This window comes from Coloeus monedula (genome assembly GCF_965178545.1).
Source record: "Coloeus monedula genome assembly, chromosome: 6".
Lineage (NCBI taxonomy): Eukaryota > Metazoa > Chordata > Aves > Passeriformes > Corvidae > Coloeus > Coloeus monedula.
Genome location: NC_138786.1, coordinates 48,092,407 through 48,323,552, shown reverse-complemented (window position 1 = coordinate 48,323,552; position 231,146 = coordinate 48,092,407). Strand labels below are relative to the sequence as shown.

The following is a 231,146-nucleotide window of genomic DNA, read 5'->3' as shown; positions in this document are numbered from 1 at the left end:
TAAACAGTTGGGGGCGGGGGATAACGTATGGCATCTCAAATTGGCTTTGCTGATGGACGTATTTTTTCAGCCCTTTTCCATGGCTACTTTTCTGAACAAGGTAACAATTCCTACACAGCTGTATCCCTTCTCAGTCATCTGACAACAGAATAATTCTCAGCAGAAAATGCGTTCATTGGTTGTAATGAAATATTGCACAAGCATCTTATATTTTTCATCTGTGCATGTGTTCTCTGCATGCATGTAGATACATGCTGTATTGCATGTCTGGATCTCAATTTAAAGTAATATGCCTTGATTAAGAGAACTTGTATTTCAAAAATGGGTTCTGGACTCACACAGGTTCAGAGGACCAGATAAGGGGGCTGCCACAGAAAAGGAAGAAGGTTATGGGAAGTCAGAGGTGAGAGGCTTCTGGGAAGATACTTTCAGGGGTAATTTCTCCCCTGTCTATCTCCATGTGCATGTATTATTCACTGACTGAATTGCAAGCTTTCTTGCCAGTTGTCGAACATAAACATATTTCCTACTTCTGCAGGTCTCTGAGTATGTGTGTATGTAGCTTTATAACATTTAGTTCATCATACTGAAATATTTGTTATGTCTCAAGTACCATTCCAGGTGTTTTTACTAAGTCAATGGTCTTCATTCTTTCCCCCATAAGTGACAGATTTTTCAAAATCCAGTTTTTACATGGCAAAACATGACATTGCTTTCCTTCGGTTGGGATAGTTGACTGAATATTCTGGATTGAGAGCACAGAATATAACATGGCTGTTTCAGCTGCAAAGAGGTAAAACTGCTTTGATCTTTGTCTGCTGAGAAACACTTCTCAGTTTGGTCCTTTGACCCACAAGGCACTGGATTCTCTAAAAGTAGAAGAAATGCAGAGCTGTTCACTAGCTCTCACCTGCCATCACACGTTTTTATATATCACATATTAAATAAATTCTGAAGGTTCAGAACACTTGTGTAGAAAAGAAAACTCAGACTGATTCCTGTAGTCTGCCCTAGAAAATAAAGTGATGCTTTCAATTACACAGACCAGCTGAAACAGTCTGGTTTGTTGTACCCAGAAACTGCAAAATGGAGAAATGCAAGAGAGCTGCAATAATGTAAATTTCAAGAAAACATGTATTTTGACAACCTTCGTGTTCTGTTTGATAGAAATGGAAGACAGCAACTGGCTGGGAAACAATTTTAAGTGTTAAGGTAGAGATGTTACAGGCTGGTCTGACTAATACTTTATTCAGCGGTAGAGAGGAATCCATATTATTGACATGTAAAATTGCTTTTAAAAATTGGCAGCCAATCTGACTGTATTTACAACAATCATGCAGAAGTCTGCTAACTTCCTTTGAAATACCAATAATAAAGGAAAGAAAAACAGAACTCTAATTGCTTCAGGAACTGCCAGAAAACCTAACAGATGAAACTGCAAACTGATTGCAAACTTGTTACAACTTTCTTAATACAAAGATATTTGTCAACAAATCCAGCATCAAATCTTAAAATTGGTGTCTCATTTATGTTTATCTAATTTTCCTTGGTTGTTTTTTTATTTTGTTAAATATGTAGTTGTCTTAGTATGATTGTGACTAAAGGTGTATTTTCATAAGTAGGAGAAAAATTTAAGGATTTAGGATTAGGCCTTGTGAATAACTAAAAGAAATCTGTTTGAAAGGGTAACCATTTCAAATATGCATATATATTACTAATATTTGCTGATAAAACTATGTCTAACCAAGTACATTTTATCTAAATTATGGGTGTGATTCTGTGTGACATTCAGCTATGTTAAAAAAGCTTTCAAGTGTAAAGTCTTTGGAGTTTAGCAAAGTGAGAAGAAAGGGGGAAATTGTATTTCAAGATGATGGTGCAAAGAGGGGACAATGCTTGAAATTTGTCCCCGAGTTACTAGAGGTGACTGATTATGGAGGCATCATCGTATTGTCTGCAGAAGCTCACTCATTAGTAACAGTACATATGCTTTTTTTCCTTTAAAATCAATATACAGCGGAGAAGAGAAACTAAATTCCCTAAAGCAGCAAATACCTCAGAGCTTTTCTCAGGTGTCTCCTTAATGAGTTCTCGTCGTTTAAATAGACAACTCTGCTGTATAGAACAGTTACTCCTGTAGAAGCTATGCCTACTTGAGGGAACAGGATCCCACTCTCTGGCGATGTGTTCACTGTAGGGGGATGGTACAAGTTAGAGCTCAAGGTGCTGTGTCCCTGCTGCTTTTAAGTTCAAGTGTTAGTACAATTCTGCTTAGTATGTATCACCGTGTCAGTCCAATTGGTATGCAGCTGTGGCAGGTCAGTTCAATTTTAAAGCTGTCTAATTAAAAGGAAGACTTGACATCTACTTCAGGACCAAAGTGAGAACAGGCTTTGAATCTTAACATACATCTGGATTACAAAAATGAATAAAAGTTTGGCATTGGCTTTCAACCTTGACAGTCCTAAGATGCTCCTGCAGCAAATACGGATGCTTACAGATATCTTTACAGTATTGATCTCTTTCACCTGCAGAGAAAGAAACCTGCAAAATTTTTTCTTGCCAGATAAAAACTTTTGCTGGAGTCCCACTAGAAATCATCCCTAATTTCTACCTTTACTTTTGAAGCTGTAAAGGCAAAAAATGAATTGCTGACAGATTCTGACAGCTGGTTATAAAGGAGCAGGCTGTGTTAATTTGCAGTGAGAGGAACAGGGCGTTCTATTTCTTGTGTCAGTGTGGGCAGGGAGTGGGGAGAGGGAAAGAAACGGGAAGAAGGGAATGCTGAGTGCTTTACCTCACTGTAATTTACAGGACATTCTGGTTGCACACCATTGCTTTTGAAGGAGCAATGATCTCCACATTTAATTAAAATCTTTTTGAATAAAAAAACCCCACACAGATTAACCTGACAACTTTTCTTCTTGGAAACAGTGCCATTTTCAAATGGCAAATCCAGCATCACGGACATTGATTTCCTGATTTCCTTAATGCCAGTTATCAACAGATTGCAGTGAAATTTTCTTTCTGACAAATATGCACCTCTCTAAAATTCTTTGTCTTGCCAACAAAGTGCAAACCTTGTGATAGTAGTTTACCAAAAAGTAAGAGAAGTAATTGAACTGGTTTATTTTGCCCAGTATTCAGAAAATGAATGAGGATTTTTTGGAGTGAGTCCAGAGGATGATTCTGAATTCGATGGGAAAAATACTAAAAGAAAGGATAATTTTGCAGTGGTGGAAAAAATACAGGAAAGCTGTGTTCTAGAAGACTGCTCAAGATTTGGGGAAGATTAGTGGAACTGGATGTCAGGTGAATGCTCCTGTCTCTAGAGCTGTTAAAGCTAACCATGCTTATTTGAAGGATGATAAGCCCAGCCTGTTGGCCAGTCCTGCCAGAGCCACAGGTTTTAGGAAAATCTGTTGTTGGGCTTCTATCTTGGAGGTACTTTGCCTTATTTTCAAGTCTTGCTAACCACCATGGTATGATCAACTTTTGGCAAATCAGACTCTTCAGCTGTGGTGGAATGATAACTGTAATGAAGGTTTTGATCTTCAGCAGCCTGTTTTCTTCCTCAGGCCATGATGTTCAAAATAGGAAGAGATTTTTTTTGTTGTTGCACTAAATTGTGTGGTTAACCACTGTGGTGGCTTCCAAGTTAATGCAAAGCAATCTGGAGAAGTACATTGTGTCGTTGTTAACAAGTCAGCCTTGGATTCCCCTAGGAGCAGCTCTTGCCAGAGCTGTGCACAGTGCAGAGCAATATTCCCTGTAGTAGCTGGTGGTCTGCATGTCCATTGTTCTTCCGACTCTTGAAGTTGTGCCTGCTGGGAACTCTTTTCACAGAAAAATGGAAATAAACCGAACGTCTGAATGCTAGGCAGATGATACTTGGGTGAAGGCACTTTTATTGGTAACAACCAGGGAGTTTACTGGCTGTTGCATTATGCACGACTTCTCTGGCAGTAGGGAGAAGTATCTGAACGAGTCTCTAAGACAGACTGATAGTATTTGAGCTATTACTGATCTCCAGCACTGTCAGGAGCTTGGGTTTGGAGGAAAATGTGTGAAAATGCCTATATATGGTAAAGTCCTATGGTATAATGCTATCAGCATACCTAAAGAATCCTACGTTTTTCTAGTATACATTGGGATTAAGTAGGTTATGCAGATTTTATTTGGGATTTTTAGGGTGTGTGTGTGTATGGTGTTTGTTTTTAATGACTATTATTTATTTTTACTCCCCGTATTGTATACTTAGTTCTGTTACTTTCCTGGCCACTCTATTTATGTTAACCCACTTATCTCCTTGATTTCTGTAGTCTTTCTGCTTGTCCTGAAAGGTAATACATGGGTATTTGTGCCCAAAAAGAACTGTAGAGTCAAATGACCAATATACAGGGGAAATAAAAGGATGTAGAAAGACTATGCAATATGCACTTTCCTTTATCAGTGTGGAAATACCCAGCTTAAATTGCACTGGTCAATAAATAGGTACCTTACTCTTCAGATGATGTGACTGACAAACAGAATGAATCGTGTTAGAAGTACAAAAAGAACAATTTTAAAAATAACTGAATAATTTAAAATTTTGGGTGGGTGGAATGAGTGTAAACAAAAAGGTACAGGCTCAAGTAGCATCTTCAAACTTGGATCTAAATATACTCTGAACAAGGTGCCAGATCTGGCTGGCTGAGTTATCTTTTACACCTTGAAGTAGAGTTAGGTCAGCAACTGGTAGGAGAAGTCAGCTTTGTCCTGCAGATGTGGAACTTCAGATTTTCAGGAACCTGTACTTGGATCCAGCAGGAGCAGTAAGTGGCTGAAAACTGGCAATTAGCCCCCAGAAGCTTTGTTTGTGAACTATCTTTGTGAAGATAGATAAAGTCCACAGAAGGATAGTTCACATCCATTCCCAACCAGCTGTAGTCACAGCAACATTACTGTTTTCTACTTGAGTTTTTATCAAGCAGCTAAAAAAGCACATATACTGTTCTTATGTTGTCTGTGCTCAGAGATAAGATGATCACCAGGGAAGTGGAGTAGACTGGAAATTATGTTCTGTGGTTTCAGACAAGTGCTAGACCTTTTGCAGACTTCTTTGATCATGTTACTATATTTTAAATTAACTGTGTTTCAGTCGTAATCTTCTCTGGAAATACAAGTTGAGCTTTTCATAGAAAGGAGCTGTGCCATATCAGAGTATATGAAGAAGAAAATAATTGATTTTTAGATAATCTCAGAAGCTGCAAGCAGAGTTTGTCTTTTGACCAACCAGGGCAAGTGTTAGGCAATAGAGTTCTGAAAGGTTGACTTAGGCCAGATAACGAAAGTTGTAGTGTGTAAAGCCAACTGAATATTGTAAGAATGTCAGAAATGTAATGCTGAGTCAAACCAGTGAGACCAGAATTGCACACAGCACTCCGGTGCAGATTACAGCGGGGGCTGCACTGTGGCAGAATGATGTTGGCTGCTTTGTCCTCAGTAGTCTTTTTGGTGATGCCTGATGTTTCATAGTGCACAATTCCGTACTGCACAATGCAGCAAGGATTTCAGGGAATTGTCTGTGATTTCCTGACATCCTGTATAAAATGTAAATCAGTCATCTCTAGACATTTGTATTTGACCAATTCATGTTACCTGAGAAGCACCCAGTCTTGTTTTGGAGATATCAAGACTTGAAGAATCCATTGCCTCTTTGGTATTTAACCAAATAGCTAATTATAGTGATAACATTTTAAAAGTCTAATTTCTTATATAAATTTGTTTGGCACAGGTCTCAACTTTTTTTTTTTTTTCTCTCTTACTCTGTTTTTAAATGCTGTTTTCTTTACATGGTATTTAATTTCCAAAACAAAAGGCAAATATTTTTTTGATTGTTCCAGTTGTTATGGCAGAGACTGGTGACTGGCCAGGTCTCTGAACTCATATTTGGTATGCAGAAATAGCAGCTCACACTCGTGTTGGTGGGTCCACTTCCTAGTGTTTCTTACCTGTAGGGAGTATGGATCTCTTGGAATTTTCCCCAGCTGATCCTAGAAAGTCTCCTTCTCCCCTCTTTACTAAGGACCTTGCTTTTGGAACATAATAATGTAGCCTTGTATACAAATTTTCTCTTAGGGTCACCTCAGGCTGGGCAGACTGTGTTCTACCACTGTCTTCCACCTTCCTTTGGTACATAGGCACAAGCCCAGTCTCCTCAGGGTGCCCCTGGTGTTCCATGACCTGTTCAAAGGCACATGATGAGACCCAAGGAAGCCAGTCTTTGTTTCAGACTATTTTGTACTAATTCTGGATCTGTTTATTCTTTAAAGACTTCTCTCCAGTTATTAACATAATTGAAAAAAATCTAATTTAAATGCATGATTTTTCATTCTTTCCAAACACAGCACAAAAATAGTTGCTGAGCACTCCTTTGTCTCTGTCACCAAAGATTTTCTTGCCTCTGGATAGTAATGAACTGATGATGTTGCTAAAATTATTTCATTGTCCTCAGCAACTTTCTTAGCCATTTGTCATAGTACTCACAACATGCAGTATATTTCTGTCGGTGTTACGGGTTTAGAAACTTTCCGAAGTTATATGTAGCTTTCGACTCCCTCTGGTGGTCTGGCAATGGAGCTGGCAAACGGTTTAACTGCTCGTAGTGACAGCAACAAGCAACACGTTAGAATGCAGTAAGACGTTGGATTTTGTTTTTACCCTTAAGAAACAGCCAAAGATAGTACATGGCTGGTTTTCTGTGTTGAAAAGCAGAGGCCTAATAAAGTGCAAAACCGTTGTATCTTTCTAAAAACATATATTATTTATTTATTTATTTTTAAAATCCAGAATATTATTCTGGACACTGTTTTCATAAATAAGTCAAAAGAATAGGAAAACATCTTTGCCTCTGAGGTTCAATTTGTCTAGGAAGGTTTTTTTTTTTCGAGTTTAAGCTAGAGATTAAGCTACAATCTGGATCACATCTACAATTTGGCTGAACTGTGTCTCTCAGTTTTGTTATTGCGCAGAGACTACGTGGGGACCCTTTTCACCTGCTTCCCTACAAGTAGTGTTGAACACCAGTTTGAAATACAGCAGGGAGGAGGCTTACCCTGGCTTTTCCCTGAACTTAAAAGTAGCCAAAATAAACATGAGAAACAGCAAACTATGGCATTTTTCTTCCCATTTTGCTTCCTATTTCTTACTACATGTTAATATAGGATAGCAAATTTACTGGCACCATACCATTGTAAAAATACAGTTGTGGAGCAAGTCGCAATTCAGATATAAATACATTTATTCAGCCTCCAAAAACCAGTGGAGTGCATTTTTTGGTTTTTTTTTTTTAATTCTGGAGATGACCTTTTTTTTTGGTGTGTGTAAATACGTGCATTTGTGGTGCAGAGGATATTTCCAGGCACAGTGTGGCAGGTTTAAAACGTAGTATGAAACACTGAGCTGGAAGAATGTGATTTTAGTATATATTGCCAGCTGAGTGATACTCTGTTGCCCTTTCACTGGCAGTGCTGGCTCCCATTTCACATGAATGGGCTTGGAAAGGGTCTCTTTTGAAGTCTGACTTTTTATTTTTTGCAGCACATTTAGTAATTAAACTTTGGATTCAGATAGTCGGTATCAATGACTGCTAGCCCCTGTCATTTTTTTAAAGACTATGAGTTAGCATCAAGGGGTTTCATAAAAGTGAAAAAATCTGTTTGCCAGATTGTACAGGCATACATTCCATTTTAAGTATCAATTGCCCATTATCTCATAAGTGCAGTATGAACTGAATCACTTGGAAGGCAACAACCAAATCAAAAGTCCTTTGTGAAGAAAGCTTTTCAGGTTCCTAAGTTTTCTTGAATTGTTTTGTGTATGATTTTAACTTTCAAACGGCCATAAAGACTAATTGGTTTACAAAATAATGTACATTTGCAGATGAAATTATTTTATCTCTAAGAAAATAAAATCATCTAAGTGCAAAACCTTGAAATGCTGAAATAATTTGGTAAAGTTTATTTCACTTCTTATATGACTTGCTATGAGGCAGGGGTGGCAGGTTTTATAATGGGCGTGTTGTCAGACTGTTGATTTAGTGGATACTGTTCAGTCTCACTTTACTTCCCTTCAAACAGCATTTTTCTATTCTCAAAGAGGAGACAAATGTCACTGTGAAAATATTTTCTCAAACAATTTTCATATGGTCTGTTCTAAATTTCATAGAGATTACTGACTTCAGTAGGAATGGAGAGCTGTACAGTTACCTCCTTTCGCTAGTGATGTTGTACTAACTGAAAAAAAAAATACTTAGGGTCCAGTAAAATTTTTGCTTCTATAATGGTTATGAGCTGTGCTCTTCACTGTAGAGAAATTAATTATCACATTAATGAATTTTGGCTTGAGAATTTTTGCAGTTCACATTTGAGAAAATAGCAGACGGTAGTAGGAGTTGATTGTGATTGCCTTAAAATACAAATAGTATTTGAATTGCTTCTCTGATCACTTGCAGTAGGAATATATTTAACATTTTAATAGGCATTATAATGTTGATTTGAATTGAAAGACAAAAGACTGGTAAAATTACCATTTGGGCTGTGGAGAAGCCTTTTAATATTCACTTTATTTTATTTTACTGTGGATGTAAAATAAGGACTTCTGTGCTGTCTTCAGTAACATCTTATTTCCCTCAAAATTGTTTTCTTTCTCTTATGTATGCTACAGATAGAAAAATAATTTTAATAATCAGCACTATGACTAGCAGTTTCAGACAAACCTTTTGGAAAAAACCCAACATACCACTGGTCAGTGTGCCAAACTAAAACCAGAGTAGTAGGTAAACTTGGATATTAAACACTTTTTCTTTAAATAGTGAAACAACACTGGCCATTAAGCATCGCTAACCTTTGACACAAATTGGCTGTAAAGCTTGGATTCTTCCCCACTACTTCAGTGGTGAACAGTATTTGTCTAAGAAGCCAAAAATTCGGTCTGGAATAAAAACCCCATTGACCCTGTAAGTTTGCTTGCAGGAGTTTTTTCCTCTCCTCTGAGTTTTGAGCATTCTATTTTCATATGTTACTTTTATAAATGCAAGTACTTTTTGAATTGGTTTTTCTGATTCCTTGTTATAGAATGTTTAATATCCTAGCAGAGATTAAAGTGCTACTTTATTTAAGTCAATTTATATTCTCTATAACTTTAACATTGTCACATTAACAGTTTAAAGGCCCATCACACCTCTTTCTTATAGATCTGTGTGGAGAAAGTTTCTTTTGGAGGCTTATTGTCAGGTTATGAGAAGTATGGGAGTACCATATCAGTGTGTGTATTGGGTTTGTGTGGCCAGGTTTTGGTAGCGGAGGGGACACTGCAGGAGTGGCTTCCGTGAGAAGCTGCTGAAGCTTTCCCCCATGTCCGACAAAGCCAATGCCAGTTGGCTCCAGGATGGACCTACTTCTGGCCAAGGCTGAGTTCATGAGAGACGGTAGTAAAGCCTCTGTGATAATATATTTAAGAAGGAAAAAGAGTTATTGCACAGATGTAATTGTGGCCAGGAGGAGAGGCATGGGAATGCGCGAGAGGAACAACTCTGCAGACTCCAAGGTCAGTGCAGAAGGAGGGGCAGGAGGTGCTCCAGGCACAGGAACTGAGATTCCCATGCAGCCTGTAGTGAAGACCATGGTGAGGCAGCTGTGCCCCTGCAGCCCACGGAGGTCAGGGGAGCAGAGACCCACCTGGAGCCAGGTGGATGCCCATAGGAAGGGTGGGGGGAAGGTGTTTTTATGATTGGGTTTATTTCTTATTATCCTGCTCTGATTTTGGTAATTTTGGTTGGTAATAAATTCAATTAATATTTGCAAATCGAGTCTGTTTTACCTGTGACAGTAATCAGTGAGTGATTTCTGCCTGTCCTTAACTCATGAGCCTTCCATTATATTTTCTCTCCCCTGTCCACTCGTGGAGGGGATTGATCATGTGGCTTTGGTGAGTACTTGGCATCCAGCCAGGGTCACACCACCGCAGTGTGTAACTGTGTAGCGAAAGGCCCTCTTTCTTCATACCAAGCTCATGAAATTGCACTGAACAATCCATTATTTCTCTTCCCTCTGTGTTTGGAGGGATTGGAGTGGGAGAGATGGCATAAGGCAAAATAGTTGACCAGTACATCTTAGTTACTCTTCCTGCATTTTGAATTTCTGTCCTTTTCAGAAACCAGGTATCTCTCTATATTTGCTAGCCAGCTGCCTCACTGTACAAGCAGACTATTTCTAGCCAAGTACAGGTATACTTTGGTATGCCCCAACAGTGTAATAAATAGGCCATTTCTAGAAACCAACACTTTGTTTAAGGTTGAAAAAATAAGGGACAACTGACAAATATGCAGGATCATGCTTCTTTTCTCTGTTACTTTTATCCTATTCATTCCAAATCCATTATTGTATTCCATTATGGGTCATCTACAAAGGAATTTTCTCAGAACAGTTTTAGGTGTATGGAAACTTCATTAATGTTAAAGCAGATTTTCTAAGCATTTTAAAATGTGCTAATTCCTTTTGCAAAGATATCTCACTTCATAAATAGGAGCTGTTGAGATAATAAGCCTGATGAACTGTAATGTAAATATTTTAATACTATTCTTTTGCTGGTAGCTTTTAGTGAAATGATGTGATCAGTGCTAACAAAATGTGCTAGAATTGTTGTGAATCAATATGAATAATCTTCATAGGCAAATTAGCTCTTTTAGAAAGTTGAAACTTTAGTTTTCATAGTCTTATCTGTAAAAGAACTAGTAGTTATAATATCAAACATTTTGAATTATCATTCTTTTCCTCCCTCATTTTTAACTTGTCTTTTCTCTCCAGTAAAAAAATCATGTTATAATCAGTTTGATGTTCTCTGGATCTTCTGAAAAATCATGTAGGCAAAAAAACTTTATTACTTATTTCTCCTTTTGCTTTTGTTACATTATTAAATCCTCTCTCCAGTCCTGCAATACTCCATTGTATTTTAAAAACACTGTTATGTTCTGCTACCATTTCCTTTCACTTCTAAAATCTGAATTTTTTTTGTTTGAAATCTGAATTATTTTGTTTGAAATGGGACTGTAACCTAAAGGTGCTATAAAAGCAAATTGACAAAAAGGCAAATTACAATATCTGAATTTTGTATTGTTATGCTTTCAATAACACTGGGAGTGAAAAGTAAATTACCTGAAACACTGAACAAGACATTTCATGCCTGTCATAGAGTTGCAATGGCTGTGATGGTCTAAGGATGATGGAAGCAAAACAAGATTTGATGGAAGTAGATATTTATTACATTGAGGATATAGCTGGGGAACACACTAACAAGCTTTTAGTTGTATAAGCCTGGGTCTGTTCCTGGTCAATTAGTGATTCAATGGAAATTGTTGATCTTTAAAAAGATGCATCCTGTTTCTCATGTTTCAGCTGATGATCAAAACCAAGCAAAACTTCAGAAGGCATCTGTCTCTAGTATATGTGAACCAGACAATTGTTTAGAAATTCTGTTATGTGAACAACTCTCCCAATGCCCACAGGCAATGTCATGTTTACATTTAATGGATCTATTTATAGAACAGTAGTTGTACATTTGCCCGTATTTGACTTCTGACTTCATGAACTTGTAATTTTTAAAGACTAACATGTGCTAGATCCAGAGGAGTGCAATGCATGTAAAAGCAAAAATTGCATTCAGCCTGTTTTTTTGAATCTTCATCATCATCTGTGACAGTCATCCTCTCAAACTCAACCAAATTCAACCAAATTGGCTTCACTGACTTCTCATTTCTGTGGATGAAAAGAATTAATTATACAAGTCTGCACTATGACCCAAGGATGTGGAGCGAGATACATGAATCATTTGAATTCATGCTGTATGTAGATACACCATATCTCTGCAAAACCTGTTTTCTGTCAATGGGCTGTATCCTTATTTTGTGAAAAGTAAATAGCAATTTGTGATTTTTTTTTTTCCCAATTCGGTCTTTTTGCTACTTTTTCAGTGAAAATCAGTCATGGCAGCAGCTTTCCAAGGTGTATATAAGTTTGTGGAACTTGTGTGTCTCGTATGTGTGATGTAGTGTTTGATAAAGATACAAAGTACCATCGGAATTGTTTCAGCAAGTGTTTTTGTTCGGGCTAAATGTTGGAAATGCATTTATATTCTCAAAACACAGGGCATAATCTCTGTACCTTGCATTCCCTATGGTTTTTGACTAAGGAGGAGGTGAGTCCGGAGCTGGTGGCCACGCTGGGGTCTGCTTGGTCTGGAACACGGTGTGTAAGCGTCTGTCGGCTACTGGGACGGCAGAGACCGCGGTGAAGGTACAAAGATGGAAAAGCCAGGGGAGAGGGCCATCAAATGGACTAAAACCTCGAGAGAGAGCGTGGGTGAATGGTTTCAAGGTGGGCGAAGAGGTGACCGGAGACGGGCAGGAACTAATTTTGCGTTACCTTTTGTGGAAGGGGCAAGTGTAGCAGAGGCGGGGCGGTCTGTGGTCATCACTCGCCGGTAGAGGAATGGAATCAGCTGAACGTGCCATCCCCACCCCACGTGTAAGCCGGTTCTGAGGGGCAGCTCCTGCCGGTGCTCGCGGCAGCCCGGCGGTACCGGCCCGCTACCAGCGGCACTTTCAGCGGCGCGGCGGTCGCATTAGGAAGACTCCCCCTCTCCCTCCCCCTCCTGCTCTCCCTGCGCCTCCCGCGGGTTCCCGGGCAGCGCTGTCCGGCGGCCGGAGCGACCCCTCAGCCCGGGCCGCGCTCCCCGCCAGGCCCGGCCGGCCCCGCCGCTGGCCCCGCCCCGCCGCGCGCAGCCGCCAGGGGGCGCCGCTCCCGGCGCTCCCGGGGCCGCCAGCGCGGCGCGGCCGCGGCGCTCGAGTTCCGCCGCTCCCGGGGCCGCCGCAGCCCGTCCCCGCCTCCCCCTGCCCGCCGCCCCGGCCCCTTCTCCCGCCGGGGCCCCTCGGCCCGACCATGGCCACCAGGAAGGCGGGCTCGCGGCTGGAGACGGAGATCGAGCGGTGTCGCTCGGAGTGCCAGTGGGAGCGGATTCCCGAGCTCGTCAAGCAGCTCTCGGCCAAGCTCATCGCGAACGGTGCGGCGCGGGGAGGGCGGCGGCGGGGCCCGGCAGGTGCAGCCGGGCGGGCCGGCGAGGGGGGCCTGCGGAGCCGGGGGCGGCGGCGGGGCCGCCGGCCGGAGGGGCGGGCAGCGGGTCGGGGCGGCCCGGCCGGGCGGGAGCGGCGCGGGGGGCGGCGGGAGCCGCCCAGGGCCCGGTCCCGGCCGGAGGCGCCGCGCACATCGCCCGCGGGCGCGGGGCTGGGGTGCCCGCCCGCCGGAGCCCCGCGGAGCCGGGGGGGCCACGCTCCGTCTGGCCGGGAGCGCGGCCCTGTGCACTGGCGCCCCGAAGCGCGGAGCAGCCCGGTGTTTATCACGAGCGCTGCAGTTTGCAGGCGCACATGCTGACAGCGTGCATAAAGCCCTAAATGTCCTTCTGCGACTGCCAGAGTGTCTGTGCACAGCGTGTCGTATGAAGGCTTCCGTCCTTCCTTTTAAAAGCAAACCTCAGCAATATAGCGCAGCTTCATTCTGAGGCATGGAAGTACGTAATGAATGCGGGAGATACAGGGAAGTTCTCTTTGCCACGGATGCCTTAATTCTGTGTGACAGAAAATATGGGGATAGTGTCTGCTTCTCTGGGCTCACCCATATGCTTGAGGTGGACCTGGAGGTATTTTCAGAGTGCAATCAAGTCTGTGAAGACAGAACTTGGGGCGAATTCAGAGGTGATAAGTTAACAGAGAGAGGATGAGGCATAACACTGACAACAAACTGGAAGTTTGTTGTGAAAGAAATGATAGCTTTGCATGTTTAGATGGGGAAGAAAACTGCAAGATTCAGCTCTGTAGAAATACAAATAAAAGAGGAAAAGCCTGACTCAAAGAGAAAAGAATTTAAGAATAAATGGGTAGTAGGTAACATTATATGTGTTTGCCTTAAAAACAACTGAGTGGTGATCCTGACACTGGTGTTATGCTAACTAAAAATTAATATGAGTGAAAAGATGGAAGGTATGTTTAGTTTCACGACATGCATCATTGAATGATAGACTATGAACTAGTTAGAGACAACTACAAGCAAAGGCTTGTTTTTGCTGTCTAGTTGGGAAGCACGATCTTCAGAGTTTCAAGATGTACTTAGGTATTTCAGACAGGCAAGGAGAGCTAGGCAGGAGATGTCATTGAGAGTTTGACTTGAATTTCTCTAACCTGTGTACTTTTTACCTAGCTGAAGCATATCAGAGAAGATTATGCAATCTGCATAACTTTGCACTTCAGTGATTTTCCTATGAAGGCATCTTCTAGATTCTGTACCAGTCAAAATACAAATTATTGAAGCATTTTCTGATCTTTAAAATATGGGAAAGTGTCATATGCAGATTTTATCTCTTTCTGACAGCACATGAATGATTAAATCAATGTGCATGTCTTCCAAGTCTGGCTAACTGAGAACATAAACAGTGAGTAAGCTAAGTGATCATATGGGATTCTTCTTTTGTATTGGAGTAACACAGGAGGAGAATAATTTATTTAGTGAAATATCTGCACCTGCTGTTGAGAGTGTCTAAAACTGGAAGTTTGTGTTCCAGATCTGGGTGTACCTAACAGGTTGCAGGCCAAGGTTATCAGCTAGTGAGACTACCAAGGAGAGGGAGTGCCTGTGTTCCACCCATGAAGAGAGATGTGCACTGAAAGGCACTCTGATGCATATCCCTTTTGTTACTTAATCTGAAGCAATTAAGTGAAGAATAAGTACTCTGGACCTTACTGCATCCTTCTGTACTGATGTTCAGTTTTACAAATTGACTTGGGACTGGATAACAAAAATCTGGTTTTTGCCTGAATGTGTAACAATATGTCATAGGAATGATTTAAAAGCGTAGGGAAGAGGATCTTCATTCTGACCATGTATTGGTGTGTAGGGAATTGGCTTCAACCCTTGAATGCTGGAGCATTTCAACTGAGGATATCAACATTGCTAGGAATAGTGTTTATTGCTCTTTAAACACAGATGGGAATGAATCCTTTGGGGAAGGCCTCTTGTAATCTCTTCCATCTTGCACAATTGCAAAAGAATAGACTGCTATTTTACTAGGACTCCGTTACATCTCCTTTTTGGAATTGGGGATTAGACAACTTGACAAAAAGTTTATTGGTCCAAGTTACTATTTGGGGTGTTTTGCATTAGCAAGTTCCCATCTCTTGAAGCTTGCAGCCTAAGTAAGATGAAGGAAGAAATAGCAATGACAACTCCCAGGATGAAGGTCTGTGTGGATACATAAGGCAATAGTATGTACTTCTGATGAAATGCAGAACTTGAGAGGTGCAGTATTTTGAGTGGACTTGATTATTGTATTGTTTATTCTGTTTAGTTCTGTTGATGGATCTTATCTACTCCCTAATAGAAGTCTGTGTATAAAACCTGGCAGTGGATCAAATATAGATGACAGTTTAGGTAGGATTTTGGATGCATAAAAATGACACTAGAACAAATTTCTGTGTCTGATGGATTGCATTTGAAAGGCTTTCTGAGTTTGCTGAGCTTTAAGAAAAAGAGAGAAGAGAAATATTGATGAATTGGTCACTTATTTTGCTATTCTATAAGTAGTAGTCACAATTGGGATCATAGAAAATGTGTATTCTGTGTCAAGCTTGTGACTTGCATTGCTTTTCACAAAGGATGGATAGATGGATGGATGAAAAAGGGTCTTTAACCTCAGATTTGTTAGCCACTTAGCCTGTTTGTATTATATTTCTCTACTTCAGAACCAAGACTCAGCAGCAGTACTGAGATTCATGCCATGTAACACAAATCTTGGTTTGAGCTCTTGCTTCATCAGCATTCTGCTAAAAGATTGGGTTAAAACTGTTATGTGCAGGGTGCTGAGTTAGCCTTGGCTAACAGCACATGCCCACCCCCCTGCTCAGTCTCTCCCCTTCCTTAGAGGGGCAGAGGAAAAAGATAGGATAAGATTGTAGCTTCAGATAAAGACAGGGAGATCGCTTACTGCTCTGGGCAAAATAGCTTGATTTGGAGTAACTGAATTAAATTTGTTGCCAGTCAAAATAGAGTCAGATACTGAGACAGAAAGAAAGATAAGAAAGTCACAATTTTTCTTCCCCCTTTCCCAGGCTGAACTTCACTCCTGTGCCCCTCCCCATGTGGTGCGGGGGCAAAGTGGTCACAGTGAAAGATAGTTCCTTTCTGCAGCTCCTTCCTTCTCACATTTTTCCTCTGCTCTGGTATAAGCTCCCCAGCTGACAGCAGTCCTGCTTTGAACAGGCTTTCTGCACGGTACAGTTCCTTCAGGGCATATCCATCTGGCTTGGAGCACCTCCTCCCTCTCCTTCTCTGACCTTGATGGTTTTTTGCTGTTTCTCACTCCTTTTGTTCTCCTTTATTTTGTTTTGTGGCATTTTCTGCCCTTTCTTAAATACAGTTTCACAGAGATGCTGTCAGTTTTGCCAAGGGCCCAGCAGTGTCTGGTTGTGGTACTGTTGGAACCAGCTGGGCAGGGCAACCCCTGGCCTTTTCCCACTGGAGCTACTCCTGCAGCCCCTTTGCTGCCAGCACCTTGCCAGTTATAACCAGTACAGCAGGCTTTTCAAAAACTGTAGCAGCTGGCATAGAAATCATCATGCTGCCCTGAAGGTCACAGAGATGCAGTCCTTGGATAGACTGTAACCTGTTTGGTGCCGTCCTCAAGTGTTCAGTGTTCACATCCTGAGTATCACTTCTTGAATGGAACTGAGAAAAACCCAAAGTTGTTAGAAATAAAATCTTAGAGCAGTTTTCATTAATGAAACTTTGTGAGTGTTCCCAACTGGTTTAACTAACTTAAAAAGGTTGCTCCTAAGAAAATGATCTGAAGAAATTTTGATTGCTTGTTGAATTTTGTCTAACATTGCAAATGAACAGCGTGGTGGTGAAGCATGGTCATGAGAGTTAGTGGATGCCTTGAGTACATAATTGCTTGCTCACAGAATACTGGAAGAGGTTACAATACTAAGTGCTGAATATCTGAAACTAATGAGAATGTATTTCAAAGTGCTCCTGGAACTGAGAAACACAATTGGAAGCTAGCAATCATGTTGCAAAGCTGATTGCAAGGCCATTATGTATTTTTGATGAAACAGTAGCGTCTCATAGGAAGTGTCTACAATAGACTTCAGTAGGAAGGTTGTGTCTGTTCAGGGCATTTTCAGGGCATCAGTACTCTCGTGTTTTCTTTCCTTCCTTTGGAAACAAAATGAGGAAGCTTTAGGTTGGTTCAGTAGCAAGCTGAATGGATAAAATAAAGGATCCATGGATTTCCATGGGAGTTTCCGGCCATTCATTGTTTCTGCAATTGGAACGTGACCTTGCTCCAGTTCAGTGAGATGTATGCCTCTGTCTGGAAAAGCACTGAGGGGGTGAATTTTTATAGTTTAAATGAGGTAGAATGATGTAATTCTGTAGAAACCTTAGCCAGTGTGAAATATTGCATTACTGTGGGGAGAGAATGGATGCCCAGGAAGTTCACAGATCTATATGCTACCAAGGGCATTGTGACATTGCCGTGAAAATAGAACATTACCTGCAGGTATCAAGTTTGCTGGTGGAAACACACCAACATTGTAACACAATGGTTTTTTACCTAGTGAATTTCTTAGTACTTTTGCTATCCCATTTCTGTGTGATTTGTCTTGTCTGTGATCACTTCTCTGACTGCCTTCCCTCTCAACACCTTGTTTCTATAGTCTTCTATTAGACCTATCCTCATACTTAGCCTGGCAGAATAATGGAACAGAGAGGAGTTAGGAGCAGAGTAGCAAAACCAAAAGATTATGAATTATTTTTACATGTCTAATTTCGTTTGTCACCTTCTATGCTGCTCCCTTATCTTGATATAAGTAGGACCTAAAAATAGAAACATCAGTTTTCATCATTTTGCAGCCTTGTGAAATACAAGACCTCAGATGTATGGTTAAAGCTTATCCTCAGAGTAAACAAGGGATTTCTAAACCTCTTAGGACTCATGCCCTACTTAGAAGGTGTTTACCAAATTTGTTTGTTTTCAAACATACAGTTTGTAGTGTGATTTATATATGCAAAGCTTTCCTAAGAGATTGACATCTCTACCAGAAAAGTTTGCAGACCATGTGACGTGCCTTTTTGCATGTCCACAAAAGTAGAAGTGAAGGACTCTTCATTTGTTATCTGTTTTTGTTTTCCTCCTGATGCATTCACTGTCACATTTACAGAACAAGCTTACTAAGGACAGACATTTTTCTGAATGAAGAGCAAAGGTGGTGACAGTAGTTAGATGTGTTCTCATATTTTTGACTGACAGCTTTGTTTCTTCAGATAGCCAGGGGTGTTACAACAGTGTAAGTGATGATGTGGATCATCTGCTTGTACTCCAACTGTGTTGTCATCTGGAATAGAAAATGCTAGCGTGTGATTTCACAAGTAACCAAGCTGGTCTAATGCACGCTGCTATTATGTAGAGGAGTTCTTTCTTCCTGCCTTTAATCAAGCTGCTTCTTCTCTATGCAGCTTCTCCTGGTTATGTGTTCCTGGCCTCTCCCTTGTGTTGATGAACACCAGAGGTGGCAATTACTCTGCTTGGCCAGCAGTAAACTCTGTACTTCTTGTTCTGGGGCCTGCTGTGTCTGCTGGCTTGCCAAGCTGATTTGCCTTGCACAGGGGTCTGAGTAGTGTAACAGCTGGTGGAAAATGAACAGTAGCAGCAGCCAGTGAAGGGCAAATGTGAGGGGAACTGTGAGGAAGCATGTAGTTGGTCTTAGTGAAATGAACTAAGTATTTGGGATATTTGGGGCTTATAACTGCTTACATTTATAAGGATATTTCTATATATTATGAATGTAATTATTTTAGAAATTGGATGTCTCATTTAGTAATGTTAGGTTGGTTGCACTTTTGCCTTGTTTAGAAGTTCCAAGAAGAAATAGTAGCCAGGTTTATCAGTGAATAGATACTGGTATATATCTGTATTATAGCTTCTCTCAGTTCCTTTAAACTAACTTCAGGGGTTAAAGGTTATGATTAACTTTTCTATAGGGAAATAAATTCATTAGCGTAAACTCAGGATCATTGATATCACTTTTGTTTGAGTTTGAATTTCATGTTAGTAAAGAAGGGGTCAGAAGGTCCTTAACTGTACCAAATATGAGCCATTCTCCTTCCCTACCAAATCTGGGCCATTCCTCCTCCCCATGAATCTGTCTTTATAAGAATAAAATCTTAGAATTTAATGGTTCAGTTCTTCACAGTTTTCTCCGCACTGAACGCTGTTTAATTTGTGCACTGATAAGGAGTGAGCTTTGTAAAAAGCAAAGTGGCAGGATACTGAGATAAATTGGAAGAAGTGAGGCTGTCTGGCTAATAGTGTGAGGTGGGTAGCCAGACCTTTAATAATTGGAGAGCATTTGATCTCTGCTCCAGGCTGTGGAGGGAGAATGCTGAATCTGGGCATTTCTCTGGTGTCAGCAAATGTGTGGCAGAATGCATAGTGGCAGCTTTTAGTAGCTGCTCTGATCCGTGATCAGTTGTTCAGGAGTTACTTCAGGAGGTGTTGCATAACTTTCTGCAAGTTCCCACCCCACTGATGACCTGTGTGTGATTGATATGATTCCACTCAGAATTTGTATGCATAAGCTGAAATCCTATACTATAATCTCTTATTATCTAGAGTTGTAAACTGTGTTTCTTTAACAAAAAGTGGGTGGGAAATCCCTTTTATTCCTAGAATTTTGAATGCAGCTCACCTGAGACCAGTAACTTGATTTATCTCCATAAAACTTTTGCAAAGGCAACCAAGATGTGAAAACACCAGCACTTTACAGGCCCTCCCATATTTTTCTGCAGTTAATTATGTGAACAAGTTGTAGCTCATCTTTTAAGTGTGCTTTATCTCAAACTCAGTTTTGCATGGGCTTAGCTTGCAGCTACACTTCTGTTTAACTTTTTACTATTTAATTGCAGTCTCTTTACCTTAATGGGAAGAAAATGGTGTGCATTAATCAAGGCTTTAATGGGACTGCATTAGAGCTGGGTTTAAGGAAAGGCAGAATAGAGACCTATTGTTTTTAGAACAGCTGGTAGAATAAAAAGTAAACAAGCAAACAAAAAAAACACCACAAAAAATGAACCCCACCAAAACACCAACCAACCAAGTTGGCAAAAGGTGCTTTCTGTCTTAACACTGCTAGTTATGTACCTGAGACAATTGTTTCTGAGATTGACAGATGTAGGGTACTATCTTTCAAGAATTTACTTGGGGCTTCCCAAGTGGACCTGGAAAGCTAGGAGAAGAAAATTGGAAATGGTAGAGAACTGTGAGATCTTGCCTCTGGGGAACAGAGGCTCATCTGTGTGCTTTAATCTAAGCTTTGGGTCACCCCAGAGATGAAAAATGTCTCTCTTCTGACCTGGAAATTAATCAGTGATTTCCTTTTTTGTCAATCATTTTCTTTATCTTTTTGTGACAACATCACTTTGTCATCATCTCTCAAATTTGTGCTGTGCTGCAATATAGCTGTTTGGTAGAGAACGGACAAGAGCCACTGTCCTTATGCCATGGCTTGGTTTTTGCCTTCTATCTAAATAGTCTCTAGTATTTTGTTGTTGTTGTTAGTAGCAACGAAAAACCGTTTTATCCTTTGAGAAATAAGTCGTGGCAAGAAGCAAGATTGGAATGAATTCCTAGCTATCAAAGCATGTGCCTTTCCTGTTCTCCCAGTCATTCTTTGATATTTATAACCTAAACAAAACGTAGATGGGAAGAAGCTAAATTTTGATCATTATTCCTTAGTGTGGTTGATAGAATTGCTTCCAGTTAAATGCTCAAAGATGATGGTGGTCCTGTTTCCCACACTTTGTGCTTCCCAGTCTTGGGTATGACACTCATTTCTTGGTTTTACATTGCATTTGACTGAATGGGCCAAATTTTATTTAATTGTAAGCCTGTCAGTATTCTAGATGATACACTGTGACTGCCCTGGCTTGATTATTTACTGTTGGTAATGGCTTTAACATTTCACGAAATCAGGTGAACTTGAATATTAAAAAAAAAAATAGTTTGAAACAGTTTTCTGTTCTTAATATGTGTCATCATAAAATAAATTTCAGTAGTAGTGGTACTTTGAAAGTAAATTTGCCTATACATAAATAGATTGGAAAGCCTATAATATTTTTCTTCAAAGGAAGTTTTGGCTGTCAAGCAGGAAAATTGTGTAGATACTATATAGCTACACAGGAAAAAGGTGCCATACCCACTGTGTACCTAAGAGGCAGAGAAATGAATGACTGTATATAATTAAAGGTGTTAGTAAAATTAAATTTCTTTGAACAGCTGGCTCTGTATTTTCTCCTTCTGGTTTTATATGAGTATCATCTGCATCAGTTTGCAGCCTTTCTGCCAATAGTGCTTGTTGGTCTGCACATGTTTTCTGCATACTTTTCTGCTGTCTCCATAGGCCTGGCTGGACAAGATCCTGGGCAACCTGCTCTAGTTGATCTTGCTTGGATCAGGGTTGTTGGACTAGACAATCTCCAGAGGTCCCTTCCAATGTCAGACATCCTCTGATGCTGTGAATTCTTGCTGCGAAGTAATCAGTGATGGAATCTAAGTGTCATCTGTATATCTATATGTTATTTTTCATGTTTTTAATGTAAACCTTGTAGAAATCTAAGATTAGTTTTAGCATTCATTTTAATTTAAGTAGCTCCTGGTCCAGAGTTACTGAGTGCTGAGCACAAAGTATGAGTACTTGGAGACTTGTACTGATATTCCTCTTCAAGCCAATGCTCTTACTGTTTGATACATTGTGAACAAAGCAAATGTCTTTGCTTTAAGTGCAACTTGTTCCTGGGTATAAAACATGTGTTTCATGCTTTTTCTGCTAGATGAATATTAAATCAGTTCTGGATCCAGGATTTCCAGATCCTCCTCTGGAAGAAAGCTCAATTTTTAAATGGCCACCTTCATAAATGTCCTGTGGGAGGCTACAAGATTTTTCTTGTTTTCAGCTGTTTTACAGAAACCTCGCTCTTAAATCTTTGTCTGGGTACGATATAGAGCAGTTGACCCCTTTGGGATCCTTCTTGCTGCATACCACTCCTAGATAAAATTCCTTAGTGGTTTTTTTGGGTTGTTTTTTGTTAGTTTTTTTTTTTTTTTTTTAATTTGGGCATAATGATATTCCAAAAGGTTATAGGATTTCTGAGGGAAAAATCGTCGTAAAATACTGTAGCATGCACCATGCATTCAGGTACTCTGAGCCTTCAATTTTACCTTTAGAGAGAGTAAGAATTTCAGGGATTGAGTAGGAATAGTTTCTTTTCTCAGTCCCAAGCTAGTTTCCCTCTGGGAAGGCTCTGGGAAGGCTTGAAGCACCAGAATGGAGTTTACAAAGCAAATCTCAGCTTCCTGGAATTCTGCACATCAATGTATGATCCCATTTGGATTCTGGAAATTTCATACTTGTCCTCTTTACACATTGTCCCTTTCCTACCCTGGGTTTTTTTGGTTTTTTTTTAATAGTCGTGAATTAGGACTTGAGGTTTTTCATTTCTCTTTCTTTCTGGACTCTGGGACTGGGCACTTGAAGCAGCAGTGTCTTCTGTTCTTAGAACTCCATGCTTCATCTAATTAATCTCACCTCATACAGTGTCTTCATTTGGAACTAATGATAATCATGATCTTTAGACTTCAACGCATTTGGATAATTGTGCTTTTTAAGAGTCTGAAATAAATTACCTGAAATACTGATGATTTTGGTGAAGAGTGGGTGAAATGATACATGTGACATAACATGCTTCTAGATTTATCTGCTTGCTTACAAGGAAAGATTAAAGTTTGTTTGGCCAGTCAGATTCTGTAGATATTTTGCTCTGTATTTCCTATTCCTAAATACCTCCTATTCAAATTCAGATCCCCAGGACCTGAGTCTGAGGTTGATCATCTTTGCTTAAATCATTGTAGTAGGAGATTTTATCCTAATTATGCACTTTTTTTCCTTGCAGCTGTGTAATTCAGAGGAAAGAGAGATGAAATACTAGAAGTATTTCTTTTCATCTATGCCATTTGGCGTATATGGAAGAAAAAGTGTTTTTCTCCATACTCTTTCTTGCTGTAGATATTGAGCTGTTGAGGGAGGCTCCCTAAATAACATGTAACTATTGTTGTTAGCACAGGATCATGTGTACTCTTGCCAGTGTACCACAGCAGCATGATATGGATGTGTAATTGCAGAGAAACATCTGGTGCATGGAGACTTGATAACAGGAGCAGGATTGTTGATAGTTGTTGCCACAGTTGTGATAGCAGTTGTTACCCAAGAGGTGTGTTTCTGTTATACCTTCCAAGTGTTTCCTTCTGAAAAAAGTAATTATCAGACCCTTAAAAAAATTACTTTTTCTGCATTAATATTAAGAACACTTGAGAAACTGCATATGTAGTAGTCATGATCTAGACAAACTTTCGTGTTTTGCTTTGGTTTTTATCTGAAACTGTTGAACCACACAGGAAAAGTAATACTTTACCAAAGCAGTTATTTGGTGCCCCACAAAGCAACAGGTAGCAAGCAGCTTCATTAGGTCTATTGAGACCACGTCAGCATTCACTATGAATGTATCTTAGTGTACTCTGGAATTGAATAAACTTTTGAAGTGACTTCTTGGAGTGAATTCTGAAGGCGAGAGAGAGCTCCTACTCTGTATTCAGCTATGCTTTTTTTTTTTAGCTGTATGCAATGTTGCCATTCTTTTTTTTCTCTCTCCTTCTCCCTAATCTTACTTTTTGAGAGGAATTTAGAGCTAGATATTCCTCTCACCCAGCCTGCTAACAACCCCTGCATTCTTCAACAAGTACCTGGAGGTTGTGGTAGCATTCATCAGAAAGATGACTATTTCCAATTTTAGCATATGATTCAGTGGATGGTTCAAGATAGACTATGGTTTTAACCTAAGTCAGTATTAGTATTATAAGTAATCTTCATCATTCTTGACCAAGGATAAATGAAGACTAATCCTCTATTTTAATTCTGTTTTTCTGTGCATAACTGCTTCAGATCCTGATACTGTGGTGAAGAATTTGCTTCAAAAAACAGATATAAAAATAAAGTAGCAAAGCCGCTTTCATTATGATATTTTTAGAGACTATTTTACAAAGACACGTCATTGTGTGTTTTTTCTTACCACCTGTTTATGGCAGCCTGTATTCTCATTTTGAAGATGATTAATATTGATCCATATTGCAAAGAGCGATAGCCATGTCTACACAAGGCTCTTCTCAAGCCATTTTGTACGAGTGTCTAAGCTGAAAGAAAGCAACTTACATGAAATGTCTGTGTTTTTTGTTTTTGCTTTGAGTGCTAAGAGAAATGGGAATTTCACCTAAAGCATCCTTGAGTTTGTCTTGGAGTTCCAAGGTGCTCGGAGTTGTCTTTGATAATAGGCAGAGGACATCCTATTAGTCAGGTGGATCATTTCAGTGATACTGTGATGTTGCAGAAACAGATGGGCAAGTTAGGCTGCTCTTCTCCAGTTAGGAAATGGTTCTGCAATGCAGTTGTGATATAAGTCATCAAATACCCCCTAAATCTGCCAAGTAATTGTTGTTGATGAATTTTTCAGCAGAGAAATAGATGAATAGGAGGGAGTCTTTCCTTTAATCAAGAACTGTGTATCGAACCATAATTGTCTTAATTTTCTAAAAGTGGGACACTGGTTTTCATGATACTGAAACTGTTTTTGAACAGTTTTTCTTCTGAAACATCTGTTTAGACTGGCTGAAGGAACACTAGACTTCAAGGTATCAACTTTACAGAGTATAATTCTGTCTCTATAAAGTGTCTCATAGAAGAATATCATCTAGAACACTCATGCTGTGCTGGAAGAAAAAGAAAAGCAATTTCTTCTCAAACAGTTCTTATATTATTTCAGGATGTCTTAAGGGATAGCTGTATCGAATGAAAAACTCTGCTAGAGCTATGGCTTTAAATGGTTCCCTTCAGAAATGTCCATGTAATTGGCATTTTGTTACAAGCACCATTGAATCTTACTGGCACAGAATGGTTGACACGATAAAACCAATGCTTTGTTAATAAGGCACTCACTCAGTAATAATTTGCTTTAAAAGTCTGTTGCCAATATCTGGCCCTGGTTGACAGACTTAGCAGATGAGTGACTCAGTAAATAAGAAAATTCTGCTTTGCAGTGGCTTTTATGGGTTGCAGTCTGTGACCTGTTATTTTCAAGTGTTAGTCAGCAGCAGCTGCACCAGTGCAGCACTTCGGTGATGAAAGCCAGTCTGACAGTAACTCTTTCTCTCGTGGTGCTGTGTCTCATGATCTACAGCAGTGGTACAGAGAAAGGGTGAGTTGTGCTGTGTATGAATGACCTAGAAGAGCAGCTTTTGTTTTGCTGCTTGGTCAGATCTGTGTGTAAGTTGCAGCTGCTGTTTTCTCCTCTCCCACCTTTCCTCTGAAGGAAAGTATGGGCAGTACATGTTGCTGCACTGTGACTGTCTCTAGCTGCTGTGTAAATCATTAGCTTCTCTGACTTGCATCAATGATGGGAACAAAATATCTGGGTCCTATTGACTACTTTGATTCTCATCTTAAGGTGCCTGGATAGTTTCAGAGTATGTGCCAGCTTGAACTTCAGGCTTTGTTCTCGCTTGTGTCCTGTCTTGAAAAACATCAAATTTCTAAAGTTTTCAAGTCATTATCAGAGACGTGAAACTATTCTCAGGGTGAAGGGGGGAGGATGAGACAGGGAAGGGAGAGAGAGGATAAATTAAATTTTCCAGAGGTGGCTTCTTGTTTCTCTCCTCTTACTTTCCCCAATGTGAGAAATTCTGCTGTGTATAAGAGAGAAATAATCTTACAAACTTTCTGTAGAGTGCTAGATCTGTGTCTATCCCTCTCTTGTTCTACTGTGGCCCCACAAATGGGTGAGAATTGGGTCTTCTAAAGCTGGTCTTCCTCTTTCTGTGGTGCAGCTGATATAGCTACACTTTGCTCTTGCATGTGCCAGTGCTGTTGTTTGGTTACAGGCAAAGTGATTATTTTCCCCATTTGTAATAGAAATTATTTCAGCACTTTGTTTTACAAATCCTCATGCCTCAAGGTATGCATTTTCATACCTAGCAGTGAAAGGTTTATTTTCTTTGGTGTCTGACCTGTTCTTTGGCTCATCTGTTGTAAGAATCCAAACTAGTTGTTTCACATGCTTCCTTGACAACTATGCAGTTAATATAAGCAAAACATATCTGGCAGCTGGTGCTGTTGTATAGCTGTTCTTACCTCTTTCTCCATAGAGATAGATCTACTGTATTTAACTTAATTAAAGAAATGCTTGTTACAAGAGTGTGGACCAGAACAATTTTTGAGACCTACTTGAAAGGGTGCATGTGAGAGGGAAAGGTACATGTGCTACTTTCTTCTTTGGCACTTCTGAAGTTCTGCTATTTGAAGTGTTAAAGAATGTCAGTGATAGACCTCACTCTTTTCACTGTAAACAGCCTTGGTGGTATTTTAGCTCCTGAACCAAAGCACTTGTTTTAGAGTGTAATTTAGATTCCTTGCTGTGTTTGACAATCTTGTTTCCTCAACCTTCTTTGGAAAAGGAACTTGCTCAGTGAAGCATTAAACTGAATAAAAGGGAAGAGGAATGTTACTTGTTAAATTAAATACTTTGGTTTCAGTGAGTACAGATCAGAGAGAAAGTATCAACTTTCACATCCCTTAAAACATAAAGTAACCAGTTTGACATATTTTCACCCTTTTTTAAAGTTGCCACTTAACTTTAAAAATACAATTAGCTAAATTAATCTTCATTTTTCTTCTCCCAAGTGAGACATTACCGTGCTGACCTCAAGTATTATTTTCAAGGTCCATTCCTGTTTGTTAATCCCCTTTTTAAAGAGGCTCATAAACAAAAATTGTGTACTCAGGACAGACTGACATCTGAATATTATGAGTAAAATACCTGTCCTGAAAGGACCCCCCAGTGACTGAGTCTTTGAAAGGCAATTAATTGCATACAGTGAACTGAAGTTGGTTTCATAAGTTTGGAGCGGGCCTCCGATCTCTGAGAGCCTTTCACACAGCCATGTTAAACTCCTTGAACCAAACTAACCTGCTCTGAATTGGTGTACAAAATCAGGTGTCTTTTCTGTGCATGCACTTTAAACTCTTTGATTTCCAGAGAGGTGGAATAGTTGCAGAAAGTGTGCAGTCCTACGGAGTGTTATGCTAAAGCTATGTTTGAGCAGGGTAATGTTGGTCATAATATCTGATTTTACTATTTGTTTGTAATAATACTGTGGCTATGGTAATGAAATGTGGGATTTGGAATAAGTCTGTTACAAAGGAGATTTGGGCTGAAGTACCATGTTTAGATTTGGTCACTTTAATTTTTTGTTTAGTTTGCAGCTTGAAACTGAAGCTATATGAGTTGTTGATAATATCAATTATGCTATAACTTCTGTTTGAAGGAAAAGAAAGAATATGCAGAAAACAGACCGCAACAAAATAGATGCTGGGTATCTCTAAAAATAAAAAAAAAATCATTGTTATGTATTTGGTTTTTGGAAAATTTACTTTATTGCAATTACAATTGTCTGTACCATTTGTGCTTTTTAGTATATTTATCAGAGCTTGCATAAAATATGTTGTTATTGATGAATATAAAGCTATTTGACGGAAAAGTCCCATGAAATGAAGCACTATGCCCTGCTGTTTTGTACAAAGGGGAATGCAAGCCTGTGATAGCCTGGTAGGTTATGTCAGTGTGACAGAGCTGGCCAAGGCAATTGCATGGACACCCCTTTTTCTGAAGGCCGTTGTGATGGAGGGTGATTCTTGGTGACTGGAAATAGGTACATATGGCCATTTGCAAGGAGGGTCCAGGGACTGCAGGTTGATCAGCCTAACCTTAGGCCTTGAGAAGATTAGGAAGTATGTCCTGGAAGGATAAGGAGGTGATTGGGATCAGTTGACGTGGGTTTATCAAGGACAAACCAACCAGATCGCTTTTAACGAAAAGTGATTGTATGGATGGAGACAGTGGTCGGAGTCAATGGAGAAAAATTGCACCAAGGGAAATGTTGAGTGGATAGCAAGCTAAAAATTTCCAGAAGAACAGTCAAATGTTGTACAAGGTCATCTGGAGGGGTTTTGTAATGGGTGGATATGCTCAAAACTATGTATAATTTCCTACTGTTGAAATATGTGTTTTATTTATTTTTCTTCACTTAGTACGTTGAAGTATCTTTTATTTTTCATTTTTGCTGAATGGCCTTCAATGAAAGAGTGGCAAGATGAGTATAAATTGCTTCAAACAAACCTATGTGGCTGAGGGGGCAAGCAGTCTGGGCTTTCTAGCTTGGGCCATTTCCTAGGGGAATGCCTTGGGCCCTTTCCTAGGGTGACTGTTGGAGCTGGTGGCTGTTGCTGCTACAAGGCAGTGGAGCAGTGGAGGCTGTGGACAAGGGATTTCAAAGCCTGGTGTTGGTCCCTCCAGGTGACAACATCTACTGGCCCTTTCCCTGATTTTTGCTATACTCTGACATAATGTGTTGTCCTTGTTTTCTAAACACAGAAAAGACTCTGTAAGCCATATTAAGCCATAAATTCGCTCAGTCCTCACAGGCTCACTTGTTCCCTGCTGCAGATAACAATGGGTTTCTTGTGCATTACCAAAATATTTCTTATTTGCCATAGAACCTTCTCATTCTAGTTCTGTTCAGAAATTTTATATTACCAGTGTGCAAGGAAGGAAGATAACTAACCTTCAGTGCAGTATATCCCAAGTTACATCTAAAATACTATCGTCTACAAACTTTGAGATTTTATATTTATCAGAATCTGTGTTTAAGTTCTCCTATTTGTTATGAAACGTTGGTCAAACGTTATAAACAGATCAACTTCATTTTTAAGTGATGTGTAAACTGTATGATGGAGTTGCTGATGCATGTCGAACTGCCGTTTGCCATATGAGCTTTGGAGAGGTAAAGAAAAGCAGTTTTTTTGGGGGGCAGTTAGTGATTCCTTGTTATAATGTAGCTGTATTACTGTGTGGTAGTAATATTATTTTTTTTAACTGGGAATGGCGTGCCTTTAATAGGTATTTGAAAGATGGAATTGTCACTGTTTCTTGAAATGTCTCCAAAGCAATGGTGCACCAGGGAGATAAAACAGAAGCTTTTCCCCCTGCTTCCTCATATTTCAAGGCTGTATCCAGAGTTATAAGGATAAATTGAGCAGAAGGTGCACAGTTTAGACAAAACAAAAACACATGTGAAGTTGCATAAAGGTGCTCTTAGGAGAAGAAGATGCTTGTAGAAAGCGACACTTCAGATTGTTTGGTGTCATCTGATCTGGAGATGAGATGAGTATTCCTGAAATATTGGGAGAAGATTTGATGGGCTTCTTTTGGGTGAACTTTGGGAAAAGAACTGTTACTAAAAGTTTAAGATTGATGAATTTGACAGTTGTGGTTGGAAAGACAGAAGATTAAGCAGGCTGGTAACCAGGCTGCATCTGTAGTGTGTTTTGTCTTCCTCTGGATGCTGAGAACTTTCCCTTTTGCAGTAGTGCTTAAGCACTAAAACATGAGTGAATGGCAGTTGAGAATAAATAAATGTTAAGTTTACTGTGGATATCTTGCCCAGCACACCATATAAAAAACATAAATGGAAGAATAAGTGCTCCTTACACACCTTAGGCGTTTCCTATTTGTCTGGTCTCTTAAACTTCCTTTTGAAGAAATTGTGGTTTAAGAATCAGCAGATAGCTGGAAGTTTTAGGGAAAAAATTGTAGGTTTTTGTCTTTCTTCTTGGTAGGACACCTTCCAGGACAGAAGCTTATAGCTTACTACAGTCCTTATAGCTTATACTGAAATTTGTTATACTTAAAAGATAGTGCTGATGCATTTATACTTCATGAAATACATATATTTCCTGAGGGAAAGCTTTTCCTCTGCAGTAACACTGACTTCTGCATGCTCTGGTCTTTCTTGCCCCTTTCTGTAACTTCTAGGGACTGTGCTGAAGGTGGTGAGCACTTTTCTGACTGTTAATCTTTTGCCTTTTCCATTTTAAAAAATCTATTTCATTTATTGTTATAACGTATTTGTATTGCATATTCAGACATCGTTTGCAAGACATGACCCAGTCTTTTCAAGTCCCAGAAGGGTGATGACTTTTGCAGCACTCTTCTGACTTGAAGGAAAACTCAACACATTTCAGTAAAAGAAGTTTAGTGGTCCTGGATAAGGATGCAGTAGAGCATTACCAGTTTCTTGGATTTCAGAAGTGTCCTGGGTGCAGCTTTGCTGGGCAGCCTGGTATTCCATTCTACCTCCGGGTCTGAGAAGTGGTGGCAAGACCTGAGAAACGGGGAGATGGCTAAGAAATGGGCTGTCATATGGAAGACTTGGGATGGCTGGAGCCTTAACAAGGTCTGAGGGAGATCTAGAGAGAAGATATGAATGGTGATCACGGACATAATGAGGGACATGTAACTTCAAACAAATAAATTAATCCAGTGATATTTGGATTCATAGTTGAAACCAGTTTTTTGGGGAAGTGAGTATCAGAAGTGTATCTTGTCCTGTTCAGAAAGCTACATAAAGCTTTGGAATCAAGTGCTGCTTTTTGAGGAGGAAGGGCAGAATACTGACTTGAGATTAATATTTTAATTCTTTTTATTTTAGAACATGGGAGACTTGATTCTACAGTGAATCAAGGCGTGGAGAAGATAAATCAAAAAGTAAAAGTATCAGATGACGTGAAAAAACTGAGTATTTAATGCTGTGTTTGTTTTGGTTAGTTTGTATTTAAAATTCAGGCAATTAGTGAAATAAAATTATTTCTAATACTTCCTGTGTTTGTTGTTTTTACAGATGACATGGCAGAGCTTCTTCTTGGGGAGTCCAAACTAGAACAATTTTTGAAGGAAAATACTCTTAAACACAGTAATAGTCCACGGGGCCCCCAGCCAAAGCTGACGGAGGTCAGGAAACATCTCACGGCAGCACTTGATAGGGGAAATCTCAAGGTATGTAAGTCGGCCTGAGCAAGAATTACAAAAGTTGAGCTTGGCTGGAGTATTGAAGAAAGGTTCCTTAAATTATATTTGCCGGTGCTGAAAGTGAGATTAATATGAGAGAACTTTTTCTGTCAGAACCTTCTAATGTTCATAACCATTCTGGTCCTTCTTTTACTTAACTATTGTTGTAGCTACTACATCAGCTTACCTCTTCTGTTCTCAACATCCATCTTTTGAGAAATCAAAAGAAGCTTATTTTACAGTCATCTATAACATTTTGTTTTCTGTGGCTTCTGGGAGTATTAATTTTCTTTTCTTTCTTCATTCTTCCATTAATTCTTTTTTTCTAGACATTTATTCTGCCCTGATACTTTGAAATGGTGTGAATTAAATATGTAGGCTGTGGAGCTTTTATCATTAAGTTTTGATGCTATGTTATTTTCAACTGTGCTTGTGGTAGAAAAAGAAATCACTGAAGGAGTTGTAATGATAGGCTGCCTTTAAATAGTTTTATCACCTGGCAAAGCTGGTTTCCAGCAGAGAGGTATTTGTGGTACACCTGTAAATAAGTATGAGAATATCTAAAATGACTGGTAATGCTTTTCAGTAACTTGCTGGAATGAGATTTAGTGAATTCCCCTCTACTTCAAGCTTCTCAAATATTACATAAGGATTTTGTTCATTTGTTGCTTTGTTACAAAAAATATTCTGGGGGTGACAGAAAACATACCTAATAATTATCAGAAAGGATTAGGTGTGTTTTCTCAGGGAAAACACTTTCTTATTTTTCTTCCTTTTAGCCAGAATTCCTACAAGAAGCCAACCTAATAATGGCCAAATTAAACTATGTGGAAGGTGATTACAAAGAAGCTCTGAACACATATGCCAGAGTTGGTGTCGATGACTTGCAGCTGACTGCAGTGCCACCATATCGGCTACGGATGATTGCTGAAGCATATTCTACAAAAGGTAAAATTGCTCTTTCCAGTATCATAATATGGAAGTAATTTTTCAAAAGTTAATTTTTATCTTGTCCAAAGATGAAGGTTTTTTTAGTGTGAATGTCATCTACACAGTAGTAGAGTGCCATATCTGTAGATAAAATAAGAGGGTGATGTGGGTCCTTTAAATTATTCAGGGTTTGTTCTAAGTTGACAAGACTTTTACGTCAATTAATATTCTAACTGTGCTGTCACCTGATCAAATTTTTTGAGTGTATATATTTAAAAGTCCTTCCATATATAAATGTCACAACAACTGTGGCTAGATACTAAAAGTATTATCACTGTTGCAGAAAGTTAAGGGTTACAAAATGCAGTGCAGTTTTGTGGTGGCTGTGGGCAGAATGGAGAACCTTGATTCACGGTAATGCCTTTTACTGAATGTTAAAATGCTCAATCTAAGCTAGGTTGCACAGCTAAATTGCCACTTAATTGAAGAGTGTTAATGACATGATAACTGACCTAAAGCGATGCATCACTTATGCCATTTTATTTTTGAATTTTTCTTATATTAATAGAGTTTTTTTTAGAAATTCAGAAGGTGAAGGAAATTAAAAAGCATTTTCTTTACTACTCTAGTATAGTGAAAATTGTAATGCTGGCCTTGTGTCTTAAGGTGGCAGTGCCACTTCAGTTTAGAAAAGTCCGTAATAGACTTAGGGCTGGTCAGTGTGTTGGGGAAAATGGTAGTTTGTATGCCAGGGGTTTATTAGGATTTACTGAGTGAAGTGTTTGCTTTGATCTGCTGTGTTTAAGCTTGGGTTTGGTTGCATACGTACTTTTTGTTATGGCAAGAGGGGTGTCAAAGGCAGCAAAGAGTTTGTGAGAGACTTCAATAGCTTTGACTGACAACTGATCAAGGATTGTTTCTAACGTGAGTCTTGGAAGAGAGTGACTGTTTTCCACCAACACAGTCCTCTAGTAAATGTTAGACAAGCATGAATCATGTCCTTTAGAGATGTCAAGGAAATAAGGAAACTAACTGGTAGCAGAGACAAAAAGATGCTTCATAAGTCTGGTCACTATTTAAATTAAAGTGGGAAGTGGGAGTATAGGGGGAATTCTTGTATAAGATGTAAATGTGCCCAGTTTTCTCAAACAGCATATCTGTGGGCTTTTGGGCAGTGTCTGGTTTGGGTACGCTTCCACTTGGGTTTGTGGATTTTGACTGTTTGGTTTTTGTTTTTTAAATCTATGAGGATGCCTGTTGAATTTGTCATGTTCTCTCCATGGACTTGATCAACTTTAAGTACCTAAATTTGCTTTTATCTCCAAGGAATTTAATTGAATCTTTTCCCAGAACTCAACTCTTCTGGCTCTGTTTTATTTGGCCTCATAAGGATATAAAACAGATGAAACCATGGTGGCATAAATCTTGCAGAAAATATAAGTATTATTAATTTTACTAATTTAAACATAATGTATTAGAAAATAGAAAAACGGGTGTCTTTTCTACTCTGGAATGTTTTGTAGGTTCAGAATTAAAAAAAAAAAACCCCAGAACAGAAACCCAGCATATTTTCTGTCTAGATGTGTGGTTTTTCTCTTCTTATTTCAATTTTTATTCTTAAAACATTGAAATCTGTCATATGAGGCCTGATTTATCTTGATCAGACTTCATTACTTTAGTCACTTCTATTAGGTGACTGGTTACCAGTTTACCTGAGCAAACTGTTGGGGCTTTTTTTGGTTGTTTTGTTCATGTTCAGGAACATCTTTTTTTACTGTTGTGTTTCCAGTTTGAATGAAATTGTAGGATGGTTTGGGTTGGAAGGGATCTTAAAGATCATCTCATTCCAATAGCCCTGCCATGGGCAGGGACACCTTCCACTAGACCATGTTGCTCAAAGTGTCATCCAACCTGGCCCTGAACAGTCCCAGGGATGGGGCATCCACAGCTTCTCTGGGCAACCTGTGCCAGTGCCTCACCATCTTCAGAGTAGACAGTTTCTTCCCGATAGCTAATCTAAACCTGCCCCTTTCAATTTAAAGCCTTTATCCCTTGTCCTATCCCTACATGCTCTTGTAAAAAGTCCCTCTCCAGCTTTCTTGTAGGCCCATTTAGGTACTGGAAGGTGATTTAGGGTCTGCCTACAGCCTTCTCCAGGCTGAGCGACCCCAACGCTCTCAGAAGATTAAAAAATTTTAATTTCCCTTCTTCTCATGGTGGAAGATTGCAAGAATATAGTCTTCTGTGTCTTCTAGAATGAGGTGGTAATCACAGAGCAGTCTTAAATTTAGTTTTCAAAGTCTGAACAGGTTTAGAGTAGTTGACAACTAAATAGCATATGTTTCTACCCAGTAGTGTACATTTCATTCTCACTCTCTTCCCCCTTTCTGGTGGATTTTCTTCTCTCTCCTTTAAGAGTGAGCTGTAAACTTTACAGTCTGAATTTAGAGTCTCTTCAGAGGTGACTGAGGCTTGTAGGTATTACCCAACTAAATACAAGTTATTCTTACAGAGATTTTGTGCTTCACTGGGATTTGTATTTCTGCTTGTATGTTCAGGGTAACTGGATTATATAAAGGTAAAACTCTTCAGAGTATTTAGATTTTATTTCTTTGGCAGTCATAGTACCATGGTATTAAGCAGTGAGGGACTGTCCGTGCCTGTTTGCAAGCATTGGCCCAGCTGCACCATTTTGTGCTGCAGACTGCAGAGGCAGTGAAAGATACCTGCTGAAATTGCCCGATTTCAATCCAGTTCCAGTGGATTTGCAGTCTTGCAGTCTTGTAGTATTGTATAGTGATCCAATATGGATGTTCTTACCACTGAGAAAGGCAAAAAGCAGATAACAAATGGTTGGTTTTAATTGCCTTTAATTTTTTTTCATTATTTCAGGTGGGACCACCTCCAAATACTTACCTTTTCACTCTGAGGCTTCATTCTGTAACCTCAGGTGATAGATTGAGAGGGATGCGTGAGTTGACATGTTTCTTCTTCTACAGTTTTTACAGGGTAATTATATGAGCATGTTGCACTGTAACCATAGACAGTTCCACAGCTCACAAGAAGCCCTTGGAAATGACCTGCTTTCCACATGGCTCATCTTACTCTTACATGGGCATCAAAGTACGTCTCTCTGTTCTTCACAGCAGAGGAAGGGTCAGCATGTGTGTATGGATGCAACAAAGTACAAAATGGATTCAGGGTCAGCTTCAAGCTAAATTTTGCTGGATTTTTATCTACTGATAGGTAAAAAGAAGGGGAAGAGGAGCAGCAGTAGTGGCAGTGGTGGGGAGAAAAAATGGAATTGGAACATGGAAGGAGAAACCAGAGAACTAAAGCCATCTGCTGCCTGTGGTGCACTCATGAAGGGTGTCCTCAAATTTTTTATTACATATATGAGTTAAATGCTTCTATATATGTATATCTTTAAAAGAATGCTTTTAGTTCTTTATGCTGCTTATAGCTTTAGTTGAGGACGGCATATTTAGAAGACTATATATGAGAAGAGGGATCATATGGAATGATAGTAAGTCAAGCCAAGGATTCAAAACTCTCAAACCCAGCAAGGAAGCTTAAACAATTGTTATTATTTTCTTGGAAATATCCAGTTAGTGAAATGCTGCTTCAGATCTTCCAAAGGAAGTTTCTTGCTAGATTTGTCAAAAGTGCAACATTGTAAAATTTCAACAATATTTTAAGAAAATTCTATCAACTTACCTTTGGAAAGATTTTCTATTTCCATTACATGTGGCTCTTTGCCAGCCTGTGATGTGCAGAGAATCACAGGGTCTCAGTGCCCGAGAAGTGCTGGAAAGTGGTTCCTTTCTGTTGCTCCTTCTAGGGAAAGTGTTCAAAATTGTTAGTGTGGTGATAAACGCATGGCTGCATTTTATCAGACTCAGTAGCTCATGGACAAGTTGTTTGGTTTTAGTTTTTCCTGGCTTCTGGCAACAAAAATTGCTGCTAGTAGTGATGTCTTGTGCTTTATCCTGACTCAAAGAAGATGTAGGATGATCTGATGAAAAGTTTGCTGCTGTTGTGTCCTTTAAAACAACAGGGAGCAGACTAAACCATGCGAATGCATGAGGCAAAGTCTCAGAAACTTGGTTAGTAGAATTCCAGTATTTTCCTGCCTTTCTTCACCCTATTCCTCAAATTCACATGTTGAAAACAGAGTCATAGTAGAAGATGATTTTCTTTTATGTAGTTAACTTCATGGACTAGCATACTTTTTGACCTTACACTGATGTTTTTGTGTGTGTGTGCCCATAGAATACAGTTCTGATTACACCTAGTGTTTTCTTTAAGGAAAGAGCTAATTTCAATGCTGTGCTTCTGAGTAATGATTCTGTATGGGTATGTAGAAGGTGTTGTGTGGGATAGACTATTAATAAAGTCATAGTTCTTGTATTAAATACATAATTTTTTAAAATTCAAAGACTTACTTGAAGACATTCAGTGGGACATTTTTAAAATATAATATAAAACATAAATTGAAAAGATGGAGCTTTTCAAATCAATGGACCACTTAGTATTTGCAAAAACATGAGAATACTTATTTGGATCTGTTGGTTAACTTTCCCCCCATCTGCTTGTAAATTCATTTGACACATAAGCAGAGGAGAAGCATCCATTAAAACAATTTTCTGTAGCAAAATGCCTGTGGTTGGAGTTGCCAGCTTGTTTCAAGAGGGTGTGATGAGGGAGAGAAAAATAGGTGTAAAAGTATGACATTGCTGAGAGGATGGGCAGGTTTGCATGACTCTGTTGTGGCAATGTGTTAGCCTGAGAGCAGGTGTATGAAATTGCTGATGTTGGCTCCCTGAAGCTGTTGCCTGTTGGTCACAGGAGCACGTCATACCTTTAGTATGAAATTACAAGGAGGAGTACAGAAAAAAGCAGATTTTGTTTCTTCTGCCACAAATATAACTTGGATATCAGTACCGGTTATTAGAGCTGTCTTATGTGGATCGAGCAAAGCTAGGAAATGAGGCTGGGAAGGGGGAGGAGGAAGGAAAGACAATCTTGAGATTGTGGTGACAAGTCTTGGCTCCAAGTAAAGTGTAGAGGTATTTTGCACATTTCTGGCTGTATTAAATACTTGATATTTAAGTATCCTCATAGGAAGGACTACTTTCTGATAGGTAGAGAAGGTTCCCTTGTTCAAAAGGTTAAGTTTGTCTCTTTAGGGTCTACTTGTTTATGTTCTTCACTAGATCTGTTTAATTAGCAGTGCTCAATTCTGAGACTGAGGACAATCTTGAACTCATGAAGAATTGAAATAAGACAAGTTATGAATCCATGAAGAAGTAATTAAAGAGTGTGTATGTCTTTTTCTTTTAATGTCAAGCTTGTGTAACTAGCTTTAACTTTTCCTACTTCTCTTACCAATCAGAAAAAAAAAATTATGTGCTATTGCCATACAGAAGCATGTATTTATAATCCATTTTAATATTCGCTGAAGCTAATAATCCCCTAGGGTTGTGGCCTCTGGGAACAGAACAATTAAGTTTCTGCAAGTTTTCAGCAGTATGTGAATGAGGTAATATACTGGAAAGCGCACATAGGCAGTATTCAAATACTGTGCAGGCAGTATCTCCTATGTTTCTAAGCAATTTTGTTTGCTTATGGAAGCAGAGATAAAATGCACGCACTGTGGGATATTGAGGTATTATTTTGGGGAGGAGCAACTTGTCAGGAACTCTGAAATAGCAGGTATTTACTTAACTAGGAAATAAACTTATTGAAACTTTTGGTAACATAATTCTGATACTGCTGCCTAAGTCAGAAGACATAATTGAAAAAATGAGTTTATAATACTTGGCATTACAAATTAGCGACCCTTTCTAAAAATGCTTATAGAGGAAGACAGCGATTTACAGGTCTGATGTTTCTTAAAGTCTGCAACTTTATAAACTTGATTTTAGTAAAGAGAATGTGTTTATAATTAATACAGTGTATAGATTTATAGACTACTTCAGGTATCTGTCAAGATCACTGTGTTGCATTGCATTAACGAATTCTTGTTAAGTGTGTGAGTGATATTGTTTTATAAGTTAGATTGTGACATTACAGAATTGTAACCTTATTGCCGCAGGTCATTTTACATCTTTATTGCTTACATCTTTATTTGAATAACTGTGTTTACATTTAGATGATGTATGTTGAGAAAGGTGAGACTGTCTTTACTGCTGCTGACCCATATTCAAATTTAATGTTGCATTTACCAAGTTAAATGATTGGCTATTAATTAGTTCTGTTTACAGAAACATGGAAATACTCATTAGGTTCAGTGGCAGTGTCAGGTGCATGTGGATTGCTACTTTGCATTTGGGAAAAGATGCTGCACTTAACTTTAATCATATGCGATTGTAATGGGATCTTGTGCGCTGCTAGCCTGTGTCAGCAGACACCGAGCAACTCTTCATGGAAGAATGCTAAATGAAAGCTGGTTTAGTAATTATGCTGGGGATCTCTAGACTCATTAGGCAATGGGTCAAGAACTCAGGTTCCTCCCCCCCTCCTGTCTTGCTGTACAAATGTTGCAGACTGTCAGTGAGCATTTTGCAGACCATGGCAAGGAGGTCTATGCTATAGGGAGTTCAAATTTTCTCCATTAAAGCTTTTCTTTCCCCAGACTACATTTATGACTTCTGCCCTGCTGGAACAGGGACTGGGAGGAGCCCAGGCATTTGTCCTGCTTTCCTCAGTGCTGCTTTTAGCTCTATTATTTGAAAGCCAAACTCTGAATAAGAATACTATATCTCTTGCTAAAATAGAATTCTTTCGGACTTGAGCAGTTTGGTGGTGTCTTCTTAGTTTCTTCGAAACCTTTAGAATTTCTTCAGAATCCGTCATTTGCAGAGTTGTTGGGGTTTTAGGAACTCTCCTGTTTTTTTTTTTTTCTTTTCTGTTGAAGGAATTTTCCCCATGTGTGTTGCTAGGGGGACAAATTGCTGGGTACTTAAGAAAAACAAAGACCTAGCCATTGGGGGTGGGGTGCATCTGGCTACTCTTGTTTCACCTGGGTGTGTGGGCAGTCGGTCTCGTCTTTTGGACAGAGAGGGAGGCTGCTTTCGTCTGCTGCTTTTCCTTCTGCCAGAGAAACCCCGGGATCCTAAGCCCACCTTTCCCTGCCCCGCTGGGGACCGGGCCGTGGCTACCCTGCCCCCGCCATTGCTTCGAGCCTTCGCTACGTTGTAGCCCTGCTTGCCCTGCCTGCCCAGACCTCTGGGGGGTTCTCCATTTGGATGCGTCTCATCTGCCATCCGGATTTGTGCTCATCCCTGCTGTTCCACCTGCTGTTCCAGCCTGCTGTTCCCGAGGGTCCGGCCGGACACCGGGATCGGCTGCCCAGGGGTTTGTGAAGCCTTTGTCCCATCCCTTCCCGGGATCCCAGGCCGCCAGTGCCGCGTGCTCCCCGAGCTCGCTCCGGAGCGCCCCCTGCAGCCGCGGGGGAACCATCGCACCTGCCCTGCTCACCGGGAGCCGCCAGCGCCCCTGCCGGCTGCGAGCGGAACTGCACCTGAGGGGAAAGGGCCCGACAGCCGAGAAGGCTGGCACTGGGTTTGTGATTGTTTGCTGTTACTGCCATAGTTATTGCTGTTTGTTTGACTGGTTATACACATATAGATATATAATAGTAAAGAACTGTTATTCCTATTTCCCACGTCTTTGCCTAAAAGCCCCTTGATTTCAAAATTATAATAACTCAGAGGGAAGGGGGGTTGCATCTACCTTTCCAATGGGGGCTCCTGCCTTCCTTAGCAGACACCTGTCTTTCAAACCAAGACAAGAGTGAAGAGAGATTAAAAATGTTGGGCCCAAATTAAAAAGTAGTGATTCTGGCCTTGTTTTCTCATGCCACAGGAAGAGCAGATATCACAGTGGAGCTCTGTCTTTTTTCCTTAGAGGTGCTTGTAGGAGCAATCCTGACACTTTACAGTAGAACAGTATAAATTCCATAGTTAAATAATTTCCTTTGTCCTGAGCAAATAGCTTTCTTGATGCCCATTCCATACACTGGTTAGCAGCATTTCTGCTTTGGGGGAGTGTTCAGCAGAGAGATATTCACTCACTCCAGGATGTGCAACAATAACCAGTCTTTTTTCCAGCTTTTATCTCTAGGTTGAACATTTTCAGCCCTGCCACAAGATGCTGGCCTGTTAAAGGGCTATAGTGTAGCAAGAATTGCCTGGCACATGGTTATTAACAAACAAATGTGTGTGTGGAAAAATACTGATCTCTTCTGTTTAAAAGATACTGTAAAAGTCTGTTTCTTAAGAAAACACAAAGATTGGAATGCATTACATTTAGAGGAAAAGTGTGACCAGTTGTTTCACAACAGTTATCTCAGATGATGTTAAAAGAAATCCTGAAATCTTGTTATGGTTTCATTGACTGCTTGGAGTAATAAGTAGGTATTAATTTCAGAAAAAGAGGTGAGTATTTCTGGGTTTTTTTCCCTTTTTAACTCTGAGAAATTTCAAGACGCTTAGAAGCGCTAGCATAATAACTATGGCATTAGAAAAGCTGTATTAATGAAATGACATTGCAGTATGGGCACGTGGGATAAAATGCTCTGTTCTGCCTGAAAAGTTGTGCTTATGTTACTCCAGGTTTAGTCTAGAATGGAATTTAATTCTCTGTAAGTAGTGCATGTTTAAAAGAGTGGGTAGCCAGAGGACCTTCTCTTAAAATCTAGTGTGCTGAGAGAAGGGGATATTGGCCCTTTTCCTGGTGCCTTTTCTGGAAAGCACGTGTATGAAGCTAGCCATAAACCTTGCATTCTGACAGTTGTTGGAGACTTTTCCCCTTCAGTCTTGGCATAATGGGGTGGGCAGTACAAGATACTTTAAAAATCAGAGTAATTATTTTTGTTCCCTGAATTGTCTAAAGCAATAGGCAATGCCTACAGTGCATCTTGAGTCACTGTAACAGTAAGAGGTAGTTTATTATAAATATATTTGCTTACTCTTTATTCTTTTCTCTTTTCCTTTATAATAATTACTTTCCAAATATCAGTAGGGAATTGAATAAAAAAACACCCCTCATGCTTTGCTTTCTAAAAAAATTCTCTAAAAATATTCTCTGCAAGCAAATAAAAATCTTTGATTGAGGATTTAACAAGTCCTTCCCTTCAGTGAGATTAGCAGTTTATGTTCTAAGTTCAGGAATAAACTGTGGGAGTTCCTTGATAGCAATAACAATAAACTAAACATGAAGTTTCTTTAGAAGGAGGTGAAAGGGGGTTTTTGTGTACAGCCTTTGGAACACTTACCAGCATTTGGAACATTTATAAGCACTTTGCATAGTATATAAGGAAAACAAAGTGCTGTATACTCAAATACACTCAGGTTTTACATGTCCATGTAAGGAAAACAGGAAGCCAGCACAGAAATCTTTATGTATTGATGCAACTCTCTCTCTTGAAAAAAACATGTTTATTGACTTAAGTATAAAATAGTAATTCACTGTTTTTCCTCTGTCCTTTGACTTGTCTGCTGGAAACAGTGGATAAACAATGGGGTCCGTTAATATTTGTGGTCTCCAAAATTTCTGCAGACAAGGTACTGGCTGGCATCATGGATAATCCTCAGATACATAATGCTGTAAGTGTGACAGGCCTTACCCTTGTGGTTCTGTTGGGTTTTTTAAAATGATCTCAGTAGTGGTCTGTGTGGTAAGAGTACTTGGTAAAGATCTGAACTGTGCTGTGGGTTCCCTTTTGACCTTAGAGTAACTTTTGGTTTACTCTGTGTGGTGAAATGGGAGTATGGCTTAATTGGTTTTCCTACAGAACTGAAGTCTGGGGTTTTTTGACATAAAAAGGGTTGATTAACTACTTATGTGGGGACTTCTTAAAAATAGTTTGTTACTTGTTCTTACTGAGGCATCCTCTTTTTTGGATAGTGGTCAGTTTCTGCAAATGTGGTGGTACGGCCGGCCTGGTCTTCTATTTGGAAAAAATGTTTACATGGCATAACCTTGGCCACTGATTTGATACTGCAGACACAAGAATGCCACTTATTTGAAGAGAATAAAAATGTCTAGTGTTTGCTTTCTGAATATTTTATAAAACATATAAAGTTTTTGAAAATTTAAGGAAAACCTTTTCAAGTTACTATATAATTTAAATATCAGGAATATTCTTCTCTTGTCCAAATGCTGTTTGTTGCTCTTCTGCTCTTTTGACAAGCAATTTTAGAGTTACCTTGCAAGACGTGTAAACTTAATTAGTATGGACTCGTATTCCTTTCACTGCTTCTCACTTTCTTTTCCCTCAGGAGTCATGTTGCTTGATATCAGGACTAGATATGTATGAGATAAGTGTCTTCCCAAAATGAAACTGACCCAGTTTGTTGGAAGCTTTTATTTGAAGATGGTTTTAACTGGAACGGCTTAATCTTAAAAGCCTTGAGTATCAAAGTCAACTTGTGATACCAGTTGTCATGATACTCTTGAATGCAGAATAAAACAAAATAATCAAAAGTTAAATAAAGCAATAGCTATGGCCTTTACAACAAATGCAGTAACATTTTATAGCAGTAACCTGTACCTTATTTCCAAATATCTCTAAGCAGTGTGTAAACAGTTAAAGAAATGCCTACCCTTTTGGGGGAGAACGGCAGATTCCTGCCTGGCAGGTGTGGGAAGAATCACAAGGGGGAGAAGTGACTTGTCTGATTCCATGACAAATCTTCAGTAGAAAATTTAGGATGATATGTGTTCTTTTGAACTTCATGTGTTTCTCTGTTTTATATGTTACCATGTGCTTGTTCTTGTTTCTGAGGGCCCAATATAATGATCCCTATTTTAATTAACTTCTTATCATCTCTCAGTATTCTCATGAAGAAGTGGGCAGTATATTATGTAGTTGTTACTGCTGTGTTGCTATGTATGTATATTTAAAATAGTATATATATACACTTTATATATAAAGTGTATATACATACTTTATTTTCTTTATACATTACATTATTTCTTAAATTTCATCTGCATTTAAGAAAAAAATGAGTAGTCTGGAGTGACTTGTTTTAATGAAATCATAATTAGAGCAATCATAATTTCTTCAGGATTTTTCCTCTAGTTGATACGTTTTCATTTTTAACACAGCATTAAACTGCAATTTTTACTTGTGTCATCACAACAAATACAGCATGCAAACCATTCTGTTAAATGGTCATTTCAGAATAGATCTCCAAATAAACTTCCTTCTCCAAAGCGTTACATACTTAAAATATACATAATTTCCTGGGTTTAATAAAAATACCAGAAATGATAATTCTCAGCTAAAATAAGAAAATGTCCTTATAGTGAGTTTTTCAGATTTAAAAGATTATAGTTATGGCCATAAATTGTAAAAATAGAAAGAATAAATCTGAGTCATCTACAAATGGTCAGTTGAGCAATATGCTTCATATAGTAGATGGTTACTCAGGGGTGTTGGCTGTTCATAGTATGGGAGAGAAGGAATGGGGAGGAGTGATCCACACACAAATTACCTGGTGCTTTCAGTCATTTGATGTGTTTATTAAAGCTCATTTATTGTATTCTTTAGTCACCTTTGAGTTTGAAGGTGTTCGTGTAGGATGCTGCAAACTTTCTATCCAGTATCAAGCTTACATTTAGATCTTCCTTTCAGAAGTCTCTTCAAACCTCCTGTAGTACAAGGAGACCTGACTTTTTTCTATAGTTAAGCCTTGCTACTTTGGGGTCTATTGTTACTTTGGGGACTTATTGTTATTCAAAAAATTTCTTGGATGTTTTGATTTGACTGAAAAGTTGAAAAAAAGCAGATTAGTTAGGTACTCTAGACTATTTGCAAATATACTTAAGTTTTAGAGGTATGCTAGGTTAAAACTATGACATGTCAGCAAAACCCAGTGTCTACTTTACTCAGATTTAGTGAGTTTTTAGGAGACAGACAATTTGTGTGTTTGCTGTGCTTTAGGAATATGTAGTTTTTTTGAAAAGTATATTGGATGTTACTTTGTCTTTAGCAGGAGTCTTAGTACTGGAGTCAGGATTTTGTCTTAGCTGGATGTATAGCACATAGAGTAAGATATATATTGCTTGTACTGGTAAAGGATGGATTGGAGGGTAAAGGTGGCCAACAAACTCTCATACAAATGTAAGGCATCCTCTCAAGCCAGAAATCTGGCTTTATGTTTTTTTTATACAGATGAGCTACACTTTTACAGAGAGATTGAAACTTAATAGATGTTCTGAAATAATCTGAAGGCCACAGATATTGCACAGTTTTGAGTTTACCAATAAATAAACTCCAGGTTATATGTATTCCCAAGTTTTTTTGTTATTGTAATGAAACATACTGTACTGACCTTACAGTATTGATTGACAGAAATCCTTTGATAAAATGTTTTTCAAACTGGATTTGTACTACTTGGCATTCTACAGACATCTGCCCAATATATGTGTTTTGTTGTTGTTTTTGGTTTTAGTTTCTCCAGCAATGGATTCTCAAAACTTTCAATGATGAGTTGATAATACAGTAATTTAAATTGTAGATTATATCAATGTAGGAGCAGTTGAAGGCACTTTAGGATTAGTGTGTACTGCTGACAAGCTGGAAGAATGACCTGAAATAAATCTGTTAACGTGTGGCAAGTCCTACCTCAAATGCAATTAATTATTCAAATAAATATAAGATGAAATAGTTGGCTTGAAGAATATGAGCTGGTGATCTGTTGCAGATCATAAGTGGAAGAGAGTTTTTACTAATATGTAAGGGAAGGCACTGAAGTTCAACTGATTTTTAATACCTTTTTTTAAAGTATCCCTTATGAAAACCAGGAAGTCTTTAATCTTCTCTGCTCAGTGCTCTTGAGGCCTCAAGTGAAGCCATGTATCCTGTTTTGGCACAGTGAGTCATGGTAGAGGTAACCAGTTGGAGAGTGTCTAGAGGAGATAAAAATTATTAGCTGTCAAGGAAGCATGAAAAGAGAAATTAGTGAGAAATGACATTTTTTGTTGCGAGCATGTCTCTCTCTCTCTAGATGAATCACAGAATAATCTGAGTTGGAAGGGACCCAGAAGCATCATGGAGACCAATTGTAAGTGAATGGCCCATAGGGGATCAAGCCCATGACCCTGGTGTTACTGGCACCATGCTGTAACTTGCAGTGTTTTGTGAAGAGCAGAATAACCTCTCTGTGAGAATGAATCAAAGTAGTTAATCTAGAGAGAGAGATTTAGGCATTAGGAAAAAATACTGTTTGTGAGAATGGTTGAGCTCTATTGTAATTTGCATATGAAGGCCAAGGCATCCCTATCCTCAGAAGCTTTAAGGAACAGGTTAGACAAGTGTCAGGGGTTGGTTGATTCCTCCATCAGATAAGGTCCTTTCCAGCACTTTAATTATCTTGAAAATAGCTGTAATATAAGTGACTTGTGTAGGAGTTAGTATTGATTAGTAAGAGTTGTTGCATTTTTATTTGAGACAAGCAAAGATTTTTTTTTTTCTTCAAAGCACGACATAATGTATTTGTTGGGTAAGTCCTGATCAGAAAAGTCTTATATGGCCTTGATGAGAGGGAACTCCCTCTTCTAAATTTAAATACAAAAATTACACTGCCTAACACATTGGTTTTTTAAAATGTATTTGTTTTTATAAATTACACTTCCTAACACATTGGTTTTTTAAAATGTATTTGTTTTTATAGATGCTTTTGCCTTGCACAGTTACTAGGTTAATATTACCTTGAGTGCCTTTTTTCACTGTGCCTTTGTTTCTATGATCATTCTGGAAAAGTTAAGGCATACTCAGTAATGTAAAACTGGTATAGAAAGACACCATGTACTTTTGTGGTAGATTGTCATAATGTCTTTTAAATCAAAATTGCTTTAAAAAAATTGCTGCTTCTGGATTTATAATTATTGAGAAGGAGCCACTTCTATTTATTCATTTTTATTATTATTATTAGTGTCTATTTTAGGGGATCATACCTTCCTTTCCTTTGTTTCTTCTCCTGACTAAAGGGGCTTAACCTGGACTATGTTTTGGGTATAATACTAGATGACATTAGTTTTTAATGCTTCGTTTGAATTTTTTTTTTGCCTCCCAAGGTCTCTGTCTTGAGAAGCTGCCAATATCTTCCTCAGCTAGCAATCTCCATGTGGACCGTGAACAAGAAATTGTTACATGCTATGAGAAGGCTGGGGATATTGCTCTCTTGTACCTCCAGGAGATAGAAAGGGTAAGCTGGGGTGATTTTCTTGATTGAAGAATTGTGTGGCTCATCTTTCATTGATGTGGTCTTACCAACATCTTGGTAACTCAACAAAAAGATGTCTGGTATTTCTTTTCGTAAGAATTCAATGCACATTTACAATTTGACAATAAGTTAGTATGCACTAATGGATGCCTGGCATCTATCCTTCTGCTGTTGTCTCATTCTGACCTCTTGGGAAACAGCGCTAATTGCCAAAAAAGGGACAGAGCTCCTCTGAGCTACTCTATATATTTCAGATGCTGATCTATGGCCTCTTGTTACGCTGCGGTAGTTCATTCAGAATCATGGGATTATGGTGTCTTTCAAACACATATGTTACAATATGTATGTTGCATGTATGTCCTTACAAGCTGTTCAGCTAATTCTTGAAAAGAATTTAATTCAAAATGAAGCTATGAAGATAGAAAATTAATCTTGTTGATGGTTTTTTTGAGTCAATAACATGACTGCGCCTAAATTCTCTTTTATAAACTATTTGAAGATAAAATTCTGACATAACATTGTACCTGTCAGCAAGTTCAATGACATAGCAGCCAGAACAGTAACTGAAAGTGTGTTTCTTCAGCTGATAGGCACAGTCCTAGGGCAATGAAAAAATCATCAGATATCATAGCCAGATAAACATATGATTTTGAAATATTGATGAACTTCAGATAACTCTCAATAACTCTCAATACTTTTATAAATTGAATCAGGAAAATGTTCCTGAATTTGATAGTCCATTTGTCATTTTTTCTCATTAATATATTCCTTACTGCATGTATGTATGAAACTGCAGTCACTGTCAGACTCTGGGGTACTAGATGTGTAGTAGACTTGGTTTTTATTAATGAAAGCTGTTATAGCTGAGCTTCTCAATGTTAGACAAAATACAACAGAATATGGGCAGTTCTGCAGAATATTAAGCAAGTTCCTGTACCTCCCTGCCTTTTAGAAGTTATGGATTATGAATTATAAAAAGTTAAACTTAGGCTCTTCATTTGTTAAGAGCGTAACACTTCATGATTTAAATGCTTCAAGCTTTTTCTGAGTTTAAAGGGATACATAGGCTCTTTTATTTCCTCCTCTTGATTTCATTTACACCATTAACTTTTGTCTTCTGTTTGTTACCACTTAGCAAAAACCCTTAAGTGATATAAATGCTTTTTTAAAAGAAATTTGTGGTACCCTTTATTTCTAGGAGTTACACACTGTTGCTTTTTATTTAGTCTTTGAGGTACATTTGGGCAAAATGCAATATGCTTGGGGCTCTGTTCTTTGGCTTGTGAATGCTGTTAGAGTGAAGTGAGGTGACGATATCCATCTGATCCTCTTTTTCAGACTCATTGCTTGCAAGCTTCAGGCCTGTCACCTGACAGCTGTCTTTGAAGGAGTTATAAGACACAGTTAGGGTCATGAAAAACAGAAGAAAGGGGAAAGAAAACTGATGGGATGGGGGAAAAAAAAGTATTTCACATTGTTTTTAAAATACATACAGGTTTTTATTTTCTGAGGGTTTTTGCTTGTTTTGTTGTCATCTTTTAGTGGCTGGTAGACTATGTGCACTGAATATGAAGGCAAATGAAAAATGGTAACTCCACATTTTGACAGCATTTTTAGTGCTGAGGTAATACAATTATTTCTAAAGATTTTTTTGGAAATCAGTCTGGACATAACTTTCAATCTGCTTACTGCTCTCTGCAACAGTCTTTTCTAACCTAACAGGAGTTTTAGATTTTTGAATATCATCACCTCCTGCTACTGAACAAGATTGCAAATATGCTTTTTCATATTCCTCTCTTTCATATACCATTCTTCAAACAATTTCTGAATAAGTATTATAAAATTTCGCTTAGCAGTATTTCTGCTTGGTAAATAAATTATCTTTAAGGACCAAGAGCAAAAAGGTTGATATTTAGGTAGCAATGGAGGTAAAGCTAGAAATGGTCTACTAGCCACCACCTACAAATGGCAAAGATTTCTCCAACATTAAATATTAGCTTCCATTAAAAGTATGCAAACCTTGATTTTAAGGTTTTTTTCTAAATACACTTTTTTCCCCTTTTTCTTTTGCTCTCTTAGGTAATTAATGCCAATATACAAAACAGAAGCCCTAAGCCAGGGCCCACTGCACATGAACAAGAACTTGGTTTTTTTCTGGAAACAGGACTTCAAAGAGCACATGTTTTATATTTCAAGAATGGGTGAGATTTGATTCTTCTTTTATTGTGTTTGGTTTTTAGCTTAGGTTTTGTATTTGTGATTTAACTGAGCATCATTTTTAGCAATTGTGGATTCTGTAATTATGAGATCCCTTATTAATAAAGTAGTAATTTTTTGATTAAAATAGTAAGGCTGCCCATATTGTATTTATTTACATATTGGAAAATTGTTTAATCAAAGTATATTAAGCAGAAAGCATTTTATAGTTTTACTTACTAAATGTAAGAACTTAAAGTACCTTAAGTTTTAACTATTTGAAATTTTCTCTGTTATTGAGCACTCTTAAAAGTAATTGTCAGCATATTGAAACTCTTGATTTTTATAATTTTGATTTTGTGTAATTTTTTTCCAAATCTCTTCAGTTATCACTTATTTTAACATTATGCTGCAGGATTAATGTGCATGAAGATCAACAGTATGTATACAAGTATACAATCATCTTTGTACCTGCTCTGTAGATCCCTTTAGATTCTGCATGGGAGTTTCTTTATAATTTATTTTAAATAAGGCTTTGCTTAAAAGCCTAAAAATAAATTCAGTTGCCACACAGAATGAGAAAAAGAATACAACTCTTCATTTTTAAGAACTTCAAAACTCGGCACAAATGGGTTTTAAGTACATTTCTGACATTTGTTGTAATCACATACTTTAAAAATTTGTTCCTGGGGCTTCTTATTTCATTAGGAGATTTGATTTTATTGAAATATTGGAACTCTTGATAGGACTACTATTTTGTACCAAAAATGTTCCTTATTCTTTCAAATACGTAAACCAGAGATGCAGGAAATCGTGCAGTGTCTGTAAAGAGCTCGAGATTTTAGTGTACTGAAGGTAGGGTAAAAAAAGGCTATCCAAGTTTTAACCTGTTCAGGGATTTCAACAGGGAAATGATCACTGTGCTTTTGAAATCTTTCTTAAAGCATTGAAGTAGTGGTGCAATAACATGATCTGCGAGTTACACTTTAGTTCTGTTTTCATAATTTAATTGCAGGAGGAATGGAATGTTCTGAAAGCTAATTTTTTTCATTTACCAGGGCTAAAAATAAGATCTCTTTTTTCATGCCTGCACAAAAAATAAATAAAATGTAGTTACTGAAAAAATCCCAGTGGCAGTCATGGTTAAGAATAAGCTAGGTATTCCACATTTTGAAGAATGTTGTTTGAAGGCCAGGGATGGAAATGGTGTCTACTGCTGATTGCTTTTACACACAACATGTCAGATTAAATGCACCATTTAAAGCAGGTTGTGATTAATGAAGAAAACAAAGAGCAACTGCACAAAAAAATTTATGCAGTGGATTGTTAAGGAGCATCCAGATGTGAGTGTTTTTCCTAGACCATATCAGCTGGTCTGGTGTGAACTTTGAAAAGCGATTTTATTTCATGTGCATTTTAATCCTTCCCAGTGAAGTTGTTGGTGATCTTGTTAACTCATACATAAGCATATAATTTTTTTGCAGTCTTTGGTACAGTGATCCCTTGCAGTTTATAAGCTAATTACACATTATATGTATAATTTTGAATTTCTTCGTCTAGTTCCATTGGCCAGTGGTACTTTTTTTGTGGTATGATAGGAAATAAGGTGTTAGGAAAAATAGCTCCATGACAATCATTATTTTATATATTCCTGCTGTTACATCCATTACTTTCCTTCCTTAATTCAGAGTCAATCACAGTTCTTTCAATATTTCCTAATATGGTCATTGTTCCAGGCCGCTTGTTGTGTGGCTGCTTTTAGGGATTGCTTTCTTAATATTTTTCATTTTTTAACTTCAGTTTACCAGAACTGAAGAGAACTTTAAATATATACTTTTTCTAATAGGTATAAATTTAATTTATAGCCTGCTTTTTCATGCATCTATTTTAAGGATGTTTTGTCTCATTTTTAAATGTGTCATCCCTCTTGATGTTAGGTTTATAGAAAGTAGGTTTGAGATCTTTCCAGTAAGCTTTGCAACATACTTCAAGTTTTAATGTAATCTAAAATCATTTTTGTACACGTATGTCAGTTTCAAACTAGAAAAGAAAATAAGATAACTTTTATACGAGCTAGAAGACCATAATTTCAGCAGTAACTTAGGGAGTATTGCTGCCTACCCATAAAGTTGGTTGATCTACTTCAAATTTCCCTTTTGTTTGTTAACTGTACGAAGATTTTCTTTTAAGTTGAGTAATCAAGTTTTTGTAGAGGTTTAAGTGATTATGTTGCAGGTATGCATTATCTTGTATGAAAAGCTAGGAAGTGTTTGAAACTTAACTTAGCCTTTCTGCTAAGTGGTGGTATTTTGAAAATACATGGAAATGCAATTAGCTAAAAAAAAAAAAGTTGAAGTGGAAATAGTCTGAACCAGAAAAGTGTTCATTTAGTGCTATTAAGACACAAAACTGAAATGAATGGTTTCTTCTGAAGCATACAGAATTTCATTAAAGAAACAAACTACATACCCATTTTTCACTTGGGAGATGAGGAACATTTCAGCTTGGAAATGCCTAACAAGGAGGTTGATGAAGTTTTTCTAAAACTTGGGGTAGGGTTTGTGTATTTTTTAAAAAGCATTCTGAAATATGTAACTTTACATGTCTTTCAGGATGATTACATAATTTGTGTAGTAGTTGCTTTGTAATTTCATATTGAAGGAGTTCAAAGTTCTGATGTTTTTTCAAGAAAAGCTGTGAGCACAGGAACTTTGACATTAGTATTTAACATAGCCGTTTTCAAGTAGAATGCCCCTGAGAAAGAGAGGTCAGCTGTTTATGTACCCAGTGTTTCTTCAATCCTACTATTTACTTTGTATTCATGTTATGAGGTTTACAAATTAATTTTGTCTTTTTTATGGTTTTTATTTTTGAGGTAATAATGTTCACAAAGATACTGGAAGTGTGTGCTCTTGAAGTAAAATGGCATTCTGGTTGAAGTCTAAAATCAGTAGGCCATCGTGTGAAAACCAGACTTACCTAACTTCCAGAGCTATTTTTTTTGGCTTATTTTACACCTCCTCCAAGGATATTGCTCTGGATCCAGACTGCAATTTGGTCTGTCTCCGTCATGGTTCACATACTCAGTTAAAGCCTGAGGATCCTGGAGAAGATCTGTACTCCTCATGGGGCCATTACCCGTGCTGGCACAGCCACAGTGAAGCAAGACATTACCAGTCTCCTCCAGCAAGTTGTTATGTATAGATCGGCTTCTTCTCCATAGAAAATTAGCCCTAAAAAAAAGTAATTAAAAAGATCAACCAATGTTTCTCAATTTTTTTATAATTGATATACTTGATTTATATTGGCTTTAAATGTTTGACAAGCACAACAAAAAGCCCTACTTAGAGTATGGGATTTATCTATGTAGAATTTCTTTTACATGTTTTTGTCTTTTCACTATAGCATGTAACAGAAATAGCATAAGAATATTGCTCTCTTTCTGGTAAGGGAGGAACAGTGGATGAGAGCCAATCTGTAGGTGCTTCTATTCCACATGTGTATCTGTACAGTGCTCACAACTACGGATTTTAGTGATGAAAAACCCATGAGAAAAGGATTTATGGAAATGCTTGACATAAATGCACATGAACATCCTGTAAGATCAGCTCTCTACTGTATTAGAATGCAGTACTAGATACCTATCACACTGCATCTCTTGAGATCTTGTTGCACATCCTACATCAGGCTCAAAACAAGTTGGTGTTTAAGTAGAGTAGAAAGTAAGATGTAAACATTGAAATCCTACAAAGTATCACATTCCTTATATGTAAAATATCACTGCTGTATATTGGAAAGCAAGCAAGATCACTTCTGCTGCAGTTTTCAAAACAGCTTTTTTCTCTATATACCTGCTTTCATGTTTGTGTGGTTAGGAAGGTAATGCAAGAATATATTCAAGATAGGAACAAAAATCACTGCGCTGTGATTCCTAGCAAAAATAAGTTTTCAAAGGATACTTTATTTAATCTGCCATATCAGAAGCTTTCCTCATCCTTATTTCCAATACTGTTCTTACCTCTTAGTTTTCACTGAAAAAACTTTATTTGAACATGAGAAGAAATTATTATTCCCTCAGATATTCAAGATAAAATCATCCATTATGAATGCTTTCTCTTTCAAACCTTACTGTATGTTTATTGCTCAGAATTGTGTCTTAACTTCAAGAGTTTAAAATAAGATTCCATTGTGAAGTTACAGGTAGTAAACCTGGCAGTGTTACAGGGAAGACTAAAGTGGAAATAAACATGAAGGAATCGCTTTTATTCAAAATCTTATCAACTTCTGTAATAACTAGTTATACAAAGAACAATGAAAGAGTAATGTCAGTATCTGAGTTGATGTTCAAGGTTGATACTCTTAATAGTTTGTGATTGGAATTCTGACTCCAGCTCACTTTTTCTAAGAAGATATGTAGCATTTTTTAGCCTATGTACTACATGTCTTTACGGTGGCTGTTGATTGCATTTGCAAGCATCAGATTGTAGCTTTTGGTTTTATGATGAGTTGTGATGGCTGGCAAACAAAATTGGATCCTCAGTCTGGGGAGTTATTATTTTGTACACTTCCCTTACTCCCCTCAAAATGCTCATTTTACTGCTGTAGTTAATGCTCTTGTTTTTCCACTGTAAAGAGGAGTTACACTGCTAGCATGCATTTTCCTTGTTTGCCTTTTGCTGGTTCAGGTGCTTGTTTGGTTCTTCTGGGGAGTCTTTTTGTTCTCAAAGAAATCCTGTCTTTCTCTCATTCTGGTGAGAAGAATTGATTCATTGGAAGGTGTGATAATGGCTGGTGTGGCTGTCAGAAATGAGATAGGACCATGGCAAGTGAGCGTAGGAAGATATCAAAAAGGAAGAATGGTGGAAAAAGGGAACAAACACTAAGAGATGGGAATGGGGAGGATGAGATCTTCCTCTTCAGGTCACAGTGAACCATTAGGTGGACTACCTACCAGTGGAACTGCAGTCTGGGCAGTGTTTTCATTTTGAATGCATGAATGCCAGAATTGCTGCTTGATTGGGCTTTTTCAAATACTTAAGCTTGTGTAGTGTAATGGCACACTGAAGATGTTTTATTTATAAGCCCAAACAGCAGTTAAGAACCTTCAAACATCAAGCAAACATGATCTTCTGTAATGAATTTGAGAAATCTGGGAATTTTCTTTCTACATGAGGTAACAATGGATAAAATGAGAAGTGTGCCACGAACATTTTTTAAAGTAGGTTTAAAAAAAAAAAAAAGTAGATTCTGCCAGGAAATTAGGGATTTTCTACATTTTATTCAGAAAATAATGCCCTGTGTTAATTAATGTTTTGTGAAAATTGTATCGATTGTGGGTGTACTGAGAGTGTAAGTATGAAAGGAAGAGAGTGAAAACAGAACTGTCTGAAGTTGCAAGTATGTTGCCTCTCATAGATAGGTATCTAAATGCATCCCAGGGTGTTTTTTTAATTGTGGGTTAAGTTATACTTCTTCTCCACCCTCTTAAACATGAACAGAAAACAGACACAGACATTAATCACAATCATCCAAAGCACCATCCGTTGTGCAGAGTATGTAGCCTTGTCCATTTGGGCAGGCCTTTTATGAAATTTATGGAAGAGAGCCATAGAATTGCAGTCCTAATTTATTTTCTTTTTAGTTCATCTTGTAGGGCTGTACAAAGCACTATGGTAAACAGCATATCTTGGTATTAGGCTGTTCTGTTGCTGCTTAAGAGTTAATCTCTTGCTTTGTCACATTTCTTGCTTTTTGCTTATGTAGTAACTTATTTTAATGTGAAATTGTTTCTGGCCTTAATACTGTGTAAATGACTCTTAATTGGCTAAAACAAATTAGTTAGAGTGTATGGATATTAATCCTTATGTTTTTTTATAAACATGTCAGTTATACTGAAGTTACTAAAATGTCACTGTTCTGATTGGCATGCATATTAAGAGTTTTGGCTGCCCTTACTCCTTACCTTTAAAAGAATTCCTTTCTTTACTTTCATATTGAGTTTTTGGGAGAAAAAATCAAACTTTAAAACTTACAGCATACCTATGAGTTTACAAACATTGCATTTCTTTTTCTAAGTATAGACAGAAAGAGACAGAAAACACAAGAGAAGGCGGGAAGTGAGGTCAGTCTTGTATGAGAATAATTAATTCGGTTCTAACATGAATTGTTGTGGCTTAGGGTGCAAATATGTAGACACAAGGATGCAAATAGGCCCTAAAGGCATGTCTGTATGGACTTTCATTAGATCTTGGTTCTCAGCCTAACTGGCAGAGGGCTACTTAAAGAGTCAAAGTAAGGGTTTTTTTTCCTTGACGATTTAAAGCATCAAACATTCAATTATCTTTAAAAATGAGAAAAATGCAATTCAAATGAGTTGCTTTGAGCATGTTCTGGCAGGAGGCAGTCATATAAACACATGTATGTAACTATCAGTGTCCATCTGTGGGCTGTCTTTGTCTTGTCTGAAATCACTGAAAATGTGTCAGTTACAACTGAACGTTAAGGTACCTTAAAATCCCTTGTCCCATGGAAGGAAGGGATCTCAAAGTCATTTACAGGCACTGTGGGACGTTGCTGTCTAAGTTAATGTGCCCTTTTGCTCTGGCATTCAATCAGCACAGCGAGAGCTGCTGACATGAAGGCACATTGTAGTGAAAAGCAGGTAAAAGCTGTGTGTGTCCTAGGCTAGGAAGGAAAACCATGTGCCAGAATAGCCACCACTCTTCTCCTCAATGTTACAAAATGTTAACAAATACAGGAAATGTACTTTGCTGAAAGCAGTACGGTGTGGAGATCTACCATATTATTCATGGTATATTTTGCTTCATTTCTTGTCTCTCAAAGCATTTAACTCGATTTTAGGGTGATTTAGATTGTAGTTTTGAAGTCTGTTTTTTATTAAATTTACGTAGAAGATGCTTGACAAGTCTGTTTTGTGTTTGTGTTGACTTGTGCAGTGGATAACTGTTAAATGCTTTATGAAGCAAAAGCTAATTCTGTATTTTAGCTGCTTTTTTTTCCTTGTACAATCTTACTGCTTTTTCCATGATACAGTAGAACTTCAGTCACAATTTTCAGTCCCTTGCAGATGCTTAAAAAAGTGTGATAGGTAACTAATAGCAACCTGTCATGAAGTGTTTAAGGGCTTGTGAAAGTTGCATGCTTTTCATAAAGTGTTTTGTTTTTGTTCTTGTTACGCATCAAAAGACATAAACTACATATGGAAAAAAATACCAATTCCTAAAATTTCATGAAGTTAATTGTGATTTGAAGTTCTACTACATAGTATATGTTTCATCTGCACTGGGAAAATAAAAGTTCAAGCTGACAAGTTCTTACTCATAACTCTTTTTCGACAATTTTGCAGGGAGCATTTCAGTTTTTTGGCGTCTGCTTTGCTTGGTTGGGGTTTTCTTTCTTGGTTTGTTGTTTCGTTTTTTGTTTTTGTTTTATTTTCTTTTTAAAAATCTTGTTATAAGGATACATTTGTGACTTTGCAATACAGTCTTTGAGAAATAACTCCATTCATGGGAAATACGCACTTAGACCAGAGGACTTAAAGCTGGGATTCCAGTGGACTGGTTTTGGCTCTCTAAAATATTTGGAATGTGGTATTACTGGATGATATGCATTTTGGCTTTCCAAAGGTGCTGAATGTATCTAGCTTCCAATGAGTTTGGAGGTTTTCTTGAAATTTAGCCTAATGACTATCTGTCCTTCATTAGTGTATGAAGTTGGTGTAATAGTCATCAGCTATTGAGGCCTGCCTGTGTGAAATGTATAAATCAATATAATCTTTCGCACAGCCGTTTTCATGCAGATGTTTACACAAGATGCATTTTCTTTTCTATGTACTCGCTGGTCCCGCTATGGTCAAGCTCTGCTGTAGCATGTGGGCTTTTCACAAGCAATTTTTACTTCTTGTGTGATAGGTGATTATTTCTTTTTAGCCAACTGGTGGCATACTTTGGCATAACTTTCAAGCTGTTCATACAGGTTTTGTTATTTGGAAATGCTACTTCTTTTAAAATGAGCTTTTATATAAAAGTATTTTAGAAGGTGAACTTGTGCCAGTGAAAGATGATGTCATGCTAGTGAAAGATGTGTGGAAACTAAAGTTTCTGAAATATTCTGATAATCCTTTATTATGTAAAACAGGACAGAGATGAGTGCTGTCATGTAATCTGAAGAGTAAAATAAATGAGTAGGTCTCTAGGTAAAGTGATAGGAGTACTACAGTCCTATAGCAAGATCTCTTGCTTCACACACTAGTTTCAGGTATTCTGCAACTAAATTGAAAGAAATATCTGTATAAAAATGCTGGCTTTCTTTGAATTTGTGTGGAGTTGCAGTTCAAAAGATCAGTATTTTAAATATATTTTTAAAGAAAGACAGCAAACTAAGGAAGGCAGTTTTAACATCTGATTTATAGTGCAGTGCAATAGTGTTCTTACTTACAGAAAGCTTACACAATATGTAATAGTTCTTGTCTCTTTGGGCTCTGTCTTGGGTAAATGCTACGCAACTTGCCCATAACATCACACCTTAAGACAATATATGATGTAACAGCAATGATTTGAGACAAATTATACTTTTGATCAAATACTTTGTTTCTTGACTGAACTTGAAATAGTGAAATGGTTGTCCTATTGTTGTGTTCAGGTTGCAGAATTCAGTTGTTCAGGTCAGCAAAAAGCTAACCCAGTCCTTCACCAGTTCAAAGACAAATCGTATTAGTATAAAATAAAATACTCTCAGCTGCTTTTATGTGCAATAAAACCTCCAAACAACTGATAAAGAGGTGAGAAAAAAGGTAAAGCTGTAAGATCATTCAATATAATCTATTATTTGAGAAGAAAGTTCAGATCTGCTAAAATTGTTAGTATCAATGATGCCTCTGAGGGTCTTCAATCTCTGCAAAAGCTGTTTAGGCAGCACATGTGGAAGAAGTGTAGATGGAGAAACTTGAATTGCAGAAGCCACATGAAAAGCCAGTCAGAGTCAAGAACAGAACACTGATCCCCCAGTTCTCTTCTGGCCACACAGTGGGCCTTAATGTGTTTGTGCTCTTTCCCTTCTAAAAAGGAGTTCAAAATTTTATGTTTTATATTGCTTTCAGGGTTACAAGATTTACTCATTTTTAGTCTCCCTGTTTTAAGATGTCAAGAGGCAGCTAAAATGGATTTTTTTTCAAAGTTTATACTTGAAGCCTAATGTAATTGACAACTAAAACTATTGTAGCAAAGAGAACAACTTAGTTTTTTCTCTTTGAGGTGGTTGCTTCTTACTTTTTTCCTTGCCTTCCCTTGAACTATTTACTGATCATGAAAATGTCCCTGTTTTCAATAAACTGTCAAGGAGTGTTGTTACAGTAATCAGTGTTGAGGTTCCCAGATGAATATGTATCTATATCTATACCTCTATATATCTATCTCACAGAAAGGCACTGAGGCTATGAAGGGAAAAAAAGAAAGTAGCATGGATTTTAACAACTTTATTGAGAAATATTTTAAGGTATTACTTCATCCAAGTTGGAATAGTGTCAAATTCTATGTTTATATACAGGAACTTGACAAGAGGAGTTGGTAGATTTAGAGAGTTACTAAGAGCTGTTGAAACAAGAACTACACAAAACCTGCGAATGGTAAGTTATATTAAACCACTTTCCTATTGTAGCATCTGAATTTCGGTAGGCAGGGAAAGCATAAAAATAATGGATGAGTTAGAGAAAAATAGTCAGATACGTAGCATATTGATAAGGACCTGGTATCCAACACTGTGTAAGGTTACATTTCCTGGCTTAAGGGAATGATTAAAGTAAGGAATGTTTGGTACCCAGTCTCTCCCCGATTTTTTCCTATATGTGGTTATAATTAGAACCTGACTGGTCTCTGAGTGACCATGTTTTCAACCTTGATTATAATTGCCCTATTTATGAGTCAATGTAGTTTCATGTTTTCGTAAGGTAGTGGGGGTGAGAAAAGAGTGCATAATTTTTGTGTGGTTTCTATTAAGCTGAAGGCTATCAATTTATAAAGCCTCTTAAAGGAAAACCATAAAAGCATAATCATGAAGATTTGTTACTTATATTGTCAGAAACTTGAATCTTTTATATAATAAAAAGTCTGGGCCTTTAAAACTTCCAAACTGGTAGTAAGGAAGGTAAGTGGTTTCTTAATTCATTCAGTAACTGATTCCTAGTAAATGTATTTAAATTATTGAAAAATAGACTTTCAATGCACAGGGATAATATTGCAAATTTTAATAAAAAAGATGAAGGGCTTCTTACGGTATAGAAGTTAAGGTGGAAGATGCAGATTGTATGGTGCTGTCTGTGACTTAAACATTACACATCTGTTTTTGGGAAACATTACTGGGAAATTCTGCCAATTCTGATGCAAATCTCGATCTTGCCTTCTTTCTACTGCCCTGGTAGAAAATCTTTGATTTTTCATCATTGTGATATGTAGCTGTGCAGGTTCTATTGCATGTGTATGAAACATTAAAGAGGAGATTAACTTGATAGTTATGGATTACAGGATGACTTAAAAGCTTTAAATTAGTATTATTTAATTAAAAATATTTATGTAAGTATTTCTACAGTTAAATATATGGTGACAGTAATAGTCAAAATAAACCTTTTCATGCTGATTTTCAACCTTGTTTCACTCTTGCTGAGCTTTAACAATAGCTAACACCAGCACCTTCAAGTACTAGTTGTCAGAAGCCCCATTCAGCCCACAGACCACAACTGTCTGTGGCGGGTTGACCTTGTCTGGCTGCCAGATGCCCACCCAGCTGCCCTCAAACTCCCCTTCCTTAACACATGGGGAGAAAATAAGCTAGAAAATGTCTGAGGTCTGAGATAAAGGCAGGGAGTTTGCTTACCAGTTACTGTCACAGGCAAAACAGGCTCTTCTTGGAGGAAATTAACTTAATTTATTGTCAATTAAAAGAGAGTGGGATCATGAGAAACAAAGACAAAAACTAAAACACCTTCCCCCCCCCCCCCCCCCCCCCCCCTTTTTCTCAGGTTCAACTTCAGTCTTTGACTTCTGACTCTTCTACCTCCTCTCCCTACCCTCCCATTCCCTGAGTGGTGCATGAGGGGTGGAGGGTTGTGGTGAGTTCCTCTCTGCTGCTCCTTACTCCTCACACTTTTCCCCTGCTCCAGCATGGGGTCCCTCCATTGGGCTGCAGTTCCTTCAGGGAGTATCATTGTTTCACCGTGGTTCTCTTAGCAGGCTGCAGTGTGGACAGCTTCTCCACTGTGGTCTCTGTCATGCAAGCAGCTGCTTCAGGTCTATAGAGGCTGATGCCACCAAGGCAGTAGAGGTTATTGAGCATCTTAGGTTATTGATTGTCTCAGGAGCAGCAATTGGGTTGTTTATACTTCAGAAGTATCTGAACTTAACTAATAAAATTGAAAAATTGTTTGTTATTGCCATTATTTTTCTTTGTGTTTAGAGAATTGAACTGGGTACTTTTACCTGTTAAACAGCATCATGCCTGGTTTTTTGGATGTTGTATAATAAAAAAATATATTCTGTATAAGTAGTCTTCATTAGAAAAAATCAGAGCATTTTTTAAGAGTTTGTGTTCAGCATTTCTAGGGAAAATATCTATCTTTTGCTTTTACAGACAATAGCAAGACAACTTGCAGAAATTTTGTTACGAGGTATGTGTGAACAGAGTTACTGGAATCCACTGGAAGATCCTCCTCACCAGTCACCCCTCGATGATCCACTTCGAAAGGGTTCAAATACTAAGAATTATGCGCTCAGTAGAAGACCACGGGTATACACTGGAGAAAAGTATGGCTGAGTTTCTGCCTCTTTTGTTTCTGTAACTGCAGTTGTTACCCAGTGCACTGGGTAATTTAGTTTATATTTTTGAAAACATAGAAGGAATTTGGCAGTGTGAATGGGAATGTTTCCCATGCTGTGTGGACAGATAGATAGATGCTCTGAAGAGACCTAGGGAAGAAACATGGCTCTCCAAGTGGAAGTTTGCACTGTATACATTAGACCTTTTGTTTTCAATTGTAGAAATTTTTGTAGAAATTGTAGACATTTTTTCTTTTTTTCCTATTCTGGTGTATATGATATATTCAATATCTCTTATTATGCATGGGGTAAAAAAGAAAACATGGACTGGATGGCAAATCCGATATTGCACATTTTAAAAGTCGTGTGCTGCTTCTAGGCATCTATCCTGCTTTATCATAGAAAGGAAAGATTCAGCCATATGGTCAAGTTGGTCCAGGAAGCATTATGAAAAAACAAAACATATCTAGAAATTTATCTAGCAGTTTCAAAGGTAGTTTATTTCCCAAGGCAGCTACCTTACAGCTAATCATCTTAGATGAGTTTTGGCACTTCTTTATGATGCCACCTTTTTGTTTAGTTTTAATCTTCCCTTGAATCAGGTAAGTGATACTTTTTGGATCATTTTTGTGTGGTATATCTCATAGCAAATTCTGGAGTAGCTATGGTGTGTTTTCTTCCTTCTTGAAAATGTAACTTTTTTTTCCAAACCAATCACCATTAGGGTTAGTATTAGATATAGATAGCTGTTTCCTCTAATTTGAAATTTTTCATAGAAGTTAATAGCTCTGATCCCCAGACACCCCTTTCAACCTTAACTATTCAGTGATTTTGTGAAATCCCTATGATCTGGGAATATCTTACGAGATCACGTTGTCTGTTCCATGGGAAATTTTTGACCCTCTTTCTTCAAAAATGTATTTTTAAATGTATTATTATATACATATATATATATACATATATATGTATATAATATATATATTTATATATATACATTTATATATACATTTTTATATATATGTATATATACATATATATGTATGTAATATATATATTATAATACAAAAATGTATTATTGTTGTTATTATTATTATTATTGTTTTTCGTTTATATTGTTGTCCATCTGGATTAAAAGTCAGGCATTGTGGGATTATAGTTTCAATCTTGTCTGACTAGCTCTGGGATGTGAAGTTATTAAAAACAGTCTGTTGAGCTTTAATAAGAGATACAGGCACGGAGTTGAACAATCAGTTTACCGGAACAACTAACTGTGTTTCCCTGCAAGTACATAACTAGTAAACTGTACATGCAGGCAGCATGTTTTTGTATAAAGGAAGTACCTTTTTTTGTGAATATATCTTGATCACTGCTGTAAGAAGTGCATTTATTGCCCAGACATGAGGAAATCTCTTTTATGCAGCTTTAATTATTTTCTTACTCAAACTACTTGGTATTGCACAGCAAATCCTAAAGAACAGTCTGTTCCTCTCTTACAGCATATATGCCTTATTAGTTAACATGAAAGCTTTTTTCCATAAAGTGACCTTGTTATGTGCCAAAGAGTCTGCTTCTGTGGCAGATTGATTATAGAAGTAGCCCTGCTTACATAATGGAGGGATGTTTTGTTTTAGTGTTCACAGTATCTTTATATTGTAACATAAATGCATGCAGTATGACACCATTTTGAGTTGTTTAGCTGTATTTATTGCAGATTTCCATTAAGGAATATTTTACACAGCAGCAAGCCCACATAATTATGGTGCCTTTACTATTATTAAGCAGAATGGCCTTTATCTTCAAAGACTTCTAGCAATTCTCCTTCCTGGATCAAGAATAGTTACAGCAGGTTTCTTGGGCTCAGTCTTTCAAACTTATGTTCTCCATTCTCAACTCATAGCAACATGCTTCCTGCAAAAGCGGGGCTTTGCTCAGTTTAGTTCTCTCGTTCTTGGGATGTGCAGGTAAGGAGTTCCACAATTTCAATGGAGCATGTAATTAAGTCCTTCCATCACATCAGACTGGTTAATACCATACCACATAAAATATGTCCAGCCAAGTATCTCATCTCCAGTAGTGATTGAAAGCAAGTATCAAAGACAATGAATAGCAAGACAGATATGTAGGAAATCTTTTCCTAGGTATTGTTCTGACCACCAAAACTGACTCTACAATGCACTGGTTTTTTCTGTGTTGCCTGATATTAGATAACTGCATTGTGTTCTTTTGAGGATTATGGGTGTGATTTGGCTAATAGCATTTATGATTTTGTAGATCTCTATGTAATTGCCTCTTCAGTTTTCTTTAATAAGTTCTTCAACTGAGCATAACTTTCATGGTTTGCCTTTGGTTTATAGCCATTTCATGCTTTTGGTTGCCTCTTTTGCTCTGCCCTGTTACATTGAAATTAGTTTACTCACGTGCCTGCCTCTATCAGGAGACAGAAAATGTCTGAGTTCAGCCAACTTAACTGAACTTTTTGCTTAGACAGGTCAAGGAAATTTCTCACTAATTTCTGCACACAGAGGATCTTCACTGTTTGAGTCAAACATCAATATAACTATGAAAATATGTTTGAAATTGCAAGAGAAAATAATGTTTGCTTTTGTTTTGATAGGTGACTTTTTAGTGGTTCTCTTTGGGGCAACATCCCTTCTTTCTCTGAGAAAGTAATTTCTCCAGCAGCTCTTTCCAATCATTATTCTGCATTCTGGATGCCATTGTCAGTTGGTCAGGTTAAATCTTCTTCCAAGTTGTTAAATTCTGCATAGAAGAGTGGATTGTTAAATAAGGATCACTCTGATGCTTCCTCATCACTCCTCATTCCTCATCGTGGGTGGTTCTTGTTCACGAATAACTGTGTTTTGAAATTTTTTTGTTATGTAATAATAAAAATGTATTCTAAGATTTAGAATACTCTTAAAAATCTGGTGAGCAGTTGCATTGATTAAAAAATAAAAATACAACAACAGAGCAGCTGCCCTGGGGTCTTAGCTGTTTTATATTACCACAATACATTACAATGTATTGTTTTATATTACCACAACATTAACAATGTTGCTTTCAACCTGCCTGGAGTTCAGATGTGTTTTAGTTTCCATTTTCTTTCAGGGATTTAATTACTGCTTATATTTCTAGTGCTTTAAAAAAACCCCAAAAGATGTTTTAATGTCAGACAAATTTTGTTTCCTGTCTATAATGTATTGTAGTTTAAACACCCTTAGGACCGTAAGAATTGATTATTAACAGCAAATTATTTTCTACATTTAGACAGTTAATTGTGAAACTAATGGTCTGAATTAACAGGAAATAGTACTTGTGCTAATTCAGAAATAGTTCAGAGAAAGAAATCTGAAGAGATAAAACATAGTCACTGATTTGGGGGAATTTTTTGTGTGTATGAGAATGGATGAATTAATTCCTGCCAGTCAGGTACCCAGTGCAGATTACTGCTGTCTGTTCACCAGCATAGAAGAGTGTTCAGAAAGCATCCAGTATTCAGAGAAAGCAGTAAAGTCTGGAAACTAGTCCTATGCAGACCTTCAGCATTAAGTTAAAAGGAAGTGTGCTTCATTACTAACAAATAATTCTATTGCTTGGAAGTAAGAGTGGTTATGGCAAGCAGGTGGAGATTGTCATGGCTCTATTTAAAAATATTCATAGCTATTGAATGCATCAGGAAAAAATTCTCAAGCATATCTCATGAAAGACTGATAGAAGTATTTCTCTACATACTGCCTAAACCACAAAAGTTCTCCTGTTCTTGTGCGAGAGTTTCCTCTTGCCAGCATTTGAGTCAGTGATGTAGATTCAGCTCAGACAGATTACGTGTAAGAGGCTAATTAAACTATGGGTTTAGTGTTTATAGTTGTCAAATTATGTTCAATTTTGGAGTCTTTGAATGAGTCCAACTCTGACAGCTGTGGTAGTTTTGTTCGTTTATTGTGTTCAGACAACTTTTCTGAAATGAAAATATAGAGCATTGCAAAGAAATGCATTTTAACCAATTGATTTTTCTATGTGAGTTACTTTCTGTTTTCTTTTTTGGACATTTTCCAGTTTTTACAGTGCTTTTAATATATATGTGTGAACTACTCATGAAAGTAATGTGTTCTGCTTAAATAATTAAATTCTCGTTTTGAACAGCATCTTCTGTCCTCAAGAAAATACAGAAGAAGCCTTACTGTTGCTGCTTATTAGTGAATCTATGGTAGGTAAAATAGAGTGAATGTGCATGTGCTGTGTGTGTTTTCCTTATTTTGTTTTTTATTTTTTTAAATTAAAACAGGACATTCCCCCCCCCCCCCCCCCCCATGCCTTACTTTGCCTTATCTCTCATTTTGTGTTAGGAAAGCAGGCAGTTATTACTGAAACTCAAGTTTTTGTTCCTCTGAGGCAGCAAGATGAGGTCTGCAAGTGTTATGGAGTTTTTCTCCTTTGGACTGGCTGTACCTCGCCTCCTTCCAGCCATAGGCAGGTGGACAAGCCCGGTCTTTCATTTGACATCACTTACCAGTATGAACCACTGTTACGCCAGTTGGTTGCTATTCAGACAGACAAAAAATCTAAGTTATTTTTGTTGTAAAAAGCAAATCAAAAACTACTAGAAGAGCATAATAAACATTGCCAAAAAGTACCTTCCACTGTGCATTAAACTTCAGTCACTCAAATTTGTAAATGATTTTTGATTATACTGACATTCTGTCTTTGCTACTGGTTTATTTTTTTTAAATGTCCCCATTTCCTCAATAAATGATTCCTTTCAATGGTCTACTTGTGACCTTTAACCACCTGCTATATTTTCTGCTAGCCATCAATCAACTGCCACATACTGACATTCTCATACCTTGTCAGTTTTATGTTCTCATGTAAAATGAAATGCTGGAGCTTTTGCTGTTTTTTTAACTGGTAGGATGAAACTTGTACAGTCTCAGGCATCGTGCAGTCTGTCTCACTGCACATCAGTGAGATGCAGTCTTTTAAGTTCTGTAGGTGGTTCAAATGCTTACATATTTTGGCATAATTTCTGTTTTGCTACAGTTAAATAGGATCAGAACATTTTAGTGAACATTGTCCTAGTTTAACTGTTTTAAAGTGGCAGATACTTACATTGTAGTGCTAACTACTTTCCTCATTCCTAGTGATCTGCCTTGCAATATTCATGACAATCTAGAAATTCTGTCTAGATTCTGATTCTCAGAATACAGAAAAATCAACTGGGCAAAGATTTTCACATATCATATGTTGGTTTTGCTGCAGCATATACTTACCACTGAGAGGTGCTGCCTGTGCCTCTGTAATGTGCCTGAGCAGCAGTGAAGATGTACAGAATTCTGATGTGAACTGTGGTCTTGACATGAAGTGAAAGCAGTCCCAGTTCTGCAAGATCTGACTACAGATTGCTGTGTTTGCATGTGTAGTTCCTTACATATCATTAAGAAGCCAAAAACCAAATTAAAAGTACTGCCTTGTTAAGTGTCATTTCAGGTTACTTACAGCTTTTCCTTTGTGAATTAGCTCTGCCTAATTATATCAAATGGTGTCACTGTAGAGCATATACCTTTAGCAAGCTTTCGATTTTTTTCTTTTTTTACAGTAATTATTGCAGGTTATTTCAGGCAAAAGAGTTTGTTTCGGGGGAGTATAAAATCTTTGACATGATTGACTTACTTTGGCTAAGTTATTTGTTCAAATTAGTTTCGGAGGAGGGAAAGGGGAAGATTAAGCATAAAAATATTCATCATTACAAACTTACCTTTCTGAGAGTTGAGACCTGTTATTCCAGCTTCAGTGCATGTTAACTTTCTAGCTGTAGTAGTTGTGAAGTAGTATGTGATTTATGATTCTGAAACCAATATTTGGGAAAGAAGTAACACTAAGAGAAGACTGAGTAATCGTTGGTGTTTTTATATGCTATTGTGTTATTAAAGTAGTATGATCCCTTACTTTCATTGTCTGTGAATTAGTAAGAAAAAACCCTATTCAAGGCCAGGTTGGACAGGGCTCTGACCAATCTGGTCTGGTGGAAAGTCTCCCAGCCCATGGCAGGATGATCTTTAAAAGGTCCCTTCCAACCCAAACCATCCTGTGGTTCTATGATCTGACATCCTCATGTTACAGTGCATGTATGTGTTGCTGCATATCAGCTGAGTTGTGATAACAGAATCACAGAATGATTATGGTTGGAAGGAACTTCTGGAGATCATTTTGTTTTGCTCACGCGGGGCCATCTTGAGCAGGCTGCATCTCTGTCCAGACATCTTTGGAGTATCTCCAAGGAGAGAGACTCCATAGCCTTCCTGGACAGCCTGGGCCAGTGCTTATTAACCCTCACAGCAGAAAAAAAAAAGTTTTCTGATCTTCAGAGGGGACCTTCAGTGTTTCAGTTTGTACCTGTTGCCTCTAGTCCTGTCACTGGACACCACTGGAAAGAGCCTGGCTCCCTCTTCCTTGTATCCTCCCTTTAGATATTTCTAACATTGATAAGGATCCCCTCCTGAGCATTGTCCTTTCCAGGCTGAAGAGTCACAGCTCTCTCAGCCTTTCCTCATAGAATAGATACTCTGGTGTCTAATACATCCCAGTTGGCATTTGTTGGACTCTCTCCAGTAGCTCCATGTCTCTTGTACTGGGGAGTCCAGAACTGGACCCAGTACTGCAGGTGTGGCCTCCACCAGTGCTGAACAGAGGGGAAGGATCACTGCCCTCGACCTGCTGGCAACACTGATGCTAATGCAGCCTGCGCTATCAATAGCCTTTTTTCCAGCTGGGGCATCTTGCTGGCTCCTGCTCACCTTGGGTGTCCACCAGGACCCCCAGGTGCATTCCTGTCAAGCTGCCTTTGAGCTGGGGGCCCCCAGCATACATGGTGCCCGGGTTTGTTCCTTCCCAGGTGCAGGACTTCGCACTTCCAAGTCTTTTCTGAAGGTTTTGATGAGGTTCCTGTCATTCCTCCAGCCTGTTGAGGTCCCTCTGGATGGCAGCACAGCCCTTTGACATACCAGTTCAGCAAACATACTTGGGCTCATGAACAGGATCAGGCCCAGTATCAGTCTCTGGGATACACTGCTAGTTACTGGCCTTCAGCTGGACTTTGTGTCACTGATCACCACCTCCTGGGCTCAGCTTTAGGTGTGATTCTTAACCAGTGGAAAAATGGCTGAACGTATCCTTCCTCCCACTGAGGCTGCACTGAGTTATACTGCTCAAGTGTGTTGCAGGCTTAAAGTGTGCAAGTGTGGCCAGATGACACATTGCTGCTTAACTGTCACCTTAGAGTGTCTGAGACCACGGCAGTTCTGAAATACTGAGCATGTAAGTTCCTACGTACATTCTGGTTTATAATTATCAAGAAAATGATTGTTCAAATACACAAGATATCTGTGATAATTATGAGACATCCTTGTGCTTTGGCATTGTCAACCATTGTTTCACAAGAAGTGCTAGTTAACAGCTTGTTCAAAACTTGCAAGGAGCTGAGTCAAATAGTGATTAGAGGTGGAGTTAAAAAGAAGTTCTTGAAGTTGACTAAATATTTATGCAGTTTAAAAAGGAAAAGCCAAAGACTTCTTGATCAAAAGAAAGCAAAATGTCTTTTTGGGGGTGGGTGTGTGGGGGGGTGGGGATTGTATGTGTGTATGTGTGGGATTGTTTCAAACCAAGGTGTGGATTATTCAGTTGATAATTCCTGAGATGTCTGTGCATTTTACATTCCATGTATCTCTTTGAAAAAATTTCATTGTTTAATTATTCTGATTTTAAAGGTTTATTGAGTATGTTCAGAGCTTAAAATGTTACCCTGTTAAAGTAGAGAAAAAATTTATTATCCCTTAGTGTGTGTCATTTTTTGCATCTGAAAGAGGGGAAAATAAGCTGCCTATTAAAATTTAGTGTATTTAAGTAAATGTACTAAGGGGGCCATGCCCTGTGAAATCAAAACAAAGAGGGGGAAGCGAAGAGAGAAGTATCTTTGACTTCTGATTTCAGACTACCAGATATACTAGCATTTGTACCAGTGGTAATATTAAACACCAAGAAAACTAGAAATAGATAGGATAGGAAGGTAATGTGTTTTCAGAGGCTTGATGGTAAAGTGGGAGAAGCACTGGGTTGTTCAGTAAGGTACTAGCTACTCTGAGACCCAAATTTTGTTATTTACTCTTGAACATGATTTCTCTGTGAACATGGTCAATTAATTTAATCCATTTCTAGCTCAGCTTTCTTCCTTCCCAAAAGGAACACTTTACTTAAGGAATTAGGTTTGCGATGTGCCTTTCACGAAACGGATTTGAAAATGTAAACTCTTACTGCAAACAGCCTGATTCCAAAGCTGTGCCCAGAACCAGGATCAGTTCTCACTTCTCTGTAGTAACTGCTGAAGGTGACTGTGGGTTATCCTGGGCATGTTACCATTCACAAGTTAGATGATAGTGTCATAATGTTGTGATGAGAAAAGAAGTTGATAGCCTTATTTTATGGAAACTGAAATAGAGGATTTGAAGATCCTTTTAATATGTTCTATTAGCACACAAAAAGTAAAAAGAAATTTTAGAAGATGAATATCCATTATATTGAAAATATACCTTCTTTTGTTTCTGAGAACTCTTCAATAATTTTAAATACATAACTTAGTTTATGGGATTAGAATGAAGTAATTAAAAGTAGGTCCATCAGTCTTGCCACTAATATATAAAATTGGTGATTCTTTCTATCTGTAAATTAGTGCCAGATACTATCTCTCTGTATCCCTTACAGTAACTGCTGTCTGTGAGGTTGAACACAATGGTAGTTACTTGAGTGAAAATGTAGCTTGAATTACAATGGCTGACTTGATTTCTTTCTTTGTGGTGTGTTTCAGGCTAACCGTGATGCTGTGCTGAGCAGAATACCAGAACACAAGAATGATCGTATCATCAGTTTGCAAAGTGCATCTGTAGTCTACGATTTACTTACGATAGCCTTGGGAAGAAGAGGCCAATATGAAATGCTTTCAGAGGTTTGTTGAGAGTTGCGAATATTCCTGTGTCATTGTTGATATTTTCAGTTAATTGTGGTAATTGTGGTAGTAATAAAGGGCTAAAACTAATATAGGACATTGTTATTCTGACTGCTTTCTAAATACAGGAGGTAGTTTCCACCCCAAAATGTTTGCTGTCTAAATTTATACAAGTGACTTGAGGTGGCCAAACAGAGAAGTTGTGTGGAAGGTGTGGTAAATGTTTAATGCCACAGAAATTCACATGATTTTTAGGTGGGGATGCATGGATCTGCTTAAAAGGGTACATATTAAATGGGCAGAGCAAGAAGGAATGGCAAAAAATAAAAGTTGTTCTGGATATAGAAGTGGTAGATATAATTTCCTAGGAAAAATGTTTGTAATGAATGAAAAAGGATTTCAGAAGAAAACTTTCTTTTACACTTCTTAATATTTGAGGTGATCCATAGTCCTTGCAGTTTGTAATTGTTTTGAAGTTAATAAAAAGGAAATGAAGTTAATAAAAAAATTTTCAGGTCTTTGGGAAATGTGTTACTTACCTCAATGTCTTATGTTTAATTATGTGGCATGCTTGTGTTTTGTTAGATTGTGGCAACTGCTTCAGGAAACTGCCAAGTTTGTTAACAGTTTTATACCTGAGAAACAGCTACAGCTCTTTGGGCAGAGCAGATCTTTCTGCTGCTCAAACAGTGCTCACTCAGCAGCAGGATACTGTTGCCGACAACAATTAATTATTGGTATCCAGGAAGAGTACTTCAGCATATGTGCTAGGAAGGCATACCCAGGAGCTGGTTTGTTAAGAAACGGTTTCTCTCTGCCATAATAGAGGACTTCTATTAAGAAAAAGATGAAAAAAAAGGGCTCAGTTCTTCTTTGGTATATGTTGATAGTCACCCATTAATCTGCATCTCACGTGATGTTAAACCCTCAGTTTAGGTGTTCTTTTTCTTGAAAGTATTACCTAGCTGCCAGTTGGGATACAAGTCAGTTTAAATCAGTACAGTGGAAGGTGTTTCACAGAACAAAGGAGTACGAAGACAGGACCAGCCCTACAACATAATCTAATCAGGAATATTTCCATTTACTTGCCACCACAGACACTATCCCCTTGATATGGTTTTAGGCAGGTGCACCAAAGGTGCAAGAGGTGGCCCATCCATATATTTCAGTCTAGAACCCAACAAGTATTGTAAAAAACCCAAGAGGCCAAAAAACCTTGAAAACTTTGATTTTTTTTTTTCTTTAAGTGACTGACAACCTTTCCATTTTATATAGTAGCCTAGCAACTGGGCAAGGATAGAGGAGCCCTGGGTTCCAAATCTGATTCTTATGTTTTGTCTGGTGTCATGATGGTTGTTTGTTATTGTTGTTGTTGTTGTGGATTTTTTGTGTTTTTTAGAATGTTAAACAACCATTATATTTACAGGAACATAACAGGTTCCTGGGATTCTTTACGGTCTCCTTTGGGACACTTTGGGTAGCATTTATGTCACAATAGATACAACTTCTTGCTTCCAGTTCTTCTTACATTTCTTAACAGGGAAGGATTTTGACTTCATCAGGAAGGCTGGAGGTATCTCTTAGCCATGTTCTTAGCCAAGTGTCTTGAAGTGTAGGACATTACCCCGAAGGGTAGAAGGAAAGACTTACAGTCCCCTCACATAGAGGAAAGCATAGCACTTGTTTCCGTCACTGCTTGTGTGATTTCTCCTGTAGCTGACAGATGGTACTGCTTGTTCCTTCTGTCCTTTGGGCACAATTGAATATTCTAAATAGTGGAAGACGTTTTAACTTGACTTAGATCTCTGATTTCAGTGCCTTTTTGGAACCTCTTGTGCTGGTGGTGATCTTCATTACAGACAAAAACAGGGCCATAAATATGTGGAAAGTAGGAGAGACTGCATGTTTGATGAGCTACTTGGTTGGGGGTTTTTAGTCATGGCCTTAGGCTTTGAAAGCTGAAGCCTACCTAAGGCTTGTTTTAAGGTCTTTTCTTCTTGTTGTTTTGTTTTGTTCTGTTTTTTTTTTAACCTAGCATCTTTTAGTCTAGCATCTTTGTGGTAATATTCCTACAAAATTGTATGTATATTCTTTTGAAATGTTTTTTGAAAATAAGAAAATAATTCCACTATGTTTGAAAAATACTTTCAATACAGAATAATTAAAATGTATTTGTTGTATGTACATGAACTATCTTTCCTGAATATGAAAAAAGTGATCTTATGAAGACCTGGTATAATAAGCAATACTTATTTTAGCGTACAGATATTCTAGATATATAGCTGCAGCAGGATCTTACCAGGAAATGTTTAGAACATCTCATTTCCTCCTATCCTTGTCATTCAAAGCACAGTGGAAAACACAGACTTTAAGAAGCTCTTGCAGTTTAGTGAGTAGAAGATATCTGCCCTCAAATCCTGCTGCCCATAGTCTGTAACTTTTCTAATTTGAAATATTACAATAAACACAAATTCAGAAATGTTAAAACATTCTGTTCAGTTATATAATAGGCATTTAATGTTTTAGGGCATCATTGTCTTTGAGCTGATTTTGATTGCTGTAGTGGAGCTGTTCTAGATTAAATCAGAAATTGGGAAATTATTCTAACTGTGGAAATGGTATGCACCCACCAGTTCCATTATCTTATTGCTGTCTTCTGGTTTAGCTGATTACATACAGAAGTAGTTGGTTGTTATATAAGAACATTAAGTGATCAAAAATCTGTCTCATCCATGTTAAACTGCTCTAATGCCAAGTCACGTTCTTAACTGAAAAGGGCTCATGTTTTTATCCAGTTTGTATATAATGGGCTTTCAGTTTCTTAGGGTGGCTTCAAATAGATGGAGGAGCTTTATACTGTCAATTCTTTCCTGAACAGAAGTACTCTGCTTGTAATCAAGTTAGTTTTTAAGCTTTGTAGGATGATATAGGCGTGTTACAGTAATCCCCGCTGTAACAGGATGCAAGGTATTGAGCTTATAAGTGTCCTACTAGAAGAGATATTTTGCAGTCCAGACATTTTCCTACATGTTCATAATTTCATCTTTCAGCTCTCTAACTTCAAGCATATACTTTTCAGGAGACCGTAGTGCTAAACAACCAAATTCAGTAGTGTGTTCAACATAGCCTGTTCATATAGTGATTTGTGATTATTTACAAGGCAATATCAACATTTGCATTTTCCGTAGGAGAGGGATTGTACAGAATGTGTTTTCAAGTAGTTAAGTCATTTGCCATTATCCTGAACATTGTCTTAACTTGCAGTCTGCCTGGTGACTATTGCTTGTTATGTAGTTCTTGTTAAAGGCTGTACGTCTTTGAAACTCCTTGTTGTTACTTTGTTCAGGAGAACCCAGTTTAAGAGGTTTTCATGTTGTTGTGTAGGTCACAAACACATCTATCCATTCATCCCTTACCCCCACATACGCTAAGGGCTGGTTTTGTCATCTTACAAAGAAAAGAAAAGTCATGTATCTTGTCACTTTTTTTACTGAGCAGGGCCAAGTAAATAGAACTTGAAGTCAAGCAAAAAAATAGTAGATATATTATTAGTATGTTGAAACTCAGACCTTTTTGGATAACCTACAGTTGTGTCCTGTGCCCTTACAGTTGCAAATTATAAAACCCTAAAGTATCAATTTCTTAATCCTCATTTTCTGCAGTTAGAATTGGTAATTAATTTTTAATTGAGCAAGGCCTAGAGAAGAAATTTTACATTTTTTACAGTACTTACGTACGCATCTTTGTGAAGTATCTAAAATAATAGAAGAAATCACACATAACTTACTTGTTTCTTTCTGTGCTCTTTTTGTTTTCACTTATGAAAAGTCCAACGGGAAAATAAATCCTGTCTTGTTTTTCATAAATAGACATTTAATTAACTTACTACACATGCAACCTAATGAACCTTTAACAGCAATATTAGAAAGTATTTGGTTTTAGACATTTCATTCCTTTACAATAATATAACAAAAGTTCTATTAAGTAATAGTCTTGATATTGGATATTTTGTAGTAGGATAAATTCTAGTGTGCATTAGTTACATGTAGCAAATAATGCACTTCCCTTTTGTTTCATTTTCAGTGCTGTTCTTTGCTTCAGATTCTGGTCTAGTGTGGGACCACACTGCACACCTTGTTGTGCTTTCTGTAATGTTAATGCTGAGTTTGTATGGGAAAAATAATTCATGTTTTTATGGTGTAAAATATACACTGTAGCTCTCAGAGCAGAAAAGTTGCCTCCTGTAATTGGACTCTGCAGACTAGAAAATTAATTCCTAAATCGGTTTATTGCAGAAAAGTGTTTCACCTTTTTGCTATTTAGAACAGGCCTGATTGGTTAAAATTAACATAGCAAAATGAAATTATTCTTATTGACAACAGCAGATATGAAACATACAAAATTATTGTATAATACTAATTTCATATATTTAATCTCAGTGTATTAATAATGATTTTCCTTTTGGCATTCAGTTAGTTTGTTTAAAATCTCAGCAGAATATGGAGTGTGAAGTTAAAATTTTTACAAATAGAAATAATACTTCAAGGTGAATCTTTATATACCGCCCCTCCTTTTAAATGGTACTTGTAAGTGCTTGTGGTACTGTTGCTTATTAAGTATTCATGACTTAGGAAGAGAGTGTGTACAATTTTCCTTTTCACTTAAGACTTATCTCCTACTTTTTACAGATGGTATCTTCAGTAAGGTGATATTAATCATTCCTTCTTTCAGACTATGTAATACAGTACCAGCAGGAGTATTTAAACAAACATAGTAAACGGGAAATCAATTTTCTGTTAAATTCTTTTCCATATAGAATCTGACAGCTGTTTTCATGTATTTGCATAATTTAAAATTTTTATTACATGTAAGTTAGAGTCTATAAGAAAATCTTAATATTACTAGATAATACTACTAGATATTAGATACTAAAGTATCTTCTCAATAATTGAAGAGCATGACCTTAAATAACAATTTCCCCCCCATATTTAGTGTTTAGAAAGAGCCATGAAGTTTGCGTTTGAAGAGTTCCATCTCTGGTATCAGTTTGCATTGTCCTTGATGGCAGCAGGAAAAGTAAGTCTAAATTTTTTCTAATTCTTGTATTGATGGCATTTGATAACAATGTTCAGCTCTTCCATAGCTTTCATCTGTAGTGTTTCTGAAAATAATTCTAATCCTTAAATCAACTAAGTATGCCGTACTCCTGAATTTATTCCCAGTGCTGTACAAAGAATGTTGTTATTTGAACAGCTTCTAACCTGGGTGATGATAACAACTATCTTGCCAATAATCCTAAAATAAGCTGATTGAATACAAGTAGTGAGTTACACCAGATCCTATTATCCTGTAAAACTTGTTAAAGTGTGCTTTTGATGACTTAATTTATTTTATACTTAGGTACAAATTAATGCTGATTCGTGATGCTCTTGCTTTTTTTTTTCCTTTGGAAATTTCTGACTTTATCTTCTTTTATATTGCTGCCTTTGAGACTCTGTATTCTATGCAACTGATGGATTTTTTAAAAAAATTATCTAAACTAAGGACTTAAGTTTTGAGATGCTGTTCTCTGTTTTCAGTTCTTTTTGCTTTCCCTGTCATGTTACAGAAAATAAATGACATTCATTATGTAATGTAAACAACTAATTTTCTAAAATATCATTCTCAATGGGGATATTTTGCTTATTTTCAGTATGGGGGAAAGGAATGTATTTTCCTTAGAAAATTTTTAGCAGCACATTGGTTCTGAAGAGACTTGGTTCTTCTTCCAACTCTATTTACTTTGAGTTATCTTCCAAACTGTGATTAGATAGAGGCAAAATAAGTCAAAAAAAAGAGGAGCAGTGTCATTCTATCTTATATCAGACCTATTCCTATGTGCTGTTTTAACTCCCAAAGAACACCAAAACACTGCTTGTTTAGAAAACTGTCCCATTCCTTCTCTTTCATTTGCCTGTCTCAAATGCTGTGAGTTTACAGGCCTAGCAAAGTTTTAAATGCATCTCAAAACTTTTCTGAATTGTGTACCATTGGAATTACATTCTTAACCAATATTTCTCGGGGGATGCTTAATGATAGCTCATAGGAGTTAAATAACAACAGCAGTGCCTGAAGTCTTGTCTTGCACTGGCTTGAGGAGTTGTGACAAATTGTCACCAAAATGTGTAGTAATGTCTCCTTCACAAAGGAAAAATAAAGTAAATTGTGGAAATAGAAATCTTCTATCTGTGAAACATTTATGCTTTTCATAATTTCAATGGAAAATGTTTTAAACAGTCTGCTCGAGCTGTTAAAGTCTTGAAGGAATGTATACGTTTGAAACCCGATGATGCAACTATTCCACTCCTTGCTGCAAAGCTCTGTATGGGATCTCTGCACTGGGTAAGCTTTGCCCTCTGTCTTCTCAGCAAGAGCTGTAGTAAAATCTTGATTTAGATACGTAGCAAATACTTTTGCACAGTGATTGCATGCACTTGGACATATCTAAAAACACAGCACAGATATGAATATGCACATGTACATCCCTGTTTGAATGGCTAATTTGAAATACTTGACAGTGGTTATGTTTATCAAGGTAGCATATTTTGATACTGGTCTAAGACATAGCTTCAAATGTATGGGAATTGAAACATTGTTGGAAGACAGATTATAAATGCAGCTTCTGTTATTTTCTGCAAGAGGAAACTAACTTTTGGGAAGATAATGAGACAAATCTTTCATAATCAAGAGACTCTTCTGGTGATACCATGTTTGCAGGTAGCTGTGGTTTATGAATTCGTAGTAGGGACAGTTGAGTTGTATTTTAGATAAACTTGAAATCAGTGTATCTGTACAAAAAACATTAAAGTGATCGAAGATCATCGTGTTGTTTTCAAGATACTTGTGTAATTTTTAGAAGAATGAGTATATTTTAAAAAGAAGGAAAAGAGAAGGGAAAGGTCACATACAGAAATTGAGGAAGTGCTGTAGTAGCACAAACATGGCTTGTTGAGGCTGACAAAAATATAGCCTTAATTAAGGTATATCCTAGTTCTGTAAATTGTTCCCTATGGATTGAGTCTGTATGGAGTAGCTTACTGTACTTAGCATTTATTGTTACTGGAATGGATTCAAATGGGCTTTTTTTTCTTTCTAGATTATTAAATAGTGTGCTAACATGGGTGTGCAGTTAAACCTCGATTTTTTACGTGCTTCTCTGTTTATGAGTTTGCATCCATTCAGCAATGCAGTATTCGAAGCAGTTCTGCATGGATATACTGTTTTTATGCAGGGTAGGAGCCACAGTTCTTGTGATTGATTTTCCTAAATAAATGGTTCATGGGTCAAGAACCATATTTATAAAGTGCAAAAATGGTAGATGGCAATGGTAGTATGGACCAGACATACCTTTTTTATTGGAAAAAAAAAGAAAAAAGGCAAAAGCACAATAAGTGTGTTTTGTGCCAGATTTCTCTCAACCATAGGAAGAGGTATTTCAGCTTAAAATCTGTGGTTTTTACTCAGTATTTGGCAAGAAAACTAAGTAATGAGAAATGAAATGGTCCTTCAAAGCAATCATGGCTGAGATTTTAACAGGTTCAGTGTACATAATACACATTGTGAGCATTCTGAGCATTCTTATAATTATAATGTAATATTTAGCTAGTTTTAGACTTACATGGATGTTTTATAATATTTTCAGTTGGAAGAAGCTGAAAGATTTGCCAAAGCAGTTGTTGATCTCGGGGACAAAACATCAGAGTTCAAAGCAAAAGGCTACTTGGCACTGGGATTGACTTACAGTCTGCAGGCTACTGATGGTAAGACAGGAATAAACATTCACATTTGGAAATTCCCATGCTGCCTAAAAAAGGATACCTGGCAGAATGGTAGACATGTAATTAAAGGTTCTGTGTGCAATCATTTTTTCAGTCAATGTATTAAAACTTCTTCAATTAGTGTGTGGAATGAAATCTCATCATCGTTCATATCACTGATTAAATATATCCTTTTTAGCATCTTTGCGAGGGATGCAAGAGGTCTTGCAGAGAAAGGCTCTTCTTGCATTTCAGAGGTGAGTGGGTGTTGATCTTTCCATTTCATTCTGCTGTATGTAGTGCAAAGCTTTTATTACGTGCTGAAAAGAGAGACTTGTAAAAGATTTTGTAATGACAGCTTCACCTCTGGGAGTCTCCTGTCATGAGAACAGAATGTATTTCTTTAGCATTTATTTCCACCATTTTCTGCCAGCATTACCTAAATTGATTTCTAAGGATTTCCCTTTTTTAAAAGACATTTGTGTTGCTCTCTAGTATAAAATATTTGTTCAAATATTCTGATCTAGAAGGAAAAAACACATGATGTAAGATTTCAAGTCATGGTTCAATGAGTGTTTCTAAGAGCTGTCCACTGATCAGATTGTATAGGAGGCTTTTGCAATTATCTCTGTAGGAGCAGAGCAATAATTGAGGCCCTGCTGCTGGGGCTGAGGGGTGAAGTGCAGGTGGTGAGGTAGTAAGCTAGGGGAAAATGAAAATTCTATCTGGAGATGTAACAGTGTAGGCAATGACAATGCAAATGTCATCTTCCAAGTGCATTACCTGGAAGCAATGCCATTGGGGATGACAGTAGTTCATTCTCGTGGACTCTGCAAACGAAATGACAATAAACATGTGAATGAGAACATTTCTACACTAATTATAGAAGAAACAAATCTTGATGACAAAGCTGGAAAAAGGGCTGCAGCATCTAAATATGTCTTTTATGTTTATATACCCTTGAAAACCCTTCTTTGGTGAGAGAAGCCTAAATGTAGGGAAACAGATTTGTGCATTATTGTAAAAATGAAGTCCTGGCTTTTTGGTGGTGATTTTGTATCTGAGGGGATAGGACTGAAAATGTGTTTTGCAGGTAACTTTAGAGTGAGGCTGGTATGTGTTGGTACTTCTTTGTTCTGTGTTGTCTTAGCAATTCCTTGGTATGTAAATATATTTTAACATTGCTCTTCCTGTTCCTTAGTGGTTTTAATTAGTTTTTTACTACTTCAGCATTTTCTCCATGTTGAAACTGAACTTTCTGCCTCCTGATTTATAACTCAGTTCCTCATCCGTTCCTCTTACCACTACTGACTTAATCATCACTATTTCAAGAAGTACTGTACTAACCGTTTTTCACCAATTCTGCTCATTCACTACTTTTGAGACCCTGATAGTGAATTGCTTCCTTCTGAGGGTTCTTGAAACAGCAAGGGGTGAAATGGACTGAAGCTAACCCATTTCAGTTCAGCATCTGTTGACCCTGTTCTCCAGTTCAGTATAGTGATTCCCAAAATTCTGAGAGTCAACTTCTTGGATGGCTCAAAGCGCCATCCAGCCTGGCCTTGAACACTGCTAGGGATGGGGCATCCACAGCTTCTCTGGACATGTTCCAGTGCCTCACCACCCTCATAGTGAAGAATTTCTTCCTAATATTTAATCTAAACCTACTCTCTTTCAGTTTGAAGACACAACCCCTTTCCTATCCTTACATGCCCTTGTAGAAATCTCCTCTCCAGCTCTCCTGTAGGACCCCTTTAGGTACTGGAAGGTGTTGTAACATCTTCCTGAGCCTTCTTTTCTCTGGGCTGAACAATCCCAACTCTCTCAGCTTGTCTCTAAAGGAGAGGTGCTTCAGCCCTCTGGTCATTTTTGTGGCCCTCCTCTGGACTTAACTCCAAGAGGTCCATATCCTCCCTATGCTGGGGACCCCACACCTGGACACAGCCCTCCAGATGGGGTGTCATGAAGGTGGAATAGAAAGGGAGAATCACCTCCCCTGCCCTGTAGTCACACTTCTTTTGATGCAGCCTAACACATGGTTGGCTTTCTGGCCTGTAAAAGCACATTGCCAGGTCATGTCAATATTCAGCTTCTTATCACTGTGAAATTACTCTTTCTCAATCTCTGTTCAAATATTGTTGCTTGGTTGTGTGTTATGTTGCCTTTCACCCAGCACACTAGTCATGCCCACTTTCTCTTACCACATCTGAAAAATGAATGTTTTCCAGGAGAAGAAAGTTGAATTCTCCATCTCCTACCAGTTTATAAAGCAAGCAGCCTGTACTGGGCTGTGTATTTTGGTGTGCCTGTTTTTTAAAATAATTTTTTTCTGGATTTTTAAAATCACCTACCTAGAGGGCCAGTTCCTGAAGAAATAAATGTCCTGAAGAAATACATTTACATTTTGGACCATTGCCTGAGCCAGATGTCAAGGCTTACCAATTTGTGATGGTGGCCATTCAAGAAGGTGCTTATTGCTCTCTTCACACAGTACTGAGGGGGTGTTCGTTTCACTAAATTTCTTTTTTTTAAAATTTTGGAAGACTTTCAGTGCTTTTCCTGTGGTTGGTGTGAACTGAAGTTTCACAGACCTCACCAAATGGCAGATAGATAGTAACAGCTTTATTCTTTCACTATCTGAAACTTGGGTGACTGAATAAGAACGCTCTAAGTTAAAATCTCTTGTTCTTGTTTAGTATTGCTTAATTTGAGAATTTAAATTTAAAAAAGGTCTGGTCCTGGAAACTGTTGGGCTTTACCTGTGCATCTAGTCTCCAATTTACAGGTGAAGTTAACAAAATGTGGAACTGTCCCTTAATAACTTAAAACTGCTTTGAAGCATGCTGGGTGTAGTTGCTAAACTAAGGGACCTGTACAGCTCTTTGGACTTGAGAAGACAGAAATGGACAGGTCAGAAGCAGAAGGTTCTCTGTGGTTGTAGTGGTTTAAAGGTCAGTTTTGATCCTTCCTCCCAATGGAAGCAACTCGCATGTTCCAAAGATGATTATTGCACGTCGTAGTTCTAAATGAGCCTCCATTAAAAGAATGCAACAAATGTAAATAAAGGAATAGTTCCAGGCTTCCTACCCAGTACTTACTGCACATCATTTTGGGGTGCAGCTATAATTATTTTTTTGTGTCTATGCTCCAGCATCCCTGTGCTAAAAAGCTCTTATCTTGCAGCAGAAAGATTGTATTACAGGGGGAAACAGTAGAGTGTATTACAAGAACAATTTCCGTGGGATAGTAAAATGACTCAGACTCAGTGTGCGTGTTTGACTGAAACTGTAAAAAGAAGAGAACAAATATAATTTTTTTAAAAGGTGGGAAAAAGTTGATATAATTCATCTCTTTAAAGGCATGGTGTTCTGGGGAATTCGTGTTTGGATTTTTTTTCCCTTTTTCTTTGTAAGAAAACTTAATTTAAGGAATTTTTATTATAAATATTCTAAGTAATGAAATCTAGTGTTTGTTTAGGAGTACAGTTTATTTGAAGAATCATTTTGTATTAAAGATTTATTTTTAAGATTTAAGCTGAAATGACATAATTGTTTTCTATTAAAAATGATTTTTCACGTCCCAAGGTGCTTCCTTTAAAACAAGGATGATTAAGAATTATAAGAAAAGTTGCTGAAATGAACACCACTTAAACCAAAATATGAGTATACATGTAGTGAAGAGATCTGAATATGAATAAATGAATATATATACATTTATGGGTATGTCTAACCTGTCGGAACAAGGGGAAAATTCACTTTTTGTTTTGTTTCTTTGTTTTTAAGGGCTCACAGTTTGTCTCCAACGGATCATTTGGCAGCATTTTACTTGGCACTGCAGCTTGCCATATCCAGACAGGTTAGTTATGTTTTAAAAGTGCAGTATCATGCTGTCATATGAAGATTAGAATTTGTATCTGTTGATGAATACAGATGAATATTTCTTCAATAAAAACCTGGTTTTCCTTGTGCACATATTCATATATAGGGAAAAATACTGAAATACTGAAAAAAAATAGTGAAATACTCTCTCCAAACACCTTCAGTCTTATGCAGTTCTCCAGAGTTCTGCCAATATTTCCAGCTCTAGGATCAGAAATAAGACAGAAGTAATTCCACTTGCTTCAGCGTTTATGTTGCTAGAGAGAAAAAAGTCAGTTTTTACAGTGTTTTTACCTATTATGTGTAATCTCTGCTCAGATCCTGGAGAGTGGAGGTCTTGAATCTAGTCTTTAACCATCTTGACAGTGCTTAAATCTTGAATACGGACTAGTACCCATGCCCTTCCTGAATACCTGTATGAGGCTTGGTTGTTGTGAACAAAATTACAAAAACTTGTTTAAGAAAACTGGAAAACATTTTGACGCTATAAAAGAGATCAGAGCTTAGTCCAGCTTGTACAGCTGGTATGTTTAAGGCATTCTACCATACATCACGTGAATTTGGATAATGTGGAACTGCTTTCTATATATCATGGTAAGCCTCTTCCTATGTCATGTTTATTTCATAAAGTAGCCCTGAGCACAGTTGTTTACATTCTCTAGGTGACTACTTTTCATCGCTAATGAGTAGCACAGACCTTGGACTATGTCACTTTAGAATGGAATGGATTGTCACTTTACTAGCACAAAATATTTTTGAGTAGCAGGCTATGACTCTGTACTTCTGAATTCCAAAATTCTTGTGTTGCTTAATTAAATTTCCTGGTTTTAACACTTACTGTGAACAAAAAAAACTTACTTTGAACAAAAACACAGGCAGCTGAGGAGATAATGAAATTCTACATGAAGAAAAGTTACTGTTGCTGTCTAACTGTACATTTCAGTTAAACATTGCAATTAAAATATTTTCAAAATCATATAAAAATACAGCCAGGACTTGAAAGAGAATATTTTAAGGGGCTGAAGGGAACTGTTTTATAAAAACATGTATCTTACTTTCCCGGGTTAATATATTATTTAATTTTCAGTGTTCACCGCAGAGCATCAGGTGCATTTTAAACTTCTGAGCAGTGTCTTACAGGAGTGTATAGAATTCTACATGTTATCTGGGTGAACATTTTGAAAATTTTATGGATGTCAATTAAGTAAAAGGCAATACTTCTAATAGTGGTGCTTTCTTTTTCTGCCTTTTTTTTTTTTTTTTTTTTTTTTTTTTAAATCAGATACCAGAAGCTTTGGGTTATGTTCGTCAGGCTCTGCAGCTACAAGGAGATGATGCCAACTCTCTTCATCTCCTTGCACTCTTGCTATCAGCCCAGAAACACTATCATGATGCTTTGAATATCATTGATATGGCCTTGAGTGAATATCCAGAAAATTTTATGTGAGTGAATGTCATGTTTCCTTTCTACGCTTTCTCTAGTATTTATTTTTCCTGGATTCTCATCTCATTCATTTCAAGAGGGGATTGATTTGAAGATTGGTCTATTTTCTTTTTCCAGCAGTCTTCCTTCCTGGCCATTTAGCGCAAGTCTGCTTATTAAAGGCCTGTTAAACAGGGAAAAAGGATTTGGTTTGGAAGGGAGGTTAGAGCTGGATAGGTGATCTTTCTTTGTTTTTTTCTACACCCTCTGTGTAGATAATTTCTCCCTATTGCATGCTTTATAGTATGTTTGTGTCTTCTATTTTTATGCAATATTCCAAGAAGGATAAATAGGACTTAACTATTAGCTAGGACAGATTTATCCCATCCTACAGATAACTCTATGGATATGTAACCTATTTTGTAAAATACACCATGAACAGAGAATCTCCACATTTGCTTAGACAATAACAATTCATCTGAAGTTGGCTGATGGACAACTAAATAAGTGAACAGGGAAGAAGCATGTTTGCTAAATGTTCTCTTGTTTAATAAAAAAATCATTCTTTCTGTTTATTTTTCATGTTAAGTACATCTAACCATACATTTGGATTTTGTACTTTTGTGAGGTTGGGGTTTGTTTTGGTTTTTGGTTTTTTGTTTGTTTGTTTGGGTTCTTTGTTTTGATTTTGTTTGTTTGTTTGTTTTTAAATTTATTTTCTTATGAAAATCTAATAAAATTCTTTATAGGAAAATATCTTAGGGACAGCTTCCATTAACTTCTAGTCTTCCACTTCGGTGATTTACCAACTGTCACTAAGGTTATAATCCATAATATGACGCATAGCCTACATGCTTATTTGGGCAGTTTTTTGAAGTATCTCATTCTTAACTTCTAAATGACTGGCCTATATCCTAAATTGTTATTATATCAACCTACCAGAAAAATATGATTTCTTTGTATTATTAGTTTGAAAATAGAAACTATAGTGGTATTCCTTCCTCTTCCTTGACATTTCATGTCTCCTTTTGACTGTCTCTTTAAGGTACTGTTGCCTTTTTCCTCACAAATCTGACCAGGACCTCTGTTGATACCATCTCTTTTCCAAACTTCCATGGCTTGCAGTCAGTTCTGTGCAACAGCTTTTGTTGCTTTTTGCTGTATCTCACTTCCTAGTTTATCTACACACCTGACTTGTCTTGGTTCTTATCAGGGCCTTCTATCCATTTTTCACAATTTCAGAACTATGTTGCAGTTTCTCTTTCATATCTGTTCATGCTTTCCTCAGGACCGAGGGACTTGTCAGTAAGTCAAGGTTTGAGAGGCAATTGAAGTATCAGCTTCTTAATTTTATACCCTATTATTGTTAAGGACAAATACGTTCAAAGCACTATGACTGTCATCTTCTGTCTGTTCTTGTTTCATCTTCTGCCACTTATTGGCAATGTGAATAAGGTATCTACAACTGCTATGTATCTCAGAGTAGTAATAATCCTGAAGTATTTCTGAAACTGTCGTTTCGGAACTCCCTATTGTTATAAGAGAACTCCCTATTATATTCATCTCTGTTGTAATGAGAGAACAAAGGTTCATTCAGTAAAATGTTTAAAATTACTCTTGTGAGCATTCAAAAGGTATTTATGGGTTTTTCAAACGTGATTCATGGCTTTTCCAGAGTAGTTTATACTGCAGCTCTGGTTAAACATGTTGTCCAAGTTGTTCATTACAGTACTGATCTTTGTATTAATCTATGTATATATATTCATCGTATGGGTCACCATAGTGGTTCTAAATTGTTGGTCCTGTCATATAAAACGGACCTGTGTTAATACAGTGTACTGCATTACAGTGTACTGGTACAGGTCAGGGAATTTGAGAGGAATATCTTGGCAGTAGGAATTGCCATCAGACGTGGCAAAAAATGCTAAAGAATCCAAGGTGAAATAGTTACATGTATCTCAAGAAAGTCTTTTAGAGTCTCGTTTTTAGTGCTGTCAAGTTCCCAGACAAGTCGAAAATATGATTGAGATTTCTTGTCTGCTCTCTGCAATTGATACTGACAGCCAGACAGGCACATCTGGTCAATAATATAAATTTGGATTGATTCCGTCATGTAACTGGGTTATTTTTGCAAGGATTTATCAGCTTTTGAAAACTATATGTGGTGCTCTTGAAATGGTTGACAATGTGTACGTGCGTATATATAAAATACAAAACACAACTTCTTAGTGTATTGCTGAGTCTGTTTTCTTATTTTGTGACTTCTGTAAACAATATAGTCTCTACTAGGTATTTCCTAGTAGACTGGAAAGGGATCCTTTTGTGTTCCTCTACAGCTTGCTAATTTTTAGATACACTGAAACATATGATTATTCGCCTGTGGTGCTTTATTTGGTTTTGTAAACCCTTCAGATACCTTTATGCTTTATCTTTCCGTTATGTCTGCAACCCAGTAAACTAAATACTACAAGAGTTCTCTTGGTATTCTCTGTATTTCTGCCAGGATCCATTACCCCAGCTTTATGCAAATTGAAACTTTGATGGCTTTGCAGCATAGTAAATCCCTATACTTGGAAATATTAAAGCATAGTGCTTGTGATTTATATTATTCCCCGTTTCTTTCATTTCTTGTGCATTATTCCTATCTGCATACCTCTATATGCTGTAATTGCATTGCTGCACTGTGCTGTTCTTGCTCTCTTCACAGCTGTATGTTCTTTTTGTTTTGCATTTCTTTAAAAAGAAACGTTTTCACAGGTTTATTACTTATTATTTGTAAAATCCCAGAGGTTGCAAGGAACTCACAGGATACACCATGAGTCACGCAGAAAAGTGGCTACTTTCCAGAACTCTTCTGTTGTAATCAATTAGTAAGCATGTTGTCTGTCAGTTTTTGACATTTGGAAACCTGGTGCATTACTAGAGTTCATGTTCAATATTTGAAGCTTACAGCAAGCGTACGTTTGGATGTGCAATTAATATTAACCTTCCTGCACTATGAAGGTAGAGATTTGGCCAATCAGATCATGATTTTGCCCTGGGCATCTTAGGTCAATAAGTAGAAAGAAATTCCTCAGAGCCAAAGAATTCTGTCCCATCATTATCTAAAGGAGTGGAAGGAAAGAGCAAACACATTGGGCTGTTAGCAAGGTACAGCTTTTTCTTTGAATAGAGAGTTGATTGTTCCTCCTGTATTCATTATATTGGCAGCATAAAAGTGCAGTTTCCTCTGACATCTGAATAGGTATTGGGAAAACTATTGGCAAAAATCAAAGAAACCTCTAAAGTTGAAATAGATATGTAGCTGTGTTTTTTTAGAAATAATAAAAAAGGAAGTTGTTTACTGAATATTTATAGCACTATTGTTTCAAACTTTTTGTAAGCTTAAATTGCTAGGTTGTAGCCACTCTACTTATAAAGAAATCATCTGTATGAATAAAATCAATCTCCTTCTAAATGCTAGCTAATCTTTGAAGCCTCCTGCAGTCTGAGCATGCTTTAATCCAGGGACAAAAAGATCTCTAGACAAGAGATTACTGAACAGATTAGGATACTGAAAAGATTATGAATATTGTACTCAGTATGAATACTGAGATGGGTGGGAATAAGATGCCAGCACCAAAAACCTGAATAGTTAATCTCAATCAGGTGCTACTGTGTTCAAATTAATTTAAAGTTAAGGTTTTTCTCCTTTCATTAGACAGCTTGTCCTAGTCATAGAAATGTAAGTTCAGTTCTTCTCCAGTTTGACAGGATTTGAACCCACAAATGATGCAGCTCAGTCCTAACCATCAGACTATGAGGGCAACTGAGGGAGATGATCACTTTCTCCTCCTGTAACAGAAGCAGGGATGTGCTGCCCTGAATGCAAAGACACTAGGCAGGAAGGAGCCACAATATATTCTAAATTGCTAAAGTGCTTAGCTGTGAGGGGGCTTCAGGTCTCAGTTGCTTGGGTTTTCCTTGAGATTTGTTTCTGTTAATCCAGTGATTTCCCTCTCTGAATGTGTAAGCAGTCCCAGAGGTGTGCATTTCAGTCTGAGGGTGTGTTCAAGGTGATGCAAGGTAACAGTGTTTGTGTTGCATTGGTTCATATTGGGCTTGTATATCTTGTTCAATATATATAATACATGTGCAAGTACCTGAGGAGCCTTATGTACAATATACCCTGGTTTTTTATCTGCTTGTTACAAGGAATTTATATCTTAGTGGTGTTTCGAATGATGTGAAATCTTGAAACCACACTTCTGTCTGTTTTTAATTCATGATTAGTCAAAAGTAGATTCTCAGTCAAGGGAGACAGTCAGGTTTCTTAGTGAAGTACTTGGGATATTGTTTTCTTAATCTTAACTGTTTGGGGTTCCCTTATTATTTCAAATGCTGGGACACTTAAAGATGAATGTAATGCCTACAATTAGTGTAATTAGGCAAAATCAGTAGTAAATTGCTAATTTTATGCTGAAAATTTTAACTGCAATGGATAGCAGCTGACAAGCTTTTAAAGTAGCAGAAGTAGGGAACAGCAGATGGGTTATTTGAGGAGTGCAAGCATGTTATTTTAATGTTAAGTACACTCAAAAAGGAAAGACATATGGTAACAGGTTTGAAGACAACTGAAGACTTAGTTCACAGTTTAAACATTTACATTTCTTGAAGTGTGATGGAATTTTTTTTTTTTTCCCAAGAATATTTCACAGAAGCATCAGGCCAATATGTCATTCCTCTGAAAACTATTAAATCTTTTCCTTCCTGACCCTCAAGGGCTCTTTTGAGCTACATTAGATTTCCCCGAATCACAGGGCCTTTTAACATTCCTCTCAGTTCAGTGTGTAACAAACTTGTTTCCTCCTTGGAGATGTCCAGGTGGGCATAAAAAAAGAACTGATTAGTACAGGCAGTGTAGGATGATACATATACAATGGTGTTTTGTGGGACAGGAAGATATTTATCAACTAAAGGAAACAGACTACCCTATTCTGCTTTCCCAATGTCAGCTGTAGTTGCACTGCAGTATGTGGTGCTGGTAAAACTTTGTGGGGATTTTTCCTTGATAAATAGAGCCCTGGAAATTATTTGAGGAAAGGATGGTAATATACGTTTGGACAAGAAGTAGTGATTTGCTATGCTTGCCAAAATCATGTCTTTCAGGTTTGTATATGCATTCTTGTCAACATTTTACAACATGCATTTTCAAATCCATTCCATTTTGATCCTGTTTATTTTGGGAGTTAAATGAATCAGTTCTCAGGAATGATTTTTCTGTAAGTCATGAAAGACAGTTTAGTTTGCTTGTGGTTTGTTTTTTTTTTTTTATTCTGTGTTCTTCTACCTCACTCCCTCATCCCCCGTCCCCTTTGGTTGTTGTTACATGCTTTTACTGAATGGTCCATTAAAAAAGACACTGCTGATAGGTAGATATTACTTTATATAACAAATTGGTCATTGGCCTCAGGGTCTTATCCCTGAATTATGTTTGCTAGGCTGTAGATTCTTTGAAACTTGATTGAAAGAGTCCCAGTTTGGGTCATGAGCCGGCTGCTGCAGGGAATTCAAGGCATGCAAACAAAAAGTTTTCAAGTATAACTAATTTGTTCTGGCTTTAGTCAGAAACTATCTTCATTATAGTTTAGAGATTTACATTTTCTTAAGGACATCGAGTTCATAATATGGAATACAGTATACAAACACTGCACCAAAAATCACAGGTCTGACTGCTTTGGGAACAAATATATGGGGAACAGTAGGGTGCGAGGAAGTCCATCTAATGGACACCAAATATACCTATTCATGATTTTCAGAAAATTGCATTATTTTGGGACTTGAGGGCTGGTTTTGTTGCTTCTTTTGCTTTTTTGAGAGTCATGCTTCAAATAGCAATCTGAACAGCCTATTTTTACTTCATCCATATTTCTATGTGTGTATGGAATTTCCAGTACTTGGGATCTGTGTGGCTGGAGTTGGAGAATGTTTGGTGATTGATTGAGAAACAGTTTAGGATGCTTTTTTTTTATTAAGTTGAATGCTTTCCTGGAGTTTTTATAAAAACTAGATTTGATTGTTTGACCTCCTGTTGCCAGTGTTGGACTTTGAGTGATTTCAAGGTACTTAAAAATGATGACTTTTCATGTTTTATAATTAACTCTTTATGTCTCTCCTGATAATAGAACTCTCCTTGAGTACTGAAAATGGAGTAGACTGACTGTGCAGTGGTTCACTTTGCAATTGCAGCAGACACCTCTATAAGTTTCTTTCTGTACTTTGATTATCATGGTTGCATCTGAGATCACTGAATGTGTAAATACATCCTTTACAAAATTACATGTCTTTCATAGTCTGTCTAGTTTCATGTTGTCATTCCCCCCGTAGGTTAAATTTTTCAATTGTGTCATTTTGTGTTTTGGTAATGAGGCAGGTATTTGGGAATTGAATAATGTGAAGCTGTAAGCTTTCTACAGCGTGTGTGAAAGGGACAGCTGTCAAAACTGGATGCTTGAATTTATAGTTTGCAGCTGGGATGATCAATTCTTAACCCTCCAACTGTCTATATATTAGAAGTTCCTAAATTTACTTTACTATTTATATTAATATAGGTTTAGCTAAAGCATACCTTTCAGAGGACTTCCAATCTTGATAAGAACACATCTAAACCTGGAGAAACCATTGCAGCATGTGGTAGCTCGTTTCAGTGTTGGAGTTGCGCTCTTCATTAAGACTGCATTTTTGGTTTTAATTTGAATTGATCCCTTATTGGTTCCTTTCCAGCCACTGGTTTTTATATCATAATTTGCTAAGCCCTTTGCAATCCTGGTGACTTCATTCTCTTGATGGTAGTTTCTGTAATGAGACCACCTCCCAACATCCTTTCTGATAAGAAGGTCACTCTACTTGCTGGCAGTAAGGGCATATTCTCCACCCTTTCAGTTATTCCTTGCACTGTAGCCAGTTTTATCACAGGTGAACGAGAACTGCAGAAAATATTTCAATATCATTTATTACTTCATTATACAAGAAGCACCTGCATCATGTCTCCTCAAAAGGGCTGTGTTAATTATTTTGAGCATAATGGCTTCACTGGGGACTTCTATTCAACTTCCTGTTTGCTGGCATTCTTATTTGCTTCTTGGTTAGTTATTTTTATGATGTGTTTCCACATATAGATTGCAAAGGCTGTATTTGTTCCAATAGCTATATATTTAATCTTTAAAAAGATATTTGGCATGACAGCTATTAAGCTGTACTGCTGAACAGTTTCTTGAGGAAGTTTCCTACTGTGTTTTATAAGGATCTTTTCATTAGGAGGGTGTATTACATGTAAATTAGAGTCCTGTTGGATTTAATTGAAATTCTCAAGTGAGGAATTTTAAGGCAATCAGCCCTACGTTCTCCTTCTAAAAGAAGCTACCAACTTGCAGACAGTAAACTATTGTCAAAATCTGGATTGTGAATGAGATAAACACTGGCAACTTCAGGGTTTTCTTCTAATTTTAACCTTTTTCTTCTAAACCATTTATTTCTGAGTCATTACAAGATTTTTAGAAGGGCACGTGCTCACAGCATGTACTGACACAGAGAAAACTGACGGTGCCAAGGTTTGGCTTCCCTCCTACTTCCTAATTTCTTATGTTTCCTGTCAGTCATCAGTTTTCCCTGTATGTAATTGTTGAGTGCAAGGAGTGACTTGCTAATGCTTTATGTAGGAAAGGTCAATAGATGTAGATTCTTGCAAATAATCAATTTTGAATAATAATTGCTCCACCTTAATTTTGTGCATTCTGTGTACAGCTTTCCCACTTCAATTATTCTGTGGGGTCTCATAGTTAACCTGATTTAATTTGCACAAGCAGTTGACACTATGACAGTTTGTTACAGAAATGAGATCAAACAGCATGAAGTATGCATGTGAATGTAAGTCCTGCCATCACCGTATTTATTTTTTCCCTTAAATTCAGATCATATGAAAAGAAGTCTACATTGTCTGTTAAAAAAGAGTTTATTTTCAGAGTCCAGTATCTTTAGCATTACATTCTGCATCATCCTTTTTGTGATTCTTTTCTTAGTGCAGAATTATTGTCAAACTAATTAGTCTAAGATTTTGCAAGTCATATGATTAGACTTGGTGGGTTTTTTTCCTGGGGGGGGGGGGGGAGGGGCGTTGTTTGTTTGATAGTTTTTGTGGGGATTGGTTTTGTTTGGGGTTTGGTTTTCTTTTTTGATATAGTGCTTAGTTTTAAAACCAGAACAACTTCTTTTGAATTCTTCTAGCATTCTAGGATTTAAAGTTGTGAGATATATCAAATAAGCACTTAAATGTGAAAAATGAAATATTATATAACTCCACATAGAATTGGTATTTTTCACCTTTCTTTTATGGTCTCATAAGTAACAGGCTGTATATCAGAATTGATTACATGAAGTTTCTTATTGTACTTAAGCTATTGTAGAAATTGATGTGGTTTTCTGGGAGATCAAGCTGTTTGTTTGATACTTTGTGTGGTTTTTTCCTTGGTTGTACCCATATTATGGGACTCCCAGTATATTAATTATTTCCTAACATTTTTAATAATTGATTGTCATGTAAAAAATACTGTTAGCTGAAGTTACTCTTAGCAAACTCTTAAATTATTCAAAAAGGTTCTCTTAAAACTTAGTAAGTTTACTCCAAGTAGGTTAAACATAAACCAAAGTAGTTGCATTTTTAATCCTGCATGCCAAGCAAGCAGATTTGATGCATCCTTTTAAATATTATTTTCCTAGGGGGGTTCTTAGGTTTCTCAGCAAGGCTTTCGGTACTTTACACTATAATTTTCAATGCACATACTTTTAAGTGTTACGTACAGCTCTTTCTTATGTTCTTCAAATCCTGAACAATGTAAATAATTTATATAATAAGAGAATAATAATGAAGTTTGCTTCCAACACTGACTGAAAATAGAGCAGTCTGAGCAGTTTTGATCAGGATATGGGGATATGCACCCTTCAGAAGAAGTTTAGTGGAACTGTAAGTTTCCTGTAGGATGTTACTTAGTCTGAGAGACATTAGGGAGATTCCTGATTACTACTGCATTGAGTGACAGTGCTATAGCAGGCAGGTCTGGGGGAAGTATCATAGATAATGTGTCATGTTGCTAGATTTGAAGAAAGGATCACAGAATGTAAGGCAGGTGTCATCCATGCAGTAGTGTATGAAATAGAGATATCCAACTATGTCTGATCCAAGCCATTGCACTCTTACTCTTATGGTGCACAGCAACTTGTGGAAATTGCTAACTTGATCCCAAAAGAAAAACCGCTGATTTTGAAATGATGCTTGAGGTGAGCAATACCTGTTCACTGAAAGAACTAAGAGTTCTCAATATTAATAGTGTGACTTGTCACATAGCAGAGCTCAGTCTTCCATACTTCAAATTTTTGCTTCATTCAACCGGTTAGAAATACCTTCAAAAGCTTAAGCCAGTATTGGACAAATTAACTCCTCTTCATCTCCTGACGTAAGAGAGTTGCTATGGAAGGAAATTGGTGGTTGTAGCATATTCAAAAAGTGAAACGGGCTGGCTGAGAGTTAGGACAACAATTGTATTTTGGAGATTCCTAAGTTCTTTGCTACAAATTACAGTGGTTGGCTGGTGGAGAAAGCTTCAGATCATGGACTAATAGATTAGTTTGCATCAATTAGGAAATAAAGCAGTAGCAAGAACCTTTGATGGCACAAGGCCCCATTATTACAGTTGTCCTGTCTGTAATACTTCTCATGAACTTATCAGTTATATTTTAAAAAGGTAGGTTATTTGCACCACCTCTTCTGTGGTCTTTCCAAAACAAACTGTGAGGAAGCAGTCTTTTCTACAACTTAATTATAAATTAAAAGACCTAATTCCCACCCTTTGTGTTTTAATATTCTGAATGGCCTTTAGATATACTTGTTTTTGTGAAAACTATTTCCTCTAGATAAATGGTTCTTTTCCCTTCCTGCTGCTTGTCTCATCTGTATTTATAGAAAGAATTTGTACCTCTTCTTGTTTTTTTTTTTTTTCTGCTAGACTGACTAAGTGAAGTGTTTTTTGTACCCTGCAGCTTCCAGTCAATGGATCATCCTCACAGCCTTTCTCTGCAGCTGTTCCAATTTGAAATTCCTCAAGTGTGTTTTTAGCGGTTACAATGAGAATTATATATAACATTCCTGGTGTGGTCTCACTGGGATATGGTACAATGGCACTGTGTCTTTCTCCTTCTGTTCCAATGAATTGCATCTGGCCTCTTCACAGCTGTCTTACGTTGATGAGCCCAGCTATTAGGCAGCTCTGGTTTGGAATAATGGTTAGACAGGTTGTTTGGTACAATCTCTTTACTAAACTTGAACAGTAACCCTTTTATTCATTAATGGTGTTATCTAATGTTCCTACCCTCCTGACAAAAACATTGGCAGTATAGATGCTGTTCCCCAGTCATTCCAGAAGTGATATTTTCTTTAAAGTTTTTACTTTAGAAAGGACAATCCTATGTGTCACTGTTTCCATAATTCTGAGAAATGGATTATTTTTGACTGCATTAACTTTAGTCATTCTTAAAGTGTTCTTATTCTCCATTTGCCATAGTTTTCATATCTCAGACAACACAGGTAAAGATTATGGTGAAGGCTGGGGGTTCATTCCTGAATATTCTTAATCTTCATCCCTGTTTAGTAAACACATTTTCTTTTTTTTCCTACTTTGAGCAAAAAAGCCTTAAAAACCTATAATTTTAATGTATAATAATCTGTTCAGGTGTAGTTTAGCTTTGCTTTTTACTAATGTACATAAGATGCAGCTCTTTGTGTTGCTCTTTTGTCCCCTGCCTGTCCCCTGCCGTTCTTGATAGGATCTCTGCACATTTCTGATGTCTTACTTGCACAGTCTTATCAATGATTGGCTTGTCACACAGAGTTTTACCCACTCAGCTTGAGATGCAGATCCTTAAATGTTTGAGCATCTTTGTGCTAAACACCAGGCTTCTGCTGCATGTTGAATGTGTTTGCTAACCTTCACTGTCAAATTACTTGCTGCTGAAATTCAAAGACCTAGTTATAAACCCGTTTGGAATTTTTTATTCTTTATTTAAATAAAAATCCAGTAATATATGGATTAGGTTATGAGCAGCTGTTTTATAATGTCCTCATTAGTTAGTGAGAACAGTCTTCAAGTAATGGAGTCATTTGCTGCTTCAGTAGCTATTTCATAAATTTATCAGCTATTAGCTCCAAGAATAACTAAGTCTTTCCACTTAAGAGTTTGATTTGTTCTCCATTTTGTGTCTGGGTAATTAATCTCCTAAAATGATACAATTCACTTTATTTTTAGCAATGTTAAAGATCTGCATCCAGAGAAAACACTGATGGTAGAACAAATGCCCTATTAGTCTGTCTTTGAAAGAACCTGTTTTACCTACTTCCCTTCCCCAAAGGATTTGACCCAAACAGATTTCTGTTCTTACCTGTTATATTTATTCCACATCTCTGACACACATTGTCCTATTCTTCATTTCTTTTTTGAATACTGTCTTTTTCTCAGTACTTGTATTCTTTGTAGAGTGCTGTTCCACCATGTCAAGGTTACTCTGGCACCATGTGCCAGTAATTTAAACTTCTGACTCTCAAACAGAAACAGATAATTAGTGATGCTCATAAAATGTACAGCTTTATTTTCATCATCTTATCATTTGGTAGTTTTTATCTGTTCTTCATCATTTTAGTAGAGTATCAAAACTTCTTGTAATGTTTAAAATTCTCTGTTATGCAGGCTGTGTTCCAGAAGAGCTGTTTTCACAGATGCTTGAAGCTGACCTTTCAGAAAATCTTATTTCAGATAACCTACCTCTTGGTTTCTAAAACCTATCTGGTAATACTTGTCTCTGAGCTGCTCATACCTCCAGCCATGTTTCAAGGGAACTTGAAAAAATTAAGTTAATTTGGGAGACCTGTTTGTCACATAGTGTTCCTTCTTTCTGTTGCCTCCTTCCTCTTCCATTCCTTCCCCTATTTGTCAAGTATGAGTAGCTGGCAGGTTTTCATTTTATTATTAACCTCCATTTCAGTTTTCTGAGGTGTCTTCATTCTTTTAAGATTTATAGTCCAAATATTTCTCGGATCCAGGGAAGTTGCTTTTGTGGCTTTATAAATGCAACCTTTTCTACTCAAAAGATTATTTTTGCTTTAGTGTGGATAATCCCACACCAGTGTACTTTATTTATTAGATGCAATTTCCTAGCCTTTCTTTATTAGAATTGTGAATATTTTTCCATCATACTTTGTTGTTTGTATTTTGGAAAATGTGCAAACACCCAGTCCAGACTGCCACAATGCGCAAGAAACAGGAATGATGTTGCAACGTGTACTAAGTACATCCAAAAGCAACAAACTGATGTGTTGCTTTCATTCTTGTGCAGATATTTGTCTTCTGCTGTCTTGACATTGAATCCTACACTGGTAGCCCAGGTTCCAACATTTTTGTTACACAGACTCCTGTTATTTTGTACATGTATTTTTAAGTAATTTCTTAATAACCAAATCCCCTCCCTTTCTATTCCCTGCTCCATTTTTCCTTTTAAATCTTGCTTGCTGAATCTTAGCATTTTACTGACCCTGTGCCTTCCCTCTGCTACAAAATTCCTGAAACTCTTAAATGCTTGAATGCTATTAATGGAAATTCAGTCTATCTGTAAACTCTACATAATAAGGTATATATTATGATTATTGACTCTAGAATGACTTGCAAATTCAGTGCTTCTGAATTGATTATGTTCCATAACTTTTGTAAAATGCTTTATGATCACAAATTTTAAGAAATTGAACTTCTATAAGCTCTTCAAACTGTCAGATGTACTATCTCACATACAGAGAAGCAGGAAAGGGTTTGTATGAGATAGGTTCCTGTGATTTTGGTTTCAGGTTCTGATGCCTAGGTCTTGCTGTTTGGGTGAGGTGTGTGTGCGCATGTGTTAAGGATAGAATAGGCGAGGGGAGTGTGAAGGAAGGAGGATGTTATTTGTCATTTTTCCTTCTCTTTTCAGTAAAATGATGGACAGACCTGGGCATGTTTTTCTTTCAGTGATATAGTCACTGTTAAACAAATATCTAGTGAGGACATCTCTGCCAAATGAAACACAGCTTTAAATTATCCATATAGTTCCCTGTATACTCAAATCCAATTTACTGATAGGAAGAAAGCTAAACTAGTGTAACTGATTACTCTTCTCTTCATTCTTACAAGATACCAAGTGAGACTCCATATGACCTTATGTACCTGGCAGGTGCTCATTGCTCATTTTCTTAAGCTAACTCAGTGACCTGCCCTTTGTTTCTTCTCAGTCCCGCAACACACACGTTGCACACTTAAGGTTGTGTGATTCAGTTTTAGATTTCCATGCTGGGTAGTTTCTGCCAAGGATGTTCAGTGCAATGCTAAGGATTTAACTACTGTAACTCGATGTAATTTCTTATTCTTGAGAAAACTCTGCACTTTTCAGTTACTATTAGCAGCCTCCAAGTTTGTATTTGGGATAAGAAACTTCTGAGCTTTCACACATACCCACCCGCTACACCCTTCTCAGTCTTCCCACGCAAACCATATGAGCAATCATATAAATTTTTCACTTAGTATGATTAAGGTTGCAGTGGAATAAAACACCAAAGTACACCTGGGTTTTAAAACAGAAAGTAGGCTAACAGTTTTATATGCATGCTCTTCCCCTGCTTTGTGTTCTTTAATCTGGGATTTTACTAAAAATTGCTTTTCAGTTAGTATTTTTCTAGTGTATTATCTGTTCCTAGGTGCTGTGACTCCTATAAATGTGCCTACCAATGGACTAGTTCCTTTATTGTCACACTGTATTTATATTCTTTAAGTAACTAGGAAGGTGTCTAGGTTAATCTTTGTGGAAAACCTACAACTCGATCCATCCTGTGGAATGCTGGGGTACTGCTAATATCAATAAGCTATGTTGTCTTGTAACTTTTTTTTTAATTAAAAGAAATCCTGTCAACTATTGTTTCTGTCCAGTTGAAAGGCATCTTGTAAAAAGCACTGTTACTCTGATGGCATTAGATATTTATCATAATTACTTCATTAAACTATTACTTAAATTATTACTGTATTTGAAGTTATGTTTTCTCCAGTTTGGTGTGATGCTGACTGTCTTTAAAAATGTTTTTCTTGAATTGTAATCTCTTTTAATTTCCCTTTCCTTTTCACTAGATTACTGTTTACAAAAGTCAAATTGGAGTCCCTGTGCAGAGGCCCAGATGAAGCACTCCTTACCTGTAAACACATGCTCCAGATATGGAAATCCTGCTACAATCTAACTAACCCAAGGTAAGATGCTGTAGGGTGCTGGGCTGCTCACTACCTTGCTAAGTAGCTTTTCAGGGCAATATTAGGTCAGCAGTCCTGCATTTACCTGTTTTGGTATTTCATATGAACAAACTAATCCCTGGGGTATTGGGAGACTGGCTTTCAAAGACATCAGTTGATGGTCACGTGGAACTACCCAGGCTTCCAGGAAGTAAGGTATGCCAAAGCTACTAAATTCTGCAGTGATAAAGGCTGGTTACACAGGTTGGGTAACCCATCCATTCTCAATGTACTGGTATGGTCTTGTTTCGTTTCCTGATCAGGGTTTTAGTCTTTTATATTGTCTAGGAGAGAGATTGCTGTAGTAGGAATTTAGTTCAAGGACTTCCAAAAATAATACGAAAGAGGACAAGACATTGATTAAAACCATAGAAGCATCAGGGATCACATGTGGGTAGATATGATGTGCTTGCATAGTCAACATGGCTGTCTTTTAAAGGGAGGTCTTGTTCATGAACCTATTTCAGTTCTTCAGGGGCATTAACAAGTACATAGATAAGTTCTTACAGTCCCGTTTGGGTTTCCAAAATGCTTTTGTGAATGTCCTTTGCTATATATGTTTAGATAAGCTGTGAAACAAATGGGAAGGCTATTTAGCAGGAATCCATGCTGGTACTATTCAACATGTTTATCAAATACCTGGAGAAAGAGACAAGCAGAATTTCCTGCTATCTGGTCGTTTGAAGGGTTGACAACTTCTGGAGAAGAGATGCTGCAGCAGAAAGGCTTTGTACCAGGTGACATTAGATACCTATGCAGCAGTATGGTGAATATGCAGTTTTTGCTGTACTTTGATTCCAGTCATGTAAACACAGGCATCTCTTTAAGAAGATTGACAGAGTTGACCTAATGGCAGAAGAGGGAGAACTGCTTCTCTCCTTAGGGAGCTAGTGAGCATTCAGAGCAGCAAAGTTTTGGAGGGTATGGCAGGAGAAGGCTGGGAAGGCACCTGAGTCAGTCACAGCGTATTGAGAGACCCTGACACTGCATTGTGGAGCAGGGAGCATCACTCAGGTTACACAAAGCAAGTATGTCAGCAGCCAGAAAGGTTTGAGCTGAATCTTTTCACTGAATGAGGAGTCGGGGCCAGGGAGAAAATTTCTCTTCTAACTTAGTGGGTGGTGCTTTATTTTATTTAGCTGGTTGTGTGTGTGGGCAGGCAGGGTTAAGAGTTTAGTGTCTGAATGCTGTACTTTGCAGAATAGCTACAGTTTCTGTGCAAGCCTAATTTCAGACTGGCTTTGCATGTACTCCAACACAACTTTTCACCTTCCATCTCTGCTGTTATATCCTTTATACAGATCAGGGCTCTCATCATAGCTTGTCATTACTGTGTTGTTGTTCTTGTTCTTGTGCTAAGAGCTACTGTGCCGTGTTAAACACACATTAAGTAATGCCTCCTTCAGACATCAGCAGTAACTGTGAAAACTTACTCTTGGCTGTGTCAGCTTCAAACAGCAGTAGTTGATAACTCTACTTGGCACCATTCTCCTTCAAGAACATCTAAGCGGAAAAATTAGTGAGGACTACTTTGCATCTGTTTTGTTTTTTTTTTTTAATACTGATTTTTTTTATCTCAACATCTAAGTCTTTTCTTGAAGTTATGGCAATGCATTAAGATCAAATTCAGATTGGAATGAATAGGACCTGTGGATAAGTGTCATGATGGAAGGAGACAGGTTTCCCAAATCACACATTCAGAGTTACATCAAGCAGTGAATAAAGAGACCTGAAATGTGACTGGGAGGTTCTATTCACACAGCTGCACTCCTCATGTACTGAAGAATGATGATGCAGGATTATTGTGAAAACTTTAATTTTTCAACTTTTGTAGTTTTTACACACGCTTCATTTTATTGCAAAGCACCATTTGAAAATTATGTCTGCCACTGGAAATAATTGAAGCCTTTTTAAAAAAAGTTCTTTAAGCCAGTAATAAAAGGTCTTTTAATAATTTTAAACCTATTTGTAATTTTGTTTTTCAAAGATTTAAATATCTTTTATGCTTATTTGTAATATCTTTTTCTATTCTGATTTAGACTGAAAACTAATTTAGTGTATCATTTTCCCAATGAGAAAAGAATTTACTTTTTTGATAAGCTGTGGTTTATATTAAATATTTCTTCTGCAATTAATCAGATTTTGTGGGAACTTGGGTTCAGTGTCCCCAATAATCTTTTAATGATAAAAATAAATCACAAATACCTAGATATACCTTAAAAAGGGTCAAATGCAATACTGTGCATTACCTTTGTTCAGTTGAGATAGAACTTTTGTCTTTAATTGACATACAAACTTTTTTCTCATGAGATGGTTAATATGAATTTTAAAATTATTTTGTGGTGCAAGGCTTGGAAGATGTTTGCCTTTAGCCTATTGCTTAAAATGCATTAGAAAATAGTTGAATTCTTTCCCACTTCATGGTTTGCATTTGGAAAAGGAACAAACCACAGTGCCAGTGCTGTGCTTAGAAGATACTGACGGTAGGTCTGGCTCTACTTGTCAGCAACATTTGGCATGTGGTTGCATGTGGATTGAGGAAGTAATTACCACAGAAAATTCACACCAAGTGATGTAACAGCTATAGTTGATAGTGCATGTCCCAGAAAGTTCCCTTCTGTTTCCTGTAGATTTCTATAATGATGTCATTTTGTAAGGAAATAATGCAATAATGTTAGGATACTGCAAAATTTTAATTCTACCATTTTAGTAACAGCTCTACAAAGAGAGGATGTTGTATCACTGATTTTTGCAATAATTAAGAACTGTTGTAGAATTCTTGCCCTTCTCTCAATTCAAATTCAGAAGGAAGCAGTTGTCAAATTAAGGCAAATAGAGAGATGTGCTGAATTCCAGTCTAGCAGTTTAGATTAAAGTTTCTCAGGCTTTACTTTAAACTAGGAATTTCATACAGTTTTTTCTCTTCAGGGACACTCAGACAAAAGTTTACACTCTGCTAAGTTGGGCTAGCAGTTCAATTGCTTTAAAACTTAATTACTTTTAAGTTTGTGGGGTGGTTTGGTTTCTTAATGAGGCTTTAAAGAAAATATTTATTGATAATGAATTGTACCAGACTTAACAATCCTAAAAATGAAATTACTGTACTGACCATAGAATGTTAAAGAAGAAATGCCCATGTATGCTTCCTTATACTTTGCTGACAATGTGTCTCAATTCTTGCCTCATGTTAAGGAGAAAAAGTATTTAGTTCTTCAGTCCCTGTTCTTCTGCTGAATCTTTAATAGTAGTTCTGGGAGCAATTAGTTTTCCAGCAAGCATATCAACAAGAAGCCTGAGGGGCAGATACTGAGTTACAGCTAAAGTAGAAGTGCATTTGTCCACAGGTGCAATCAGTAAAAATCACTGCTGCTGCTTTGACTCCTGAGATATTAGAAATGTTCAAAATGTTTCTGCTATGCTGTTAGAATCAAATTCAACATTAGGCAGTTGATCTGCCTGTGTGCATATATAAAGAACAAAAAAAAAAAACCCACAAAACCAAAACAGCCCTTTGTAACATCTTCACCTCAAATTAGATGTCCTGGCTTTAGTGTTTCTATTCAGTCTGGTGAAAGTGTGGATTTTCAACCTAACACCTGCCTTCTCAGCTTTCTGTGATAGATGTACTCCATATCATTTCTGTAGAGGTGTTAGTTATGAGTCAAATTAAAAGCCAGTATTCCCTTTGTGGTTGTATTAATTATGAAAACAGAATTGCTGAAGTAAATAAGGATTTAATTTTGCTCAGCTTAATTCTGTTTTAATGCAACTGGCTTAATGCACTGTGAGTGGTTAGTGGTGCTTGGTACTAAATTTGGTCATAGCAGTAACTTTTATAGCAAGAACCTTTGTGGGAGTAGGGCAGCATGCAACTTGTATATCAGTATATAATTTTTTATTTTAATAGCTTACAATTTCTGTACTTCATTACAGTGATTCTGGACGTGGGAGCAGCTTGTTAGACAGAGCTATTGCCGACAGACGACAGCTTAATACAATTACATTACCAGATTTCAGTGATCCTGAAACAGGTAAGAAACTGCACATCAACAATAAAATAGGTTAAATGATCTGGCCGTAGAGAGATTTTGTGTTCGTTTTTTTTCCCCTGATTTTGCATAATGAAGTTATATTTTCATTATTGTCATATATGTGGAAATAGACATTGTGTAATATAATTTTTTTTTTCTTTTTTATTTATGAAGTACTTGCTGACCATGTTCTCTGTAAATTAAAATATCTATAGTATGGATCTTGCTGAGCTTAGTAGCATTTCCTTATGCAAGGGCTAAAAATTAGTGTGCTGAACTAGCCTACTTGCCAAAGTCCTGTGCTTTTTGGTCCATTCTGTATTTGCACCTTTTTGTTTAAAAGGTAAATAAAAAAACTTCAGAGAACTTTTAATCTCAAAAAAATATAAGATGTTAATTAGTTAAAATCTCAATTATATGTTAAAATATAATTACATGGGTGGGTAGGCTTACTGTGGGCATACTTTGACATAAGCAAAATTTATTTATTGTAAATTATACATACTGTGATATTTTTATATACATATAAAAAATTGTGGTGCAGAGTTGTGCTACATAAAAGCTAAGATTGTTACATGTGAGTAAATACTGACAATATATAATTTGCCTGTATTAATATATTCAGTTATCACAAGGCAAACTAATATACTTTAAAAGTTATGCAGTCAAAAAGCATGTGAGCCATGCATTCTGCAAAGATTGCAGAAGGAATTATCATGATGCTGCTAATTCCAAAAACTTTTTCCATATCTTTCTAGTGTTCTAAATATTGAGAGTTTTCTTATTTCTTTTTAAAACCATAGAATGCTTTTTCTGGCACCTTTCAGGGGTGTATTTCTGCTCAATCACTCCTTGACACAAACAGCTTATGGGAAAATTTGCCAGCCTACGAATTTAAGTACACTTGACCCATAAATTAAGACACATTGAAATGTATAATGTCTTTGCTTAATATCAGAATAGTCCAGTAGAGAAAAATCCAATTTAGCTATTTAACTTCTGAATGTTAAAATTGGATTGAATGTTCACTCAATCTTGAATTTAAAGTAGTATTCTGTGCTTGCTGTAGTGCAAGCAGTTTAGATTGCAAAGATCAGGTCACTTGATTTCAGAGAACAGCAGTATGATATAACAACGTGGAATCTTCTTTCTTCTTGTATAATTAAAATGGATAAGATAACATTATATCATTCTATGGTGATCATTCTATATTCTAGTCTGCCTAATTGTTTCTGTTTTAAGAACATAACTAGATTTTATAGGTTTCATATACATATATAGATAGACATAGCTATAGATAAAATTTTATGCCTTCAAAAAAGTGCTTGTTGTGGATGTGTGTTGTGAAAGGTTTTTTGTGGTGGTTTTTTGTTTGTTTCTTTTCCAGTGGGGGCATACAACTCTTGATTTATACCTTCAGGGTGTCCTGTTTCATATCTGCCACATTGAGAGCACAGTGAATTGGTGCACTTTAAAGGCTGAATATTCCTCAATGCTTTTAAGTAAAGATGAAACCTCATTCAAAACAGTGAGCTTTTCAAGAAGCTTGCCTCAGATTCAAATCCTGCAGCCAATACCCTGATCAAAATAGGATCTCTGCATACATTCTGATTTTTCTAGCAGGTCCAAATTGTATTTTTTTCTGAATCTCAGCTGTGTTGTTAGAACTTAACTCTATTGTCAAGGAGAGCAAGATGGAAAATTAAAAATATGGATCCCTTTTTGATTATTTATCTTATAAAAGGTAATTGTGGAGGATCAGTGGGTGGATGTCCCTTATGTTTTCTTTTTTTTTTGATTGGGAGTTGATTTTGTTTGTTGATGGGGTTTTGCTAATTGTTAATTTTAGCAAAAGAAACCTTGTTGCAATACTAGTACTCAATTTCTGGCAAGGACTAGAGCTTTGTTATCTACTGTTTCTATGTAATTATAGATATAAAAAATCTCCACATCCAGTATTCGTCCAGAATTCTTCATCAGAATATTATATAAACATTCTTTTTATAATTATAAAGGAGGAATTAAAAGATTATGGTACTATAAGAATCAAAGCAGTCAGGCTTGTCATAATGTTTGAGAAAGCTTAAGCAGGTTGTCAATAAAATATTATTCACAATAGGTAGATGATAGAAACTATAGATGGTCAAGATTTTAGACCTATATAGGGCTGCAAGAGCTCACCTGCAAAATCTGTGGATTCACAGAGTTTAGAAATGCAGAAGGAATTTGGCAAATAAGTAAACAAACGTTAAAGTGCAGGAAAGTTCTGGCTGAAAGTCGTCTTAGGATGGAAATGTTTGCTCCTCTCCTCATTAAACTACCTTGTGTAGTGCTGCATTGTGAACACGTTTATATGTGAATACATGTGAACATTTGGAAATTTTGCCCTTCATAGCTTTGCTTGACATCTGTGATGATGATGATGATGATCCCCTTTGCCTGTCTAGTCTGAGTTCAGTCATCCAAGTACCAAGAAATGAGAGCTAAAATTCAAATTTGAAATTTATGTAAAATCCTTCCAAAAAAATCTAGCTGCAGTGGTTGTAAATTCATCTTATTCTTAGATGTATCAATTAAGCAGAATTTGACCTTTAAAAAAAAAGTATTAGAAACCTGCTTTATGGAGTTCTTACCAATCCTATAATAATTAAGTGATTCAAGTTTAAGTTTGTGTAGCCTTTGAAGTATCAAGAGTGTATTGTGGATTTCTTACATGGCTACACTGTTGATTCTAATGTCCTGATCAATAACTATGTCAAATTTACTTTGTCTCCATTTCACTTGGCTTGCCATGACTGGCGTGCACTCATATTTGTATGTATCGATGAAGGAAATAAATGTAGAGGGGAAAAAAAAGGCCTTTGGTGAGCCAATCAATCTCACAGGGAGACACACACATTTCATATCCAACAACAGGTAAAAATATGCAAATCTCTACAGACTCATTGGCTATTTGGTTAAGATAAATTGCAATCAATCTTTTTTAAAACTTTCTTATCAGTTTAGTTGCTGTCCACTGACTTTATCATAAGAAGAAACAATATAACCTGAGTTTTAGATTTTGGCCTTTATTTCCCCTTAAATATATTTTTAAAATTTAAGCATTTGGAACATAGGGGAAAAAAAATCTTTAATTTGCTTTTTTAATCAAATTTAGTATGAAAGGAGAGCACATATAAATAAAGTGGTATTTTTTGTTGGTTTTGCTTTCGGAAGTGACATTTATTTTACGTAGGAGCCATTTTGATCTTACTGAATAGTGAAACAAATGCTTTGCATTTTTGGCATCCATGAGTCCATTAACCGTGTTGGATCTTTTTTCTTTCCTGTCCCCCCCCCCACTCCCTTATCATTCTCTTTGTTTCGCTTTTTAGCCTCTGATACTTCCTCATCTTCTCTCTCAAGAACAGAGTCTCCTCTCCAACTGTTTGTATCTTCTCATCTTCCTCATCCTCATCCTAAACCAGATACCTTTGTCTGGCCCCATGCAGCCTCTCCATACTGTGACCAAGTTCCTGAGCCCTGTTCACCTACTCGCTGTAAATTGGCTTTCTATTCCTGATGAGTGTGTTTGTGCTGTATTTTTCTGATAATCTTCATAGCTGATAAACCATGTTTAAATAGATTATGTTTCAACAGTATCTGTGAAATCTGGCCTTTCAGCTGCTTTTCATTAAATACTGCATGGGTTTTAAGAGTTTCATCAGAGAAGACTGTTCTATTGATCCCAAAAGATGTAAAGTTACAGACACATTTAATACTCTGTTCTCATGAGTATTACAGAAAATTATAGGTGTTCAGTAAAAGAGATTATTGGTCAAGGCTGCTTTGTAGCATTTACTGATGTAAATTATTTCCAGTGCTGGCATCTTTTGCCTAACAAGACTGTCCCTGCCACAGAATCTCCTCTTATCTGGACAGTTTTTATTGATTTAATTTCAGAAAGCCTTTAACTAATTGCATCCAAAACATTCCCTGAAAATTCACATGAAGGAAACCATTGCCTAAATATCAGTGTGTATCATAATGCAGGTAGGGCATATTGGTACGATTTGGAAGAGGCATTAGAGCAGTGAAAATCAGCATTCTGCTGTTTCAAGTCAAAAGCCATTCTGTTGTTAATTGAAAAGATGCCAATTTAAACCAGCTGTAAGATCAATCCCCATGCTGTTCGAATACAAACTGTACAGCAATGCTGCCAGAGTAGTTCACGTGACAGGGTAAAATCAACAAAGCTTTTTAGCCATTTCTTTTTAACTCCTTTTAATTTCTGTTAAGTTGCCGTTCACTCCTACATAGCGCTGTTTTTGTCACTGAATTTACTATAATCTGATTTTAAGAAATTAATTTTGGTACCTATTCTTTAGACTGATTTCATGTCAAAGATATTAATTCCAACCAAAATGTAGCAAATAAATCTTTGCGTATTAAGCAAAAGTTCACTTGTTAAAATAGCTGACGTACATGTGTAAACCTGTAACTGGAAATTAAGGAAAGTCCTGCCTTCAGATGCCAGGAAATCTGTGTCCTACCGAAGTTGAAGTCTAACTTTCTCACTGGCTGCTTTTACAGGTTTGGGTGTCGTTGAGTTGAACTTCCTCAGACCTGTACTATAAAGAGTACATTCCAGTTAATTTTAAATTACTTGTTCTTGTTCTTTGTAAAGCTATAAGTTAATAAGAACCTACTCAAGAATGAAGGCGAACTGAAAGAATGATGAAGCCAAAGCACAGATTCCATTACGTGAAGCCCAAGTTTTGCATTTCCAAGCTACTGTGTCCTCAGGGAAAGGAGCTTCTACCATATGCATGAGAAGTAGCAGAACCATGAAAAAGAAAAAAAAAAAGATACTGGAGTCCTTTGTATAGTGTCAATAATTAATGAACGATAAAGCTGTCTGAGTAAGGAGCCATTTCCCTAGATGCCTATAGTATGTTAGTATAATTTAAGGGGCTGAAAATCTCATGTTCTATATCTTGCTCAATTCAATTTTTTTTTCTGGTGAAAGAAGCCAAGGGCATTTTGTATTACAGACTTGACTTCCAATTTCTGTTGAACAGAAACATGATTTTAGAGGTGTAGCATCTTATTTAATTTTTTCATCTTTTGAAAACCTGATTTACGGTTTGAAGATTATCAGAAATCTTTTTGCTTTCTTAGAATTTTTGGCTTATATATATATCTATATAACATTTTTTTTCTTCTTACTTTGGGTTTTAATTTGTGCTTTGATCTATCCAAAGGCAGTCCATCAGATGCTTACTTTCATGGGGTTTACTCCCTTTTTTCAGTTTGTAAGTAGTATTCACTGTGCAGCTATATTAATTTCTCAAGGACTAAAATCACCTTTTCCTCTACCACAAGATGTAGATGTTTTGTCCATCAGTAGTTCAAGCTTGATAGTGTGTAAAGCAAGGCTGATGCTCTTTGCCCATTCAGTCATCCTAAGGGCTGTAATCTTATGAGACCTGAATGCACTCAACTAACACTTGCATTTAATAATTAAAGAGGCCGTATTCATTTCTAGAGGACTGCAAATAAAGATATATTAGGCAGGTCTTGTGTAACATAATGGCCAACTGCCAGTACATTGTATTAGAGAAGATATTATGCCACTGCTGTTCCTAAAGAGGTACATTGATCCAGAATGCAGTATTGCAACTACTGTTGTGACTCATAATAAACTATTACTTTCTTTTGTGGTACAAGCTTTGCTTGTAAAATAAATGAAGAGTACGCTTTGAAATAATGAAATTATGAAAGCAAGCTAAATAAGAAAGAATGAGGAATATAGATCAATAAAAATAATTGCTGTTTTAACCAGGACATGAAATAATATTATTTTTCTCTAACCAGTTACCTTATAAAGCTGTGTTCATAGCATTCAATACTAAATTGTATTTTTTTTTCATTGTTTACCTTTCAATAGATTTTTATGGGGTAATACAGGACATCAATTTGGTGAAGGAGAGAAAAGTGAAAAGATAGATAAACCAACACGTTTGGCAGTGACTAAGCACAGAAAATCTTTTTCAAAGAGCTGAGAGGATGCTTTGTGAATGATGCTGTCCATACCTGACTGCTGTCATCTCCATGCATAGCTTTGCAGTAAAAGTTATGTTTGTAATTTGTGATTGTGAAAAGTATCTCAGACTCTCAATGAATTTTAAAGGAAAAAATTGAGAATTTTGGCTAAATCTGCCAATCTGTCTTATCAAATGCATCACTTCAGGGATGTATTAGTCCTGCAGAAGGTGCTGCCTCTTTGCATGATGTAATCGCTTTTCTTGGAGTTCTCTGTGTGTCTCACCACTAATATTCTTACTTCCAGCTCTTCGTGTGCATGCGAAGCGGAGTCATGGGGGTTTTCCTGTTTTCTCCGGCATAAGCATTGCAGTTAAAGCATTTTTTTCTTTATGTAAATGTTGAAATGTTAAAATGGGATGAATGTAAAACTGTTGAGTAATATTCTCTTTTATGGTATAAAAAGAAATCCTGCCATAGTGTTTTTGTGAGTTGATATGAACATGTTCCATGAAGGATGAGCAGCCATTCTATTACTCATTTTCAGAAGGAAATTTTGATGTACATAGCAAAGTGATTTTGTTTTTCTCCAAGCCTTTATGCCATCTAGGTCCTGATAGAGTCCATGTATTAGTTCATGTCCATTACACTGCATTGTGAAGAATTTATGTGGAAATGACAAAGGAAAGAACTGAAGAAGTCATAACAGGCTCATTTACATAGGATGTATGGTATTATAAATGGCATTTAATGGATGAGTTCATATGGCCTCTCCTGTAACATTTAAGAAAAGCCTGAAGAGAATAAACTGAATACTTTATTCACAAAAGTTTAACTGTAGGTGTGTCTTGGAAAAGAAAGGTTTCTGTGAGATGACTTCTTGGTTAAATTTTCTTTGTTCAAGGCTCTTGGTAGGTTTTCTATTTGAGATTGAATTGAAACACTGAATCTGCAACATAGGATGTTAGTATGATGAGTAGAAACTAGATTCTGGGCAAGTGCCATTATAGGAAACTTGAGTGGGAGGTTATACCTTTTCGGTTTAGGAACATTTTGTCATGGTTAAAACCTTCTGTCACTCTTTGCAATGTGCAATGTGATTGTGATTCCAGATGTTAATCAATTTAAGTAGTGAATTCTACATCTTGCAAAGATAGTCCCTGTTTCACATTTGGCCTTTTTAGTATAAACAAGCTTCAGAACAAGGCTAAACAAATGAAAGCGAGTAGCCAGGATCTATTTTGGTGATACATAAATTTTCCAGGCTTCATGATTTCTATTTCAAAATAAATACTCTTTGCTGCTTGTGGTATTTGGATGGATTTCTTTCTTGATATTTAAGTGTCATGCTATAACAGCAGGTATAAAAGTTGTCTGGGAAGAGCAAGGGTATTTTTTGTGTGAAAGATACAGTAAAATATTAAATGAGAAATTGCTGCAGCTCTGTTTGAGCATTTGAAGGAAGCTACAACAGAGTGAATTGTAATACTGAAAGTAGGATATGCTTGTGTTTGGCTGTGGGTACTGACCTCAGACCAAAGAAGGCAAAGTGCAGATAAGACTGAGATGAGAGAGAAGAGCTGGTGACAAAACCAACAGGGAACCTCCAAATAAAGTGGCTACATAGGATCTGTAAAGCCTCAAGCAGACTCTTAAGATCTACTCATTACCCTCAGTTTCTCACAAGCCACTTTGTATCTTTACCAGTTGTAGTTGAAATTACTGTGTATTTTAGAATTATCATGTGAATATAGAGAGCTGAACCTGTTAGGACATCCTGGATTAGGACAAGGGTTCAGATAAATTAGTTCTAATATGAAAATGCTTGAGTAAAATTTGAAGGAAAGTAGGAAAAAACTTTAGTACACACAGTCTTTAAATGATTTTTAGTTGTCTGCAAAATGAAAGTTTACAAAATGCGTTTTAACAGAAGGAGCCAGAAATGAGTCAGATGACAGCTAATTGTGACAATACTAAAGAAGTATTTAGGGGTTCATGGGTTAGAGTATTAGCATGAGTGCAATGTCCCTGAAAGATGCCTGATTGGCCATTGCTTTGTATATGTGTGTGTTTTCTTCAGAGAACTAATTGGTGCAATATATTATGAGGTACCTTTTTCCTAAAAGGAAAAATAAACAACTTGAACAATAGCACTTCAAAGAAAAATTTTAGAAATACTTTGAAATTTTTTTTTCTTCTTTTTTTGCCACTTTATACAAAGTCCAGGGTAGGAAGCACTCAGTTTTCAATCTGTTTAATTTTAATACAGATGGCACAGAAACTCATAAGAATCATACCACAGTATAGTTCTTTCTTTTAAATAAATTGATGTAAAAAAAGCTTTAATAATATATTTTCATATGTGCTTTATTGTTTAGTACTGAAGGCTTAAAATCCAACAGCACACTTTCTATATGAAATTACTTACGGCCTGGCTGGCAGCCAGAGTCCTTGCTTTAAATAATAGAAAATACAGGCCCTTTTTAATACTAAATTGCATACTTGCTTTTCCAAAGGAAGGGATTAGGTGATCTCCTTTATGGCAGTGAATTGCACCTTTTCTTTACAAACTGTTCTGGAGAGACAAGAACGCAGTTTCACTGTTAGTCCCTGGAAGGCTAACAAGTGCCAGGCTGCAGTGATGTGCATTTACAGAAATGGCTGTCAGACAATAAAAGGGTTACTCGTGACTATTGCTTATTTTTGGTACCCTTGCTAGTATTTTTCTTATCATGCACTCCATGTACTTCTTGCTTAGACTTCCCTTTTAAATTTCTTCAGAATTTAAGCTTTAAAATAAGATACACAAAATCTTTAGTGAATGTTCAGCTGTGCAGGCTGGACTTCAAGTTGTTTCATCAGCCAGTAAAAAGGAAAGCAAACTCTACTGCCAGACACTGTTTCAGATCTTCAGGGCAATTCCTTGTTCATAAAGACATGAATTGCTAATTATGTCCGGTGCTGCTTTTCCTTTGTTTCTGTCAGTTAAGGGAACTATGATGGACACTTTCAGACAAACTTCCTCTTCCTATTGATCTGTGTACTAGGAATTTCTGGTGCTTTCTGGTTTGCTGATTTATCTTGTCACATTTAAAAATATGTATTTTATGTGAGGGATCTCTTCTCATTAAAACTTTTAGAAGACCTGGGATATTGAGAGTGAAGGTTTTGTCTATTTCTTAACTTGTAATGATGAGGACAAGCTTTTGTGGTGCTGTTCAACTTGTACAGGATTCAATACTTTCTTTTGGAGTATCTGCCATTGTTGATCATTATGGATACGGTGATGGAATTAGACAATTTCTCATTTGATCCAGTATGGAATATTTTACTACCTTTATTTTTTAATCAGGCCTAATCAGTCTGAGATTTGGTAATTTGTAATTATAAAACAACTAGATATATGCTGAGGCTTAGATGACAAGAAGGAGTTTAGTTTAAAATATTCATGGTCTTGATTAAAAAAAAAAAAAGTCATGACTAAATATGCTGGAAGTAGTTGACTATCCAAAGCACAGTTCCCATTAGATATTCTCTAGTCATAGAAGCTTTTTAAATTCCAGTACTTTGAAAACGGTATTATTTGCCAATGAGATTCTAATCTGACTTGGAAATTATCCATTTTATGAGAATTATCCTTAGTATGCTCTGGGAATGTTTTTTATGCAAGGGACTTTTCTGCCACAGGGCACTTTAACTCAGCCTTCTTGATGAGGCACATTTTACATTCAGTGCAGTTTAACGGTGTGATAGTGTATGTCATGATCGCTGTGTGTATTTTAGTTCTCTTTTTTTGTTCTCTTATTAGCTGTAAAATAATCCTCTAATTGCACTCTGTGGAAAGACATAGCTAATACTAACACTGAAGCAAATGCAGCAACCTGAAGACTACAGTGTATGATACCGTCACAAACCTTTTTTGGGTTATACATTGCCAGAAAAGAGGGGTCAAGTTTAATAGAGAGTATTCATAGTAGCAACCCAAAAAAGTGTCAGGTACAGTTACCAAAGTTTAGTGTGTTTTTTATATAGACTTTCAGACCGGTATAAAAGCTTTCATAAGAAAATTAATCTGGCATTTGAAAAAAAATCTCCAAAATGGTGAATGTAAATTAAATCTTGAGTTTGGGGTAAAGCCTCTTATGAAAAGGGTTGCGATTAAATGTTTTATGCAATGTATATGGCCTTCATTCTTTCTGTGGTGGTAACTTCTTTTTATTACTTCTACAGGTTCTGTCCATGCTACATCAATAGCAGCTTCCAGAGTGGAGCAGGCATTGTCTGAGGTTGCTTCTTCTCTGCAAAGCAGTGCCCCTAAACAAGGTCCCTTGCATCCTTGGATGACTCTGGCTCAAATATGGCTTCATGCAGGTATTGTGATAATAAAATTTATTTTTCTATACCCTCTCCTTTCTTGCTAGCCTATGGACTAGCCAAAATCTGTTTGTTTCATTCGGAATATGTAACCACTTATCAGATTATATTTTTTCCGTGTGTATGGCACTGAAACAAGCCAAGAGATAACAAGCACACTGGAGTCGCTCTGTGTGTAAGATCATTTATGAAAGATAAGGCAGTAGTTTTAGAATGTAGCTGTTACCAGTGGAGTCATGTCTTCTGTAGAACAAATGCAGCACTCTCTCCCTGATCCCTGAAGAATTTAGTTGCTGAAGTACCTAGAGTACCTTAGTACTTGGAAATCTAGGTGTCCTTGCAGAATCATAGAATATTCTGATTTGGAAGACACCCACAAGGATCATAAAGTCCAACTCTTAGGTGAATGATCCATAAGGGGGTGGAACCTGGGACCTTGGCATTACTAGCACTGTTCTGCAACCAAGTGAGCTAATCCGAGGTCACTGATTCCATTGAATGGAAAAAGATGTTAGTAAGATTCTTGAATAGAGTTCCTGCAACTACAGAAGTTTATAATAGAAAATAAATAACTTTGCATATGCAGGGAAAGAAACAGTAGTAGTACTATTGAGCAACCTGTCCCTTGCAGCTGTGATAATAAGCTTGAATTCAGTTCTTTTCCTTCTGGTTTCATTAATGTAAAAGACTCAGGATTGTTTGTCTAAATGTGGAGTCATCTTGAGTGGATTTAGTATTGTTATGATGCTTCAAGCCTCAAGCTAAATGCAATATCACAAGTGGCTGTTACATAATATTTTAACCAGAAAATGGTGATCCAGTGTTTTTTTACACAGCTTAAAATGTGTAACATGCAATTGTTTTTATTGGTAGCTGGATCAGAAAGATGTAATTCAGAAATCAGCCAGCAATTGTTATGTTTTGTTCTGCTTTTAGAGCATTTTTCAGTGACATAATTTTATTTCTCTTTAGTGTTTACATTCAACAAAACAGTGCTTTATTTCATAGCATTTTAATTTACCTATTTACATTTACAGTTTTATGGTGTGAAAGTCATTGCAGGGCAATGGCTCCCAGCTATTAGTGGTTTAGAGGAAAAGCCCAGAAGATTAGAAAGAAAGAGCAATTACAGTGATTAATAATAGTGATCTCATTTGGGCTACTCAAAAGCAACACAGATTAGAATAGTGCAAGGTCCAACAGGGTTTAGTGCTCTGCATTGTGGCATCATTGCTTTTAAATATTTATAAGCTGTCACAGATGACCATCTACAGTAACTATTAGCATCTATAATGCTGGTAATTTCTCAGCCTTCTGTGGCAGCTTGTTCCACTACTTATTTGCTGTTTGGTGGGGGTGTTCTAAAAATTTTTTTGGGTCATGTGCTGTTGCTGATTATTCAATTCATGCAAGTGACTGCTACTGTTTTGCCCACAAAGGAGGAGTCTGGACACTCTTTGCTGATTCCTTTTTACTTCACAACTTTGTCAGATTTGCATGCATATTGGTGGTCTGCTGCTACAGTCTGCTGCACAGGCCACTGTCCACTCTTAAAAATATCTTTAAAATATTCTGACATGGGCAGAACTCATGGGCTTGCCACTGTAGGGAGAAAATTCATGCAGCCAAAGCTCAGCTGGAGTTGAAGCTGCCAGAAATATGGGGGACAATAAAGAGTTTTTCATGTATTAACAGCAGTAAGCAGTATAAAAATAACATCAGCCCATTACAGGATGAGGCAGAGGTGTTTAACACATTCTTTGCCTCTGTCTTCAACATGGATGATGGACCAAGGGGGTCTCAGGGCCCTGAGCTGGAGGACCATGACTGGGAGAATTATCAACTCCCAGTCAACCCTGAAATTGTGCAGGATCTACTGCTCCAGCTGGATCCCTGCAAATCTATGGGGCCTAATGAGATTCACCCAAGAATCCTCAAAGAGCTGGCTGATGTCATCACACCACCTCTTTTGATGATTTTTGAGTGGTCTTGGGAATCTGGAGTGGTCCCACCTGACTGGAAGCTGGTAAACATTGTCCTGATTTTCAAGAAGGGCAAGAAGGAGGACCCTGAGAACTACAGGCCTGTCAGTCTCACTTCAGTGCCTGGTAAAGTTATGGACAAGATTACTCAGGGAGGTATTGAAAAACACCTGAAAGACAATGCAGTCCTGGTCACAGCCAGCATGGCTCCATGAAGGGAAAATTCTGCTTATCAAACCTGATTTCCTTTTATGACAAGGTAACCCACCCAGTTGATCAAGGGAAACCAGTAGATGTAATTGTTTTGGATTTCATAAAGCTTTCAATACCGTCTCTCACAGCATCCTCCTGGACAAAATGTCCAGCCCCCACCTGGATAAACACATCATGGGATGGGTGAGCAACTGGCTCACGGGTCAGGCACAAAGGATTACAGTGAATGGGGTGACATCAGACTGAGGACCTGTCACTAGTGGGGTTCTACAGGGCTCTATGCTTGGCCCCGTGTTCTTCAACATCTTCATAAATGACCTGGACACAGGTCTGGAAGGGATACTGAGCAAGTTTGCAGATGATACAAAACCGCGAGGAGCTGTTGGCTCCCTTGAGGGCAGGGAGGCTCTGCAGAGAGACCTTGACAAATCAGAGGACTGGGAAATCACCAACCATAAGAAATTCAACAGGGGAAAGTACTGGATTCTGCACCTGGAATGGGGCAATCTTGGATGTATGGACGGACTGGGGAAGGGGAGGCTGGAAAGCAGTGCTGTGGAAAGGGACCTGGGGGTCCTCTCAAGTTGAACATGAATCATCAGTGCCCTGGCAGCCAGGAGGGCCAAATGTGTCCTGGCGGGCATCAGGCACAGCATTGCCAGCCAGGCAAGGGAGGGGATTGTCCCACTCTGCTCTGCACTGGGGTGACCTCACCTTGAATAATGTGTGCAGTTTTGGGTGCCACAATATAAAAAAAAAAAATATTAAGCTAGTAGATAGCATGTAGAGGAGGGCAATGAAGATGGTGAAGTGCTTTGAGGGGAAGCCGTATGAGGAGCAGCTGAGGTCATTTGATCAGTTCAGCATGGAGAAGAGAAGACTGAGGGGAGACCCCATTGCAGTCTACAACTTGCTCTGAGGGGAAGAGGGGTAAAAAGTGTGACTGGATCTGCAATTTCATGTTAGTTCTTCATGTGGATGAGACTTTTTCCATCAAATAACATTTCAGTATTTTCTAAAAATAAACTGCATTAATCAATACATCTACATAGACATATTATTTATATTTGGTAGAATGTGTTCTGTGAAATCACCAAGTCAACTGAGGAGCAAAATAATGCTCCTCCAGTGTTCTCTCACCAATATGAGCTGGTCTTACAGGAAGAAAAGAATTTACTCCTGCAACCATGTAAAAATAGCTTAATAAAATAAAAATGGAGAAGGACCTTTAAACTACTAAACCTTTAAACTCAAAGTCCATGTTTTGTTAGTCATTGTTATAAATTGATATTTATGAAAATAATTATGAATATTCATAGCAGGTATCATCTGTAAATCATAATGTATACACTCTACTATACTGAATTTGACTAGTTAGAGATACTTTTAAAGCTGTTGGCTGCAATTTTTTCATAAGCAAGCTCCTTTAAAGGCACTCAAATATCAGTCTGATTCAGATTTTTATGCATAATCCGAAATCCACTGCTGTAGTGTGAGTTCCTGATGTGAGAGCCTTTAAACCAAGATGGGTGGCCTATATCATACAGTGAGAAGCATGTCTCCAGCAGTTTGCTGTTTTGATGCAGCAGCTTGATTTAAACCTTAATCTACAAAACTCTTGTACAGTGTGACACAAGAGAATGCAGTCATACAATTACCTTGAGAATCTATTTTTATTTGGTCTGTAAAGGAAAAGATTATCCAACCCAGAATTTTAATAGCTTTTTCTTGCATTTAGTATCTCTTTGTTCCTCTCTTCTCCCACTCTTTCAGCAAGAGATTAGGATGAACCAGCAAGGTAGTGAAATAGCAATGTTGAAGAGTGTTAGAGTATCCTAAGAGCTACTGAAGGCAAATACTTCTATTGTTAGTTGTTAATTACTCACTGAATGAAACTTTTTTCCCCTATAGTCAATCTGATTTACATAAGTGTGTGTCAGGCTACTCAACTGAATTAAAGAGTACTGGAATACTCACATGCTCGTGTCTTAAAAATAAAACTAAAATGAAAAAATCCAAGACTTAGGATAAAAATAGCAAACTATAAAGAGTATTCTGGGGTTTAAAACAGCCATTTAGAAATTGTAACTCCTCATACACTTTGAAAACCAACTTTCCTGAAAGAATAATTAATTTAAAATAATTTAGGTAATAATTTGTCTTTTAAGACGCAAAATTTTTTTAGGAAAATAGCCTTATTTAAAGTGAAATTATTTGCAAATACAGCACATGTGACAACACCTAGTCATGGTATGATGAAGCAAGAATCATTAATTGGTCCTGACATTTCTTCCACAGCTGAAGTCTACATAGGAATTGGGAAGCCTGCTGAGGCCACAGCATGTACCCAGGAAGCAGCTAATCTCTTTCCGATGTCACATTATGTTCTCTACATGAGAGGTCAGGTGGCTGAACTTCGTGGAAATATTGATGAAGCCAAACGCTGGTATGAGGAGGCCTTATCTATTAGTCCTACCCATGTGAAAAGCATGCAGAGGCTGGTAAGTCTTGAGCCCATGTTCATAAGCAGCATCATCTCAACTGGGGAAGTCTTGGCTTGGTGTACATAACCCATAGCTTGTGAGTTTGGGATCTATATTCTTATTACAAAATGCTTTGGAAACAGTCTTTCCTGGCATTTATTCAGTCTTCTGTGTGTTGGGACATAAAAAGGATTTGCCAGCCATAAGACTATTTCAATCCTAACAGAGACTATAGAAGAAGTAATTTGCATCTGCCTAATATTCAGTGCCATTGGGAAATGAAGGTGGCTTATGGTAAGAGAAGAGTTGGATACTGTAGTTGGATATAGTACAGGAAAGACCAGTCACTTTGGTGTTCCAAAGTAAAAGTTGAATTTGTAAAATCATAGAATATTCTAAGTTGGAAGGGACTTACAAGGATCATCAAGTTCAACTCCTGGCCCTGCACAGGACACCCCTTAGAGTCACACCATGTGTCCGAGAGCATTGTCCAGATACTTCTTGAGCTCTGTCAGGCTTGGTGCTGTGACCACTTCCCTGGGGAGCCTATTCCAGTGCCTAACCACCCTCTGGGTTTTCCTAATATCCAACCTAAACCTCCCCTGACACAACTTCAGGCCATTCCCTCAGTCCTGTCACTGGTCACCAGAGAGAAGAGATCAGTGCCTGCCCCTCCTCTTCCCCTCCCAGGAAGTTGTAACTGCAGTGGGGTCTCCCCTCAGTACCCCCTTCTCCAGGCTGAACAGACCAAGTGCCCTCAGCTGCTCCTCATACGGCTTCCCCTCAAAGCACTTCACCATCCTCATGGTCCTCCTTTGGATGCCTTCCAATATCTTTCTTACATGTGGTTCCCAAAACTACACACAGGACTCGAGGCTACATCAGTGCAGAGTAGAGCTGTTTTCTTAATTCTGCGTGTTTATTGATTACCTTTGTGCTATGTGATTTCTTGGGTTTTTGAAAGGTAGAGAATCAGTCTTGCCCTCAAATGAATGTGTAGCTTTAAGTACAAAGGTACCTTCCCCAGTATAAACATATGCTTATTTATATACTTCATGGATACATACATGTATATGTTGTGTGCTTGTTATGTTAGGAAATTTACTTTCTTTTAATCCAATTTTCTTCCAGATACAGCAGAATAGAACAGCTGAAATCAGCTTCATACCCAATCTTTTTATGTGGAAGTAGAAGCTGGTTTCTGCCTAGGTACTTATGAATTATTCAGAGAAATTTCTTGTGCATCCCTGAGGGAAACATATGAGACAAAAGATCAGATAGGAAGGCAGCACAGGGAAATTTTTTTGTTTCACCTTTTCAGCATTTCAGGATATTTGAGCCTGCTGACAAATGCCAAAAGGTTCCTTTTTCTGAAGAAGCAGGCAGTCAATCTAAAGCAGGGCAACTCAGTGAAAACGAAAGCTCATGTTTTGCTGGGTATCTTTTTGCCCCTCCTCTGAATGCACCTTTGAATAAATAGTCTGTAAACACACAGTACTCTTCAGAATGACTGAGAAATTAGTTGTCTAAGTGGCATGTGGGATGAAAATTACTGGGCTTCTAAGCCAGGTTTCCTTTTTATGGGATTTTCTGTTCGAGTCCTAGCTTGAAGGTAACTGTTCATATCATTGGATTGGACAGTCCTTTTAAAGGATTTTTATAATTTAAAAATTTTTTATAAGAGTTTTTTCTACTGTTCTAGACTTTTCTGCACTAGGATGTTGTTTTCAGTAGATTCTGAGAGATTTATGCTGCTTAAATACAAATATTCAAGACGTATGCTATAAAAATACTTGTCTATGTAATTTCATGTAGGAGAAAGTACAGGATTCTGTATACTTCTTGACCTTTTGACTATTGCAAAAAGTATTTTAATGAGGAAGCTTGCAGTGTTTACTCTTCCCTGTGTGTATAGATGAATATCTGTACATCCCAACGCTTTGTTTGCATATATTTACCTAGTTATTATAAAGAGAGATGATCTCAGTGGCAGGGGAGTTATAGCAACAGCAATGTGGAGGTATCGGCCTCTGTGACAACAGCTCAAACATTAGCTTCTAATATTTGTATTCACAATTCTAAGCTGACAATTGGTTTATGAATGAAAGTTCTGTGTAAAAACCCCTTATTTTCTGATTAATTTGATATTTTAAAATTATTTGATATGGCTTTCTAGTAATGCTTAGAAAGTATTATAAAATGCAACTATTTTCACATAAAAGTTACCTTAGAGCTTATGTTTATTTAATAAGTTTTGGTGAATTTCTTTTTGAGGGGCAAATACTGAGTATAGATCATAATAACTTTATGTATAAAATGAAACAAAAAGCAAGTAAGATTTAAGGATGGCATGAGTTCTAGCATGTAGCATGTGTATCCAGGCCTGCTTCTCCAAGTGAAATTACTTGAAATAGTTGAACCTGAAATTAGTTTGGAAGGACTTTTCTTTGTTTTTATTAAAATTTTAGAATGAGTGACATCTGACACTCAGTAAAATTTCCTGATCCTAATGGTTTGGAAATCTGAGTCTTTGATTGGAGAGAGTCTTTGTAGTTGTCCAGAGGGGAAAAAACTAAATAAAATGTTTGTTTCAATTTGTATGAACAACAATAGCCTAGTGGGCATAGGAGTTTTCTCCTTTTATAATCCATCCTTTTAATGATGTTACATCATGCTGGTAAGGAGGATGAAAAGCTAAACTTTGAAAAATTTACTGTTTTTTATATAACATTTCATACAATATTTTGGCCATAAGACTCTCTAAGTACCTATTCCTGAATATGATCTACTATGGTGAAGTGCTAATTAAATTAATTAAGTGCTAATTAATTAAATTTAAATTAACCATGTTAATTTAAATTACTGAAGAAATGTGTGAATAAAGACCAGAAAAGTTAGCTTTGTGGCTTCAGAAGTGTTGTACTTCTTCCTCTGAGTTACAGCATGTGCTGCGCTTTGGAGTTTCTGCAAAAAGACTCTTGCATTTGTCTCTTGTGCAGACTCCACATTCTGTTAGTGTGACCATGAAGACTCTGCAGGAGTCTAATGTATTATCTGAATGAAGTTACTTTTTATTGGCTGGCATCATTATTTTTGCAAAATTACAATTTTTTTAAAGAAACAATTTCTTACTCATTTCGCTTCTGTCTTGAAGGTCTTCGCTCATTTACTCCTTTTTCAAGAGATTTACTAAAATGAAAAAGGGGAGGTCTTGATGGTGGTGTGAAAATTGGAGCATTTAAGGGTGATGAAAGAGGTCTGTTTGCCAACAAAACGATAATCATAAATGGAAAGGTTTGGGGGAAAGGTTTTTACCTTATTAATGAAATGCCGAAGACAACATAACAGCAAATGCTGGGGACTTGATCCACAAGTAAATGACAAATGGTTTAGCTGTATTCTGCTTAACTAAAGTTGGGAAATGGAACTTCTTGGGTCATACTATTGCATTACCTAAGATGGGAGCTATTCCAGCAGAGAGCTAGCTGCAGGGGCAGCATGTTTGTGTTCGTGCTCACTGCTATTTCTGCCCCTTCTAAGAGGTTTATTAATAACTTTAATTAATAAAACCCCCCTTCTTGGGGGGTTTATTAATTAAATCAGCCAAGCAACAGAACTAGTTTTTTTCAAAGAGAAGTGCTGTTAAAATTCTCTGCAGTTCCTTGTGGAACTAAATTATTCCCCATACAGTTAATGTTTCCATCCATCCATTCATTCACTTTACTGTGTTGAGCAGTGCTCATTTTAAGCTCTGCCTTGTTCTCAGGTGCTATTTTTTACTGTTTGTCACTAACTGAAATTTTCTCTAAGCCAGAGTTTATACCAGCTTGCTATTTGGCTAGCTCTGACTGTTCACAAGGTGTCCAGAGGGAAGCAATAACATGTCAGTATTAATTAGGTGTACTTTACAGAATGCAGCAGCAATGCTTTTGAACAAATGCAGTGTCCTTTCTTCCTTTTAAGGTTTGTATAGTGCATTCAGAAAAAACAATGTGAACTTGTGTTCTAAAGGTTTCAAAAGCTTTGGGTTTTTTTCTGAATTTCAAATAATTTTTTTCTCACACCTAATGAAATTTAAATTTTTCTTTAATTACTTAGTTTTAAAATGATGATTCACACTTCAATGTCATATACCTATGGTTATCACCTGCCTGATTTTGGCCAAAATGGATTTATTTGAACAACTTTCTCCATTCTCCCTACCCTTTATCACCACCTCCAGATTTCTGCATTACTGCTGCCTTCCTGCTTTTGTCATTGTTTTCCTCCCCTGTGAAAAAAAGAATAAACATTCTTTTATCTCCTGCAGTCAGAGTGCTGTTGTGGAAAGTATCCCTTACTGCTGACGTCTGAAAAGTCCTGAAACAGGCCATCATTCTCTAATGCCTGAAATGGCAATGAATATTTCAGTCTATTGTCCAGGAAACAAATCTGTGTATTCTCTCTCAGGCTGAAAATTTCCTATGTAAATTTAGCTTTGAAATGAAATAGGTATCCAGCATTCGTATGTTGGTATAATCCCAGAAGACTGTAGTATTTTCTGAATATTAAGTAATTCATCATAGCACTTGCCATTTAATACTATTAGTAGCTTAGGTTCTAAGAGCAGAAAACTAAAACAGAAAGGGAGAAATTACTTAAGCAATTTATTCATGTAGAAATTAGTTTTCAGAAAGCAATATCTTAGAGAGTTACATTCCCTACTTCACACTTTAGATACCTGTTAGTTTCCTATAATTATGCATAGCTGAACCAGATCTCTTAAGGCTCAGATTAACTATGTGTGCTTTATCTCTCAGTTATAAATATACTGTTATTTATTTCTTCCTATACTGACTCTTATTTTATTTTTTTGACCCAAAGACACTGCCAGAAAGAAGTCTGGCAGTATGTATGGGTGGGTAGTGTGTGCTTACGAGCCTGTCACGGATGTTGAGTTGACTGAAAGAAAGGAAAAACAGAGAAGACTTAGAAACATGAATTCAGACCCTGTTTGAAGGGATCATGGGAGTTAAGGAAGATAAAGTGTAAATACAGTCACCCAACTAACTTTTTTCTTTCTGTGAGTCAGTGTTCTCATCTGGAGAACACTGAGTAACTCATTTGATTTTCATCCTCAGGCCCCTGCACAGTAAAATTGTTGGTTTAGGCTGCATAGGTTTGTCCTAAGCACATTACGCTGGTTCTCATGGGTGGTTTGGGTTGTAACTGATGACCACAGAGCTAAATGCTGATGCCAAATCTCAGTGCACATTTGACTCACTCTAAATGCATCCTTACACACATGGTGGTTGAAGAAGAATGGAGAAATAAAGGTCATTGGTTTTGTTAGATCTGTTAGTAAAGTGTTCTGGGTTTGCCCTTCAGAAACTTCAAGATCATTTCACAAAAGGCAGAGAAAGCAAAATATATGTTTGGCCAAAACCTCACTGCTCCTTACAGTGGCATTTCACTGTGATTTGGCCACATCTAAATGTCTAAATGTTTCAAGTGATTGTATTCTGTACTGTGAAAAAACAATTCTGCTTGCATTTTAACCTGGAAACCATTGAGTTCAAGTAACTCAAGGACCATTTCAATACATTTTAAATGCTTCATCTGCTGTGAGGCACTCCCAGGCTATATTCTTTTCTGTCATGAAAATATTATTTCCCCTTTTAGCCTTACAAGAGAAAGCCATCAGTGCTCAGTGCAGCAAAAAAGTGCATAAAATCAACTTGCATGGTCATTAGGTTTTGAAATACAATAAAGTGGAGATCAAGGTGAAAAATTAGGGAAGTTTTTTTCCCTGTTTGTTTCAAAGTTACCTTCTTTTATTTGTAATCTTGAGATCAAGTACAGCAGTTAACCACTTCATACTGACTTGGAGAAAGATTAGTAGAATTTCTTATTGCCTAAATGCTTTACCTGAATTTTACAGTACTCTTTTAAAGCAGATCTATATTTGTTCAGTATTTGACAACAATAACTGCTACAAATTTAGTTTAAACTAGAACCTAGTTGCTCTTTTGGAAACAGAAAGTGACTGTAGGAATTTGCAGCACTAATTTTGTTTAGAGCTTGAAGCAGTGAACTCCCATTTACTCAGGCAAGACTGTTGATTCCCTGAGAACTGTTGTTCTGTAAGTGGAATGATGGGGCTGATGGTATAATACTGCTTCATAACAGACTTTCTTTTCACATTACTCTGTATTTACTCCAAATGGCTTAAAGCAGCTGTGACAGGAGTAGATCTTTCAACAAGAAAATACTTCCATTCTTGGATGCTTTTCATCCTGTAAGAGCGAGCTCTCTAAGGTCTCTTCAATTCGTTGGTGCTGTCCTCAGCCGTGAGCCATTACAAAAGGGATTCTGCAGCTCACTTAAATGGTTGGTTGGTTTAGACAATCTGAGTACCTGAAGATGAAAAGGTAATCTGATTTTGTGCAGCATGCACAATGGCTGCATTGAATGGAACTGGGCTTATATGGAGAAACTCAGCTGTTGAGGTGTACTATTTACTGAGAATCTAGTAGCAATGGTTAAGGCAGCTTTCTGAATACAGAGAGAAACTGTTTCAAATAGAAATCCTAGGAATGTTAATTTAAAAGTAGACAAAAAAAACCCCAAACCCCGAAACACTTAAAGGTTCAGAAAGCAGGGGTGGTTTTTTTTTTTAAAACTTTGGGGGTGTTTGGGGTTTTTTGTTTTGTTTGATTGTTGGGGGTTTTAACATAAGGATTTTTGCCTGTAATCTCAGCTTTAAATTTCTGTTTTCATGTTATCTGTGTGATAGATTTTTCCACAGTTTATCTATTCAGGCACAGCTTGCCAGAAACCATTTTATCACTTCTATTTGTTCCCATTTAAAAAAATGGAAAATTAATTAGTGGCAGATGCTGGCAGAAGGAAGGGATGCTTTGGCTAGAGTTACTGCTCTTTATTTGGCAGGGCACGAATCATTCCACTGTTTTTATTGTATTGTGTGGAACTGAAAAAAGTCCACCCATCAGATAATTCATGACAATTCACTGTTGAAGCAGGTCAGTCTGCAACGTGCAGTAGTACTCCAATGGAGTTCCTTCTCTTTGCTTGGAAGACTTTAAGAATCTTTGTTTTCAGCTTTTGAAATACAAGTAGTGTTCATCTCAAGCTTTGATTTATGTTTTATAGGATAAAGTTTTTGAATTTGGTACTGTTACCTGCACTGAGGCTTCCATAGACAGAGATGTGTCTAATATTATTTAAAGAAAATAAAATATTTATGACTCTTCACTGTTGTTTACATAGAAAGTATCTCTTTCATAGTACTAAGCAGAGATGATGAACAGCCAGCAAGATTGTAAAAGCATCTGATCACAGCATAATGAAAAATTTCCTTTTTCAGGCTTTTTTTTTCTTTGTAGGTTTTAGAAAGGGTAATTCCTATTAAAAGTCTTTCCAGAGTCTTTCTATCTTCTTATGCCTTTTACCTTCTAAAGGGCCAACTACATTAAGGTCATTGACAGATGGGTTTTGTTGACATCCCTTTTCCTCTGTGCCTTTTTCTGGGTAACTGGCCACCTAAAATAGGATGTAGGGGAAAAAACATACAGATTTATACTAATCAAAAAAATATTAACAAGGATGACTAATTTAATGAAGGAAAATGTCAGTAGTCTTAGCAGCCTTAGTAATTCAGGAAATGGCCAGGAGGCCTTGTGTCAGTAAAGTGCTAATAGTTGTTCTTGATATTTAAGTTCTCCTTATTTTCAAAAAAAAAAAAGAACAAAAAGGAAAAGAGAGAAGGCATGGACAAAATGGAAAATGTGTGCTCTTCCCTGCTATCTTCTGTAGTCTCTTACATCCATTTTCATGGATACTTGCTGGTGCTTTTTTGCATGGATCTCAAAAGTTCTATTTTTATTTTGCTCTGTGTAATTGCCTTTCAGTATGAGAATTGCTTTGCAAAACACTTTTAAAATTAGGTCATTCTGCTGAAGTATGCACTGAGCTAATTATGATTATTTTGCTTCCCTGGCCATTTTTGCGCTCGTTGAATTTATTAAAGTATTTCTTTATAGCTGGAGCTGAGAACTTACACAGCAATAAAAGCTACGTAGCACCTGGTATGCTTTTGCTTGTTGGTAACATCTGGCATCTAATCACTTATAATTGAATTTCATATAATTAATAAAGAAATATTTTTAAGGATTGGGGGGTAAATATAAAGAATCTGAAAAAGGCTTTGAGAGAGCAGCCATCCTCAACTTTAAATGAACAGAAGAGATTTTATTTTCCTTCTCTTGTGAAGGGTTCTGTTGTAGAATTCTGTAGGTGAGAACTCTTTTAACTACAGGACACTTGAAGTCTGCAGTCCTGTGGACATGTTGTCTCTTTGGTTTTCTCTTTTCTTTTTTCTTTTTTCTTTTTTCTTTTTTCTTTTTTTCTTTTTTTCTTTTTTCTTTTTTCTTTTTTTCTTTTTTTCTTTTTTCTTTTTTCTTTTTTCTTTTTTCTTTTTTCTTTTTTCTTTTTTCTTTTTTCTTTTCCTGCCTAACTTTGCAAACTGGTGAAATATAACTAAGTGCTACCATCAACAGCAATCTGAATGAGATAAACCATTCCATGTGGCTTAGTTGAGGTGGTGAGTAAATGTGTGTGAGAAACTTCCAGCACCATCAGCAGGTGTCTGCGTCCTGACTCTTTGTCAGTCTGTCTTAGAATAACATTATTATAAAATGGTGCATGAGTTATCAGTGCATATATTTTGCTATAAATCTTATGCAGTTTTCAGATGCATTTCTAATGCACTGGTGAAATTATCTTTTGCTTTTTGCTTTTGTATTTGTCACAAGGGAGCTTTACTTGCTTTGGCAGAAGCTATTTCCTGAAAAAAACAGACTGTTCTTGAGAGGACCAGAAGTTACCGTATAATTTGGGTTTTTTTCTGACTAGGAACTTAAACAACTTGTTCTTGAAAATTATGCTTTATCTTATCCTTATCAAGCAGAAAGTAGCCTACCTTAATGCAAAACTAGAGATCTGGAAGCAACGGTCCCCCAGGAAATCATTTTAATGCTCGCTTTTGCAGGGTTATGTCAAGCAGCTGTATTCCCCAGATAAGTTGTCTACTCTGGTTCTGAGTTTTCCTGCAAATCCCCAGTCTGGAGCAGTCTTCCTATGTCTCTCTCTCCCTCTTCAGCTCATCTCATTTAAATTTTATTTGAAGACCTCTTTTCCATTGCTGAAGCTTAGTGTCTCTGCTAGCCAGTTTTATATTTAGTAATAATTCCCCTGTTCATGAGTCTACAGTTTAAAGATGAGTTGCACCTTGTACTTTGGAAGAATTCAACCAACTTACTCTGTGTGAATAGCATAATATATTTTCTCCAAGATTAGATTTCTTTAAACATAGACTGTGTTTTCTGGTAGCAAACTTGTGTTAGATGGAGTTAGAGAATTGGCTTTTAAGGTTAGTGATGGGCTATTTTTTATGTCAAGTTATTTTTTTTAATCTAGATGAACAAATTAAGAGAAAGCAATTATTTCAGTGAGCTTTAATTTGTGGGGAAATCTGAAGTGTGTTTTGTACATCTCTGAAAACTATGTTCATTTTGAAGGTGTGATGGTTATTATTCCATAATTATTCCTATTAGAGTATATTCTTTTCAACAAGTAGCAACAAATGGCATGAAGAAAATTACTCAGTGATACTACTCAGAAAGCTGCCATCTCTTGATTTTTCAGTAGGGGAGAGGAGACATGCTATCTGACCACTTTGTGTACTTCATCTCACTGGAAAAGGCCAGTGTTTTCTCTAAATGAAACTGACTGCAGACTTAGAGTTGTTAATGCTTTTAATGCTACTTCTGTAATGGTAAATAACCTGGTTAAGCTGATATGGGTGGAAAAATACATCATCAGTGAGACTAAGTAATGATAAACTTGAAAACAGAAAGCTGTTTTGGGCTTTCCTCACTTTTCAGTCAGCAGTACAGTGTTGATCTGCACCTTTTAAAATTTGATACTAATATATGTGGACTTACAGAGAGCCAAGAGGTAAGAGCTTTCTAGTTTCAACAGTTAATCATTACTTTAGTCTGTATGTTTTGTTAAAACACTAGCTTTGCAAACAACTCTTAGCATTTGAAAAAAATACCATTAGTTATAGTTATTATATTTTTAGCCATTCATATTTAAGCATTGGAAGAATAAAAAGTAACTGGCTAAGTTGAGCATCTGCAAGTGTTACGGCAACTAAGAGCTGGTACGTCAAAGAGTAAGACAATAACTTAAATCTTTTTTACTCTTTCTCTGCATCAAAAATTTGGATGTTTTTAAAAGGTTATAGTATTTTTTTCATAATAATTGTGAGTGCCGAACATGTTAAGTTTCAAGTATGTTTGGCCCTGAAGCATGAATTCCCAGTTAAAAACTGGGGAAACTGGAGCATAGGTGCTGTGACATACCTAGCTTTAAATACAGTACAAGCCTCCTGATTTCTCATTCTGAGCATCACATTCATGGGACTGACATTTAATTCCTGTGATTATTCTTTCCAGTGCCTCTGCACTGTGAAGAAAATAATTTTCCCCATAGTCATCTCCAATGTCAACCTCGTTAGGGCAGCAGTATCAGTATTCCCACTGCCTGCTGAAAGGAGCCTGTGGAGTGTCTTTTGTGGGTGTTGACTTGCAAATTATTGGCAGACTTTAGGAGGACTTTCCCTTATGATATTTAAATTTAGTTCTGTCACTGATGGACCTCCTATTAAAAAGTAGATTATTAAATCAGTTCTATAATTTATCAGTGAAAATTATGTCTTGGATAGTTATTGCCTTTGCATGCAGTTTAAGTGAAGGGATCTGTGGCATCTCCTTGATAGCCATTAAGCTCAGCCATGTAAAATGAGGCCCTTGTATCACTCACTTTCAATACTCTTAAATAATATATCACTTCACTTACCTACATCTCTCTTTCTCCCAGTTCCTCTTCTTTATGGAAGATTTGTCAATATTGCCTTGGATTTGCTCAATGAATATATTATTTCCCAAGTCACTGCAGCTGAGATGCCTGTGAAGGAGATGTCTGTTTGGACAGCAGATTGGTTCAGAAGTACCTGAGGCATCAGTGCATTGTTTCTGTGATTACTTTTTGATCTGGTTTTCAGAGCTCAGTTAAACATTGCACTGTTTTATAGTAACATACTTTTATAAATGATAAAGGTAAATTATTTCCATAAATCTTTGGTTCTTATCTTACATTTTTACTTGGTAGTAAGATAAAATTCAAGAGAAGTTAACTTCAAACCAGAACTAAATATGAAGTACGTGGGTATAGAAATCTAAAGGAGAAAGGATTGCTGCTTTTATTATACAATGAGAGGTTAGTTTTTCTTAGATGTTCTGTTCAGGTCTATGCTTTGGTGCATCTTCCTACAAATGAGAATCCTACCTGGGTTTGAACAAAAAAGAATTAAATCTTGATGTATGTCCTTGGGGAAATTGAAGACTATTATAGTCCCTAACTTGAATTGGTGAGCACAAATGTAACTCTGGAATGTTTATTTGTGTGTAACCAGAGTCAGGTTTGGAGAACTAATGTCATAAATCTTCTTTTGTTGTTATGTTGTTTGTGTGCTTATGTAATTACCATTTTGTGCAATAAATACTGTTTTCAGTAAGACTTTTCAGGCCAGCTTTTCCCTGAAGAGGGATAATATCCTCTGGGAAAGATCAGTTTGGTAAGAAATGGCAAGCCATAACTTTGTGCTCCTCTTCTGTGATTAGTGGGAGGTAAACAGAAGAGGGCTGTATAATACCTTGAAGTATGTCACAATGGTTGTAAGTATATATTACTGTCCAGATGTTGAGGCTGAATGTAGTTTTGTACTAAGATGCACTTATCAGAGTCTTGAGAAATTGAGAAAACTTTTTGCATCACACTGCATTACAGCTTCTTTCTGCTAATCTCTGATGTGTATTTTATACATGTGTGGCTTTTACACACTAATCTGAGAAATCCTGTGTTGTGTTAGATGCTGGTGTGATGCTTCAAGGAAGCTGGCTTTCAAGAAATAGCCCTTAAATTAGATTTGAAGTTGATTTTAGGAACAGCTTTTCTTTCTTTCTTAAGAGCTAGTATAGAACTGAAGGAAAAAGAAATATTAGCAAAACACTGAGTTAAAATGGAGTGCTCATGTTCAAGAGCTACGTATCTGTACATAAAGCATTTGACCTGGAAGAAATATTCAGTCTTTTAGTACTGCTCAGATGAACAAAGCAAAGCAATTCATTAGCAAAGCACTTACTTGGCAGAAATATGAAAACATGAACATTGTTCACACTGTTAAAAGCTAAGCCCTGCAAGGAGACACTACCCAAAACCACTTGAGCAGCATGCTTTAGTAGGCCCATTAGGATGCAGACATTTGATTCTTTCAGTTTTTCTTTCTGAATACTTTGATGAAAAATCCTGAGGTTTTTAAATGCTTTCCTGTTATTCCAGGAACTAAACATTGTAAGTGAATTTACAAATGCTTCTTTTATGGATGTATCTGAAATTAACATGAAATTAACCCCATTTTTTTTCTGGGTTCTAATTAGTTAGTCTTTAATCAGTGATGCTGGTGAAATGATTCATTGCAACTCAGTGTATTCAATCTTCCTCAGCCACTACTAATACTCTGGTTATATCTTAGACATTGAACTTACTATTTAAGACCAATATCCTTAGGAAATCAGGCCTATGAAATCATTATTTAATACATTTATTTCATCTGATCAGAAGAGGGAATGATGGAAAAAAAAAAATAGGCTTGTGCAAATATTACAAAAATAGAGGCAGGAGGAAAGACTACCAAGGCTTTTTCATTATTTCAGTTTCTATTAGGTATCAGCAAACGCACAAGAGTGAGTGTTTGTAAATTCTCCGCTGCAGTGATGTAAGACACAGTCATTAGAAAACCAAACCAGGCTTCACTGAAGTCAGTGCTGTTAAAAGTTGACTTTTTAAAGTTATTCCAGAACATAACATAATGTATTGTGCTACATTAGCTTAGTTAGCTGTATTACTGGATAGCATAATATGTGTAGGGAAAATAGTGAATTGTGAGTGATACAGAGACCTTATCCATAAAGGGCTATAGAAATAACAAAAAAATCATGTGGATTCAACATTTCTTCTGTACAATATACAGTATGAAAATGGCTTCAGAGCTCTAAATCTACATGGACAAAGATCGTGTTAGGTAGCACTTTGGAAGAATACTTGCTGTCTATCAGAAGTGATCTGACCTACTAAATGAAAGGATTTTGCCTTGGCTTCTCAATTAAAATGACCCTGATGGTAAGTGGGGTTTGCTACCTTAAAATAAATATTTTAAAATAAAGACATCATTTTCAAAGTACATTCTCTGACTGAAAACCAAACCCCCCTATTTTCTAAATGGGTGCAATAATAAATTAAGGCAGATATTGTCATTTGTTTACAAATGACAAATGTTCAAAAGATGAGCAAGTGAACCTCTATCAGCTGCACAGCCATTTCAATTTCCATTTTTCCATGGTCCTTGTTACAGTTTGTCCTGACAGGTGACAATGGCTTCTTTGGGATTCTGTCTGATTTTTAATTTATGGCCATTTGAAAAAGTGGTAGCCACAATAGCATTGGAACAGATGGTATTGTGAGGGTCACGGACCCAAAGATTTACCAGAGGGCTATGAAATGCTATGACACAAAGGCAGTCTGTGATGATACTTTGTCATATTAATTGAATGCCTAGCCACAAGTTGGTAGGTTACAGTTGCCAGAAATAACTGGTTTTGATATAAAGTATAAAACTGTATGAAATGCTGTCAGATCTATTAAAGTAATTGACATGTCAAACTTAATTTCCTTTAAAATTGTGATACAATAGTATGAGCAGCTGGTGATCTCTGGAAAATAAATGAGGTAGCTTTAGCTTGGCCATCCAAACTCACCTCATTTGCTGCAGAATCAAACCCTGTTATGAGTAAGTGTGGCCTTTCTGCCATGTGGATTACATTTGATTTAATGTAACATTTATATCTGAATATTTTTGTGACAATAAATCAATGGATGTTTAACACAATAGCTGGTAGGAAATGTTTGTATCTCACCTCAGACTCAGCAGCTCTCTTAAGTTCCAGAATTCCCACCTTTCCCACCAAACCCATGCTGTTGCTGTAGCTCTTATTCCTTGAAAATTCCTTCCTTGAAAAGTGGAAGCTGCCACTTTGCATTTCAGCTCTTTACTCAGAGAGCATTAACTTCCCAGTTTGCTTAGTCTGATCAAATCCTAGCTTTGTGTGGGAGTGCCTTTTCTGTCATTCTTGTTCTTCCTGACAACTGTGCTCCAGTGAACTAGAAAAGTGACTCAAATGGACAGGGCTCTTACACTCTGGGAAGCAGGGCTCAAATTTATTCCAGCTGCCTGTCAGCTGACAATAGGAAAAAAAGGAGAGGACTGAGGGAGAAAAACAGCATTTGGAATTACACTTTCTCTGCAGATTCCAACCTTGTGCACTAATTTATTATACAGCTTGGAAAATGTATTTCAAGAGCCATAAACCAACTACAGAATATGATTTAACATGCAGTGTCAATCAGTGCAGTGGTGGATATCCACTTACAAAAAGTCCGTAACCGCAAGTCATATTTTGCCTCAATCTTCAACAGGAATGTGGTATTCATCATGGATGGCAAAAGTAAAATTAGCAGTGGAAATGAAAGTATAGAAATGATGGCAAGTACTTGCTGTTGGAAGAGTATGGAGGAGTTGACCGGAATTCTGGAAGAACTAGGTGATTAAATAACTGAGGCTTCACTAAATATTACTGAATTTGTTAACAGAAAATTTTAGAATAGTTCGTGCAGTACCTCTACTCAGTGAGAAGAGTTACAGGACAAAGGCAAAAGTGAGACTTGGAGACCCTTCAGTGAAAGAAATAAAATAACTTTCAGAAATACAAAGTCCAAGAGCAAGACTGAGTATAGAAGTGATTGGGGAGAACAAAGAGCTGGGGTAGTACTTGATCAGAGCTGCATCTCCATTGTGCATGAGTTGGCCTGGCACAACATGAGATATCATCTTGTCCCTGTTATCAGCATCATCATCTTGTCAACAGTGTAGTCTCACCTTTTCTAAGCCTACAGATTCTCCTTCCCTTGTAGAATGGTAGTGTTCATGCTCCACTGATTGCTTTATGTCCCCAAAACAGAGACTGCCATGCCCGGTGAAACCAGCTGAGGCCGGCCAACAGGACAAGTGAACCCTCAGTATGCACTAAGGCAGAGGTTTCACTCGGGCTTCCTCACAGGCTGGGGCTGTGATTCTCTTGTCATCCCAAGAAACATGGCTGGAAGGCAAACCCAGCCTGTGGCTTTGCATCAGTGTTGCCCTTGCACCTGGTGAGTGCCAAGGTGACTGCGGTGTGGCACTGGAAATCTCTGCAGAGTTTCCTGGGAGGAATAGGAAACTTTAATACTAATATATGATCCTTGTAAACATGAGAGGAATATGCATAATCCAAATAAGGCTAAGTGGCATTGGCACTGGAGCAAATAAAAACAAACTAGCTAGGGAAAAATTTGGGAAGATGATGTGAACAGGATTCCTAGCACTTACAGGCTGAACACTGTGGAACAAGAAATTGACAATGATCCACAAAAAAAAACAGTTGAGAGAAAATGTGACAGGCTTATATGGAATTTAATTATAAAACTTAGGTGATGCTTCAGTTATATTAATCTGCTTCCAGATCAGTACTAACAAAAGCTGATTTGTTGAGGTACATTGACATTATTCTTAGGTCTTTAATAATTTTTTCCCAAAAATACTGCTGTTTGGGTTTCTCTCTTTAGTTGTCAGAAGCTTTTTTCTGTAGTTTCCAGTATGTTCAACTTCATCTAATTTTGTGCAAGGTAATTCAGTATAAAGGGAAGTGTTTGTTTTATTTTTCTGAAAGTGCTAGAAGCCCTTTCTTAGCCAATGGTTAAGTTCTGGCTCTTCTGACCTGTACCTGATGATGCACAGATGGGAGGGTGTGGGCCCTCCCTTCACACTGAAAATAGCTGTCCCTTAAAGAAGAGTCTGCTGGCAGCTGTCCTGGCAGACTGGCAGGTTAGTAGCTACCTACAGCTTCTGCCTTGCTTTTCAGAATCCGGGGAGAGATGGGGGGGGGGGATGCATTCCCTCTCCTGCCGGGAGGTTTTTGCACACTGCCATGAGGATGGCCCTTCCAGTGCAGTGTGCTGAGCATGAGCAGCAGATGGCAGTTCACATCTGCTTTGCGGGGGAGGAAGTGCTCTGTTTCCTGGGGATGCTATTGAAAAAAATATTTATTAATGCTGTATTAAAAATAACCTCTTTTTCTTAGAGGTTACTGCAGTGCCAGTGTAGTAAGTGCTGCTGCAGTGTCATAATTCTTTTGAAACAGTGACATTAGTCATAGTTATAAACATATGTATGTACGTATTTTTATATGCAGAAGTCTCTTTGGCTGAGGGCAAAACGAGTAGAAATGTGAGTAATGTGCTTTAATCTATGAATTTCTGTTTTATTTTAGTTATGAAAAGATTGGTCATCTTTTATCTAATACTGCAGTTCTGACTTTTGAATATTTAATACAGCATTTTTCAGAATATTTTCGAGAAATGCACATGCATAAATGCACAAAGGTACTTCAGAAGAATATCATTCACTTCTGATTCCTTTTCCATAGTCTCAAAAGTTCAGACAAGTAAGTGCTAGTTTCTGTAGTACTGAGTGTGTACAAGCATGGACTACAAGTGCTAGCTTTCAATACAGTGGCAATCTAGCTAAAGATATCCACAGTGCTTGATTTGAACTCTGACAGTTCTATTAATTATAAATTTTACTCACAAAGCCTAGCACTGGATCTGCAACTCTAGTTTTCCTTTGATACACAAACTATTCCCCTGACTTCAGATTGATTTCTTCATTAAAACATTTGGTCAATTTTTCTAATTACTATTTCCAGAAGACACATACAACTACTATGTTCTATGTGGTTGTATAGAAGAACTGTCATTAATGAAAAACAGCTTCTTAAAAAGTCACTGCTTGCTATTTCCAATTATTTATTTTTTAATTCTATCCATAATTGACTGATGGACAGAAAAACATTAATTTCTTGACATTATAGTAGTTTTGCATGGAGCACAAGCTTTCAAAACCAGGAACGTTCAGGTGTTCTAAACTGGAACCTACTCTTAGGCAGTGGAGTAAGGACCCTGAATTCCTGGTATCCTCAGTTCTTGTGAAAAATCCAGCTTTTGCTCAAACAATTGAATATTGACTCAGTGGGCTGACTTTGAGGATACTCATTTCAAAAACCTTGGTCTGAGATTTTCTGTTTATCCTGTTTGGCACTTGTATAATTTTTGGAGGAGTTGGGTCTTTTTTCCCTCTTTTGGATATTGAAACTTTTAAGTTACTCCTAGGTTTTGAATAATAGAAATACAGTTTTCTGTACTTCTGACCCTTTGACTCAATACTGGGAAAATAATGGCATCAATAACAAACAGTTCTTAGGAGTCTCTGTATGGAGTACAATGATCCAGTGGTAAACTTGGCCTTGCTTTAAAGCCAGGCAGTGTTGAAATACAGCTACAGATTAGACTGATTAAGTGGCAGGATTTCTGTAGGGAATGCATTGTGATGTGTTTATATCTATAAACTGTCTACAAAGGGGAAAGACAAAAATGTACCAAATTACAGAAATTACTATGGGCCCTTTCATAAACAGCACTGTGTGAAGCTGTGATCTCCTGCACCAGTTTTCATTGCAGGTGTATGTATTTTATAAATCTGGGAAAACCTCGTTTCTGGTTTGTGGGAGAGATGAGAAGACAATGATGTGGCTTCAGTGCTGGTAGCGGGGGGAGGGAAGATGCAGTGCTACCAAGCTTCCAGATGGAAGGAGGTGATCAAGAGACCTACATACAGTTCAGCATCACCTCATGGTCTCACACCTGGGACGAAATGTAAAACGTTTGCACCAGATGAGAAATACTCCAAGTTTAGGACTGGCCATAATCTTAGGGCTAAGGCTATATGTAATTATTCCCTGATGCCAGTGGTGGTGCAGTACTTACCAGAGCTGTAGCCATCTGCCTTTTGAAGGGAGAACCATTGTGGGTTTACTGTGTTGGTAGCCACAGCATATAAAATAAGACCCTCAATATAATTTTCAGATGGAGATAAAAGGTTAAATAAGATCTGGAGTCACTATCTGCTTCACTTTATCATAAGTCGTTCTATTTGTTTCCAGTGTACGTGCTATTGTCAAATTGGTTCTTGCAATGTAGCCTGGTAGTCATGCTATTTTTTTAAAAGCTGATAGGATGTTCACATAAGGTATAAATCAAAATTACAGCAGATTATTGCAACAACATGTTGTCTTAACAGGAAAAGTCCGTCAAGAGCTTCCATCTCAGTGGAAGGCTATGATCAGCAGTTTTTTAAAAAAAACCTTCGATTTTGAACCTTTCTGCATTCTGGGCTGTGAGCTGTAAGGAACTAAAAGGCAAGCACATCTTTGTGGGAAGGGGTCGGTCATTTCCAAGGGAGTTACAAGTACAGAAAAGCACTCCCGACCACACGGGTTCGTTTTTTCATGCTGGCGATGTGAAGTTCAGTGAGTAACAAAGCCAAAGTTGTTGTTTTAAAAATCTGTTGCCAAGCAGTAGGTTTTCTCCTAGCAACAAGTGTTTTGCAGCAGGGGAAGCAATTGGATACCTTAGGGGGTATGTTAGCACTGGGGGAAGGGCAGAGAAAGAACAAACTGGGGCTGCAGAGGGGCCACAGAGCACACAGAGGGTGTGCTGGGCATGGAGGAGGGAGGGGGCCAGGCAGAGAGGGACATGTGACACAGGCAATGTTCTGGGATAGGCTCTGAACAAAAGTGTTGGCTCCAGGCACAGGTTCATATTTGTTCATCAGCTGCTTTGTTTGGTTTAGGGAGTGATTGACTGTTATATTATTAGCTGCTTGTTCTCATTTAAAAAAGAAAATCCATACTGAGCTGCTAGGAAGTCTTATTTAGACCACATTTGAAGAAATACGCTTTTTATTTTTCAAAAGAATTGTCTTGTTAGAGAAAATAAGTAGTTTTTTATTCTGTATTTTGGAAAACGAATTCTATACATGTTGCAGTTTCTTTTCCAAAAGAAAAAAAAATTTAAAAAAAGTATTTATTATCACCTTTACTTGTAAAGTAAGTGTAGTGTGGTTAATCCAGTTGGTTTTAAATCTTATAATGTGGCCACCCTTCAAAATCCCTGCATTAAAATGCAACCTGTGTCTGCAGATACAGAACTATGTTTATTCATCATTTTTTGATGGAGTGGCTTATTTCTAACTGCTGCGTTGTGTCACAATTTTTTCATACTTGCAGAAAATAGTTATGTACTATGACTCAACGTGCATGTGCCTTTGAAAGGAGTTTATAAATGATTTCTTATGCAAAGTCATTCTTTGACTAGATGGACATGTTTCAGCACAAAGTCATCAGCTAAAATGAAAATAGGAGAGCATAGTATATAAATAATGTTCTATTTCACTCTATGTAAGTGTAAAATATTGATTATAGACTACATTTAAAATGCATATTTTTATCACAGAGGTTGGAAAGTATCAGCTGTAGAATTTTACTTATTTTTCCATGTATCATGACAAATTCTTCTCATTTTGCCTCACTAACACTTCTGTTTCATTATTATAGCATAACACTGTCAAGTCTCTGGTAAACCTTCAGGTTTGATAGATTTGTTTAAAAATAGCAGCCACCTTAACACTTGCAAAATAGGCTGAAAAAGCACCATGTAACAAGGGGCAGTTTTGTGATGCTAAAATTACACTGCATATGGATTTGCAATGCATACATTGCACACCGAGTTTTGTAACTATTTATGGTCATAATCCCTGATTTTTAAGTTTTTAGATAGGATGGGGATGTTTCTAACATTTCCTTCTGATATCACAGCTTAAAGTTGATTATCTCTTAGGCTGGGACCTGCTTAAAAACAGTAAGATAGTGAACTGGGAAAATTATTGTGAAGTTGGATGTAGTGAGTTCTTTAAATCTTTTGTAGCTTTTAAAAATCTTTTTTTTCCCACATCTGAATAGCTTTGTGTCTGCTTATACGTAATCAGCTGTTAGCTTATTGAGCTTCAGCAGGTCATCAGCAAAACTGGCCGCTGTTCTTCTGTCTCCCTGCTCTTATCGTCAAAGGCAAAATCAGTCCGTTTTTTATTTTCATATGCTTATAAGGTTTTCTTATAGCTATTGTTTTTGCAAGACACACTTTTATCTCTGAGGGTTATTTTTTGGCTAAATAAGGTCTGTGTCATACAAATCTAGCAGCTTTTTAGCAATCAAGTCATGTAACAGACCTGCCAGGAATAAATTAATATGAATATCATATCTGGTACTACTCAAATCTCCACAGTTGAGACTTCTGTAGGTCAACAGGCTGCATTTCTTAAACATGGTGAGAATCTCTGGCACTTCTTTGCACATTAAGTCAGCCACGTTTTTTGTTCTGTCCATTTCTCCCAGTTCCCAGTTTCCTTCTCTGCAGAGAGAGTTCAGCACGGTCCCTGAAAAAGGCAAGAGTGCAAATGGACTCATGGTTACAGTTCCCCTTTTTTTTCACTTTTAAATAAATTTCATTGCTTTTGAGAACATCTCCCACCTCTAGTCTATATTTTTCTCAGAGAAAATGAAAATGTTCCTCTTGATATCAAGTGAATAAAGGTAAAAATCTCAAGTGGTGCTTTTGTTGAGACTGAGAACTGTTTATTTTCAGGCACGGTGGAGAAGTAATCAGATAGGTAAACCTTAAGAAAACCTCCAGCTCTCTTCAGACAAAATTTTTAGTTACACTGAAGAAGCCACAGTGATCTTTGTAGTGTTACCTTTTTACCCTTTTTTTTTTTTTTTTTTCCCAGTTCAATGGAATCCAAATATAGTTTAGCACTTTACGATAAAGCTCTGGTTTGATGAGATATATGATGGGTAATAATTATGACTGTAATTTTTTCAAAGTTAGTTCCATGAAAAAAAAATTGAATGTTAGCTTCTCACTTGCCTAGAAGCAAATAAAAAAGTGACCTTACTGGACTGCTCTAAATGGCTGGTTTTAATCATTTTTTAAATAGTTGTTTTTCAAAATCAAAAATCAGTTATTTACAGAGTTTTAGTCCTATGTTTATTTGTCTAGATATGTCTTTTCCATTGACTGTTTGGTAATCATTATGACAGGTTAATTTGCAAAGAGAGAAAGCTTGTCTGCAGAAAAAAGATACCTTTGCAGTGAAGACTACACTACATGCTTATTTAAGCAATTATGGCTTTATACAATTCCTTATTATATCATGTTGTTCAGGCTCTGAGTGATGATATTTTATCAATAAATAATAGTGCATTTTCTAACTGGAAATTTTACTTGAAGTCTGTAATGCTCTATTTGGAAATCCCAATTCATTTGAATGTTTTCCTTTTAAAAAATGCTTACATTTGTCTAATGAATAAATGGGCTCTGTTTGACTGAGCATTTTAAAAAACAGTTCTTGGAGAGATGTTTGGATGAAATAAGCAAAACCTGGTAGTTTTGTATGTGGGGCAATGTAAAATGAAGTGTAAAGGGAATGATTGAGGGAGGAAACACATGTGAAATCATTGACCAAGAGGGAGACTTTGTGACTCCAGACTGGGTGAGGAAAGAGTTGGCAAGATCTTGAAAATAACCTGTGGCAGAAGTTGGAAGCACTTTCCCCCCCATTTTGATTAATTCCTGGAGGGTTTTGTTTTGTTGGGATGTGAAGTCTGGATAGAACCTTGTTTGTAGTGACAACAGTACCTCCCTGTCGAAGGCAGCACACAGTGTTAGACAGTGCTGCTCTTTTAGAAAGCCCCTTTGGAGAGCCCCTGGAGGCTCTTGGAATTGCAAAGTCCCTTTTACTCCCAGCTCTGGCTGGGCACTGTAAAAGGCTGTTGACCTTTCCTTGAGCAGAGAGTATCTGAGCTCCACAGATCTTTGAGTACTGTTGATTATTCAAAGTGACTGGTATAAATATCAGTGGATTGGAGACATGAAGCACTGGTTTCATTTATTGTGATGATGGCACAAAAAAGTCTCTTTGTTTCTTCAGAGATTCCCTTCACTTTCTGCCTGTGCTATTTCTCATTAGAGTTCTCTCTTCAAGTTTTTTGAATTACAAAATCAACCCCTACAATGAAGAACTGGCTAAAAGAAAAATAAGGTTTGCTTAGAGAGTTTACAACATACAGACATCCTAACCAGTGAGAAAGTGAAAGCCTTAACACACTTAGGGGAGATCAGTGATTTCACAGGAAAAAAAATCAACTTTAAAAGAACCCCAAAATTCTCAACAAACCAAACATGGAGTAAAGTAATAAGCAACATTTGTACCGAGCTGCAAAATGAAGAGGTGTACACACATTAGAGGCTTTTATAACTCTGTTAGGAGCAAATGTCATAAATTTATTGTTCTTTCATGTAAAAGTGATGCAATGGCAGGAAAGATCCTGCTTTCTCCTGCAGATGCCAACAGTTGTCTTAAACACCTCTGTCAAGTACTGCAGCATTCTAAAATGAATGAAGAACGAATAGGTTGCCTTAGATTTCTGTAATTCCTTCGGAACTTACTGGTTTGATTATCTTTTGTCAAATGGATGTTTTCCTACTGACAGTTATTATTATTTACCCAAATTATTATACAGCATTTTTTCTAATTGATTCAGGTTCCAAAATCCCTCTAATATTTTATCTTTTTAAAGACTATATCTCTATTTATAGAGAGGATATACAGAAAAGGCATTCTGCTTAGGTTTTAAACTAACATGCCAAGTCTGAAGGTTTGAACCATATGTCACTTAGGTATCCCTCTGTGTTTCTGCAGAGCTGATGTGTTGTTCAGGCCCATCTCCAGCCATAAAGCAAGAGACTTAACATTATTCTGCAGATAAATGTCGTCCATACATCTGCTGCTAAATAAGTGAAGGCCAGAACTGGTAGCTTCGAGATTTTGTTTCCAGTTAGAAAGCAGAGGAAAATATGCAGTGAAGGATTGGGATAATTTGTACAGATTTCTGGGAAGTCTTACAGGAGTTTTGGTTTGGGAAATGGGATTAGTTGGGTGGGTTTTGTTGTCATTGTTGGTTTTAGTGGTTTAGGTTTTTTTCCTGAAGAGTTAATTCAGAAAGCAAGCATATGATGACAGCTGGTAAACTGAAGTTAGTTTTCTTGGATGAGCGTGGGTGCGAGGTCACCAAAGGATATTGCTGTGTGATAGACATGCCTGCTCCTTCTGCCTGTGGTGTGTAATGCTTAATAGAGCAAAGTCAGGCAAGGACTGCAAACAATTTGAAATGTTCTGTGCCTCAGAATTTTAATGAAGTCATCTAGGAAGGGGATTTACAAACTGGACACTTACAATGGATGACATCTGACCATCATTCTCAGAGAGTTAATGAATCGGAGGGTACTTTGCATTCTTTCTCTAGATCACTTGTTTGAGTTCAGCCCACAACTACAGTTATCAAATGTCACTGTCCTTTTGATGCTCTGCTTGAAACAAGTCTAATTTTCTATTGGTTCTTTGGAAGCAAAGCTGCTTGTCCCAGGGCTATCACCCGAGGCAGGAGTCTTCATACCGTCCCAGTCTGAGATACTACTGAAAGACTTGACTTTCAGGAAACACTCCCTCAAGAAAGCTGTGTCCCCAAAGCATGAGGGTACACAATGCGACCCCATTGCCCACACGAGTTGTTCCTTCACTACTGCTACATGCTAATTTCAAGACTGATGCTTGTATTCTTAGGAAGATATAAAAGCAGGCAAACTGCCAGTATTTGCTCTAGTTCTATCACCTGGAAAATCTCAGCTATCCTTTTTGCCATACAGAATAGGGCAGATGTGACGTAATATGTGTCTCTTCCTATGAACAGGCTTATATCTGCAAAATTGGATTTTTCTTCAGTCTTGAAAAGAACAGCTTGTATCCTTAGCAAGCAGGAAAAATAGTCTGGCATATTTAAGAAAAAAGTATTACCAATATTCAAATAATTCACATGTTTAATTAGTATAAAACAGACATATCTGCACCCCAAAAAAGCAAGGCTTTTGAAAATAGAGACTCTTGTCTTGAAAATTAAGAACATTTACATTTTATTAGGGTTAGGTGCACTGCAGTGACACCAGCTTTGTGTATTCCATCTCCTTGCTTCATTTTTTGTAGTTTCTCATCTGATACCTACCACTCACTGACAATCACTTCACTGCAGGGAAAAAAAGCACTGACCCTGAGAGTTATCCAGTTTTTGTATTGGAAGTACTGTTCACTTGCTCTGAAAATGCTGACTCAATTGACAGCTCAAAAAAAGTCCAAACCCAAAAAAGCCCTCTAGCACCTCTATGTGAGAACATCTGCCAGGCTGATACAAATTAGCCTGCATTGCATTTATTTATTCACTTGCCAATACTGTACAGCACTCTTTATATTGTTCTACAGTTCAGGGTGTGCTCGGTTGTTCTGTAGGATGGAGTCAGCAGTCTTCCCAAGCTGAAACTCAGCCTGGTGGGCACAATTCTGGAAATGTATGGTGGATAATTCAGAGGCTGCATAGAATGTCAGTACTTTCTAATCATCAGTGCTTGGGTTAATAAGGATTTTAGGGACAGATGTACAGAGAGATAAAAAGAATTGTGGTCCAAGGAGTGGGGGCTGGGATGGGAGAAGTCACAAGGCCTCTGTAAGCAGTAAGGGATGCCTCTCTGCAAAACAAAGATTTGTGATCCATATGTGTTTTGCAATACAGAATCACAATGTAAAAACGCATATTGTTAGGATTATTATAATCCCAGAATAAAGCTCTCTTACTGGGTCATTCCATGACTTTTCTGGCACAGTAACATAGCTGAATGTGATGGATGGAGATTTCCATGGCCTCATTCAGCCCATATCCTAGTGGATTTGGATGTGCTCTGGATCGTGTGGTGTTGAATTGGATCTCATCTCGCAGAGGAAAATGGAGAATCTGTAACAAGGAAGTTTATGAGGAAGTTCTGTGCCTGCTGGTCCTTTGTGCATTACTGGGGCAATGTCAGTCCCTGTTCCTGTTCTGCAGATTAAATCAAGCACTGTGGTTGTTGCCCATTGAGCTGAACTCAGTCTTGTTACAGCCATCCCCGAGGGCCACTGGTGCCGTGTATGGTCTCAGGTGTTACAGGGCATGAGCTGGGTGCTGAGATGCACAGGGAGGATATGAAAACTTCAGGGCATGCACCTTAGGACTTCAGATAACAGGAGCTTATGCAAAAGCCCAGGTAATTCCTGCTTCTTGGCAAATGGGTGGAGTTTTTGTTACTTAGTCTTTGTTTCCTGTACAAAGCCCCTTGACTTTGTTGGTGTGGAGTAGCTTGCTCCAGTCCAGCATCAGGTCATTTCTTTTCTTAAATTAAAAAAAAATTACATAGTCTAACACTTTGAGCCCAAGAGCTGCCTACCCTTATTTCACTGCAGTGACCTTGTTTGAGCTACAGGAAAGCCCTACTGGCCAATCTCAGCCATTTTCCCTTTGCTTTCTTGCAGGCTCTGATACTTCACCAGCTTGGGCGCTATAGCTTGGCAGAGAAGATTCTCAGAGATGCTGTCCAAGTGAACTCCACAGCCCACGAGGTCTGGAACAGCCTGGGAGAGGTGCTGCAGGCTCAAGGCAATGATGATGCTGCGACTGAATGCTTCTTGACAGCACTGGAGCTTGAAGCCAGCAGTCCTGTGGTCCCTTTTACCATCATTCCCAGAGTCCTTTGAGAGGGCACCTTGATCAACCGATTTTTGGTCTGACTTCTGGGTGAGCAACCCCAGTGTATGAGACTGCCTGGTAACTGGTTAGTTTGAGAAACTTTAGAGCTACAGGTAACAAACTCCACTCTTTAGCGGGAAAGTGGCCAAAGCAGGGAGATGCCACCATATGTTAATGTCAGACTGAGAGGACAGAGTGGTGAGCCAGAGCCAAATCACTCATATCGCCTGCAGTTTTGCCCTGGTAGTTTTAAAACATCGTTATATTGTTCATGGATGATGTGCCATATTTTGTTAGTGATACTTGAGTGTTACATAAAATTGTAATGGAATCAACTACCAATTGTAGAATAAGATTCAGTGGCAGAACAGACTATTTTTAACAAGTCTGTTAATAAAACTCTTCTATTCCTGCCTCTCAACCTCTTTTGGCCCGAAGTCAAAATGTGAATTTTCTGTTTCCATCTCTATTTTAGTCCAGGCCAGAAAATCAGTTGAGTTCTTGTTTGTAGTTGTTAATAACTGTGATGTGTGGCTAACTGTTATCTAGAGCAAAGGCTGAGTACAAGAATATTTATATTTTATCAATGTATGCCTGTTACAAAAAATATATTAGTTATTTAAGTTTAACTTTTTTATGTGAATTCAGAGTTTATTTATCAATGGAAATATGTAAAAAGAAGCCTCAAATGGAATATTTACCGACATTCCTTATACATGAACCCACACTTGGCTAAATGGGATGATTATGTTAATAATAAAATGATTTTTAAATGGAACCTTTCCTGTGTCCTGTCCTGGTTAAGAATCTGGGGGAAATAGATGGTTTGTGGACACATTTTTATGAGCTGGTTGGCTGGCCTTGAAGATGAGCAACACCAAAAGTAAATGTTCTGAGGCCAGTCTAGAGAAAAGAAGCTGCTATACTCTTTGCCAATGGTACCGTTATCTTAGATTTCAGGTTTCCTTAAATCTTCACTACTCATTTTTTCTTCCTTCCACTCCAGCTCTATGAAGCCAGATTACACTGCTTCTACATAATATATGGACATTCACATATACCTTGGTAGTGCTTGGGAAAAGCATGTTAAATATTTATACAATATTCTTTGGGTTTTTTTACTGTCTTCATAGTTCTTTCTCAACATCTCCTGCACTTTGTGTCCCTTGAAAGAAAAGTTGGCTGGTTTAGCAGACAAATACTTGCCAGAGATTCTCTGGGATGTGTAGAGAAGAGTCATTGTTGCAATGACTATTCAGGGTGCGTGAGCTGGGCTAGTAGCGTCCGCTCATTTTCAGCGTTGGGCACATTTGGAGCCTGGGAAGAGTTCCAGCTTCCCCATTAGACTAGGTGCTCCTTGATACTTGGCTGATTTGTCACAAGAAGTGGTTTTAAAGTGCTTAGCACAGGATAGCAGATGATTCAGGAAATGTTGTTCTTTGTTGCTCACCAGAGCTTACGCGCCTCAAACACATGGAGCATCCTCACTGCGGCAGCGTGGGGGTCCAGTGAGCATCTTCTAATGGCAGAAGACTTAAACCTGGGGAACTCTTCAGTTTTCCCCCTGGCATTTCATGTGCCTGTTAGGCTGAGGCTACTTTGAAATTATATCTGCTTGGCATTTGGCCCATATGTTCTCTGTAAAATGGACCAAAACCCTGTAATAGGTAGTGTTTTCAAATCTATTTTAAAGGCAGTAGAAATTGTGTCATCTTGCTCACTGCGAAAAACATCAGTTTTGTTTCCCCATTTAAAGTCCCTGTTTGGCATATTTTCTTCCTACTGTCCTTGGCTTTCTTTTTCTCTTTTCTTTTTGCCAACTGTTCTCTTTTCTAGTCCCAGTTCATAATTGGTGTTCTGGCCCTGCTGTCTTTTGGCACCCATTACATGATACCAAAAAATAGTGCAAAACTTTCATTGGTTTAATTCAGTTCTTCCTGACCACTTCTTCTATCCCAGTTCCATTAGTTAAATTTGTGATACCTTTCACAGGTGTGCTCCTTCACAGTATTGACTCACCTTTTACTGTAATATCAAAGCTTTTCTAACAAGGCAATTTGCACCTAGATATGACACAGAGGGTCTTTCTCAAGAGAGCTTCAGACAAGAGTAGAGAATAGGAGAATTCTGTAACAGAATTCAGTTCTGATTCTTCTCATTCCAATTCAAGTCCTGGGCTGTTTTGATAAACTCCCAATGTGGAAAGGTTAGCAATCTAATTGTGTCATGTCTTTTATTAGTGGAGAAGTTGTCACTGGTGTTGTGCATATCAGGTGAACCTGAATATCTGTTTCCTTTTTCTTGCACTGGAATCAGTTTCACTGTAAATCCACAAGCTTCTACCTCTTGGGAATAGCCTCAGCTACCTATTTTTAAAAATGGATTATGTCTGTAAGGCCGTACATTTAGGAATTTTCAGGCAGAAGTGGAAATCCTTGCAGCATATGAATTAAACAGCAACACTTGTTTAAGCATAGTTTTTGAGTTAAAACAACAAGTTTCTAGGTTTTACAGCTGCATTTTTTTTTTAAACAAGAAGGCCAAGATAAAAAAATATCTATTTTAGTTGCTATACAGAGAGATTTGCCTTTTGCAATCTGCTGTCAGACCACCATAACTTTTCAGTCACTAGTGAAGGAAACAATGCCTATGTGCACAGCCAGTCCCGGAGAAGTGTTCCCTTGGTGCCCGTGGGTTGGTGTCATCCTCATGAGGGCTGCTCCTGGACTTTGTGGCTGGCAAAATCTCCATGTGGACACACAGTCTGTGTGTGCTCTTGCTCCCCCAGCCTGTGTCAGGAATCAGAGCTGTTCAAATGATCGGTGAGGTAAGTGAAGGGCTGAAAACCACGCCAACCCCCTTGCTCCCTTGTCTCAAGGTTTTACTAACCTTTGGGTGGGAGCCAAGTAAAGGCTTCAGGTAGTTCTTCATCTGATTTACTGCACCAGTAGTAACATTAATCTGCAGAGGAGAAAGGCAGGACAGCCCCTGCTTGGACCAGTGTAAAACAGTTACTAAAGTGCATCGTCGAGCACTCATACCAATACAGGGACAAGTTGCACACGCCCAAGATCTCCAGCCTTTCAATGGGGATTACATACTCTTCTCTTAAATCCATAAGACTGGAATAGTGGGTTTCAGAGGAGACTGCCCTTATTCTGCAGGTTGCTTGTGCTACTCAAAATGATTAACATTTGGTTTACTGAGCATATGCTGAAGTGTAGCAGCAATCTCTGTTGCACTTGATAAAAGGTTGGACTCTGCAGCGCCTGCAGTAAGAAAACTTATCATTCAAGTAATTGGTAAAAGTTCATCTCTAATTTTGGTGCAGATAACCATTTCTACTCCATGATTTATTTTATTTCTACTTTTGCTTTCATGATTCACAGGAACAAGAGAACCAATCCAAGCAGAACTAATCCAACTGTATCTTTGAAAACTTTTTTCATTAATTATATGCATTTTAAACATCAAAGCTATTTTTAAAATTGCTTTAATTTTCCTTGAAAATCTGTTTTTTCCTGAGTAGACTGTTCTACTCTGGAATGATAGCAGAAGCTTGGATATACTGGAGTTCCAGATATACCTTGCTAATTCTTTGTTTGTTCAGTTGTCAGTTATAATGGTATTTTTCTCACAATTGTCCTTTCTCTTCTCTAACATCAAGTTAAAAAGCTTATATGCTAAAATATGCTTTCAGCAAGTATACTTCTCCAACATTTCATCTATTTAACCTCATCACTTCCAAACTACCTTTTCTGATCTCACTGATGGGCTATGATGGACTGTTACACTTCCACATGCATCCACATTATTACAAAGACTAGCTGGTGAGGATTCTGCTCATGGACAACAGGAAAGACAGAGAATATTCAGCTTTTGTCCTATGTGGCTGTCATTGCTGATTGTGTGAAATTTGCTGGGAAGTCTCTCAGACTTGCAAAGCGAACAGGTGGACTCAAAGAAATGGGACAGTGAAGTTCAACCTGAGGAAAACAGAAGGCTTTTTTGGAAAGAGGAATGTGTGGGGGGTGAGTGTTGCTCAGACTTTGCTCTTCCCCATTGCAGGGAAACACAATACTGCTATGCTGGTTTGTCACCACCTTGGTCACCTGGCCTTTCCAGTTCTCAATTTAAAGCACCTTTGTAGCCCAGGTGGGTAATCTCCCCAGTTACTATTTCAAAGAGAGAAAACTGTACCTATTAATTTCTCAGTCCTTTGAAAAGATGTAACTGCTTCTGTCTGGCTCCTGTTCCATGCCCAGTCATGGGACAGACAAGCACCAAGTGCCGCTACCCTGGCACTGCTTCAGACATTTGCAGAGTGCAGCAGCCTCCAGGTGTGCTCTTTTGGATGTGGCCCTAAAGCACGGCAGGAGCACACAGCAAAGTTCCCAAAGGCAGGAGGGAAAGGGCTTTGGTCTTTCTAAATATGCCTTCACTTAGAAAACTTCCTTGGAGGGACTGAGTGTAAAAACCTATTTTAGACATAAAGAGGTCAATGAAATGTGCCATTGCTGTGCTGAATTCTTTTCCTTTGTGTCCTTACATGAGGCAGGGATCTCTGTAGGAGAGATGACCCTTTTTCCAGGTATATTTACGTCTGCTTCATCCAGGTATAAATCTCTACAGCCTGCTCCCCCTGTCCTCACTGGGAGCAGCATGACTGGCTCTTGGCTCCCTCTCTGCCTCTAGAATTGCCTCCCCAAGGATGTGACACTTCAATATGAAATTACTGAAGGCGCCCTGTCTATCTGGCTTGAAAAAAATCAATTGATAGACAATTAAGTAAGGTAATTATAGTACTTCTTTGTTATCACCACAGTGACATGGCTTTAAAAGCATGCACGGTTGGTGTTTTCCTGTCTGTTTCTATAGCTGAGCCCCCTCCTCTATAAGGACAGTAAAGCTGAGAGTCCCTCTGGTGGGTACAGCTGAGGAACAAACATCTGATCAGCACGTGGGCCCTGGGCTGTCTCCCAAAGAGAAAACTGGCCCTGCTTACCAATTTTTAAGTGGACACTTTTTCTACACATGTGCATGCACATGCTCACAGTTACAGAGAGCCATGTCACAGGTGCATCTTACAACTGTGGCAGAGTTTTGAGAGGAAGTTCCTGTACAAGTTCACTTTAGCTCCTGTAAAGCCATCTCCTCTATAAAGAGGCTTTGCTTTTTTTGACAGATAGCTGGTTGTGCCAGAAAAGGAAATTCTGGCCCCAGTTTTCACTTCCAGCGCATGTCAGATGTATATCAAATGATGAGCCTGAGACATTGTTATTATTAGTGCAGGCTTTCCTAAGATTGTTGTTTTCCAAACAGTACCAACTCCTAATGTAGGACTGGAGAGGGCAACAGAGGCCATAAAACATGCCAAGTTGCTTTCCTTTTGACTGTGTTGCAAAAATAGCTCTTTATTGGAAGTAAAACAGTAGTCTTCTGACTGAAAAATTGTTTTTTGTAAGGGTTCCTTCAAGAAAGGTTTTTCTCTTTCTTCTTTTTAATATTGCAAGCTTTTAGCATAACTAACTCCTGTGAGCTGGAATGAGAACCCTGCAACCTTCAGGGCAGGTCCTGTGGCCAAAGGGCCCAGCAAGTGGCTTCATTGACACAAGCCCTACATGCTCTTAGACTAAAATCACTTCTTCCCAGGCGTGCCCTTCAGGAACGTCCCGCTTGTTTGATGATCCCATTGCCCCGCTTCTGCAGTGGTTGCCCACACTGGTGGCCAGCCTGCAGGAGGCCCCATTTCTAGGGCAGGTGCTCCTGGCCACTGCCCTGCCTCGCTGCACAGGGGTGCATGGGCTGGCAGCACCACATGGAGCAGAAAACCACAACACACTGTTTTGAGAGCAATTTTTTCATGGTGTGTGCTGAGTCAGCCACATTGCCATCTGAGAGATTAAAAATAAAAAATTAAAGGAGTAGGCACAAGTTCCTCTGGCTTATGAAAAGCCCCCAAGAGGGCCCACCAGCAGATGCAAACAAAGTTTTGTACAGTTTCCATCTTATGCTCGTCAGAGGACTCTGGCATGTTCTTCATTGTTTTGGGTTAGAGGCTTCACGTGAAGGACCACGTGCTGCAAGGCTGAGCTTCAGCACCAGCAAGGGTTAATCAAAACACGTTTTAGATGCCAGGTTATGGTGCGACTTCATCTCGTGCCTGACCCAAACCAATGGCAGCTGCTGTTGAACAGGGGACCTGGTTCCTGTCTTTGCTTTGCTCCTGTTATGTCTGGTTAGTGTGAGGCTACAGGGAGAGCCAGACCAGCCCACTGTGCTCATGGCCTTTACTTTTGGGGTTGTTTTTTTTTACTGCAGAGGAGGCAGTGGAAGTGGGGAGGTGATGTGAGCCCATATCAGAAATAGGTGGCAGTTAGGTAGGTTGGATTATGCCCATTGAGAACCTGCATTGTTGTTTCCCTCACTATTATCATCAAAACAAAGGCTGAAGTTTTGATGGGTGGCAGTTCCCAGCTGGGTCTCACGCACATGTAAAGTAGTTTTCCCGTTCTGGCCACAGAGCACCACACTTGCCCTAAGAAACACAATAGGAAAGAGCATGGGAGGTTTCTGTTCCCAGCAGAGAGATGCCTTTGCTATGAGTAGTAGCCTGAGGTATTATGCTAATGATGTCTCTTGTTACATTACAGTTTGAAAAATAGAGACTGGGTGATACTAGAGATGCTCAGGAAAGTTAAAATGCATTCATTTCAACTGTGATGCTAATAATCAGTAAGATAAAAATGTATTACGTGCTTATGTGGATGTTTCTTGTTCAGAAATAATGTAGACTTTGTTCACTGTAGCTTACAAATGCACTATGAGAATTTGTAAATTGGTGTCTAACAGTAGCCTAGACTCAGCTCCCAGCCTTGCTAGAAAGGCCAGAGGAAAGGAGGCACAGATCATATAGGTCACAACTGAGAAGACTCGAAACAACTCTCATGGCCAACATACCTCAGAGCATTTTCAGCCTCACCCTGTGTTTCTTATCTAGGATTCTTATCAGACCTTGATTCCCTCTCTGTGGAGGATTTGAATGGGAAGTGATGCTATTGCACAACTATTTCCTTTCCTGGCCCTAAAATGGACTTAAGTTGTAATTCTTGGCCATTATCACCACCAAACATTCAGTGCTTCGTATAGTGAGTTGCAGTTTTTGAATCATTCTCTTGCCATAGCCCAGATTACACCAATGTTAACACAGGACTCTGGCACACAATGGAGGGACTATCCCATCAGTGCCGTGCTTGTGAGACAGCTCTGTCAGCATCCAGCCTTCACAGACATTTCTAAATAGGATTGTCACTGGGAGTGATGTACTGTGATACTGGGGATTCAGGCTTAGCTGCATTTTACTTCCCAGTATGCTGATATTGATGCTTTTCTCATGTTCTGATGCTTCAGCCTCCTTTCTGTGCAAAGCCCACCGTGGATCAGTGACAAGAGCTGCCTCCATCCTGCTCTCTGTCCTCAATTTCCCATTTCACTGGGACATGCTGAACACTACGCTCCAATGGCTTTTGTGTCCTGATTCCTAGAAGAAAGCATCCTCCCGAGAGCAGCTCACTCGGCCTGAGACGCTCAGGCACAGCGACAGCTGCAGCCTACATGAAGCAGGGGTGGTATAAATAGCTTGCAAGAAGAGAGGCAGGAAAAATTACATGGTATGGCACTATGGCCAGAGCTGCAGTATTCAGGTTCAGCCTAGTTCTGCAATCAGCTTTGCTTGAGCCAGCATCAGAGTTATTCTGGGGGGGACCTAAAATTTCCGGTTTTCCTCATTTGCTAAAATTCATGTTTCTAAGTAGTTTGCAGAAATTTTACTGTGGTATCAATGACTGTGAGTGTTCGAGCTTTATCTTAGTCATTGACTTACAAAAAAGAAAAAAGCCTATGTATTCTGCAAGTCAGGAACCCTGGGCTTGCCCAGCTTCATTCATTGGGCTATGGCAAGGGCCTTACTCCATATGCCATGCGGCTTTTGGAACCCTGTCTTCCTCTTTGCAGGACAGCTTCAACAGGGGGACGTTTTGTCCCCAACTCCCCTCCTTACCCTGCTGATTGAGTGCCTCTCTTTGTGCTGAGGTAGCTGTAAATCCAAACACTCCCAGCCCAGATGAGACAAGACAAGACCTGAACCATCTTACCAATTGGATGGAGGCTGTAATTTCTGGACTGTTGTAGCTTAGTTGGCATGATGTGGGCAAATTTGCACACCAAGCCTGAGGGTACTGCAGCAAAATAGTGCTGAAGTTTCCAGGGCAGGAATCAGGTGTCTAACAGACCCAACCTGAGCCTCTCCAGCTGTATGTGGTGCTTGGATTATGACACACAAACTTCCCTACTGACCAGGAGATGCTCAGTGAGTTTTAGTGCTTCAAGCCTGATTAAGCCCCTGGAAGTGCAGGTTGCACTCATGAATAGTCACCTACATTTGGTGGGTTTTCATGGTGGATTCAGCTGGGTGGCACCACTGATGCCTGCAGATTACCATCCAGGAGAGATGAAGATTTGTAAACTAAACCCTAAACACTGGGTGGGGAGTGGAAGTGGCACTGAAGTTCACAGTTTGCATGAAACAAATCCATAGGCTGACAGACTTGAGAGGTTTCATAAGCTGGTGTTCGGATGTGGACAATAGTAACCCTCACCCATGACCCCAGCGTGGAAATGGCAGCAAATGCTTGGCTGAGGCCTCCATTGTGCCCCCCAAGGGAGGTACCTGCCAAGCTGAGCCACCTCACTCGCCATGGCCAGCTCACTGCTCCAGAGCCAGAGGCAGACAAGCTGCTGTAGGGTTGCAACCCCCTGGTAGCCACAGCTGGTCACGACTCGTGCCTGTCACTGCTCTGCACAGATCACTGTGTCAGACATGCAGCTTTCACAGCCAAAAATGCTGAGGCCATCCCTTAGCAACAAAGCTCTTACAGTGCTTTTACTGCTGCAATGGCTGAAGATTGGACACCATCTCTACCACCAGAGCTGCAAAGTGGTGCATAGCAAAGCTGTCCCACAGCTACCTGCAGCAAGGCACTGCACCAGGAACACTGCTTAATGTGAGCTGACCCTGCTGTTGAGAAAGACTTTTCTGGGTGTTACTCTGTACATACACTTATCCTTGACTAATATTCTACAAGACATCTCTGTCCTTCTTGGTTGGCATGGCTTGGCTGCTGGCTGACTCCTGCCTTGGAAATACAAGCTTGGTAATCTTAAGAAGCACAATAAATAGTCAGCATCCTGCAGAAACCAATGTGACGCAGCAAAGCCTATCCACCAGCTATTATGTATAATCCACCAGGAATTAAATACCCATGAATGAATATAAACTCAGGCATGAATAAACAGCTCAGCATTACCCAGGTCTTAGCTGAAAGCCCCAGCAACACTGGCAAACTGTGTGAAGGCCATGTTATGATGGTTCCAGTAACTGTCTTCTGATAGTTTCAGATGTGCTCAAGTCTGGAGCAGCCTGAAAGAATACCACCACAATGATTCCAGTTATTACATGGTATGGCACTATGGCCAGAGCTCCTGAGAGGAGCAGAAATGAGAAAGTCTTCACCCGGGAGATGCCATAGCATCTAGATTTATATACTGACAACATACACGCTCCAGGTTGCTTAGCACCATTTACTCCAACATCACAGGCCTCCACCACACAGTGAAATACAAGCCAAGAAGCCTGAAAAATTTTTTTAAATTACAGGTATGGTACTTCAACTGTATCAACTATTCCTTGCACACACGCACAAATTCCTATTTCACTGCTATTAGCAGAGCACACAGGCCTTTATATGCTTGGTATTTACAGTTTTCATGGCTCTAACTAGAAGCTTCATACGATAAGACAGAAGACACTGACAACCACCTTTGATCACCTTTGACCACATTTGTATATCCATGGACAACTACCTGAGGGTAATGCACAGCATCCAGGCTAATAATGCATGTGCTCCCTGCAGTATGCTGCCTGTGGATAGAGGTTTACCTGGAATCTGAACAAGGAACATGCAAGAAGTGCATTAAGCCACCTTCTAGACAAAAAGCTTAAATTTCATTAGCCCTGCAGGGTGCAAGTATGCCACACCTGGTGCACTGTAAACTCTCCATCTAGTTTGGTAGTGAAAAGTATCCCTGAGTGGAGATCAGAGCAACCAGCCCACCTAATAAATGGAGTGAGATTCCATAGGCCTGCAAGGGAGCTTCCCACTGGCACAGTGCGTGCTGAGGTGCCTTACCATCCCCACCCAGCATTTCAAACAGCTCTTTCTGCAATGGCTGTCATTACAGGAGGCCCTCAACAGCACGTTGTCCTCTCTGCTGACAGCTGAGTATCCAAACTAGTGAAATGCACAACATCTGCCAAAGGAGCAAGCCATCCTGAATAAATTAGCATCCACCTGGGATATGAGCTTGGACCCCTCGACTGGCTGAGATCAGCTAAGGGACCAGCAAGAGTACACAGGAGCATCCACACCTCACTTCACAAGTCTACAGAAGGCTGGTGAAACTCAAAACACTGTTGCATGCATGCATGCATGCATGCATGCATGCATGCAGGAAGGAAGGAAGGAAGGAAGGAAGGAAGGAAGGAAGGAAGGAAGGAAGGAGAGAAACTGTGTAGTGGTTTCCATCACCCTAAGCTGGAAAAAAATTCCTCCTGCGCATCATGGAAAGCCCACAGATACTAGTGGGCATACTGCTGGAAGCAGCCTCTCTGCATGCTCTGACAAGTGGATGCCACACTCTTCTGTATCACTAGAAGATGGGAATAACAGAGAAACAGAGAAATGTGAAGAGCTGAGCAACTCCTTCTGGCCCCACAGATAATCAGCAGTAGCCATTATGCAAATAATGAAGGCATTTCAGGAGAGTGTAGGCAGGATCAGCAGAGACATAGCTGCATCTTTTCAGCCTGTCCTCTCTTGAAGTTGAAGGGAGTCTGCTGCTGGAAGAGATCTCGGGGTACTGCATCCCTTTTGTCCATTGTGGGGCAGCACCGCCTTTTCCTTGCTGAAGTAATGCAGCGGGGTCCTCTGAGCAACAGGCTCTGCAGACCTTTCAAGGAAAACAGTCCTTCCCACAGGTTTGCATCTTCCTTTGCAGAATTCATTGCTCAGGCTATGGTTCAGATCATGGCTGTGGCTGGTGGCTGCCTCCACTGGCTCGGTGGGAATGCTCACTACCAGGGAGAGGAGGTAGCTCACTGAATTTTAATCACATTTTCTCTGCCAGTGCCATGGCCAGGAAAATACTTGTTTATGTGATTAGAAATAAGATGTGTTACACACATACATGGTCTCATCAGCAATTAGTACCTGAGTATTGCAGACAATAACTTCCTGGCTGAACACAACACAAATCTCTTTGTTAAGATCTCCTGGAGTGCCTTTACCTCTAGGATCCTGATGTTCCCAAAGCTTGCAGGAGGGAATGGCACCTCAGCCAGGTTCCTGATGTACTGGGGAGCTTACAAGCCCTTAGCAGTAAATGCAGCTGTCAGGAAGAGGGAGCCTGTGTGCACCAGGAATAGCTGTGTTTGGTGAGGGAGAATTTTGTGTCTTCATCAGGAACAACTCAGTGGGAGTCAGTGAGCCACAGTGGTTCACAGGGAAGCAAAAGTGAGTTCTTTGTGTCTGTGCAATAAGTCAGAGAAAAGAGATTCAACACAGCCACAAGCTGGGGTTAAATCACTGTTCCCTTCAAGGGTGCCAGACCTCAGATGAAGGTGAGAGCTCAGTGAAAGCTTCAGGATTGCTCTGAGGAGCTCAGACTGCAGCTCTTTGATGGGTGAGACCAGAGTGGTGCTTAATGGGGTCAGGAAAGGAGCTGGTCCTGGGCAAAGTTTTACCTGGCTGTCTGTAACACAGGCAAATCAGTGGCCAGATTCCTGCTGCCAAATCCCCACCAGATCTACGGGGATCTTCGCAAAGGATAGAGTGCAACCTCCCTCTTACGGGAGAGTTTGGAAATGCAAAACACCTATACAGCTGTGGCCCAATTCAATAATTTCTGAGCAGCTACACAACCTGTGACCCCATCTGCAGAACCACACATGCTAGATCTCTGCCCTGCTCTCCGTGTCTCTCTTTAACATTAGGGACCTTGTACTTGAAAAATCTTTAATGCAGCCATCTAAAACCAGCCTCTCTTAACAACCCTGCCTATTTAAGTATCTTTTGCAGCTCATCATCTGTCACAAGAAATGCAGTACATTTGGGTTTTTCTACTGCAAGAACTGGCAACACCCTCTACTTCCTAAATCTTCCAAAATAAGTTGCATGCATTCCAGATAACTTGCAGAAAAGCTAAAAATAGGAAAAGCTAACCTCTGAATTTAATTTTTTGCTTTTCATTTTCCTTCTTGGATGTGCTCCCTGTTTTGAGCAGTTGTACTTCCCGTTAGGTCAGGCACTAGACAATAGTTTTCCAAGAGTCTGGAGATTAGAGAAACCCATAAAACAATTCCACATCCAGCAGCACAGAACTGCTGGCACTCACTGAAAGGTCTGCCCTGGAAGTGGCCTGGGTTGTCTCTCTCCTGTCTGCTTTCTTTACACTGATATTTCTCTTCCAAAAAAATCTTCCAAGCTGTCTGCTTTTATCTGCTCCTGCTACTTACCGAGCCTCCCCGGTTTTCTCAGGCAGCGCATCCCTCAGTGTCTTGCTCCCACTCACTGCTGAGATTAATGCTGCATAATATTCCAGAGCTATCACATTCTGGTACTTGGAGCTCATTTTGTTCTTTCTCAAATTCAAATTTAACTTAAAATTAAAAAGCCCCACACAATGGAAAGCCTGTGTATCTAAGTGGATACACAGATCTAGGAGCAAGTAGTGGTTGGGGGTGATGAAGGGGAAGCCATGTCAGATAAAATGGGTGGCCTTTTTGATGTGAAGAAGGTTCTTCACTTTATTTAGGTGTAGGTATGCAACTTGTGTGAGTCAACACTCCCTACCATGCAGTGAAAAGTCTGCCTAATTTGGAGCACCCAGGAGCTTTGGATTGTCCTCTGCAGGTTTCCTGACCAGGTCAGCAACAGGGCAGGGACTACACCAGCCCAGAGTCTGAAGGATGTTAGGAGGCAGAGTAAAGGAGCCATCTCACTTTATGTTGGCAACTTTATGTTGACTTTATGTTGGCAACGAGTGATCAGCTTAGGGCAAGCCTGGCTGCAGGACAGTGGTACTGTGATTCACCCCCTTGGGCTGGGAGCCAGCTAGGAAACAGTCAGGAAATCAGATTGTCACACTTCTCAGGACACAGGCAGGAGGTGGGTGAGAAACCGAGCAAATCTCAGCAGTACAGAGTCAACTGCAGAGTCTCTTGACCCACCTGCCTCCAGCATGGGCAGAGCCATGCTGGAAAATGGGCACCCTGCTCATGTCTGTTTGCAAACAGGCTGGGTCCGCCCTTCCTGTGCCCCACAAATGAACTGGGGGATTCACCTCCCTCTGCCCGAGCCAAGGGCCAGCTTCAGAGCACAGCAGCTGACTTCACCACACATGGACAGAGGAGGGACTTTCTACCCACAGTTGCACTTCCCTTCAAAACCCATGTTGCTCCTTTGCCTTTCAATGGAATAAATGCCATGAAGCACTACAATGGTAGTTAAAAATGTACTCGCATACTACGTCACGGAAGAGTGGGCTAATAAGGTAATGATGACTAACTCCAGTGTTTCAAACTGGGGGAACCAAGTTCTCTGAAAGAGTAAGGTGATTAGGTGGCCTGTTGCTATTGAAAGTTTCTACATCAGCCCACTTAGCAGACAGGTCTCCTGGCCTACAGAGTAAATGCAGATTTACGTGGTGCAGAATCATGGTTTTTTGTCCTAGGAAGGGCAGTTCTTTGACCTGGAGCTGATGAAATCTGCTCTGCTTCATACCTTTTGTGGGCTGTGCTTGCCTGCACAAAGCCTCACTTCTGTGTCTTTCTGGAAAAGGAATTAGCCACCTTATTCCTGCATGTATTGAACTCAGCTGCCAGCCACTTTCAGTTTGTTGCAATAAACCGAGAGCTTCTAAACTCTGGCTGGAGTCAAGTCCAACAGTAATGCGGTCAAAAAGGAGAGAAGCATTCTGTGCCTTGAAGAGAGCTGGGATATTTGCCAAGATTAAGCATAGTTTTTTCTCTAGCCAGTCAAGGGACACAGAAGCTTTTCCAGACACTGTTGTCCAATTCAGAGTAGTGTGGCCAAAAGCAATAATCTGGAGGAATCCACTCTGGGCTGAATTTGGACATTATTTTTAGACAAACATTGTGTCCTTCTTTACAAGGAGAAAAACACCATACAATCTATGTTCAGGCACCCACAAATACACTGCTTTGAGACATATTACAGTATGAGCAAGCCCACCACTGATTCTCCTTCATGCTGGAGTACAGTCATGGCGCTTTTCATCGACTTGATGGTGTCCAAGCCATTCCAGGGTACAGAAACATCAGTGTCCTGTCAGGGGGCTCACTCCACAGCACTCCTTCCCCAAGCCTGGCTTCTGCAGGAGGTCTTCTCTGTGCCACCAGGGCTTTGGGTCAACAAGCAGCGTGCCTTGCCCTTTGCTGTCATGGTCCAAATGCCCAGCCTGGACCATTGGCTCCAGGCTTCTCTGCAGAAACACCTCCTGCTTGTTATGGTGAGAAATTTTGCAATACGGCCCCACCACTCATTACACACTGCAGTCATTTCTGCTGCATGCTTCTGATTAACTTCTCCACAGTGGTGAAAACAATGAATGGCTTGGAGAAACAGTACGAGGAAACCAGAAACACTTCAAAGTTTTCTGTGTGAAGTCTTCTGGGTCATGTTACATCCTCCTAATAAAATCTACAAACTCAGGACACCCTGGTGGCCAGGGATTTACAGCAATGCAACAACACATCCTGGCACTGATCCTGCCCCATTTCCACCTGCATCCACAAATTCGGTCCTTCTCCTTCCTCCCCGCTGCCCTCAGTGCCCTGCTCAAGGGTCACTAGATCCTGAACTTATGCCTCTCAAGATGCTGTTAGGAAAATCATCTGCTGGCTGACAGCACTGCCTGGCTGCCCAAGGCTGCCCTGAAAGACTGGTGTGTTAGGCCAGCTCAGTGCCATTTGGCAACATAATGAGGTCTCCTCAGAAATGCATTTCAAAAGATTACCTGAGTTTGCAGATGAGCTGCCCTCTGGTCACAAACTAATCCTGCTTAGAGGAGATTGGGCACAACAGCAGCCAGAAGGGATACTTCTGATTGAAACTACAGTAAAACCTGGCCTGAAAATTCTGTCTTTTACACCTTTTCTAGATACTAGCTTGCTAATTGCTTACTTATTATAGAAGATCCTATCACATGTAGACAACATAGAGAATGACAAACTTTTTGTAATCCACTTGCAGGGACATCCAGCAAGAGGCAGAGTAGCCATTGCCCCCACTCAGCGATGCTCAGGGGCAGCTCTCTGTGCCCATTGCTCTGAGACACTGTGTCCCACTTGGTAGATCAAACGAGATCAGACCACACATAAATGAAAAAAAACGAGGTTTCAGAAGAAGAACTGCAAGTGTCCCCCGGAATTTTTGCCCAAAACCTGGGTTACACCCAATCCTTCAGAATGCAGAAGATATATAGTTGATAATAATTTTAATTTTCCTTCAAAATAAGAATTTGGAGCCTCCTCTCCTAATAGTACATTAACCACAGATAGAGACATTTGCAGAAAATAATAGTGTTTCTACATTTCTTTTGCAATGCAACAGAATAATACAAAGGTTTAGCTAGGAGGAGAGTTGACTTCTCCATGTAAAAGCTGTCACAGTGAAAACAAAAATGAATCCAGCAAACAGCACAACTAAACAAACCCACACTGCCTCTGTTGCAGTGGGTTGAGTTGCTTCACTGTGATGGGCACCAGTGCCTCTGTGCAGGCAAAGCATTGGGAGCAGCCACAATGAGCCCAGAGGATGCACCACTGCCATGTGCATAGCAAGGAGCTGCCAGCATTTGCCAACACCACCCCATTTTCCACTGCTGTCTGTTGTCCACGCTGTGCCTGAGAGGCTGGAGCACTGGTGCTGTCAGCTTACCACGTGTGGGGCTCAGCAGGACAGGAGGCACAAGGCCACCTATAACAAAGTAAGAATGAAGATCTGCAGCTGGTGTTATCAAAGCTCCCTGCTAGCCTTGGGTAAATGTCCTGCAAGCACAAGAAGCAAAATACAGTTTTGTTCCCTTCCCACGTCAGTTTAGAGAACCAGTGGTGTTTTACCATGTAAAAAATTAACATGCTTTAAATTAATTTTATATATATATATATATATATATATATATATATATATATAAAATCATATGAAACTCATTCCTTATTACTATCTACATACTTCTGGAAGGCACCAGTTTAGTCAAGTACTGCAGACAGTTTTGGGAACCTTGAATGAAGGGAAACATACAAGGAATTGAGTCTGACAACCAAAAAATTCAGTCAGGGGCACTGCCACATTCAAGACAATGAAGACACTCGTTTATGAAGTGGGGTGTGCAGGTGTCCTCTAAATCAACCAGAAAGCTTCAGCTCCTATCTTTCCACCCTGCCTTCACTGGGTAGTGCAGATCCAGCAATGGCTTTGTTGTTACCATGGCAGCTAAGCCCTTTCTCCTCATTCAGGGTCTCTCCTTAGCCAGACACAACATCCAAGCTTTAAGGCCCTCTTTCTGCCAGCTCAGTGGCAATCACCACTGGAAACTCCCTTGGCACAGCTCCTGGCCTCACTCTGGTGACACATGTGGAGTCACATCCTCCCTGCAGCTCGTGAGCCAGCACTACCTTCCACCCTACGTTAACACCACGGAGTTTCCTTCCTCCATGTGCTGAAGAGAGGAAGAGCTGCCTCCAGTGCTGTTTACGAAGTGTGCACGCACCCAGCTGTGCTAGGATGAATGTATCCTCAGCCTTTTCCTCCTTGGTAACCTAGAAATAGCCCATTTCTTTGCCACAAGCCTCAGTGGTGTCACTTACAGGAACAGGCCTAAACTTTCCCCATTTGCAAAATGGAATTAAATCATAGTTCCCTGTGTTATGCATCAGTTTATTAAGCAGTAAACAGTCAACTTGAAGCAAACCCAATAATAATTAAAGGTGGTCAAGTAGCCATTGCTCAGGCATGGTGGCCCAGTAGGAAGAGGTGCTAATGGCAGGGCAGAGCTATGGACCACCCTCTGGGCCCTCAGCCCAGCCTTCCACAGCGGGGGGCACTTTACTTCTCACCTCTCCAGGAGCCATGACACACAGAGTAAGGGATGGGATGAGGCTGAGTATACAAAATTTCACAAAAAATCTTAGTGGTACCCTGTAGCTACATCAAAAGATGCAGTTAGTGGGGTTTGGGAGAGGTCATTTTGGGGAGTATTTCACAAGTTCCCGAGGGAGCTGGGGCAGGTTTCAGTCCCCAGGCAGCTCAGTGACAGAAAGACTGGAGGAGAGGATTACCAAGCTCTTCTGGAAAGAGGCAGGAAGGAAGTGGGAGTGCAACTTCCTACTCAGGACACTGAGACTTGACCCCTGCTCAATTTTCCTATGACTCAAATGGTATTTCTTAAAGCAGCCCTCCTTCCAATGACTTAAAAATAGCAACTGCTGAAGCAGAGGAGACTGCTGACTAATGCTGTACTAGAGGATATATCTTTCTCTGGAGAATAAGCTGGTACAAGTACCAGTTTTTGGATGAGCTAGGCAGGACTGGCAGGGTTACCCTGTGACAGCTGACCTACAGTTCCCATGCAGACTATCTTCTAAAATATAGAAAAGATGACTAAACAGGTCAACTTCAATAAAGAAACCTCAGTAACAACTGTGTTACAATCTACATAAATGACATTCCTAAGGGATCTACATTTTCAGTGGCAAAAATTCATGGAGTTCTCAGATGAAAAGGACATGAAAACTACCACTAGAGACCAGAGGCCTTCCTCAAATTAAGTCCAGTTGAACATGAGCACAGCATTTGGAAAAAATGCCCTATCCTGGTGTTGTGTGCCCAGTGACCACAACCTTTGGCAAGTCATGGCAAGGAGAGGTTCCCCTGACTGTGAAAAACCCGGACTTTATTTCCAGGCTGAATTTGTTGAGATGGACCTTCCCTGCTTTTGCTGTTCCTGTGCTCTCACCTGCCACACTGAGGAGCCCTGCAATGGCGTGTTCCTCGCAGATGGGAGGCACCTGCGAGAGAAAGCCTGATTTAACCAGAGGCAAGGCTCCCAGCAACTCCCACAGTGGGCCAGGGCTTTCAGTGCATTTGCCAAGCAGATATTTCCTATTGTGCCCATCCTACCATGCAGTCTTAGATGCACTGTATCAGTAAGGAAATATCATCCTTATTCACCAAGCTCCAACTTTTACATTGCCTGCAAATGTTATCAGCACAGGGGTCATGTTGATGCCCTTCAGACTATTGATAAAGCCATTAAAGATGTGGGATCAAGGAACAGCCCCTGTAGACAGATGCAAACCCACCAGAAAAAGAGATACACACACACACACACACAAAAGCACACACATGCAGAGCACACACATGCAGAGCACATGCCACAGTTAATGTGGCAGGAGATGAGGCAAGATTCCTCCTCCTGCTGATGCCCCAACTGGAAACGGGCCTGCCAAACAACAATTCCCTAGTTACAATTACACTGGAGCTCTGTGAGTCACTTTCCAACCCACTGAACATACTCCACTTTGAATTATGTATCATTTTGGGTTTTTTAATCAAAACATTGTGTTTTCTCGAAGAAAATGCCTGGCTCAAAACTAAATTTAAACACACAAGTATTTTTACCTTTAACCACCAAACATTATCTCAGCAAAGAAAGGGACTCCAGTTAGTTTGACAATGTTTGGCATTTATTAAGCCACTCTTCCTTCATTTTAAGTAGGTAATTCCATTCAGCTGTTCCAGTACTTTGCCTGGACACAAAGGTCATGAAAGGACATCTCATTTATATATTTTAAATATTAGTACATCACCTTTCCTCCACTCTATCATATCCCTAGTGCTCCTAGCAATACTGCAAATCAACATCTTAAATAACTTCTGCTCAAAAGGCTTTTGAGTGACTTTTACACACACACAAAAAAAATTTCCTTGTTGTCATGCACCATTTGCATCTTCATCTAGCTTTCTCTACAGTCCTTGCCTTAGTATTGGGGTAGTACCAGTGACGTATCTAGTTTTGTCTTGAAAAAGGTTTTTTACAAAAACATGCCTTATTTTTCTGTACTTTGGTCTTACGGAATCACAGAATCATTTCAGTTGGAAAAGATCCTTAAGGTCATTGAGTCCAACAGTTAACCTAACACTACTAAATCCACTAATAAATCATGTCCCTAAGTGCCACACCTACACCTCTTTTAAATACCTTCAGGGATGACAACTCTACCACTTTCCTGGGCAGCCTGTTCCAGTGCTTGACAACCCTTTCTGTGAGGAAATTTTTCCTAATATCTAATGTAAACTTCTCCTGGCACAACTTGAGGCAATTTCCTTGTGTCCTATCGCTTGTTACTTGGGATAAGAGACTGACCTCCACCTCACCACAGCCTCCCTTCAGGTAGTTGTAGAGAGCAATAATGTCTCCCCTCAGCATCCTTTTCTCCAGACTTACAGAATAATAGAATTATGGTTCAGACTGGTTTCTCTCTTTTGAGTTTCCTTGTTTGCCACACACTGCTGTTACAGGATGCATGGTTCAGACTGGTTTCTCTCTTTTGAATTTCCTTGTTTGCCACACACTGCTGTTACAGGATGCATCTATTTGTCACATTTCAGGTGTTTCAAGAGACTCCTAGGTGCCATCCATGCATTGGTCTCTTTCCCAAGCAGTGTCCATCCAGCACTTCAGAGATCAACAGGCAAGGGAAATGTCTGCACTGGGATCTTGCCAGGAAATGGAAATGCCCAGGGTAAGAAAGAGTCAGGCTGAGTCAGCATCCCTCTGTTGAAAAACACTCTTCTGGTTAAAAAGAAGCAGATCTCCCTAGGGAGAGCAAATTAGCAACCCGTATCTGACACTGTTTGTCTTTCTCCTGATGGATGAGCCATTTTTTCCTCTCTTTCGGAGTAATACTTGGCTGTACTTTCCTTTTAATGAGCTTTTGGACCAAAGCCCAAAGTGGATCAAAGCCATTGGGGGAGAGGCAGGGAAGCACATGACCCAAACCTTTGCCTTTTCTCTCTTTTTCTTTATAAACAGAAGTTGCACCTTTCACTGCTGAGGTTAATGTCAACAAAGGGGGTTGGTGCTTTGGTTCTGGAGTAGCAGGTGACTCACCCGCCAGTTTACCACTGATGGACAGCAAGCAGGAGGCTGTTGCTGCATCCCCATGGGGAGAGCCCTCCAGAGAGGGGCAGAGAGAGAGAGTTCACAGCCAATAGGCAGCACTTGCCTTTCTAAGCAAATGCATCCCTGCCTGAGCAAACACAGCAGCTCCTGAGGGAAAAACAGAAGGAGGATTAATGGATGATTTTCTACTCCTTGTGTGACACAAGGGCTCTAGTCTCAAGGTGGTGAGAAACTGCAGCTGTTGGGAGAGATAGCAGCAAGGCAGGGCAGGCAGGAGACCATGTCATGTCTGTTCTTCCTTCCCCGTGTCCCTGGAGTGTGATTAGTGAGTCTGTGATTCTCAGCAGACAAGTTTGAGATCACTGGGTGGAAAGCACCCCCAATGCCAGGAGCTGTTGCTGCTCTGACAGCCACATAAAGAGCCTAAAAATGGGAGACAAGTAGTCCTGCATGGTTACAGCCTTCAGGGCTTGGCTGCACTTTTTGAGTGATTTTCCCCCTTTTCTAATACAGAGCTTTTCCAGGAGTCAGAAAGTTTGTACATGCCTACACGTGCCTGCCATAAAAGAGAGCTGAGCACAATTAGGATGCTGATGAAACTAGGAAAGGACAGGAGAAACAAAACCCCTATCGTCCAGCAGAAGCAGAAACAGCAATAGCTGTAAAGAGCCTGCGTATGACCCCTACCCCTCACCAAAAGCCTTGTGGCTGCTCAAGAGTCAGGGGGGCAATGTGGGCCCCCTGACGCTTGGGTGCCCGGCCCCTGGGTTTGGCAGAGGTGGGGGAACGCCATGGGGCTCTCCAGATGAGCTGCTGGGGCTCTGCCAGAGGCCCTGGGCCGGCACATAGGGTGACAGGGGATGCCAGGATGCTGCTGTCTGAAATGAGCAGTTGGCAGAGACTGTGTGATGGGGAGCAATGTGCACTGGGGGATGGGTAACAGGTAATTGCCAGCCCCCGGCTGCCACATGGCCTTTGGGGGGGGCCTTTGGTCCCCACTGTGCTAGGAATGAAGGCCAGGCAAGCATCCTCTCACTGGATTTCAGCATTTTTTTGCTTCCTGTAGATATTTCTTACAAGGCATAGGGTGTTGGTGGTGCTCCAAGCAGTGTGCTGAGGACCATCCTGCTCCCAAGCTCTGTGAGGGAAATACTGCTGATAGCACTCAGGCTTTTATTTCCAGGAGGCCTCTCCCAAGGGGCGGTTGCCCTTCACTGGGTACATTTTGTGTGTTAGGCTACAAGTGTGACTGAGCAAGAACAGCCCATGGCTGCTGGCAGGCCCTGGGTGCACTGCCTGGTTTGTCGCAGGCTTGCAACACCTCTGCTACACAGCTCGTGGCATACTCCAGATGGCAACTCGGGACGCGGGGATTAGCTGTATGGAGCACACTCCTACAGACAATGAAGACGCTGCCAGGCTTATTTGTTGGTGATTGTGTGCAGAACTCTGGAACGCACTCTTTGTTCTCCCTCTTTCCTACCTTTGCAATGCCTCTTCCCAGCAGAAGACAAACGTTGTGCCTTGTTTGTTTTCAGTGCTCCCGTTGGAGGGGGCAGGGAGCTGCACAGACTCATGTACACAACTCTCTTCCTCTTCATTTAGTTTTCTTTTTCCTAGGGCAAAATTAGAGCCATTTGAGCTAGAAGCATAGAGCTGCTTCTCATTTGCAAATCTCCTCCCTCTACCCCAAAATACAGCAATGTAAGGAATTAAAAAAAAATGTTAAACCTTGCATCTGTCCTCCTCAAATATTGGCTGTGTCGAGCATCTAAATAGAAAAGAAACATAATGAGGTTCCATAGGATTCAGAGTGTGGAGCACACCCGAGAAAAACCCATTGCACACTAATGGGCATTCCCCAGAGTTTCTGACTCATGAATGTGTTTGGCACTATTTCTGTAGGGCAAGTAGCAAGAGAAGGAAGACAGCCACTAGCAGAGGTGTCTACAAGCCGACTGCAGAAGTCAGTAATGCCAGAAGACTGGAGAGTGGCTAATGAAGCATCTCATTTCAGAAACGACAAGGGGAGACTTCAGGGAAGTGCAGTAGTGACCTACATAGAGCAGAAGGATACAACAGAAAGGCCTGGAAAAGTGAGGACAGCCAGGAGGAGGCAGAGGAATTGTCAGGGCAACGCAGGAAGACTGTATGAAATAGGATGTAATGAAGCAAAGGCAAGTATCTTCTCTACTGTGAAATAAACAGGCAAGATGCACTGTGGGATGTGCTAATAACTGATGTTTTGATTCTTCCATGTAAAAAAAAAATTAATAAAATTGAATCTATATTGGGAATTCAGGTCAACCACAATCAAATAACACAGACATTTTGTGCAACCCAAAATGTGGGTGAATTTTTTTTATCAATTCAAAGAAGCAGAAAAATTACCTAGAATGTTTTGTTTGAGCCTCCAACACAGTAAGGAAAATTTCTAAATAAAATATTGATGCTAATTAAAAGAATATTTGAAAGCGTCTCAATAAAATACTTTCATGATTTAAAGGGCTTTTTCAGGATTTCTGCTCACAGAAGAAATTTAGTAAAATTGAGATTTAGTTACAAAATGTGCTGCTTTACCTTACTCTACATATTCCAGAGGAGAGGGGAATGAAAAAAAATTAATTCAGCTGCAGCCAGCAGCTGTTTCTAGAGTTGACATTGCCTATTGTAGCTCTCAGAGCAAAACAAACATATCTTGTCTCTGTTGAGTTAATTACAGTGAAAAACAAAACCAAAAAAGTCACTTATTTCTCAGCAAAGACCACATCTGCATATGTGATAGTTTCCTGATGAACACAGAAAATGGAAGGGAGATCTCGTGGCAGACTAAGCTCTTGTTCTGTGTCAGGCACAGAAGGAGTGGCCCTGTGTCAGTGTGACCACTGTCTCAACTTTCAGTGCTGGCTTAAGCTGACGAGGGGAGTGAGAAGCAAGTCAGTTAAAGTGGGAGCAAGTACTTCTCTTCCACTATGAAATAGCAAGTCTTAAAAAAGAGGGAGCTGCAGATGGTAAAGTCTTAAATTGCCATGGCAAGCTTTGCTGGAGAGTGTTTCTAGTCCCCTCAGATGGAGCCTGTCTGCAGCTGATTCACAGCAGGTCACGTCGGCTTGTCCTGCCTGACTCCTGAGTCTGCTCATCTAGTCAGCATGGCTGACAGGGGTGAAAGAGAGGAGCTGGTTGAAAACATTTGATATGGCTCTAGACAGGCAGACTGATTTGCAAATTCAAAGCACAGGAAAGACTGAGAGCTGTTGCAATGGATTGCAAATGAGCTTGGAAACACAGGCTTGAGGCACGAGGACGGAATGTGGCTGGAGCTGGGTGGGTGATTACCCTGACGAGTTTTCCAACTGTCTCTGCCTCTTTGCCCTACCTTTCCCTTTGCCAAGCAGATCTCTCCTTTCTGAAAACCGTATTTACTTGGCATGAAAGGAGCTGGGGAAGCCAGGGACTGAGAGAAGTGCTGAAGGAGAGGTCCCAACTGTTAAAAAACCAGTAAAGGGAAGCGTGGGTGGACAGGCCAGCAACAAAAGGGAATACAAGAAAACTATCTTTTCACTGGTTGGAAATCCTTGCAATATTGTTACAAAACACAACAGTGTAGAGAGTAATCCCTGTGAAATGTGATCCGCGTGGTTCAGCTGTGACACTGTGCAGAAAACACAGCACAACCGTTGTTACAGTGGCAAAATAAGAATCATATGCATGTTTGGCTTCAGACTTCATGCTGTTGTTGCTGTGAATTTCTGTACAGGCTATCAGGACTGTAACATCTATAGACATGCTTGACATCATGGGTGGTAAACCCAACAGATAACTATAGATAGGGTCTGACTATAGGTCTATCTACAGTCTATCCCTTACAGGCTCCAACAGCTGTCAGGAGAGGATGCTCAGGAAAGAGCAAAGTGAGATGTGGACAGAATGATTCCTTTGCAGCAGCAGCCTCCTATCTTCAGTGGGGAGCAGGCTGGGAACTTTTTGAGCTTCAGGCTGCTGCCGGGGCTTGATATCTGATAGGCCATGACAGACCTACCCTTCCTGAAGTTGTCTTATCACTTTCTGAACTTTTGCCCTCCACAACTGTTCATAGCAATGAGTTTCATTGTTTTAATATTGGAACTCTTGTGTGGGGGAAACAGACTTCATGTTGTTTGCTTTATATCTGCCAGTAGGTAACATCATTAGCTAACCTGTATTGCAAGGACTAGTGAACAATAATTTCCCACTCACTTTCTCCAAAACACCTGTGACAATATTAAATCTGTCAACTCTACCCCAGTCATCTCTGTTTTAAAACAGTGAACCAGAGGCTGTTTGATTCCCCATGCAAAGAGCTGTTCCTCGTGTATCATTACCCCAGTTACCCTTGTTAGTGTACCTCTGGATCCCATCATTCCCCTTGCCAGGTTGAAGGACCGCAGCTGCAAGTAGATGCTACTCCATACATCAGCACCTATGAATTTATACAAAGGCTACTGAGATGCAGCTTTAAGAGAAATAACAAGTGTGACCCAAAGATCTCTTTCCTGAGCTGCACTTGTTAATTTAAAGGATATCACTGTGCCTGTAAGGCTAAGATTATTTTTACAGATACAGTCCTTTTAAGCTATCTGATGTTAATCTCCTTTAGCATGAAAAGTAACTATTCCTATTGGCAAGCTGATGTAAGAAATTGATTCTTACAGGTAATAGCTAGAAAATTTGGTATGAAATCTCTCTTTGGCATTAATATGGCATTCTTAAGTAGAACATGGTAAATCTTGGAAGAAAACACTTTTTAAGCCTTTTCTTTTATGGGAATTTCTAATATGTCCATGTCCTAACTCCATATCAAAATATAGCTTCGGCTGATGGCTGAAAGTCATCACTGTTGGTTGTGAAATTAGTTGCTATTTTCAGTCCACTTCAAAACTCCCATTAGTCCAGCTAAGACACATGCCAAAGTCCTCAAAAAAACAAGAACTGAACTGGCAGAGAGAAGAAACTGTCCCTGCTATGCTAAGGTTAAATCTCTGAATAAAATAATCTTGAGGATGGGAGACTGCATGCATGCTGCATCTGCTCTCTTTGCAGCTAATGGGAGAACACTCTCTAATTCCTACCTATACCTTTTCATAGGTGACTTATCCATCAAAACCCATGAAGAGCACAGTTGAGGTCCCTGAGTACCGTACAGTTGCTCCTAAACCCCAGCAATCCTTTTTTATTTTTACAAAGCCATGGGCCTCTTCAAAAATTATGGTTTTTTCTTTGAAAAATCAAGCCATCATCTTCCTAGGTATTAATACTAAGCTCACATTTTCCTCTCAGCTTCTGCCCCGGCAGGAATAACATAATCTTCATTGGTTTGCAAATTGCAAACAGCTCTCCTGCACCTACTCGAGCTTCTCAGCTCTGTTTTTCATACTGAAACTCTTCTGGGGAAGGGAAGGCAGGGGGGGCTTGCTTCCCTTGAAGAAAAATAAGAAAATGTTTGCATGATAAAACTGATGCCTGTTGCCTGGTGGTTTAAACAAAAGAACCCTACTGTGGACATTTTCTTCTGTAGTGCAGAGCAGTTTGGAAAGCTGTATAATGTGTCTTGACAGCAGTACAAATCACTAAAGGTCAAGGGCTTGGGGATTAACCACATCCCCATATAACAGGCTGATATAGAAAGGGCAGGACCATAAGGGTACAGATTTAGAATGAAAGGTTTTGAATACAGCTGATGAAAAAAGATTTGTGGAAAGGGGGGACTACTCACACTCAGGCATGCTAATAAGGTCACAGTGCAGAGGCAAATATGGTGCTGTCCCCATTCTTTATTAATGCAGTCAACAACTGGCTATGGGCACCCTAGTCCTGAGATACCTTTTTCCTTTCTCCTCAAATTTTCTTTAGCTGCAGGTGCCCATCAGCCCAACCACTCTGCTCAAGATGGGTCAGCTATCGTAGGTTGTTCAGGAACACATCCATTTGAGTTTTGAGTATCTCCACAGATGAATGACCCACAACCTCTCTGTGCAACCTGGGCCAGTGCTTGGCCACTCTCACAGTAACAAAACTGTTTTCTTGTGTTTTGAACATCTCCTGCATTTCCGTTTGTGCCCATTGCCTCTTGAACTGTCAGTGGGCAATACTGAGAAGAGTCTTGCTCCCTTGTGTTCATTCCCTTGCATCAGGTATCTATCTATGCATATTGGTAAGATTCCCATAAACCTTCTTTAAGGCTAAACACTAGTTTAAGGAAGTCCTTATATTTTAAAATCAGATTCAAGATAAACTATTGGAGTGGAAGACTCGTTGCTTCAGATACTGGGTCTGAGAGGTATACGAAATAGTGTTTCCATAGACATTAATATTTAGGAGGGTTTCGAAAAGGAGCCTTTTTAGTTCTTCAGCTTTGTGATTGTGACATGTGTCAACTGCATCGTCTGAGTTTTCTCCGGTGCGCATGCAGAGTGCTCCCAATACACCACAGTTCAAGCCTTTCCTCTTCTACATGAAGAGAAAACATCAGAGATTGTCTCCTGTATTAGAGATCAACTGAAAGGAGTTTGCACCAGAAAAGCCTATTGAAATTACTGTTCCCCCTCCCACTGATAGAAGTATTTTTTCCCTGGAATCAGCAGTGAAGACATTATTGAGCATCATCAGAGCGTGGAAAGGACAATGAAGCTTTCAGAGGACACTCTTTTTAAAGCTGTACTCACTGGATAATGAATAAGTTAGTGTTCTTTGCCAAAGGGCAGAGCAATTTTTGCAGATGTCATTTCAGTAACTCTGCTATGATACTTGTACTCTTTAAAAAAAAAAGAAAAAAAAAAGGCAAGACAAGTGAAAATACTATAGGCTACATAAGCCTGATGAGGAAAAAGGACAGGAAAGATGTCACTGAATGCCACTATTTATTAGCAGCATGGCTCCCTGGAAGAATTATTGTGTAGTATTTTTGTTCACTAATTATGTGCTAAATTACATTAAATTATCACAGTAGTGCCTCATAATTACAGTTATTATGACAAACACCAAACAAATGAGTAAAGGAGTGACCTCTTTCATTTGAAAACAGCAACAGAAGTCTTTCACAAATGCCAGCTTTCTGAATATGCAGCATTAGTGTCAATTTTCATTTGTGATTTGCAATTGGAAGGACTTTTTGATTAACTTTTTAAAGCCCACTGCTCAGTGAAGGTCTCCCCTGTTTAGCTTAGACAGGAATGGATAAAACTATTCCCACTGGCTGCCAGTCGTTTTTCCCTCTACCGTCCAAGGCTTCCTCCTGCCAACAAAGTCCAAGGTGCAGCATTTCACAAGCATCCTGGAGACATCTCTCAGAATTTGAAATGTAAAATCCATATGAAAGTTAATATTATACACACACACACACACACACACACACATTTTAAAATAATTATTTATATTTGGTATTAAGTATAAACAAAATACTAAATTGTGTCCAAAATATAAAGCTAGGACCATTGTGGATTTTTCTAATTCAATTCATACTTTAATTTTGATGCCAATAACTTACTACTGCAAATCCAGATTATAATCAAACTCCCATTTTCTTACAGTGCCTTTCTGCCTCCTTCACTCTATACAAAATGCCTGATACATGTGTTTGTTAAAAATACGATGGTAGCTTAGAAGGACTGTAAATATCTGTTTTGGTAATTTTCAAGTTCCTCTGTTCCTTCAAAACATGTCAACAATGTTCTCTCATTCCATACCTCATTCACAGAAGAGATGACGAGTCAAAGTTGTAAAAAATCAAGGAGGAACTTCTAATCATCACTAATCATCACTTCTGTGCAACTTCTAATGTGGGCTTGCCGGACACACACAAAGCACTTCACATTTCCATTCCACTGAATGACTGTTACTAACACAAAGCGTAGTTTACTGGCAGATTCATTTCAGGGAGTTGTGAAATTCCAGTGAATAGAATAAGTATTTGTTATTTCAAACACCCAAACACATACACTAAAATGGCAGTTCTTATATATTAATTCTGTGCAGGCACAGAATTGCTACTGTTCAATCAATCGCTATTAACAAACACTTTCAACTTCAGCTATCCAGACGGTCATCACTGGTTGACTAAGAATATAACCTGGAGAAACAGCACATGCTAACAAAGAGGTGACCTAAACTCATCAGATGACATTTCTTAGGAAAGATTTTGCAGAAAGAATCAACTAGATAAAAATCTAGGCAGATTGAGTGGTATACTTGGGAAATAATATATACTGTACATGGCAGGTCTATTTTGTGTATCACCTGGGGTTTTTTTGAGAATCAAAAATGGGATACCCTGTTATGGCTCCTTTGGAATTTTGAAATCGCCAGGTTGGTGATACTGTTCCTAGCATGGAAGTTTTACTATCTACTATTTATTAGTCTGTCTCAATTATATATTTTAGCTCTATATTTTATCATCCTCACTCAATCCCAGTCGCTGCATGTTAAAAATACGTTTCTATGGCAAAAAGGTATTTTGCCCTTTTAAGGGCAAAGGCAAGAGAATCAGACTTGTACATAACAGCTCAAACCAAGAGCACACTTCACAGGTATATTGTAAGGTAGTGCACATTACTTCTTAGGTACCTGCACATAGTTTTTCAGCTTATGGGTAGTGCCTCAGTGCTCTGAACTTGGCACACCAAAGCACTTGTCCTTCCAGAGACAGCCACTGTAATTTCCTATTCAGAGCAATACATTTAAAGAGGTGTTATTCTAGTAAAGAAAGATGCTACTGAAAATACACCTGATATTTCATTATCATAATCATGTTATGACCCAGTCATAACCTCTCTAAACTCCACCTGACTCATCACTTGAGTAATTGGTTTCATCTAGTTCAGTGCTATTATCAACAACTTTTTATGAAGGATGGGTCAGAGTTGCCATGTGTCTCAACACTGTATTGCTACAGTATCCTGATGTGAACATGAATAGGGTCATCCTTCATGGCCTCATCAATCTATGTGGTTATAATCAGATTACTCCAATGTGCTTATTGCATAACTTCTTCCAGACTGGAGTCCTGGGTAACTATTCTGCTAACAGTCACCTGGAACAGCTTTATACAGGGCTTGTTCTCAAGGATTTAAAATTTGCACTTCCAGGTTATTAGAACATTATGACTTGGAAAAATTCCCCCAAACCTGTATTTTTTCAGCTTGCTGCTGCCTACATCAATTTTTCTGCTCAACTTGTAGAAATAAGAAGCTCGTAAAACTTTTTGAGCAGTTCCTTTTCTACATCCTCTGGGGTTTTTTTCTGGTAGTCTGCATTAGTCCACCATTTGCTATCAGATATTTTGTAAATTCTTCCTTTTGGCCTCATACTTTGGGCGCAGGTAAGGATAGCATTTACTGCATTTGTCCACATGTAGTAACTTGTCAAATTATACTGTAATATTGTCAAATACTTATTTGCTAAGAATCACCCATCACTACTAGTATAAAGAGAGTTGTTTGTTTTTTGAAACATGGCCAGGAATGTATTTTTGATAATCCATTTTGCAAAGCCCCCAAAAGACACAACAGCAGCCAAGAGGCAGATCCATTGGTACTTGGTAGCTGCAGAAACTTAACAAGGGGAAACCAGCCCTCTCACACAGCAGAAGCAACCCCATGAAGTGACCCCACAGGCCGTGCAACACCCACTGATGAGGTAACCTGGAAGTACCACAAGGCAGGTTTGCTAACACTGTCAAGGTCTGACTGTGCTCTAATGCTCTGGTTACTGCTCAAGCCCAGAGATTGTTCACTGCAGGGCAGAGCTGACACATGCCCCAGAGATGAACACGGGAAACTCACAGGTGTCTTTCTACCCTGTACTGCTGGTACACAGCCCCTTTCTGTCATTTGCTACCTTTCAGAAGAGTTGCCTGCTCTTGTTTCTTAGCCATTAGCCACATTGGCAGATATTTTAGGATAAAAGAACTCATTTCAGCTTACTGGAGAAAGACAAACTTCTATGCACCAGGAACCTCCAGAGCAAATTATGTAGAGTAGGGACAGTCCACTTCCAGGGATTTTTTGAGAAACATGTAAGTACTAATATATACATGTAACTTTTATACATATTTGTGCAGTCAAGGACAACTGGAAGCTAAAAAGCAAAAAGTGAGGCCATTATCTGAAAGTAGTGCACTGACAGCTTGTCAGCTGAAGCATGCTAATGTATCTGTACTTGTGGACTGACTGATGTTTTCATAGCAGAAATGACTGGCAGAGCTTGTCCACAGCTTCAGGCCTCACTAATGCAGCATCTGTTCCAATAGCTTAACTAGGCTGTTAAAATCCCTCTCCCTGTTTCATTGAGGGAAACACCGATACGCATTTAGCTAGCAGGTGTTAGGCTACTGTTATACAATATTCAGGGTTGTTTGGGATTCTTTAAATCAATAGTTAAAAATTCAATGGCTTGGAAATTTTCTTGTCATTCTTATAAATAATGTCAATGCATGAAGAAAACATCATTAAAGAAAAAATAATTTAAAACCCCTTGAGACCAAACTGTTGGAGAGACTTTTAATTTCCACTTTCATGCTAAAAGTCCAAAGCAGGTTGAAGGTAACCTCCCTACCCAGAGACAAATGGTAGGTGAATTACACAGTAATAGATGTATTTAAGGTTTGGCCATTTGTTCTAGAAGATCTCTGTGGACAGCGAAACATACAGAAAATTACTGTTACAGTATAGGGTAGGCAATTAAAATAAAGAAAAAAGCTTTCTTCCAATTAAAACTGGTAAGGAGGGTAGTCAGGAAACAAAATAAAACCACTCTCAAATTATCTGGGACACGTGGCCTATTGATTTTGTAGCTGTGAACATGTGAAGTCAGAATCTTAGCAGGTACAAGCAGTCAGTCCTCTGTGCATGTGTGTGTGTGTGTGTGTACTCACCATATTAAGTATCACATCCCAAAGACAGCAGACTCCTACAGTACAAGGCCCTACAAACTCCGTACACTACAGTCATGTAGGGCAAGATCAAAGCATGGCTGCTAAGGATTTAAACACTGTCCTTTCTTCCTGCACTGTTCTCACATCCCTCTCTGCCTTTCCCCTTAGATTTTCATTTGTAATTGTGCAAACTGGAGATTAAAAGCTCTCACACACTGCAGGAGAGATTTATATTCCTTCACAGCGTAAGTGGCAGGTGCTAAGCAAAGGAACTGGAAGCTCAGGTGGCCATGAACAGGTCAGCTGGTGTGAATTAGAAGCATGCTGCCTCACTGAGGACTTTGGGAGGGAGAGGCTTGCTTCAGGAGGAGGAGATTTGGACTCATTTTGGGCAGCCCCCACCTATTTAATTTCTTCTTGCAAATACCAATTCACCTTTGGCCTTGCATGGAATGCCAGGGCAGCCATAGAGCAATGTAAAGGACAAATCCTTACACAGCCCTTGCACATCCTGACTGGCCTGTGGAGGAAGCATGGATTTTTGTCATGAGGGAGCACTTCTTATGTATTAAGAGTTAGTATTTCTCACTAGTTCTTGTCCCTTCATTCTGCAGGTCTTTTTCCTCCTGTGTTCTGCAGCTTATTCTCACTCTGTTGGACTGATTCCCAAGGAGTGGCCTTTCTGCAGTGCTGTTACAGCTCAGAAATGTTAGTCACCATTTTATCAACATTAAAACGTTCTCAAGATAATCCTTTTAAGAGAACTGTCACTCAACACACTCTCTAGTAATTCTCTCTGTTGCAACAAGTCAGAAGAATAAATAAGACATTCCATTCATGTTACTTATCTCACCTTGTTCTGTACCCAGGACTAGAGTGAGTCTGAGGGAACATGCCCCAGTTGTAAGGTGTTTGTTTTTACATGGCACAGTTCAGTAAATCTGTTCAACTTCTAGTAAGAAACACCTTTGTTTGTGGTTCTTTTACAACACTCTGAATAATACTCAAAGCACTCTGCAGAGACATAATTGAAAGATTCAGTTCTGATTTAACTAATGCCATTGCAAATCAAGAATAGCTCCACTAAGTTGATTTTATATAAGATCTACATCACACTTGCATGCAGTAGTGATAGGAGCTTTATGAGTACTTAGATAGAGGAGTTAAAACACATGAAAAGTCCTATACACATATGATAATTAATTTATTTGAGATGCTGATGCCCAAGTTATCTTGACTAAACTGAGTAGTCCAGGTTAGATTCTAGTCCCTTGAAATCTCTACAGATATTGCCATCAACACAACCAACTCAGGATTTCACAGCATATATATTTACTAGAGATTGCTTGCTAAGAGAATTCACGTGTTTTATATCATTCTGCACTGGTGAATAATTAATACCCAGAAAAGGTTCAGCATTTCTTTCTACAAGGAGGCTGTCAGAAGCCTACTGGATTTGAAGATGCTGCTCAAATATGAATAATCTCCTGTTGCAACAGCATTTCCTACACCTGCAACAGCAGAATCCACACTTCTTCTTTCCTTCCTTGCCTCTGTGGTATCCTTACTGTGGAAAAGAGTTTATATTTAATAATCCTACTAACAGTGGAAGTTGCAGATACCGTATCTTTCTCTACCAGAAGCTGCTGCTGTCAGAGTGGAAGGGGGAGACAGAAAGGAGGTGACAAGATCCTACACTGCCCCACAGAATATAGATGCCAAGAGGGAATTTTAATCTGGGACAGTTCTTCAGAGAGAGGCATGGAAAATGAGAAAGGCGAAGAGTAGCAACACTTGAGAGAGACAGGAGAATACATTAAATTCAAGCCAAATTCCCAGCAAATACTTTGCATTTATAACTGTTTTTACCCATATCTGCTTCCTCTGTCCTAGAGATACTGTGTGAGTGAGAGGAGAGCTAAACTGCATGACTGTGAGCACAGGCAAGCCATAATAGTGGCAGTTCAGATGAGCTTTGTCTTCTGAAGCTGAGTAGGGAACCCTTCCTTCAATGAGGAATCTTTTGTAATTAGCCCCTCTCTTTTACACTATTGACTTCTATTCTTCAGGTTCGGAAGTAATGTCTAAAGCTTCCTGTTGCTCTGCAAAGTTAAACACACTGAAAACATGGTAAAAACTCCAGTAGAAGAGAAAAAGTTATTGACTGACTTTTCATAGGACTGGAGAGTGCATTTGTAGGGAGCCAATGTGTGATCAAAGGAGACTGCCATGCTGTCTTTTAGCTGAGGGATGCCTCACCAGGGTCTTATCCTGTAATGAAGCAGCTTTTAATTGATATCTGTGTCTTGTTCAAGGCATTGCCTTTCTGATGTGCTGTACAACACACAGCAATGTGATAGTCCTTTTGGAACAGCCCACTGATTTGAAATATATGCTTTTAAGATATCCAGTGGTTTTGCTTTCACTTGTGGCTCAAACAGAACACCAACTTTAATATTTCTAAAAAAGCAAACATTTTTTTGTTTGTGTTTAATGGCATGGGAAACTAATTACATGTGAGAAGACAGAAATGACAGCCTGTCATGGGAATCTCTTTACACCTATTGAAAACAACAGTGAAGCACAAAATATTAGTAAACTTTCAGTTTACTATGTGACAGTTCAATAGTGGATAAATGGTCATGAATGTGCCAGAGCTGGCTCACCCTGACAAACTTGACTCCTTGGGTGTTGAGTTAGGTGAATGACTAAGGTATGTCCTTGTGGGAGGGAAGTTTTCCAGCTGCAGCAAGAACATAAACCAGTTTGAATAGCAACAAGAAAAACAGTGAATGAAGTCACCAATTAATTTAATGGGATATCATGAATATAAAATTACAAAAATATTTTTGCCTGTCACACCACAAGATATCAGACTATTAAAATGGAATATACACATTTCTTCACAGAGAGGTGTCATATAAGTTATTGTCCTTTAAATAACCCAGATCACGATCACTAGATTTAAGCATCCAATTTACTTTGAATGCTTTTAGATCATAAATTCCACAGGACACAGGTTTGCATATGTTTTATAGTTACCTCAACAAAATTAGCTATATATATCACTTGCCTGCTTGCTTTAATCTGTTTTTGTTATGCCTAAACCACAAAACTAGCCTGCTCACTTCCTCTAATTTGTTACCGTGCAGTCATTGTTCAAGCTGACAATACTCCAGACATTAAAAAGCCACAAAACCAGATTTTATAATTGTCCATCTGGATAGAAACTGGGGACAGCCTGAAACATTTGATTCCACTCAGGCCCCTCTCGCCTTGTATGCCTTGTTTTACCTTTGCAGGTCCAGGACAGTTTTCTGAGACGAGGTTTTGGGACACAGTGAGCTGCCCTCCTAGTGCTACAAGCAGTCTGAGCGGCAATGAACAGGTCTTCAAGCAAGGAAATGTTAATTTGGTTTTCAAATTCAAGATTCTTAATAAAATCTGAATTATTAAAACATTCCCACCATCCCTATGGTACATAATTTACAATAAAAAAAGTGTATCAAAGCAAAATTGGAAACCTAGAAAAGAAAGAGGCAAAGTGAATCTATGAAGGAGTTCAGTTTATGTGCTCCACAGCATTAAACTGAAGTTAAAAGTCTACAGGGAACAGTAACTAGCAGAACTATATTTTTTAATTATTAGATGCACTGACATAATGGCTTCATGAGTCTCAAGTGTACTCAGCTTGCCCAGGCTCCTTGGAGTTCACTGCTACCTAACTTGCAGATTCAGTGAGAAAAAGGAGGTGTTTCTTTCTGAAGCAGGTGATAAAGCTCTAGTAAATTTAGATCTTTCTGTACATAAGGTGAGAGCAAACTCTAAGAAAAAAGGAGCAAAGTATAATGTTAAACTTGGCCAAGCTCTGCAATGGGAATTCAGCACAATGATAGAGAATCTCATTTTGCCCCAGGTAAATAACTGTCAGTGGTTAAAAAATTTAAAAGTCATGATTCAGACCCAAGTAATGACTGCCTCCAAAATCACTGGAGTTATGCCAGTTCTATGTGACTGTATTTTGGGTAGGATTTGTCTTCTGAATGCTTTGCCTAGACCCCTCGTGCCCTCGACTATCTGTCAGTCAAGTAATTTAGCAGGTGTCAACTTCCAGCACTGCAAAGCCCTCAGATCCCCAGGCATCCCTGCCCAGACCTCAGCTCTCATGCTGTTTGTTCCCCTTTCTGCCGCTCCAGCAAGAAGCCCTGAGGGTTTTTTCACTGTGTTGTCCAAGCAAGTAAGGACTCACTCTGCTCACACATCCATGGCATCCTTCCCTAGCAAGGGGAATATGTGGCACAGGGAACCCAAAATCACAGGAATACCTGTCAAACAATTCAAGCATTTGGGGTGATGCACTGCTAAAAAGGCAGTGCTATGTATGCTGAGGTTCACTGCTCAAGCTTATCAGACAAACATCACTTCAGAGGCAGAGGCAGAGGTTAGAGCACTGAGCCCCCTTGGGAAAACGAGGCAGAGGATGAAAGAGGACACACATTGTCCTATTTCTTGGCAATTCTTCTATAGAAGCCAAATCCTCACCGGATCCTACATAGGAAACAGGTCAGAGTGACAAATGCTCCTCAGATAGTTGGAAAAAATAACTGATGACTACTGCAAATGATCACAAGGGCATGCAAAATGGATTTTAGTAGCAATTTAAATATGAACTGACATATTTGCATGGTATTTCAGACACTCCCACAGAAGCGACTCTGACAATTGTAATGCTAAGAAAACATCCATGATAGAGTGAAACCAAGGATGTTCAAATATAAGGCCAAACCAGTAGGGTCTGAGTGCCCCAAATTCAATTTGCTCTAAAGGGGATTCCACAAACACATTATCTCCTACTGTTCAGAGACATCAGCAATATCTGAGAAGCATAATGCAGTGAGTTAGGCCAAAGTAATTTCTTCTTTTCTTTAATTTTCTTTTTTGTCTTAATTTGCTAAATTCTGCATGTATTTTGCCACCGGACTTTACTAAATTTTGGCTAAATTCCAGTTGAGGAATTATCTTTTGTGTTTCTGATTTCTTCTTCTAGAAACTGAAACAGCTGCAGATTTCTACTAGGTAGAAACCTACAGTACTGAGAATGTATCTCAGAGGTGTGCTGTAAGAAAATTACATTTGTAAAGAAAAACATCAGGGAAAAATATTCACAATATATACTATTTTTTTATTAAGCTTAAATGTATCTCACTTTTGTGGTCTTGATTACTGTTGTCATAAGACCAATTACTTTCTTTCCTATTTTATGGTGTGATTTTAGTGGCTTTCAAACTTACAAGTAGTCCATAATCCTATGTTAGTTTACTTGGAACTGGTCTACTGAGACATATTAAATGACAAAAAATTATTACCTACATCAAAGGTGAATGTTATCAAATAGAAATTGCAAGGGTTGGTATTGATTTTGGGGCCAGTCAGTCTGGAGAGCTTAATATCAGTAAAACTCTGGCAGGTTCAACAGGATGCTCTTGATTTATGCTGGAATAAGTGGAAAATTAATCACATCTCCAATTTATCACCTGAAAAAAGGCAAAATAAACCATCTTAGAATTCACAATTCTATATTCTGGATCAGAGAAATCCTTGGAGTAATCCAGTCTACAGCAAAGCTGAACAACACAGCATTACAAAAGGGAAAATATCCCTACACTGCAGACCAGACATTACTCCAGGGTCTCCTTCTTGCTGAAGCACAACTTGCTTTGTTATTGCAGGGTCACTTCTATATGTGACTGCAGATACACAGAGATCTTTCAGGAAAAGGATTAACAAGAAAAACTACAAGATCTCACTATATTAATTCTTCAAAAGCAAGTTAAAGGGAGGCATAGGTCACAAACATTAATAGTTTATATGCAGTTGCCTGTAGCCAATGTGTTGGAGCAAGTCACTGTTAGTACTTCAACCTCACTGTGGTGAGATGTGTCTCCCTTTGACAGCTGAAAGCTCCCTGGTCCTATGAGCATTCCAAGGCTGAGCACAAGGGCTGTGGGACCACTGGCATGCCAAGATGTCCTGCATTTCACCTAAAGAGCCCCTCTTGTTTGCAGAAGGTCCTTTCCTGCACAATGCTAAGGAGCTGCTGGCAGCTCCATGGGGACCCTTTCAGCCTGGAGCTGCCTTCCCACCGCCACTGCAGTGCTGGGCATTGGGATTCTTCCATGCTTGTTGCACAGCTGGCAGCAGCAGAAAGAACTAATGCTGCCTTGTATTGAGTGGTGAATGCTGGAGTGGGTGTTTTTTTCCAAAATTAGGATTTCCCCGACATAAGCTGCCTTCTTGATTTTCTGGTTCATATCAATCGTTAACTTACTTCCTCAAACAGGTTCTGTAAGGGCTTTCTAGCAAAAAAAAAGTGTGTATATACGTATTTATATATACACACATATATATATATACATATACCCGATTATAGTGAGAGTGTGTGGAGCAGGGCTGACATTCACCCACGCATTGGCCGCTCCCTTCAGACACTGCTGCCAAGAGCCTGAAACGGTGCCTGTTTCCCCATCACCATGGTAACCTTGAGTGGGAAGCAGCATTTCCTACAAGGCATTGCACTGAACCTCTGTGAGATGCTGCCAGGGTGGGGGTGACCCAGGACCAGGAGCAGTGCCCGCCATGTGCTAGCAGCACCCCTCAGCCTCCCACAGCTGTCCTGCTTGCCAGCCACTGCCATGATCCCTCCTGGAGGCTCATGGGCTCCAGCACTTGCAGATGCCCCAGGCCTGCCCCAGCATGGGGCTGGTGGAAAGCGTGGCAGCTGCCTGTGACAGCTGCTGGGCATGGAGGGGCTGGAGGGAGGGACCCCAAGCAGCTGTCCTGCTGCCTCCTACCTGCACTGCCTTCACCCTAACCCATCTCAGGGGGCTTTATGATATGGGGAGCAGTTTACCTGAAAAAACTCCAAGTGAATACAGAAACTCAAACCATGCCAAGATTTTGACCCCACTTTCTCTGAAAGAATTGGTTTCCTTGCTGCAACTCTGGCAGGTAAGACTAGCTAACGTAAGGGTAAGCCATACCTGACCAATCTGGTGGCCTTCTACGATGGAGTGACTTCAACAGGCAGTAAGGGAAAACTGACCCGTGTCATCAACCCAGACTTCTGTAAGGTCTTTGACATGGTCCCACATGACATCCTTAACTCCTAATTGGGGAGAGATGGATTTGATGGCTGGAGTATTCAGTGGATAAGGAATTGGTGGGATGGATGCAGATAGAGAGTTGTGGTAAATGGCTCTATGTCCAAGTGGAGGCTGATGATGAGTGGTGTCTCTCAGGGCTCTGTCTTGGGACTGGTGCTCTTAATATCTTTATCAATATCATAGACAGTGAGATTGAGCACACCCTTAACAAGTTTGCAGCTGACATGAAGCTGAGCAGTGAGAATGGGATGCCATCCAGGAGGACCTGGATAATCCTCAGATAATCCTGGGCCCACAAGAACCTCAGGAGGTTCAGTAAGTCTAAGTACAAGATGCACCCAGTCAGGGCAATCCCAGACATGAGCCCAGACTGGGAGATGAACTCACTGAGAGCAGTCCTGGGGGATGAAAAGCTGGACACAACCCAGCAATGTCCATTTCCAGTTGAGAAAGTCAAACACAACCTGGACTGCATCAAAAGCAGCCTGACCAGCAGGCCAAGGGAGGTGATTCTGCTCCTCTACTCTGCTTTTGTAAGAACCCACCTGGAGTGCTGCATCCAGCCCCGGGTCCCCAAGATAAGAAGGGTGTGGACTTGTTGAAGTGAGTCCAGAGGAGGGCCACAAAGATGATCAGAGGATGCTCAGCCTGCAGAAGAGAAGGCTGCGGGGACACTTCAGAACACCTTCCAGCACCTAAAGGGGGTCTAGAAGAAAGCTGGACAGGGACTTTTTACACAGGCAGATAGTGACAGGACAAGGCGGAATGGTTTTAAACCAAGGAGAGGGAATTTATATTAGATAAATACTCTGTAAGGGTGGTGAGGCACTGGCACAGGTTGCCTAGAGAAGTTGTGGATGCTCCGTCCTTGAAGTGTTCAAGGTCAGTTTGGATGGGGCCCTCGGCAGCCTGATCTAGTGCAAGGTATTCTTGCCCATGGCATGGGAATTGGAACTAGATGATCTTTAAGGTCCCTTCCAACCCAAATCATTCTAGGATTGTATGATGCTATGATTATGCATTTTAAACAGCATGTAGGTTCACTGAAGTTATTTTTTACTTCCTCCTCTTACTTCTGATTAACATCTAACCACAGTAATGGAAATTTTAAAACCTTGTATTTGCTTTGAAGCACATACACAAGTCTAAAATCTGGGTAAACAATTAATAAAAGCTCATCCACTCTCTATTATACCAACCCACATCCGTAGCTTTGAGAGTCTGATGATTACTATAACTGCATAAGTTTGAAACTCAGTGTGACTAGGTATAAGCACATTTTAAAAAATTTAGGTATTTCTTTCTTATGTGAATATGTCTCTGTGTGTATGATCTGGTATTAGTGGGCAAAATGAGTGGTGAAGTGAGAAAATTCATTCTCACAGCTACCTCAGGCACCATTGTAGACAAAGCCTGCATAATGTAAATTGTGGTCCGCAAAAAAATGTCCAAGCCATCCAGTGACTAAATACAAATTACCTGCTCAAAGCAAACCACCACCAGTGTACTACCTGTTCCTATCAATCCCCTTCTAAATCTTGTTAGTTTTTCCACAGAGGAGTGCTGAAACTGAAACTCAGCCCGTACTCAGACACAGTGAATCCACCCAGGAAAGAGATGCTGTGAATTCCTAGCTGATGGAAAAAATGTTGGTTATGAGGTTGTACTGGAAAATTTGGTACCAGGGAATTCAACTGCAGAACACAGATTGAAAGGATTTCATTAACTCTGTCACTGGGCAGAATATTCTGTTCCTTTCCTCAGGCCTCTATATTTATTCCTTATTTCATTAAAATGACTACCTCAATTTCTTGCCTCTCCTTCTCCATACTCTCCCATCTCTTTCTGGCAAGGTCCTTCAGCATGGTCCTGAGACCCCTGGAGACTGGGTTCTCATCTCCCCCGGGATTCTTGCCAGTGGAACATCATGCTCTATTTACACCAGCAACTACCCTCTCCTCAAACACAACTTTGCAAACATTATCTGGAACAACTCCTTACTTAGAGGAGAACACTACTGTGATCTTTGCTTTACTACTCAAAACTAAGAGGAATTCTAGAACACAAAACCTAAGGAAACACAATTTCCTAGGAATTTGTGCCTTACAGCTGATGTAAGTCCTGCCTAATAGACACAAATTCTGACTCCAGTTGCAGGAAATTTATGGCTGCTTTTTCCTGTGTGAATTCTCTGGTGTGTAAAATTGGGGGTTTCACAATGCATTCCTTCTGAGTGGAGACATTACCAGTGCATTTCCCCACTACTTGTATGACAAATCACATAAAGAATTCATGATATTTAAATTCAATGTCAACCATGTCACACTGACTGCAGTTGGATATGGATTAAAAAGCTAGACAAGGTGAATAAAAGACAGACACCTACCTGTCTCAACCTTCTTTTAGTTAGGAAATCCAGCTGATATCTAAGTTTGTCAGCTTGCCTAATGTGTCCTATAATAGCAAAATCAAAACTTACTGGAGTTTGATGAAGGGGTTGGAGTAATGGCACTCTTGTATTAAATTTCACTGATGCCAGAATTGTTAACCTCCCACCAAAACTTAAGCCATATTGTTCCCAACTATTATTGATATTCCTTAGAAAAAGATACAAAAGTGTGGTTTGCAACAGCACGAAGGGCACCAAAATCCTCACAATAATTTTCTGGTAAAAATGATCAACATTCAATTCCTCATGCTATATTTTTATTGGGTTTGCTTGGCCAGGCTTGGGTAGCAGGCAGGGCTACAGGGGTGGCTTCTGTGAGAAGGTGCTGCAGCTCCCCCCCATCCAACAGAGCCAATGCCAGCCAATGCCTCCAGGATGGACCCACCCCCAGCCAAGGCTTCTGGCCCAATACAAATGGTGGTAACATCACTGTGATAATGTATTTAGGAAGGAAAAAAAGTTAACTTCAAAGGGGGAGAGAGGAATTAATCATAATTCCTCTGGAACTGGGCTCATAATTTGCCTAAAAATCATGAAATTCAACAAATAATACTAATATTTTAATGTTATTTCCTGGTTTCTGTGACTTCAGCTTTTAGCCTTTTTTCCCCATTTTTCCTCCCTATAATTATGAAAGCTAAATCTTTCTTAAAAAAGAAAAATTCACCAACATTTAATTCCCAAGAACTTCATGGGTGGTTTTGCTATTATATCTGAAAAGGTCATCCTCTTAGATGTCTAAATATAGCAGAAAGCTCAAGAATCAGAAAGTGATTTGCTGATGGAAGATGCTTCAGCCATTTCTGAAAACAGATGTGTTATAAACTATCCTGTGGCAACCAAATTAACTTTCAACTTCTTTCTCAAGCTGGGCAGAAAGCTAAGAACTGAATTTTTAGTCATTTTAAGAAACCTAAGTTTTAAATATTTCATCTTTGTCTTGCTATCAGACAGGATTTAGTCTCACAAATCAGATTTTGGCTTCAGTGAGTCCTAATCCATCCCCTGCCACTGCCACTTTAAAGATGTAGCTCCATTTTTTTGCTTGGGAATACTCTTTTTCATAATATATTTAAGTTCGTTTCATGTCTTTCCCAAATAGGGAAGTTCAGGATGCACAGAGTCTGAGTAATTCTTTCATTGCAAGAGGTTTTTGTACCTTTTGTTTTGGATGTAAAAGACAATGAAACCTAAACAAGGACCACTGACAACCATAGTTCACCAAGGCATCTGTGCTGTAAATACCAAATCTACACATAGAGATTTTTTCCTTAACCAGAGGATTGCTTGCATTTTTTTTTTTTTTTTTTTAATGAAACTTCAAAATGATAGATCCCAATTCTTGGCACTAGTAAAATGTTCAATACAGTTAACTGTTCATCATATTTTAACAGCAGCCAAAACACAACTTCTTCAGTGAGTAGTGCCTATTTCCTTATTTCTACCCCAGTCCATCGTATTTTAATTATTTTAATGAGAGAACAAAAAAGCCAAAATAAAATATTTTAAGGCAGGGTGCTGTCTGGTAATAGCTGCTGGTTGCTTCTCAGGCAGAAGAACAACTCTGTCATGCAGTTAGGCACTCATTTCCCTGTCATGACTTACACAAGGCTCATCACAGAAACCACACTTAAAAGGAATCACATTTCTAAAAGCCAATGAGATTATTAGAGCTATTTACACTTGTCTCCTGACCAGCACAGATGATGCAATTCCATCCAGGTTGCATTCAGATTAGTAGCCCATGGCTTCATGATATTAAAAACACATCAGGTTATCCCTGGGAATCTCTTAATCAAGCACATTTACCATGTCTAGTTATTTCCTGATTCTTCTCAAAAATCACAGATTCCAACCTGGGTTCTTGTTTGATGCCACACTCAGAACAAATTGTCCTGCTGTCCAGATCTCTCTGTAGGAAACCATGTTTATTTGGGTATCAGTGATGACTCTCAAGGGCCATTTAATAACCAGAGATCAGGTTTCAATCCTTCTTTTTCTAATCAAGGCAGTTGCAGATTATACCTGCCTGCTCACACCTTTTGACGTTGAGACATTAAAGGTAATCCTTTGCACCCCAACAAAAGTCCACATTTGTCTAAGCTACAAAAATAATCAGTTATACATATTAAAAGTCTTTTCTTGTATAAAAAGGCTTTTTATCTTGCTCAGTGCAATATTGAGAAGCATTGATAACATAACAGTGGTTAGAATAATACAGGTCAATGAAAAAAGTATCAGAAATCTACTTACTTTTGTTGGTTTAGTGCAAGAGCACAGACTCTTAAACAGGTTTCACTGCAAGGCATCAAGCTGTCACCCCACTTTCAAGTAACTGTATCCTTTCAGATGCCATAGTGGAAAGAATTCACGTTTGAAGTGGGGAACTGTTGTAAAAGGGATTTGCTGTAAAGGGGATTGCGCAAGCAGGCCAGTCCAGCAGGTCCAACAAGGGAAACAACACACTTGTTTTTCTATCAAGTAAGGCTCCACTTGTGCAATTGACTAAAGATGACTTAGAGCAACCACTGGTGACAGAAGAGCCATCACTGTGGCATTACAGTATTCCAACATCCATGGCTCATGTGGCAACCCCTAGTGACAGCTGGACTGGCACACTGGCCTGCTGCAATGGCTTCAGTCCTCGCTGCATTCTGGGCACAAACAAGCAAAGCTGGTAATACTGTAGTTTCACTTCCCTTCTCCTTTCTCTCCTCTGCTGCAGAGTCCTGATAACCAGGACCCAGGCCAAAGGAAAGACATCTGTATTCAGCAGTAACAAGGACAAACCTTCTGTCCTTTTGCTGACACAGAGTGTGACCAAGAACAGCACTGAGCTTAAGAAAAATCCCCATGAAAGCTGCATAGATTCAAGCAGAAAAATGAAGAGCATTTTTCATCTAGCATGCACTCAGCTTCTTCAGGAGCATAACACCACATTGATGTCTTGTCAAGAGCGTGGCAGCTTCTCTGTAGAGATTCTTCAGTAAGCTGAATCAGTAGATTTTATCTAACTGTCAGCCCTTCCTTACAGCACTGTATCAAAGTCAAGAAACAAGGCTTCATCCTCATCTGACTCTCAACAAATACTGGCTGCTGGGGTACTTCAGGGATGCAGAACCTGCACCAGGGTTTGGAGGAGCACAAAGAGAATGAGTAGCATATCAACAATGTCTGATTTTCAGAAAGAGCTGAGAGCATCCTAAGAAAGTAAAGCCTAAGAAAGAAAAAAAATGGAGCTGGGCAGGAACAATCAATGGCAGCAACTTTTGGAGTTTTTCTGTCTGGAAGTTTGCATACTGTCAACTGAATTCTCAATATTTTAATTTGGTCTTTGAGACCAAAATATGAATGCATTTTAGTTTATTCAGTCTAAACTTGCCTTCTGAGCAACCCATTGAGACTCTCTGCTTCAAGACAAAATACAGGACAGTGATAGTCCTCCGTATCTTCAGCAGGTTATCCTGCTGAGAGGTAGAAAGAGGTAGACTGCACAGTTGCACCAGCACTTGAATCTATTTCTAGTGATTTATTTATAGGCAAAAAGGCAAGAAAACTGTACTCCTAGCTCCATTCAAAAATACCAATTGGCTATAAATGTTCCCAGCTTTCCATCAAGAGATTTTTTTTTTCCCTCCTCCCAACTGCTCTGCAGTTAGTGCTACCTTGTACTGTCTCTCTAGATGTACCCATTGGAAGTGTATGTTGTCAGCTGTTCTCTACTCCTTTCATCTGAGAGAAATGCTGGTTATAGTTGGGTTAATTATTACATTCAGTGTTATTCTTTTGGGAATCAATGACAGGTTACTACCAAGACTGTTACTGCAGATACACCTTGAGGGCTCTTCCACTTACCCTACAGACACAAGTCCTAGAGTGGCTCTGTCCTGAGCAGCCTTTTTGAAGAATTTTTCAAATGTAAATTCCTTCATTTTGGTGAAATTCTTTTCCTTGATGGACAGGAAAGTTTTAAATTTGTTTCATTTCATTTTCTGTGTTGTTTATACCTCTGAACTGATGGCCTGTAACACATAATGCCCTTTTTGAGATCACATTCACATGATACCTTGCAATACACAAAACTCTTTTCTTCTGAAAATTGTGCTTGCTCACACAGTATTTCTCTTCAGCCAAAAAATAAAGTAATTCATTCCACAAATCTGCAATTTTTTCTATACATGAGGCACAAGAGTTAATCTTGGCATGTTTCAGCATCTGAATATGAAAAACTTGCCTGCCTCAGAGGTTTTTTGAGGTAGAGCAAATCATATGCATTACCAACATTAAAATCCATTTTACCTTATATTGTTTCCAGCCCATTCAAGCGGGCCATTATCATAACCAAACCATTCAGACACACTCATTTCTCGCCTTCTGCTCCAGCTTTGTAAGTGATCTCTGGGAGATGGTTTTGGAGAAAAAGAAAAGCTAACAATTTAAATCAATTCTAAGTGTCTATACATTGATCTGGCACAGGTTCAGTAGCATTTTCCTTAACACTGACCCAGAAATAAGTGATTATATAGAGAACAATTTATTACTAATAATCCAACGTTTTTATTATGTTTATGTCAAGCAGGTATTGGGCATATGTGTAGCGGCTGTTGTTGTTCCCGGTGCCCTGCACCGTGCCAGTGTGCCGCACCATTCTGCGAGCAGGTCCAGACTCGGCAAGCTGCCCAAACCTGATGCTGCCAAGCCGGGCGAGCCCGCGGTGGCGTTTCCATCGGCGTTCCCTCGTGGAAGCAGCCCTGCCATGGAGGAACGCAGCCGCAGCCCCGGCGCTCCGGCTGGGCCTGAGCCAGCCCCTGCATCTGTGCCGGCAGGGCGGGGGCAGCTGGGCCTGGCACAGCACTGAGGTGGCCCCATCGCAAACCGTGCGGCACGTCACGGCTGCCAGTCGCCATTTCTCCAGGAGGGAACGCTGTCCTCGCAGCCCTGCCCAGGGTGCCACCGTGTGCCTGTGGCCGGCTCCCCCACGGGAGCAGAGGGCGATGCGGGGCCACCCGGGCAGTGGCTCCCAGAGGTGGCTCTTTGCTTCTGAGGGCAGAGGGAGGCGGGAGCCCGGCAGTGTAGTGGGGCCAAGGGACGCGGCGGATCCCGATGCCGATGCGGATGCGGATGCGGATGCGGATCCCGATCCCGCCCCCGCCCCCACCCCCGCCCCTGCCTGGCTGAGTCGCTGCGTCCCGCCCCTGCACCGACACGGCTCTTAAAGAGACGGCTGGGAGGGTGTGGTTTCCATACCGATGAGCCACCCAACGTAGGCTGGTCGGCTCCTCTTTCCCCTCACATTACCAGGAAACTCACATGAAAGGAGTTAGTAAAACCTGTGTGCAAAACCCCTCAGGGAGGGCTGACTCCTCTGCCTTACTCCACCACGGAGGACAGCGAGGTAAAGACGTTTCCGCAGGAGCCCGCTGCCTCTGCTGTGCTTCATGGCTGGCGGAAGCATAGTACCGCTCCCCAGGTTTTTTTTAGCTAGACCAGAAAATCCTTTTTCTCCTTCCTCCATTTGCTTTTTCAGCCCAGGCAGTAGCTCAGCCCACAGGGCAGACAGCCCCTCCAGACAGACTCCATAGCCATGGCCACTGAGCTCCCACTCCAGCATGTCTTGACACAGCTCCTCCGTCTCTCTCTCTTTTTTTTTTTTTTTTTTTTTTTGAGCTATATCAAGTAAATTATCATTTTTTTAACACCTACATGTGTTTTTTGACAAGAACGATCATGCCTTTTGGTTGTGTGTTGTCCATGGAAACTGAGTATTACAGATCCCTGTATGGTTACAAAAGATGTCCACAAAATGCACAAACACACTACATTTTAATAAAAAATCCGTTTTCTCAGTTTTCTTGCACAAAAAGCTCCTGCATGCTCCTGGTTTTCTGCCATAGGTAACCAATAATTTGAGTTTTTCTGTGTACAGTGGATACAGTTGCTCACAGAAATCAAATAGTCATGTTTTCCCTTTAGCCACTGCTTTGAGCAATTGCTTCAGCTACTTAAATCATTTTGCTCAGCAAGGGGGCTTTGATGACAAATGTCAAAGAAGACAGAGGACAATATTACAAAAAATACTTAGGTTCTTGTGGATATGCAGCAGCATCAAGCAGAATTTCAAAGAGAAAATGATTAGAGAGGAGCCTTGTTCCTCCATGTAGAAAGCTCAAGCACTTTGGTGGGACACAGTGGTCCTGTGGAAGGTCCTAGACTTGACAAAATTATTAAGGAAAGGTTTCTGGTGTGATTTTGACATTTATGAATAGGAAATTCTCTTCTTTTAATATGCTGCATCACTTAATTAAAACAAGCTATTTTTGTGAATGTTTTTGTCCATGAACCATTTTCTTGAGTATTTATTGATTACAGGAATGAACAGAATTTATAGGAATTAATTTAAAATCTGAGTGACTATGCTTGAGAATTTTTTGTTATATTCATTACCTATTTGTTATATATTTTTATTTCTAATGTTGGTTTGATTACCTAAAGATAGAAACAGATGCGCAGCCACTTGCACAGCGTAACAATCGTTCAGTTATTGCTGTAAGTAATTATTCGTGTTATATGAAATCCCTCTAAATTTTTTTTCTACAGTGAGTTTGTATCATTGATTTGAAAATAATTGGAAATCCAACTGAACAGGGGTGGATTATGCCCTAAGTCTTGTTCTGGTGTACATTTCTAAAGACACATGTGGACCAGAGCTGAGTAACTAAGAGACAAAAACAATCCCTGCTGTACGTCCAATACTGATGCCTTATGAGGTCTAGAAGAGATGGCAGGGATGAAAGGAAAAGCGCCAAGAGCAGAAAATATTATGTAGTGTGTGCTGCTCTGGAGGCTGTGGGCTGATTTAGGCTGTGGAACCTACTCTGATGTATGTCAGTAGCTTTTCTGGTCCCTGATATGGCTTGAAATCCTAAGGCACCATGATGCCTTAAACTTCCCTCAAATCCATAGGCAATGAAATGATTACCCTAAAGGTTCTTTGCCTCTGGAGATGAAGCATGGTCCCAGCTCAAGAGTCTTCTCTTAGAGCACTGGAATAATGCTCAAAAGAACTAAGCAGAAGTCCCAGGGCATTTGAGCAGATCCTAGAGGACTCAGACATCAAGTTAGGACAAAGACAAAGCTTTCTGATCTTCTCAGTCTATCAAACTGCACTCTTTCAGAGCCTGAAATAGCAGAGCAATGCCTAAGGGTACCATGGTGAGGCCTCTACTGGTATTACAATGCTCAGTTATTTCAATATTTCTAAAAATATTTAAAAGAAGACCAATCTCAACACAGCTTGGTATAAAAGAGGGGGGGAAAGAATAAAAAGAGGAAACGTTTATGTATGTGCTTTTATCTTATATTTCTATCTTGAATTTATCATTATACATATCATCTGTTTTTTACTTGTTTCATTATCCCGAGACAAGACTACTGAGGTCTGGTTACATGAGCCTCACACCTGGGTTTGTGTGAAGCATAGTCCAGGGGTACTGCTGTGAGGAGGTGAGAGTGCTGTGAGAGTGCTCACATTGCATTAGCAATAGCAGTAGCCAAAGGGAGTCCATCTTGGCGTTTGTTCATTTACTTCATTTCCAGAAAAGAGTTTTCCTACAGAACAAGAATTCAATACAAAACTAATAGACTACTGTAAAATACAGGACTGGATGGGGACTTCACCTGAGAATATCTGTCTCATTGGCCCTCTGACTGTTGGTTTTTTTACCATGTAAAGTACAGTAGCATCTGCTCTCCCAGTGACTGGGGATGTGGCCAAAGCCATTAGAGACTGGCATGTATCTGAGAGAAAGGCCCTGGCAGGGCAAGGCATGCTGCACACTGCTCCTGCCCTGGTAACTAAGTGCCAGGGTGTACCCATGGGATGGGAAAGGACCAGGAGCCTGGGCCTGTGTCTTTATCACTGCTTCAATTCCCTTCTAGATTTTGCCACTCCTGGTCTTATTCCCATGCCATGAGTAGTTGTCCTTCCCTGCAGCAAGCAGTCATGCAGTCAGGCTTTGTGCTTTAGTTTCTCAGGGTGGAAAGAAAAGAACAAGGCAAGAATGAGCAGTTCAACACAGTGCGATGCCTCACATTTTCTGAAGGACAGGCAGTGGCATTAATTATAATGCCAGAAGTAGAATTTTCCTCCTGAAAGGACAAAAAAGATTAATTACATTCTGATATGAATGATAAAAATATCCATGATTCTACTAGACAAGATTAAAAACATTTTAAAAGGCAATTTCTTCCCATGTTTTTAGTCTAGGTTTAATGTTAACCATAGAAGAAACCTCCACTATTGGCAGATTTTTCCATAGCCTTTCAATACATATTCTTATGGCTTCCCCTGAGGGAACTGAGCTTTGAATGGGGAAAATCCCAGAAGCAGGGTACTGGCTAGCACCAGCTCTGCTGGAGAGTGAAAATCTTTATTCCCAAAACCCAAAAAAGGGATATCATTACTTGTCTACTGTTTCTGTCTGTATTGTTCTGTTCATAAGTCAAACCACCCAGTTCATCGGGCTGGTGGGCACATGTTCACATGGGCATGTTGGTCACTACTTAAAGACCTCCAGGGGTGAACTGAACACATTTACTAAGATTAACTAATCTGACTGCTGACGGTTTATCTCTAACATGTTACAGGATTGCAAAAAAACGGAGAACACATATTTTTATGTATTCTAGCACCCCATATATATATATAACTACGTATTCCCAGGCTCACTAGAGCTTCTCACAGATGGAAGCATACGAGGAGCAACACACAGAAATGTGGAGCAGCCTCACACAGTTCCTGCCTTGCACATCTGCAGCTTTAGGGAGAAAAGAGACTGAACTCTGAGCCTGTTTCTGGGTCTGCATCTCCTGCTCTCCTGTACCTGCAGCCAGTGACAGGAATACCTGGGCACTGAGGGGGCACCTCAGAGCTCTGTAGAAGTTGAAGCTTTCAAGCTGCATAGTCACTTTTTAAAATCCTGGCAGGGAAGGAACCAGAAATGCAGAAAGACATAAAAGCAGAAAAGCTTTTGGGAGACCTCGCTGCCGTACAGAAAGTGCCTGGTTCTGAGCGCCAAGGCCCTTTTCTGTCAAGATACTCTCCAAAACAACTATACTTAGGACAATTTGCTGTATTCTCAACAAAGTTATGCAGAACACTTTTAATCAGCTCCCTGATTACTTCAGTGTTTGTATGATTAAGCAAACGAAAGTCACCCAAGACCCATGCTTTATAAATACAAAAATATCTATCTTAAACATATATTGCCCACTGTACCCCACTGAATAGTTTACAATCTTTCATATTCTTACTGTAACAAAACCTTATAAGGGAAAGATGTCTTTTAGTAATGTATAGTGGTTAAGTAACATGTCCAAGGTCACCCAGCTTCATAGCTAGCCAGGAGCATTTTGAGCATCCAAGTTAGTGCTTTAATCAATGAGCAGTTTTTGCAAAAAAGCATGTAGCCTCCTAAGCTGTGCAAAATCAGATTTTCAAGATGTAATAACCTGCAAATGCCTCCAGTTGCTGTTCTCTTGTCACCAGTAATGAATGCAGGTAAAGCAGATGTAAATTCCCTACACCTAACTTTCCACAAAATTTGTTTTAGGATAAAGAGCTGTTCAAAGGAAAATGAGACCTATGCAACTTGTAGAAGGTTCTGGAAGTTATGGTTTTATGCTTACTTATGTGTTGCTGTAGTAATGTCCCTTTCCCATTCAAAATTCACCCCTCTGCTGAGATCAGCAGCACAGTAATGGTCTTTTTGAATGCTAACCCTTTGTCTTTCCAGTTTAGAAATAATCAGGCAGTCCTATGCCAGATGTACTGCGCTTGTCATTGTACTGAGGACATACTGAAGAAAACGGTAAGCTGCTTTCCTCACAAACATGGTATTTGGAAACTAGGGATTTTTAGGAAGAGGAGGCAACACCCAATGATCACCGGCCACTTACTGGCTCATTCTACCCAGCCAGGCCTTTGGGGTGGTTTCCATTTCTAGGCAATGCAGCCTGAATCCCACTACAGGGATGCAATCATGGACACTCCAAATCTCGAAAGCTGCCTGGCACTGCCAGCATGTTCTTACTCATCCTGCTTGCATAATGCGTTGCTGTAGTGTTGTCATTGAGCACTGTAATAAATGGCAGAAACAGCCTCTGCTTTCCTGAGCTGCTCTGAGGGAAGAAGTTGTCTCCCCAGGCCAGCATGGAGCCCTATATAGCCAGATCCTCTGACTGCAGGATTTCCACTATGGCTTTGATCCTGTTGCAGGCACTTCTGTAATATCTGGTTTTTATTTAGGTCCTGCCTGAGGTTTGTGTTTGGCTCTAAGGCCTTTTGACTGATGGGCATCCCTGATAAGGGGTATTATGTAGGCACAATACTCTTCCCCCTTCATGGCGTGTACTTCTCATTGTGGTGAGATGTGGTGCTGGGCTCAGTGCTAACATGTGTGCTGTCCTCATGTAGTGGAGGTGGGAATATGGCACAAAAGGATCCAACAAAGTTTTGCATCATTTTGGTGAGGATAGCTGTCCCTGGTGGATAAATATGTAAGTTAAAGTACAGAGATTGGCTCACAAAAGAAAATGGTACCTTCAAGAAGTGTGGGATTATTAGTAACAGGGAGATTATAGACCTCATATACCTTCCATCTAAAACATCCTAACCTTTTGTGTTCCTTCTGCCTATGGATAGGTTTAGCCTGGATCTCTTATGAACAGCTTGTATCAACAGGGAGCCTGGCATGGTGTGCTAAGAGAAGTATTTGTATCACTTAGTGGCACTGTGCATATGCTGCCCATGCACTTTGAAGTTGCTGTGTTAGCTGCAGGATGTATCATGTCCTTTCCACTGCTTCTGAAAGACTGACTGACACTTGAATTCGTAAGGATTGCATTATTAATGTTATTCTTAGATTTTCCTCAGTGGGATATACAGTGTTTCCACTAATCCTGTCATTGGCAAAAAGCTGCAAATATAGGGCTTATTTTCCCATGGAGACACCAGGAAGAAATTACTACTGCCAATGCAGGCCATGAACTAACTTGTCAATCCTTGGTGCTGATGAATCTCAGAACTTCCAGCCCGTGGGGGCTCATGGATGGGGTCAAGCTACAGAAGACCACACCTTCTTCAAATAAAAGGTTGTATTTACATGTTTCTGTTCACCACAAATATTTTCTTGTCACATTGTCTGCAGCATATTGGTATCTCTGTCCACTGTGAGATTGTAACTTCAATGCTGAAGAGCAGGAGCTTTTTTGTCGGTGATGAGCATGTCATGCTGTGAGTTGGGACAGAACATAATAGTGGAGGTGGGTAAAACTGCCATAGGTAGAATATTACCACTTTGAAATGTGACCTGTACACCAAACCAAATTTCTAGACTGAGAAAACTGTATTGGATATTTAATATTTGGATGGTCATGACCTCTGTTGTGCATTTCACAGCTCATAAGGCTTTACTGCCACCCAAGTGTTCCTTACAGCTTCAGGTATTTGATGGTAACTGTAAGCTCAGACTTCACCTACAACTCAGTCTTTAAAGCCACTGTTCACAGTGAATCCCATGCAGCAATCCACATCTTCAAGAAGATGAGCAAGAATTAGAGGATCTAGTATTATAATGTTTTACTAAAAGTCAATGGAATTGCTCATGTATGGTATGCAAAAACCAGTTCACTGGGTTTCTACTCCATCATGGATTTCTTATTAGTTTTAGAGGCTATTTTGAGGTTTATTTAGAGGCTAATTAGCCTCTTTCTTGGAGCTTCTTCCTACAAACCGTTTACCTTGTGATCCTGCCTGTTGTTAACAATAAAGTCCAGATAGCATGATCAAATATTTCAGGGTATTTTATGTTTAAAAATACAAGTTTGTGGTGAGGACACTTTGCTAAATTAAAATAAAAGAATAAAATACTGTCAGACTCCCTTAATAACTGGGTATGTCCCTTTCAACATATTTCTCTCTACTTGTCAGCTGGAAAGGATAAAATACGGCAGATGTTTTCATTTGACACAAAATAGGCTCTGAGTGACTTGTTATGTAAATTACATTTCATTTAAGTTCAACTTTGGAGTAAAGAAAGGCTAAGTAACTATCTAAATGAGGAAGGAAATTTGCAGGCTTGTGGGAAATACTATTCAATGAATAAGACTCCACTAGCAGAGACACTATGGTGCAGGGGCTGATTAAAGTGTGACCAGAAAGTCAATCTGTGTCATGTATTTTTAATTGAAAAACGTCAAATTTGGAGTGTAACAGGGAAAAAAAGTCTCCTTTCAAAAAATACAGACTCAGATCCCACAGTCCAACCACAATAAATTAAGCTAACAGCTTTAGAAATACCTCTGAGTCTTTCATAAGGCTGTGTTACTAATAGGTTGTTGATACAGGCTTTTTCTGAAAAATCTTTCATGAACCTGCTGCACAAGCCCTTTTCAAATAAGGAAGTCTACTTCCCTGAGGACATAGGCATTAGACAGCACTGCAAAACTGCACATTTTGCTCAGCATTATCCACAGCCCACCAACACATTCCTCCCCCCTTCATATTTGCCTGCTTAACACCCTCTCCAGGATGTCCATGCTGATGGTGGGGGATAAGGGGAGTCAGGCAGGGGCAGGGTGCAGTGCATGCCCCAGATTTGCTATTGTTTCCACCAAAAGTTCACTCAATGTTCACTGTCAGGTAGTGCTGTGTATGTGAGGCATTACCATGTAGAGTGGACAAGGCTACCAGTCAGAGCAACTGGCAGAAATTTAGTTTTCCTTATCATAAGTCAGTGGTAAGACTCTTTCTGACCTCAGTGGAGCCAAGATTTCAATGCAGACAGTCTAAGTCTGATCAAAGCAGTTCTACATGAGACAATGCCCGAATTATCAGCAGAAACTAGCTGTGAATCCTTCTTGAACAGATGAAAGAAATAGTGAAAATATTTGTATCAATGCCTACAAAGGGAAGGGTTTGGTCTTGCACTCTGTAGACTGGGAATTCATTAATTTCCCTCAATCCTGCAAAAATAATCATTGAGTAGCATTCGGTAGATTATTTAACCTCCATCTAATACAAGTTTTCCACAAATAAAGTGGGAATTGTAGAATCTGAGAACATAATTTACAGCTCTGAGGACTAACAACATGACTTGAACCAGGCCTGGTGTAGGTGAAGGGCTGCATGGGATTTCTTCAAGCCATGTCTTTAGTCAGTACCATGCTGTTGAGATGCAAGTTCTGCAGAAGATATATAAATATACGTTTCAATTTTTAGAGAAGGCATCTCTGTATGCACCCAGGCACCATTATGTTAGCATCACTACCTAGTCTGCTTTTCACTTAGCAGTTAATAAAAAGTCATGCTGGAAAGCTCCGCTTTTGCTACCATTTACTTTCAGACTCTTTTTGGTTCATTTTACCAGCATAGTCTAAATGTTTGAGACTGTGTATGCAGAAAAGAATTGCAGCTGAGAAAAATATTAAAAACACCTTGACAAGCCCTGATTCATTATTAATTTTTTTTGGCACAGAGCTGTCAAAAATAAAAAAAATACTAGAAGCTAAAGTTATGGTTTTAAACCTCAATTTCTGTCTTTATTAATACACCAGGTACAGATTTTTGCAAGACAATGGTCCATGGTCCACAGTGCACTGAAATGAAAGCTTTAATGGGGTTCAGTTGAAGGCCTAAACTATGTATTTTCCACGCTTTGCAATGGACACTTACAGCTCAACACCAGACAGCACTCTTGTCTTCCCAACTGGTTTTGTTTATCAAAAATGCCCTTCCCTTGATAGTTTAGGAATGACTGCGAATCCCACAGTAATTTTCCTTGCCATTGTTTTTTGGTCTGAAGTAGGTATTTAATCTGGTATAAAATAGACAGACTCAGTTGCTCCCAGTTACCTACTAGTATAAATTCTCCATATCTCACTGAAGTCCAGGGCCTGTTTTTTTCTGCAATTACAGCAGTGTCATTTTACTGATATAAGTGGAGAGCTGCATCTGGATCACCAGTAGCCCTGCAGGTGTGGAAAAGGGTTTCTCACAGATCTAAATCAAATGCTGAGCCAGATTAACACTACTGACAACAAGTAGGTTATACATTCACAATGACACCCCCATCAGTCACTCAGAACTGCACCCTATACAAAACATCTCTGTCAATTATAGTTCAATGTATTATTAAAATACTTTCTATAGTATATAAAGCAGGAATGAAAACAGTATGATGTGCAAGGGAATAAAACACTTAAAGATTTTAGTTAGCTGAATATTATTGTGAATAGTTTTGATCCTAGAAAATGATGGAAAGATCTCTTTTTTTTTTCCCTCAGAGCTTTAAGCCCTCCATCTTACTCCTCCTTTGTCAACAGCACTGAAACAGTGGGTGAATACCCAGAAGTAGGTCAGGATTGCTAATATCCAAGGATACCATGTTTCTGTGGTTACCTTAGCTCTCCCTCCCTTTCTCCCCCTCCCTCCCTCTCTGGAACCAAAGCACAGCCCCCATACCGTCACTCCACACCAGTGCTGCATCACCCACTTCAAAACTGCTGCTCCTGAATTACACCCACGCTAACACAGTGTGTGCACCACAGCTCCCGGCTAGGATCCAAACCTGTGATGCCCATAAAAAAAGCTGTGAGCTGCAGGGTGCCGAGGCCAGGTGCCACACTGTGTCTGTCAGGCTGTCTGTCCTCTGCCATGCTGCATCAGCACCTTCCCTGATGATGGACAGGAGGCAGTGCAAGAACTGCCAGAGAACAGTACACTGGGATCCATGGCCCAGCTGCACCTGATGGGGTGCTGGATGGTAACAGGCACACTGGCAAGTGTGGGGACCCAATCACCCCACAATACCACCCAGAGCCAATCAGAGAAATTAAGTGCGATTCTTCTGTGTCACTGCAGCCCTGATGCCCTCACGCGTGACTGAAGGGGATGTTTCTCTTCCAGGCATTCCAGATAGGATGACATAAAATAGACTGGGGCTGTGGACATGGAAACAGAGAGGCAAAGCTTAAGGCATAAACACAACGCAAATCAAACTGTGGCAGCTGTGTACAAAATGGGCCAGCTCTGCATTTGAAGGCGTGAGAAAGCAGCAAGCAGGCTGTGCTCAGAAAGACAGGCTTGTGAGATGTGACAACTTTAGCCCTAATTCATCATGGGGTAAATTTGCCAGAAGTAGGGCTAGGCCGCAGGGACTTAAGGGCTCTGCATTGATTCACGTTTGGGCAGGCTTTGTACCAGGCTTTTGTTTAACTGGGATGTGCTTTCCCTGTTTTTTGACAGACTCATGGAGTGGTAGAAGTAAGACAAACAGCCTGGCGACTGTGGTTTGTTTTCAGCAGTCTTATGAAGTACTGTGTCTATTAAACTTGCTGGCTCTAAATTTGGGACATATTTGCCCTTATTTGTTGTTGACACCAAAGTTCATGCCAACCAGCTCTCTTGTCAGACTATTCAGGGAGCACCCTCGGCAATGGGAGACACGCTGGGCCAGACAAACTTGTTTGCAGGGTGTGGATTAGAGCTCCTGCTGGTACACACCAGCACAGCCCAACAGCAGATGTTTTAGGACCATACGACTTGAAGCAACTGAATTACTGAATCCACTCATTATTGCAGACTTCATGTAATACTTGTTTAATCCAGAAGGGTCCAGACAGCATCTACTCTACACCAAGCAGTTCCCAGCACTATATCAGCCACCCTCTGACAGTACTTGCCAAGAATTGTGTGTCAATTTTAACCATTTTGGGTACCTGCTGAGTGCCAGATTTAAAGAACTTTCCACTTTGACAAATTAACACTTCTCTTCTGTCCAATTTTCCCTTAACTCATATAACCTTCAAATCTGCCTTCCTGTTGTTGTCAGCCCAAAAGAATACTGTTGGAAATAGTCTTGATTTAAACTGAGGCTGTAAGCATTTTAAATTTTAATTACAGTTACTCACCACGTGAATGGGAGGATCTCCAGGATTTGGGCTAACTACTCTGCAAATGTGTATAGATCCATCATCTTTCTACCTATGAAGTGATAGCAAAGGATGTAATCAGATAAAGTGGGTGGAATACAAAGCTTTTAGCTCTGGTGGATACATAAGCTGTTCATGGAATTCTAGACAACAAAACACCACCAAATTATAACACAAACTGTCAACTTTTACCCAATACCATCTGCAGCAAATCAGAAAAATTGTGTTTGACCGAACCTTTATGAAAGGAGTTTAGTTGTCATCTGACAAACACAGAGGTGAATTAGAATTTCATTCAGAAATAATTCCTACTGTTAAAAAGCTAATTAATTTAAGTTTCTCTTTTAATTTTTTCTGGTCAGCTTCAGCTTACAGCTATTGTTTCTTACTATGCTCTTCTCCACTAAACTAAAGAGTTCTTTCCACTGTGAAGTTATTCACACCATAATCAGGACACTTCTCAATTTTCTTTTTGATAAGCATAACAGGTTAAGCATTCAGAGTTTTTTAATAGAAAGTATTATATCTAATTATAATCCTATTTTTCTCAAAATCTTTTTGGAACTCTTTTCTGCAACTTCATCATTTTTTCAATATTCTTTTGAAAATGTGGATGCTCTGGCGTTATCCAGCAGCCCACTTGAAGTATCATCAATGGCATTTGCAAAGGAAAAATCTGCACTTTATTATTCCTCTCTCTACTCATCCAAGAATCACATTTAGACCTCCTTTTATTTTAACGTCTGTTACCTAATGAGTTGCCAAGCCAATTCTTTATGGAGTTTTATCTATAAATTGTCCAGATATACTGATTTAAATTGATAGCTAAGTGACATACACCATTTGGCATCTCCAGCTCCTGAAAGTCCACTAGTCAGTTCAAGGGCTCATTTTTCCATCCATATGTCCATAACATCCAGAAATACAATTGTACATGCCTGTCTGTCTGTCCTCTCTCAGGTCATCCAGTCCCTTTTCCCTACCATGCCCCAGAACATTCTGGATCTCTGTTTTCCGAATCTGTACATACAATCTGTAGTGCTAATGCAGCTTTTCAGTTTGTATGGTTCTGGCATTACACACAGTCTCTGTGATTCAGCCAAGATTTCCAGAAAGGATGCTATAGGCTGCCCATACACAGAGCATGGGGTAATCCTCTGAGCCCAGGAGGACATGGTGAGCAGGGAAGGAAGCACCCTTCAGACAGAGAAACACTGTGAGGGAATTGGACAGAGGGAAAAAATGTGTAGCAGCAGCAGCAGCAGCAGACAAAATGGGCAGGGGACAGGCAGACAGGGAGGATTTGCTGTGCTGGTTGCCTTTTTGAATAAACTTGTCTTTTTTCCCCACCATCAATCTCTGTTCTTCAGCTTGTCACTTACTGTATTACCTTTTCCTCCACCCTACACTTTCCCCTACAATGTCCTTTCTCCTGCTGCCTTTTATTCCCAGTTGACTCATTCTGACTTAGACTCACCCTCCCCTCCCAAGGCTCTTCATGGAAACAGCATTCCTCCTGCTGCTTTCACACCCCTCTTTTGGGTCCTCTGTGTCACCCCCTTGTCCCTTGTCCTCCTCTTTCAGGATATTAGAATGTTTCTGGGGCAGGGGCTACTTGGATCCGTATTCACCCAGTCCCTTGTGCAACTGGGCCCCTGCACTTGCTCATTTTATTTTAGCTGCTCTCCTAATAAATGTGACTAATCGCAATAGCACTGTGATGTCTAGTAGGAGAGACTGATGAAATAATTGTGTAGTGGGGATGAAACAGCCAGGCTGATGGTGAAGCAGAGCAGGCATTAGCTGTACCAACCTTACATAACATTGCAGGCTGAGTGAGAAGCACCCAGAAGGAACTCACTTCTTATCTCACCCCTTCCTTCCCCTTTATTATGAAAAAGAAAAAAAAATAGAAAGAAAAAAAGAAAAAAAAAAGTTATATTGCCTTTACTGCTGCTGCATGCCTGGGTGTAGGTCCCTGGGCTCACAGTGGGGCGGCAGGGACAGCTGCTGCTCTGTGCCGGTCAGGATTCGCTCCAGCTCTGATCCCACACAGTTTGCTGGGCACAGAGTCAGGTGTCACTGTTAAAAAATGGTTTTCTGCCTTCTGATTCATGATGGCTTTTTTCCCATCTTGCAGTGGATGTGAAATATAATTTGAGTTTCAATATATAGCTGGGGGGGCTTTCTTCTCTTTTTAATTAGTTATAATCCTTGCCTGTACTGATGCTTATGTCACTTTAGATGGCTGATATCTGCTAACCACCTTTCTGGAAGATTACAAAAGACCCATGAAAATGAGAATGGGGAGATGGATGGATGGATGAGTGGATGGATGGATGGATGAGGGATGCCTCTATTACAAGGAACGAGCACAGAAAGCTTGGATTAGGGTGAACAGCTGGTGCAGATTCAATAATCAACTTCTCTGAAAGAAAAGCCTATTTTTCCTCATCTCATGGCATTAGAGAACAGGATACCAGAGCTGCCAACCTTACAATTGAAATCTGCCCACACAGAATAGCAAATTCCCCTTGGCTTGCATTTAAATGCTCCTGGCTCAATTATAACTCCATACAGTCTTAAATACATACATGTGGTCTGCATATTATCCTGCAAACAGAGTACTGAACTGCTTCTCTCAGCAGGTTTCTGCCTTCATTTTAACACCAAAGGGAGGGACAGGGCAGGGGGAGAGAAAGGAGGACAGAGAGCTTATCGAGTTTACAGCTGCTGCTGAGAATATTGGTTTGATTTTCACTGCTGGTCAGGATTCATTTCCGCAACAGGCAGCAGGTTGGGGCAGTGAGTGTTGGTTTAGCAGACTTAGGAGGTCATTCTTTGGGACAGCCCTGTGGGAGTAGCACTCCATTCCAAGGAGCCAGCTGGCAGCTGGGAGCCATCCTGGTGAGCTGTGGCGTGAGGAAGGGCTTTGACACTTTCAGCTCTCAGTATCCAGAGGGGAACAGCGGAGCCGGCACAGGTGTCTCCATAGGAAAAATGAGGGAGCTTGTTGGCTGTTGATTTTCCCAGGTATTTTGGTGATGCTAAACATGGCAGGGCTACCAAGACTTTCTCTGACCCTACTGGCAGCAGCAATAGCTACAGTGCAATCTCCCTTCCCTTCATCCGAGGCCAGCAGCCAGCCCTGGGAGGCCAACATAAAGCCACTCACTTTGTTTCTGCAGCACCTGAGCCCTCTCCTCAAGCTGCACACCTGCCCAGATGCCCGGGGTTCAGCTGTGATCTAGAGAGCAGACAACCACCTGACCATGATGGTGACAAATGGGACAGCAAACAGCTGTCAGGTGGGGCCATTTTTCTTTTCATTCTGCCAGATGTGAATAAGAAGTTAACAGCTCAATACATCACACTTGATCCCATCAGCCAGTCTCTTATCTTTTCAGAAAAGTAGAGGAAATATATCAGTTTTAATACCCTCTTTATTTTGAAAGATCAGGATAAAAACAGTGGTCAGAACTCTTGTTATCACATAGTTTCAATCTGTAACAGGATACTGAATATTCAAAGAGAGAAAACCCAAAAGCTTGGGCTTCAGGTTTGCAGCCGACCCTTTTAATAGCCACATCATGTTCTTGTTTATTCTGTGGCCTTTTTTTTAAGGGAAAACACAGCTTATCCCTGCTGCCCCAAATGCAAGGAGAAGACTGGAAGGGGCTGCATGAAAATGTGTCAGCCTGGGTCCCTCCTGTGCTTCTTGCAGAAAGGAAAGGAAGATATTAATGCAGATGATTTTGTTACATAAATACATGTTGTATCAGGGCCATTTTTAGCGTTTGTGGGGGTGTGAAGAACTTCTTCAAGCTGCGTATCTATTTCATAGGATTCAGCTGAACTGAGGAAAAGGACAGAGAGTTTTAAGGTAAACTATCAAGATACATTTATTTAAGCCCACACAATTCTGTACAGAGCTCCACATGACAGAAACAATATTTCACTAGCATGTCTCTGGCCTCAGTAGTGCTTTTTAATGCTTTGTAACTCAAAGACCTCTTAATGTAATTGGATAAAATTATGGACAAATTTGTCATCAAATTTCAAATATTGTGTCTCCCATTTGTCTTCAGAGAGTTTCAGTTTCTTTAAATTCCAAAGGGCTGCAACACTTAATTAAAATGAAATTTTAAAATCCAGAAATCTAATTTTTAATTTAATCTCAAAGTAATTTGAACTTCAAATAGATAATTTTCTTGTCAGGAGGGAGCCCATTTTTGAAAAAAAAAAAAAAATCTGGGAGTAATTTCACAAATCAAGTTCATAAAATACAGAACTTCTCTTGATTTCTGAGCAGTTTTCTATCATCCCTTCCACTTCAGCTTCACGTCCCATTCATCCCTGAGGGGTGCGTGGGGCTCACTTCACCCTTCCTGATGTGTTCATTCCTACAGAAGTTAGAGAGTGAACTGTGGCCCTCAGCAGAACTGTGCCAGCTAGTAACATCTTACACCCAGCCTAAAAATGGGCCCAGGTTTAGCTGTAGGTGTAGGCTCAGGGTGGCTGGGGCTGGCATGAACAAAACCAGATTTTGCCCTCCTTCCACACTGCAAGTGTCCAGCTACCAAAGCAGCAAGGAGATCCTCTGAGGGGTTTTGGCTGCAAATGTTTCCAAAAAGCATTTTCTCATATTGTCTCAGTGGCCATCTGAGAGCATTTTCCTTCTGGAACGCAGTTCTAGGGGACTGTGTTTTGCTTACAGGAAGGCATTGCCAAAGTGAAGTTTTCATGGGATTAACTAGTGCTACGTTTTTTGTTTCTCATACTCCAGAAGGATCTGGCTGTTTTTAAAAGGACATAAAAAGCTAACATTTATAAATCATCTGACCTTGGTAATCTGGTTAATTTCCACACAGTGCCTACACTCCGTGTTTCTCCGAGCTCACCATGCAATCCACATGGCAGATCCCAGCTGGGCCACAAGGTGCTCAAAATTAACGTGAAGAGAAGAAGGTTAAGGAGGAGAAAGGTTACCTAAATAAGTCTAGTTTAATATATTGCACATCCATGCCAGCCTTGATCCAGAGTATTTTAAAAACATGGTAAGGAAGGTCAGTCTTATTTAATAAAATTAGGCAGAGAGAGGAGTCTGTATTTTGGGCACTTTACCATTTTAGAACTCAACTTTTCTGCCACCTGTGAATTACTGCTCTAAAAGATTAATTTAAAGCCACCCTCTGAACTGGTGGTTTAAGTGGAAAAGAAGTCTTGAATTAATTTCACTGGTTACAATAGTTAGTTTTGGTGATACAATGACAAGGAAGTCTCAAACCCACACTGGACCCCATATTTACTCCTCAATGCTCCATTTGCTCATTCTGTTGATGACTTTATCTCAGATTTATTTTGAAGACACTAAACTCCAGATGAACATCTATCCTGCTGGGAAGGGAAGAAAGGTTTAATGTTATTGCTCAGCATTCATCAAAGGAGACAAGATAAATGCAATCCATCATAATGATAAGGATTTCTGGGTGACCCCTTAGATTCTAGAGCACAATTTTGGTAACAGTGTAGGAGGAGAGTCAGGAATTCAGAAAGACTTCAGAGAGGTCGTATTCTGTGGGGAACAATAAAACTGCTAAAACTGTCCTTTACACAGGCTGACTATCCAAAGCCATGGCTTTTCTTTCTGAAGCAGGAAATAAAAATATTTGGGATATACATCTTGAGCAAAGAGTAAAATTCATTTGCAGTAATAATGCATTCAACATGAAAGAAATAAAACAACAGAAGGTTGTTTCAGAAGGTTCAAAATGAGATACACACTGGAAAGAGGCATCCAGTACCAGCTACAAGGACAAGGACAAGCTGAATGGAGAAAATAATACAGAGACAGAAACCTTTTGTTTCCATTAGAAACATAGAGTATCTCCAAGATGTTTGTTTACTCTAGCTGCTTGCCACACAATAATATCACAAAGGAACTTTTCAGTGAGTGACAACTGAGACTTAAGAGAAGTTGCAAAAGCCGAACTTCACAAAAGGAGTCACTGGGACAAGTAGGTTAAAAATTAACAAGACCTCTAAACAATAGAACAAATGAAATCACCCTCTTAGGCTGACACTCTGCGTTATAAAAGAGAAAGTAAGGAAAATATAGAATGGAAGGAACATGCAGTTCAATGTCTTCAACATGTGGCTAGGAAACAGGAAGAGAGCAACTTGGGATTTTGTGAAGATTTCACTGAATTGAGTGTCTGTAGCAGCAGTCCCAGCTCAGACACAATGCCCCTGAGACTGCTGGGAGCCACCACTGTGGTATCACCAGTGCACCATGCACCTCACCAAAGTATCTTTCTGCAGTCACAGCAGTAGAGGACATTCTGAAGGGTCAGTCAACACAGCTAAAATCTGTATATGACTACCTGTATTTGTACGTGCCTGTTCTCTTCCACCTAACTAAGGTGCTTAAATTAAGGCCTTTGAAGCTCTTTTACCCCTCTCTAAGAAGAAAGAGAAGTAGGATACTTCAGGAGGTGGCTCTGGCTTTGTTTCCAAGGGGCAGTTTTTGCTGCTAGCTAAAGCAATGTAATCTTCACCTCCTCTTCTCCCCACTCACATCAGCACAGGTAGGTAGTTGACAGTGGAGCAATGTTGTGAACTGGGCTAAAAGAAAACTCAAAAAACCCCAACCAGCCAACTAACACACCAACCAAATAAACCCCACAGAAATTAGACAAGCCTACAGTTTAGGTGATGAAACAAGTAGTGATCTGATAATGAGACCATTTGTTCTCCAGACATGTTCATCCTCATGGGTTTAAGAATACAGAATCAAATTAAGAATACAGATGGGCACAACAGGTACTGAACACATTCCACAGGGCCTTTCCTCAGGGAATATGAAAGTTTGAATGATTGCATGAACAGTTACAAAAAGGAAACACTAAGAACAGGTAAATCCCAAATTCATAGTAAATTTATGAGAAGTGGAATGACCTTTACTCACCTTCCTTCATCTCTCATCCTTACAAGGAGAGAGAAAAAAAAGTTGATTTTACTGTGTTATGTTAGGTCTTTTTCAAGAGACACAGTGGACTGTATTTTGTTCCTGTAAAGCTACTGCCAGAAAAGGTTATATTTGTACTTATGTGCTGCTTTGTTCCCAGCACTGTACAAGAAGTTACATTATAAGAACACACAGTATTTATTCAATCACTGTAATACATTATATTCCTACTCAGTGATATTTCAATACACTAGCACAGGAGTTTAGAACTGAAAGTTTCCTTAGATAAATATCTTCCTCTTTTTTTTCCTCATGTAACTATACTAGACCTATAATACCCTAAGTGATAATATATACATATATGTATAAACATGTATTATGCTGTTTTGCTAGTGCTGTACATGCTTGTATGCACACATCTTTGCCTGCTCGAACAGGACCTGCAGCCTAGCTGTATTTGTTACATCTTTCTAATTCTATTTGATAAATGCTCCCTTTAAAATCTTTCCGCTATAAGCTGAAAAGTCAATGCCCTAATTTTAAGTCACCCTTTGAAAGCAAGCCAGTATTCAGATGGATATTGACTCTGGGCCTGCTGATTGTTCTACAGAAGTGTTTGGAAGGCTGCTGTTCTAATGAATGTGTTAACATTTGATACACACACTAAGAAAATCAATAGCACTATTTTTAAAAAAGCATGCAGCTTTACTAAGTACACTGTCACTACCCCGTTGTGCAAAATTTACTAGAAACTTCCCTATATGACTAAATTGCTGCATCTGGTTCATTTCTCTACATGCCTGCCAGAATGCATACTACCAGACTTCAAGGACATCCAAAGTCAGCCTCTGAAGCAGAAAAAATATGGTTATTTAAGTTTGAAGTGTATGTGGCAGTCAGTTCCCAAAACTGTCATGCAAGTGTTTGTTTTTCCTCATTTCTGCCCTGCTGTTTGCACATAAAACACCTAGGGGACCCAATGATTTTCACATCAGAAATTCCTGCTTCTGTGGTTTCTGAATGAATTGGGTAACTATGGGCAGAGAATAAAATGTTTTTATAATCACTGTTGAATAAATTAATCCCTGCTCTTTAGCTCCTTGTCTTCACTGGGCAAATGCATTGCAAAATTCTTGAATCTCAGCCTTAGATCTGCTCCAGCCCATCTAAGTCACCCTGTTTTCCAAACAGCTACTAAAATCATCCAGTCCATGTGAGTGAACAGGCTAAAAACCTGTAAGGAGAAGGAATATGTGTAAGAAGCAAACCCAGATGAAATCCAAATGCAGTATATATTCAAGCACTTCTGACTTAATTCTAGATCTGTAAATGTGTCTTCTCCTTAAGCAACTGATCCAATGCTATAGTATGTAGGCTTGAACCAGGGACCAAATATAACACCAAAGAAGTCAACAGTTAAGGCAAGATAGAAGATCAAACAGGTAAAAATCTAATAGTACATTAAACTGTATCTTCAGTCTCTGAAAAGTTGCAAAATTTAGGAGTACAAAACTATGTGAATCAATCAAAACTAATTATTTCCATCATTTTACTCTTCAGAGCTAGTTAATTGCCAAAACATGGCACCAACCTCATCAGATGGAATAGAGATTTCTTCATATGCATTTGTATATGCCTGTAGCAGACATAGGTTAGATGAGAAAGGAGGCAAGCAGCTTCACCAGAGCAAAAATTTAGATTTTTCATGTGGTTCACATGTGCCAAAAGATGAGCTGGTGACCTTGCTCAAGAAAGCATTGATTGGAACTCAGAAAAAAAAGGAGAGTTTATGACTTAGGTCTTTCCCGACTTAAACGATTCTATGAGTCTATGATTTTAAGTGAAAAAAGTTTCTTTTTTCTTCTAGTTTGAGCAAGTGATGATCATGATAGAAAATATATGACTTGTTTTTTTAAAAAATTACTGTATATAATTTCAACTCTAGGGCTCCAAAAGAAAACATAATACTCAAATGTTCATATAGCATATGGTATCCTTCCGAAGTCCTGTAGAACTGATACAGAAAAGATAGAATATTCTTAGCAGAGATTCAGAGGATATTCACTAAATGGAATGTTTGGTAGTTCAAAGAATATTTTTCCCCACAATGAATAATTGTACAGGGAAACTCATTGTCACAGACGGTTATCCATGTGGAAAATGGAATCAAAGTGCAGATTCAAGGGAAGAATAGGCACTTTAATGGGTTAAAAGTACATCATAAGCACAAACTCAAATATAAATTATGTTCCATGCAATATTTCACCATGGGGGATTAGGAATGGGATTTTCTTGGTGGTAGATTACTACTGTTGCCCTTCAGTGCTTCTTGCTTTGTCCTCCTAGATGCCTGGTGGGTGTACTGGCCAGAAAAAATATGAAGCTATCTAGGTCACAACAGAGAGTCATTGCAGCAGCTCTACCTCTTCAAAACATTACTCTCTCTTTTGAGAAAGGGATAAAAGACAGCACAGGAAGCTTTAACAAGTGGTTCTTGCTTCTCTTACAAGAGCACTGAGAGGCTCTGGGCTATGCTGTTCTGCAGGCCGCTCACAGCACCACAGAAACAAGCATGGCACGTGAGCAAGCATGGCTGCAGGTGGACCAGTGCCTGTGGCACAGACCTGCACACAACCTGGAGCAGCCAGCACAGCCAGCAGGCACAGCCTTCAGCCTTGTGGGCATCTCGAACCACACCTGTGTGAAAGCCTGGGCTGAAATCTCCTGCCTTGCTACCAGTGGTAGTGAGCTTAAAGCTGTGATGGCAATGCCCAGTGCTGCAGCAGTGAGCTGTGGCATACTGTGATCCTACCTATCTAAATGTCATTATCCTCACTTTCAAAAGACACCTAGGATAAGAAAGGAAATTAACCGAATTACCCAATTTATCTGTATATTAGGAATCGATCCCAGTGTTTTTGGGCCCCAATGGACTGCTTTAACTCCACATTCCCTCCTACAGAGACACTATAAAATTAGACTAAAGTGGCCTCTATGCATTTATAAATGTCTTATACTGGGAATGCAGAGAGGAAAAAGACTATTCTGCCCTTCACACATAAGCAGTATCATGTAAACAGGAAGGAGTGGGAAGGCAATCTCCGCTACAGGCCTTTCTAATGAAACTGTACTTGTGAAACTAGAGTCCTGTAAGGAATAGGCAGGAGACCACAGGAAACCATCTATAGATCCACGGCTCACTCTGAACCCACATTATTCAAACAAAGACAGTAACCTTGTGCAAGAAGTCCAGAGGCTGGTGACTGGAAAAGCACCCCACACTGTTGTCATGTGAGGAATGGTCAATGAAATGAGGGGAAGCCTGTGGAGGCAGAGCATCCATGAACGTGATGGCAGGATGAAGCAGCAATGAGAAATATATCTGTAGTTCACTGAGCTACCACAAACATTTGCTGTATTCTTCCCCATATTCTTCTGTCTCATATTATTTAATCAGCCTCACTAAGTAAAGTCCTTCACCAAAAAGTCAGAATATTACAGATTGTTCTGTGGGCAGGGGATCACATATGGGTATCTAGCACACAGATATTAGGTTAGCTTCTGGGCAGGTATTCATCAGGTCTAACCTGATAGAATACCAGCTGTTTTTTCTCTTCAGCTGACATGCCTTTCCACATATAAGTGATATCAATGCCCGCATTTCTGCCAAATCAGTAGGCAGTATCACTTAGCATCCAGAACATGGGCTCTGACGACTCTTTGAGCTCCTTCTTCTCCGGAGGCAGTTCGTTCAATCATGATTCATTTTAAGTAGATGATTTCCACTATGCTGGACAATTTCTTGGTTTTTTATTACATGATCCCTCCAACTACAGGGGATATTTTGACACTGTGCAAAATTTCATTATGTGCATGGATACGTCCTGCAGGTTGTAACTATCTCTCTGGATTTATGATAATTAAGGATGTTCCAGAAAGGGAAGAACTTCATTATTTATAGGCTCAGATTTTTATGAGAAGTACATTACTGCTGATAAGTGTTTCTCTAAGATCCGATACTTTACTCTTTGCTGCAAGAGGACTAATAATACTGGAAGGCATTAATCTGTCTTACTCAAAATCATTCTGATTAAAGCACTAAGAAAATTTCCTTCAGGCTCAGTTAAGACCCTTTGTAGAGTGAAACACCTAATAAACTGTACCTAAAGGAGGCCTACAAGAAAGATGGAGAGAGACTTTTTACAAATGCATGTCATGATAGGACAAGGAGGAAAGGTTTTAAAATAAAAAAGGAGAGTTTTAGATTAGATGTTAGGAGGAAATTCTTTATGGTGAGGGTGGTGAAACACTTGAACAGGTTGCCCAGAGAAGCTGTGGATGCCACATCCCTGGAAGTGTTCAAGGTCACGTTGGATGGGGCTCTGAGCAACTTGGTCTAGTGGACGGTGTCCCTACCCACGGCAGGTGGGCTGGAACTAGATGACCTTTAAGGTCCTTTTCAACCCAAACCATTCTATAATTCTGTGGCATGGATAGAAGTAACAGCCATCCAATGCAATGGGCCAACCTCTGGGCCCAGCAATGGGTTGAGCAGAGGGATTCTTTGGTCAAAACCAGCACAACTTTGTTGTGTGTCTGTGAGGGAAAAAACAGCAAAACCTGCCCAAACAGCAATGGGCCATGTTGCAAGAACATCCCCAAGGAGTCAGCAGGAAGGTCTATGGCCACAGAATATAGGGAGATTGGGGTTGTGAAAATGGCTTGGGTGCTTTTTATTTCTATTAAAATTAGACAAACAAGATTCTGAGGTCAGTAGCTGTAAATAAAATGCTTTTTTAAAAGATTAAATCTCTTTGGAAAATTCTAAAGGGAAAAAAACCCCCAAAAATGTAGAGGCTCTGCTTATTGACTAGCCACTCAGAGGGTCGATGGTGCCGGAAGAACACCTGGTCACATTCTCCTGCCTGTGTTAGAGGTACTTCCAGCTGGCAGCCTTTTCCCCTGGCACCTGATGGTGAAACAGCTGCCAGTGTAGGATACCAACTTGTTGTTAGGTCCTGTGGGATTGATGGAGCATGGGCTGTATCAGAGTGAGCAGGGTGACAGTGCACATCTTGTTGCACAGGCTCATTGTGGAATATAAAATCTTCAGGAGAAAAAGAAAGGCCCTGGGTTTGCTCTATGTGAGATGTTTTAATTTGCACAAATGCAAGTGACAGACACTTTGGAAGTTTCCACTTTGTATTCTGCTTTCATCTTAATTAGTTTTAGCTTATTCTTCCAACAAGGGAAAACCCACAGAACACTGATCAAGAGAAGAAAACTGCAGTAGTTGTAATAGTCCCCTTCACTCAGCTGTTAATACTGTACTTTAAAGGGTATGCATGTAGTGGTATATCATCTCTAATGACCAGGTTTCACAGAAAGTTAAATTCATTGTTGTGACAATTAAGGAAAGCTACAGCAGGATCACACACAAGGTGAATTCAGCCACTGGATGCCTTAAATTTGTTCCCCACAAACTGTGAGCAACACATGGACGCTGGTTCTTTATCAGCCTGAGTCCATCTAACTGCAGGATTCTCAGACTTAGCTGTTCTCTGGCCAGCTCCTATGAATTTGGACATTCCCCTTTGGCCTGCTAAAATTGAAGGTGAATATCTTTTTGTGCTGAAATGCCAGGGTACTGGAGCTGGTTAGTGTTGGAGCTGTTTGAGGACGGAGGCAGGGTCCCATGGCCAGGCTGTAAGGAAGAAGATGACCATGGCAACTAGCTGGTATATAGCTGCAGTGCTTGTTGGATTATAGCCAGAACAGTGAAAAGCAACAGTTTTCTTTCTGTGAAATGAAGGTGCTAATGCCAGCTGATAGAGCTGTGGGAACTTCTCAGGTGGCTTTCCATGACCCAAACATCTGCTGCAAAAGTGTGATAGAAGAAAAAGTGACTTGGTCTGATTAGCATCTAAATTACTTTTGTATTAACTGGCCAAACTTCTTCCAAGACATGCTCACTTTTTACAAAAAAACATGTAGTGAAAGACAAGCAATTATTTTGCAAGCTGCAAAATATAGTCACTGCAAGTGGGCACAAGTGCAGATGAAGCAGCCAGCACCAGGAAGCATTATACGCCCTGCCAAAGAGCCCCTCTTCGTATTTATTATATGTTAAGACAAGTTGCTCTCTGCAAGCTCCATTTCAGAGCCAAGAGGTAGGTGCAGGATTGATTGGCATACTGGGACACTGGTATGGTGGAGGAATCCTGACACTGTTGTTTTGCCTCAGACCAGCCCTGCCGAGTGTGGAAGGACGGGATTTAAAAAATGGTGGGCACTCACTGCTAGTGCCAATGGCAGGTCAAGGTGCAACTGCCCTGCGGCTCCTGACACAGGGTCCTGAGGGCATCTCCTTCTTCCCCCCGACAAGTGCTACCTGGTCAGCCTCTCCATTTCCAATTAAACAGAATATTCTCTTTACAGTGATGTTCGCTACAGCTGTATGTGTATTTTGGACCTTTCTACTCCACAGAAACATGGCAGTCATCCCCTAAATGAATCTAACCCCTCAACAGCCTTCTTGAGTAGATACTGTGTCATCAGCTTTCCCAAGCAGCAATCAAGTGCTTTGCAACTGAATGCCCTGCCAAGGCACACATGCATGTCTGTGGCACAGAGCAAGGGGAACCAGCCATGCACGAGGAGGGCAAGGACTCTGTTGTGTCACCAGGGCATCATGGCCTCCTTCAGCCCCTGCTCCTGTGCCCCGAGGGTCAGCCCCACACTGGCTCTGCCTGCAGACTTCAATAAGCCTACAGAGATGTTCCAGAATGGGATTTGCCTTTGCTTTGTTCTACCAGATTGATGTAACAGCAACAGAAAAAATGCACAGAGAGGATTTTCCAGCTTGTCATCCAAGTAGAAAAGGAACAGGAAAAAAGAGAAGGAGAAAGTAGAATAACAGAGAGGGTCAAAATGAAAGCAAGCAGGGAAGATAAGGTGGAAACACACTTCTGACTTCTTGGCCCACGTTCTTCACTATTTCAGCAACTGTGTCACATAAATCTTGATCTCAGACTTGTTTGACTTCTGAACCCTTCCACTCTCGTTGGAAAGCCATTTTGGAATCTCGCTCCTCTCATTTCTAGAATCCTTTTAATTTCCAGCCTAATTTTATTCATAAATATATGTCCAGATCTTCTTGTGGAACTTTAAGCTATAGCCTGAACTACAGCTTAAGTAGTTCTCCCTGGATGTTAACCTCACAATACTGGTTTTATGCTTAGCTTAAGCTGTCTCTATGTCTGACCTGCTGCCAAACACCTGATAACAAATACATGTACAGACAGGACATTCCCTGGTCAGAAAGGTGTCCCTCTGCCTAGCAGCTGAAGCAAACCCACTTGCAGCTCTGATTCAGGACCCTGATCCCAAGAGCTAGAAGATGGCGTTGACCTCTGCAGAAGCTTCCTCTGGATCACATCCATCATGCCTTAACAACACAACCACATCCTTCTTTCCCACTCACAACCTGCCTGGTGCAGAAAAGGGTGTGCAAGTGTTGTGAAGGACTGTTTTACAAGACCCATACTCTCTGCTATATGCTGTGACACCTGGGCTGGAGAGATATATACAGCAAATTTACTGCCCAGCCACACACCACCTGGGCTCCATGTGTGTGATGAGTCTCACATGAGGGACACCCCAGCCACATGTACATATGCAGAATAGCTGCTGAGTCTGTCTGCAAACCCCAGTGAATCTTCTGGGGTTTCGGTACATCTTACTCTGGATGGAATAAGAGGGTTTGTCCCTTGGAATATCAGAAAACTTCCTCTTAGACTACCTTTGCTTGATTACAGAAATAAGTATTTCATAAATACAAATCAGGAAACAAGTAAGAAATAAATAATACTGTTTTAGAAAACCATAAAAATATGAAAATGACCTAATCCTTTGATTCAAGCCATATTAGGGGACCAGGGGGATATATAATTGCTCTGCTGCCTGGATTATCTGATAGAGTAACACTCAGAAGTACTGCTTGCAAACTGCATACATTATCGCATCCCCAGCAAAGTAGATTATGTTTTTGTGGTTCCCTTATCCACATATTCAATCAACAGGACCACATTACTTTCCTCAGTGACCTTCATATTGCTCTTCTGAATTAAACAGCCTTGCATTAGTCTCCAGCTCTAGCTAAGGTACTGGCTGCAGTGCGAGTGGTGCGACCGGGGGAGGAGCCTCGTGGTGACATCAAGGTCAATTATCTCAGAAAAGAGAGGAAAAGCCCAGCAGAAGGTTCACCTTGAACCTGCAGTGTGTGACCAGGGAGGCCCAGCCACTCTAAGCTCTTTGTGCTGCTACAAGTGGCAACAAGCACCAGAGAGAAAGGGAAAACAAAGAGCAGAGTTCCCCCAGTGCTGCTGTAATTAAGCAGTTAATTAGGTGTGAGCTGAGATGGATGTATTGCTGTAGTGTGTGGGTTTGGGGTCCTAGTCCGAACAAGGGCAAGGGTACAAATTTTGGCTCAGCTGGAATGAAACTGGAAATTTATGATTTAATCTGGCAAGATTTTCTCCAGCATTGAAGGACTTTACCAGTTTCACAGGTGATATGAACCTGTGTTATAGTAACCCATCTCCTTGATCTCATTTGGCATCTCAAACTCTGTCAAGTCTGAGGGACTTCTGTGTTTTAATCCACCTGTCTTTGGCAGCCTGTGGTTTCCCCAAGACAGACTTCAGTTTCTGGACAGGCCCACTCAGAGACCCTTCCTGCTTACCTGAGTCCTGAAAAAATGGCAAAGGGAAAATGTTCTCTATTTTACAATATTTTATCATGCATTGAATAAAGAGGTATATATTTTAACTAAGCCAAAAATATTTAATGTTTAAGTTTGCAATTATTGATAACTATCTTAAGACAGAAATCCCTAGATATTTTAAAACTCTAACCATATTGTCCCAGCTGTGTTATCCATAGAGAATATGATAAAGCTATGTAAAGCTGCTATGACTGCTAAGTGTATTCAATTATCTCTGCTAGTTTTGTCCCCCCTCCCACACTCTCCATTCATTTCGGTGTTCACTAAATATTTTAAGCTTGTTAAGTGAGTTCATGCATGCATTACAAATAAGCACTTTGGGAAAAATTTATGGCTATTTTATCCATCTCAATGTATGGGCATGAACGTACCACTAATCTGCACAGAGCTGTGAGACATTGTCCCTTTTCCTCTTACCCTCCCCTTTCAGAAAAGAAAAAACCCAAACTTTGGAAAATGGGTCATGCGACACAGGGATTTCTATAGGGAGCCCACGGAACAATGTGTGCATTCGCCAGGCATAGTAGGCTCCCATTGTCTCCTCTTTCAGCACACAATAGAGGCTTTGCCAGTGGGGAGGCTAAATGGGGAACAAATGGATGGACAGTAAAGATGATGTCGGCAGAAAGTGCAAGAACCTCCTTCTGCTTCTGTTTCTTTCAAAGGCTTGAAAGTGATAGTGTGCATAGTAATTCCTCTCCATTGTGGTGCATCTAACGTTTATATTCACGCTATGCTTGCTGAAGAACTGCTGGCTGTGGTCAGCAGAGAGGCCTGTACACATGCCTTTATCCCACCAGCCCCTTGGAGTTCAAACAGTATGGCATCTATGTGTGGGGAGCAAAACACCAACTCTTATGTTAATGGAGATTACAGTGAAGAATGGAGGGATGAAAGCCTGGCTGCTCACCCACTGACAGCGATTGGAGGATTTTCCCTTTCAGCAGTGAAGTACCCAACTCTGGCTAAGTTTCATCAGAACTTTCTTTACCATCCATTTCAGAAGTTTCACTACTGGGCTGGAAAATTTACATGGAGATAAACCCTGCAGTCAGGCCTCAAACAAATGTAAAAATGGCTGTTACCTATTTGTGAAAGCCCCAGAGATGGAGCTACTAAAGCCGTGCAAATATACATATGAAAACCTACCTAGTTAGAGATGGTACACATACAGAATTGCACAGAAGTCAGAGAGTTAATTTATCCCAGCTGATAACTTAGATTGTGGAAATAAACACATCTTTTCTTTCTGAGCACTTTTAAGCCACATTATATCAATTTGAAGCAAAAGAATAATTTTCTGTTAAATTCTGTGAGATGACTCAAGAACTGTGTAGAGAGGTGATCAGTTCCCATTCACTTCCAGAAAACTCTTCCCCCAAGGATTTGAAGTGGCAGTCAGCAGCAATGGCAGTTCTTCCATCCCTCCCTCCATCACTCTCCTCCACAAATTTTAAGTTGTAAGATTTTAAACACTGCTATTGCTACAAGTGAAGAAATAAAAAACATCACTGAAGTATCACTTTTCAGACCATTCATCGGTCCTCGGTATATTTTTGGTCTGGGAAAAAACCCACCTACATTAAATCTTTTTTTCCCCTGGCCTTTTGTTTTCAAAATGCTTGATAACAAGATCCATTCCAAGATCCATCTCAAGAATCCCTAGAAACCTATAAAAATCATCTTCATGTGTTTAGAGTTGGGCAGTAGTAGGAAGATGGAGTGGTTTTAACCCGTGTATCCTCAGTGGCTCCACCCTGGGCTAACAGTGATCTCCTGAGGATGCCTTGGTGGCCCTGCGTAGAGCAGGCTCACAGCCTCCACCTGTGAAGCCACAGATCTGAAACTGGTTTCACCATGGAGAAACCAAAGGTTGCAGTGGGGCTGGGATATCTCTTTCCTCACTCCAGTTGGCCCCTCCAAGGAAAAATGGTAGCCCATGGAGAAACTGACAGCACTGTCAGCATGCTACCTAATGTGAGCATTAAACCTGTCTTAAACAGAGGAAATTAATACCAAGCACCTCATTTGAATGGCATCCCGTTTTGGAGAAAAGCCAGGACATATAAAGGTTGGTTTGCTCTGCTCATCACTCACATGACTGTGCCTTTTGTTTTTCAGCCTGATGAGAGGCAAGGATAGAAAATCAGCCCCAGCTCTGAATTTCCTGGCTTTTGTCAGTTGATGTTACACCCATAACATTATTCAAACGGGGAGTTTTGTGTGTAACAGATAAATGTCGACAAAGCCCTGTCTAATGCCTTTTAGGTTGCTAGGAAACCTGGCTCTGTAGCCACCAAAGAGATATCTCTGGCTAGGGGCTTAGATAAGCTCTGACTTGTTTTGATTAGGTGAGCTTTATTGCAGAAAAGACAGCAGCATGCTTGAAATCATGAAAATATGTCCCCCTTACAAACCTGGGGCACAAAGACCATTTATTGCTCACAATAGCATCCATGGGAGAACACTTAGAATACTTTTCTAGCCTTCCAAATCACTTCTCCCCAGAAAAAGCTACACCTCCTAATTAAGGGCTCCTCTGGTCCCCTAGGGCTTGGGACTGCTGTTGGTAACACCTCTGTGTTAGACCATACTGAGGTGAAAAGTCATTTTCAGCCTGGCTTAATTTCACATGTCAGGAGAATTTGGGTATTTGTGGTCTGGTGGGCAGCACAGATAAGTAAGAACTAGACTACCTGCCTTCTGCTCTCGGCTCTGCAATTTAGTGATTTTGCTTTGAAAATAAATTTGAACAAGTTGTACCTGTGGCAGATATTTGTGCAACCCCATTAATGGAGGGGCTAGAGGGAGTGAGTCTGTCTGGTGTTGCTCGTGGTGACCCAAGGTCTGCTCTGGGGTGCTGAGGCTCTTCCCCTTTCTGACCCTGCCTGCTTATGCCGGTCTATGCCCTGCCCTTGCCAACGACAAGCCCAACAGGCATTTGGTGAAATGGTGGAAGCTTCATGCCCTCCTCATAAGTGGTTTCCACCCTTTACCTCCTTACTGATAAGAGGTTTTTGCCTTTTTCTAACTTACTGCAAAGCAAGAACCTTGCTTCTTGTCTTGTCCCCAGCATATATAACAGGTTATCCCTTCCACTTTGCAGCACCTTTTATAGATTTGAAAACAGTTCTCCTTTCCTCCTCAGTCAACTTTTCTCTAAACAAAACAACCTAAACTTTCTCCATCTTTTCTCACAAAGTGTATTTTCCCTAAGCTCTTTTACTCCATGATATATTACATGTGAAAGCAGGGCAGATATTCTGCAAAGCTATCAATGAAACCAGCAATATTGAGGTGAAAGCACCAGTCTGACCACAGGCTCAGTCATACTGTACCTCTGAGCTATGCAGTTTCTGTCCAGATTGCTGACAATAGCTTGGGATCACATTATCTGCTCTTTAATCAGAAAGGCATGAGACGGGCATCTGGAAGAGTCAAAATTACATGACAGAGACTCTGGATTCATGCTGAGGTGTAAGTAGAACTCAGGACATTCAGTTTGGTCTGAGTTCATGTTTACATATTCACATTTAATAAAGTGCATGGCTCAGTGATATACTCTTATGTGACATACATTGTACCAGTCAGAAGAGACAACCAGCAGCATTACTAATGAAGTTCAAAAAGGCTCTCCCTCAATTCCCACCCAATTACATGAAAAGTTTCATTCACAAAGAATGTGTAATCTATCCATAATCATAGCATTTTAAAAGAAATTTCTGCTCATCAATCTATCTCAGGTAAAGCTATTACAGGATCTAAAATATGATCCAAATGGTGAAAACGATCAGGCTCTTTCCAGCTAACTGGGAAAGCAAGTCTCAGAATAATGAATGCTGTGCTGAGAACTCTGCAGCTGAAGCGTTTCAGTTGGGAGAGCTTGGTATAAACAGGTACTTTCCAAACCATTCAGTATATAGGTTAATATTAACATTAGGCATTGCACATTGAATTCAACAGTCTAAGAAGCAATGATCTGGCATGCTCCCCTGAACTCATGACTGAGCCTTGGGTTTGTGTACTGTGTTCAAACACACCAGTACGTCCTGTGACCCTGCTATGAAGGAGACAAAAAAGCCTGTTTACACTGTCTTTGCAGCTCACTCCTGGAGCAAGCCCTGGTTCCCTGGCAGCCTGTACAGCATGGCCTGTGTCCCTCAGGAACACACAAACCATGACCACACCGCAGTGTTCTGGGAACAAACCTGGCATCTTACCAGCCTCCACTGTTGTCTGCAACTGGAGGTGAGAGCATCTCCTCACTCTCCCAACACGGATGTCAGAATGCGCTTGCCCCAGGCATGGCAGATGACAACACCAGCATCTTCCTCATAAAGTGACCAAACCAAATAAAGGAGTGCAGAAGCTGCTGCAGAAACACATGCTCACTTCTGCTCTATTCACATCTGCTGCCATTGCTTCCTCAGTACACAACATCAGTCCCACCACAGAAAACCTCATTCACTGGGGTGCTGACAAAGCCAGCTCAGGCTAGGGCTATGGATGGCTACACACAGATGCCTGTTAGAGCCAGTCTTGTCCAGATGGTGTTTGTTGCCCCAATTATATTCCTGTCTCTTAACTGTCAGCCAAGCTGTGACATAGCAAGTTGTTATATGGAAGTGTTTGCGGGGCCTGCATGTCATTGTTGGCAAACAAGGGCAGGAGGCTGCTGTTGGAACAGGCTGCTTGTGTGTGTGTGTGTGTACATGTTAGTAGTACCCAAGGCATGGGGTGAGGTGAATCTCTTGTCCTGGACCCTGAGCTGCCCACCTCTGCTGGATAATGGCTGAATCATACAGCATATCTTTCCTAGGCACAGTTGTACCTAAACACATCCTATTGATCTCATCCCTTCAGTAAGTATAACTCAGACAAGACACCTCCCAGAGCCACAGGCACTGCCAGAAGCATGGCTTCATGCCTGGGGCCCCTCCACTTGTCCTGAGCATGGCAATGAAGATGGAAGGGGTGAATGGATGGCCTCAGAGAGTCTCATCTGTTGCAAGGCTTGTTAAGGTCCTAGATGTCTCAGACCCAGCAAGATGCTCAAGTCCCAGGTGACAGTGCAACACGGAGCTTACTGTTAGGGGTATCAGTCCTGAGCTGGTGTAGTTCATGATAGATAGAGGCACGTATGCCAAGCTGCTCCAGCATAATCACTGGCATCACAGCTCTTTACATGCACAGCCTTTGTTTTGATGAATTTGGAGTCAAAGTACTTACTGCTGCAGGCCAAACCCACAGCATGAACTGACCTCAGTTCTGTGGTACATGGAGATCCTGGAAGTGCTGAATATGGAAGTCCTGAAATACTTTTTGCACCCAAAAAGCGTTTAGATTTTTTATTCAGTAAAAAACCCAAGTGGTCAAATAATAAGAGGATTGATGTAGAGTTCCCCAAGTTTTGAGACCAAGGCCAAGTACCATCTGAGTAGAGATGGACTGCATGGATGTGCTCAGAGTAATGGATTGTGCTCACAAGGTCTGAGAAGAACAAGTACAAATTTTGCAGCTGTACTGTGCACATTAGCAGTTTTGGCAACTGCATGCATGCTCTTACAACTCTACAGATGACAGCAAAACCTGCATCCCGATGATGCAATGTGCTCTGCTGTGTTTGAAAGGACCAACATGACCAACTGACCCACATCACCAACTGACTGTACTCTTTGGCATATATCATCCCTCGAGAAAATGCAAATTCTTTGGATTCACAGACACACAGAAAATCAGTGCTGCCTGTGTACTCTCAGATGTGTTGCTGTGACGGCCTCTCTTGAGACTCATGCAAATGAGATGCCAATCACTTGCTCCCCCACTTGCCCTCCCACTTCCTGCTCCAGGGATGAAGTTGAGAATTATGTGAAAAATGTAAAAATCATGGGTTGAAATAAGAACAATTTACTGAAAACGGCAATGAGATAAGAAAATGAACAGTAACAGTGACAATATTAATAACAAAAGTGTGCAAAAAAAGAGGGTGATTTACATGCAAAATGCACACTGAGCCCTACCTGACATGACCACAGCCAGTAGTGCCCCACCCCAACTGCTCCATCTGCCATGCTTCCTTCCAGCTGGAAACCACATCCCTTCCTCTCAGAAGTCCCTTCTCAGAGTCCCTTTCCCCAGCCCATGACATAAGATGGTATCAAATAACACAGTGCCTTGGCCATACCCTTATGCTGATCTGGGCCAGAACCAGGACAGTTTCGCAGACTCTTTTTGAGTCGCCTCACCTAAAGAGCTCACGCAGCAGAGATTAGTTGTCAAGAAGATCACAACATTAAGAGGGGATGTCCCATGCCCACTGTTCAGGTCTTCCTTCCCTGAACTGGGTATACGAACATGACTCAATAACAGGCCACATACCTTCCGTACAGGTTTCACAGCTCTTAAAGATGCCATCTGACGCAGAGTAAATGGCTGAAGTTCAGCTAGAGTCAGTGAAAAGTTATCCCAATTTAGAATTGGAGCTCTCCTTAGGAACAGCAGCGAGACCCATTCAAATTTATGAAAGCATATCTAATTTGCACTGTTTTAGTGTGTCTGCTATTACTTCTGCCACGAGGCTGAAGTTTTTAATTAGATTAATGATCCATGGGTCACTGTGACCAGTGATTGATGAGGTTATCAGCAAAATCGATTCACTGTTTCTTTCCACCAAGTGTTGCTGCCACCCTTTTACATCCCAAAATGAGTCACAATTAAGACGATGTAGTTTGATCTGGTTTTCCCTGACCAGACACTTTAATTCAGTGCCTACAGTTTGTTGAATACAGTTTTCCAATAAGCTCAAGGGAGCGTAATGGTAGCAGTGCGTTAACCCACCAATGCCAATTTGCAGTATTGGGTATCAGGATATGCAAATGAATTAAATTAGATCTTGTTTTCAAAGGGTATCATAAGCTGTCCCTTGAGCTTTATGTGCTTTTGGACATAATTTGATACATTAACATTTAATTTCTGCCAGGTGGGGTTCACCTTCCTCTGAGGTAAAGAGCTTATAGCGTGACACAGATCTTGTACCTCCATCCTTCCTCTGCTAATAAGAAATACAAGATCCAGTTTCTCTCTCCCTTCCCCCACTGCTTTCCATCCACGATGTTTTAAAATCTGACAGTAATGTGAAAAATAGTGTTGTATGGCTCTGTTTTCACTCAGTGACTCCCAAATTATGTTTGCTACCTTGATGTGCCAGTGCTGTTGGGAGCTGAGCAGCGAGGCTGGTTGTACTGCTCTCCTTCAAGTCTGTGCTGTTCTGGGACAGCTGCTTTACCTCGATCCAAATGTAAGAACAACTAAGAGGAGATTTTTGCCCAGTTGTGGACTTCTGCTGATCCCATCACCTGCTGGAATGGGATTTGGGGATATTACCCAGCCCAGTGTGAATACTTGCCACATGTAGGCCCTCAGGACAGTTCATAGCTTTGCAGTTTACCACACAGTTTGATTAATGAAGTTCCAAGTGACAGGGGACATAACAACTGCCAGTATTTAAGATCACAGGTTTTAAAGATCAGTAGGGACCACTAGCCTTCATTATGTCAGAAGCCAAATAATTTAATCCAGTAAATCCTGCTTCAAATTCCTATCTTGTGGTCAAGCTGGAGTGTATATTTTCAGGAGCTGCTCCAAACTCAGTTTACAGATTTTATTTTAAAGAGGTATCCCACTGTGCTCTCTGTGTCCCTGTGACCCTCCTTGTGTGCAGAACCATGTGAGTCACACATCTCCATTCTTACAGTCAAGTTTTGTTTAAAACATGGCTGGTTTTGGTTAGAGCAGCATTATTTGCTGAGGGTTGCCAATGTGTTCTGCCTTGCTTAAGTCATGGTTTTATGATGTAAATTAGACAGATAATACTGTCTGTAAACCATACTGCATGATCAGATGGCAGACTAAGCTTAGTGAGATAGAGATTTCCTTTTTAATTAAAACTGCAACGCTTCTGTGTGGTGGATTAACACTGAAAGGGTTGCTGGAAGAAGTGAATTAAAGTAGGATCTGAACAATGAGGAAAAATTGCTCAAAAATGGCCACTAACAGCATAACAACTGTGTCACTTACCAATGTCTTCCTTGCAGGACTACTAAGATTATATTATGTTAACCCTTACCGTTCCTTAAAGATAGTTAAATGTCATTCTTGTTTCATTGGTATGAAAATTGGGATGTGGAAAGTTAAAATAATAATGAAATAGTATCTGGCTTCTTTGGTCATAACCTTCACCTTGACAATGAGACTTTGCTTTTGGAAGCACCTGGTAGCCAGGTTCCTGTGGGAGTCGAGAGATTTTTTCAACATTTCGAGAAATCCAGCCCCAGTAGCTCTTGTTAGGTAAATCATGTTTTTCCTTCAGAACGTGTGCACTCAGCAGTTAAGCTGCCATGCAAACACGGAGCTTTAATTCTCACAATATCCAGTCCTTCTGGCCAGCTTGTCCCAGAAGACTGTCAGCAAGCAGTGCTGCAACAGATGTCACGCTTGCACAGATATATCCAGGCTTTTTAGTGAAAAGAAAATTTCCTTTTCCCTAAACTCTAGCAAGTTACAAGTTCTTGATTCAGACTGATGCAAGTCCACCTTCACATAGGCCTGAAGATGGATTTCTCCTTATTAGACTCTCTTTGCTGTTCAGATGACATCTGCTAACAAAGCCGAGTATAGTAGATGGTTAACTCCAAATCTAAAACTTGCCCTTGAATTCTTTTGCTAAATACTCTGCAGTTAGACATAAGCTCAGTAAGGCAGAGACTGCAGTACTGTATCACTAGGAAACATGTAAGGAGGAGAAATCTGAGCCATCCTTGTTTCACAAAAAGAAAAGAGCAAAAAAAGCAGCTGAGATACATACCTGAGAAATACAAGGGGAACTGAGAAATTCTGAATCAGCTGCTCACAAAGAACAAAATTATTATAATTAAATTTCCACATGCATATTTACAGATTAGAAATGCAATGCCTAACAATTCTTAAGCAAATACCAGCTTTCTTCCAGGAAAAAAACCCAACAAATCCAAAACAGAGCAGCTATTTGGTATTAAACCTCAAGAAATAATCAAATACTTCTGTGCTGGCGCAAAAGAAATAAAAAAAAGGAAAAAGCATAAACCTGGGGGGGGGGGGGTATGAAGGAAATGAACTGAATTAATCACCTACAGTTTCCTCCAAAAGTGATGTAATACTGCTCAACCTTCTATATGAGACAACCTATAGGAAAACCAGGAAGCCTCTAATACTCAGGCTGCCAGGTCCTTGAAAGGAGGCTGAATTTAATTTGAATACTTAACAGCACAACGGCATCCTCAACCTTCGAGGGGGCCTCTAGACAGAGGCAAGGTTAGTTTATAACAATAATAAATAAAATTATGCTTACCCCTTCAAGTACATCAAAGGAAATTTATTTTTAGTTTTTTTAGAGTAACTGTGAACAAAAACCACACTAAACAGTATAGACTACATTTGAGACTAGTGCAAGCAATGCAGTTATCCAGACATTCAGGAATTGGAAAAAGAGCCCTAAAAAGCATGTTTTGCCATCAGCTCTCCTTGTATCCCCTATTACAGAAATCCAGGAGGTTGCAGATGCAGGCAGACTGAGGGAGGACCCGTCTCCACCTGTGATTACCTACCCCCATCATTTTATGCCAGTAAACTCTGCAATGCAGCAGTGAGTACTCTGCACTTGGGTAAGTGTTTGCTTGTCTCTCGATGTCTGTGCCAGTGAACGTGTGCAGGCAGCAGGGAGCTTTAATAAAGCAAACTCTGCAGTAGACTGCAGAGCAGGCTGATTAACAGTTTCAGTGGTACTGGGGAGCGTGCAGAACACTCTGCTTCCCCTCCTCCACCCAGCCTTAAACCTGATAGATCAAAGCTTTGACCAGCATCAGGTGGTTAAAACACAGTTCATTAAATTGTGGTGCTTTCTGCCTGCTCACCGTAGAAAGGCTGCAGGGGTTGCTTAGGATGATCACATACAAAATGTGTTTACTGGAGTTCAAAACAGCTTGTCTCCTTCCTGCCAAGCCCACCCTTTAAAATGATATTAATTAAGAAAGCAGCTTTAATGCAACACGCAAATGGCATGTAATCAGTGATTATAGCAGCAGGCAACGACATGATTTTTCAGAGATTCAGTGAGAAGAGGAAAAATGCAAGATCTTGCCTTCCCTGCACAGCATCACCTGGGCCTTTGACCTGCCCCTCCCTGCTCTCCAGGTCCCACGGGTGGCATCTGCCTCACACCGATGTCTCTGAGGGACATCCGAATTAGGGAGAGAAAAATAGTTTTCTTTCTCCTTCTGTAGTAAACCAGCTGGGAAAGGAGATGTGTTTCCCCAGCCCAGTTTTCAGACCAAGGGAAAAAGAAGACAATGCAGCTACAGAAGGGTGCAGCATCACAGTCACCCCACCTGTCCTCATGGACCAAAGCAGGGGAGGTGGTTGGGCTCAGTACCCTGAGGTGGGAGCAGGCCCTGAGAGGGTACAGGCAGGGCAGCAAGGGGCAGCCTCCAGCATGGAGCAGGACCAGGGCCCCAATGCAGGGAAACACTCAGCAGGCAGAGAGTGATCAACAAGCAGATTGATGCAGCTGTACATTGTTTCTGAGAATGAGATTGAAACCAAATTACTAAATCGTCCCAACTGCTGTCCCAACACTCCCACTCAGTGTATTTGCTTTTCTGCCTTCTGTCTTTGCTCCTGCCCTCCCATGAGAAAAAGTAGTTATTTGTTTATATTCCTTGCAGTCCTTTATAATGCCTTATAAAACCACTACCCAGGCTTCTAGGCCAAAAACCCATTTTGCAGCTGTAGAAAATGCAGCTTGGAGAGTCAGAGTGACTCAGTTGGGATTTTATAGCCAGCCCACATCAGAACCAGCTTTCAGTACTCATCTTCTTTGGCTCCTAAAATGAACCTTCTTCTACCAGCACCAGAACTTTCCACTGGAGCTAAAGTTACCCATCACAGTGAATTTGTTATCTTTAGTCTCTCGGTCGGGTATTTGTTTCTTTGTTCTTCAGAGTCCTGGATGTTGCAGGATGTAAAGCCAAGTGCGTACTATTGTTCACTTCAGCTTTGTGCTGATGAAAGAACAAGCACAAAGAAAGGAGAGAAGAGGAGAAAAGGGGGCACCTTCTTGTATAAAAGGCTCTGAAATCCCATATGGAAAAACTCTATAGAAGTGAATAAATGTGATTCTAAAAGCCTATTGAATTTAAGAGAGAATGATCTCCTTCCCACGTGGTTTTCTGACACCATATAGACTGGTGCAGTCTTTGAGCATCTAGAGAAAAGAGATCAGACGCTTTTCAGTGCTATGGATTTATCTATATAAAGCTATTGCTTCAATTTCCACTAGGTACCTTATGAGAAAGGCCTAGGAAAAAGGATAAAAAGAGAATTAGGAAAGCAATTTTAGTTGGTTTGTTTTGAATTTTGAAGTGGTTGCCGAATAGCAAGCATTACTACTGCTTTCTTCTGTTTCTCAGTGGTATTGTATTTGTTTACTTTGTTTGTAGTTTGAGATTTTTTGTGGCAATTGCCATTACAGTGTTGGGTGGGGAGTTTTTAAAATAGTGTGAATGCTTTCCTAGATGTTTTTTGACATGAGCGGCTTATCTAAATCTTTATCTTCACTACACATGGAGGAGGCTGTGGTCAGGGGAAGGCAAAGTCAGTCTTCATAATAATATATCTGCTGGATGAAAAAGGAGCAACTGAAACAGTGGTATAGATTATATGATCTAAAGACGCTTAGGGGAAGGAGAGGGCTGCAGAAGGCAGCATTGCAAACAGAAGGCCTTTTCCATGTAGCTGTTGTGGGAGGCACAGGCTGTCGGTCTGCCAGAGAGAGCCACAGCTGTGCCAGATGTGTGGGGATATGAGTGCAATGAAATTCAACATGGAATTCAGGTAGATTAATTTTTCCACACAGAATTCAAGGAAACTATTCCCAAATCCTCCTGCATGTATGTGCATGTGTATAGGTATGTTACATAAAACCAGTGTTTATGCTAGATGCCCAGAGGAAACATTAAATGACTGTGTGCACTGTTGATGATGGACACTAGAGAGCCCAAAGGCAACTTTTCTATCATAAATTTATGTCAGTTTTTATATGCTACAACATCTGGGTCCAAAAAATTGGAGCTAGCAATCTAATAAGACAGCTTGGTTATGAGCAGTCACTCCAATGTCTTGACCCTGATCATCTCCCTTTTTTAGATGATGAAAATCTTGGCCTGCTCACTCACAGACTGTTCATTTCAGCCACCCACAAGTCATGCCATCTTGCTGGCAGGGGTGAAGTCAGCTCTGAAAGTCCTGAGTACAAATTCTCAGCCACAAGAAATTCCCTGCTGGTGCTGAACAAATTATCTGTCAGTTGGCATGTGCCGTTTTCTCTGTCTCAGTGAGCGGTCCTTTTGCTGCTGGCATGGGTGTGGTAAGACACACAATGCCACCCCTCTGGAAAGTTCCCTTGACAGGCAGATGCCGTAGAACTGCCAGGCTCTTTCCTGGTGGGACAGCTGGGGTAGAAAGGCCATGCAACAGGAAAGGGGAGGTTTTATGGCCCCTGCCTCTTCCCTTGCTTATTCAGACAAAGCTGGGAGCAATCAGCCTTTCATCTCCCCCAGGACTTTTGCATCTCCCCAGCTATAAAACATGGATAGCAATCACCTTCCAGAGGGATTGGGAAGCTTTGTTTGGCAAAGCTAATAAAATGCCATGACTGAAATAGAGGGTAGAAGGGCAGTGTTTTAATTATTGTTGGTCCTTGAAAAGTGCGGAGGGAAAGGGCTGCTGCAGGGAGCATAGTGACACCTTGGTAGCTTATAGGACTGTCCTGGGCTGCTTTGCTCCATGTACACCAGAAAGCCTTTGTTTTCCTTGTATGCTGGGAAAGCTGTTTCCATTAATTGTGTCACCACATGGCAGCCTTCGCTCAGCAGGAAACCACAGAATCAGATAACCTACTGAATCATTTGCAGCTTCTCACCATTTGGATGGCATTTTTCCACATTTGTACGTTGTTTCCATCTTATTCTGGGACTCTGAGTTGATAGAGTCCAGGCTGCTGGACTGGGTTGAGTCCTGCCCTGAGCTGTGGGGCCAGGCGGTCATTGCTGGTGTGTATGGCACTATGGGTCCTGCCACTATGGGTCACCTCAACAGACACAGCCATGAAGGAGAGGAGTGATGATAATAACACTGTAACACAAGTTAGAACACCTTTTGTTTTACGTATGGGGCTCTTTCTACAGATATCACTGGGTTTCAGTCAGCTCCCAAGTGCAGCTCCTGCTTTCATGCTGCCCCACCTTTCCCGATGGCTTTCAGATCTCTTACAGGCAGCAGGGGCAAACACACCACCAGGAGCCGTTCCTGTTCCTGGGCCCATTCCTGTGCCATGGAGACTGCAGAGATCAACAGCACATTCAGTTAGGTGATTAGGGCTCTGTCTCAAGCATCATCATCCACACTGTGAGTGCCGATATGCTTGGACTTCAATAAATCAGTTCTGGTTTTTAATTAATTATGGATTTCTAAGGTTATTAATTAACCCTGTTAATTTTGCTGTTCCATTTCTTAGACAGAAAATCTGAATTAAAGTCTCTGGACTTTTTCCTGTCTGCAGAAGCAAGCAGCTGTCCCCTTGTGGGGTGGAGTCATGGGTTTATGCTCTGCTTCTTAGCAATGCAAGCGCGCTGGTATCCATTGCTTTGGTATTCACCTCTTTTCTTACCTTGACAAGTTTTATGAAAGGCAGCGATGAAGCGTTTGCCAGCTCCTTTCATGCACTCTGACAGAGCCACTGTGTGTCACAGTGTGAGCTTGTCTTCCCACCTCTTTGCCCCTCTGATGTTTTGCTGTCTGCTTGCAAAGGCAAAGGTTTTATTCTGAGTGTGCATATTACTGTCTCACTCTTGGTAAACTCCAAAGGATGTCTGTGTATCTCATCATACAACCTGACACAATACCCTTCCCAGATACTGTTCTGTTTCATTAATATGTTTCTCACTACTGCCAGAGCCCGATAGAGTTGTAGGAACAGTGGCTGGAGAGTGCAAAAGGCAGTAATGAGATTTATTTTATGTGCGACTTTATGTTATTGAAGAGCTATGTATCATCTCTCTGTATCATTCCCTCTCAGGCTGCTGCTGGTTGAACAAGTTCTGTCTGACTCCTGCATCAGCCACACTGTGTCTTGATTTCCACTTAAATCAGTCTCCTACCACTTTAACCCTGGCAGCCTTTGAAATCAGGAGGCCACTGGAACAATAGGCAGAATTTATACTGCAGTTTTCATCTTCACAGCAATTTTCAAGCAAGAATGAATCAATCTTTAATGGTCCCTTATGTGGGACATGACGAAAGACTGCAAGGCTGGTTTTACAGACTGGGCTCAGAAAACCTGAGGAATTTGCTGAAAGCCACAGAAAAAATATGGCCTGAACTGCAAAAGAATAAATGAGCTTGTACTACCAATTTTTTACATCCACATCATGTTCCCAGACCTTTAAACTACAAGGCACTTCATTTTCTGGGTCCTCTATTGCATTACTAACAGCAGAACCAGGATATTTGCTGCCACCTCACTGTGTCAATGATATTCATTGATGTAACATAGTCTTTCAGTGGAAAGGGAAATTAATTATTGGAAGTTATAGGGCATATGATGACCCAATGCCTGGCAATGTGCAATGCCTTGGTGGAGTGCAGGATGTACTCAGGGTGGTACACCAGGAAAGGTCTTTGTGTGGAAAATGATTCCTCAGGCATCAGAAACACACTTTCTTCCTCCCCCACCATTACAAAATGCTACCAAGTGGTTTCCTCATGGTGCTGAACCTGCTGCTCCTCACTGCTCTGTCTCTCTCCTTCTGTTAACTGAACTGAATAATTTGTGGTTTCACCACTGAACCACAATGTATCAAGATTTCAGTCTAATATTAGTATGTAGCTTTCTCATTCTGCATATCATGGTGTATCTGCACCTTAGCGATTGCTCTGGAGTTTGGATTATCCTTTCCAAACCCTGTCCATGTAATTTCCTTACCAGAAGGGCTATCAAGCATTGGAACAGGCTGCCCAGAGAAGTGATGGAGTCACCATCCCTGGAGGCATTTAAAAGACGTGTAGATGTGGCACTTAGAGACATGGTTTAATGGTGGACTTGGCAGAACTGGGTTAAAGGTTGGACTTGATGATCTAAGAGGTCTTTTCCAACCCAAATCATTCTATGACTTTGAGGTCTTTTATATTACTGACATGAATCTATTGTGCTATGACAGTGGGCAGTGAAAATTTGGTTATGTTAGTAATGTGGTAATACAAGAAGTCAGACTGACTAAAAATGGTTAACAAATGTGAAGGACTGTTGGAAGTTCTGGAAGGTAAATATGGTTTAAATTCTAGTAAAACACTGAGAGAGCCTACTAACTGCAATTCCAGCTTGGACAACTGCATGGTCCCTGAACTTGGATAAAGGAGTTGTTATGCTTTGCTGTAATAAGCTTCTGAAAAATTAGTTAATTTTTCTATGGTTCAAAGGTGGGTTATGAAATGAAGTTACTAACCACGTAGAATATCCTTACCCTGTAAAATGAAAAGCAGATGATTAAAAAAAAAGTTAGCTTTCAGGTCACTGAGAATTCCAACAAAACCAAAAACATCCCCCAAAGGAACCAGAGCAGGCAGAGGTTTGTAACACAGCTTCTGCTTTATCTTCCACTTGGAGGCAAAAAGGACTCCTACAGAATAATGCAATGGCCTTTTCCCAACCCCCTATTTCCTGAATACTCCCAAAAGATGAAGGGCCAGGAAGAACAAAAAACATCAAGAAACAGCAGGTTCATCATGTTCTGGCATAAGTAGAAATAGTCTGGAAAGAGCTCTGTCAGTACAGATTTCCCTCAACAGATGTGACCCCACATTTTCATTTGGGCAAAGGAAATCATTCTAGTGAAAGACAGGGAATTTAACAAATACTTCAGGACAAAATCACATAATTTGCTAGAAACTAATGAATCATATACATCATGTTTCCTTTTCATTCTTTTTATTGGTGCCCACACCCATGATCCACCTCACTTCGGTTTATTAAAGATCAGAGACCCTGTTAAACCTTCAAAGTCAAGGATATTAGAAAGACCCAAAGCTGTCAGCAAATCCTAAAAGAATTGTACTGCTTTTCTCCATTTAATTTTTTTAAATTTGCTATTCTTGTTTTTCCTATTTGCCATCAAAGCTGTGGGAGGTAGTGATGCCTTTGGACTACTGCCCTATATCTTTTCATTCTGACTTTCACTTTCCTTTTTGGTCCAGTCTGAAACAGGAAAACAATGTGGGTGGCAGAAGGGCAGCTTCCACCACTTCATTAAAACAGCATTTATTTTTTTAAATTGAAATGTCTTGTGGCATCTCTCATTACACCTATTAATATATGACCTCATACCATTCTTAACAGCATTTGGATATTATTATTTTAGATTCAAATCCATGCACTTTTGATTTAATACATTAAACACATCTAATTCCCATATATGTATTGCTATTGGCCAGTTGGTAGCTGAGTAATATATATCTACATCAATGATGTTTTAATGATGCATTGTTCTAATATATCACCAAAAAGATAGTGCTCACATGATAGATTAGTGCCATACATCACTGTAGTGAGGTATTTTTTATGATCTATTGCCCAAACAATGCCATTGGAAAGGAAGAAGAGAAACATAAGAAATGGTAGGTTTTAATTTACTACAGTTTTAAAAACATTTCTAATATTCTTAACACAATAATA

The 231,146-nt window shown here is 39.4% G+C and overlaps 1 protein-coding gene across 4 annotated transcripts; it reads left to right on the top strand.

Moving 5' to 3' along the window:
* The first annotated feature begins 12,908 nt into the window (after positions 1–12,908).
* On the top strand, positions 12,909–142,472 carry TTC7B (tetratricopeptide repeat domain 7B). 4 transcript variants are annotated; one of them, XM_082284519.1, is made up of 21 exons: positions 12,909–13,098; positions 30,979–31,133; positions 31,925–32,093; positions 46,164–46,294; positions 48,392–48,513; positions 58,073–58,151; positions 60,149–60,321; positions 64,477–64,540; positions 69,188–69,325; positions 74,318–74,401; positions 75,602–75,706; positions 77,007–77,124; positions 77,321–77,378; positions 80,904–80,976; positions 82,282–82,442; positions 96,648–96,764; positions 100,737–100,834; positions 104,209–104,373; positions 111,089–111,229; positions 115,726–115,928; positions 141,532–142,472. In XM_082284519.1, the coding sequence occupies exons 1-21, from the start codon at positions 12,978–12,980 to the stop codon at positions 141,751–141,753; spliced, it is 2,697 nt and encodes an 898-aa protein (XP_082140645.1). In that variant the 5' UTR covers positions 12,909–12,977; the 3' UTR covers positions 141,754–142,472. The 4 variants fall into 4 exon arrangements, with proteins under 4 accessions (XP_082140645.1, XP_082140646.1, XP_082140647.1 ...); XM_082284520.1 differs by lacking the exon at positions 104,209–104,373; XM_082284522.1 differs by lacking the exon at positions 12,909–13,098 and having other exon boundaries at positions 31,100–31,133; positions 31,929–32,093.
* Positions 142,473–231,146: the final 88,674 nt, after the last annotated feature.

Bases quoted from the DNA above. Each gene is read 5' to 3' on its own strand.
- TTC7B (XM_082284519.1), top strand. From the start codon at position 12,978: ATGGCCACCAGGAAGGCGGGCTCGCGGCTGGAGACGGAGATCGAGCGG. The intron at 32,094-46,163 runs GTAAAATTGCTC...TTGCCTCCCAAG, and splicing joins TGAAGCATATTCTACAAAAG to GTCTCTGTCTTGAGAAGCTG. The intron at 60,322-64,476 runs GTATGGCTGAGT...CGTTTTGAACAG, and splicing joins CGGGTATACACTGGAGAAAA to CATCTTCTGTCCTCAAGAAA.